At 39.1% G+C, this 288358-nt stretch overlaps 1 protein-coding gene, 1 long non-coding RNA gene and 1 other non-coding gene across 4 annotated transcripts; 2 read left to right on the plus strand and 1 right to left on the minus strand.

Annotated features, from left to right (window-relative positions):
• Nucleotides 1–109516: 109516 nt before the first annotated feature.
• On the plus strand, nucleotides 109517–109620 carry LOC144456475 (U6 spliceosomal RNA). The gene has a single exon (XR_013485563.1). It is a non-coding gene; the product is annotated as a U6 spliceosomal RNA (small nuclear RNA).
• A 19186-nt stretch (nucleotides 109621–128806) lies between these two features.
• On the plus strand, nucleotides 128807–218765 carry LOC110220663 (uncharacterized). 2 transcript variants are annotated; one of them, XR_013485120.1, is made up of 4 exons: nucleotides 128807–128849; nucleotides 131035–131209; nucleotides 155905–155997; nucleotides 217595–218765. It is a non-coding gene; the product is annotated as an uncharacterized LOC110220663 (long non-coding RNA). The 2 variants fall into 2 exon arrangements; XR_002327931.1 differs by lacking the exon at nucleotides 217595–218765 and adding an exon at nucleotides 159900–160091.
• Nucleotides 218766–287485: 68720 nt separating this feature from the next.
• On the minus strand, nucleotides 287486–288044 carry LOC144456408 (small nuclear ribonucleoprotein F-like). Its single transcript, XM_078151653.1, has 2 exons — nucleotides 287851–288044; nucleotides 287486–287552 (listed from the first exon to the last, which is right to left on the minus strand). The coding sequence occupies exons 1-2, from the start codon at nucleotides 288042–288044 to the stop codon at nucleotides 287486–287488; spliced, it is 261 nt and encodes an 86-aa protein (XP_078007779.1).
• Nucleotides 288045–288358: the final 314 nt, after the last annotated feature.

Here is a 288358-nt window from a genome sequence, read left to right on the forward strand (position 1 = left end):
ATGTGATCCCAGGCAGGATATTTCCTCAAAAGAAAGATGTAGAGGGAAAAAAGGGACTTTTTGCCATCAAAGTGGTGACTAGGAGATAGATCATCAACATTCCCAAAGATCTATGGAGTGAACTTCAAAAAGTAAGCTTCCTGGGCTCTGAAGGAAATCTGTCAATTGTCATAAAGAGATCACAACTCCAAAATACACATTGAAACCAGACTTAAAGCTGTCTAGACCAGAGGAATAAAGAATGTCTTATACTTTATCTAGGTATATTTGTCTAGGAAGTGCCATGCAGATAAAAGGAGAAGAGAAGCATTAATTAAGTGCCTATTATGTGCTAGGCACTATACTAAAAGAGTCATCAAGCAAGCTACAAATTGAATATGGTACATACAATGAATACTTATAACCACTTTTAAAAGCTTACAGCGAATGCAGATGAACAATGAGTTCCAAATGGAGATATGGCTTAGGTATAAAATGTCATCTCTTGTTCTTGTGCTCAGTCATTGCAGTCATATCTGACTCTTAGTAGGGTTTTCTTTGTAAGATACTGGAGTGGTTTGCCATTTCCTTCTCCATTTCATTTCCATATGAGGAAACTGAGGCAAATAGGGTTAAGTGATTTGCTTGGGATCACACAGCTAGTAAATGTCCAAAGCCAGATTTGAACTCACTCTGTCTGTTGCGCTACCTAACTACCCATAAAAAACCATATAATAAGTAGAGAAGCAGGGAAGGCGATACCTCCCAAAATCCTGGATGGGGAAGAGTTCTTGACCAAGTAAGAGATAGGGAATCTCATAAAAATAAAATGGATGAGCTGATTACACAAAACTGAAAAGCTTTTTGCACAATCAAAATCAATGCAGAGTTATAAAGAAAATAGTTAACTGGGAAAAATATCTTTGCAGCAAATTTCTCTGTTGAACACTGAATATCCAAGATAGATAGCAAACTGATACAAATACATAAAACTAAGAGGCATTTTTCATGATCTAAGGATATGAACAAGACATTCTCAAAAGAAGAAAGGCAAGTTATCAATAACTAAAGTGAAAAAATGATTAGTCATTAATAATAATAGATATGCAAATACAAATAATTCTGAGGTTCTAATTAACACTGTCAGATTGGCTAAAAAAGATAATCACCATTGTTTGAAAGGTTTGTGGGATGTCAGGCACATTAATCTACTGTTGGTGGAGCTGAAAACTGATCCAATCATTCTAGAAAGTAATTTAGAATTATACTCCAAAAAGTCACTCAGGTCTTTGACCCAGTTATACCATCTGACCAGACACATACCCTAAAGAAACCAAAGAAAAAGGGAAAGGACTTAAACGCAGAAAAAAAATTTATTGCAGTACTTTTTGTTGTAGCAATGAACTAGAATCTAAGGGAATGCACACCAAATTGGGAATGGCTGAGCAAATTATGGTATATAACTATAACAGAATTTTATTGCACTTAAAAATGATGAAAGGTGTGGATTCATCTAGGTGGTCAGTGGATAAAGTGCTGGTCCTGAAGTGAGGAAGACTCATCTTCCTGAGTTCAAATCTGGCCTTGGACACCTATGTGACCCTGGGCAAGAGACTTAACCCTGTTTGTTTCAGTTTCCTCATTTGTAAAATGTCCTGCAGAGGAAATGGCAAATCACTCCAATATCTTTGCCAAGAAAACCTCAAATGGGGTCATGAAGAGTAGGACATGACTGAAAGAACTCAACAACAACAACAAAAATGGATTCAGCAAAACCTAGGAAGACTTTTATGATTTACTGCAAAGTGAAGTGAGCACAACAAGGTGAATAGTCTATGTATGTAATGATTACAGTGTTGTAAAGGAAAATAACTCTGAAATAATAAAAAACAATGATTAATGAAATCACTGATTATGATTCCAGGAGGCTGACTGATAAATTATGCTTCCTGCGTCTTGGAAGAGGTAATAGCCTTAGAGGTCAAGGAGGAAAATGCATATATTATTGGATATGAACAATGTGTGGATTTATTTTTTAGGAGGGAAGGTTGATATTTTTCGGAGGGGGCTCTGAGGGCATGGGGAAGAAATGATATTGGTACCCCCAAAAAAGAACAGAAAAAGAACATTAAAGAAACATTTACATATATACATGTGTATATACGTATGTGTGTGTATATACATATAGGTGTGTGTATGTATACATACCTTCTATGTATATACACACACATACATATACACACAATAGGCAGAAGGAGGTTTGGGGATGGGAGGAACATATACAAATAAGACAGTATTAAGTCAATCAAGTTAAATTTAATATATACTTTTAACAAAAGTTATAGGTAATAAGAGTTGTGATATCACAGTCTTCTTTTTCTGTTCTTCTTTGTATAAAGAAATGTTCATACTTGCTAGTATTTGTCAAGTTCATGATACTGAAAAAAGAATTTAAAAATGTAAAGATACCGTACTATACTTTATGTATGATTTAAAGGGTATTCAAAGGTAATTTTTAACTGTTATTTTTCCTAATGAGCTGACTTGAGAACTTCATGACCTCATAAAATACAACCCTATTGTACAATATTCAGAGGATCTACCCTTACCTACCAGCACAGGAGAAAATGAGGGTAAGACATCAGTCATCTTTCTTGCACACGGTGGATATTCAACAAATATTATTTGAATTAACTTTCTTTTCCTCTGTTGCTGGTTGGTGAGACCCGTATACTTTCCTATATTATAATCCCAAAGAATATATTACTTTCAATTGCATCACCAAAGCAATGTAGAATTATATTTTTTTTCTTTATTTTTGCTTTAAAAACTACCCATTAAGATCCAAAGAGTCACATGCAACTCTTAGGGGCCATGGATTAGCTATCCCTGGAATAAGCCTTTTAAGTAATTTGAGACAATGATACAGCAAAAATTTCAGTGGAATCATATGATCTGCCTATGTTTTTCATCTCCCAGCCATGTTCCCTGGCTTCTTCTCTACCTATACAAGCCTCTGCTATACCCTGCCTTGCCAGCCAAGGACATATTTCATGCATTATATGGCTTTCTAAAAGTACTCAATTAGTGAACTTAGTAAGGTTGTGGCACACCAGTACTACAAAGAAAGATTAAGTGACAGAGAACTGTTTATCTGAAGAGCTAAGGAGACAATTGCTGGATTTAAGTGCAGGCAACTATGCTATAACTCGACATGAGTTCACCCAAAGCACCATGCTATGGTAATACATGTGCTAAAACCCATAGAGCTTATGGGGGAAATGGGGTTAGGGACACAATGCTCAAAAACTCCATCAGTCTCAAACAAAGCCAATGCAACTAAGATAAGAAGGAAAGTAGAAAATTGGGAAAGAATTTTTACAACCAGTCTCTCTGATAAGGGCCTCATTTCTAAAATATATAAAGAATTAAGTCAAATTTATAAGAATACAAGCCATTCCCCAATTGATAAATGGTCAAAGGATATGAACAGACAGTTCTCAGATGAAGAAATTAAAGCCATCTATAGTCATATGAAAAAATGCTCTAAATCATTATTGATTAGAGAAATGCAAATCAAAACAACTCTGAGGTACCACATCATACCTATCAGACTGTCCAACATGACAAAACAGAAAAATGATAAATGTTGGAGAAGATGTGGGAAAATTGGAACGCTAATGCATTGTTGGTGGAGTTGTGAAATGATCCAACCATTTTGGAGAGCAATTTGGAACTATGTCCAAAGAGCTATAAAAAAGTACATTCCCTTTGACCCAGCAATAGCACTTCAAGGGCTATATCACAAAGAGATCATAAAAATAGGAAAAGGACCCACATGTACAAAAATATTCATAGCAGCTCTTTTTGTGGTGGCAAAGAATTGGAAATTGAGAGACTGCCCATCAATTTGGAATGGCTGAAGAAGTTGTGGCATATGAATGTAATGGAATACTATTGTGCTATAAGAAATGATGAATAGGCTGACTTCAGAAAAACCTGGAAAGAGTTGTATGGTCTGATGCCAAGTGAAGTGAGCAGAACCAAGAGAACGTTGTACACGATAACAGCCATGTTGTGCGATGACTAATATTGATAAACTTAACCCTTCCCGGCAATACAAAGATCTAAGACATCTCCAGAGGCCTCGTGGTAGAAAATGCTATCCATATGCAAAGAAAGAACTATGGAAGTTGAATTGTTATTTTTTTTCTCTCTGTTGAGTTTTGTTTCCTCTTTCTGATGGCTCCTCCTATTGGTTTTAATTTTTACTTACAACTTCACTAATGTGAAAATATGTGTAATAGGGATGTGTATGTATAGCCTATATCAGATTGTGCGCCATCTTGTGGAGGGTGGGGGGGAGGAAGAGGGAAAAAATTTTAAACTCAAAAGCATATGGAAGTGATTATTGACAAATCAAAATAAATTAATAAAAAAAAACTCCAGCAGTCTCTCTCTCTCTCTCACACACACACACACACACACACACACACACACACACACACACACATGCGTGTGCATACAACATGCACACACAAAAGATGGAACTTAATAGCATAGTTATATACATGTGAAATGGTTAAGAAATACTATAGTAAATAGTGACCAAGTCTGTGGTCACTAGAGGCTGCTCCAATGGAGCATTAGGGAAGGAGGAGCAAATTGTTAGTACCCAACTCCAGGTCATGGAGTAGAGGGTGGAGTTGGGGTAAAGGTGAGTTGGGATAGGATGGTGCAGTCCAGTCCTCCTCTGCCCACAGCTCCCATGGCACCAGAAAATATATAATAAATATGGCACTTGACCTTGACAAAGATCTGAAGTTTCCTCATAGGCCTCAGAATTAGGGCTGCCGCTTGTGAGTTATTGTGAAGTAGGGCGATTCTCTATACAACAAAATCTTGCAGAAGCAAACTCAGAATTCGCATTAGGCTTATAGTGTTCCTTAATTATGAAGGAAAGGTGAATTCGTGTTTTCAAAACACATCTGAACAGAACTTACTATATAGGATTGGGGTTTTCTCAAAGACAATAGGATGTAGTTGTTTAGGTAGCTAAGTGGGGAGTGTATAGACCTAGGACTTGGAGCCAGGTAGAACTGAGTTCAAATCCTGCTTCAGAAACTTATTAGCTATTTTGCCTTGGGCAAGTCATTTAATTTCTTCATGCCTCAGTTTCCTTATCTGCAAACTGGAGATGATAATAGCATCTACCTCTCAGGACTATTGTGAATATAAAACAAGATTATATATATGTATATAATATAGATATGTATATATTTTTTATACACACACACACACACACACACACACACACACATATATATATAATGTTTTGTAAACTTAAAAGTGCTACATAAAGTTAGTTATTATTAACTATTTCCTCCCCTCCAAATCCTGTAAGAGAAAATGGGTCTAGCATAAGACATCCCAGGGAGACTGTGGGGTCTCCCTCCTTGGACAAGTTTAGTAAGGAAATATGCATTCCTTGAAGAGCCAACTCAAACCCTACTTTCTGCTGATAGCCTTCCTTAATACCTCTTAACTACAGAGCCTTCCATCTGTTAATTATTTCCTATTTCTCCTGTCTATAGCTTGTGTTGTATATATTTGTTGACATGTTATCTCTGCATTAGATTGTAAGCTCCTTGAGGTCAGGGATTCTCTTTTGCCCTGTTTTGTATCTCTAGCACTTAGCATAGTGTCTGGCACATAGCAGGTGCTTAACAAATGTTTATTGATTGACAGATACATTCCTTTCTTCTGGATGACTTAGATATTGACTTCCTGAAGGCAGAGGAGATGGACAAAATAACCTCTCAAAGTTCCTTCCAACTCTAGGATTTTTCTATCAAAATTTTTAGGAAGTTTGCTGAGTACAGAATTTAATTTAATTTAATTTAATTTAATTAATCTTATTTAATTGCTGACCCCAAAGAAAAGATATTACAAGATGCCTAAACCAGTTTCTTTGCAGAAATGTATATGTGTGATGTGTGTACACGCTTGTGGAACACAGTGATGCGGAATATTACATGCTATAGCATCAGGTTTTTTCAATATGTTGATCAGTTTTTCTGAAATTTTATAATCCACTGTTAAAAGCAATGGCTCTCTGGGAGGAAGAGAGGAGTGATAAAGGAGGAAATCTAGATTATATAAAAACAAAATATATCGATAAAATGTATTTTTAAAAAGAAGTTAATTTCTGGGAGATGCCTTTAGGATTTCCCTCTCTCACCACTTGTGGAGGCTAGATTTTGTTAGTAGGTTCTCTCAGGAATAATCTTTATCCCAATATGGCAACTACTGGCCTCACTGTCATACCTATCCCTTGGAGTTGTCATCAAGAATTCCCAGAGGAGGTCTTCCAGAGGGCAGAAGGGAGGGTTCCCTTGGAGCTCAAATGGCTGAATCAGCAGTGGTTGAAAACTAAGTGGAATGACACAAATTATGGTGCCTTCCCTAGGAGAAGTGGCCTTTTACTTCCCTGGAGACCTTCAGCAGGTGATATGCTGAGGCAGCCTTGGCACTTCCATTCTGGCTGATGCTGGAGTGGGATGAGGAGGATGTATTTGAAACGGGATAAGGAGACAGTTGATGTAAATGACCCCAGGCAAAAACAGCTTGGGGGGGGTGTGCTGAAGAGCAAGGGCAAAGCTTTTTGTAAAGGAGAGTGAATGAGGGGAAAGGGAGAGAGAGATAGACAGACAGGCAGAGACAGAGGGAGACAGAGAGAGAGACAGAGACAGAGATAGAGACAGACAGAGACATAGAAACAGAAACAAAGAGAGACAGAGAGAAAGAAAGAGACTGAGATTAAGAGAGAGGCAGAGAATTTAATCCCCTACCTCCCAAGAGGTAACTGACATAGCAAATATTCCACATGGAAATAGTATCTAACAACTAAAAAATACTGTATGTTTCCCTTGCAATAGGTTTATTGACATGACAAGGTGTATAAGTGATGTCAAAATCAATCTATCAGCTCTTGGGCTCAAGTACAGCTTTCATAGCCCTAATGGGAGATGTTGCCATAAAATGTGTCCCACTTTACCCTGCTGCCTTGCTCTGTGTATTCTGCGCTACTCAGGTATCCAGAGAAAACAAGCAGTGAATGCTTCACTCCCCTGTCAGAGCCAGTGAACTTACTTTGGCCAGGGTAACTCTCTCCACAGTTCCACTTCTCTTATTTTCAGAATCATTAGGAGGCCAGAGAAAGGAGCTTTAATAGGGTCATAGTGTTTTAGAGCTTGAAAGGACTTTAGAGGGCTTTAACTCTCTCAGCTTATGGATGAGGAAACTGACACCTGGAGAAATGGTATTGACAGTAAAGACCAGAGTCAGGGTTTGAATCCAGGTCTTCTGATTCCAAATCCAGGATATTTCCATTTCTTCTGAAAGAAAGGTGTTTTGAATGTAGGATTTCAGCATGCATGAAGATCATTTCACTTTTAACATCCCTCCCTGAAATGAAATTGGTCATTCCACTCATCAGAAAGATTGTAGAGGTTGTAGATAGGATTAATGCTTTAGTTTTAAGTTGGACTTGATGGCATTGGAGTTTTTTTAAAACTTTGAGATCTTATATCCTCAGGTGCCTTTTTCTTTCCATCTCACTTTCTACTAGTCAGGTGAGGACTTTTTGTGTACATTTGTAGATAAGAGGAGAAGAGGAAATGGGTGAGGGCATTTTCCTTAAGTATTCTCTCTCTCTCTCTCTCTCTCTCTCTCTCTCTCTCTCTCTCTCTCTCTCTCTCTCTCTCTCTCTCTCTCTCTCTCTCTCTCTCTCTCTCTCTTCTCTCTCTCTCTTTCTCTCTCTTTCTCTCTCCACACATACACATATGTATATGTATATGTGTGTGTGTGTGTATACATACACACACATACAATTAGAGGAGCATCTGGAGTTGAGGGGGATCCCAATAAGCCTTCTCTACAACATCTCAACAAGAGATAATCTAATCTATATTTGATAATCTCCAGTGACAGTGAACTCATTACCTCCAGAGGCAAACTGGACCAATTTTGGATACCTAGTTATTAGGAAATTATTCTTTTTATTAAGTCAGATTTTGCTTCACAGACTCTTTGAATCTAAGTTATAACTTTATAACCTCAGAAGTCTCTTCAACATCCAGGCAAATGGTCATCTAGTTTCTACTAAAAGATTTCCAGTGATCCAAATCCTTTTTTTTTTAAACATCAGCTCTAATTATTTTGGGGAAGTTTTTCTTATATTGAGCTGAGGAACGGTCTTACTCTTTGTAATTTCTACTGATTTCATCTCACTTTTGTACCCTGAGGCTAAACAAAACAAGTCACAGCATCACAAAATCTAAGCCTTCTTTCTCATGACAATCCTGCATATATTTTAGTCAGAGGATTTAGAGCAGATTAGGAAACTGAGGCCCAAAAAGGTTAAGTGACTTATCAGAGTTCTCATAGGTGATCAAGTCAGAACTTCACCCTTGGTCTTTTGATAGCAAATCCAATGCACTTTTCTCTAAATCTTCTCTAATCCAGACTAATCCACACACATTAGAGTAGAGGGATCAGCAACTATGTTCTGAACTGAAGTAGACTCATAGCACTTTTTGACATAAGTGGTGTTTTTTTCTTGTCTTTGGCCCTATAAGAAATATCAAGATCTTTCAGAGTTTAGCACAATGCATGGCATGACGTTGATTAATTGACTTTCCTGATGCTGGTGTAGTACCACCTCTGACTTACTCTCCCATTTGTACAGGCAGCTTAGGTTTCCAGAGGGTGACTGACTACTGATCCACTCAGAATTCTAGGGACAAACAATTATCCATTAGATTGTGAGCTCTTAGAGGGCAGTGACTGTCTTTTGCTTTTCTTTATGTCCCCAGAACTTTGCATGGTGCCTGGCACATAGGTACTTAATAAATGTTTGTCGACTGACAAAACCCATGCGGTTTGTGGTTTACAGGTTGCTGACAGGCCCCGATCTGGTGTTTTTCCCTCACTAGCTGACATCAATTAGCTTTTTAAAAGAAATATTTCCTGAGTAAAGGCCTCATTTCTAAAATATATAGAGAATTAAGACAAATTTATAAGAACAAAAGCCATTCCCCAATTGATAAATGGTCAAAGGATATGAACAGACAGTTCTCAGATGAAGAAATTAAAGCCATCTATAGTCATATGAAAAAATGCTCTAAATCATTATTGATTAGAGAAATGCAAATCAAAACAACTCTGAGGTACCACATCACACCTATCAGATTAGCCAACATGACAAAACAGGAAAATGCTAAATGTTGGAGAGGATGTGGGAAAATTGGAACGCTAATACATTGTTGGTGGAGTTGTGAAATGATCCAACCATTTTGGAGAACAATTTGGTACTATGCCCAAAGGGCTACAAAAATGTGCATACCCTTTGATCCAGCAATAGCACTTCTAGGACTATATCCCAAAGAGATCAAACAAATGGGAAAAGGACCCACATGTACAAAAATATTCATTATAGCTCTTTTTGTGGTGGCAAAGAATTGGAAATTGAGAGGATGCCCATCAACTGGGGAATGGCTGAGCAAGTTGTGGTATATGAATGTAATGGAATACTATTGTGCTGTAAGTAATGATGAACAGGCTGACTTCAGAAAAACCTGGAAAGACTTATATGGTCTGATGCTGAGTGAAGTGAGCAGAACCAAGAGGACTTTGTACACAATAGCAGCCATATTACGCAATGACTAAGAATGTTAAATTGAACCCTTCTCAGCATTATGAGGATCTAAGATATCTCCAGAGGCCTTGGGATGGAAAATGCTGTCCACATCCAAAGAAATAACTATGGAAGTCGAATCTCTCTCATTTATTTTTACCTTCTGTTGAGTTTTGTTTCATCTTTCTGATGGTTCCTCCTGTTGGTTTTAATTTTTACTTACAACTTCGCTAATGTGAAAATATGGTTAATGGGTATGTAAATGTAAAGCCTACATCAGCTTGTGCACCATCTTGGGGAGGGTGGGGGGAGAAAAAGGGAGAAAAACTTTCAACTCAAAAGCATATGGAAAAAAAATTAAAATATAAAAAAAATATATTTCCTGAGAAGACATAGCAAAGACAGGGTTTACAAAAACTGAGGGTGCTTGGGCCCTAGAGGAGAGTGGTCTCAAACTTAAGGCACTGAGGTATGCATGCAGGGCATATATAGGTTTGAGGGGTGGCTAGAGATTCCTGGTCCTGGGAGTTTTTTTCTTTTTGCAAAGTCTCTACTAAGTTACCTTCAGGACATGGTGTCAGTAATGGATTAGTTGCTCCCTTGCTTAGCTGGGCTCATTCTTTGCTGAACTTGGAAGTTCAGTTGGTGGATCAGTCCACTGCTGATCTGGGTCTAGAAGGTCTCCCATCTACTGCTGCTGATACTGACTCTGGTCATCTCTGCAAATAACCACAAAGGCTCTTGCAACCTTTAGAGCTCAGAAGGTCCTAACTTGGTTAATTCTGTCTTTGGAGACTTCATCTAAGATCAGGAAAGAATACACAAATGAAATAGAGGCACAATGAGTTCACAGACACTTGGCTGCTGCGGGGGAGATGACAGTTGCTTCCTGTCCTTCACTCAGCAGCTCACATCACTTCTTGCCACACTCAACATGAGAAAGGAAAAGTGTAAAAAGAAACGCTGAGGAAAGGGCAAATTAATCCTTTTGCGTCTAAGCTCAGTTCGGCTCCATGATTCCTGATTCATCATCAGTTCTTCCAGCTGCTCAGCCAACCAGGGTACCATACAGCATTAGCTCCTCAGTCATTCATGACCTGAGTCATCAAGCCTCCAAGCCATGTTGGATTGGAAGCAGGCAGCAAACATCGTAAATGCTCTGTATAACACCAGGAAAGGCAAATCTAAGCACACTCCAAGGACTGTGCCCTAATTGGCTAGTCTCAGCATTATCTCATCTCTTTTTCCCATTAACAATTTGCTGTCCTCAGGAAACCCACTGGGGTTCATTTTTTACAGTTTTCATCTATATTAAAAATCCCCCAAGAAGTCCTCTGGGTTGTCCTTTTCACTCGCTACCCAGTGCTTTGTAGGAAAGAATTTCAAACAGAAAGTGGCACACATCTTATACAGTTCCAAACTTTCAGGCAGAGATCACAATTACCTTGAAAGTGCAGAATTGTGTAGATTCAATGAAGAATACTTTACAAAAGCTTATCAGAGATTGCTACTGTATAGTACCCATAAAGGATCTGTCATGCTGCTTGAAATAGCCTTCCTCAATCTGCAGTCAATAAAGAAAAAAAATGCATGGTGCTTGTTTCTTTTGTCTCTTTTGTGTCTATTCTTTCCTAATCTTAAGAGGACAAATATCTGGAAATGGAACAGATAAGGTTATGACTAGGTGACTTTATAAAGTAGGAAGAACCATTGGGAGTTCCCCTGTGAGATTGGAAGAGACCTCTGGGGGTGATAGCAAGTCTGGTGAGGAGCAGGCGATTGACCTTGAGACTCCAAGGCTAGCAAGGAGGAGTAGGCTCAGCTAAGCAAAGGAGCAGCTTGTCTATTACTGACACAACACCCCAAAATGAATTTGGTGCGGTGTTTTCTATGAAGAGAAAAAAGTACTCCTAGGGAGTCTCAAGGACCCTTCAGCCTTATGTATCTTCTACATGTATGCCTTGATACCTTTCTGCATTAAGTTTGAGTCTATTCTCCCAGGAAACAATTAACCAGTTGATATATATTGAATGGTGTACATTGGAAAGGGGCGCATGAAAAGCAGTATGAGAAACTCAAACTTCCTAGAATTTCCCCTAGAGTCCTATATTCAGCAGCTCTCTGGGGCTCCATCCTGCCAGTCCAAGTGGAGATTGGGAGAGTGAGCCCAGAGGTGGGCTTACATTTGAAATCATGGCTGAAATAGGCATGGTTAAACCTGCTATGGTGGTTGAATGGAGTTGTGAGCACAGAAACTGTTGGAAGCTAAGTTATCATGAGTATGTAGAGTTTTGTATGTATGTATGTATGTATGCAACTCGATAACTGTGTGTGCTTTGATATGATATGCAGGTGGATGAGATTGTCAGTATAATCTGTGAGTCGGTGCATGTGTGTGTGAGTGTATGGGATGAATTAGTGCACAAAGCTGTCTTGACATTCTCCTGCTACCCTTCTCCACTTGTCATGAAGCAGTTTCAAATGCTTTTCCTGACACTGGCTGAGCGTGAGAGATTTGGGGCTGGTTTTTGGCCATGAATGATTCAGAACTGAAGGATTTACACTTTGAGATTATGAGGTGTCCCCTTATTGTCTTTTTAAAAAATATATTTATTTTTTCCCCAATTACACATTAAAACAATTTTGTAATTTTTTTTTTAAGTTTTGAGTTCTAAATTCTATCCCTTCTTCCCTCCATTCTCCTCTCCCTGAGACAGTAAGCAGTCAGATATAGGTTATACATGTGCAATCATGTAAAACATTTCCATATTAGTCATTTTGTAGAAGAAGACTTGAATAAGAATGAAAGAAGGTGAAAAATAGCATGCTTTGGTCTGTATTTAAACAATATCGGTTCTTTCTCTGGAGGTGGAAACTAAGCTTCTTCATTAAAGGTCCACTGAGTTATCAGATCCTATGGTTTTGCAACCAATCAAGGGACTCTATTAGCCTGAAGCCATGCATAGCTGGAAGCTAAATCCAAAACTCATATATAGTCCACCAGAACTGGGAAAGGACAGTTCTGAGGAAACAGCTCCTGTTCATGTAAAATGTAAATATATCCAGGGAAATCATATTTCGGACAATTGTCACACAAGCACAAAATACAAACCCTTGATTAGGCTTTTAAAGCTCTTTACAATATGATTATAACCCAACTTTCTAGGTCTATTATATATATTGCTCTACTTCTGTTGGAAGTAGAGCAATATATAATGAATCTAGGAAGGTGGGCTTAATGTAAAGATTTTTAAATGCCAAACACAATTGTATTTTGTACTTGTATAACAGAGGTATTGGCAGGTGCAGATACAATATTAGCATGTGCACAGTAGGCTTTCCCTGGTATCAAGACTTGGTGAGGCTACTTTTAGAAATCTGTGATGTGATGGAGGAGCCCTCCCTGAATTCTGAGCATGAACAAATGTTTCCTGATTGCTTACTTCGTGATGAAGAGACTTTTAGCTGGCTATTGATCTGGAACTGAATGTGCATACAGAAGGCTAGGAGAAGAAACCGGAAAAAGGAACTCTCTTGAGATGAGAATGATGTAAATCTCCAGGTGGGAGAAAAGTTAGCATCAGTTACCTAGTCTTACTGCATGGACCTCTATGTGGCTGCTAATACAGGCTACGTGCCTGATGTGTTCATTCTTTTCTGATCTTCGGTGAATGAATGTCAGAGAGACATGCTGCAACAGGATAAAACTCTGTGAACTTCAGAAACTTGGAAGAGCCTTTAGACATTCAGCAAATGGAATCCGTAGCAGAATTGTTGATAGCTGCAGCAGCCAAAGCCAGTGAGGAGCCAGCCTGAAGGAGCCTATTTCACCCAGTCTAATTGGTGAGTCTATCCAGCAGCTGAGACCCTGTATCCTACAATCCAGGGAGTGACTCATCTGTTGATTATACCACCACCAGAAGAGAACTTGGTGGAGGGAGGGCTTTGCTGCAACCACTTTAAGTATGAGCCCACCCCCCTCAGGAACTGAATGGGTGTGTAAAGGACAGAGTGTGCCTCTGGTTTGGGGAAGACATTTTTTGGTAGATTTTTCTTTGCTATACTTTCTTAGTAAATATACCTTTGTAGAAGCAAATGGATCATTTAGTTGAAGTTGAGATACAACAGGTTAACTGATAATGGGGGAGATAAAACTGACAACTGTTGGGAAGATGGTAATTAGTGATTGATATTGGGGCAACAGATTAGATGGGGGGTTGTGAGATACAGTATTAAAGAAAGATGACTCCAACTCCCCAGGGAACTCTAGAATCATGAAGGGAAGATATAACCATGTACTGGGACCCAACTTCCACTCTGAATAGAGGGTGGGAAAGTAAGCCCCTGAGACTCTATGTGTTATACAAGAGTTAGGAGGGAGCATTTGTGCTTCTCAGGTAGTGGGGTGACACGGAGAGGGCAGAAACTCATTCCCAACAGTGTGCTAACTCTTTCAGATATTTGCATCAAGGGCATGTACACCTGGAAAAGTTAGTAGCCATGTTTTATGTATTAGGAGAGGAGAATGACAGATGGACAGCCTTAGTGTTATGTGGATATCCATGAAATATGCAGGATTTCTAAAAGAAGTGGACAAGAATCATAAAGGATTAGAAAGTATGGAGAGCATGTTCCAGTGGAGGAACGTCACATTAATGAGCTCATAGATCCTTCAGAATAACAGAGTAGTGGGGTATCTGAACTGCTCATCATTTATCCCTCATTGCCATTTATCTGTGTAATTATGCACATCATTAAATATGTGTAAGAATAACTTTGTCATAAATTCTGTTTGATTATAACAATAAACCCTTTATAAATCGGCTTGTTTTCATAGCTTGTTGCTCATGAAACATGTTTGTATGCTCAAAAAAAAAAAGAGCGTAAACAGACATCCAGCATGACTGTTTCTGCTAATTATAGCAGTAACAGGCATTACTGTTATTCCCTAATGGAGATATCCCCTCAATTCTTTCAAGATTTCTTGAAATAGGATATCCAGGCTCTTCTTCTGATCATGGCATTCAGGTAGTACAAAAATTTAAAAAAACCTTTTTCTTCCATCTGTTTTCAAGGCAGTTGTTTTTGCTATAAGATACCTTGCATTTTCTTCTATTTTTTCCCCATTTTTTTTACTTTGCTTTGATATTTCTTGTTGTCTTATGAAGTCATTGGCTTCTATTTGGTCCATTCTTATTTTCAGAGAGTTTGTTGCTGAGTAAAGTTATGTATGTACTTTTTGTAGCAAGCTGTTAATTACTTTTCCAATTTTATTTCATTTCCAATTTTTTCCCAAAGCACTATCATTTCATTTATAAAAATATTCCCTTAATTCTTTTAAAAAAAGTCTTGATATCTTTTGTTTCTATATTGCCTAAATTTCTTGCTATAGCTCCCCTTCTCTTTTCCACCTCCCTTGGAGCCACCCCTTATAACACTGAATGCTCTTAATTCTTTATGATTAGGAGAGGTAATAGAGCTTTTCTTTAAATCCTAGTTACAAATGTCCAGGCTACTCATGCAATTTCCCAATCTGTCAAATGAAAGGTGCAGGTTAGATTATCTTTAAGGTTCCTTTTGGCTCTGAGCTCTATGACCTATGAACTGGAAACAGATACTAACCATCAGAAATTGAAAAGATGTAGTCCTCCCAGAGATATCAAAGAAATGGAAAAGGACCCATTTGGACAAAAATATTTGAAGGAGCTCTTTTGGTGGAGTCAAAGAATTGGAAATTAATGGGATATCCATCGATTGGGAAATGCCTAAACAAGGTGTGTATGATTGTGATGGAATGCTATTGTGCTATAAGAAATGAGAAGCCAGAATGGTTTCAGAAAAACCTGTGAAGACTTGCATGAATTGATGCGGAGTGAACTGAGCAGAACTAGAACGCTGTACTCAGTAACAGCAATATTATAACTATTGACAATTGTGAAAGATATCCTCATCAATACAAGGATCAAAGACAATTCCAAAGGGCTTTTGATGAAAAATGCTATCCACCTCCAGACAGAGAACTAGAAACAGATACTGACTGTTTGAAGTTGAAAAGGAGTAGTCTTCCTAAAGAGATAAAAGAAATGGAAAAAGACCCATATGTATGAAGTGGAAATTGAAGCATATTTTTTTCACTTTCTTTATTTTTCTTGCTTTTTTTGTTTTGCAACATGGCTAATATAGAAATGTATTTTACATGATTTCACATGTATACTTAATATATTGTTGCCTTCTCAATGGTGGGGGGAGGGGCTGTAGAGAAAGAGAAAATGTATATTTCAAAATTTGAAAAAAATGTTAAAAATAAATAAATAACTTTAAAAAAAGAAAATAATGCTTTTTAATTTTTTTTAGCTTATGTGCAGAACTTTATCACTAAAAATTCTATTTTAGGATTTATTGTTAGATGGGATGTCAGAGATCATCTAATATAATTCTTTAATTTAATAGATGAAGAAAACTTAGGCCTGAAGAGATTAAATAGTGGCAGTTAAAACTTAAGCCTGGGTCTTTTGAGGCTAAATTTAATGTTTTATTTCATTAGCCCTATGCTGCCACACTATCTTAACCCTTGCCCCTCCATCTTTTAGAATTTTAAAGGTCTTTTGCTTTCATCTGTTGCCACCTTATTACTGCAATTTTGACAGTAATGAAACTTACTAATTGAAAATTTTCACATAAAGATTTCCAAGGTCATATGGTTAGGTGTGGCATCCTGGGGACAATTCTTTGGTTCTAGTCTCAAGGGAGTAAGTCGGTCCATCTGTCGACAAGCAATTTTTGAACATTTACCATGTATTCGACCCTGTGCTAAGCACTGGGGATACAAAGAAAGGCACAGTTCCTGTCCTCCAAGAATTCACAGTCTAGTGAAAACAGAGTAAATGAGAAGTAACCTAAGAGGGACTGCCCCAGCAGTAGGGGGTGAGGGAAATGGGGGAGAAACCCAGAAAGGCTGCAGAAGATGGGATTTGAGCTGGGTCTTGAGGGAAGCCAGGGAAGCCAGGAGGCAGAAGCGAGAGGGAATATTCAAGGCATAGGGGAGGGCCAGTGAAAAGACTCGTAATTGAGAGATGATGTGTTGAATGTTAGGGATAGCAAGAAAACCAGTGTGGCTGGTTCACAGAGCATGAGGAATTAAGTAAAAGGAGCAAAGGCGACTGGAAAGGAAAGTCAGGCAGGGACAAGGTTGTGCAGGGTTTTAAAAGCCAAAGATTTTATATTTGATACTGAAGATAACAGGAAGGCACTGGCGTTTACTGAGTATGTATTTGGAGTGGGGGTGGGAGGAGAAAGGAAAAGGGTGAGATACTGTCAGGCCTATGTTTTAGAAAAATCACTTTTATAGATGACTGAAGGATGGACTGGAGAGGGGAGAAACTTGAGGCAGAGAGACCAACCCTGCAGACTATTGCAATAGTGCAGGTATGATAATAAGGACCTGCACCAGGGTGGTGGCTCTGTGAGGGGAGAGAAGGGAGCATGTATGAGAGATGCTGTGAAGGTAGAAACGACAAGATTGCATAATAGAGTGTATATTTGGGGTGAATGTGAATGAGGTGTCAAGGATGGTTTTTAAAGACTCCAGCTATTGCTTCTGTAACTCCCAAAGTGTGTGTGTGCATGCATGTGTGTGCACATATGTGTGGGTGTGTATGCGTGCGTGTGTGTGTGTGTGTGTGAGTGTGTGTGTGTGTATGTGTGCGTGTGATGCAGAGGGAGCTATTCCCCTGTGAGTCTGTCTGTTGGGGATCCTGGCTTTGTAGCTCCACAGGACTGCAATATTCCCTTCTTAAGCCAAGTCATATTTCATCCAGAGCTTAAGTTGAGCTGCAGGAATCTTTGTTCAGAAGCAGAAAAACAAATCAATGTTTGCTGAAGGGATAAAGACAAAATTCATCTTGGAAAAAAATGTTTTTTTCAAGCCATGAAAAATGATTTAGTAATGGCAAGGATTAAAACCTATGTATCCTACAACAGGCATCTGATGGTATCCTTGCCTGGATTTATTTTTTGTTTTTTAATTACAAACTAACTTGTTTATCTTCCTCTATTCTCCTCTCATGCTTTTCTCTGCCCCACCATCACACTGTCACTTCTCATCATTCCTGGCAGATATTACAGTATTGGGGGATTTTTTTTCCTATTATACTGGTAGTATATTGAAATTGTTTCTTCTTTTCATGAATAATAGTTCACATTTATTCATCACTTTAAGTTCTTCAGAGTGCTTGTCCCCCCACATCAATCCTAAGAACCTGGTGGGGTATTATTGTCCCTATTTCGCAGATGGGGAGATAGAAGCTCAGCAACATTAAGTGATTACCCACCAGAATCAGGATTCTGTTTTAGAATTTTTAATCCCACGTCTGGCAATTTTTTTCTTCCTCCTGCTGCACTGTCTCTTTTGGAGGCAGATTTTTCTGGAGCTAGAACTAACAAAATGATTTCCATTGGTTAATAAAGTTAAGTAGGTGTTTACTTTTTACAAAGGGCTTCCATATACAATAACTCACTTAATGTGGTTTGGTATACAGGAAAGAACACTGGATTTGGAGTCAGGAGAGTTGGATTCTAATCCCACATCTACCACAATTTAGGTCATCCCTCACTCAATGTTTGAGCAAATGTCTTAAACCTTTTTAGGTCTCAGTTTCCTCCTTTTCAAAATAGTTTATCTTTAAGGTCCCTTCCAACTCTCCAATTTTATATCCATAATTTTCAAACCACCCAATGGAAATTCTCTCTATTTTATAGAGAGAGAAACTAAGGGTCAGGAAACCAAGCAACTGGCACAAGGAAGACAGCTGTCAAGTGGCAGGACTGGTGATTTGAACCAAGCTTTTCTGACTTCAAGCCAATACTCTGTCCATCAAGACATGTTTACTAATGAGGATTAAAGTAGAATAGTCAAAACAGTTGCTGAACCATGCTGTCATTCATAGGTCACACAAGCCTATTATCACTCCTGAACAATTTCTTCCCAAGAAGAACCAGGAAGAACTTGGAAATCCAGAGTTTGGACATTCTGTGCAAAACGAAGTTTGATCTTATAGTTTGCCACTTCTGCTTTCTTGATTGACCACTTTTTGCATCAGTGGAACATGGGCACTAGTCATACCTGCCATCTCTGTGATGTGTCCCACTGCCCAGCTAGGACACACTTGCCATTGAACCACTAGGGATTTCCAGGTTGGCCCTGGACCTAGAATTCTCATTTCTTCTCTCAATTCAGGAGAACCTCAGGCTCACTCTTACCACAGACTCTCTCACTTTCTCAAGAGCTCACTTTTTGTATCCTCTTTCAGCCTTCACTTGTAGTCTACATTCTCCAAGCACTTTTATCACAAACACTAGCCCTACTTCTAAACTTTGTTGATCGCTACCCCTAGGATAGTCTCAAATACTCATTAGACCAACACCCTACTAGGAGGTTAAACCCTGGTGCTCTTAAATATACCCTCACTTGAATACACCTCTCTTTCCTCCCCAATCTCAGATGAATAGTTTCTTCTCCTTTCTCAGCTCCCTGCAAATGCAAAGTCCTAGACAAAACTCCATGATTCCAGCTTTTCAACTGTATACTAGCCCCAAGGCATTCTGATTTATCTGGCTGCTTTTTAATCCTGCCTCCTAAAGAGGCAGGAGATAGGTAGAAGACAGAAAAAGGAAGGAAAGAAGGAAAATAGGAAGGAAGGAAGGAAGGAAGGAAGGAAGGAAGGAAGGAAGGAAAGAAAGTAGGAAGGAAGGAAGGGAAAGAAGGAAGGAAAGAAAGAAGGAAGGGAAAGAAAGAAGAAAAAGGAGAAAAAAAGGAAAAAGAAGATAAAAAAAGATAAGCCTGCTTTCTCCCTTCATGCAGGGGTGTGCTGGTAAAAATTTAACGACTGGCTCTATGGAGGGGGGAGTACCTATGCTATACTGTATTTCACTGCATGATGATCACTGCTGCATAATCATTGCACTCTTTTTTCAGTCCAAAAATTGGTTTATAACCTTTCATCACATAATCGTTGCATGCTGTAATTCTGTTCGTCATGTTGCTTAAAAGGTAAGCAGAGCAGCAATGTATTCACCAGTGGCATATGGATACACATTTATCTCTTGCCTATTACAAGCCACAAGCCTAGAGTTCTCAGTGCAGGCACATCATCAGTATATTTCTGAAAGCTGACTTGTATAGTTTGTGTAGAGTGCTGTAGTACTAACGGTATTGTCATTCAACCCAATGAAGAGCCGTAGACACAAGGGGAGTGGGTGGGCAGGGGAAGCTGCCATGAGTAAGTCATGGGATATGGTAAGACTTGCATCTTCCCACGCTAGCTAGCTAAACTGCACAGTTTGTCTGCCAGCAATACAGTTTAGCAATTAATGATTTTTAAGTAATACTAGCACAATTTTTAAAAGCTTCATATAATGGTCGCACCCCGCTTTTTAATTGACATAAAATCTGCAATGATTATGCAGTGGAACATGGCACTTTTAAGTTTAATCTGCATTGTTAACATTCTCTACGTCACTTTTTAGAATCTAGACAACAGTACAATAAACCAAGACCTGAGCTGTAGTGTTTGCAGGTTTCTGAGGTGTCAATGTTCACACTAAAAATTTTTCTGTTTGATCTGGCCAGAGCACACCCCTACCAGGGTTCCCCAAATGGCTGGATCTACATTAAATTAAAACCAATGCTTATGAAATGAAAGGTGCTGAGCTGGATTTGAAAATTTAAAAAAAATCTACACAGTCCCTGACCTCAGGGAGCTTCCTCTTTAATAGTAAACAGTCATGGTAAAGTGGAAAGAGGGCTGGATTTGGAACCAGAGTTCAAATCCCAGCCCTGCCAATTACTACCCATGTGGCATCAGTCAAGTCACTTCATTTTTTTGATCCTCCCTTTCTTCGCTTGTCAAATACTAGATGACTTATAAGGTTCCTTCTAGATCTAATTCTGTGCCCTATTGGATTTTGTTGGAAGTAAATCAAACATGTCCTGGCCGCTTCCTTTTTTTTTTTTTTTGCTGTACCTATAGAAGCTCCAATGGTTAACTCTTCTGGTTATTTTCATATGGTGTGGGATTCATGTGAATGTCTGAAAGGGGAATAGAGGATCAAGCCATTGGAGATAAACAACCACCTTCTACTCAAATGGCTTGTCTGGGGTTGCTGCCCATACTCATGATCAGGCTGCTGGAAAGTAGCTGAAAATTAATGCTGATGCTATACCATTGTAGACCTCTCTCCCAGTGTTAGCTTTGTAATGGTTTGGAAAGTTCATGTTTTTCTTAAGATACCCATCCAGGTTCTCTCTGTTTTGTAGCTGACTGCAAAAGATAACGAAGACAATCTGCAGAATGGCCACTTCCGTTTGTCACTGCCCTTAACACAGCTGAGTAGGATCATGAAATAGCCACAGGAGATGACTAATATTGATGGCTACGTCCTATTCTCATTCCGCAACATTACCTTGGGACATGCTGAGTCTTGTCCCAGTATACCTACAAACTCTCAGTATACCTTCAATCCCAGTTTGACCCGTCTTAGTTAACATTCAGTCCTATTAGCGTCACTTGGCGTGGGTTACTTTTACCGAAAGTTCTGAGGCGCAGATTAACTCTTCTCCTGCGCCATTTCGTCATGCGGCAATAGCCTTCCTGCCCTTTCAGTTCTTCTCTTTCCTCCAGGGAGCTGGAGACCTTTCCGATCTTGACAAGGTCTCCTTAAGCAGCTTCTATGCTGTGTTCCGGGATTTTAATTCTTCGTGTTTTTGTGAATGTTTTATATTGTTACAGGTCAAAACACTGGGTTATTTGCCAGAGACTAAGTAACATCCCTGAGTATAGCGCACTCTCTCTAGAGAACTGGAAGCGCGTGGTGGAACGCAGTAGCTTTGCATGCTTAGCAGGCTTAAAGGAGCGAATTATAACAACAATAGCTACCATTCATATTTTGCTTTAAAATTTGCAAAGCACTGTACGTGTTATCTCATTTTCTCCTCACACAAACATACGAGGGAGGGGCTGTCATCGCCCTCATTTTAGAGATGGGGAAACTGAGGCTATGAGAGGTTAAGTGACTTACCCAGGGTCACAATAGTAAGTATGTGAGGCAGGATTTTAACTCCTAACTCCAAGCCCAGGACTGTATGTCTGATGCTAGACTACAATGCTAAAGGCAAGCACAACAGCAATGCTCTTAAGGAAAGTGTCACGGACAGGTGTTAGATTTCTTTAGGGACGATGTACAACTAGGAATTTTTTGTACCGAGGACAAGAATAACAAATCAGGTCTTAGGGTTCCATTATAAAATATGTCTTTAATTGGCAGGAAGCTGGATGTCTCCTGATGGGGGATCCTGGGGTATTGTCAGCAGAGTGTCACAATTGCGGAGACTGATGAAAAGAGGAGGGTGAACACAGAGCAGGGCAGAGCAGGGGAAGAACTCACATCAGTCCGTCAGTGTCTAGTAGAGTCATATTTTACTTAATTATTCTCAGTAAGTAAGTGCTAACATCTACTGTTTTTATGCCACCGAAAGGCCTTCTAAATTTGGTACCATGGGGCAAAGTCCCAGTTAGCCTTCTCTAGTTGCGGTTTTGTTTTATTTCAAATCTTTTTGTTTCTGCCATTTTGCTAAAACAAATCCTGGAAAAAGGGAGTGATCTAATGGATAAGAAAAGGAGAAAGAAAGATATTCTAGAAATAAGATTGAAAAGAGGAATTTTATATAGGGTCTATAAACCCAGATCTTTGTATCCAGCCTTAGTCTCTTCCAAGAGCTCTAGTACCATGTTACCAATGGCATTTTGGACATCTCAAATTGAATATCTCCAAAGCATCTCAAATTTGCCATCTCTCATTGTATTTCTTCTTAAACCCTCCTCTCTTCCCACTTTTCCTACAACTGTCCAGGGTACCACCATCCACTCAGTCACCCAGATTTGCACCCTTGTCACCATCCTCAACTCCTCATTTGATCTCACCCCACATATCTGATCTATTATTGAATTTTGTTGTTTTTCATTTCACAGCACCTGTCATACAAACTGCCTTCTCTCCACTCACATAACTACCACCTTAGTGCAGACCCTCATTATCTCTCACTTGGATTGATTGCGATAGCCTTCTAACTGGCTTCACTGACTTTCCAAATCTCCCACTTCAATCTTTCCTCTAGTCAGCCTCCTATATTTTCTTAAAGCAGAGATCTGACGATGTCACCACCTTCTCCTGTAAAACTCCCTCTCTTTGTAACCCCATTTGGGGTTTTCTTGGTAAAGATACTGGAGTGGTTTTCCATTTCCTTCTCTAGCACATTTTACAGATGAGGAAACTGAGGCAAACAGGGATAAGTGACTTGCCCAGGGTCATATAGGTAGTAGGTGTCTGAGGTCAAATTTGAACTTAGGAAGATAAGCCTTCCTGATTCCAGGTCTGGCACTGTATCTACTGTGCCGACTGTGCCTCTAGAATTCCTAATGTCCCTAATACCTCCAGAATTAAATGTAAAATTCGCTGGCATTTAAAGCCCTTTGGAACATAGCCCATTCCTACCTTTCTAGTTGTCTTACACTCTATTACCCTCCATACATCCTGTTATTCAGCCACAATGGTTTATTTGTTGTTTCTTGCATATACCGCTTTTGCCTTTGTTTCCCCCAATATTTGGAATGCTTTCCATCCTCAATTTTCCCTCTGAGTTTCCCTGGGTTCCTTCAAGGCTCAGCTTAAATCTCACCTCTGTAGGAGGTCTTTCTTCACCAGGCCCTTTCCCTTTAGTGCCCTCCTCTGAGAAGGCTTTCCTTTATTCTGTGTATCTGATCTGTACGTAATGGTTTGCATGCTGTCTTCCCCATTAGAATCTGAGCTCCTTGAGGGCAAGGGCTATGTTTTGCCTTTCTTTGACAGTGCCTGGCACATAGTAAGCACTTATAAAATGCTTATTGATTAATTGATACTAGAATTTACTTCAACAATAATATTATGTGCAAAGAAAGTGATTCCATTTCTCTTTGGTTTAATTTTCCTACCTGTGTAAAATGGGGATATGTTGGAACTTTGTAATATTACCATTCTTGGGGACCATGCCGCAACACCCAGTTGTAGGTGCGGTATGATCAGATTCTACCTAACCAATTCCTTCTTCATGTTGTCAGGACAGACCCTTGGGATACCATATTTTGGCCTCAGTGCATGCTTTCATCTATACAGGGGGAACCCTGGAATGGAAACTTCCTCCATTAATGCAGATTCAGAGTTCATCTCTAACTCTGAGAGCTTCTAGGGACACTGAGAGGTTATGTGATTTGCTCACAGTGATCACACAAACTAGTAGGCTTCAGGGACAGCATTTAATCCCAGGTCTTCCTGACTTCAAGTTTGGCCCTCCATCCATTACGCTATCCTGCCTCTCATGATTCTGTATACTTTGCTATAATGGCCTGTGTTATAGTGAGGGCTAAGGGTAAAGGTACAATAAATTCTTTATAATCCAGCATTCTGTTGACCCAAACTCTCTATCAACCATCTTTTCTGTGCTTCACTAGTTTAATAGCAACTGAGGTTCACAATGATGACCCTGAGTGCTGCAAGAATCAGAGGAGATTTATGAGCAATTGGATATTGTCGCATCATACAAAGTATAGTTTTAGAAATATTTTTTGGACTAGACCTGTGATTTTTATTGCTGTAGGGAAAAAATTCCCTCTAGCAATGCAGATAGGCAACTGGAATAGAATTTTTAGTTTTAGCAAGTCACCTGGTTTACTAAGAGTAGAAAGTATATTTTATTATGTCAGCACATTCAACTTTGTGTCATGAACTGATTCCATGAAACCAGGATGTTAGATAAAAAATTCTTAAAGGTGCTGATTGGCCCTATAGAAAAAAAAAGCTGGGTTCTAGTATTGGTCATTCCAAGTTTAAAACCAAGAGAGACATTCTGTTCAACCTGTCTTTGTATTGTTTGTTGTTGTTGAGTGATTTCAGTCATGTACGACTTTCCGTGACCCCATTTGGGGTTTTCTTGGCAATATACTGGAGTGGTTTGCCATTTCCTTCTTGAGCTCATTTTATAGATGAGGAACTGGGTTAAGTGACTTGCCCAGGGTCACACAGCTAGGCAGTTTCTGAGGCCAGATAAAACTCAGGTCCTCCCAACTTCAGGACCAGTACTGTATCCACTGTGCTACCCAGCTGCCCCATGTCCTTTTGTAGATAAAGTTTTAAGTGGAAACCCTGTCTGCTACATGTTTCAATGTCAACATGGCAGGTGATTACTGTGTGAATACCTCAGACATTTGAGTTGACTCAGAAAAAGGCATAGATGGCATGCTCATCAAATTGACAGATGACACAAGGCTAAGGAAACATGGCTAGCATAAGCGCTTAATTGAATTTTTTTTATTTTTTAAATTTTTTGAATTTTTAAAAAACATTTTTAATTTTTAACATGTGTTTTTAAAACTTTGGGTTACAAATTTTCTCCCTTCCTCCCTCCCCACCCACCCTCAATGAAAAGGCAAGCATCTTGATACAGGTTATAGATGTGTAGTCATGCAAAACACTTCCATAGCAGTCACGTTGTGAAAAACTAAGTATATTTTCTTTTATCCTATCCTGCTCTCCATTTATGCTATTCTCTCTTTTGACCCTCTCCCTCCTCAGAAGTGTTTGCTTCTGATTATCCCCTCCCCCAATCTGCCCTCTTCTCTATCAACCCCCTGCTCTCTTGTCCCCTTCCTCCCTTATTTTCCTGTAGGGTAAGATAGATTTCTATACCCCAAGGTTATTCCCTCCTTAAGCCAAATCCTATGACAATAAAATTCACTCATTCCTTTTCACCTTCCCCCATTTCCCCTTCACTGTAAAAGCCTTTTCTTGTCTGTTTCATGTGAGATAATTTACCCCATTCTACGTCTCCCTTTCTCCTTCTCCCAGTAAAATCCTCTCTTACCCCTTAATTTTATTTTCCAGATATCACTCCTTCATCTTCAACTCACTCTGTGCCCTCTATCTATCTATCTATACATACGTATAACTTTTCCCTCCCACTACCCTAATACTGACAAAGGACTCATGAGTTATAAATATCATCTTTCCAAGCAGGAATGTAAAGAGCTCAACTTTAATAAGTCTTTTAAGGTTTTTCTTTCCCGTTTACCTCTTCCATGTTTCACTTGAGCTTGTATTTGAAAGTCAAATTTTCTATTCAGCTCTGGTCTTTTCCTCAAGAATGCTTGAAAGTCCCCTATTTCACTGAATGAATTTTTTTACCCTGAAGGATTATACTCAGTTTTGCTGGGTAGGTGATTCTTGGTTGTAATCCTATCTCCTTTGCCCTCCGGAATCTCATACTCCATTCTCTTTGGTCCCTTAATATAGAAGCTGCTAAATCTTGTGTTATCCTGATTGTGTTTCCACAATACTTGAATTGTTTCTTCCTGGCTGCCTGCAATATTTTCTCTTCGACCTGGGAACTCTGGAATTTGTCTACAATATTTCCAGTTTTCCTTTGGGGATCTTTCAGGAGATGATCAGTGGATTCTTTCAATTTCTATTTTGCCCTCTGATTCTAAAATATCAGGGCAGTTTTCCTTGATAATTTCTTGAAAGATGATGTCTAGGCTTTTTTTGGTCATGGCTTTCAGATAGTCCAATAATTTTTCAATTCTCTCTCATGGATGTATTTTCCAGATCAGTTGTTTTTCCAATGAGATATTTCACATTCTCTTCTATTTTTTCATTTTTTTGGATTTGTTTTACAAGTGCCTTGATTTCTCTCATAAAGTCACCAGCTTCCAATTGTTCCATTCTAATTTTTAAGGAAGTATTTTCTTCAGTAAGCTTTTGGACTTCCTTTTCTATTTGGCCAATTTTGCTTTTTAGAGCATTCTTTTCCTCATTGGCTTTTTGGACCTCTCTTGCCATTTGTGTTAGGCTATTTTTTAAGGTGTTATTTTCTTCAGTATTTTTTGGGGTCTCCTTCAGCAAGCTGTTGACTTGTTTTTTGTGATTTTCTTGCATCACTCTCAGTTTTTCCTCTACTTCCCTTACTTGTTTCTCAAGATCCCTTTTGAGCTTTTCCAAGGCCTGAGACTGATTCATATTTTTCTTGGAGGCTTTGGATGTGGGAGCTTTGACTTTGTTTTCTTCTGGTTGTATGTTTTGATCTTCTTTTTCACCAAAGTAAGATAATATAGTCTGACTCTTTTTGCACTGCCTGCTCATGATCCCAGCCAATTACTTGAGTTATAAACTCTTTGTTAAGGTAGGGGTCTGTTTCCAGTGTGGAGAATGTACTGTCCCAGGCTTCAGGGGTTTGGTGCAGCTGTTTTCAGAGATACTTGTAGGGACCTGTAAATTTTCATTTCTTCCAAGGTGGTATGATAAGGGGTGAGGTGTTTACTCCTTTCCTGGTATGTGCTCTGGTCTATGAGTGACCAGAAGCACTCTTTTCTATCTTGGAACTGTGAGGAGGATTCACTCTGAGCCACCACTACAAGCTCCAGCACACCAGCGCTCCTCCTCACCCCAGGACCGCCATCCAGAACTGTGACCCAGATCCAAGCAAGAGAATCCTGCACCAGCAGAGAGATCCCTGGAATCTCCCTCTGATCAGTCACTCGATTCCCCCTCAGTCTGTGGGCCGGAAGTTCAGGAGGCAGCCACCACCCCAGGGCCAAGCTCAGGGAATGGGGCTGGGACCCTGCATTTCTCTCTCACTGTAGACACAGACTTTTCCTACTGATCTTCTAAGTTGTCTTTGGCGTTCTTGGTTTGAGAAGTCTGGAAACTGCCACAGCTGCCCATGATTCAGTCCTCAGAGGCCTGCTCCAGGTTCGCTGCAGCCTGCACACCCAAGCCAAACAGTGCTCCTCTACCAGCCTTGAGTGATATACCTTTCTGATCAACCATCCAAGTTGTCTTGGGCTGGAAATTTGTTTCACTCTGTCTTTTTGTGGGTTGTGCTGCTTTAGAATTTGTTTAGAACCACTTTTTATAGGTATTTGGAGAAGTTTGGGGGAGAGCTCAAGCAAGCCACTGCTTTTACTCCACCACCTTGGCTCTGCCCCCACTTAATTGGATTTAATAAGATGAAACTCAGTAGAGGCAAATGTAAACTAGGAAACAAAAAGTCAACTGCATAAGTAGAAAATCAGAGAGTCATGATTAGATAACTTCTTGTCTGAAAAAAAAATCTGGAGGTTTTTGTAGATTCTAAGCTCAATATGAATGAGCAGGGTGATGTGACCACCATAACAAATTAATTGATTTGGGAAAAGGAAAGATTCCAGTAATAAAGAAAGATAGTTTCTCTGTATTTGGCCCTTATCCAGGGGTATGCTGGTAAATGTTAAACAACTGGTTCTCTGGGGGTTAGGGGGATGTTATATAAAATGTACTTTTAAGTTTAATTTATATTATTATATTTATAATTATATATAATATTATATATTATATTATTAATATTATTTATATTATTAACATTTTCTCCATCATTTTCTTAAATCTATACAATCAACAAAATAATAAATCAAGTCCCGATTTGTAGCATTTGAAGATTTCTGAGGTATAAATGCTCTTATTGAGAACGCAACACTTAACTCTAGTGAGTTGTTACAAGCTGGCTTTAGTCAAGCCCTGTGCCTTATCAGACCCTTTCTGAAGTACTCTGTTCAGTGTTGGGAACCACAGTCTAAGAAAGACATTGATAAGTTGGTTGGTTGCTCCTCTTCATTCTCCAAGAGGACCAAAATGGTATCACTCTGCTGGGGTCAAAGTGCAATGTGTCCAACTGTGGCTGAGACCAATATGAGAGTGGAAGGGTCTGCTGTAGATCAGGAACAAATAGTCCATATGGATATCTGGAGTAGAGATGTCTCTGCATTTGCACATCTCATTTTTCTGTTGAGCTACTGCAATTCTGCTTTGCTCATAGAGCAGAGCATCTTCTTTGAAGCACCTTCTCCCATGCTTGGAGGCCCCGGGCCAGTGCCTCCCATGTCTCACAATCTATTCCAAAGTTCTTCAGAGAGACTTGGAGAGTGAATATGGAATATCCAGAAGAGGACAGGTGCTGATAAGTTAGAGAATATTTAGCACAACCAAGATGATGAAAGTTCTTGAGTTCACATCATGTATCAGTTGAAAGATCTGGGAATCTTCAGCCTGGAGAAGAGAAGACTCAGAGGGTTCTTGATATTTGCCTTTTTAGTATTTGAGGAATGTGATGCTGGTCTGAGACATAATCAGGTACAACAGGGGGAAATCGAAAAGAATCACGTTTATTTTTGGTGTCTGGAATATCTTTCTAACAGTTAAGGCTGTCTACAAGTGGAATGGGCCATCTCAAGAGGGGAGAGGTTCCCCTTCCCTGGAGGTGTTCAAGCAGAGGATGGATGATTACTTGTTGTGTATGTAATAATAGGGATTTATTTTGGGTGAGGGTTAGACGTTTTTGGCCTTTGAGATTCCTTTTAGCTCTCAAATCCTATGATTCTCTCCTGTGGTTCTTTTGTGAAGAACTCGCGGTGACTTAAATTCTACAATGGGGCATTAGAGTAGGACTTTGATGGAGGAACAAAAAATAAATCCAATATTATAATTCCATTTAAAATAAATAAGGATTTGGCTCTATAGCACTGGTGTCTCATGCTTGAAGCCTTGTCATTCATTTCTCACATCCAATAAGTTGCTACATTTTGCTTTTCATTGTTTCCCATTGCCAAGATTCTAGTGCAGGCCCTTATTACCACCTTTGGGTTATTGTAATACCCTTCTAACAAGCCTTTCCCCCTCTGCTCTATCCCATCTTCAGTTCATCTTTTATGATATTGCCTCAAATCTTCCTTGCGCCTAGATCTGGATTTGCTCTCACCTCAAAAATCATTAGTGGTTCCTTTTTTATCCTACTGTTAACAGGATTTTAATACCCTGTATCCACATCAAATAAAATGCAATCTCTTTTACGTGGCGGTCAAGATTCTCATAATCTGAAACTACATTACCATTCTCACACTACTCTCCTCTCTGGCACCGTCGCCAATTGTCTTGACCTTTGTCTTGCCACTGGACTCCGATGGCTCTGGAGGAGAGAGTGAGGCTAATGATTTTGTACAGCTCTGCTTTACTCAAATCCAACTAATGTGTGAGTCAAAACATCACGTTCTTGATGTCTTTGGTCCTCTTCGAGCGCAAAGGATGAACAGCAACTCTCCTCTCTCCATGACATACTCTGAACAAACTGGAGTGCTTTCTAGCCTCTAGATAAGCTGTATGCTTTCTTGTGCCTTTATTCACCCTGTTCCCAAGCCGTCTCCACTTTTTACTTGTCAAATTTCTACTCATCCTTTAATCTCATCCTTTCAATGCCACCTCTTTTGTGAAATCCTGCTTGCTGTCCCCTTGGACTTACAAACCACTTTGGCATTTTAGTTACTTTTTTCTGTTTACTTTATCTCTTTACTAGGTTACACATTCCATGAAGGCAGAGACTATGCCTTGAATAAACTTTGCATCTTCCCCAGTGCTTAGTACCATGTTCTTCATAAGTTGGCCCTTAAGAAATGTATGTTATATGTGTTGGCTTGAACACTGTAGGTACTATTCTTTGAACATGGCAATGGTTGATGTTCAGGGGATTAAATCCTAATCTTTAGGGCTGAAGGCTAGGGCTTTAAAAAAATACACATACACACAAATACGTATGTGTACAAATATGTATTTGTGTGTGTACATATATACACACACACACACACACACACACACACACACATATATATATGTACTTGTGTATGTATATGATGGATGGCACAAATATATACTAAAAATAGTTTCTTTTAAATACTGTACCAACCTACTTTGTGGTGGAGTTTTAATAATAATAATTGTAATTTATATAGCCCTTTAAATTTTTCAAATAACTTTACATATATTATCTTGTTTGAGTCAGGCAATCAATAAGCATTTATTAAGTACGTACAATGTGCCTGGCATTGTGCTCCGTACTGGGGATACAAAAAAAAAGGCAAAAAAACCCTCCTCTGCTCTCAAATAGCTCATAGTCTAATGGGGGAATCAACATGAAAATAACTGCGTAAAAACAAGAAATATACAAGACTAATTGGAGAGAATCAACAGAGAAAAGGTACCAATAGTAAGGAAGATCAGGAAAGACATCTTGTAGAAGGTAGGATTTTAGCAGGGACTTGAAGCCAGGGAAGATAGGAGGCAGGAATGTGGAGGGAGAGTTTTCTAGAACTGAAGGACAGCCAGTGAAAACTCTCAGAGTCTTATGCTAGGAAAAGCAAGAAGACCCATGTCACTGGATCAAAGAGATCTTTGCTTCCACATGGGAAGTAAAGTGTAAGAAGACTAGAAAGGTGGGAAGGGGGTCAGGTTAAGAAGGGTTTCTTAAGCACCTGGTACGGAAGGATTTTTTGTTTTGTTTTGTTTTATTTTACTCAAATGTGTAATTAAAGTCCGTAGCGAATTTTATATATGGATTTTATTTTTGTTTTTGTTCCGTCATTTCAGTTGACCTACTCTTTGTGACCCCATTTGGAGTTTTCTTGGCAAATAGAGTGGAGCGGTTTGCCATTTTCTTCTCCAGATCACTTTATAGATAAGGAAACTGAGACAACCAGAGTCAGGTGACTTGCCCAGGGTCATACAGGTAATAAGTGTTTGAGGCTAGATTTGAACTCAGGAAGATGAGTCTTCTTGATTTCAAGTCCAGCACTCTATCCACTTTACCATCTATCTACCCTATATGTGGATTAGTAGCCCCATTTATATTTGAATTTGACACTGGTATAGGGAGCTTATGGTGAGCTAATTCCTTTTATTAATGGAAATCGATTACTGTCTTACAACATATAATATTAGAGAGTTTTTTAAGGCACTATGGAGTTAAGAGACTTGTCTATTGTCATACAGCCGCTATGTGTCAGAAGTAAGACTTAATTCTGATTCTGATTCTGAAATCAATCTTCCATCCACTACAGCATGGTGCATCTCATGGTACAGGTACTAAAAGTATTATTGTATCCATTTTACAGATGAGGAAATAGTATCAGCAAGGTTAAGTGACTTGTCTATGATGACACAATTGGTAACTATTAGTAAGATGGGATTTGAATCCAGGGCTTCCTGATTCCAAATCTAACACTCTATCTACAATGTACTAACTTACTTATTTTGTGACATTATGGTAGAATCCAGGAAAAATGATGTCATTTCAAAGTGATGTTGCTCAGGAAAACATGCTGTGTATTAGGCTTGCATTCTAACTTTCAGAAATTTGTTATCAATGTGTGCTCTAAATGGGAACTCTATCTGGCTGGATTAGGTGTCATGTACCATTTGCTTACCTTTTTGGGTGATAGCTAACTTTTGGTATTTTCCAGTAAAGAGAAATCCCACCTTCTTCTTTTTGCTCAGTATTCATAGCTCAAGGCAATTGAAGAAAGATTGATAAAGGGTTTTGTGATTTTGAAATGCAAGTTACATTCAAAGATTTCTCATTATCTATGACAAAGAGCATTCAGAGTCAGAGCTGACCTGACATGCCTTCACTTCTTCAGCATCTCGGAAACAATATCTTCTGGACCCAAATGGCAACACCCAGGAGAACCCCAGTGATCTCTTCTTCTGTACTTTCTTACCCAGCTCTGCGGTGTTAATATTCACAGATCTTAATACCCAGGGAAGAGCCAAGGCCACTGGAGCGGCTTTGAGCTACTTTTAATTCCAATCTGTCAGAGATTAACATCTTGTACAGAGATAACTGTGAAAGCAATTCTTCTCTAGTAACTAAGTGGTGAGCTAGGGATTTTGTAGTCACTTAGGTTGATGTGCATGATTGAATTTCAACTTTTCTCTGGAAATGCAGGGAGGGAATTCAGAGAACAAGACAAGAAGTTTGAAGCAGTATTTAAAAGAAACTTCATATGATATATGTGTATATATGCCATCCATCATATACATACATAGGTGTATATATATATACACACACACAAAAATATATGCATAGACATGCATATATTTGCACATATACATATTTATATGTGTGTATATATATAATTAAAGTCAATTACTATATCAAGTAAGACCAAAATGGTTTTACATTATAAATATACATACATATATATGTATACACATACATATTTGTGTTAATGGTAATCATCTCTAGGGTGGGGGGCAGGGAAGAAAAAAAGAAAGTTATATGAGAACTTTTCTATATATTTAAAAGGAAAAGCAAGTTGTACATAATAGATTTGCAATTTCATGTGCAAAAAAAAGGTCAAAAAGGCTTTTGATTTTTTTTTTTTTTTGCATTTGCTCAGGACAGTTGTAATCTTACTTTTAGGATAACCATAGTTAGCTCAGAAGTATATTTATCAGCTTCTTAATCGTTTGAAATCATAGAATAAAAAAACAGTCAGAGCTGGAAGGGATGACAGGGATCATCTATGCCCTTCTATACAGACTGACGGATTCAAACCCAGAGACAGAAAGTGACTATCCAAGTTAATGAAAGAGGAAGGAAGGAAGGAGACAGGCATCTACTATTACATACCAGGCATTCTGCTAAGAGGTTTACAAATATATCATTTTATTCTCACAACAACCGTGGGAGGTAGGAGCTATTATTATGTCTATTTAACAGTTGAGGAAATGGAGAAAGACAGAGGTTAAGTTACTTGCCCAAGGTCACACAGTTAATAAGTGTCTGAGGCTGCACTGGAACTCAGATCTTCCTGACACCAGGCCTGGTTCTCTGTTCATTGTACCACCTAGTTGCTTTGAATCCCCATCTCTTCACTCCCTGAGTGCTTTTTCCATTATGCCATCTTTCCACATGATATAAGCGACCTGAGATTACTTAGCTTTTTATCACGACCGCCTAGCTCACAGAATCACAGTATCTCAGTGTTGTATGGCACCTCGAGTATCATGTAGCCCCAAACATGCATGAAAAAAGTATTCCCTCTATAACTTGACAAGTGGCTACTCAGTCTCTGCTTGAAGACCTCCAATGGCAATGAACCCATCACCTCCTGGGTAAGCCTATTCCGTTTTTGGATTGCTCTAAGTTTCTCCTTACATCAAGCCTTTGTCTCTTAGCAGCTTGCACCTTTGCTCCTAATTTTCCCTCTGAGGCCAAGCAGAGTGGGCAAATCTTTCTTGTCCAGAGTGGTTCTTCTGCTCCAACATGTCATCTCTACATTTTCTTCTCTTCATGCTGAACATCCTTGGCTTTTTCAACTAGTTTTAATGTGACATGATCTCAAGGCCTTCTACCACCCTGGTCACTCTCCTCTGCATGTCTCTCTCCTCTGGTTAATGGATTTTCTCACCCTGATATATCTTCTTAATACATGGTTCTATTACATCCATTCCCCTATCCCTTCATCAATCCTATTCCTTTTGAATTTGGTATACATTGCCATATTCCACCAAATCTTAGTGACTGCTACAATGTCACATTTATCTCCCTGTGCTGGGATTTTAAGCTCATCTTGCTGTGCAATCATACTATAGACACCTGTATTTAGATAAAACTTGGACTTTATCATTGGGCCCTTTTTTGGGTTTGTTCTGCAGTGAATTTCTGGTAATCTCTATTGCTGTTCTTCATATATGGTAGCTATTCTCTATGATTTGTAGCTTGGTGAATATACAATACAGTTTTCTCCTTCCCTTCCCTTCCCTTCCCTTCCCTTCCCTTCCCTTCCCTTCCCTTCCCTTCCCTTCCCTTCCCTTCCCTTCCCTTCCCTTCCCTTCCCTTCCCTTCCCTTCCCTTCCCTTCCCTTCCCTTCCCTTCCCTTCCCTTCCCTTCCCTTCCCTTCCCTTCCCTTCCCTTCCCTTCCCTTCCCTTCCCTTCCCTTCCCTTCCCTTCCCTTCCCTTCCTTTTCCTCTCCTCTCCTCTCCTCTCCTCTCCTCTCCTCTCCTCTCCTCTCTCTCCTCTCCTCTCCTCTCCTCTCCTCTCCTCTCCTCTCCTCTCTCTCCTCTCCTCTCCTCTCCTCTCCTCTCCTCTCCTCTCCTCTCCTCTCCTCTCCTCTCCTCTCCTCTCCTCTCCTCTCCTCTCCTCTCCTCTCCTCTCCTCTCCTCTCCTCTCCTCTCCTCTCCTCTCCTTTTCTTTTCTGTTCTTCTTAAAGGTTCTTTGACTAGGTTTACAAGGCTTGAGGCAGATCTATTCTTACCAGCTCCCATTAAACTAGAAGTCTTCCATTCCTATATTTTAAGCAGTAATCGAGAAATCTAATCTCTATTCTCTGGTATCTTAACCTTTTCTCACATCTGCCTTTCCCTTCTGAAACTCTTGCCTTTGATCAGTATAGGGATGAAACCACCACCTATAACCCTAAGATATTTACTTTTTAGCCCAATGATTCATAAACCCTTGCAATGTCTTGTAGATTCCTTCAGCAACATAATTTATGTCCATGAGAATCAACATAATTAGGCAGTAGTCAACTAGTTTGAAAGATTTTAAGTAGTTCTCTGTTATGACTTGGATGCATGCCTTGGCAAGATAGTAAGATCGAGAAATAATTTCCTCAGTATCATCCTTCATCAAGGTGTAACCAATAGTCATTGTTTATCTCTTCTTCCCAGCTGGCAGTGCCTATGAATCCACATTATCATTCTTTAAATCACAAATAGCTGCTTTCTCATCCAGCTCCCTCTTCTCTGGGAGACCTCCATATCTCTCATTTAACTTGGAGGGTTCAAAAAACTCTCCTTTTCACTTTTGATTCTGTTATGTTCTTTGACTCTCAACTTTCTGATGTAGGTTAGGAGTCCTCTATTTTTTCTGTTTCCTTTACTGATGCCTAATTCTTTTTAAAGGGATAATAAATAATCCTGATAACCTAAAGAGGGGGAATGGTGAGCCCTGTTATCTCTGTGTTTAGGAGAGAAATCAGCCCAAAGTTTGAGCATGAATAAGAATCACTTGGCTCTAGCAGAAAGGCAAATGTCTTATGCTTAATGTGGGTCACGGCAGAATTCTTCCTGTTCTCTGTATTTTCTAAAGGTAAGAGCCTCAGTTCTTTGGCATTTTTGATTGTACATTTTGTGGCTAAATTCCCTGAAGAGCTCTCCAGATCTAGTAAACACCTTTTCACCTCATATAGAGGTCACCTATTCAAACTGTTTTATTTTACATATTTTGCAAACTTAGGCCCAAAGAGGTTAGCCATGTAGGTGGTAAATGTCAGTTGGGAATTGAACTCCAGGCCTTTGAACCAAATCCAGCTTTGTTTAGAATGTGCCTTGTGGGATGCCATCTCCTTAGCACTTTGGCAGCTGCACCCAATTTTCTCTCTCTTTCCTTACCAGGGTAAGGGTAACCTCAAGACCACTGTAGGCTCTGGCTAGCGTTGTCTACATACGAGAGACTGGGAATTTAGCTAAACTGGTAGAAGAGACAGTGACTTGGTCCTCTAAGCTTTGTCTTTGTCTTCTGGCTGCTATGCATCCACTCATCAATATGGGAGAATAGAAAGCAGCTGAGAAGTTGGGGACCCTGGAATTTCAGTGTTTTGGAAGTTGTTCAATGAGTAGTTCTTATGTGGATGACAACCAGGTATAAATTCACATCAGAAGATGTGAACACAATGCTAACTGTAATTTAGAGTGAGGTTACCCACAGAGACTCTTAGAAGACTAGGCATATTATAAATGACAGATTACTACAGAGGGCATTGGCTAACTGGGAGGACCCCACTCCTGGTGCCTGGGGTAAAGATCCTCCAGCTAGAAGTGGAAGGCATTCTAGCCAAGACTCTAGAAAGGAACAAACAGGCCATTCCATTAAAACAAAGGTTAGAGACTGCCTCCACCTCCACTTCCCTTCCCCACCAACCCAGGGAGCTAGGAAAAAAAACAAGCTTTTTTTGTTCTATGGCTGCTGCTTTTTGAAAAGAGCTATGAAGAAATCCTCAGAGGTTGGAACTAGAAGTTCAGTCACAGTTCAGTCAGCTCTTCTCATGGGAGAAATACCTACAAATAATGACTGCAGTTGAAGTCAAAAGCTGGAAGTATAGAGATGTTCAATGGTGTCATTAAGAATGTAGACACTGACTATATTATGCCCATACCTAGAAATAATTCTGGAGGATCAGCATTGATTGGAACCAACTCTAGACTATTCCAAGTACTAGCAATATACTACAAGCAACAAACTTGTCTTGGCTATTCATGCAGCCTGTGCAGATAGATGCAAGAGGTAGCAGGTCCAATAACAAAAACGCTGATTCTCCAACTTGAGAAAGTTTGACTTCAGTGACTCTCTAGGACCTGCCTGAAAAATGGAAGGACTGCTTAAGGGAGAAGTTTAGTGAGAGCAGAAGTATATTCTCCTTGCGGGCATGAGATATGGAATATGCCTGAAGAGCAACTCATAGAACCCAGCTCCCCAGACTTGACTTTTTCAAGAGTTAAATCAGAGGATTCCTTTATTTATGTTGGAAGATTTCAGAAACCACCAGGAAGAAATTGCTTGGCAAAGGAATCCCAGAGTCCAAAGTCTCTACATCACATGAAGAAGTGAAGTCTTGGACAGAAAAAGCCTTGGAGAGTCCAAATCTGTGTAGTCCATCAGACTTGAAAAAAGAGAATTAAAGTGGACCACAAAATATGTCGAGTATTCAGGATGGCTCTGGTTACTTGCTAAGTCTCTGAGGGCTTTCAATATTGCATTTACACAGTTTGTAACACCAGAAGACAAAGAGAAGATGGCTTTCCTCTTCCCAGATGGGTGTTTAACCAGTTTGAGGATTGCCAGTCTCCCCAAGGGAAGTAAGACTATTGGCCACTTCTCAATAGCTTAAATAATAATAGCTAGCATTTATATAATGTCTTCTATGTACCAAACACTGTGCTAAGTGCTTTATAAATATTGTCTTATTGGATCCTCATAAGCATCCTGGGAGGTAGGTGGGATATTATTATTCCCCATTTTATAGTTGAGGAAACTTAGGTAAACAGAGGTTCAGTGGCTTGCCCAGAGTGACAGAGCTAATAATGTCTGAGGTAGAATTTGAACTCATATCCTCCTGATTCATGGTTCAGAGCTACATTTGTCACCAGCTGCTTATGGGAAAGATAGTGGGAGACATGAAATGTATGGAAGTGTTGTTGTACACGGATGACCCGATTGAACTTAGAAAGACGTTGGACTGACGAAAGTGTTTGATCAGCAAGAGGAAGATTATAATAATGATAGTAATTTGCATTTATATGATACTTTAAGATTTACAAAGTATTTATTTTATCCACACAGCAACCCTAGGAAGTAGATACTATTATCATTATTACTACTATTTTACAGATGAGGAAACTGAGGCTGAAGGAAGTTAAGTAACTCACCCAGGGTCACGTAGGTAGTTAGTGTCTGAGGTTGGATTTGAACTCATGTCTTCCTACTTCTATGTCCAGCAGTCTAAGCTGCTGGTCTCAAGCTTTCAAATGATAAGAGCCAGCTTTTCAGAGCCTCTGTCAGTATATAGCTCACAAAGTATCTCAGCAAAGTGAGCATTGATTCAGAAAAAGGTATAAGCTCATCGACTCATCCACTGGCCGCATCCCCCAAAGAACCTTTTAAAAAATTAAGGATTTTTCTAGGATTTGGTGGCTATTATTGCAAATCTGTGAAAAATTAGACTGTTATTGCTAAATCACTCAGTGATTATCTCACTCACAGATGTATGATTGGAAAGAACCAAAAGCAGGCAGACAAGAAAGATCAGTTAGGGCTAAACTCTCTGAAGCCATCATTTGGAGATCTCTGGAATGAGAAATGAGAAAAAGTTTTTTAAAGGCTTGATTTAGCTGTCTTAAACATTGCACCAGTGTTGATCTATGCAGACCCAAGCATACTAGTCTAGAAGTCCTGTGAGCATTCCTACACCAAAAAAAGACTGATATTTATCAGATATATTGCATTTGCTAGTAAAGAAGTCGTCAATGAACATTTACTACTATGTGGTAGGCACTATGCTCGGCACAAGGGATACAAAGGTAAAAGACAGTGCCTGCTCTCAAAAAGCTCACAGTTTTAATGAAAGAGACATGTGAATACCTATTCACCAATGTGATATATACAAGATAAAATGTAATCAACAGACAGCAGGTACTAGTTTTACAAAGGAATGGGAAAGACAGAGAGTGGGGCTTTAACTGTTCACGTCTATCACCCAATCAAAATCCTGGTAGCTATTATCTTTTGTTGTTGTTGAGTCATTTTTCAGTTGTTTCTGACTCTTTGTGACCCTATTTGGGGCTTTCTTGGCAAAGATTCTAGAGTGATTTTCCATTCTCCAGCTCATTTTATACATGAGGAAACTGAGGCAAACAGGGTTAAGTGACTTGCCCAGATCAAATAGCTAGTGTGTGTCCTAAGCCTGGGTTTGAACTCAGAAAGATGAGTCTTCTTGATTCTAAACCCAGTGTCCTATCCACTGCACCACCTAGCTGCCTAGCTGTTGTCTATACACCCCCAGTTCATTCTCCTTTCTTCCTCAATAAATGCCCTCAAGCAAACTCAGTTCCTCAGCCTACTCAGTTCTCATGACCTACTGCTCTATCCCACCTCAGCCACACACAAAGATGATTTTGCCACCACTCACAAATGTATCACTTCTAAGCTCAAGAAGTCTATAATCCCCTTGTCTAGCCATAATCTATTGGCTTTTCTCTTCTCCCTCTGTCTTCTCCTACAAAAGCCTACTTTTGGTCCTCACCATGATTTCAAATCTCTGACTAAGGTAGAGACCTTGAAAGCAATCTATTTGAGAAATTGTTGGCTTTGGATGGAATCAAGAAGTCTAAATCATACCTTCAAAACCTCAGGGAGACTAAGACCTACCTGAGTTTTGCAAGCATATTCTATTAAATATGCTAAAGACCTTGAGGCCAGAAGAAAACTCTCATGAGAGTCAGAATGTGGCATTTAGAGTGCATCCATACAATGCTACCTGAAATGATGCCTCTGGCTTTGTCCCATTTTTTGAGCAAGAGCCACAGTATGCATTTGCCCTTTGACTTGTGATATAGAGTTTCAGAGGGTAGAGAAGTTGAGTAAGTCTCTCTGCTGAGAGATCAGCCAAAGGAGGCTTGTGAGGAAGTTGGCTATGGCTTCAGCTCAGAAAATTCATATAGACACAAGCAACTGCATGGTTCCCAAGTTCATTGTCAAGATCTTTATGAGGGTGATAGAATTATACTAAATAAATCTTGTTGGCTAGGAAATGCAAATGATAGTAGGCCAATGGAAAGGCGCTCTACACCAAATAGTTGAGTATCTGAAATACCATACTTATGTACAAAATAATAGAATATAGAATGCTTAGGCTACTATAGGGAGAATTGAAAGCACTTATAGCCTGTTGGAAGTTAGTTGACCTCCTGATGAGCAGGTGAAAAATGGCAATGAACAGTCAGCTATACAGACTCAAAGAACCAGTTGCAAGAGGCAGTAGATATAAGAAGACGAGGGTGATTCTAATGACTACTCCACCAGAGGGGTAAGGAAACTCAACCAATTATATGCCAACTCAAGAGTAAGATCTGTTTAGACAACAGGGGAGAGCTGAACCTAGAGTTAGTTTCTTTCCAACCTCTTATTTCATTTATGGAGGCCTCTAGTGAACAGGGATACCCACAGGAGATCATGAGAGCCAGACAGAGTCATCCACAAGCCTTGGATTGGGACTGCTCATCAGTGGGTCTGTGGATGTGGAAGTCAGCTTAATTGAAGTCCTGTCTATTCAGCCTGTGACCAAACTTAATGGTGATGCATCAGGAAAAAAAATGGGAGTAGTTACTCATTTGGCCAGAAAAATTCATTGATGGAGTGTACATAATGTATGTTTTACATCTTATTGTCTCATTATACTCTGTATTTAGGGTATTGCAAAAATCTTAGACTTTTGGACCAAGATTTTTTGAACACTCTGAATGATACACATTTTTCTCTTGTAGTGTATTGTGAGGATCAAATGAGATACAGTTATCCTTTCCACATTTTGACTTTCCCCATTGCAGTTTCAATACATCATGGGTCAGCATAAAAAATTAGGTGGGAATTTTTGGAGAGCTTTGTGGAAGCTGCAAACGACACCTGAAGACCAGCAGAAGACAGAAAAAGTTTAGAAACTCAGAAATGCATACAATTTATGTATAGTATTGTATAATATCAACATATTTTATCTTTCAATATCATAATAATTCAGACTTCTTCTCTGGTATGAAGGGAGGGCCAAAAAATTTTACACAGATTTTCCAGATTGCAGGAGCACTGCATCCCTAGCCCCCACAATGTGGAAGGGAAAATTGTAATATGCTTTGTAAACTTTAAAGCATTACATAAGCATTGGCTATTATTAATATTTCTGTCATATTAGGTTTCATTGACATGAATGCAGTGTTGATGCGTATGCAGATATGCAATGTTTTGTATTTACTGTTGGTATGCTTCTTTGGGCAGATAGGTGGTACAACAGATAGAACACTGGCCCTGGAGTCAGAAGAACCTGAGTTCAAATCCAGCCTCAGACACTTATTAGATGTGTGACTGTGGGTAAGTTGCTTGACCCTGTTTGCCTCAGTTCCTTATCTGTAAAAAGATCTGGAGGAAGAAATGGAAAACCACTCCAGTATCTTTACCAAGAAATTCCTAGCCTGGATCATGGAGAGTTGGACATGACTGAAACAACTGAACAACAATAATGCTTCTGTATTCCAGTTTATAGGTTTGTACACATACGATTGCTAACTGTGCATAAGTGCCATAGCATGTGACTGATACATTTGGTTATTCAGTGTAAACTTAGGAAGGTATAAGTTTCGGGGTTGTGGGGAACACCATAGCCATGGCAGCCATAATCCAATAGAAAAAAGAAGTTCATTAAAGGTATAGAAATGGTAAGAGTGAGGGAGCTCATATTTTCAGCAGAAGGGGAGGCCCTGTTGAGCAGGCATGCCCTACAAGCAGGAGAGCCTAGAAACACAGGTTTGATCTGGAGGAAGCCTCACTGAGCTGGGCCACAGCAATATATTTTAGTGAAAATGAGTTCTTTGTGTAGGAACCAGCACAGCAACTGAGTCTTGCACAACAGGTGTCATGCTATGGTTCAGCATTTGATTGTAATGGCAAATAAAGGGATTCTGGTGGCTGGTCTTAGGAAAACATCACTGCATGTCTAAAACAGAATGTTTGTTCAGTATATTTTTGCATAAATAAACTCTTCTGCAGAACTCTATTTCTATGACACTACAGAACTCTGTTGTATACAGTCTGAGCATATCTTGTTTTGCACATAGTTATCTGCATGTTCTCTCAACCATGACTATGAAATCCTTGAGAACAAGGACTTTGTTTGACTTTTCTTCATATCCCCAGAATTTAGCACACTGCCTGGTACATAACAGAAGCTTGACAAATGCTTGTTAATTTGTTCTGACTTGATCTGATGTGTCATATATTGCAATCGACTTATAAATTGATAGCCAAAGTTATCAGATATGCTGTATTATGTTCTCTAATGCACTGTGTGGGTTATTTGAACTATGGCTAGAATTAAGGTGATTTTTTTTTTGGTGAGACAATTAGGGTTCAGTGACTTGCCCACAGTCACACAGCTAGTGAGTCTCATGTGTCTGAGGCTGGATTTGAACTCAGGTCTTCCTGACTCCAGGGCTAGTGATCTATCCACTGCACTATCTAGCTGCACCTAAGTAAATAGTTCCAATGAAGATGTCATGTATCATGTATTTACATGTGCCTTGTACTAAATCTAACTGTGTGAGTTGTGTTAGCTATATTAATTAGGTGAACTATGTGACATGCTAATTTTGCTACCCTGTAATCCATGCCACAGACCTCCACTTCAGTGAGGGGAAGATATAAGGTTGAGCTTAAATCCTCTTTAGGTTTTAACTGACTATACCTGCATTTGAAAAACCAAAATTGTGGCTAGACAGCTAGGACAGCTTGCCCAATGGACTTAACTTTGTCTCCATATCTTTCTTGTCACCATTAATATACACGGAAATGTAGAAGGGGTAGGGAGTTGAGAAACTGAAGTATTCCAAAATCTTTCAGCGTTTTGGGAGTTGTTAGGTAGATAGCACAGCAATATGCTAGCCTTTGGAGATTAAAATTGGAAGGTATATGAAATGATTTGACTGAGATCACCCACCTCAAGCCCAGAGACCAGGATATTCAAATTCAAAAGGCAAATTGAGTTGGAGGGCATTAGGTAGCTTGGAGGACCCTATTCCTTATCTTAATGAGATTGATGCTTGGGGAAAAGAATCACCTGCTGGAAATTGAAAGTCTTTTGGCCAAGACTCTGGAGAAGAACAGAAAGCCCATTGCTTAAAGAAAAAAAGCTAGAAAGTTTTTTTCCCTTTTTTTTCTTTAGGCAGAATTTTAGTTGGACCTTTAGCAGAGGCAAGGACTTTCTCCCTTTCTAACAGAGCCTCAAGGGGTTGAATAAAAAGATAAAAAGAGTATCAAAGATTACTATTCATATGAGAAAGACATATTAATATAACCAAAGATTTCAGCTAAACCCCAAAGCTGGAAATGAAGAATAATTTCACAGTCACACATATGATGGGGCATGCATCACAATATCAGGTGGAGCCTTCACATGCAGCAAGGTACCACCCCACAGAGACAACACACCCAATGAAAACCAGTGGAAATGAGTGAAAAGTAGGGCTGGAAGAGAGGCAAAGCCAAGATGGCAGAGGAGCAGGAAGGACAGCCAAGCTCCCCTACAAAACTTGTCCACACAGAACTAGGAAACACACCAGACTGAGTTCTGATCAGGAAATTCAATAAAAGTTACAATAAGTTATTTTCCCAGCCCACATTCACAAAGAGAGAAAGAGGTCTGTGGACATTGCAGATGGGGTCTTGCTAACTTGGAATGGCCACACTAAACATTCCAGTGCAGGGACAGACTATCCACCAGGGCAAGAAGAGGTCCTAGATTCAGTGCAGAGGGGCTTGACCTTATATGGAATGCAGAAATAGGTACCGACTGGCAGCTCGATTGTTCACAATCCAGTTTTGGGTCACAGATGAAGGATAGACTGAAGAGGATACCTGTGCTTGGGGGTGGGTTTTCAGGGTGAGGAGTGGTCATGAATCCTAAGCTGTATACTGATGAAAGAACAAGTACAGAAACAACCAGAAGCTGTGTGGCTCTGACCTCAGGAGCAGAATGGGGCTGCAGGTCCAATTTCCAGTTCAGCCTGAAGTGAACAGTAGAAAAACCAGGGTAGGAATTCTAGACCAAAGGGGAACCTGCAGTTCTTTCACTCTGGCTTTCCAGAAGGCTGATAGTGGCTAAGTACAGTAGCAGTCTACTAGACATCCAACCAGGGACAATCCCATAGGCATGTTTCTTGGACCCAAAACAGGTTAGGAACTTAAAGAACTCAGATCAGGAGGGCAGTGATATCTCTTTGTCCTGGATTAGACCACTTTGGGAGCCCTTCAGGTCCCCAGACTAAGCTGTCCCTCAGATCGTGGAATAACACAATACTCAACACCACAAGAAAACATCAGCAGAAATCTAAAGGACACAAACTCTGCTCAAACATCTTCTCCAGAAGTATACTAGAACCTGGCCCTAATGTGAAGACTGTAGTGAAGAAAGTAGGCTCACAGAATGAGCAAACAAAAGAGAATGCCACCATAAAAAAAAAACTACTGGGGAAATTCAGTTAGTAATCATGAATGCGAATGTTAATGGGATGAACTCTCCCATAAAATGGAAGTGGATAGCAGAGTGGAGTAAAACCATAATCCTACAATATGTTGTTTGCAAGAAACACATTTGAAGTGGAGAGAAACACACAGAGTAAAGGTAAACAAGGGGAGCAGAATATATTATGCTTCAACTGAAGTAAAAAAATAGCAGGAGTAGCAATCCTGATCTCAGACAAAGCAAAAAGCAGAAATAGGTCTAATTAAAAGAGATAAAGAAGGAAGCTATATCTTGCTAAAAGGAACCATAGACAGTGAAGTAACATCAATACTAAAATATATGCACCAAGTGGTATAGCATCCAAATTCTTAGAGAAGTTAAGTGAGTTACAGGAAGAAACAGGCAGCAAAACTACACTAGTGGGAGACCTCAACCTCTCTTTCTCAGAACTAGATAAATCTAACCACAAGATAAACAAGAAAGAAATTAATGAGGTGAATAAAATTTTAGAAAAGTTAGATAGTATAGACCTCTGGAGAAAATTGAATGGGGTTAGAAAGGAATATACCTTTTTCTCAGTGGTACATGGCACCTACACAAAAATGATCATGTATCAGGGCATAAAAACCCCACAATCCAATGCAGAGAGGCAGAAATATTAAGTGCATTCTTTTCACATCATGATGCAATAAAAATTACATGTAATAAAGAGCCATGGAAAGATAGACTAAAATTAATTGGAAACTAAATAATCTAATCCTAAAGCATGAGTGAGTCAAACAACAAATCATAGAAACAATCAATAACTTCAGCCAAGAGAATGACAATAATGAGAAAAAATACCAAAATTTGTGTGATGCATCCAAAGCAGTTCTTAGGGGAAGGCTTACATGAATAAAATAGAGAAAGAGGACATCAATGAATCAGGTACACAACTAAAAAAAGCTAGAAAAAGAGCAAGTTAAAAATCCTCAATTAAATGCCAAATTAGAAATTCTGAAAACTAAAGGAGAGATTAATAAAATTGAAATTAAGAAAACTATTGAACTAATAAATAAAACTAAGAGCTGGTTTTATGGAAAAAAACCCCAATAAAATAGATAAACCTTTGATTTCATTTAAAAAAAGAAGACCAACTTACCAGTATCAAAAGTGAAAAGGGTGAATTCACCACCACTGAGAAGGAAATTAAAAAAATAATTGGAGCTATTTTGCCCAACTATATGTCAATAAATCTGACAATCTAAGTAAAAGAAATGAATATTTACAAAAATATAAATAACCCAGATTAACAGAAGAGGAAATAAAATACTTAAATAACCCCACTTTTGAAAAAGAAATTGAACAAGCCATCAATGAACTCCCTAAGAAAAAAAATCTCAAGGGTCAGATGGATATACAAGTGAATTCTACCAAACATTTAAAGAACAATTCATTTCAATACTATACAAATTATTTGGAAAAATAGGTGGAGTCCTACCAAATTCTTTTTATGAAACAAATATGGTGCTGGGACCAAAACCAGGAAAAGCCAAAACAGAAAAAGAAAATTATGGACCAATTTCCCCAATGAATATTAATGCAAAAGTTTTAAATAAAATATTGTCAAAGAGATTACAGAAATTTAGCTCAAGGATAATACACTATGATCAGATGGGATTTATATGGGGAAGGAAGAGCAATAGTTTTGCTGTCTGTTTCTTCCTGTAACTCACTTAACTTTAAGAATTTGGATGCTATACTACTTGGTGTGCATATGTTTAGTACTGATGTTACTTCATTGTCTATGGTACCTCTTAGCAATATTAGGAGAGCATAATAGACTATATTAATAACAAAAATAATAGAAATCATATGATTTTCTCAATAGATGCAGAAAAAGCTTGTGACAAAATACAATACCCATTCATTCCTATTAAAAACACTAGAGACCATAGGAATAAATGGAGTTTTCCTTAAAATGATAAGCAGTATCTATCAAAACCATCAGCAAGCATTATATATAAGGGGGATAAATTAGAAGTATTCCCAAATGCCCATTATCACCACTATTATTCAGTATTGTACTAAAAAGGCAGCTTTAGCAATAAGAGAAGAAAAAGAAATTGAAGGTATCAGAATAGGCAACAAGGAAACAAAACTGTCACTTTTTGCAGATGATATGATGGTATATTTAGAGAAAACTAGAGAATCAATTAAAAAACTATTTGACAAAATGAACAGCTTTAGTAAAATTGCAGTATATAAGATAAACCCACATTAATCATCAGCATTTCTGTATGTTACTAACAAAGCCCAACAGCTAGAGATAGAAAGAGAAATTCCATTTAAAGTTACAGTAGGCATTATAAAATATTTGGAAGTCTACCTTCCATGACAAACCCACAAACTATAAGAACACAATTACAAAACACTTTTCACACAAATAAAGTCAGATCTAAACAATTGGAAAAATATCAATTGCTTATGGGTAGGCTGAGCTAATATAATAAAAATGACAATTCTACCAAAATTAATTTACTTATTCAGTGCCATACCAACCAAACTATCAAAAATTTTTATAGTTATTAAAAATAATAACAAAATTCATCTGGAAGAAAAAAAGTCAAGAATATCAAGACAATTAATGAAAAAGATGCAAAGGAAAGTGGCCTAGCTATACCACATCTAAAATTATATTATAAAGTGGCAATCATCAAAAGCTAAGAAATAGAGTGGTGGAGGAGTGGAGACAAGATGGCAGAGTAAAAGCAGTGACTTGCTTGAGCTGTCCCCCAAACCCCTCCAAATACCTGTACAAAAATGGTTCTAAACAAATTCTAAAGCAGCAGAACCCACAAAAAAGACAGAGTGAAACAAATTTCCAGCCCAAGACAGCCTGAATGGTTGATCAGAAAGGTATATCACACCAGGAGGGTTGAGGAGCATAATTTGTTGTGGGCCCACAGGCAAACCAGGCCTCAGTGAACCTGGGACAGACCTCAGAGGACTGAATCACAGGCAGCTGTGGCAGTTTCCAGACTTCTCAACCCACAAATGCCAAAGACAACTTAGAAGGTCGGTGGGAAAAGTCTGTTTCTGCGGTGAGAGAGAGAAGCATGGTAGTCTTAGCTCCAGGACCCGAGCTTGGCTCTGGGGCAGCAGCTGCCTCCTGAGCTTCTGGCCCACAGACTGAGGGGGAATTGAGTGGCTGATCACAGGGGGATTACAGGGATCTCTATGCTGGTGCAGGATTCTCTTGCTTTTCCCATGCTTGGATCTGGGTCACAGTTCTGGGTGGCAGTCCTGGGGAGAGGAGGAGTGCTGGCGTAGTGGAGCTTGTAGTGGTGATGGAGAGAGAATCCTCCTCACAGTTCCAAGACAGAAAAGAATGATTGTGGTCACTCATAGACCAGAAATAGAGTGGTAGATGAGTGGAATACATTAGGTATACAAGGCACAACAGTCAATGACTAAAGTAATCTACTGTTTGATAAACTCAAAGACTCCAGCTTCTGGGATAAGAACTCACAATTTAACAAAAATTACTGGGAAAACTGGAAAATAATATGGCAGAAATAAGGCATAGACCAACATCTCACATCTTATACCAAGATAAGGTTGAAATAGGTACATGATTTAGACATAAGGAATGATGCCATAAGCAAATCAGGAGAGCAAGGAATAGTTTACCTGTCAGATCCATGGAGAAGGGAAGAATTTGTGACCAAACAAGAGATAGAGGACATTATAAAATACAAAATGGATAATTTTGATTAAGCTAAATTAAAATTTTTTTTTTGCACAAACAAAGCCAATGCAACCAAGATTAGAAGGAAAGCAGAAAGATGGGAAACAATTTTTGTATCCAGTGTTTCTGATAAAAGCTTCATTTCTAAAATATAGAGAGAACTGAGTAAAAAATTTATAAGAATACAAGTTGTTCCCCAATTTATAAATGATCAAAAAATATGAACAGGCAGTTTTCATATGCAGGAATTAAAGCTATTTATAGTCATATAAAAAGTGCTTTAAATCACTATTGATTAGAGAAAGGCAAATGAAAACAACTCTGAGGTACCACTTCACACCTATCAGGTTAGCTAATATGACAGAAAAGGAAAATGATAAATGTTGGAGAAGATGCGGGAAAATTGGAACACTAATGTATTGTTGGTGGAGTTGTGAACAGATTCAACCATTCAGGAGAGCAATTTGGAAGTATGCCCAAAGTGCTATAAAACTGTGAATACCTAATATCACATCTAGGGCTGTATCCCAAAGAGATCATCAAAATGGGAAAAGGACCCACATCTGCAAAAGTATTTATAGTAGCTTTTCATGATGGCAAAAATTAGAAATTAAGGGGATGCCCATCAATTGGGGAATGGTTGAAGAAGTTGTGGTATATGAATGTAATGGAATGCTATTGTTCTATAGGAAATGATAAGCAGGCAGATTTCAGAAAAACCTGGAAAGACTTGTATGAACTGATACTGAGTGAAGTGAGCAGAATCAGGAGAAGATTGTACACAGCAACAGCAACATTGTGTGATGATTAACTGTAATAGACTTAACTCTTCTCAGCAACACAGTAATCCAAGACAATTCCAAAAGACTTGTGATGGAAAATGCTAACCACATTCAGAGAAAGAATTATGGAGTCTGAATGTAGATCAAAGCATACTATCTTTGCTTTCTTATTTCTCATGGTTTTCCCCTTTTGTTCTGATTCTTCTTCCACAATATGACTAATGTTAACATGATTGTACATGTATAAACTGTATCACACTTCTTGTTTTCTTAGGGAGGAGGAAAGGAAGGGAAGAGGGAAGAAAAATTTGGAACTCAGAATTTTACAAAAATTAATTTTGAAAACTATCTTAGAAATAAAATACTATTGAAAAAAACTACTATGTTAACAGGCACACACAAAGACACAGACCCAAAAGAAAAGAATGACTCCAAAATATCTACAAGGAAAGTTTCAAAGAAAAACACTACTTGGGTACAGGTTCAACTAGAAGAAAAGAGTTGAAGAAATAGTTTGATTTTTTTTTAAGAATTCAAAATATATATATATATATATATTTATAAATTCAATGTGAGCACCAGGCAGAAAACTGGGAAAAAATGAGAGCTATAGAAGAAAGACTTGGAAAGGGAATTAACAGCTTGGTACAAGACATACAAAACTTTAACTACACAAAAAATTCCCTGAAAATTAAAGTGGACTAGAAGTTAGCTAGTTAATTAGATTTTAGATTTCATTAGATTTAGATAATTAGATTTTAATTAGAATTTAGATTTAAATCAGAAATTAGAAGTCAATGACTCCATGAGACAACAAAAATATTAAAAAGAAAGTCAAAAGAGTGAAGAAAAAAAAAGAAGAAAATGTATCTCTCAACAAAAACAACTGAGCAGGAAAAGAAATCAAGGACAGATAATGGAACTGTCTGAAATCTGTGACAAAAAAATAGGCTACATATTATGTTTTAAGAAATCATAAAAGAACTCTACCGAGATCTCTTGAAACTACAGGACAAAGTGAAAGTAGAAAGAATCCATTGGTCACATTGTGAAAGAAATTTCAAAGTGAAAACTTCCTGGAATATTATAGACAAAATCCAATGCTTTCAGGTCAAGTAAAAAGAATGCAAGTATCCAGGAAGAAAGAATCAAAATATCAATGAACCACAGTTAGTATCACATAAAAATTGGCAGTCACAATTTAAAAAACAGCAGAGAGATTGGAATATGATATTCCAGAAGGCAAAGAATATAAGTTTACTAAAGTTGTGATTGAATTTTAACAAAGGGTAAACTGAGGCAATTCTCTGAGCAAGATAACATTTATTAGCAGGAACATTCTTCTGTCAACAAATGGGTCAGTAGCTTGCCTCCACTTATACCAAACACCCCAAGCAAGAGGCTAGTTCCCCCTTTATCAGTCTTCAGGAGTACAGAACAAAGAAGAGAGCAGGGTAGATGACATCATGGGATTAAGGGCAACATGACTGGCTATAGAGCTGAGGCTCAGAGAACAACACAATTGCTTGGAAATTTGGTAATGGAGGCTAGCAATGACCCTCTGTCTTTCTTCTCTCATGAGACTAAGAATTGCTCTTTGTTTGAGTCCAGTGTGAGATAGTGGCCCAGACTTTTGGACAGCAAACCAGACATTCTTGAAGGATAGCTTGGTGCAGTAAAGATGTTGGGCCCAAACTACCTTTCTATTCACACACGTTCTCCAAGATCAATTAAATTCCTGCAGTCAAGACAGCTGTATTTTTGAACTTAACCTATTACTGGCAAGCTGAACTCTAAACTAAGTTCAGAGGCAAAGAACCATGACTTAAGCAGCTACAGGACAAAGGCAGTTATAGGACAAAATCAATTAATTATAAATAGAATCAATAAAAAAGTGATACAGGATCAATTTTAATCTCACTAACAAGAATGATTTATCCAGAAAAAACAAATATAATCCTATAGAGGAGAAATGGACCTTTAGTGAAATAGAAAATTTTCAAGCATTACTGATGAAACTACCAGAGCTGCATAGAGTTCAAACGTAATAGTCAAAGGAGGCAGAACCAAGATGGTGAAGTAAAAGCAGTGACTTATTTGAGCTCTCTCCTAAACTTGGGCAAATACTTGTAAAAAATGACTCTAAACAAATTCTAGAGCAGCAGAACCCACAAAAAGACAGAGTGAAACAAATTTCCAGCCTAAGACAACCTGGATGGTTGATGGGAAAGGTCTGTTGTGCCAGGCAGGGAGTGGAGCACAGTTCAGTGTGTGCTACATAGGCAAAAATGGGGCTCCACTGAACCTAGAGCAGGCCTCAGGGGACTGAATCACTGTTAGCTGTGGCAATTTCCAGACTTTTCAACCCACAAACACCAAAGACAACCTCGAAGGTTAATATGAAAGTTCTGTTAGACTTCAGTGAGAGAGGAGCATAGTCTAGCCCCGGCACAGCCCCGGGGCTGCAGCTGCTTCCAGAGCCCTCAGCCCACAGACAGTGGGGGGATCAAGCAGCTGATTAGAGGGAGATTGTAGGGATCTCGTTGCCGGCACTGAGGCAGGATTCTCTTGCTTTGTCTACGCTTGGATCTGGGTCACAGTCCTGGGTGGCAGTCCTGGGGCAAGAAGGAGTGCTGGCACGACAGAGCTTGTGGCGATGGTAGACAGGGAATCCTCCTCACAGTTCCAAAGCAGAAAAGAGGGCTTATGGTCACTCATAGACCAGAGCATAGGCCAGGAAAGGAGTAAACACATCTCCTTTGATGATACCACCTTGGAAGAACTGAAAATTTACAGGTCCCTAGAAGTATCTCTGAAAACAGCTACATAAAACCCCTGAGGCTTGAAATGGTACACCCTCCACACTGGAAGTAGAGCCTACCTTAACAAAGAGTTTAAAAACTCAAGTAATTAGTTGGGAACATGAGCAAACACTGAAAAAAACTCAGACTACAGAATTTTACTTTGGTGACAAAGAGGATCAAAACATACAACCAGAAGAAGACAACAAAGTCAAAGCTCCTACATCCAAAACCTCCAAGAAAAATATGAATTGGTCTCAGGCCATGGAAGAGCTCAAAAAGGATTCTAAAAAAATTTGTTTTTTGGTGAGGCAATTGGGATTAAGTGACTTATTCAGGGTCATACAGCTAGTAAATGTTAAGTGTCTGAAGTCAGATTTGAACTCAGGTCCTCCTGACTCCAGGGCTGGTGTTCTATCCACCATACCACCTTGTCAAAAAGGATTTTGAAAAGCAAGTAAGAGATGTAGAGGAAAAATTGGGAAGAGAAATGACAGTGATGAAAGAAAATAGTGAAAAACAAGTCAATAGATTGCTAAAAGAGACCCAAAAAAATACTGAAGAAAATAACACTTTAAAAAATAGACTAACCCAAATGGCAAAACAGGTCCAAAAACCAATGAGGAGAAGAATGCCTTAAAAAGCAGAAATGGCCAAATGGAAAAGAAGGTCCAAAAGCTCACTGAAGAAAACAATTCCTTAAAAATTAGAATGGAGAAAATGGAAGCTAGTGACTCTGTGAGAAATGAAGAAATTATAAAACAAAACCAAAAGAATGAAAAAAATAGAAGACAATGTGAAAAATCTCATTGGAAAAACAACTGATCTGGAAAATAGATGCAGGGCGGATAGTTTAAAAATTATTGGACTACCTGAAAACCATGATCAAAAAAAGAGCCTAGACATCATCTTTCAAGAAATTATCAAGGAAAACTGCGCTGCTATTCTAGAACCACACGATAAAATAGAAATTGAAAGAATCCACTGGTCACCTCCTGAAAGAGATCCCAAAAGGAAAAATCCTAGGCATATTATAGCCAAATTCCAGAGTTTCCTGATGAAGGAGAAAATATTGCAAGTAGCCAGAAAGAAGCAATTCAAGTATTGTGGAAACACAAACAAGACAACACAAGATTTACATTTCTACATTAAGGGGTTGGAGGTCTTAGAATATGATATTCCAGAGGTCAAAGGAAGTAGGATTAAAACCAAGAATCAGTAATCCAGCAAAACTGAGTATAATCCGTCAGGGGGGAAATGGATATTTAATGAAATAGAGGACTTTCAAGCATTCTTGACGAAAAGACCAGAACTGAGTAGAAAATTTGACTTTCAAATGCAAGACTCAAGAGAAGCATGTTTCACTTGAAGTGTTTCACTTCGTGCTCAAGAATTCTGAAATTCTTTTATCTGATCCTAATATTTTCACTTTCCAACTCTTCCTATGCATTACTACTCTTAAATTTACTCTCCTTCACTGTGATCTCTTATCTCTCTACCCTCAATATACTGCCAGTCTAGCCACTCTGTTCTAAGTATATGCAAGATTTAAGTGAACCAGTTCTAGGTATCCAAGACTTAAGTGAACCAGTTTATTTCTAGTGTCTTCTTCTTGCAAATACTTTGTTCCTTTGAACTATCACCACTCAAACATTTCCAAACCTCAACCTTAGATTGCTTCCACTAATCTTTTTTTCCCCCCAAGTCACATGCATCTGAACAAAATAGGAAGAAGTTACAAAATCATGATGATTAGGTCTATCACAAATTTATGTTGTTTAATCTCAGCTAGGCTCTCACTATAGCAAAGTAATCTTTCTACTCCTCTCTAATCAATTTTCTGTTTCATTCACCTCAGCAGCTATTTCAAATTTCCTTTTCTGCTCTCAACCATCTTGTATTTCACTGAAAGAATTGAATCCATTTACTAAAAGTGCCTTCCTCTCATCTCACATCCTTCTGACATCATCCCTAAGTATCGCCTTCATTCCAGTCTCTGATAAATGGCCCTTCTTTTTTCCAAGGCGAGTCCCTTTACATGTACCCTCGAGCTCAGCCAGCAGATTAACTCCTCTGTCAATGCTATTCTGTCTCTCTAAACTCCATTCTCTTTTCACTTACTAGTTTATTCCTTGTGGCCTATAAATATGCCCAAGACTTCCCTATCCTTAAAAAACCCTCACCAGATCCTACCATCTCCACTTGTTATTGTCCTGTATCTCTCTTTCTCTTTTAGCTGTTTCATTTTTGAAGAGGACCAGTGGCATCATGGGATCATGTCTTGACTTGTGCATGGATTGGATTTAAGTGAGGCAGAGTTACACAAAGTTGTCAGCCTCACTCTCCCTTCCAGTTATTGAAGTCCAGTGATGAGACAGAAATCAATATGACTGGCAATAGCCCAGGACGCAGTGGATGTCCTTGGTGTCTTCCATGTCTGACCAAGCTCTAAACACTCCACAGCACTTTCTTCAGCCATTTTCATGGCTGTTGGAATAAATTGTTCTCATCTGCCCATTCTACTAGGGGGAAGTACCCACATCCTTAGTGTAGACACCCCCCTCCCTTACCAAAGGGTTTGAAGTCTTCAGTTACTCTCAACCTGGTTTAGCTGTCTGCTGAGATGGTTTACTAGGGTGTGGCTGCTGCACATGCTGTAGCTTCTTGGAGCCACAGGTGAGATTTGGGTGGTAGATAGATACCAGAGTGGATGAGGAGCTCTGAAAAGGACTCAGCAAGCCCTCTTACTAGAGATGCTAATCCTCCTTGGACACCCATATACCTCTTACCTAAACTCTTGGAAAAGCAATCCACACGTAGTGCCTCCAATTCCTCTCCCATCACTCTTATAAACCCTCTGCAATCTAGCTCACCATTCAACTGAAACTTTAGTCTCCAAAGTTATTAATTCTCCTAAATGCCAAATCTAATGGCTTTTTCTTAATTCCCCATCCTTCTTAACTTTCCTGTACCATTTAATGCTGTTGACCACCTTCTCCTGGAGACTCTATCCTTTCTAGGTTTTCATGACATAACTTTTAATTCTCCTCCTACATATCTCATTGTTCCATCTTACTTTCCTTTGCTAGAGCTTAACCATATTACACTCACTAGGTATGAGTGTTCTCATAACTCTCTTTCTTAGGGTCTCTTCTCTTCACCCTCTACTATTTCACTTGGTGATCTAATAAGCTCCCATGTGTTTAATTAGCATCTCCATGCAGATGATTCCCAGATCTATATATCCAGCTCTAGTCTCTCTCTTGAGCACCAGTACCACATCACCAAATGCTTACTGGACATTTCAAATTGGATATCCTGTAAGCATCTTATTCTCAACATCTCCAAACCAAAATGCACTCCCCCCTTCCAAAATTACCTATTATTGTAGTTAGTACCATCGTGTTCCTAGTCACCCAGGCTCATTCTCTCAGTGTCATACAGTCATCTATATAGAGCTAGAAAGGATCTTAGAAGCCAATGAGTCCAACCTCTTCATTTTGCAGATGAAGACAATGAGAACCAGAGAGAACCAGAATCTTTCTCCTATTAGAATATAGGCTCCTTGAAGGCAGGAGACTATCTTGATTGCTTGTATTTATTTCTCCAGCACTTAGAACATTGCTGGACATATTTATTAAATATGCACTTAAAAAAAAAACAACATAATAGTCAAGAGAAACATAAAATGGTAAAGAAGTGAAAGTAATCATCATAAGGGATTAAACCAGGATATTTACATTCTAACATGGAAAGATAATAGATGTATGCCCTAAGAACTTTAACATAGTCAGGGATCATAGAACAAGAGGACCTGGGAGTGATTCTGTTATGTAAAAGAAGAATATACATTGGAGCTGGGGGAAGGGAGAGGAACAATGAAGACAATTAGCTCACGTGATTGTGATGCACAAGTAGAAGTAGAAGTATAAATACAAGAAGGGTTTGATGGAGGTTGCAACTAGCACCTGAACCTCATCTGGTCCAAAGTAGAGAAGAATACATGCAGACACACACACACACACACACACACACACACACACACACACACACACACACACAGAGTTTGGTATAGAAATACATTTCACTCAAATAGGAAACAGGAGGGAAAAGGGAAAGGGGAAAATAAAAGAGATGGTAGTTTAGAGGAGGGATGAGTCCTGAGCAAAAAAAATTCTAATGGAGGATGTTCAAAAATATTTGTAGTAATTCTTTTTACGGTGGCAAAGAATTGGAATTGGAAGAATTGTGGAATGAACAGCTTTTTGGATACGGATGTAATGGATCACTACTGTTCTGTAAGAAATTAAGAAAGGGATGGTTTCATAGAAACCTGAGAAGATATATGAACTGATGTAGAGTGAAGTGAGCAGAACCAGGAGAACAATTTATCCAATAACAAAAGTGTAGGGGCAGCTAGGTGGCAGTGGATAGAGCAGTGGCCCTGGAGTCAGGATGACCTGAGTTCAAATCCAGCCTCAGACAGGTAACACTGACTAGTTGTGTGACCCTGGGCAAGTCACTTAACCCCATTGCCTAGCCCCCCCCCAAAAAAAAAATCCCAATAACAAAAGTGTAGTAAAGGCAAACAACTATGAAAGACTTAGGAACTCAGGTCAAAGCAATCACCACCTACAATTCCAGAGGATTCATGATGAAACATGATACCTTCTGGAAGAGAAGAAATGGACTTAGAGTACAGACTGAGACTTAAATTTTTAAGACATGGCCAATGCGAGAACATTTTTTGCTTGACTATACACATTTGTTAACAAGGGCTTTGTTTTTCTTTCTTTCTTAGTCTGGGGCTTAGGGGTGGGAAAAGAGGTAAGAGGAAGAGAAAGTAAATTTTTATTAATTAAAAAAATAGAATTTAATTTAAAATATAATTAAAGAAAGAAATTAGGTCTGGCAAGAACAATTCAACTAGACTGTCAGAAGATATTTGCGGTCCACAGTTGGAGAAGCATAAGTTACCCCTTAGTGCATACACTTTGGCCACATGTATTCCCTATATCTGGGCCTCTCCATTCCTGTTCCTTATGTCTCCTTCTCTGACTGATAGTATTGCTTTGTGGAAGCATGTGCCCCAGGCTTTACTGTCATATTTTATTACTACTTTTTCTCATTATCCTACTTGGAATCTTAAATAACCTTCTTTGGGTGACTGACTCTGTATTTTGAGAGGTACTACTAGGTTTTTCTTCCTCTTCTCAAGTCCTTCACCTTACCCTTTCCCTCTCCCTTCAGTTCCTTCTTCTATTCCTCTTTCTCCTTGTTCCCAGGTCCTTTAATTAATTTAAAATCTTTATTCTATTAATTTTATTAATTAAAATAAACTTAATCTTCCTTTAATTCAAGTTGTTCTTTTCTGGAATACTTTCTCTTCTTTTAGATAGAATTCTCTTTCTCCTTCTCTTGAAATTTCCTTAAAATTAATCTCTGCTTTTAGTATTTCAAGTCTTTCCAAAATATCTTTTGACATTTTTTCTCTTTCTCTGTCTCAAGATCTTCTCCTGCCCTTTCTCTCATGTAGTCTCTCATGAGGAAAAATGAAATGAAGTGGATGAAAAAAAAATGTTTATTAAGTACCTATGATGTGCCAGGCACTGTGCTAAGTTCTGGGGGTATGAATATAAGAGTGACACCATTCCTGCCCCTGAGAACCTTACATTAGCATAGGGGAGGACAACATGTGATAAGGGAATGGTAGCTAGGAAAAGGAGTTTTAATTTGGGGAGTTACATGCGTTGTGATTAGAATTATAGGAAAATAGATGATCACCTTTTTTAGTATCAATGATTTTATTACTCTTCCCAGAGTTGGGAAGACATTTATGTGGTGGCAAGGTAGGCCAAGCTTTCTTGGTGGATGATTGAAAGGGATTCAAAGCATATTCTGGGACCAACCAAAGATAATAGGGTAGGTGAGTTTTCCCTCACTCACCAAAGAAGCCTGAAAAATCTTCCTTCAGGCTACCTTTCAGTTCTCAGTTCCCTACTAATACTGTTTTCAGAATCCCTAATTTCTTCAAAGTTCTGCATGGAATTTATTTAGACTACCATCCTGCCTATGAACCTATAAATATTATAGAAATCAAATACATTTCTCTTAGAATTTTAACTCCTCCTTTTAAGGAGAGAGGAGAGGACAGACATCTCCTCATTTCCCACTGGCTGCATTCATTTTGGACTTCTTTGACTTTTCCACCAGGTTCCCAAGCCAGGCACATTCTCTTATGCTTTTCAGCTTTCTGAAAAAATCCCCTTAGATTGTTAGCTCCTTGGAACTATCTTTACCATATTTCTAGAACTTAGCACAGTGCCTGGCACATTGTTCAGTTGTTTTTCAGTTGTGTCTGACTCTTTACTGACCCCATTTGGGGTTTTCTTGGCAAAGATACTAGAGTGGTTTACCATTTCCTTCTCCAGATCATTTTATAGATGAGGGAACTAAGGCAAACAGGGTTAAGTGACTTGCCCAGGGTCAGACAGCTAGTAATTGTCAAGTGTTTGGTCTGAGCCCAGATTTGAATTCAGGTCTACCTGACTCCAGACCCAGTGCTTTATCCACTGTGTCACCTAATTACATAGTAGGTGCTTAATACATTTTTATTGACTATTAGCTGTCTTTGCTTTTGTGTTTGTATATTCAGAGACTAGCACAGTGCTTGGTATGTATTATGATCTTAATAAATACTTTTGGCTCAAATCCGACCTCAGACTTGACACTTATTAGCTGTGTGACCGTGGGCAAGTCATTTAACCCCAATTGCCTAAAAAGGAAAAAAAATACAAAACATAAATACTTTTGGAGTCAGACCCAAAAGAAAGTGTTCCTTGTTTAGTAAATCAATGTAAGGAAAAAGGCTTTACTGAAAGAAGCTGAGGTGCAAGAGATAATCAGCAGCCCAGGAAGAGGGACCTTGCCCAAGGTCAAAGAAGTAATTAGAGCCAAAATTTGAAACCAGATCCTTTTGCTTCAGCTATATGACTCTTTCCATCACCCTACCTTCTCGTCAATGGGACTTTGAAAGAGGCGATCTTTGAAGTCTCTTTCAAGCATTGGGGCAGGTCTATGGACAAAGCTATGGGCACTACCAATCTGGTTGGAGAATTTACTGAAGCAGAAAATGAGTATGGAGACTTTGGGAGGGGTCTAAGCAGAGGCTTACTTCAGGATCAAGGTCTGGAGATCCAATAGAAGGAAGCTATCACAGGCATTATTCTAACAGTCCTACTCGAACACAATTCTGGCCAGTAAGAGGCAGTTCAATGGACTTTGTTGCAGTGACTATAGACTCCTCTCTGCCCCACTCCTCCTCCTCTCAGGATAATAGTACAAAGTATATTGCTGTATAGCACTTTAAGGTTTGCAAAGCACTTTACAAATATCTCATTTGGGACAGCTAGGTGGCTCAGTGGATAGAGCACTGGCCCTGGATTCAGGAGGACCTGAGTTCAAATCCAGCCTCAGACACATAAAACTTACTAGCTGTGTGACTCTGGGCAAGTCACTTAACCACATTGCCCAACCAAAAAACAAACAAACAAGCAAAAAAACCCCCCAAATATCTCATTTGATCCTTACAACAATCCTGGGAGGTAGGTGTCCATTTTACAGTTGAGGAAACTGAGGCAGGCAGAAGTTAAGTGACTTGCCTGGGTCACACAGCTAGCAAGTGTCCGCGGCTGGATTTGAATTCGGGTCTTCCTGATTCCAGATCCAGTCATCTATCCAGTGAGCCACCTTGCTCAGTAACTCTAAGCCTCTTTGGAAAAGTATGTGTAGCACATCATGGTTCTTTGAATGATGTGATTTTCTCATTCCATTTTCTCATTCTCTTTCCTTTTTTAAAGATTTATTTTCTTTTAATAAAATTTTCTTTAGGCTACATAGGTGTCAGGATGCTGGTAAGGGGGAAAGCTCATGCCAGGCTGTCTAATGAAGACATCTTTCCAGATTATTCTTGACAAGTCATGATGTGATTTCAATGAATGCCCTCTGTGCCATGGGCATTTCTAACATAAAGGTCATGCTGCCATTGCCAGAGGAACAACATACAGAGGAACTAGGAAAGCTTCCTTGCTAAAACAAATAAAACCAAAGTGAAAACAAAAACAAAGACCTAAACCCAAGCAAACCATACCCTTTGGGAACTAGTATTTCACATTAACGTTACTTGGAGCAGCCCACCTCATACATTCACACCCCTCAAGTTGCATTCAATCAGTTATAGAAATAGAACATAGGATGATAATGCTACTTATAATTCAGGAAGAGGTAACATATAAGCCAACTAGTCAATAACATTTACTAAACATTCATAGATTGCCCATGGGATTTATATAACCCCACCGGATTCCCTTTCAATGCAAAACAATGTTACTTTTTGGTGGGAATTCAAAGGAATACGTGGAAGGTGCCATCACTTCCTCTATATCTCATGGTGATATTGAGGAGAAGCCTTCTTGAAGGCAGAAGACAAGCTCTGCCTGAAAGGTCTACCAAGCCAGAAAGTCTTCAGATTTAGGACCTGCAATGGAAATCATCTGAGGGAGACTGAGCTAAATTCAAGTAATGAATTTTTTTAACTACAACTCACAAAGTGAGTGAGTTGTGGAAACTATGTGATCAATACCATGAAAGGGAATGTCTATGTCTATGAAATCATATATATTTCAAAGTCCTAAAGATCAAACTAAGGGAGAAGAGAGAAGGAAAGCCTACAAGAATGTTTGGAGTTGTGTGACCATGGGCAAATTATTTAATTTCTCTGGTTCTCAGTATTCCCATCTATAGAATGGGGAAAATAATAGTGGTAAGACCTACTGTAGAAAGCTGTTGTGAGAATTAAATGAAATTATGTATTTGATGCACTTTATAAACCTTAAAGCCCCATATGAAAGTTAGCAAGACAATACAGCACAGTGGATAGAGAGCTAGCCTCAAAGTCAGAAAGCCTCCTACATAGAAATATGAAATTTTCTTGCCTGGAAGTTCCCTATACCTTATAAGTGTCAGTTATTAATATTATTATTATGATTGGACATGCTTGTACAGTGGAGCATTCTGGATAATCATTGTAGAATACCATAGCCATTTACTTAAGGGATATTTAGCTCCTTCAGATACATTGATTTGCCTATTTTTTAGTTCCCAGTAATTGTTAGAACTGCTTTCTTCCTTTGTTATCAGAATGCTGGCAGGTGAGAGTTGGTATCAGGCTATCCAGGAAATGCATCTTCCTAGATTCCATATGTGGTAGGCTTCACATTTTAAATATACCTGGCTCCAAAGTGATGCCATTAATTTTATTTTAGTCACTTTTCCAACCTCCTCATGTATTTATAGAATTTCTACCCATACATCCAGGAGCATTTTGTTCTTCCAGGCTCTTGGCAGCACTAGTCATTATATTTCTTCTCTGTTCCTTTTCTAAACTTCCCCTCCTATTGTTTCCCATTTCTCCCTTGAATGCCCAGTTTCCTATCAGAACATTACCTTCACTCTCTTACTGCATTAGGTATCACCATTTTACACCACCTGGGTGCTTCATTATTACTGAAGATCATCCACCTCCTTCTTAATTGTTGGCCTGCTCCAAAATTAAGCTTGATCTGTCAAAACCACTGCCAGCTCTACCTGAAAAGGATGCTGTGAAGAGAAAAAGGATGCTTCATAGCCTACTTTCCTTTTTCATGGGATATTGAGAGGATGGGTAGAAATGATGAGATGGAACATTTGTGGAATGAGTAGATGAAGAATCAGGGCTCACATTGGCTGAACCTCCATTTCTGCAGTAAGGAGCCATTAGATTCTTTTAAAAATGCAGATTACAGCAGCTGAAATAGAGCATGGTAAGTGTAAACCATCATAGATGACGGAGGAAGCATGGCACATTGGAAATATTGCTGAATTTGAAATCAGGGGATCTGGGTTTGAATTTAAGTTTAGTTACTTGTTACCTATGTGACCTTGGGCAATCCACCTAACTACTGTGGTGCTCCATTCCTTCCTCTGTAAAATGAAGGGGTTGGATTTCTAATATCTCTTCTAGCTCTAAAATGATGGAATCCTGAAATATCAAGATCAGTTTTATATGGCTCATAAAGCAGCCATCTCCGGTTGCTGATTAAACATATTAAATGGTTCAGGTCATATTTATTTAAATCTTGTTATTAGAGGCACACTTTTCTAAACAACTGTCCTGAATACAAATTGACAAAGAGCTCTATTACCTTTTGTCCCAAATGTCTGGGTATGCATTAAAAATCCCCACCATGGACTTGCTAAATGAGTTTAACCTTCCTATACTTCAGTTTTACCTTTACTAAAATGGGGATAATAATTCTTCCCCTTTATGTACCTGACAGAAATAAAAATTAAAATAAATGGTACCATGGATGCCTGAGTTTGAATCCCAGCTGTTATTTTTAAAAATACATTTTTACTGATATTTCATATTTTACACTACCATAGTATCTCATATATTCCTTTCCCTTTCCTTCCCTGAGAACCATCACATATGACATAGTGTTGTTTTTTTTTTAGAGAGGGAAAAAAGTCAGCACAACTGATCAATAATATTGAAAAACTCCAAAAACATGCAAAATTTATAATACCTGTGGACCTCCTACCTCCACAAAGAGGCAAGTTGGGCTGTCTTCTCATATCTCTTCATTCAAGTCCCATTGATCTTTATAATTTGATTACATTTAGTTGTGGTTTTTGGTGTGTCATTGTTCTTTCCATTTGGACTGTTGTAGTTATTGTGTATATTGTTTTCTTGGCTGTGCTTATTTAAATCTGCATGAATCATATAGGTCTTTCCATGCTTCTCTGCATTCATTACATATATAATGTCTTACAGATTGTAGGGTTTTGTTTTCTCATCCTTCTCATCACTTTTCCCCCCGATTTTATTGCATTGTTTAATCCATTCACATTTAATGTTGTAAAATTTAAGTTTATATTTTCCTCCATCCTTAAAGGTTTTTTTGAAGTTTTGATTCCCTCCACTTCTGTTGTAAACATGATATCATGTTCCTTTAATTATTTAATCTTTTTTTTAAGGTGGCATTGTTTCTACTGGCTCTTTTCCCCACTCCCAGCCCCATCTCCTCTTTTCATTTGTTACCCTTTTCCTTTTAGAGTTTTATTTATTTGTTCCTCTCTCCTGCTTTTACCTGGTTGCATATTTTTTCCTCCTCTTTTTCCCCCTCTCAGTTAACCATGTAGACTTCCCTTTCCTCTCCTTTCAACAAGTACTGTTCATTAATTTTTAAATTTCATTTTTTGGTGCCCCTTTCCAAAAAGGATTTCTTTCACTCTCTTCATTATCCATCTCCCCTTTCTGTTTACTCTAGACCATCATTCTCTGATTCATGACACTTAAAACCATCTGGTCTCTCTTTTTTTCTCTGTATCTATTATACAAAGTTTCCAAGGTATTCATTCCAGGCTCCACCTTCTAGGCATTTTCCACCACTTCCTTGTAGGGCTTACTCCATGGATTCCCCTTTTCCATTGTGACTCATTCTCAAAACAATGCCAATATTACAAGTGTCAGAGAGGACACTGCCCCATGGTAGGATCCCTTCCTGCAATCCTTTCCCCCCATTGATCTATAGTTTCTTTTATTTTTTCCCCCTACATTTGCTTGGAAATTTCTTCCCTGTGTTCATGTTCTTCTGCTCCTCCAGGGGTTCCACCTCTCTCACTCCCAGGACAGATAGACTTTTCAGGCATCAAATCTCCCAGGTCTCATCCAATGTAAGGTCCTCATCTCTTTTCACCCATAAGAGCATTCATCAGTGGAACCCCCTCCCACCTCTAAAGTAAGGAAGGATTCTTTCCCTGCCTCTTCAGTCTTTTCCCTACTCCCCTGTAGGCTCTTCTCTTTCTGAGACCACAGATGTCACCTTTCCCTTATTGCTAACCCTTGATTTGACCCCAGCACATCACTTAATCCCCTCTATCCTCCTGCTCCCCTTCTTCTTTCATGTTGCCTCCCATGTTGTAATGTAGTACCACAAAAGAAGTATTCACCTGTAGGCTGGGTGTTTCCAGTTTCTGCCTACAATGCCTCCCTGTCTGCCTCTTCAGACAGATCTTCTACCAGATTTCCACCTTCACCTCTGTCTCTTAGAAAATTTCCTTTAGAAAGAAATCTCCTATTTTTTTTTTTTTGCCACTCTCTTGCCGTCTATATTTATTTGCTCTTCCTGCAATTCTGTTGTTTGGGGTATTTGTGAAGCAAATAATCTGTTTATTTCTGGTTTTCTTTTTTAAAAAAAATTTTGAAATCTTCTTTATTACTGAATGTCCATCTGTAGTCCTGTATGAGTAAGCTCAAATTTGTAGTATAGGTCATCCTGGGATGCTTCCTGAGCTCCAATGCTCTTAGGAACACATTATTCCCTTCCTTCCTCCTTTTTCTAGTGGATGTGGAATAGTCTTGCATTATTCAAAAATCCTTTCCTTTGCTTTTGATGGTCTTTCTCCTAATGGTTTGCAGAACTTTTTCCTGAATTGAATTGTTAAATATAACCACTATTTGTCTTGAAACAGCCTTGGGTTTTGTTTTTTGTTTTTGTTTTTTTCCTGTGGAGGCAATCTATGAATTCTTTCAGTTGGGATATAATTTTTTGTTTTCAGAAGCTCTTGGCAATTCTCTTCTATTATTTTTCCCACTATAGTGTTAAGGTTTCTTGTTCTGTCATGTTCTTCTGGGAGACCTATGATCCTGAGGTTTTCTCTACACATCTTGTCTGCAAGATAAGTGTGTTTTGCTTGTGTAATAAACATATTTTCGTTTAATATTTTTGTTTTCAGCTTTTTTTCTTCTAGGTTGTCCTTTACTTCTGTGCATTTTCACTCCCAATATATTGTTCTCTCTCTTGTGTCTTTGGTGAAACTTGCCATTGCAGATTCAAGTTTTTCTACTTTGCTCTTAATATTTGCTTTGCAGGACATACATACACATATATACATACGCATACATAGGTGCATATGTGTATACACACATATGTTCTTCTTTTATAATTCTTATTTCTCTTTTAAATCACTCATCAACAGCTTATTGTGGTCCTATGATCTCAAATTTCACAGAGTCCTCTGTCTCATCAAGTATTGGATCATTTTCCTTCATTTTGCAGTTTTTACTCAGAGATGCACAAACTCATTTATTAGATCTGGAGACCATTTTTCCTTTTGATACTGTTTTTCCTGTCGATTTATCTGTTTATATTCAAGGCCTTTGAGATTCATTTTTCCTGAAATCTTTGAGTTTCAGTCATCCCTCTCCTCCCTCTTTTCCCTCTCCTTATTTTTATTATCATTTACTTTTGACTCTCTCACTTCTGGTCACGATTTCCTTGGGGGCTGGATCTTGAAACATCTTAGGCTTCTCCTACACTGGACAATTCAGAGTTGAAGAACCTAGGTTTTTTGCCACGGTTGATTTTGGGGTGGTCAGAATTGACTCCAGCTGGGTGCTGTGCTCTCCCCTCAGGCTTGATGGAGAGCTATACAGCCTCCCACATTTGGGGTGTCATGTCCTAGTGACTGATCCCACTCCTTCTATTCCTTAGTTCTCTGGCCTGGCATAAGCCTGCTTCCCCTGGCACTGGTAGAGCCCTCTGGCACTGGCACTAGAAGTTCAGAACTTTGTAGTGCCGGTGCTTCAGGGATGTAGGCTCTTATAGTCTCTGGCCAAGCTGGCTGTTGGGGCCTGAGAAAACTTCTGGAGTCTCAAGCTGGGGTGTCTACAGCACTAGAAGAAGAAAGGGTAGGGCAGAGAAGAGAAAAGAAGGGGCACAGGGTGGATTATGATATGAGATTGTGGTATGTCCTTGGGTTTACTGGTGTGGCCTTGATGCCAGTAGCATAGGAGGTGGGGAAGGGGTACTGAATGAGTTCAGTATCAATAAGCATCAGTTCCTGGGTTTGGAGCTGGGGAGGTTAGCTTCCTTTGGATTCTAGGTGTGTTAGATCGTGGAAAGAGCTGAAGTTGCTTTATCTTTGGGTCATAATTTCTGTTTTGGAGAGGTTTTAAAAGTTGTGGGGATTGAAGAAAATGTCTAGTTTGGCATCTTATCGCTCATATGACCTCAGATGTCTCTAGTTCTTCTATCTACTATCTGCATGAACTTAGGCAAAGTACGTCACCTCATAGGCATTCAATTTCTCCTAGGAAATGAAGGGATTGCACCTATAAAGGATGTATGAAAAAAGATGTTATCTGCATCCAGAGAAGGAACTGAGAAACAGAAGTATATATAGAATAATTTTACATATATATATATATATATATATATATATATATATATACATATATACACATACACACATACACACACATATACATACACACCCTGTTTGTGTCTAATGGTCTCCATCTCTAGGGTGGGAGAAGGGGAGGGAAGAAAAAAAGAAAAAAAAGAAATTTACATGATAACTATTGTATATTTAAAAGGAGTAGCAAGTTGTACAGAGTAGATTTGCATCCACGTGCAATCATCTTTTTTATTACACTATGTTATGGAAATGTTTGTTTTATTTCATAAATTAAAAATAAAATAAATTTTTAAAAAAGATAAAGGCTATTGAGGACATGGTTCAGTTCAATTTAATGAGAATTTATTAAATACTTTTTCTTGCAGGTTACTGTGTTAAATCTTGAGATTATAAAAATAAAATTAAAAAGTCTCTGTCCTCAAGGGGTTTACATTTGAATTCTAGATTAATATAAGCATGCCCACAAAGTTGCTTCTGGTAAAGTTCAGGGTTTGTATGACACTTAATGAATTTCTTTTCACAAAGTAGTGTGAAGTCCCTGAAAGGTTACTGTGAGCCTCTTGGCTTACTCTCTCAACTCCAAATTTCACTAACAAGATAATTCCCAGAAAGGTTGCCTAAGGGTAACTCTGAGGGGCTCGGCTTTCCAACACTATTGTTCACAAGCCCCCATTCAATGTGTTCCTCCCAATATCAATCAGCCGGTTGAAATCGATTAGCTTTTATAAAAAAGGATGTTTGCTGAGAAAGCATAGTAAGAGGAATGACAAACTTATTCCCCCAAACTGAGAGGTGTCCTCTATCCCTGGGAAAATAGACTCAAGCTTAAAGCATGAAATATTCTCCTCCAAACTGGAAATATACTCTCCTCCCTACACACTCTCCATAGGGAGAGTGAGCTAACACTTGAAGCCTAAATACAACTCTTGGCCCTAAGAGTCATTTTTTCCCTTCAAGGAGTCCCTGTGAAATTCACTTTGGGAAGTGGCATTGTTAATAAGTCAGTTGCTCTTTTGCTTACCTGGGATGACTCTTGCAAGAATGATTTCTTAGCAGATAAGTCAATCCTCTTTTGGGCTGGGTCAAGTAGGTTGCTCTTCAAGACAGGCTCCTCACCAGACCCAGTTACTCATACTGTTGGCTCCACTTACTAATCTGTTACTAATGCTGGTTGTTGAAGGAACCTCTGATGGCTCTTCTGACCTTTTGAAATTTAGAAAATCATATCCTGGTCCATTTTATCTTCAGATACTCATTTGTCCAAGATCATAAAACAATAAAAAAAAAAAACAGGCTGCCAGATATATAGAAAGGGAAGTGACAGCTGTGGTTGGTTGCTTTCTCCCCACCTGAAGGCTTAACAGAATGCCACCAGGAAAGAAAATAAGAAATCACCCACTCAAATCTCTTGTATGCACCTTCAGGTCTGGCTCCTCAGCCAATCTGAAGGCTTTTTGTCACAACATTAGTAATTTTTTGGTCACTCATGGCCAGAAGTGGGCTTATCAAGCCTCCATGAAATGAATCAAAACCAGGTAGGCTCTCTATTACCTTCCAGGAAGGGCAACAGTCTGCGCATTCTCTAATTACTGAGCTCTCATTGACTGTTCTTCCATTCCACTAAACAGCTGCTGAGTATTGTAGTGGGAGAAACATGTTTTTGTGCCCTTCTTTGAACATTCTAACAATTCCTAGATGTCATCTCGTTCTAGAAATATCTCCATTCAACATGCCACTATCTGGATTCATTTTATCTGGCCCATTTCACCAATATTTCTAACCCATTTAATAAATCAAAAGGAAAAAATTGGGAACAGATGGCATATGTTATAGAAATGCCCTAGAAAGTTATTGGAGATAACTTCATGAGCTGCTCAATTTAATTAATTCATTCATCCATTTATTCATCCTGGAACTGAGGGTTCATATTGTGAAACAGGGAAAGATGAGACTGGAAAGAATGACTGGAAGAAAGATTCTGAATGCAAAGCTAAGAACCTGGACCTCGATATTACTACTGAATCATTCAACTAACGTGATCAATCAATGAATATTAATAAATATTGTCAGTGTATAAGGCAACATACTAGGTGATGAGGACATAAAGAGAAATAAAACATCCAAGAAAGCTAATTTGGTTTTTGGCTGAATTAAGAAAGGCATAGCATGAAGGACTAGTCTCCTGAACTCTGCTGAGGTCAGACCACATCTGAAGTACTGTATTCAACGTTAAGGGTCACATCATTGGAAAGACACTGACAAGTTGGAAAGTGTCTTGAGGATGTATTCCTTATTACTGATGCTATTCAAATTCATGTAATATAAAGAACTTTTGAAGGAAGTAAGGCTTTTTAGCCTGGAGAAGAGAAGAATTATGCAATATGATAACTATTGTCAGCTATTTTAAAGGTTGTTATGTAGAAAATGGATGAGGATTGTTCTGTTTTCCCAAGAGGGCAAAATTAGGTCTTTTCACCCTAAGTTGGAATGCCTTTGATTGATTTGACTCAACTGAGATGCGTTCCCATTTTAGGTACCAGGGTGTAGCATTTTTTATCACTTACTTTATAGTGGCATAGGGTAATTTGATTGATTTTCACAGTCAACAGAAGGAAATTTAGGATTGATGTAAGAAAAAGTTTCCTAACAATTATAGCTATGTAAAAGTGTAATGGGTTCAGTTAGGAAGTAATGCTATTCCCACTCCTCTGGAAGTCTTCACACAAAGCCTGAATAGCCATTTGTCAGGTGTGTTGTACAGAGGAGATCTTCTCTCAGGCTCCAGTGGGATTAAATGGCCTCTGTTGTCTCTTTCAACTCTGAGGTGGTTTCTACCCTTGAGGAGACTATAGGGCAATACATCCCAAATCAAACTTATTTTGGGCTTAGAGATTTCTTTAAATTAAAAGAAAATCCTTTAAAATAACACATATCCTTTCCTCTAGGAATGTACTAATCTGCTTACCCTTTTCCCCCATAATCTTTATGACATATTTATTTGGATAGAAATGTAAGTAGGTAAGTATCAAAAACTTGATTTCAAGACAGTGGAAGAGGAAGTAACTGACCAATAGTTGCTATAACATTCATACTGTTTAGTACAGTCATACTGTGCTTGAGGTGTATCCATTTCTGCTTTTTGGTCTACTTATCTATAGACTCAAGGAGACTTCAGCGAAGGGCCAAAGATTTAGAAACTTCATGAAAGTGTGAAGAAAGTAAGGCAGAGATTGTAAATCCAAAGTATTTGATTAGGTGGGGATCTAGATTAGATGGTTGATTATGAAGATGGGGAGGTGTGGAGGGTGGTAGGGCAGTGTGTAGCATTATGCAGACTGATTTTCAGTGGATGCAGCTACTTTGAGGCACATCTTAGTTCCAGGGGATAGAGCTAATGATACATAGCAACCAATTAATTTCTGTTACATATCAGTTAGTTAATTAAAAATATTTTTAGATCCCAAAACTTGTTATAGAAACAAGACAAACTCAAGAAATGTGCTCTTGTAAACAGAACTGATATTTAGCTAACCAACCATATCATTTGCAACCTTTAACTTTAATAGGACCAGTAGTTTTGTGTTCATTAAATACAGATTGATTTCTACCCATATTTGTTGAGATTTCATATAGGTTATTATGTACTAATGGGACAGCCATTAAAATCTGTGCAAATATTCCTTTAATAGATGACTGATACCATCAAGAAAATAAAATTACTAAATACTAATACAATATAGAGCAAAGAAAATGAAGTTGGGAGATGTTTGGAGGCAGCTCAAGCAGCACCTTCCATAATTAAATCACAGGAAAAGGACAGCAAGTGTCCATAACAGATTGCATTTTTAAGGGCCCATGGGAATGATTTTAATAAAGCCTGGGCAGTGAAGGAGGACAATAAGACAGGTGATATCTGAGAAAGGGCAGTGGATGAGCTAAGAGTTATGAACAAAATTTGTCAACTCCATCTGTCCCTCCTTGAGAGAGCACCAAGAGAGTGAGGTAAAATCAATTTCGTTATGTGTCTTAGCTTTATTGTATTCCAAGGCTATAATGTGTGCTGCTATTCCTTGCCAACCAGGGCACAAATACACATTGTTGATCTAGCCCTAGAAAGACTAGGTTAGAGCATGTGGCTTTCAGATCTGCCATATCCTGATGATGACATACCAGGAGATTCATCTTTGGATGAATGGCACCTGTAACTGATGGCCCTTGTGAAAATGCAGCATCCTGCCCTAGGAAGATTTAGAAGTACCGAAGGGGATGCTTTCTGCCAAAAAGGCAATGCGGTATAGTGGAAAGAATGCTAGATTTGGACTCAGAAGACCTAGATTTAAATCCTGACTCTGTCTCTGGTTACTTGTGTGACCGTAGGCCAGTCACTTAACTTCCCTATGCCTTAGTTTCTTTACCTGTAAAATACATGCATTGAACCAGATAGCTTCTAAAGTTCGTTAGGACTCTACGTCTATGATCCTGTGGGGCCAAGGGGAGATGACTTCTCAGATGGGGAAATATCACAAATCTAGAAGAACCTTTTTGCTACTTGCGTGTTCATATGTAGGTTATCTTTTTGTAGTAGGAACTACAAATCTTTCTTCTGATAAGGGGGCACATGTGAAGGAGTTAGTACCATCTGTGTTTTGAAAAGATACCTTGGGTAATTTGAATAATCCTGAGCAGCTATCCTGGAGAACATGGGAATAGAGGGAAAATATGGAAGAGCTTTAGAATGTTCCCCCTAAGCCTCAAACTTAGTGAAAAGTACTGACGAAAGCAAGAGATCCATCAGCCAGGTGTCAGGAGAGAAAGAAGGAAAATAACAATGAGTCACAGCAAACCTCCATAAGTGGTCATTAACCCCAAGAAATCTGTTGTATAGAAGAGACCTGAGGATGCATGCCTACATGGATTGTAAAGAAAGGCTTAAAAACATCATCCATAAACAGATCTCGAATTCTCTACATATGGGCCAGTTGTTGGACAGCTCCTTCCTTTAGTGAGTAAGGAGCATCATCTTGCTGAAAACAGCAGAACTATGGAAGCTGGCAACAGAGCAAACACTACCTGCTGGGAGCTAAGGGGAGATTCATGAAAAAGAGCTACGATGAAGAGCACTGATATGAAAAAGCTACCCTTGACTTTCACTTGCTGAGATCCTGCTCAGACCAGAACTATAAATAACAATTCCCTAGGAGAGAGGTTATTCATTGGTAGGTATCATTATTTTTCTTTATCTGTTCCCATTAATTAAAACAGCTATCTAGGCTCATCTTTTAAGCCTTGTGAGTCTAAATGCTTGTAAAGGGGAATATTCTTGAGGGGATATGGATACTGAAGATATTTGGAAGAGAACTGGGGATGGACAATGAACCAGAGAAATTGGGGTCCCTAAAGTGTGCCTGTGACCTTCATGTTAGGAGGCAGGCTGTGATACAAGGACATTCTCCTATATCATAGAAGGAGTGTCATGCTAACCTATATATATATATATATATATATATTTTCTTTATCTGATAATTCACATTTATCTTATTCTTTGGGCCAAATATAGTCTTCTTTTGACCATCAGAGAGTTAAGAGACAAGTTGAATACCTTGGTCCAAATTCTTATCATCTTATATCGGGTCACACAGTCCATTTTTGCATTTCTTCCCACTTCCTTTGACTCAGTTCCAGAGGCTCTGGAGAAAAATAAATTTTTATCAGGCAAGAAAATTTGAGTCTTCAACTGTGAAATTGCTACCAAAACACCTTCAGTGACTGGCCATAGGTAGTATTTAATTTACTTTTAATATTATGGTTTTTTTAGCGTGTCAAAAAAGCTGAAGCCTGACCAAAGATGATTCTACACTGGTGCCTGTTTAGAAAGTATTTTGTACAATTACCTTGAATAGGCATAACATTCATCTCCTCTACTTGACTTTGAACAATTTGTCTTAAATTAATGCAATTTATATCCTGCTTTACAATTGTTCTTGTGTTTCATGCATATATACTTTCTGATGTTTTTCCCTCCTTCAACTTCTATCTGGTTCTGGTCTCTCTTCATTCTCCTCCTACCTGATTAATGGAACTTGTGCTAGTATCAATTGTTTACTCGTTATCTATGTCCTCCCACAACTAAAAATGAGTATCACCAAGGCTGTGCCCTAGGCCTTTTTCTCTCTTTCTCCTGTGGTAATCTCATTTACTTTCAAGGTTTTAATTATCAGCTCCACAACAATGACTCCCAAATTTATATGTCTATTAATGGTTTCCATTCTGTATTCCAAGTACACATTTCCAAATGCATACTGTTTGTCCAGTGTGTCCAAAAATGAGTTCATCATATTCCCCCTAAATCTGCCTCTCCTCCCAAGGTACTTACTTTTATTGATGATGCCATCTCTCCACAGTGTAATGAGTTTATTCAGAGTAACTATTCCAAACCTCCTCTTGTCCTTCAGTTTTGGCTAGAGTGTATCCAATAGAACATGCCTAGAGCTGTGCTCCTTCCATTGCTACCTGTGCTATCCTTGGAGCTGGGTTTCTTCTGGTGGTACATTTGTCCTACCCTTTCCTGGTGAGCCTTTTGATAAAAGAAATGCATAATCAGAGGTTTCTTGTTGAGTTCCATATGCTTCCTCCTCATTACCATGGTGGGGAGAGGTAAATGCATGAAAACTGGCTCATTGAGGTCTTTAAGTTAGGAAGAACCATTCACTCCATAGCCTTTAAGTGGAATGACTATACCCTCTGAAGTTCTTTCTTCTTCCTTTCTCTACATTATATGAGTCAAGTAATTCTCTGGGACTTATCATAAGGTGTGGGGAGGGGCACCCTCCTCTCCAGACCACTTCCCACTCCCAGCAGAAATGGTGACTACTCATGTGGGTGATAGAGCAAGTATTATTCCTGGGGAGTCCAAGTCAGGATGTAAAGATGTTGGATGCCTCTTCTGCTTTTTATACTTTGCCTGAACCTAAGTGTCTAAACAGCGATCCTGAGACTCATGTTCCTGGTCTTGGAGACAACCTTGTAAGATCAAGAAGTATGTATGTTTGTGTGTATGTGTGAATGTGCGTGCGTGTGTGTGTGTGTGTGTGTGTGTGTGTGTGTGTATGGGGGAGGAGTTGCCTAAAGATATCAATGTGACCATTGTAAGTCAGGCTTCACCTTTTTTAATATTTGGAAAAGAACTGTAATATTAAAAGAAAATCAAAGTATGACCAACTTACTTTTTAAAAGGTATAGACATACTGTACCTAGATTTTAGTGAGGGCTCTATAGTATTCTTAGGGAAAAGACAGAGAGATGTGGACCAACAACTAGTTGAATGGCCCATGCTGTCATCATTTGATGTATACTTGTAGAGAGGTCTCCAGTAACATACCTCAGAAATTTGCGCTTGAGTTAATGCTATTAAAGACTGTCATTAGTGACTTGGATAAAGGCATAACTGGTATGTGATCTGCAGTTGCCACAAAGCTATGATGGATAGCTAATACAGTCAGTGATGGAGTCAAGTTCCTACACCATCTTGATAAGCTAGAGCACTGGGACAAATCTAATAATACAAAATTTAGTAGAGTTCAAGCTTACCTTGGGTTCAAAAAATCAACATCATAGATATAAGATGAAGGAGACATGGATAGACAGCAGTTCGCTTGAAAAAGTTTTGGGATTTTTAATGGACCACAGGCTTCAAACAAATAATTAATGTGATAGAGTAGCTAAGAAAGATAATTTTATCTGTTGTGTTAAGATGGGAATTACTTTCAGGAAAAAGTAGTTGATAGTGCTACTGGACTGCCCTGGCCAAACTGTGTCAGAAGTATTGTGTTCGATTCTTGGTACCAAAGTTTAGGGAAGACACTGATAAGTTGGAAACCATTCAGAGTGGTGCAAGCAGTATGGCAAAGGGCATGAAGACTGTTTGAAGGAACAAGAGATATTTAGGCTGTAGGAGAGAAAAAGGAGAGGGGTCATAGCAATATTATTCAATAGTCAGTAACTGAGTCAAGAAGCTTACTATATGCCAAGCACTATGCTAAGTGTTGGGGATACAAACACAACAACATGATATGTGTAAGGAAGTGAATCAAAAGAAAAGATATTATATTTACAATTTGGAACTTGCCCAAAAGCATTTGTGTGAGTCAACAGCTTTCAAAATACACAGTTTAGAAAGGAGAGATGGAAATCTTGCTAGATGGGGCAAGCAGACATAGGATAGTGGACATCTGGCAAAGGGCGAATGGTTGATGGTTTAGAGTTGCACCAACTGTGATTGGGTTAGGAGTGAGTCACTGATGGTTGCAACTAGAGAACAGGTGGAGAAAAAAGTGAGAGAGAGAAAGAGGGAGAGAGAGGGAGGGAGGGAGAAAAAGAGAGAGAGAGGGAGAGAGAGAGAGAGAGAGAGAGAGAGAGAGAGAGAGAGAGAGAGAGAGAGAGAGAGAGAGAGAGAGAGAGAGAGAGAGAGAGAGAGAGAGAGAGAGAGAGAGAGAGAGAGAGAGAGAAAGAAGAGAGAGAGAGAAAGAGAGAGAGATCCATAGACTATGCAAGGAGAGAGAGAGAGATGGAGTACATTAAGTTTGCAAAGTTTGAAAGTGGAATATTCAGGCTTAATGTTAAAAAGACTTTGTATCCAAAAAAAAGCTGTCCAAACATAGGATGGGTTGCCTTGAAGAGGGCAGGTTCCCCGCCCCCCATCAATCTTGGAGGTCTTCAAGCAAAGGTTGGATGACCATTTGTTGAGCAGGTAGTGGTGGAGATTCTTTTGGCTTATGGAGTGGATTAGATGGGTAGGATTAGATGGATCAGAGGGTTTGGTTAATGAGTTGGTCAAGGTCCATTCTAAATCTCAAATACTGTGTTCCCTAGGAGATGTTCCCTACAGGAAGGTGGGAGGCAGCGATTTGGGACTGAGTGCCTGGAGAGGGTCATACCTGATTTAATTCCATAGTATTGTTTATTACTCTGTTTTATTAAATGTCTGATTTAAATCTGTTGTCATCACACTTGACTCAATAAAAGAAAGCACAGTGGAGTACTTGAGCAGTGTGTTTAATAGGTACCTACCCCAACAGTCCCAGGGACGTGGAGGAGGCATATCTCAGAAGAGACCACCCTGAGAAGAAGCCTAGGGAGCTACACATTTTTTATTAGGCCTCTTAAAGTATGACTGCTATGTTTTTTCAATATGTTGGTTAGTTTTACTGAACTTTTTTTTTCTTCTTCCACTTTTTTTCCCTTTGCTTTAATGAAAGGCTATCTGAGAGGGAGTGGGAGAAGGTATTCAGTAGGAAATGTACTTGACAGATACAAAAGATATAAATTCTTTTAAGCATGACTACTGTGATTTATTTCATAGTGTCACTGTGGTTTCAATGACTTCAAGAATTTATGAGGACTTGCTTCCTATAATTTTATAAATGTAAATGCAATTCTTTCTGAGAAAATTGAGTGGCACTGGGCTTGGAATCAAGAAGACCTAAGCTCAAATCCCACATTAGGCACTTAATAGCTGTGTGACCTGGGTAAGTCACTTAACCTCTTTCTGCATTGGCTTCCTCGACTGTAAAATGGGGATAATAATATTACTAGTCTCATACTGTTTTTGTGAGAATAAAATGAGAGAATATCTGTGAAGCACTTAGCATAGTGCCTGGCACATAATAGGTTCTTAAATGCATATTCTCTTCTCTTTCCCTCCTCTTGTGCCAGGCATTAAGGAAAATACAATGAAATAAAAACAAAAGACACAATCCTTGTTTTCAAAGAGCTTACCATTACCTTGGGATGGCATGACATATACCTAGTCTTAGGCCCTGACTTATAAAGGATTTATAGCTAAAACAGTGACTTGAAGTCTATATAAACAATAGGTGTTTCCACCCAGCTACCTAGTACTTGTGATTTCCTCCTCAGGAGCTGCTGCTAAAAAGCTGGTACATGTAGAAAAGTTCTGAATTCAGATTTAAAGAGAGGGAAGAAGCTGTGAAAAGCAGAAATAACTCAGAGGAGCTGACCCTGGGGGTAGACTCTCAGGCATAGAGAGTGGGTCAAAACTATCTTTTTTTCTGCTGTATGATTTTTTTAACCTACTTTATTATACTACCCAAAACTCTACCAATTAGAGATTTGTTAAGGTTAACAAGTATCTTCTTAAAAACGCAAACATCTGGCAGCTTAGTGTGAATTACTTAAAACAAATGCTTTCCTCCTTTACTGAAAAAATGATGGCAGTTTATTTTTGAAGAGGATATAGATAATTTAAGAGTATAGAACACTTTGAATGGAGTTACCAAGGGAGTGACTTAAAGCTGCAAGCAAAGATACTTGGAGAAGTGTGTAGAAAGGGAGGTAGGAGGATGCCAAAGATAAACTTCACCTATTTAAAAACTGTGGCTAGGGTTGGCCTTGAGCTTAAGAAAGGGAAAGAAAAAAAATATTTTTTTCTCCTCTCTCCCCTCTTCTCTCATGTACTGCATGGTTCCCTGATTATTCCTATTCTCTCTTTAATTTTCTAGTCTCTCTATCTACTCCTTCTGGTTCCCTATCAACATATCCATATCCCTCCTACCTTTAAAAACTCCTCACTTGATACAACTACCTCTGCTAGCTACCATCTTATTTCTCCTTCTCTTTTTGGCTAAACTGCTTGAGAAAGCTGTTTATACTAGGTGCCGTCAACTCCTCTCTTCTCACCTTAACCCCCTGATTTTGCCTTCTGATCTCATCATTCAAATGAAATAGCTCTCTCCAAAGTTACCAATGATCTCTTAATTGCCAAACTAATGGTCTTTAATCAATCCTCATACTTTTGACCTCTTTGCAACACTTAACACTGGATCATTCTCTTTTCGCTGAGTATTTAGGACACTGCCACCTCTGGTTCTACTTTGAACTATGAGCTATTGGTTCCTAAGTCTCCTGTGATAACACTTCATCAATACCATGACCACTGTGGGTGTCATTCAGGGCTCTGTCCTGGGCCATCTTCTTTTCTCCTTTTCTGTATGACTTGGTGATGTTGTCAGATCCCATGAGTTAAATTGTTATCTCTATGCAGATGATTCCCAGATCCATTTATCCAGTCCTCCTATCTCTCATGAGTTCTAGTTCTATATTACCATTGCCCTTTGCACACCTCAAATTGAATGCCCAATAGATATCTCAAACTCAACATATTCAAAACAGGCCTCATTATCTCCTCCCCCCATTCTCAAATTTCCTATCATTATTGAGGGCACAAACACCCCCCTCACTCCCCATCACACACAAGCTTCATGTCATCCTTGACTCCTCAATCACACTTACCCCATCTATCTAAACTATTAAAATCTTATAATTTCTGCCTTTATACTATGTCTCATATATATATCCCTTTCATGCTACCACCATCCTTGTACAAGTTTTCATTACTTCTTGCGTAGACGATTGCAGTAACCTTCTAACTGGTTTTCTCACCATATCTCTCTCTCTCTCTGCCCTAATCCATTCTCCATTCAGCTGCTAAAATAAATTTCTTAAAGCATACCACCTCCCTACTAAATAAACACTGATGATTTCCTATTACCTTCAGAGTCAATATAAAGTCCTTTTTTCACATTTAAATTTCTTCATAACCCAGTTCCTTCCTATCTTTCCAATTTTCTTACACTTTTCTCAATTCAATGCACTCTATACTACAATTACATTGGCCTATTTGAGTAGTTACAATACGTCTCTGGGCTTTTTCACTGGTTGTCCCTGCCCTCCTCCCTATTCCTGGAACAAAGGAATTCACGAGCTGTGTCTTGGAGACAAACATCCTGGAATTAGCAAGTTCATTTGAAGAGTAGAGGTTTGAAAGGTAGATTTGTACCTTGAATGCCAGGCTAAGAAGTTGGGCTTGATTTCATTGAGAATGGGAAGCTAGCTATTGAAGGTTTATGAACTGGGTAATGGCAATGAAAATGGTAGTATAAGAAAATGAATCTGGCAGTAGTAGGAAGTATGTCACCAGAATGGATAGAGGAAGGGAGGATCGTTGAGATAGTACTGCAGTGGTCTATGCATAAGGTAATGCAAAATCAATTCAACAAATATATATTGAGTACCTACTATGTGTAAGGAACTATGCTTCAAAGATAAAAGGGAGCAGTTCCTGCCCTCAGAGAGCTTAAATTCTACTGGGAGTGATAAAGCTAGTACAAGGAAAGTAAATATGAAGTGTGAACAGATCTGCCATAACACAGGTTTCAAAAACGTGAATTTATTCCAAAGCAATTGGTATTTTAGGGGACTTTTTTTTAGTATAATGCAAGATTTCTTCCTCAAGAAACAGTGAGAAAACTCAGAAAACTGTCTCGCTTCACAATAACTTCCAAGCTGCAGCCCTAGTTCCAAAGTCCAAACTTAAGTTCTTTGTTAAACTAAAGTGCCATATTTATTGTATACCTTCTGGTGCAGTAGCCGCTGTGGGCAGATGAGAACCAAATAGTCCCACCCCCATCTCATGTTCACCTCCATCTCACTTTTACCCCACCTCAACTTCATCTTCACCCCACTCTCACCCTCAGCCCCTTCTACTGTGGCCAAAGGCTTGGAGTTGGGGTCTGCCCAAATTGCTCATGTTAGCCCAATGTGCAGGCAAAGCAGCAAAGACTTGGCCACTATTTACTGTAGTATTTCTGTATTTCTTAACCATTTAACGTGTATAAAGCTATGCTACCATTTTTCATTCAGTTCCTATCTTTTAAAAAAAATGTGTGCTACTAATGAAGTTTTTAAGCACTGTACTCCTAACCCAACCTTTCCCATGAGCTACATGGTTTTTATTGCACAATTTTGCAAATCACCGTGCTTTTTGGGATCTAACATGTTTAGATACGCCAGAATTGCCTATATAGAGAAATGAATTTTGAGATGGAGAGAACTCCAAAGAGAATGGAAGAATCAGAAAAGCCTTGGATGTGGCATCTGAGCCATGCTTTGAAAGAAGCTAGGAATTCTTAAGAGGGAAGGGGGAGGAGGGAAGGAAGAAAATTTAGGTTAAGGTGAGGGAAATGGGAGATGAACAAATTACTGGTTAGAATGGACTGACTGAATCATACAATGTTAACAGCTAGAAGGAACTTTCAGAGATTTCCTTTCAAAATGTCAGCCCTAACACTGTTCTGAAGGAATTTCTCACGCGAGAGTCATTGAAGGTCTAATAGGTTCCAGGGAAGTATCCATATACATCTGAACCATGGTTTCTTAACTTTTTGTGTGTGTCATGGAATGCTCTGGCAATCTGGGGAAATTTATGGACTCCTCAGAATAATGCTTTTAAACGTGTAAAATGTAATACAAAGGAAACTTTATTGAAATGAAGATGTAATTTTCCTCCTGTCCAAATTTGTGGACTATCTACCATCTACCCACTGGCATTTTGGAGGTTCAAGGACCATAGTTTAAGAATCCCTCTTATCTAAAGCAGGATCTAAACCAGAGGTGTCAGACTAGAGGATGAAAACACTTTAGAGAAGGACTGAATAAGATTGAAATGTAATTGGAATTTGTTTGACAAAATAAACAAAAGTACACAATGAGAATACTGTTAATTTGTGGTTTTCTAAGTCAGTAGAAATTTGGCAGGTATCTGTTTCTATTTTTTCACATTATGGATTGAAACCATGGAAACCTTTTTCAAAAAACATTCTCTTAATCTTAAAGCTATCATTTCCTAGTATTACCATACAGGCAGCATGGTAGAGTATAGACAAATCCTTATATTTGGAATCTAGTATCTTAGTTTGAGTCTTGGCTCTGTCACTTAATGCGTGACCTTGAGAAAGTCACTGTCCCTCTCTAGGCCTCATTTTTTTTTTTTATCATTGTTCAGTTGTTTTAGTTGTATCTCTCTACTCCTGACCCTACTTGGGATATTCTTGGTGAAGATACTGAAGTAGTTTGCCATTTCCTTCTTCACCTTATTTTATAATGAGGAAACTGAGGCAAACAGGATTAACTGACTTGCCCAGAGTCACACAGCTAGTAAGTGTCTGAGGCCAGATTTGAACTCATGAAAAGGAGTATTCCTGACTCCAGGACTGGCACTGTATCCATTGTGCCACCCACCTGCCTAGGCCTCATTTTTTTCCTCCCTAAAATGAGGGTGGTTGGATTAGATGAACTTTATGATGCCTTAAAGTTTTAGATACTAGGAACACTCTACAACCAGGTCTTCATTATCCTGAAACCAAGTCTATTTTGGTTTGACTGGATTTCTTCTTCAGCGATTTTTAAGCCTCTCAGTCATTTGCAGAACACGAGAGTTTGACAGCATCTCCCTGCCTGGTTTTGATGTTAATTACATCTTTTTTTCTTAATGACCTTACAATTCCCAGGGGCAGTGTTTGCCATGTTCTGCTAGGTGATCAGAGGAGCATGCTGGCAGCCTGTGAGATCCTGTCAGCCGCTGTCTGCCTGAGCGGTCTATGGGAGTCTAATGTCTTAGCTATACAAAACCAAGTCGCTACAAGAAAAAAAGCCCACGCTCATTGAACATCTGTTAGTGTTTTTTACTAAAATCTCCTGGGGAGTCAAAAGGAAGCCATTTTTATCAGTGACATCAATGCATATTTTCTTGAAAATTCAATTCAGTAAGTGTTTATTAGGTACATAAGAAGAGCACGAGGTCAGGCTGGTCACGAAGCTGTAAGGTCCAATGCCAGTAGAGTCACGTTCTCAAAGAAAACCCTCTGGGGTTCAGTAACTCTCCAGGGCCTTTGTATCTTTTGGGCCAATCCCCACTTCTTCAGACAAAGGCTTGTCTAATGAAAAGCCAAAAAACAAAAAGAAAACCCCAAAACAAACAAACAAAAAGCCCAGACTTTGCAATTCAGAAATCGTCTACTGCGTATATAGGTGAAGAAATCTGACCTGCACGAATTACTCAGGGTTGACTCAGTACCTTTGGAGATGGTTCTGCTATAGTCTAGAGGTCCTGAGAACCCCAAAATTCAATGCCAAAAGGTACGGGTCTGCCTCAAAAAAGTTCCACTCAAAGCTTCTTTCAGTGGCCAACAGAAGGGAGTGGGATTTTAAGAATCTGCACATTAGGTAGATAAGACAGACCTTTTTTTTTTTTAATAGTGAAACAGATTGTGGGAAGATTTGGATGGGATCGAGGAATGGCTAATAGCCTGAGGTGACTCGGAAATAACCAAGAAACAGTCTAGCTGAGATCAAGGGTGGAAAATAGCCTGGGGTAGTGCAGAGGTAACAGATAATGAAGGGCTGGGCTGGGTCAGAGGTAATAGAGAATTGAAGGTTGGGGCTGGGTCAGAGCTATAGTGTAGGGACAGTTGAAAGGATTATTGAGTATTTAGGTGGGGATGTGTGGGAAGGTTTAGGAGCTGGGTTGCATTTTTGGGGCCCAGTCCCATACCCTGTCAGTTCCTGGTATTGGATGAAATTTCATTTTAATAGGCTGTCCCTAAAAAGAAGAAACTCTTAGGTTAATAACTCATTGAGTAAAGTAAAATGGGGAGTGTGGGGTATTAGAACAAACTTTGGATACTTCAAAGTACTCCACTGAAGTGCTTTTGAGGCTAGGGTCAGTCTTTTGTAGCATCTAAGCCTTAGTCTACAGGGTGCTCTATCAAGCAAGGCATTTTCCCTCCAAAGAAAATTTAAATGCTTTACAGAACCTTATTGATGAATAGAGCTCCCTTTGGTATCTGAAACAGAAATTTTTGAAGGATTAGAGGTCTTAACCTGAGATTTCATGCAGGGGTGGGGATGGGATAAGTAGGTCAGAACTCAGAGCATAATAAATCCCTCCATTGACATAGATCAATAATTCTTTGTTAACCTATAGGATTAGAAAGTTGCCTGGGGGCATTGAGAAGTAAATGGCTTGATCATAATCATGTCTATTGAATGTATCAGAAGTAAAACTGGAACCCAGGGCTTCCTGATTCCAAGGCCATCTTTCTCACTGTTAAATCACACTATCTCTTATAACACTGGTGTGCCTAAGATAATAGGAAAGAGCTCAGAAGCATCTATCAGCTATATCACTGTAACTGACCTTGTGATACAGTCATCACCACCCAAACGTGTCTTTCTGGGCACAAGACCTCAGATGAATTACAGTACAGCCAGGTATACAGGAATTCATCAGAAATACATGTGTGGCACTTCAGGGTGCTGCAAAATCTGTCTCAAGTTCAAGTTATTTGGTGTGCTTGCATTCACTCATAATAGCTCGTTGTTGTTGCTTACTTGTTTCAGTTGTGTTTGACTCTTCATGACCCATCTGGGGTTTTCTTGGCAAAGATATTACAGTGGTTTGCCATTTCTTTCCCCAGTTCATTTTACAGATGAAGAAACTGAGGCAAGCAGAGTTAAGTGACTAGTAAGTGTCTTGAGGCCAGTTTAAAACTCAGGAAGATGAAGTCACCATCTAGGCATGCCACCTACCTGCCCTTTCCCCACCTACAAGCTATTTCATGAACCTTCAATTCTGTTACCTGTCACCCAGCCCAGCCCTTCATTGTTTGTTACCTCTGGATCACCCCAGGCTATTTCCCACCCTTAATCCTACCATTGTCCTTCTGTTTTTATGTGACATTTGTTTCTGAATATCCCCTTCTTTTCTACCCACCTATCAAGCTTTCCCTTGTAAGGAAGATTAAAAAGGAGAAAAATCTACAAAACTAACCAAAGCAATGTGTTTGTTTTTGCTATTAAGCCAGAGGACACAATTAGTTCAAAGTGAAGGCATTTAATGAAATAGTATGGCAAAAAAAAAAGTAGCAATAAAACACTTTTCCCATAAACCCACTTTTCCTCAAATACACACATTATCAGTAAGAAGAATGAACAATGTGGAGAATATGTGTCTGGGTGACATACACAAGATGCACACATAAAGAACATATGTGCCTCAAATACATGTCAAGAGACACTGAGGTTACACATGTACAAGGACACATACAATGATCACATACAAACAAAACTGATGCATGCAAGGGCAACTTAAGCCTTTGGCTAACCAGTAGGTTCTTTCCTGATGGTCTTGCATGCAGAAATCTGTTGGATATGTTGCTTCTATTGGCATAGCAGGCATGTGAGCATGGCCAGGAGTCTCTGTCAGACATTGGAACACACAGCTGCCTCAGCTAACTAGAGCTTTTAGACTTAAATCTGCTTTTGAACCTCTGACTTCCTGTTCATCCAGGGACAGGGTCAGTATAAGGAATCTCTCTGCCTGACTTAGGGTCAAGAGGATCTATAGAAGTCCCTGCTTAATTTCTCCATGAGAATCTTGGGCTCCGCTGCAGAAATTCTGTGGAGCTATGTGAGTCTGACCTGCTGAGGTTTTTAAAAGTCCCCAAATTCTTCTGCTCTTACATGCATATAAATGGGAGAAAGAAAGGAATAAGAACAAAGTTAGTCTGAGGTGCAAGGTCATTGTCTTCCTCTTCTTACCTAACCCCGTTTCTGCCATCATTATTATTATTTTTTTTAATGTGGTTGGCAATCTTTCCGTAGGGGAGGTTTGGGACCTCCCCTATGCATGCAATACAGTGGAACAGAGACCTACCCACAAAGAACGAGTTTCTCAGCTCGAAAGCATCAGTGTAACAGATCAGTTTAAAACTGAGAGTAACATCCTCAGGAGTGTGCTGGAGCCAGCTTATTCTTGCTCAAATGACCTGATTGTTAAATTTTTGGCGTGAGCATTTATTACCATGAAAATCAGCAAATGCTACATATCAGGGCTTGATTTATTGTTTTATTAATGTCTAGACTTTAAAAAGTGATGAAGAAAATGTTAATAATGCAGATTAAACTTGAAAGTGTCTTGTAGGTACAGTTCCCCTTCCCTTTGGGGAGCCACTTGTTAAACATTTACCAGATGCATAGATCCTTTGACACACTTTTCTTCTTCAGTTCTGCTTGCCATCTATGCTCATGGTCTCCTTCCCTATAACCTGGGGGCTCAGGACTCTGCCATTCAGAGATCTCAATGTGTCAGGATTTGTTATCACAGGTGCTAGAACTGCCCCATGGAGATCAATACTAGGATCCCAGGACATACAACACTTCTGGTCAATTACACAAGCAGGGACTAGCTTTTGCCCATGCTTCTCCATGGTCCAGCAACTCAAGACTCCCTCACTCGAAGCACTCTGACAGTTTTGGCTGGATTTCTGCCCAGGGATCCACACCTGAACCTCGCCTCCCCTCCACCACACATACATTCTCATTCAAACTCTTTTTCTCACCACTAATCTTCCTTCTGTACTAAACACTCACTCTCCATCATTTGTATAATCAAACTCCATTCTACATATGCTTCACCACAGCCAACTAGAGACCACTTTGCTATGATAACATGTCTACTTGACTATTGACTCCATTACCACTAGTACTCGCATTCTGCTCCTGTTTTTCTCCAGCTCTTAACAACTGTTCCACATTCCATCACAGACACTTGTAAGTGACTACATGAACACTGCATGTTATTCATTACAGCCGTCTGACTTTCCCCTAGAGCCCTAATAGTTTCAGTCAATCAACATTTGTTAAGTGCCTACTATGTGCTCTAGGATACAGAGGGAAAAAAAAATGAAAATATCCACCCTCAAGGAGTTTACATTCTATTTAGCATGTATATATATATATATAAGGATGTAATATATGCAGACATGTTACATATATGCTATGTACATACATATATATCCTTTCTCTAATTTAAAATAATAGCCAGCATCTGTATAATGCTTTAAGGTTTGCAGAGTGCTTTACACATGTAAATTCATTTGCACTCCATATTACCAAGAGGTGGGAGGACTGAACTCTAGAGAGCGCAGGTTCTCTGGAAGCTGAAGGTGCTTTGGAGCAGAGTAGAGGATGTTGGGGTCAAAGAAAACTAAGGCAGAGCCAAATAGTCGTGCAGATGCCAGTGATCATGGGAATGACCGCTGCTGAGAGTCAATCAGGTGGAAGCATTTAGCATCTTATTGGCAAGACACCTAGGGATCAGTTGGAAGCCCTCTTTGCTTGCTTCTATTCCTGGGAGCTCAGCTCATGGAAACTATCACTTATTTTCCCCCATTACTTAAATGTCTCAGGATGAGGTAGTGAGGAGGAAAGGAAAGAGAGTGAAAATGGCTCAATACCTTCCTAGCTGTGGTTATACCACAGCTTTCAGTAGAAAGTCTGCTCCTTTTAGACGCTTACTTGTTTCTTCTTAACTTCAAATTGCTCTTAAATCGGAGACCATTTGGTAAGATTTGTGTCCAAAATCTGAAGTGCAGGGTTTCAAGACTGAGAGGAAGTTCACCCCAAAGGGAAAGGGGTTTTCCTTTTTCCCCCTTCTTTTAGTATTCAGCTAAGTTGTGGACAGAGTCAGTTAGAGAGAGAGAGAGAGAGAGAGAAAATGTATGCTAATTTAAATAATTTTCCAAAATGTATGCATATTCAAATTATACCTTTTAGATAGATTTTTTTAAAAACCCCTCCGTGTAAGAAAGTTAGGAAGGTAATTGGCTGCAGCAGCCTAGTGTGGGGGAAGAAAGGGTCATGCAATTTTTGCCTAAGGGTGCTTTTGTTGAAGGTTGAAGCAACGACTGCTTCTATATTTCTTTGGCTTTCTTCCTCGGATCTCCAGATTTCTGGACCAGTCATGCTCAGGACTCTCTTATGATATCCTCAAGTGATGCCGAACTGAGGATACACCTCTTCCTTACAGGCAGATCCCCAAACACAGTGTCTTCTACAGATTCAAAATAATTATCACATCCTTTTCTTCCTTTCTCTTTGTTTCCTCTGATGAATGCGGAGGGAGAAAGGAGCTTGACCTAAAGGGCCTGAAGAAGAGAATTGGTACCCCTTCCAAGAAAGTATAGCATATCTAATAATGTCTGAATACTATTTTGGTCTTGTAAAACCCATTTGAATTCCCAAAGTCCTTAATCCAACTTTCACTCTCAGATCTTAGATCTTCTAATGCTATTGGCTTTTTCTAATATTATTAGTTTGAGCTCCCAATCTAATGTTTCCCCCTCAATTTCAATCACCCATGATTATTGTCCCAATATCATTTAATCAGCTGATAACTTCCTTAACAGGCATTGAAAATCAATTTGCAAAGGGATTTTGGGGGCAGCTTGGGGGCACAGTGGATTGAATGCAGGCCCTTGGAGTCCCAAGGACTCATCTTCATGAGTTCAAATCTGGTCTCAGATACTTACCAGCTATATGACCCAGGGCAAGTCACTTAACCCTTGTTTGCCTCAGTTTCCTCATCTGTAAAAAGAGCTGGGGAGAAATTGACAAACCACTCCACTATCTTTGCCAAGAAAACTCCAAATGGGGTCATAAAGAGTCGGCCATGCCTCAGCAATGACAACGAAAAGGACTTTTATTGAGAAGATATTGCAATAACAGAAGTACAACACATTTCCCTGTCCCTAAGAAGGGGTACATATGGACATAGGAGGTTATGAACAACTAGAGTAATATCAGAAATTTTGATTATAGAGGTAGAATATTTGTAGGTAATGTTGATATAAAACATGTGATTATCCCTTCGTGTGAATAAGGTGGAGTTCAGGAATAGGTCATAAGACTGTAGGAGATAGAGGAACCTGAAAGTTACAGTGTTTGAGAGAAAATAAAGATGTGTGCTAAAGTCTCTAGTAAAAAGACAAGAGTTGGGGAAGCAAAGGAGGAATGTATTAAAAATTAAGCTCAACCAGTTTTCTGGGGATGACAATTTTTTTTAAACGAAGGAGTGTAACTGGAGACAAGCTGATGGAGATCCAGACCTTAGAACATGAGTAGTATGTTCTACCTCCTGCCAAACCATGGTTTTGCTGAGTTTGCTTCTGGAGGCATGTGATGACGTGTTGAAAGGGTTCTACCTCTGATTAAGCGTGTACACAAACGTTCTGTGATGACTTCCTATCTACTTACTCATCTTCTTTAGGACATACTTCTAGAAATACCTGTCTACCCTCACTGTCTTTATTTCTTCTTTTCATTCTGCCATTTGTAATCTGGCTCCTGATCCCATAACTCAACTGAAAATGATCTCTCCCAAATTATAAATTATCTATTAATTTTCAGAATTGATGGTTTTTTCTCAGTGTAAGGGTGGTGGTCCATTCTACCCCAAGCAGTTACGGAAGGACAGACTGGATGGAATCCATCATTCAATAAAGGGCATAAACTAGATGTGAGCAAGTCCTTCATTTAGTAAGTTTAAAGTGCTTTGATCATTGAAGACAGATGACAACCACACATGAAATGTTTTGTAATTTGCTAAAAGAATCAGACATACCTTTGGGCCAATGTATAACGTAGCAAGTCAGTTTGGTGCTTAGAATTACAGCAGTAGGCCTGTCTAACGATGGAACAAATTCTGTGTGTCCACTAGTATGTTCAACTCAGCATGTCCCAAACTGCATCTACTATATACTCCTTCTAACCCTGTCTTTTCTTCTGACTTTTTTTTTGGGGGGGATGTCAGTAGTCCCACCATTCACCTTGGCCCCCATATCTGAAACTATGGTGCAAACATTGACCCTTCTCCTTCCTGTCCTTTCCATCCTTTCCTCCATTTCCCCAGGTCCTCTGATACTTTCCTTTTTTTGGCTTCTGATTCCTTTTCTTGAACCTTCTACTACCATTTTACCAGGTACCATTATTCCTACCTGATATTTCCCCCTAATCTTTGCATAGCCCATCCAGTACATTCTTTGACATAGTTTTCTCTGAGAATCTCTTGTTCCTCATCAAATGTCTGCAGCTGGTACCCCCAAACACCTCCTATTTGGTGTTCTGACATTTAGGGATACAGCTTCCCACGTTCCCTTGCCTTGGGCTAATGGGATGTTGTACTTTTCTATTGCTACCTGCCTTCCAACATTCCACTGACATATAGGAGACTGTATTTTTAGGCTGAAAACAAGTACCTAAACTCAGTAAAGTGGGAGCCTTGGGGGTCATTAAAGTAGGTTCAGAGCAGGCTGAATCAGTCCTCAAAGTCATTGCCTAAAACTGTTGCTTGTCAGTATCTTTTACACCTCACCTGACCTTTCTTTCTTTCTTTCTTTCTTTCTTTCTTTCTTTCTTTCTTTCTTTCTTTCTTTCTTTCTTTCTTTCTTTCTTTCTTTCTTTCTTCCTTCCTTCCTTCCTTCCTTTCTTTCTTTCTTCCTTTCTTCCTTCCTTCCTTTCTTTCTTCCTTTCTTCCTTCCTTTCTTCCTTCCTTTCTTTCTTCCTTTCTTTCTTCATTTCTTCCTTTCTTTCTTCATTTCTTCCTTCCTTCCTTCCTTCCTTCCTTCCTTCCTTCCTTCCTTCCTTTCTTTCTTTCTTTCTTTCTTTCTTTTTCTTTCTTCATTTCTTCCTTCCTTCCTTCCTTCCTTCCTTCCTTCCTTCCTTCCTTCTTTCGAGGCAATAGGGGTTAAGTGACTTGCCCAGGGTCACACAGCTGGTAAGTGTCTGAGGCCGGATTTGAACTCAGGGTTCTCCTGACTCCAGGGCCAGTGCTGTATCCACTGCAGCCACCTAGATGCTCCCACCTAACTGTCTTAATATGGTGACATGAAACCAGCCAGAGACCCACCCTGTAAAGTCACTTATAATATAGTAATTATGGTAGGGGGAAATTGAGACCCCAAGAAGAGTATCAGCCTATCTAAAGTCGTGACTATTGTCTGCAGTGATTTGGAGTTCCTATATTCACTTCTAGTCTCCTTTTAATCTCATAACAACAATGCCAACAACAACGATAACTAGCATTTGTATAGCATGAACTTGGACAGACTTTGAGAGCTAGTGGAGGGTAGAAGGGCCTGGTGTTCTATAGTTCATGGGATCATGAAGAGCTGGGCATGACTGAAAAACAACAACAAAGGTTAATAAAGTACTTTCTACATGTTAACTTGTTTGATATTCACAATAACTGTGTGAGGTAAGTATCATCATTATTCCCATTTTAAATATAAGGAAACTGGGTCAAGAGAGGTTAAGTGATGTGTGTAGGGTCACACAGTTAAATGAGCATCCAGCAGATGCTCATGGACTCAGGTAAAGTCCCACCTCTTTCAAGAAGCCTTTCTTGGTCTTAATCTTAACACCTTCCCTCTGAGATTCAAATTTATCCTGTATCTAACTTTTTTGTACATAGTGAGTTCCATGAGATCAGGGACTTTTTTGGGGTGGGGCTTTCTTTGTATCCCCAGTGCTCATCATAATGCCTGACACAGAGTAAGCACTGTAAATGCTAATTGACTGACTGACTGACTGGGAAGCAGCCTCCTGCTCATAGTTTTTGTAGACTAGTGCCCCCATCCTTCTGAATTCCAGCACACAATGCTTTATGCACTGGATATTGAACCTGGTCGCTCTAGTACGATTCGCTTACAGAACCATGCCTCTGTGTGAGAAAACACTAGGGCATTTACTTTTTCACATTTTCTGTCAAGAAACTCTGTTCCCAAAATATCCAGTGACCCAGCCTCTTTCCCCTACATTTCCTTCTTGGCCAGCCTCCTGGAAGGGATCCAAAGGGAAGCAAAGGCCAGCAACGGAAACAAAGAGTGTCCCTTTTGTAATGGAACTCCCTTGTTAGCAGCTGCATGTATCTATGTGGGCCAGGAGGATTAAGAGGCAGGTCCTGACCTGGACAAGTTACAAGGAATCAACAGTTGCTGATGAGAGCTGACCTCAGCCTAGACACCTGCATGAGCATGATTTTTGAGACCTCACCTGGATCTGATAGGACAGGCAGCAACTGGGGAAGAAATTAGGCTCTCTTAATAGAAGTGTAGACAATAACACTTTCCTTCTAGAAAATCCTGGCTCCTTTAACACAATGGGATCTAATGGAAAATGAATTTCATACACAATGAAAACAACATACAATGAAATAGTTTAAGTTTCCACCAGAGGCTACTGCCTTATGATGGAAGAGAGTTTTGTCTCCAACTATAATGTGGGAAATCTCTGCAGAGCTCTATGCAGCTTTCAGCTCTTATGGTCTTTTTTTCACTTTGGGATTTGGTGACCTGGGACCATCCCTCAGTGTCTGCACAGCACTGCGCCATATAGGTGTTAATAACTTCCAAGTTGCGAGTTAATAAACAGAATCAACTCCTGCAGGGGAACTCATGACAGTTTTGGCTAAACAAATTGCACTCAGTGAGTGCTAAATGCTGCCCAGTACTTAAAATCATCTTCTGGGTCCCTGTTGTTAAGTTGCCTTGTGCCCCCCTCCCATGTCCATTCCCTTGGTACTATCCTTCTGAGAAGAGAACCTTAAGGCAAAGCCCATGATTCAGATGAATTGTATTAGGGGAAATCAAACCAGGCAAAACCCTGATCTCAGAACACTGATCTATACATTGAGGAGGTTGGACTAAATCACCTCTAAGGGCCCTTCCAGATCTAAATCCAAGATTCTAATCGTTGCTTATACTACATTGGTAAATTGGGGATGAGGGAGAGAGCTAGTAACCAAGCCCTAATTCCGAACCAAAATTAAGACATGTGAACCATTTTCCCTGTACCTCATATACCCTTCCTTCATTCCTTACATCACAATGGTCATGTGGGGGAAAGAGATCTAAAGCAATTACTATAGCATCACTTCCGTTTCTGCCATATGTGCATCTTTGGCCCCTCCTACATTCATTTTCCCAGTACCAAAATGTATACTTACCACAACTACTAACTTTTCTTTTCTGTTCTATCATTCTCATACCCAGACCAACTACTGGTCACATATTCCTGCACTCTGACTACTTACTCCCTGAAGTTCCTAAATACTTCTCATTCTGTAGAATTACAATAAATCGGTCCATTCTCCACGGGAGAGGAGTTATGGGGGAGGGTGGTGGTGGCATTTTCTTGATCTTATGTGTCTCTTTGCTTTACCAGCCCTGTAAATGTCCTCACCTCCTGATACTTACACCTAGAGAATTCCCACAGGCTTGTTGAACCTCGGAATTTGAAGGGACATTAGACATCTACCAGAATCAGTTCTATAACATCACTGAAGAGTAGAAATCCATCCTGTGTTTGAAAATCTCGTCAGTGAGGAACCAAATATATGCATAGGCAGCCTGACCTACTTTGGAATATCTCCATTTATTGGGAAGATTTTCCTCTTATTGGACCTTTTTTATTTCCCTAAATTGCTTATAGTTTTTGATAAAGCTTCCTATGTGGAGGAGCAAGGAAGCCTGTTTCCAGGAGGGTTATGATGACAGGTAAGGGAAGTGCTTTGAAGAGCTGCAGAGTAGGCACAGGCATTCTGTAACGGGTTCTAGTCTGTTAACCACATGGTTGAGAAGAATTTTGGGTTTTTTTTTAATTGCCTGCAAGCTAAGTGGAGACTACTTTCCACCAAAGACAGGTTTTTTAGGGAAGAGTTATCGGGGAAAATGTTTGTTTGTGCTATACCTTTCAAGAAAATATCCTTTTCAAAAAACTAATTGATGTAAAGTGGATTAAGTGGAACTGAGGTGCTAGTTACTCCACAGCCAGTGGAGGCTCAAGCCAAGAGCAACAGAGGAAAGACAACTCCAATCTCTTAGGGTACCCTAGAAGTCTGAGAGGAGAGGAAGCCAGCCCAAATGTAGGAGAGAAAGCAAGAGCATGCTTGCTGCAAGAAAAAATATCAATGCTAAACCACAGAACAATTCAGGGTTCCTCACTTTCTTGCTTCTCTTCCTCCAAAATTCTCTGCCAGCTTATACATCCAAAGAAATATCTAGGGTGCTATGCAAACAAATAAACCAGGCAGAAGTCTGGAAGAAAAAAAAAACCCTGAGAATTTCAGTGAACCATAACCTGAATATGAGTTAGCTACTGGTGTTAACTAATGTGACTTAGGTAGATTAACAGAGATAAGTTATGCAAAAGCTGGAAAATAAGCCATCTGTTACACAAGGCATTGGCCAAGCCTCTATTCGAGTAATATGAACAGTTTGGGGCTCTGCATTTTAAAAATGAGATGGAGAAATTGAAAAAGGTCTTGAGAAGGGAAATGTACAATTAAAGGAGTTTGGGGCAGGATAGTTTCTTGAGAGAAAAGAATTAGTGTTGGTTAACCTAGAGAGGAGATGGCTAGGGAGTCGCATAAGAACCTCTGTTAAGTGTAAGCATTGTGATGCAATAAAAATGCCGGGCTAACTGATTCCTGGGCCAGCTAGGTGGCTCAGTGGAAAGAGTTCCTATCCTGAAGTCAGGAAGACTCACCTTCATGAGTTCAAATCTGGCCTCAGACATTTATTAGTTATGTGACCCATGCATGGCAAGTCACTTAACCCTGTTTGCCTCAGTTGTCCCATCTGTAAAATTAGCTGGGGAAAGAAATGGCAAACCACTCCAGTATCTTGGCCAAGAAAATCCCAAATGGAATCACGAAGAGTCAGACATGACTGAACAACAACAACCTAATTCCTAGGCAGGTAATTCTAGAATTGAGTTATGGGTCTGCTGCTAATTAGTTATGTTAGCTTATGTAATAATAATAGTTTATAATAATAATAATAATAAATCAACAACAATAATAACTCACATTTATATAGCACTTTACAGTTTTAATTTTTTTTCCCACACAACAAAACTGGAAGACATGATAATAAAAGCATAATTGTCCTCCCTACACAGAAGAAGGAGTTGAGTCTTAGGGAGGTTAAGTGACTTGCCCAGGGTCATATAATTAGGAAATGTTTGAGTTGGTATTTGAACTTAGATCATCTGACTCTAAGACCAGTTCTATTTCTGTTATAATATGTGCCTCTCTCAGTTCAATGACCATATCTGGACACTATTTTCCTCATTTTTAAAATAAGGGAGTGTCAGGGTTCATAGCTGGGACTAAAGGGACTTTGCAGAAGTATCATAAGGGCTAGTTAATGCTGAAAGCTTTTTTTTTCTTTTTCGGAACTTGTGATTTCATTGCCTTGGAGAGCTCACAGTGAAGAACTTCCTTCTGACATTGCCGATTTTGCTAACTTATGGTCTGGAAGAGGTCTAGAGGTTTGGAGTGCTCCTGGGAACCCCTGAGATTGCGATGCTGGGCCCTGTCTACAAGAATTCACCTCAAATCTTCTTCCAGCCAGAGAAAAAGTTTATTAGTGATAAAACACATAGGCCAGGTGACCTCCTTACGCTCAGCCTTTGGGGCATGAGAGATTCTCAGTGTCTGAATGGGGGCCAGGGTGAATCTTATATACAGTAAGGTAACTTTGGGTGGCCAGAGGAGGGGGCTGGGAAAAGGATCTAGGTGAGAATTCCAATTGGAAGGCCTGAGAGATTAAATAGACAATGGGAATAGATAATGAAGGGAACTAGAAGGCATCTGCATAAGATCAAAAGGGTGGGCTGGGGCCTTCAAAGGGAGATAAGGGGAGCTGCAAGGGAAGTCCATAAGGAACCTTTTGAGACCAGAGTAAGGGCTTTCTAGGGCCCATAGACGAAAGGGGGCCAGATTCTTTTGGGTCCAGGGGCAAAGGCACATCAGAATAAGATTAAAAGGTAAGGTTAGGGCTTTCAAAGGGAGATGAGGGGCTGGGGCCTGTAGACAAATGGGAGTCAGATTCCCTTTGGGTCAAGGGGCTAAGATCTTGGTTTGGGCCCACACCCCCATCAGTCTCAGAGTTGCTGGGGAGGAGAGGACCTAAGAGATCAAGCAACTTTCCTAGGGTCACAGAAGATGAAAGTAACAAGCTCTCTCTTTTGACATGTTCAAGGAAAGGCCACATGGCTTAACCAAACACTATCAAGGTCCTTTGGAAAGGGAAGCAGGGACAACAAAGGCAGCTCACCAGATTCCCTCACCTCGAAGCTGGGAGAAACATTTCCAAAACAGGAATGGAAAAAAGACACAGCCAAGGATGCTGCTGCCAGGTGGTCTTCAGGACATAAAAGGTGGAAGGAGTCTGCAATGATCTTGAACTCCTGCTTTGGGCAGGGGTCCTGCTGAGGTGGGGCTGATTGTCTAGTAAGGACATGGGCATGCAGACATTTATCAGCTAGGAAACTGGAAGTTTCTAGCCTGGATAAGAAAATTCCAAATTGGAGTGGAGCAAAGAAGGGTGCTGGGTGAAAAAGAGGGGGTACCAGGTAGGAAGAGGATGCATGGCTGGAGGGAAGAGAAGGAAGGGAAGAAGAGCCTCCTATGCTCCAGGCATTGTACTGAGCACTTTATAAATATTTAAATTTAATTAATATTTAAATAATTTAAATAAATAAAATTTTTATTTAAATAAAAAAGAAAGAGGGGGGTGAGGGAGGGGGGGGAAAGCAAGAGGTTTTTTCAGATGATAAAAGTGGATGGAAACAAATTACCTCTAAGTTTCCTTCTAGCACTAACACTGATTTTATCATATGGGGCTGTTTTGAATAGGGCTCCTTCCCTTTCTATAGTAGGCTGAATAAGAGAGACATCAAGCATGATTTGCATTCTGAAATGAGTCTATTAACTCCCTACTGTCCTACCACCTCCTTTACAACTTCTCTGCACTGGCCACACCAGACCGTTCTGAACACCTCTGCCCTGGGGCTTCAGTTTTCTGATCGGTGGCTGTACAGGGAAAACCTCATCCATGCTTCATTTCATTCCCTCTGCTCCAGCCACCAACCCCACATCCTCCTCAACAATATGAATATACTTTTTCCTTCCCCACCCCCCACCTCCAGTTCAAGATCCATGAATGGATCTCTGCCATTGTTCTCGGGTAGTGTGTGTCAATACATACCGCAATGGCCCCGTTCGTCATCCCCTGTAACTTTTCAGATCAATGGCCTCTCGTTGGCCACCATTTCCCTATATGTGTTGTTTCTCCCATTAGGATGTAAGTTCCCTGAGGGCAGGGACTATCTTTGTCTTTTTTTTTTTTTAATACCCCAGAATGGTTGGTAGAGTTATCCCTTCTCCATCATGGTTTCATGGGTTATCATGTTATCACAGTTATGATGTGTTGGCATAAGAAATTAAATGGGAATTTTGGGGGAGTTTTGTGGAAGCTGCAGATGACACACGAAGGCCAGCAGACAACACAGAAAAAGTTTAAAAACTCAGAAATGCATAAAATATATGTATGCTATTGTACAATATCAACATATTTTATCTTTTAATATCATAATAATTCAGACTTCTCTGGTATGAAAGAAGAGCCAAAAAGTTTTATGCAGATTTTCCAGATCACTGGGGCACCGTGCCCCTCACCTTCACAATGTGGAAAGGATAATGTATATTTTTGTTGTTTTATTGTTTCAGTTGTGTCTGACTCTTAGTGATCCCATCTGGAGTATTGTTGGCAAGGATGTAGGAATGGCTTGTTATTTCCTTCTCCAGCTTGTTTTACAGATGAGAAAACTGAGGCAGATGGAGCTAAGTGACTTGCCCAGGGTCACATAGCTAGTAAGCTGAGGCCTGATTTGAACTCACGAAGATGAGTCTTCCTGATTCCAAACCCAATGCTCTCTCTACTGTGCCACCTACCTGCTCCCGCTTTGTGCATAATTTGAGCCAAATAAATGTTTTTTATTTATTCATCCTTCATTCAAAGAACTTTGAAAATATTATCTCATAAAATAGCCTTAATATCTTTATTTCTTAGGTCAGTGGTATTCCTCTGTATGTTTCTATCTGCATTATGAAGCACTAGTGCTCTGAATATGCTAAATTTTGATAATTAATATTAGCCTTCATACTTAAAAATAGGTATGGTAAGTTACAGATATTAATACTTAAATATTCATATAATCAAAATTTTATCTCACAGAAAATGGGCTGACTAGTGAAAGTAAAAACGTACCAGAAAAAAATTTTTTTTAATTAGAAAATTTTTACTCTAATAGATCCCTGTGGCACTAAGGTACTTACTAAATCCTAGATAGAAAATGTCTCCAAAGGGTTCCTGTCAATAAAAAGAGCACCCTCAGTAAATCCCAGATGTACCTACACAATGTACCTTTGCAGAAGACCCTTCATGGAACCCCGAAATGAATCTTCTTGCATAGTCTATGGGTCTCTCTCTCTCTCTGTCTCTCTGTCTCTCTCTCTCTCCTGCTCCCCCACCCCCTTAGCCTAACTTGCTTTCACACTGACAAGTCTAGGTTCCCAGAGAAGAAATAGCACGATATGGCTATATTTCATACTCAGGGTCATAGGGATGACTCTGTTGTAGAGAAATAGCTAGGTGGCCCGGTGGATAGAATGCCATGCCAGGAGTCAGGAAGATTTGTAAGTTCAAATCTAGCCTCAGAAACGTACTAGCTGTGTAATGCTTCACAAGTCACTTAACCCTCTTTGCCTCAGTTTCCTCATCTGTAAAATGAGCCAATGAGTAACCTTACAAGTTTGGCAGCTGAGGTATTTCCGTCAGTTGTCCTCTCCTGACAGCTAGCATCTTCTTACTCAGTTTCTGCTTCTTTCTTAACTCTTGCTATTCCTATTCCTTTTCCTGTTAGTTTCTTCAATATCTTCATTGACTCAAATTGGAGCCTACTGGTGCTCAGTGACTCATCTTGCTCTTATGTGGTAAAATCCCCAAATCTACTTTTCTGTTAGGTATGCAACCAACAGTCTTTTAAAAATTATCAAATACCTCCTAACAGTTATATGTTTTACTTGTTAAGTTTTTTTAACCTCCACCTTCATGCTCTAAAAGTATAGTAGTTACATGCAAATGAGATGCAGCCATAGACACCTCTTCATCCTCAGATAGGTCCTCTCAGTTCTATTCAGTCTTCCTGCTAGTACATACTTTACATTTCTTTATACATGATTGTAAAAGTATTTCATGCACAAAAGTTCTTTTTCTGCCCCCTTTTGCAACCAAACTTCACATATGAAAGGAGCAGTACTTTAGATCCTTCACAAGTTGATTTAATTCTTTTCTTTTACATAAAAGTTCATTTTCTGTCCCCAAAATTTATTTTCTGCCACTTTCAACAACCAAGCTGCTCAAACACAAAAGAGGCATTACCTTATAATAGGATAATTGTTCAATATCTTTTTTTTTTGATGATCAAAGCACTTGATGGATAAGGCATAGACCCTGAGTTTTCCCCCGAAATGTAGTATATGAGGTTAGAACTCATGTCTACTAGTTTTAGTGTTCTTTCTTTTATATCACATTGCTTTCTCCATGACAATACTCAAAATATCTTTCTTAAGGGGATCTTAAAGTCCTTAGATGATTTTATCCAGTCAAGTTCATCCCTTCCCCTTCCCCCAACATACATATACATGTAAACACATTCTGTATGTTCAAGTGTCCATTCAGCTGGATACCAGGGTATTGGAGAAACTGGATTAGAATCCCTCTTCTGCCACTTACTACCTCTGTGATCATGGGAAGTCCATTGACTTCTCTGTAGCTCATTTTTCTCATTTTTAAAATAAGGGAGTTGGATTAGAAGATGTTTTCTATCTCTAAATCTGTTTTGCTGTGATGATTTCCCCTGTAGTCTGGAGGAGAAGGTGGAGTTAAGAGTTTTCACTCTAACAACTTGCTTTTGATTCCAGGGTTGGGGAAGGGCTGAAAGCAGAATTTATGCAGCAAAAAAGCCAAAAAAACCAAAAAACCCCAAACATTTCTGCACCTTGGCTCTGACACTGCCTATCTGGCCTTGAGTAAGTCATGTGACCTCAGGTTCCTCAACTATAAAATAAGGAGGTTGGACTAAATGACCTTAAAGGTCCCTTCCATCTCTAGATCTAAGATTCCAAGTATTTAAAAATTAACTCTCAAAGATAAGATGCTTAACTCTGATCCCATGCCCCATCACAGAGACCATACTGTCAAATCTTCTTTTCTAGGTACCTGGACAAGAAGGAATTCCCTGTATCATGGCTGGGGCCTGAGCTGAAGCACTATACCCCTGCTTAACCCTCCATCCTTCATTCTCTAGCACACTGTGCATATACTAAACAGAGAGCCTTTTCACCTATCACTTGCTGGAGAGATTCCAAGAGTCAAGATCTATTGTGGAGCTGGTTTTTACACAGATACCTGCTAAATGTGGACATGTTGAATTATTCACATTTTTATCATAAATAATATATTGACTGTATGTGTGTGTGTGTGTGTGTGTGTGTGTGTGTGTGTATATATATCAGATTTAAATGTATTTATGAGCCCAGAAGGAATCTATCACTGTTGCATGCATCCCAGAAGTAATGGATCATATACCCCTGGTGTCCTTGACTGCTGCCTGACCTTTGGGAATCCTCTACCCCTTAAAAAAATCCTAGTATTTTCCAATCTCTGTTAGTCTGTTGCTTAATAGCATGCTAGGGTCTGGTGAGATAAAGTCATAGCGCTCAGGTGCCTCTTCTTGCTACCTTGTTTCCAACACTAGCTGCTTAATTAAGCACTTACCATGGAATGGGATAAACTCTTCCATATGTGTCCAATTTGTATGAATAAAAAGCAGTCACTTGCCACCAGTCCCAAATATGATGTCATTTCCCCCACAAAGAGGAAGAGGGATAAGTTAGAGGTGGACTGCCAATCAATTTCATGCCATTCTTCCCTTGCTCAGCCTTCCAGAGACTTTTTCTGGAGGGCATCAGACAGGATTGATGGAGGGGAACTAGAAACACTAATTCTTGGCAAATCCAACCTCACCACGCCTCTTACCATGCACATTTTACAGTAGCATAAAATGAGCCAGGATGAATTTAAGGCATTAAGATGAAGACCATCTAATAAATTTAAGAAGGTGACTATGTGAAGTGATGGTCTTGTAGATAACTCAAGAGCCTCTATGAATGCCAAGAAGTTGCAAGTTTGAGGAATGGGGATGTGGGGGCAGGATTTGGAGTTTCTTGAATGGAAGAGGCTAAAGCAAAGAGCTGAGCAAGCACATTTCTACTTGTCCTTTGGTCTAAATCAGAAAACAGGAGAGAGATGAGGAAGCTGGTGGGGTAGGAGTTACCTGTCTCTCTATGGATGCAGCACTTGGATTGGTAGGTGAGGAAGTGAGGTAGGGATTACTTGTCTCTTTAAAGATGCAGTACTTAGATTGTCTGAGTTTCCTCTTTCTATGAAAACAGTAGGTGCATTGGATAGAGCCTTGGGTCTGGAATCAGGAATTTTGCCTCAGACACTTAGTAACTGTTGTGCCCTTGCACAAGTCACTTAACCCCTTAATCAGATTTCTCAAATGTTGTTGCGAACATCAAAGAAGATAATATTTGTAAAGTGCTTTGCAGGGTGTTTGGTACATAATTTTTGTCGTTTGTCTTTCATTTTCTAAGACCAATGACCTCATGAGGTGATGTCTTGATTTGCATGTGAACTGAATTGAAGTGAGGCAAAGTTACATAAAGTCATCAGCCTCCCTCTCTCTTCCAGAGTCATCAAGTCCAGTGGCAGGACAAAAGTCAAGATGCCTGGAGATGGCCTGGGATGCAGTGGATAACCTTGGCATCTCCGCAGTCCTGCTTCAGCCACCTTCCTGGCCAAGAAAAATATATCTAGAAAAAGACAAGCCAAAATTATAGTGTTCCATGAACTTATTTCAGAAACAGAGAGATCTCAGTCATAGCGGTGGGGGCAGGAAGTCCTGAAAGGGACAGGAGTCAGGTTCAATGGTGTGACTTAGCAGTGGGTGTACTCAAAGATTTGCTACCAAGAAGCAAAGGAGGCATTCCTTCCCTCGGTGTTTTTTTTTCTTTTCCACAAATTTTATCGCTTTTTTTACTGCTTTCTTTTTTCTTTCTCTTTTGTTTTAATTTCACATTTTAAATGAATAAAAATTGCATTTTTCTCTCTCCAATTGCCAATGAAAAGAAGAAAAACAAAATTTATTTTATTTTTTTTGGGGGGTGCAATTGGGGTTAAGTGACTTGCCCAGAGTTACACAGCTAGTAAGTTTTATGTGTCTGAAGTCAAATTTCAACTCAGGTTCCCCTGCACCACCTACCTGCTCCCCCCCAGTTTCTAAGAGATATTATGCATAGTCAAGCAAAACAAATTTCCACATTAGCTATGACCAAAAATATATGTTTCAATCTGTGCTCTGAGTCTATGACCTCTCTCTCAGGAGTTAGGCTGCGTGTTTCATCATTAGTCCTCTGGAATTGCCATCACTTACATTTCCTAATCTATTTTCCCACCAATCCTTCCCAAAGAACTATCCCTTATAACAAAGAATAAAAAAAAAGGAGAGAAAAGTTCAGCAAAACTTACCAACATATTGGTTAGTCTGATTTTACATACAGTGTTGTAAACTCATGGACCCCCCACTTCTGCAAAAAAACACCTCTTTCCTCCAGTGGTTTCTTAAAGGTATACAGGGCAAGAAGTAAGCAAATGAGGCAGCTATTCCTACTATCAGTCCTCTGGGCTGGGTAGAAGACTGACCAGTGCCTATCTTCCTATTAAAACTTTTCACATGAAGAGAGGTGACCAGGAATCTTCATTGTCTCAGCAGTGGATCTATTAGAAAAGTAAGACTAGAACCCAGAAAGCCCAGCTCCTGGCTAACCACCAGAAAAAACTCCATTGTACTAAGGAAGGTCAAAGTACAGTGGAGATCACTAGCTTTGGAGTTAGAGGACCTGGGTTCAAATCCTACACCTGATAATTACTGCCTTGATGATCTTGGACAAGTCACTTCAATTCTTTGAGTGTCAATTTCCTTACCTTTAAAATGAGATGTTTGGACTAGATAGCCTCTGAGATCTTTTTCAGCACTAAATCTATGAGCCCTGACAGCTCACTGGAATGCATTCTCAGGGATGAGAGAACTTCCCTGCCTTTTTAGGTCACTGAACACAAGCTACTTGGCTTTAAGGTCTCACCTGGGAGATGGAAATCAGCATGTGAGCTGGCTTGGGCTTCTGCATGTGTTGCAGACCGGCAAATACCAAGCCTCTACATTGCCTGCTGATAGCAGGGGTAGGGAGAAAACAACAACATTATTACATGATTACAACAGGAGTGCTGATATGTTGATGCAAATGCTCATTTCTGACAAGTCAGAGAAAATGAGATGGCTCATAAGGGAGTGGGGGAGACACCAAGGGAACAGTAACTGTTACGTTGGCAAAAAGCTTTGACAATAGATGCTGCCGCTGTGATTCCACCAGTTAGAAACCAATTAACCCCTTCGCACCTTCAGCAGCCCCATGGCAGTGGGATGGTGGAAAATGCCTTCTGGTAGCCACAATGCCCTTCTTCCCTTATCGTCATCTCTCACCAGCCTAAGCAGTGGGGCTGAAAGGTTCCAAGAAGACAAAAGACTTCAATGCACTTTTCTCCTACTTATATTCAAGGTGGGCAATGGGGAGTGGAGGTTGGGGGGAGGAGGAGAAACAGAGGTCTGGTAGAGGAAAGAGCATGAGTCTGGCACTCCTAGGGACGGAAAGATAATGTAACCTTTGACAAACTATGGGAGCTTAGGAGTTGTCAGCTCAGACAGAACTGCCTACATCCATTTAATTAGATTTTAATTTCTCTTTACACATTTGGTTTTCAAAGGTCCTAAGAAGTAATTATTTCCAGTATCAATTGACTAGGAAGCACAATCCTCGAGTTAGAATAAGCAGCTTAAGGAAGTTTGCCTTGTCCCTGTTCAAACATTCAGCCTGCAGTAAGCATCTTGGCAGTAATGCAGCCCAGCTGAGACAGTAAGACTGCAGGGGGAAGGAGAGCCCTGGGGAAGTCTGTATCCCAGGCTATGCTCAGCTCTCAAGATTGGCAAAAAAAGGAAAATGGGAACAGAAATGCTGCTTTTTTCCCCAGGAATGAAATGAAGGGAAGGTTGGGACTCAATGCACCCAAAGGTGCCACTTTGTAATGACTGCTCAGCTGGGTCTACTGTGGGTGATGATGCATCCTTTCATGATAGCCTTATTTGCTGGGTGAGGGGAACCCCTGCATTGTCAGCCAGACTCTACAACACATCACATGACTCTGATTGAATTTCTGCTCTTATTTTTGTGAAGAGCTCATCTGTGGGGGAAGGGTGGAGGCTATGTGGGGATTGAGACTTGGGTGTCAGGGGAATGGGTGACAGGCGGGGTTGTAAACAAAATGAATCACTTCAGCTCAATATAGTGTCTTGGTGGCCAGGAAGGTCCTCAAGCACCCGACAAAGGGTCAGCTGCCTTGCTGGGGATGGAGGAAAGGACGTGGCCAGGACAGACTTTTGTCCAGGGGGATTGTGTTTTAAAGTGTTTTAGTTCTCCTGTTCAACAGTGAAGCAATCCTGTTGGGGCCTCCACCTTTCCTAACCTGCGGTTGTCTGACTTTTTCTCCTATCTGGCTTGCCAAGAGCTGGATTATAGCCAGCAACATTCCAAACATAAGAGAGAGAATATGTTTCAGGATCTCATTGCTAATGACCCCTCAAGAGAAATGCTTAATAAGTAGGCCACAGCCTCTGTATCAGACCTAAGTCACAAAATAAGCCAGAAGATGGGATATCAGACATCCCTGGTTTGTTTCTTTATAGACAGAAAGAAGGAAACAAACATTTATTAAGCATCTACTATTTTCCAGGCATTGAGTTAAATGCTTTATAAATATCTCACTTTATCCTCACAACAATCCCGCCAGATAGTTGTTGTTATCATCTCCGTTTTAAAGTTGAGGAAACTGAGTCAAATAGAATTGTGTGATGTGCCCCAGGGTCAAACAGCTAGCAAATGTCTGAGGCCAGATTTAAACTCAGGCTTTCCTGACACCAGGCTCAGGACTCTATCCACTGCGCCACCTACCTACAGAACTAAGTCTGGAGTGGCGTATTCTGTTGGTGCCTCTTTGGCAGATTCATGAATGACTGAAGAATCTATACTCAACAAATATTAAGTGCCCACTGTGTGCACAGAACTGAGCTTGGCACAGCAGGAAATAAAGATTATATAAGATGGGGCCATTGTTGTCATGCAGGTCACAGTCTAGCAAGAGGGTGTGAGACCTACAAAAATAATTACAGTACAAAATAATTGTATATGATGTCCGAACAAGGTTTTATGTAAAGTCTGAAGGGAAAAAATAATTATCAACTGGTAAGATCAAGAAGGCTTCATGTAGGAAGTGGCATCTGAGATGGACTGAAGCAGGGGTTCTTAACCTGGGGTTCATAGACCCCTAAGGCTTTTGTGGATAGATTCCAAGGGGGTTGTGAAGTTGGATGGGGGGGCAATTGCATCATTATTTTCACTAGGCAGCTATGTAGCACAGTGGATAGAGTGCTAGATTTAAAGTCAGGAAGATCTGAAGTCAGTTTTCTCATCTATGAAATGGGGATATTACTAGCACCCACCTCACAGGTGTTATGAAGACAGAATGAGATATTTGTAAAATGCTTTGCAAATTTTAAAGTGCTATATAAATGCCACTGATTATTATTCACTATTATTCACTAACCTGTACCTTTGCTAACCTTTTTTGTGTCATGGACCCTTTTGGCAGTTTGGTGAAGCCTAAGAATCCCTTCTCAGAATGATGTTTTTAAATGCATAAAGTAGATGAACAAGAGTACAAAGGAAACCAAGCATATTGAAATATAGTCTCTCTCTGTCTCTCCTTCTTTCTTTCTCCATACATACATACATACATACATACATACATACATATATGTATATACATACACACACATACACACACAGATAGATAGATAGATAGACGAACAGACAGACAGACAGACAGATAGATAGATAGATAGATAGATAGATAGACAGATAGATAGATAGATAGATAGAGGGCACAGGGTGAGTTGAAGATGAAGGGGTGATATCTGGAGAATAAAATTAAGGGATAAGAGAGGATTATACTGAGAGAAGGAGAAAAGAGAGGTAGAATGTGGTAAATTATCTCACATAAAACAGACAAGAAAAGTCTTTTACAGTGGAGGGAAGTGGGGGAAGGTGAGAGGGAATGAATGAATCTTATTCTCATAGGATTTGGCTTAAGGAGGGAATACCATACACACTCAAATGGGTATTAAAATCTATCTTACCCTACAGGAAAATAGGAAGGAAAGGGATAAGAGAGCAGGGAGATGATGGAGGAGAGGGCAGATTGAAGGAGGGGGTAATCAGAAGCAAACACTTCTGAAGAGAATAGACTAGAATAAACAGGGATAGGATGGAGGGAAATATAATTAGGTTTCCACAACATGACTACTATGGTAGTGTTTTGCATGACTACACGTGTATAACCTGTATCGAGTTGCTTGCCTTCTCAATGAAAGTGGGTGGGGAGGGAGGAAGGGAGAAAATTTGTAACCCAAAGTTTTAAAAACAAATGTTAAAAATTGTTTTCACATGCAACTAGGAAATAAGATATACAGACAATGGGGTATAGAAATCTATCCTGCCCTACAGGAAAATAGAAGGGGAAGGGGATGAGAGAGGTGGGGGAGGGAGATAGAAGGGAGGGCAGATTAAGGGGAGGGGTATTCAGAATGCATGCCATCTTGGAGTCAAGGGAGGGTCAAGATGGGGAGAAAATTGGAACTCAAAATCTTGTGGAATTGAATGTTGAAAAGTAAAAATAAATTAATTAATTAATAAAATAAAATACTCTTCCCATTTCCAACTACAAAAAAAATAGTTTAGAAACAAGGTATGGAGACAGGTAGAATTGTCAGAATCTGTTAACTTCTTGGAAACAAGAGGCTCAGGAGAGGAGAGAGTCAATGGTAACTTGATAATTTCAACTGCACGCATCAGAATGGTTGGTAGCTTCACTAACTTCTGAAATAATGATGTCTTGTGGATGGACAATATGCTTGATTTTGCATGTGGAGTGTTCAGAGTTAGTGTGATGTTCTGGTTAGTTTGAACTACTTAGAATTAGGCAGTTTGAAACACAGGTCTGGATTTGGAAGTCTTGTGCACAGAAGCGATACCAGAGGCTGCAAGAATAAATGAGATGGTAGAGATGGGAGAGCACTAAAGAAACAACCTGGGAGTACACCTACTATAGGGAGTTGGAAAGGGATTGACAAATCAGTCAAGGGAACAAGAAAAAGGAGAAGACAGTATCTCTGAAACCAAGAGAAGAAAGAATATCCAGTCAACAGTGTCAAAAACTGCAAAACAGTAAAGGAGGATGAAAGGGAAGTATGCATCTCATCAAATCCATTGGACATGATGATTAAGAGGTTAGTTGTGACCTTTGAGAAGACAATTGCGAAAAGGTGGTGAGGTTAAACGACAGATTGGAAGACGGAAGAGAGTAAGTATAAAGTAAATGGTAGGAAATCAATCACCAAGCTTGGGCTTTCTCTACGTGGGAGGATGATCTTTGGACTGGAAAAAAAACTGAACAATAATGGCTTATACAAAGCCATGAATTCAATGATGAAATGAATTCAAATCACTGGCCCAGATGAACTATATCCATGGAAAGAACTGTCATATGTGATTGCTGGCTGCTGTCAGTGATATTTGAAAGATCGTGGAGAATTGAAGATGCATCATAGGACTAGAGAAGGGTAATTTTTCAATTTTCAAAAAAGAGAAGAAAGCAAAATCTGCAGATCATAGGTCAGTGAGCTTGATTGTGGTTCTTGGCAAATTCTAGAATATAAACTATTGCACCAGCCTCTTCTCCAGCTTCCACAGTTGGTCTCACAGTTAATAAGTCCACCGTTACATACTTACCTCAAAGCAAAGGCATTAAAGATTACATTGCATGAAATGTATCAATAAAATATTTCCCCCCATATAGCTGGTACATACCTTCCCACAAATACATATAACATCAATGGGAATTGCAAACAATTGTTGGCAACATATGTGAAGATTTAAAGAAGTAGAGAACTCAAGTCACCAGGACACACACAGTGAAGACCTCCTGTGCCACAGGGTCACTGTTAATGACGCCATCATGCTGCTTCTGATGCTAGGCACAGATCCATGGGCATGAGGTTGTAGAGCTTCTCTCTGCCTCTTTTTAGCTAGAGTTCCCCACTGGGGTATTTTCTCAGTCCCATAGAAGAATGAGTGGGTTCTGCCACTGCTAGTCACTTAGCTTAAAGCTTAGAAGTCATTGTTGTTGCTGTTGTTTTCCTGCCACAGATCTTGCAGAAAAGTCAGAAGCTCCAAAAAAATCTAGACATAGTAGGGAAAGAAAAAATCTCAAGTGACTTTTCACCCTCTCTGTTTCCCTTTCCTTATCCCCCAAGGTCTAACTGTTTCTTTAAGCCTTAGCTGAAACAGGCATTTCCTCTCTAGAAGGACAGGAAATTTCACAGCACAGACCGAGCTCTTGGGGATCCAGAGACAATTAACCCGGCTTGTATCCTCAGGCTTTCATCTATATTTCTTGGTCAACAAAGACTGATTCTCAAATCTGTCTGACTTAGAGTCAGAAGGTCTATATAACTCACTGCTTAGTTTTCAATTGTTAAACTGCTTCCAATCAGCATTCATTTAGCTGTTACTTTATCAGCAAACTTCCAAGATCTCTTAGGACCTAGGAACTCCAGTATCTCAAATTATAATTTTTTTTTTTGCTCTTTCATGTAAATGAACATGAAAGGGGGAAAAGCATGTTAAGCCCATTGGCCATGACCATGTCCCTCACCTAAATAAATGGCTAATTTTTCATATGTGTATATCTGGCTGGAAAATCTTTCCAGGCTCTGATTCTGCCCAACATCTTAAATAAAAGAGATATTTAGTATATCCTAGAATCAGAGGCCTAGAGCTAGAAGGGAATTTAGAAACCATCTAGTACAATTCCTTTATTTTATGGATGAAGATACTGAGGCCCAGAAAAGTGAAGGAACTTGTTCAAGGCCACACAAGTAGTAAATGGCAGAGCTAGAATTTGAACCCGTTTGTTTGTTGGTTGGTTTTTAATTTCAAATCCAGTTCTTTTTAATTTAGAGAAGAAATCAATGTCCTTTAAGAAGCAGCATAGCTTCATCAAGAACAAGTGACACTAGGTCCCTTTCACACAAGGTTACTAGACTGGTAGAAAAGAGGAGTGATGTAATTTACCTAGATTTTAGCCATGCATTTGACAACATGTCTAATGTTATTCTTCTGGACAAAATAGAAAGATGTAAAATAGACAACAATATTGTTAGAAGAATTTGAATATTGTTGAATTGCCAGAACTATTACATCTCTCATACTGAGGAAAACCAATATGGTGTAGTGGATATAGTGCTGAATATGGAGTAAAGAAGATCTATGTTTGACTCCTATCTCTGACACTTAACTAATTTTGTGACAATGGGTAAGTCACTGGATCTCTTCTTCTCTTTCTCTATAGCCTTCCTCTTGGTGATCTCATTTCCTCCCATGGATTCAATGATCATCACAATGTTGATGACACCCAGATCAACGTATTCAGTCCTAGTTTCTCTTCTAAAGTTAAGTCCCATATTATCAGCTCCCTAATAGACATTTCCACCTGGATGATGCCTCAAACTCAATATGTCTAAAACAGAACTCATTCATTTTAACCCAAATCCAACCATCTTCCAAACCTCTCTCTCTCTCTCTCTCTCTCTCTCTCTCTCTCTCTCTCTCACTCACTCACTTTCTCTCACTCTCCCTCCCCACCCCATCTTTCTAATCATTAGGTTCACAACCTTGGAATCATCATCACCTTTTTAACTCTACCTCAGTCTCTATATCGAGTTAGTCATAAAGTCTTGTCAATTCTACCTTCATAACATCACTCCTATTCATTCTCTTCCCTCCATTGCTATGACCACCATTCTCAGGCAAGCACTCATCAGCTTTTTCCTGGACTGTCACAATAGCCTTCTAATTAGTTTGCATGCCTCAACATTTTCTCCCCTCTCCCAACAGCAGCCAAGGTGAAATCTCTAAATCATAGGTAGGTCTGACTATGTCAGCCTCCTACACAAAACTTCAGTGGTTCCAAACTGCAAATAGGATAAAATGAAAACTTCCCCATTTGGCATTTAAAGCCCTTCACAGTGCAGTTGCAGCCTACCTTTCTGGGCTTAGTACACATTCCTTTGTTTTACAAATTCTATGTTTCATCCAAACAGATGTGGTTTGCTGTTCCTCATGCCTGATATTTTATGTTCTGTCTCTATTCCTTTGTACATGTGGTCCCCTCATGCTTGTAATCTACTCCCTCCTCACTTCTGCCTCATAGACCTCAAAGCTCTGCTCAGGTTGTTACTTCTTATGTGACATCTTTTCAGATTTTGCAGTTGCTGGTGCCCCCTCCCCTCCATTACTCGTATATATTTTGTATTCACTTATATATGTGTATGTTGTTTCCCACAACAGAATGTAAGCTCCACAAGGGCAGGACTGTTTTATTTTTTATCTTTGTATCCCTACACTGAGTTTAGTGGCTGGTATATCATAGGTGATTAATAAATGCTTGTTGAATGAATGAATCAATGACTTGGGACCTCTCTAAATTTTGCTTGTTTGTTTATTTTTCATCTATAAAATGGAAACAACTCCTATGGTATCTATTTCCCACTGTTGCTGTGAGGCTCAGATTTGAGGATGTATGCCAAATGCTTTCTAAACTTTCAAGTGCTATTTAAATATCAGTCAATGTTACTAAGCAAACACTCTACCTACCATAGGAGCTAATTCCCTGAACTCTTCAATGTCTCTTGACTTGATCATGATTTGCAGTCTGATTTGCTTTGCTACAAACATTTCGTTTTCTGAGTTGTTCTTGTCACCAAAGAGAGAATGAGAGAGTCAGGCTGATGTGGATGCATGCAGCTGGGGTTCCCTCATTTATCCCCTTCTCTCCATTCTAGTTCAAGCTTTCAGAAGCTATTACCTGGATTTGTACAATAGCCTCCTAATTGCTTTCCTTCTGTCTCTTTGCTCTTAAATCAACCTCTACATACCTGCCAAAATGATATTCCTAAAATGCAGCACTGATCATGCCCCTCCCCTATTTATTAAACCCCAGGGATTCCTTAGTAGTTCTAGGATCAAATACAAATTCCTCTTTTGTGCATTTAAAACTCCTCAGAACCTGGCTACCATTTATCTTTCCACACTCATTATATATTACTCCCTTTCACACATTATTTGGTCTGATGAAACTGACCTTTGATACAGTTTAACTGGCAAAAACTCTGTGAGGTAAGTGTTATTATTATTGCCATTTTATAGATGAAGAAAATAAGGTTTTGAGAGAATAAGTGACTTGCCCAGGGTCACATAGCTAGTTAGTTAGGATTCAAACCTAGGCTTCCTTGACTTGGTGCTCCTCACAAACAACATTCCACCTCCTGTCTCCACGCCTTTGTTATCTCTCATCCTCCCACCCTAGGATGTACTGCCTCTTCTGTGGTACACTTCAATTTTCTTCAAAGCTTAGTTTAATACCACCTCCTCCTGTCTTTCCTGATCCCTCAACTGGTAGTCCCCTACCCCTCCTTGCAAAATTATTTTATATTTATTTTGTATGCATTCTCTTCCGGTAAAATGCAAACGTTTTGAGGGCAGGGACTTTCTCATTTTTGTCAGTATCCTCGCATAGCACCTGAAACATAGTGAGTGCTTTTTGGTGCTTGTTTCAGCAGCACATACAACAAAATTAGACTAATACAAAGATTCACATGTCATCTGCACAAGAATGATATGCAAATTCATGAATTGTTCCATATTTTTAAACTGAAAATAAGACAAAACTGAATTTTTAAAAAAATAACTGCTTATTGACTATTCTTAGAGAATGGGAAAGATATGACCGAGTACCTCTTTACTAGCTCCCAAGTGAGGAAATCCTGGAAAAAAAAAATTAGTTCAATGACCAAGAGAGTGATTTTCACCTTTTATCTTTCTAAGGTCAAGGAGAAGCAGCAGGAGAATCTTTCCCATCCTCTATTCTTCAGGGATTTACTCAGCCTACTTTTTGGAGGCTGTCCTACCCCAAAAATGTTGGTATTCTTTTGGAGTCACATTTTGAATCACCTGAATGAGTCTGGTGCTGTCTTGCGAGACACTGTTTATCTGGGTAGCTTATTGAGTAAAAAAAAGAGAAGGCCATATATTGAAACGATTCCCCTAATCAGTTCCTTGGGAGTCAGAGAGAGAGACTGAACTCAGCCTAAAGAAAAATTAAACCACCACCTGGAAGATCACTCCATTACTCTTCCTTTCTGCCCCACATCTCTTGGGCCTTTTTATGCCATGTAAAGCCCAATTTGTTCAGATTATGATGACTGGAGCCATCAAAAGTTATTCCAGGGAACTGAAGGAAAGCTTTGCCCAATCTATATTGTCCCCCGGCAGCCTGAGGCCAGAGGCTGCTTTGCTTCAATCTACTTTGCTTTCTCCAGCCACAGGACTCTGCTCCAAAGCAGGGGTCTTGGTGCCTACCCCACCCTGTCAAGGCAAACACATAGCTCACGAAAGGCAGCTAATATTCTTCATTCCATCTGGGAGCATGGAAGAATTAAATCTTTTTTTGCCTGCTTTGAGAGTCAACCAGTCAGTAGGTCAACAGACAGTTATTGAGGACCCAGACACTCTACAGCCTTTGGGTATGTTTGAATTGTATCTGGAATTTGTTCTGCTACATTAGAAAAAGCTCTTAAAATCCACTTCTTTTCGGAAGCTTTTCTGAGCCTCTTAGTGCCATCGGTCTCATCAGATCAAGGTCCCAGGATGGATCGACTTCCTGGGCTAGTTAGCTATAAACAGAAAAATCAAGTTTTATAACTGAAGGCTGACTTAACCCTTAAACTATCAGTAGGACATGTATTGAAGCTGTGTCCCACTTATACACCCCCCTTCTTCATGGACTCTGGGTTTGCTCTTGGAGGCTGACCCATGGACCGTCATTTTCTCTCAGTTTATTGCTCCTACTTTCAGTTATAGAAAAATCTCTTAGTATGCTCACGGTGGATCTTTAGTCATAGTATCCCCAAATGTAGTGTTCTACCTTCCATGCAAGCATTCAAGTACCAAAGTCATATTTATTTTACCCCATAGAATAATGAATAAGATGCAAACAACTCACAGGAGCCCATAATCAGATATGAAAAGCACACAATATATTCACTTAGCTACTCAGCTTCCCTTAGAAGGCCACTGAACTGGGAATTACCAGAAAGGAACCTTTTGACCATTCTGGTGAATCAACAGAATCATAGAAAATGCACGTAAGACTTGTATAATCCCCACATAGTTTATATTCCTTTCCCTTTCCCCAAAGCAAATACAATCTGATGGCTGATGAGCAAGCAATTTCTTTCTCTCCCTCCTGCCCCAAACTACCCCACATGAGTTGGTCATTGGCTTTGGTCTTCAAGTAGGTGGTCTTTCTCCAAGGAGGATGATGAATTAGGACTTCCTCTTACCTCTCTAGGAGGTCTGGGGTATAAATTCTCAAACTTGGGGTTTCCCACAAAATAGTTCCCAAAGCTAGAACTCCTTTCTTGGGTCAAGTGAACATGGACATGTCTGCTTCTGCCATGTGCTTCTGCAGGACACATCAGTGTTCCTGATGCTACCAGTTCTTGAGCTGGGAAAGTCTCTAGTAAAGTAAGATATCTGCTCTCTCACACTCGAAAAGGAAAATGAAAAGCAGATGACTCCTAGGAACCTGAGATCCAGGAACTCCCGTTTCGGGTCCTATGCAGCTCACTCTCTGAACAAAATTAGCTTCACCGTTAACTTCTGCTGTGAGGGGAGAAATGGAACATGCTCTAGGCTCCCCACTCACTATACTTAAGGTATCAATCTGTTTTCTTAAGGGGAAAAGGAAGGTTTGAGGAAGATGGTCCAGTGATTCTCTATCAGCCAGTCATTAGAAACCAGCTCTAGTCTCTGAAACCCAAACAATAAGGCAATGGTAGGTGTGCCCACCTTCATGGGTACAGACTTTCAAACAAAGGATTCTGTCCTTCGTTTTTAATCTTATCAAGTTGATTGGAAAATTCATCTGATTAAACAACTCCCTGATCCACCTACCTTTCACCAGCTTTGAGATGCTGTTCCAGCAGTTCTGACATACTGATCGCACTGTCTATATTCCCTTAGTCAGTACCTCTTGTGGCAAATGGCACACCTTTGCAAGATGTCTGGTTCTAACAATAATAAAACAATAACAGCTCTAATTAGGGGCATTATTGATAGCCCTAGAAAAGTCTGTGGGTAGCTAATGTGTCTGTAAGACTTGAGTCTATTATTTCAACCTTATCAGCACCATGTACAAACCAAATGAGCTAACCATACATATATTCCTCTCTTTCATGCACTTTCCAGTTCAGCCAAACTGACCTTGTGCTGTTCTTCAAATATAGCATTCCATGACCTATCTCTGTGCCCCATTCCTGGAATATACACTCCCTATATCTCTACCTCTTAGCTTCCCTCAAATTTCAGCTCTAGTGCTAACTCGTCCATTAGACTTTCCCTGATCTCTCCTGCTGCTACAGCTTCCCTGACCCTACTCCCTGACCATTACATTGAATTTACAATTGCATATACTGATGGTCTGTGAGTATCTCCTCACAATTTGGTCCTGAGCCTGAATCACTGGACTGACCTGAATTAGGCTTGGTCCAGAATACTAGCCCTTAATGGTATTCCAGGCTGGAAGAATGAGGTTAAAAGAAGTTGTTAGACTTGGGAAAAATCTATACTAGAAAGCAAAAATAATAACTGAATAAAATAAATAAAATAACTGAATAAAAATAAAATACAGTTAGCACTTCAAAGAATTTTACAAACATCTCATTTGAGCCTCACAACAATCTCATGTTTGAGGACCAGAGAAGCTAAGGGACCTGTTCCTGGGCAGGCATACAGCCAGTAAGATTCAAAGGCAGGATTTGAACACAAGTCTTCCTGATACCAGGTCCAGAACTCTATCTACTACCCCACTCTGACTCTCAAGACTTAGGGGGATCCTCAATAATTTCTAAGAGATTAAAGGGGTTCCAAATCCAAAAAGTCTTAGAATCACTTCTTTAGAGGAAGTCACAGGGAGATAGTGTCTTGGGGAGGGAAAGAAAAGGAGTGAAAGAATAGGCCCCAGTCTCCCTTCCCATAGGCTGCTGGTTGCCTATCCTCAACCTCACTTCTACTTCCATTTTCTTCCCTTATAGCCCTAATTTCAGGAGGATTTATCACAATCTCCAGCTAAACTTCTGGATCAGAGATCACGTTTCCTACCTGTAGTCTATTAGTTCCTACCCCCATTAGCATTGCCCTTGACACTTGTACTGTTACTAAATCTATAAGCTATTCCTCTGCCTTCAAGTCATGGTCCTTTAAAATCAAAAGCACATTCATACCTGCCTCTGATTTTTTAATACACAAAGACAATTCATTTTCATTTTCCTTACATTGATGATACAACTTTTCTAAAACCATTAATAAGATGTAGGAGATCCTTAATTTTGCTATATTTCTATCCTTTTTGTTAAGCCTCTTAAGCAACCATTGGGTTAACCCTACTGGGTCAGTAGGAGCTTATTTCATTGAGAAGCCCCATATACTCCAATATCTGCCCATCAGATCAATGGAAACTTTCTTTCTACTCGACTATCTTCCTTTCCTTTCAACAATAAATTTAGTGATGGAATCATTATAATCAACCCCATATATTACACATTTTCTACCCATAAAAATTCATTAAAAGAACTTTTCTTCAAATGAGATTAATACGGATACAATTATAGATAAAACATAACTGCACTCTCTCAGTTTTGCATTCTCAAGATCAATAGCTAAGCTAGATCAGAATGGTACTCCAGCAGGGTAGTGGGATTCTGCCAGATCTTTGATACAAACTCTCCTCAGGTTAGCCCTTTTGTGCCTCAGGTGGCCAGGAAACCGAACCAATGCTGATCACAATGGCCACCTCTTCCCCGTAAAAAGAAATCAGCTCAGCCTACATAAAATAGACTACACTCTTTTTTTTTTTTAGGCAATTGGGGTTAAGTGACTTGGCCAGAGTCACACAGCTAGTAAGTGTCAAGTGTTTGGTCTGAGGCTAGATTTGAACTCAGGTCCTCCTGAGTTCAGTGCCAGTGCTCCATCCACTGTGCCATCTAGCTGCCCCCCTATGGACTACACTCTTACAACCACTACTGAACCTCCTATTCTGATGCATATGTTCTCATCCCTTTAGTCAGTCAATAAACATTTTCTATGTGCCAGGCACTGTGCTAAATACTGGGGATAAAGAAAGGCAAAAGACAGTCCCTGTTCTCAAGGAGCTCACATTCTAATGGCAGGGAGAAGGAGGACACAGCACGCAAACAAGACACACACTGTATAAATAGGCCCTAGCCATGGGGAGGAGCAGGAAAGTAGAATATGAGCTGAATCTTGAAGGCAGCCAGAGAAGCCAGGAGTCAGAGGTAAGGAGAGCATTCCATTCATTGGAGACTGAGTGAAAAAACAAGGAGATGGGAGATAGCATTTCATAGAAGAGGAGCAGCAAAAAAGCCCGTGTCATTGGAGCATATGAAAGAGAATAAAAGGTAAGAAGACTGGAAAGGTAGGAAGGGGCCAGGTTGTGAAGGACTTCAGAAGTCAAACAGAGGATTTTATGTTTATTTCGGAATAATATCACTCTAATGAGCCACTGGAGTTTACTCGGGGTCGGGGTGGGGAGGATAGTCAGACCTGTGCTTTAGGAAGATCATTTTGGCAGCTTAGTGGACGGGGCTGGAGTGGGGAGAGTTGAAGCAAGCAGACCCATCAGAAGGCTGCTGCAACGTGGGGAGCTGAGGAGCTGTTATCAGGGTTGTCTGTGTCATCGGAGAGAAGGGGACATATGCAAGAGATACTGTTTAGGTAGAAATGACAAAATTTGGCAACAGGTTGGATATAGGGGGTGAGTGCAAGTGAGGATTTGACTGGGAGGATGGTGGTGCCCTTGACGGTACTAAGAAGCTTGGAAGAGAAAAGGGTTTAGACAGGAAAGAAAATCAGTTCTATTTTGTGTATACCTAAAGAACATCCGGTTCAAGGGGTCAATGAGCACTTAGTGATGCAGGACTTGAGGTCAGGAGAGAGGTGACCTCAAGCAGGATGCTTTATTGGATAGTAGTCCTTTAAGAGCTGGGGAAACCTTTGTTAAGCATAAAAATAAAACAACGCAGGTGAAAGTGGAGAATTTTTAAAAATCGAGAGTCGAAAGAAGAAAAAGAGGGATCAGAAAAATAAAAAAAGCCCTACAGGGCAGAGTGAGAGAATCTGTGAACTGAGACAGACATACAGACTGTTTTCTCCTCATTTTAATGACTCATTTCAACCATGCGCAGTTGCAGTTCTTGGAGAAGCCTGCCTCCCTCAGGCCATCAGATCTGGCGTCTATCTCCCCACTTGCTAGAAGCATCTTGAGGAGCAGAACAGAGAACAGCTGGCCCTAACATTCTCTGATTCCTCTGACTCTGAGCTGGTATTTAGCACAGCTCGTAACTTGCAGGACATTAGCCTGGCCTTTTTATTTCTGGCAGGAACGGTCTCCTGAGGCTTTTCCTACACCTGGTGCTTTAATTGGACACCTCTTTTGTATATGCATGCAAGGCCATTTCCCCCACCTCTTTGTAAATACTTTCCCTTTCTCTAGGATAGAGAGGTAGCCTCAAGCTCTATAATAAGTTTTACGTGCCGGCAGAGAAAGGAAAGAAAACACTTTTGCGATTCTCTTTTCTCATCAGCCTATTATCCCCCCCCCAAAAGGCACATTGTCCTCATCGTGAGCACCCAGCAGCTCTTAGCCTGTCTGTTTCACTCAAAGGGAGGATAGAGGAGGTCAGTGCCACAGAGGGAGGTGGTGGGGATGGTTTTGTCCCCAGTGAGTTCTCTTATCCTTAAGCTTACAGTCTTTCCTACTGTCCCTTCCTTTTTTTTTTCCCCCTACCATTTTGTTTTTTGTAGGAGGGTCTGCTTTTCTCTCCTTTTTACTACCAGTGTAGCTGAACTGAAGTCAGGCAGGATGTCAAATCTCATGTTACTTTTTGCATATTGATGACCTGATGAGAGAAATTAGAAAATGTTCTCCCAACCTGGAATGAATGAAGAAAGATCTGCTACCTTTTTTAAACATGTACGCACACATAATATCCCAAAATCTTATTTTCAGAGACAGACCTGGAGGGGACAACAGAGGCCATGTGCCTAACTGCCTCCTTTTATGGATAAGGATCTGAGACCCAGAGCTAATGAAATGTCTTGCCCAAAGTCACATGGGTGGCTGAGATGGAATTTAAATTCAGGTCCCTTGATTCCAAAATACAGCAAGTCTTTTACCTAGGCCATATCTAGCACAGTTTTCAGTGTTCCATGCTGAGTCTTTAAAATTCTAATTTTTATTCAGCTGAATCATTCTAGGTGCAGTGAGGAAATAAATATGAGTTTTCAGGCATCCTGTGCGTGTGATTTAACCTCTCATCCCCAATTTCCTTATCTGTGAAATGGAGAAGATACTTGTCTCCCAGGTTGTGAGAAAAGCTTCTTGTTGACCTTCACATCTATAGAATTGTGAACAGTTATTGTCATTATGACAAACTGGACTACTAATAAAATAATTTATCATTCAGATTCTTTAATTAAATTCATAAAATATTTACAAAATGCCTATAATACGCATGCCACTGTGATAAATCCCTTGGATACAAGGAAAAATAAAATAACTGATAAGCCCCAGGGATACAAAAAATAAAATAAAATAACTCCTGCCCCCAGGGAGCTCACATCCTTCTGGAGTTACAACATGTGCACTGAGAAGTATAAGTGTACCTTGGAGATATTGCAAGTTTGGTTTCAGACCACTACAATAAAACAAATATTTCAATAAAACTAGTCATATGAATTTTTTGGCTTCCCAGTGTATGTAAAAGTTATGTTTATACCACACTGTAGTCTATTAAGTGTGCAATAATATTATGTCAAAAAATACAGGGCAGCTAGGGGGTGCAGCATATAGAGCACCAGCCCTGGAGTCAGAAGGACCTGAGATCAAATCTGGCCTCAGACACTTGACACTTACTAGCTGTGTGACCTTGGGCAAGTCACTTAACCCCATTGCCTACCAAAAAAAAAACTTTCAAAAAAAATGTTTGGAGCAACTAGGTGGTACAGTGGATAGAACACCGGCCCTGGAGTAAGGAGGACCTGAGTTCAAATCCGGCCTCGGACACATAACATTCACTAGCTGTGTGACTCTGGGCAAGTCACTTAACCCCAATTGCCTCACCAAAAAAACCCCAAAACACATACCTTAATTAAAAATACTTTATCATTAAAAAATGCTAACTATTATCTGAGGCTTCAGCGAATAATAATCTTTTTGCTGGTAGAGGGTCTTGTCTTGATATTGATGGAGATGACTGATCAGGCTGGTGGTTGCTGCAGGTTGGGGTGGCCATGGCAATTTCTTAAAATAAGACAATGAAGTCTGTGGCACCAATTGACTTATTAATTGGCCTAATTTTAATATTGTTGTGTCTCGGAGAATAGGGAGGACAGAGGAGAGGGAGAAAGACTGAGGTCGTAGGAGCAGTCAGAACATAGGCAACGTTTATTGATTATTATACATCTAATATGGGCATAGTTAATGGTGTCCCAAACAATTACAATAGTAACACTATTCTGTGATCACTGATCACAGATCGCCATAAAAGATATAATAATAATGAAAAATTTTGAAATATTGCAAGAATTACCAAAACATGACACAGAGACAAGATGTTAACACATGCTATAGGAAAAATGGTGCTGATAGATTTGCTCAATGAAGAGTTGCCACAAGCCTTCAATTTGAAAAAAAATCATAATGTCTACACAGTGTAATAAAGCAAGCATAACAAAATGATGTGTGCCTATAAATGCACGGTAATTTGAGGAGAGAGAGGGACTACTGACAACCAGAGGGGTCAGGGAAGGGATTCTCCTTCTTGGAGGAGGTGGTGCCCAAGTTGAGGCTGGAAAGAAGCTAAAGATTCTGTAAGGCAAAGATGAAGAGAGAACAGGCATCAAAAAGGGATGGAAAATGTTGGGGACTGAGACCAGCTAGAGGTTCAGTTTTGCTAAAATGTACAGTGTATGACAGAAAGCAATATGAAAGAAGATGAGAAGGAGAGAAGTGGGACCAAGATGGTAGGGAAACTTAAAAATCGAGCTAAGCCTTCTTCAGAGATGTCTAGGGACATTCTCCGGAAAGTAAACACAAGTAAAACCAGTACATGGTTGTTGGTGTCTGTACTTCATGTCAAAGAAACAGACAACTTCTCCCTTATTTCCAGGTTATGCCATCACTTTACTCTTCCCAAAAAGTTATTTGAAGCATTTTATTTTACAAAGGGGTAAATTAAAGTAGTAGGAGCTATGCTGGGGGAAAAAACCCAACACATTAAAAACAATATTTTATTTTTTCCCAATTACATATAAAAACAATTTTTAGCATTCATTTAAAATTTTTTTTTGAGTTCCAAATTCTCCCTTTCCCTCCCTCTCCTTTTTCCTCCCTGAGACACTTAGCAATTTGATATAGGTTATTCACGTGCAATCATGCAAAATGTATTCCCATATTAGTCATGTTGTAAAAGAAAACAAAGTTCAAAAACCCCTCCATGAAAATAAGGAAAGTGAAAAACTATGCTTCAATCTGTATTCAGACTCCATCAGTTCTTTCTCTGGAGGTCAACAGCATTTTTCGTCATGAGTCCTTTGGAATTGTCTTGGATCACTGTATTGTTGAGATTTGCTAAGTCATTCATAGTTGATTATCATACAATATTGCTGTTACTGTGTACAGTGTTCTCCTGGTTCTAATAGCACATTTATATAGCTCTTTACAATATGCAAAATGCTTCGTTTACAACATTTCCTACAGTTGGACTCCTTGGATTTAACTCTACCATCATCATTTTCTCTCCCTCACCCCATCACCACTCTAGGAAAAGCTTATCACCAAGAAACTCATCATGGCATCAGCTTTGGCATTTACTACTCATGCCTCATCAGCATTCTCAGTAGCCTCTGCCCCTCTCATCAGAGAGCTGGAAGATGGAGCGAAAAGCTCTTCCCAAAGTCTCCATATATAGAGGTCTCAGAAGTCCCAACAACTCTTTATTTCCCACTAGGTTGAGTACACTCCACCTCTATATCCTCTTCCTTTGAAGACCTGGTTCCTCCCAGAGCCATTTTAAAGAAGGTGTTCAGGTCAGTCATGTCTTCATTCCTCACCAGGCTGTACTCCTAACTCTCCAAACTTTCTCTACTTCTCTACTTTCTTTGGTGTCTTCATCTTCTCTCCTTTGTCACTTCCTTTTATGTGTTGTCTTCTTCCCTCCACACCCATCTCATTAGAATGTAAGCTCCTTGAGGAAGGAAACTGTCTTTCTACCTTTATTTGTATTCCTGGCACTTACCACAGTGCCTGGCATATAGTAAGCACTTAATAAATGTTTGTTAACTTGGCTTAGTTGTCTCCTTTATTCCTTGCTTTGTTATTAATTCTTATATGGCTAGGGAACCATATTTGTGAAAGGTACCTCCTTCCATTATCATTTTTAAAAAAAATTTATATGATCCTGTGCTCCATAAATGCTTCTTCCACAGTGACCTTTAGCTCTTTTGGCCAATGAGTATGAAATACATCTCTTCAGCCATGTTGCCCTAAAAGGTAAGGGATGCTCAGGCTAAGGTCTTTCAACTTTACTCTCCTTTCTGATTCGTTTGGTTCAACTGTAATAGACAGGGTGGAAAAATAAATTTAAGTTCTTATTTCTTGTCAGTCTCCACTGGCTGAAGTAAATGCTCTCAGGTTTCTACTTCCTCAGATAGAAAAAGTTTCTGAGAAACTGTGGTGAGGAAATTTTTTCAATGTCCCTCCATCATGTGTCTCTGTAGTATCCAAATCACAAAGGCTGGGTTGATTGGAAAAGACTAAAAATGCTGATGACCTTTGTTTTATTAGCCTGAAGCAACAAATCACAGCCCTGGTCTCTTTCCATTAGTGTTTCCTTGAAATGTGGGGATGTCAGAAGTAATTTACTTAGTTGGGAGAAGGTGATGGCAGTGCCTCCCTCCCTGCTATCTAGCCCCTTCCCCAACTCTGCTGACTAATTTTTACTAAATCTTCAAGGACCCATTCAAGTATCATATCCTCCATCAAATCTCCCCTGTCACCCTTATCCTCTCTGTCTTTTCTTAATAGTCATAACATTTTGAACCTCTCTTATTAAACTTCACAGTACACCATCCATATAGTTAGGTGTATGCACGTGACTCATCTTCACAGCTAATCCCAGAGGTCAAGGATATTGTCATATTTAGCTGTAGATCTGCAGTAGTGCTTTGCACAAGTACAACATATATAACTTGTACATATATCGATATACATCTACCTATTTATACATATTGGACAAAGGGATCTTTAAAAAATATTCATCTCTATATCTCTATATTTGTTATAAAATGAATGATCTTCAGAGCAGAAAGGTGCTTATAAAGAGAAATTTGCAAGAATCCAACCAAGCACTGACTTTGACAACAAGGCTGATATTTTTCAGCCTACAAAATCCTGATTCTCTTTGCCTATGCCCTTGACCTTGGTCTATAGGGACCCTTCCTACATAAGTCATACATTCAGGGTGCCAGGTATGCTGACACATGACTGTAGTCTCTGATCTTTGGGAAGCTGATTACTTGAACTGTGGGCTACTTGAACTACAGTACAATTAAAGCCAATTGGGAGTCTTCACTAAGTCTGTCACTAATATGGTGAGCCACTGGGAGTGGAGGACCCTGAGGCCACCTGAGGAAGGGAGCCCAGGTGAGAAAAATGGAGCAGGTTAAAGCTTACATGCCAATCAATGTTGACATCAGGCTTGCAAGTGGCTTCTGCACCTCCACTGCCCCTCCCCACAAAAAAGATTCAGGGGAGTGAAGTGTTTTTCCCCCCCAGAGGAGGTAAAGAAACTCTTCTTGAACACCAGGGTACAATTGGGAAAATTATCCCTTTTAGAGCATGACTCCCAACCAGAGGTATGCATAGAGCATTCCTAGTGGCCCTTCCCCTTTCTCTTAGGGGAGGCACTCCCCCTCCCCCCAGTCTACTCTCTGAAGATTCTTTTAAAAATTAAAAAAAGCAACCCACAATCACTTCCTATGTCTCCTCAGTTTGCTTCTAGTGAATATTCTCCTCTCCTAGACTTCTGGTCTTGGTTCTTATGCTTTGTGACCTACTTCATGTTCTGGGGGCTGATTGATTGTCACTTAAGAGATGAGCTCTGTCCTCCCCCTCCCTTACTTACCAGGCTACTGCTGATTTTGTGGGCGGGTTTGCGCACTTGTAACTAGGGTGAGATCTTGTCCTGTAAAGCGCATGAGACATTAATGCACACTTCCTCTTGCCTCCCAGGTGTAACACTTTCCCTGCTGAAAAGAATGGACATTTTCTCAGTTTATATTGGGAGGGAAAAGAAGGTGGTAAGGAATGGACAATTAGTATGTCCTTTCTAGAAGGTTTTGGTGAACAGTTAGAGTTTGGGATTGCTTCCTCTAGAATCAAAAGTGAAAATTCTTTGCAGCCTGGAGTTTTTCTTCTTTTCTTTTTTATTGAAGATGTCAGAACACAATAGATTCTAAATTCCAAACACACAGATCTTTTCTCCTCCTGCTTATTTTGAGGCAAAAGGGATTTAGATTTACATAACCCACACATTCTTCTCTTTAAAGTCTCCTTTGATGAACTTTCCTGCTTTTCCCTTAAAGGGTAAGCACTCACCCTGCCTCTCACCCCAACACATAGCTGTCTTCTGACTTTCTTGAGAGTACCACAGACAGTTAACCAACTTCCTCCTATTGAGAAAAGAAAAAAACAAAAATAAAACTGGGCCCACCTTCAGCCAACATCATTGCTCTGCCTATTTTCAGCCAGCACCAAATATAAGCCACAGCGAAGAAGAGCAGGATGCCAGAAACCATTCAAGTGGAATCAAGTCCAGACCAAAAATAAATGTATAGGGAAAGAAGAGAGAAAAGAAAGATCTGAGTGCCACGTAGTAAGGCTTGAGGTGGATGGGGGGGAAGTGATGACATTTTCGCAGAAGTGGAAAGGAGTAGGCAATAAGGATGGTACTTAAAGGCAATGGAAAAGCTCAGGGGAGTGGGCAGAGTGACCAATAGATTAAAGTCACTCGGGCTAATGCACTCCAAGATCTTGGTACAGCTTATAGTCGAGTACTGCCAGAGCAATCACCTTGATTAAACTAATTGATCAGATTATTCTGGTACAATAGGAAGAATGCTACGTTTTTGGGTCAGAGGTCCTGGGCTCATAAACTGGCCATTTATATCTGTTTGCCTTTAGTTAAATATCTTCATTTCTCTGTGCCCAGGTTTACATATCTGTAAAAAGGGGAGTTGGGCTAGATAATCTTTAAGGTCTTTCCTAGCTCCAATGATTATTCCAGATTCCTAAAAAGTTGCTAGAAAGGGGCAGGTAGGTGGTGCAGTGGATAGGGCTTTGGCCTTGGAGTCAGGAGGATCTGAGTTCAAATCTAACCTCAGACACTCAACTCTTACTAGCTATGTGACTCTGGGCAAGTTACTTAACCCCAATTGCCTCACCAAAAAGAAAAAAAAAGTTACTGGAAATGTCCTTTAACCTGGGGTTAAAGCAATGGAAATTACTGCCTATCCTACATCTTTTTTTTTTCCTCTCCTAGTCCTGACTTTTTTGGATATGAAAAGTCCTGGCCCCTCCCAACTTTCTCCCAGAAGCCTCAACCATTACTCGAAGTGAGCTTATCTGAGCTCCAGGTTTGGGAGAGGAGGCGCCTGCCACTCTAATTATAATAGAGAGAACAGGAAATGCTCCACCTGGGAAGAGAAAGATAACATCTCAGAGTCTGAAGTGAACTGAGGACATGTAGTCAATAAACCCAGGACTGGAGTATGACTCAAGGTGAAAGGATGGGGGCACAGTAACAATGTATGTTAAGAAAATCTATTTAGGTAAATTGGTCTAAGAGCCAAAGAGGGTCAGATAGGTGGAGGGCATTTTGGGGAAAGACTAATGGAGGAAAAGACAGAAAAGTTGGTGTCATTGGAGTATACTTCTGATCACCTAGATAGAAAGAGAAAATAGATGATTATGTCACAGTTCTTGGAACTTGGTACATGCTTTAAAAATGCTTGTTGTTTCTGTTGTAAGATGAAGGAGAGAAATCAGAAGGCTGGCCCAGAGGAATGATATAATAGCAATGGGAGACTTCACCTAGCTAAACAGAGGCTGAGATTTTCTGTTTGAAAGAAGAAGAGTTAACAACTTCTCGAATTTAATATCATTGTATTCTTTAATAGGTAAAGACCAAAGGGGAAATACTATGTTGGACCTGGTTCTTTTTAATATAGAGAAAATTGTTTGCTGAGATGGAAATGATGGGAATCTTAGGAAATTGACCACTCCCTCCTAGAATATATGTCAGAAAAGGAGAGGGGTAAACTGGGAATAATCTGATAAGCACCCTGGATTTTGGAAAAATTAATTTTTCAAAGATTTCAAAGAAAGGCTAAGTAGGATGTCATGGAAGAGGGACTTCTGGGAGTCAAGATGGCAGAGTAAGCAGTAAATTACTGTAGTTCTCCCATGTTCACCTCCAAACAACCATAAAATAGTGCTCCCAAACAAATCCTGTAACATCAGAACCAGCATAAAAATGGGGTGAAACAATCTTTTAGCCCAAGAAACTTGGAAGGTCAGTAAGAAATATCTGTCTCACTCAGGCAACAGGTGAATGCAGTCCAGGACAGGAAGCATCCCAGTAAGTCAACAGCAAGCCCTACCTCAGCAAACATTGGGAGTTCCTGAGCCCCAGTGTGGTGGAGCAGGCAAAAGCCAACACTAGGACCTCCCCTCCCCACGTGCCTCAGCAGAGCCAGGGGAACTGGTAGACTCCAGCTCCCAGAAACATCATGTGCTTCAGCATCACCCCAAGCAAACAGGTATCCTCCAGTGGCCAGACCTTCATGTGCCTCAGCATAGCCTTTGGCAAACAGGCAACCTCCAGTGGCCAGACTGCCATGTGCCTCAGTGTAGTCCCAGGGAAATACAGAAATAGCCCCACTGGCCTCAGCACATGCCAGACATCAATATGAGGACTCCATCTTAGCACTAGGTAAACTGCCAGACCCCTACAGCCTCTAGCAGCACCAGCTACCCCACACCCCACCCTGTCAGTGCAGCACCAGAAACAAAGGGCCCCTGTTGGCCTCAAGGCAACATCAGCACAGCACCAGCTAAACAGCCAGGGCCTATGGCCACTGGCACAAGAAGCCTGAGACAGTGCCCCTTCCACCCTATGAGCAGAGCTCAAATTTAAAAGAATAGAGAAAGGCCAAAAAGATGAGCAAAATAACAGCAACAAAAGAATCGGATCATAGAAAGTTATTTTGGTGACAGGGAAGACCAAGACAGACTCAGAAGAAGACAACAATATCAAAACACCTATGGGCAAAACCCCAAAGGAACACAGGAAGTGGTCTCAAGCCTAGGAAGATCTCATGGAAGAGTTCCAAAAAGAGCTTAAAAATCATATGAGAGAAGTAGAAGAAAAATTGGGAAAAGAAATGAGAGTGATACAAGAGAATTATGAAAAAAGAGCAAACAGCTTGGAAAAAGAAAACAACTGCTTAAAAGGTACAATTAGCCAAATGGAAAAGGAGACACAAAAATCCACTGAAGAAAACAACTCCCTAAAAGTACAATTGGCCAAATGGAAAAGGAAGTATAAAAGCTAATTGAGGAAAACAACTCCTTAAAAGTGAGAATTGGGCAAGTGGGAGCTAATGACTCTATGAGACATGAAGAATCAATCAAACAAATTCAAAAGAATGAAAAAATATTAGAAAATGTAAAATACTTCATGGGAAAACAACTGACCTGGAAAATAGATCTAGGAGAGAGAATGTCAGAATCATTAGACTACCTGAAAGCCATAATCAAAAGGAGGACATAGACAGCATCTTTCAAGAAATTATCAAGGAAAACTGCCCTGATATTCTAGAACCCGAGGGCAAAATAAGAATTGAAAGAATCCACTGATCACCTCAGGAAAGAGATCACAAAATAAAAACTCCAGGGAGTTTAGTCAGATTACAGAACTATCAGGTCAAGGGAAAAAAATACTAAAGTGGCCAGAAGAAATAATTTAAATATTGGGGAGCCCACAATCATGATTACACAGGATTTAGCAGTTGCAACATTAAAAGATCTGAAGTCATGGTACATGATATTCTAGAAGGCAAAGGAGCTAGGACTACAGCCAAGAATCACTTACCTGGTGAAATTAAGCATAATACTCCAAAGGGAAAAAAAAAGTTCATTCAATGAAATAGAAGGATTTCAAGCTTTCACAAGGAGAAGACCAGAATTAAATCAAATATTTCATCTCCAATATCAACACCCAAGAGAAGCCTAAAAAAGTAAAAAGGGAAAAGAAAACATAAGGGATTTCATGGAGCTGAACTATTATTTGTAATTCTTAAAAATTGTACCATTAATAGTATAGGTAGAAGGAATATACATAGACAGCCAGTATGGATATAAGGTAAATTTGAGGCCATGACATAAAAAAAAAAATGATGAGAAAGAGGAGTACACTGGGTGCAGAAGGAACGTAGAGATAGAATGGGATAAATTATTTCATATGAAGAAATCCAAAAAAACCTATTACAGTGGAAGGAAAGATGAAAGGGGTAGACAATGGGCATGGCTTGAACTTTACCCTCATGAGTAGTGGTTCAAAGAGGGAATAATATACACAATCAGTTGAATATGGAAATCCATCTTACCCAACAGGAAAGTGGGAAAGAAGGAGATTAAGTAAGAAGGAGTGAGGGGCGACTGACAGAAGAGAGGACAGACTGGGGGAGGCAGTAGACAGAAGCAAAACACTGTTTTGTTTGGGTGAAAGGAGAGAGGATGAATAGGAGGAAAAATAGGATGCAGAGAAATGTGTAGTTAGTAATCATAACTGTGAATGTGAAAGGGATGAACTCTCCCATGGAAATGGATCAAAAACCAGAATCCTACAATATGTTGTTTACAAGAAACACACTTAAAGCAGAGAGGCACACACAAGTAAAGGCAAGGGGCTAGAACAGAATGTATTATGCTTCAGCTGATGTAAAAAAAAAACCCAGGGGTAGTAAGCCTGATTTCAGACAAAGCAAAAGCAAAAATAAACCCAATTAAAAGAGATAAGGAAGGAAACTCCATCTTTCCGAAAGGTACCATAGACAATGAAGTAGTATCAATATTAAACATATATGCACCTAGTGGTATAGCAACCAAATTCTTAAAGAGGAAGTTAAGTGAGTTACAGGTTCATGACCAAACAAGAGGTAGAGAGCATTATGATTACAAAATGTAAAATAGATGATTTTGGTTATATTAAATTAAAAAGCTTTTGCACAAACAAAACCAATGCAACCAAAATTTGAAGGAAAGCATAAAGCTGGGAAACAATCTTTACAGCAAGTGTCTCTGATAAAGAACTCATTTCTCAAATATATAAGAACTGAGTCAAATTTGTAAGAATACAAACCATTCCTCAATTGACAAATGGTCAAAGGATATGAATAGGCAGTTTTCAGATGAAGAGATCAAAGCTATCTACGGGTATGTGAAGTACTCTAAATCACTTTTAATTAGAGAAATGTGAATTAAAACTCTGAGGTACCATCTCACACCTATCAGATTGGCTAACATGACAAAAAAGGAAAATGTTAAATGTTAGAGAGGATGTGAGAAAATTGGGACACTAATATACTATTTGTGGAGTGGTGAACTGATCCAACTAGAAGGAGAACAATTTGGAGCTGTGCCCAAAGCACAACCAATCCACATACCCTTCTATCCAGCAATACTGCTCTCTATAGACCAAAGAGGTCCTAATGAAGGGGAAAGGACCTATGTATGAAAAAATATTTATAAAAGCCCTTTTTGAGGTGTCAAAATATTGGAAATTGAGGGGTATGGGCATCCATGGGGAATGGCTAAACAAGCTGTGTTATATGAATGTAATGGAATACTACTGTGCAATAAGAAATGATAAACAGGCAGATTTCAGAAAAACCTGTAAAGACTTGTATGAACTAATGCAAAGTGAAATGAGCAGAAGCAGGAGAACATTGTACACAGTATCAGCAACATTGTATGATGACCAACTATGAATGAGTCAGCTCTTCTCAGCAACACAGTGACACAAGAGAAGAACAGAGGACTCATGAAGGAAAATGCTATACACATCCAGATAAAGAACTAATGGACTGAATGCACATCAAAGCATTCTTTTTCGCGGTTTTTCCCCCCCTTTTGATCTGTTTCTTCTTTCACAACCATGACTAATATGGAAACGTTTTATATAATAGCACATGCATAATCTATATCAAATTGCCTACCATTTTAAGAAGAAGGGAGGCGAAAGAGGAAGGGAGAAAAATTTGAAACTCAAAACCTTGTATAAATGAATGCTAAAAATGGCCTTGACATGTAACTGGAGGAAAAATAAAATACTATTAAAAAGAAAAAAAGGATGTCATGAACTAAAATTCTACTTGGGTAGCTAGGTGTCACAGTTGATAGAATGCCAGGCTTGGAGTCAGGAAGACTCCTCTTCATGAGTTCAAATCTGGTCTCAGACACTTAATAGCTGTATAACCTTAAGCAAGTCACTTAACCCTATTTGCCTCAGTTTCTTCAGCTGTAAAATGATCTGGAGAAGGAAATGGGAAACCACTCCAATATCTTTGCCAAGAAAACCTCAAATGGAGTCACAAAGAGTTGGACATGACTAAAAAACAACAAAACAAAATTCTACAGAGGAAATGAGTCCAATAGGTTTGGAAAACTCATAAGAATCTAATTGTAAAGACACAAAGGTAATAATTCTGATGAGAAGGAAAAATGAGAGCTGTCTGAAGAGATTAATGGGGATACCTTGAGAAATCAATTACTAACGTAGATTTTTAAAAGATATGTATAGAGATTAAAAGCAAAGGCAAGTAGTTACTGGATGAATATAAGATCATGTCATAGTCCTTCAAAAACAATGAGAAGAATGCTATTTTTAAAAAGCTATATTAGAAAAAAGAGGAACATTAAAGAATAGGTGTAGTCAGCTTGGGGTTAAAGGGGTGTTAGCAACTGATGATAAAGAAAACGTTCTAATGAGATATTGGTTTCATTCTCATTTTACTTTAATTTCTTCTGACAAGAAGATTGACCTTTACAGAACAAAAATGGTTAAATATTGTTAAACCTAGGGGCTAACACTCAAGATCAATAAGGAGATAATAAGAGAGCACTTAGTTGCTCTTGGTGAATTCAAGTCACCTATCCCAGGTGGATGGACCTCCTAACATACCTAAAGAATTGTAAATGTGATTGCTGAGCTACTACCAATATTATTTGAAAGATCATGGAAAACAGGATAGGTACCATAGGAAGGAAATAAACATCTATTATGTGCCCACTGTATTAAGCAGTGTACAAATGTTATCTCATTTGAGCTTCACAAGAACCCTAGGAATTAGGTGTTCTTATCCTCATTTTACAGTTGAAGCAAATAGAGGTTAGGTAACTTTGAGGAAGTTACTAAGTATCTAACAGGGTCGCATAGGAACTCAGGTCCCAACCAAGTGCTCTATCTATGCTGCCACCTAGCTGTCTTTACTGAAGCTTGGAGAAGGGCAAAAGTTGCCCCAATTTTCAGAAAAGGAAGAGAATGGAATTTACAAACTCTAGATCAGGAATCTTGATTTAGATTTCTGGCAGAATTCTAGAACAGATAATTTAAAAGAATCTTCTTTAACATCTGGAAAAGGAAACAGTGATGACAAAGAGTTAATATCAAGAACAGGTAATTACAAGCTAAACATACTCTTCCTCCCTCCCTCCCTCCCTTCCTTCCTCCCTTTCTTCCTTCCTTCCTTTTTTCCTTCCTTCCTTCCTTCCTTCCTTCCTTCCTTCCTTCCTTCCTTCCTTCCTTCCTTCTTTCTTTCTTTCTTTCTTTCTTTCTTTCTTTCTTTCTTTCTTTCTTTCTTTCTTTCTTTCTTTCTTTCTTCTTTCTTTCCTTCTTTCCTTCTTTCTTTCTTTCTTTCTTTCTTTCTTTCTTTCTTTCTTTCTTTCTTTCTTTCTTTTTCAGAGTTACTAAGCAGGTGAATACTATAGATAGAATCATTTAGATTTTAGCAAAGTATTTGAAGATGTCCCTTATGTTATTCTTGGGGAAAATATAGAGAGATGTGGGCTTAGATAACAGTATAGTCAAATAGATTTGGAACTAGTTGAAAGAGTTGTCATTTGTGGTTCAATGTCAACTTGGCAGGAGGTCTCCTGTGAAGTGCCCCAGGAATGTGAGCTTGGCCTTGTGTTGTTTGCATTTTTATCATTAACTTGAATGAAGGCACAATGCTTATCAAATTTGCAGATGACATGAAGCTAGGAGGGACAGCTAACACACTGAATAACAGACTCAGCATCCAAAAAAAGATCTTGACAGGCTTAAAGCATTGGTCTGATTCAAATATGATGAATTTCAATAGGGATAAATATAAGGTCACGTTTAGGTTCAAAAAACTTAGCAAGTACTAGATTAGGAACACATGTTGAGATAGCAACATGTCTTAAACATTGTCTTAAAAAGATCTGGGAGTTTTAGTGGGCTACAGCCTCACTCAATATGTCACTGGTGCGATCTGTCAGTGGGAAAAAAAATAAAACAAAAAAACCAAAAACCCAAATATATCTTGATATATTTGGAGAGCCATAGTTTTTGAGAATAAGGAGGTGATAGTTCTAATATATTCTACCCTGCTTGGGTGACATCTAGTCTGATGTGTTAGGTTCTGGGTAGAATAGTGGAGGGCCCTGTGTCTACACTTTACAAGGATTGGTTGAAGGAACTGAAAGTGTTTAGGCTGGAGAAGAGGCTTAGGGGGGAAATGATAGCTGTCTTAGGTATCTGAAGGGCTGTGATAAGGTAGAAGGATTAGTTTTGTTCTACTTGGCCCCAGAGGGCAGACCAGGAGGAGTGAACAGAAGTGGCAAAGAAGCTTGAGGGTCTGAAGAACTTTCTAACAACTAGAACTAAATCCAAAAATGTAGTAGGCTGATTGGAGGTATTTCAAACCACAGTTGGAGGATCACTTACTGGGTTTGTTATACTGAAGATGTCTTTTCCTTTATGAGTTGGACTACATGGCTACTAATGCCCTTTCTAGCTCTCAAGTTTATTTGTCTGATCTGTACCTGAATAAGACTGTCTTCTTTAAGATATCTGACTAATACTCATCTTGCCTTTGTAAGAAAACTTCAAGGGAGGGAAAACCTGCTGCTTCCTGAAACTGCCCCATTCTACTTTTGGATAAGTATGAGGAAATTTTTGCTTCTATGAAGCCTAAATCTGTCTTTTTGTGACTTCTGTCCATTTCTCTCAGTTCTATCCTTTGAGGATAACCAAAAAAAAAAAACAACTAAAAAAACCTAATCTCTCATCTGCATGATAGCTCTTCAAATCCCTGAAAATAGCTATTAAGTCTCCCTAAGTCTTTTTCTCCCTTGGCTAAATATCCCAAGTTTGCAGTATCATAGATTTGGAGCTGAAGGAAACTAAGGCTACCTTTGGTTTTGCCTAGACATTGGGTCCTTTAGACATGTAACTAGAAGAATCCACTGCCCATAGTATGAGATTAATAAATATTGGGGGAACTTACATGTCTATTGTGCCTTTTGGATGGTCAGTCCCTGGATACAACCCTGGCCAGATCACAGACATGTGCTCATTTTGTCTGCGGTGACAGTGGGGTTGGGGAAGGACAAACAGTAGCAGCAGAGTCTACAAAGACAGCCAGGGCTGAACTAAGTTATCAGGAAACTCATTCTAATATATATATCACAGGTGAATTCCAAAATAGTCACTCTCTTCCCACTCTGAACACTATAATCCTAATCCTCTAGCCAATGTAGCCACAACTTCCCCAAAAACGGTTTCTAGGAAGGCTGTTTTCAGTTGATATTTCAATCTTATTTTAAATCAACAACAGTAACAACCACCCAGGACTCTGTACTGGATTTGTCAGAATGGATGTGACAGTTAAACGGAAGCCTTAATTGTTGGTAAGCCTAGCCCTTCTGTTATCCAGACCCATCCCTATGCCAGTACATTGCTTCTCCTCGTTTGAGTGACTGCTGTGAAGTTGTTTACAGACTATTTCTCCTGTAAGTAATAAAACTATTTTCTAGAACTTGTTTCCCCCCCTTTTTTTCTCTTTAAAATCTCTCTTCTAACCACAGCCAGGCAAAAACCTTTTTTTTTTTTTGATCCAACCTTTCCTGAGCTCAGGTGGTAATCAGCGCTCAAGGCACTCATGATACTTCCCTATTGTCAGCTCTTTTTACTTTCAGCTTTTACTTACTAATGCTTTTTTACACTTCCCAAGTTCTGTTTTGCTTCTCTGTTGCCCCTGCCTTCCGTATTCATGTTCTTCCTAATGACTGTCCCACTTTTCCTGAAAATTCTTTTTCTGGCATTTTTTTCCCTGTACATTTCTGAAAGACCTTTGGCAATGAGGGTAAGGTAACGATTTCCAAAAACTAGCAACTATTTTCAACTAGGAGCTAAAGTTCCTAAGTTTCTGATGAAATTCATGAATGATCAAAGCACAATAATGTAGCATGCAAATATGCCCCCAGCATGAGGCTCTGAGAAAAGCTACCCTAAGTCCAAGACACTGAATAGGTTAATGTCAATTTAAAAATTATAGCTTATGAGCATCTACCATTGTGTTTGCTTCTGCCAGACAGCCAGAAGACACATTAGTTCAAAAATAAAGACATTTAATTAAACAGCATAGCAAAAACATGACAAGAAAAGATTCCTCCAAGCACACATAAAGAACACTCTGACACAAATTAACATAACACCAGTGAGGGAGGGCACATACATAGAATATGCAAGACCAGGGAACATGCATGGAGAATACATAAATAGGGAAGATTTGTGGCCAAGGAACATTTATGAAGGTCACATACATGAAAGACCCACACATAAGAAATATACATAACTAGGACACAATCATGGTCAGGGTAACTCATACCTGTAACTCTGTAGGACTGCCTATGTCCTTTGTTGATATCATCATACTGGCACGTCTCTGCTCTCTGCCTATCAAGTTATCTCTTCTAAGTGTGACATTGTCTCTACTGAACATCTTTTGCATGGCTGGTGGTCACTGAGCTTCCCTCTGTCACTGTCTGTTCTTCAGATTTTCAGGCCACCTCCTGGATCTCAGATCCCACTCTTATGGTGCAGTGACTAGGATGCCTCTCCTTGACAAAGACAAGCGGGTAGCTCTTTAGTCTACGGTCCTGCATATGAACCACTACATCTGGTTAAGTATAGAGTTCCCTGCCCCCCCAAAAAAACCTTTCAGAATATCCCCAAATTAAGATGAAGGCCTTTTCTTCCAATTGCCTACTTCTGGTATTTATTTGAAGTTCATGGTTCCAGATAACGATCTAACTTAAGAAATCCCTTTGTGGGGCAGGTGTTGTAAAGCTTATTTTAGGTGCTCTGCCAAAAAAAAAAAAGATGATGCACGGTAGCCGTGTGCAGGCTGAAGCTAATACAAATATTACATAGTGGTTAGCTAGTCACTAGTGTGAGGCCACAGGGCCAGTGAACTGTGCCAATATCTGCCCTTTACCCACCAGTACCATTTTCTTTTGTTTATTCCTCTAGGATTGCCTAATTCCTCAAAAGGGGAAGTAAGCTCCCCATTGGTTTTTCATTTATTGGTTTTTCAACCTCTACTTCCAACTATTCCAAGTTGCTACTTGTAAAATTTCTAATTATAGAAATGGTTATGGATTCAAAGTCTAGAACTTCTCCAAGGCAAAGGGAAGAGTTAAAAAGGATACCTTTATTTCCACTGCAGCAAAGGTAATACTAAACAATAATAACAAAGCACAGAATGATTAGAATAGAATCCAGCAACTTCTTGCTATTAGTAAGTCAGTTGGAAAGATAATACTCAAGCTTCATCTGGACATAAACAATTTTTGCAAGATTGATAATTAACCAGTTTACATTTCATCTCCACTGAGTACAGTCTCATCAAACCCCAAGAGGTATTTTCATCCTGAGGACCTTCTTTTCTGATACTGACACTTTCCTTTCACATATGCATGATTCTGCTACTACCGCTGTAACCACAAGTGCAGAGGCAGCTAGGTTATACAGCAAATAGCACACCGGGCTTGGAGTCAGGAAGTCCTGAGTTCAAGTCTGGCCTCAGACACTTACTAGCTATGTGACCCAGGCAAGTCACTTAATCTCTCTGTCTTTCTCAAGTTCCTCAACTAGAAAACTGGGATAATAATAGCACTGTTTGTTAGGATCAAATGAGTTAATATTTGTAAAGCTCTTGGCACAGTTCCTGGCACATGGTAGGCATTTAATAAATATTTCTTTCCTTCCAAATAGATGCTGCCTTTGTCGCCAGTACCTTTTGACGTTCACAAGAGTGTTGCTAGAGGAAATGAACCATAAAAAGACAGGCAAAGCAGCCAGGAGCCTCTGGTTGAGTCCTTCTCCACATGAGAAGGACCAGAGGAATAGAAGAACCTGGCCCCATCATTATGCCAGGGTATAAAAGGACCCTTCTTTCTTCCATCTCCCTGACAGGAGTCTCATCTTTTCTTCTCAAGGGCTTCATTCCAATGAGAAGCCACCACTTCTGGGCTATGGAATACTCTGAATCATCAGCTTTTCCTGCTCAGCAATCATTTGGGGAGAGTAAACCCATTCATGAGCCAGACATAGTGAAAGCAGGCCAGCTTATCTGTGTGTACGCCTGTTTCTACAAGGTCCTCAAGTGGTGGGCAGAGAATGCCCCCATATAATTCAAGATGAGGTGAACCTGCTACACAAATAAATTGTAGCAGGTATAAAAGCTAAGTGAAGAGGTCTTCTACCCTCTTGGTCTATGTTCTTGTATGTATGTTTGTGTATGTGTATATGTACACACATACATACACAGATACATGCATATCTCTTTGTGTATATATACATGCATATGTGTGTGTGTGTGTGTGTATATATATATATATATATATGTCAGAAATTTAGAAAAACAACAACCTTGCTGTATTCTGACCAGAGCAAAACATCAGTGTCTCCCAATAATACCTTATACTTGTATAGGCTTTTAGATTTTTTAAAAATCACTTTCACATATGTTCTCTTAATTGGTTTTCCCCAGTTGACTCTATCAAACTCTCCATAGGAACTTTCTCAAATCCTTTCCTTTTCTTCTCATGCCACCCATAATACCACCTCACTTCTTTCCATTCTAGGGATGGAAAATTTGACACAGAAAATGAAGTAACTCATGAAGCAGAATTAGGAGCAGAATTCAGGTCTTCTGACACCTACTGTAGTTCAGAACTCCAGCCATTATATTGGGCTGCTTCTAAGTCATGGCCCCTTGGCTTACTTCTTTGCAAAATTTCAGTGTCATTCTTGCCCTTCAGGTTTACATTGTGCTATGGCTTTTCCCCCTGGTTGTGGTTTCACTGATTTCCCAGTATTTCAATTCCCTTTTGGCTCAAGCCCGGGTCTATTCAAAGAGGGGTCAGTTAGAAAGCAGTTATTGAAAATACCCTTCAGAAAGCACTGCTCTTTACTCATGAGGATAACATTGCTTTTGTCTTAATGTCTATGTAATTAGTTCCCAAAATTGGTTCTTGCAACAGGCAATTGTGTAGTGACAATTTAAAAAATCTGCCAGGAAGGTTAACAGTGCCCTAATTTAAGGATTTTTTTGGTTGAAGTTCAGGAGTTTTCATTTGGATTTCTCAGAATCCCCAGCATTTCTCCCTATTAATCATTTAGAGCCCCAAGTGTTTACCATCTGGCTCTTGAAACTCCCATTGAGGTACCACCTTGCAACCCTGAAATTCTTTTTGTTTTGTAAACAGTGAAACTCTGACCCGGAAAGTGTCCCAGAGTAACTGCAAGAATGCTGTACAAAGGAAGATCTGGGTGTCCAAATGTAGTGTTGGAGCTCTACGTGGTGCTGGATAGGAAGTTAAAACACCAACTAGGTGTATCTGTTCTCTTTACCATTTTGTGGTGAACTGCTTACATAAGAACAGAAATAGGAGTAAGAGAATTCTGATAATAAACTATGCATTTTTAAAATTTCACATGGACTAAATTAAAAGCTTTCCATTCTCTTCACTTTGATTTATGGAGGACAAATCTCATTGAGGATACCCTGGTTTCATTGTTAGTTATCATCATCATCATCATCATCATCACTAGCACTTATATAATGCTTCAAAGTTTATGAAGTGTTTTTGTATGTTGACTCATTGAATTCTCTCAAAAACTCCATGAGGTAGATGCTATTATTATCTCCATTTTACAGATGACCTGCATTTGTGCATCTGTGACCTGCCCAAGGTTATATAGCTACTAAATGTCAGAGACAGTATTCAAATTCAGGTCTTCCTAATTAAATTCTGCATTCTATCCCATTTGGCCAGTGAACTGCCTTAGTAGGAATCAATGGGTTGTTGGAAGACTGTGAACAGAAAGTACTCTCTGCCTTGTTTTAGATTATCATAGAGTCTCAGTTGGGTGAATGACCAACTCAGCACCTAACTGAGAATCCTCTCCTATAACATCCTGATGAACGGTCATCCAGGCCATCGTCTCAAGGCATCTTGTGAGAGGGAAATCATTACTTCCTAAGAGAGTCCATCCCATTTTTGGATGATTAAGGAACTTTCCTTTACATAAAATAAAAATTTTCCTCTCTGCCGCATCAATCTTTTGCTACAGATTCTGCCTCCTGGGGACGGCAGAACAACTATAATTTTTTTTTCATGTAACATATTTGATAGCAGCTATCAAGGCTCTCCAAGTTTTCTCTCCAAACTAAACATTCCTAATTGTTTTCATGCATTCCTATATTGAATGCTTGGATGTCCTTTGATGTGCTAAAGGACCTTCAACCTCTGCCTGATCCTATGACACAGTAAAGACTTGAGCATATGCAAATATGTTCTGCCTGTTTCCAGTCCAGTTTCTTCAGCCAGTCCTCACATGGCATGGTTTTGAACCCTTCAACAGCATGGTTGCCCTCCTTATGATATTTTCAAGTTTAATCAATGTCCATCCTAAATTACAGTGTCCAGAGCTGAACCCAATACTCTAGATGTGATACGATCAGGCCAGAGGGCAGCCTCACACTAATATTTCCCTCATTCTGGACACTTTTCCTTGCTTAATGAATTCTAAGATCATATGAACTTCTTTAGCGTCATATCATGTCTTTGATTCTTCTTCAACCTGTAATCTGTTAAAATCCCTGCATCTTTTTCTGACGAATTACAATCTAACCATGACTCCCCACGCCTATATCCATAATGTATTTTTAACCAAGTATAAGATATTGCATTTATACTCTTAAATTGCATCTTATTAGAGTAGATCCAACTTTCTGTTGAGGTTTTTTTAGACCCTAACTTTTTCATACAATGTGTTTACTTTTCCACTTAACTTTGAATCATCTGTAAGGTTGAAGAGAATGTCACCCTTTATCCATGTCATTGAGAGACCAATGACAGATGCCTAAGGAACTCTAGTAGATGTGACTATACAAGTTGACATCAGCCCACTAAGGACTAAGAATAGGATCTGGCCATTCAGTCATTCTGAATCCACCTACCTATACTATTGTCTAGCAGTCAACCATCAATACATTGACAAGTATTTGTTAAATGCCTATTACGTCAGGCACTATGCTAGGTGCTGGAGGTATAAATGAAAAAAAAGTAAGACAGTTCCTGTTCTTAAACAGCTTATATCCTACTGGGGGATACAACATGTTCATAGATAAGTAAATAATTGATAAGTACAAAACAAATTCATAGTTGGGAGAAGGGGTCATTAACAACTAGGTGAATCAGAAAAAGCCTCTTTAACGAGATGGCAACTGAGCTGAATCTTAAAGGGATCTAGGGGTTCCCAGAGGCAGTGGTGAAGAGTGAGATCATTATAGGCACTGGGGGACAGCTTATGCAAAAGTATAGGGTAAAACTGTGCATACCCTTTGACCTAGCATTACCACTGCTAGGTCTGTATTCCAAAAGAGATAAAAAATAAAAAGGAAAAGGGCCCACATGTACAAAAATATTTATAGCAGCTCTTTTCTGGGGGTAAGTGAAGCCCATCAATTGGGGAATGGCTGAACAAGTTATGTATATGATTGTGATGAATACTACTGTGCTATAAGAAATGATGAACAGGATGATTTCAGAAAAACATGGGAAGATTTACATGAACTGGTGCAAAGTGAAATGAGAACATTGTACATAATAATAACAATATCATAATAACAGCAATGATCAACTGTGAATGACTTAGCTATTCTCAGCAATATGATGATTCAAGATAGTTCTAAAGGACTTATTAAGAAAAATGCTACCTACCTCCAGAGAAAGAGCTAATGGAGTCTGGGTACAGACTGAAACATGCTTTTTAAAAAATTTATTATTTTTGGTTCTTTTTGGTCTATGTTTTCTTTTAAAATATGGCTAATAGGGAAAAGTTTTGCAAGATAGCACATACATAATCTATATCAAATTCCGAGCCTTCTTAAGAAGGAGTTAAAGGAGAAAGAAAAAGAATATGAAACTCAATTTTTTAAAAAAATCAAATGTTAAATTTTTTGTTAAGAGAAAAAAAAACAAAAGAAAATGTAAAAAAATTACAGGGGCAATAAATAGAATGTAATATACAGGGAACAGCAAGCAGTCCCATTTAGCTGGAGCACAGAGTAGGTAAGGAAGCATAACATGAAAGCAATCGGAAAAACTTCCATTGGAATGATTGTGGTGGGCTTTAAATGCCAAACAGAGGAGTTTACATTTGATCCTGGAGGCAAAGGGGAGCTACTGAAGATTCTTCTTCACAAGCGTGAAGTCAGAACTGCACTTTAGAAATATCAGTTTGTCAATTATGGGAAGGATGGAGTATAGGAGGGAAAAGATTAGCTGCAGGGAGACCAATTAAGAGACTATTGAAATTGTCCACACGAGAGATGACAAAATCTAGATTAGGATAGTTATAAAAGGAGAAGAGAGAAGGGGTTATAGATGAAAGAACTTGAGAGGGTGGAATGGACAAGACTTGGCAACAAATTGGATATGGGGGTGTTTGTTTTTTTGTTTTGGTGAAGCAATTGGGGTTAAGTGACTTGCCCAGGGTCACACAGCTAGTAAGTGTCAAGTGTTTGGTCTGAGGCCGTCTTTGAACTCAGGTCCTCCTGACTTCACGGCCTGTGCTCTATTCACTGCGCTACCTAGCTGCCCTTGGGGGTGTTTGAATAAGACTAAAGAGGTAAAGATGAATTATTGTGGAAGAATAATGGTATTCTTGGCAGAAATAGGGAAGGTAGGAGCAAGGGTGGATAGAAGACAAAAGATAATAAATCTTGTCTTTCATATGTTGCGTTTGAGATACTTATGGGACATCAAAGTGAAGATGGAAAGTTATCCATTGGAAATCTTGGCCTGCAAGTCAGGAGAGAGATGAAGGCTGGGTATGTAAATTTTTTTTTGAGGGGTAATCTGAATGGAGAAGGTAGTTGAATCCTTGGGATTCAATCCAAGAGAAATAATATATAGAGAGAAGAGCCATGAGATATGCCCATGAATAAGGGATGGGACATGGATTAAGAACCTGCAAAGAAGACTGAAGAGGATCAGTCTGACAGATAGAAAGAGATGCATGACATATCAGAGTCCGGGAGAACCAAGACACAACAGAGTCAGAGAAGAGAGAAGAATGGAATTTTAAATAGGTTCAAATGCTTACAGAGCTCAAGAAGATAAGAACTAAGAAAAGATCAGTTAGAAAAGTTAGCAACAAAGAGGTAATTGATGACTTTGTAGAATTTTTTCAGTTGAATAATGTAGATAGAATCTGGGTTGCAAAAAGATGAGAAGTAGATAGAAGATGGGGTTTTTGTAAAAGGAAGACAGAAGAACCATCGTAGATAGCTTTTTCTAGTAATTTGGCATTGAAAAGAAGAAGAAATATAAAATGATAGTTTGAGAAGATAGTAGGGACAAGTGAAGATTTTTTTAAAGATAGAAAAGATTAGTGTAAATTATAAGCAGCAAAGAAGGGAACAAGAAATTAAGAAAAGATTGAAGATTAGGTAGAGAAATGATGGAAGGAGCAAGCTTCTATAGGAGATAGAAAAATATGGGATCTTTGACATTTGTAAGAAAGTCTACCTCTTTCGCTGGGATGGTGAAGCGAGCTTAAAACAAATGACCTCCATTTGTTCAATGAGGTAAGAGGCAAGGTAAGTAAGCAAGTAAGAAAGGGGAGGCGGAGAGGGTTTTATAGATGGCTTGAAGGAAAAAAAAAGTTTGAAACAGTCACTGTGGAGAGTTTGATGCAGAGTCAATTAGTGGAGAAGAAAAGGATTAAAATGCAGCAATCTTCATTGAAACTTCACAATTAAGATTTAATGAATCTTCATTGATCTTTACTCAGCTGAAATTGAATGACAAATTCATAGTGGAAGTGGTCAACATTGTTTTGTGACTCCTTCCAATGTTTTTTTTTTTGTCAGTGTCTGAGCTTTAATAAAGTAGGTGGATAATGGAAATGATCTAGAGCTGATCTGGCAAAGGATGGTCTATGATAGGAGGTGGGGATATAGTGTCAAATTGAACTGGTAAAAGGGTGGAAGATTTTGAAAAGTAGCCTGGGAAAGCAGGGATGGGTGGAGTGACTAGAGTTTGTGAGGAAGGTGGAGAATGGGTTTAGGAGGAATGGAGTGGAGACACAAGGAGAAAAGGAAAGACAGAAGGTTATGGTCAGATATAGGAATTTCAGAATTATAAATTGTGGAAATGGAACTTATAGATGGTCACAAGATCAATGGGTATGTATCCGTGAATGTGTGTGTATGTGTGGCTACCATGGAATAAAGGCATGCATCATAGGAGTTGAGGAGGTTGATAAATGAGATCAAGGTTTATTTGAGGGGACATCAATATGCAAATTGAAGCATCAAGTTACAAGGGTCAGGATTTGGGGTGGTAAGGAATTCTGTGATCTTATTTTTCTCATATATAAAATGAAAGGACTGGATTACATGCTCCATAAAGTTCTTTATAGTTTTTAGATTCTATCTTATTCCTTATCTTAGCAACAGCCTGGTAATGGTTGAGCAATCTGAAACCTTTGCAAATCTCCTTATTCGGATCATTCTCAAGAATTATTTTTCTGAAGATGCACATGCTCCTGACATGGCTGTGAAACTGGGTGTTTTAAAACACAATTTAAGCAATGTTTCTGAGTGGCTATTTAAACTGCCTGCATAGCTCTCCAGAGTAGTCTTGGGCTCAAATAGCTACACAAAAGTCCCCAGCATGGCGAGAATTCCTAGCCTTTGGAGCCATATACATTACCTCTCACTGAGTGTGCAGTGCATATTTATTGAGCCCTCCCAGATTTAATGGAGTCGTGTTTGTGTAAAGTGTTTGGTTTTAAACGGCTTTTTAGAAATGACATTGCAATACTTAGTTCTATAATTGTATGTGGATATAGTCAGTCATTGAATGGTGGCATGAGGACCCCAACAGTGAGGGGATATAAACGAAAGCCTATCCCTGGAATTTTAGGATTGACTAACGACTGTTCTAAAGCAACCATTTGAGCTTTATGTGATTGTTATTATTTTTAAATTTGGACTTGAGAGAGCAACGACAATTTTACCATGAGGGTTTTGTTGTGGTTTTTGGTGCAAACCACTGAGTTAGGCACTGGGAAAGATAATAGTGAACTCTCCCCAGGAACTGAGCAACATTTCTGGAAATAGGAGTATGGACAAATGAGTCAATTGTACCCCTACTTCATTAGCTGCCAGCAGCCTGGAATATTGGATAAGTATAAAGAATTTCTACTTATCCCCAAGCCATTGATTTTCTCACTTTAAAGCTCCCACTGAAAAGCACAGAACTTGGGCTCCAAGAGCATTTCTCCCCAAATGTGCTGGCTTAGAGGCATCTCTGGCATTGTGTTTTGTGTTGCTTTCTGTGTTTTTGTGTAAAATCATTTGCCTTCTTTATGTTGCTGTTAATACAGGATCCTTTGATTGTTATGCAACCTTTCTCTCTCTCTCTCTCTCTCTCTCTCTCTCTCTCTCTCTCTCTCTCTCTCTTGCTTTTCAGCAAGGTGATCAGGGTTCAGTGACTTGCCCAGAGTCACACAGTAAGTGTTAAGTGTCTGAGGCTGGATTTGAACTCAGGTCCTACTGACTTCAAGGCCAGAGCTGTATCCACTGTGCCACCTAGCTGCCCCTATACAACCTTTCTCTAGGGATGGCTTGGAGGACCAAGTAAGAAGGCACCTTGTTGGGCAGGAGCTTGCTTTATGGCCCCATTGGGGGCAACGAAAGTGTCTAGTCTGTTCCCACAGAAGTGGGGTAGTCCCTGAGAGGCCTCTCTTAAGGCAAACATTTTGTATTCTGCCTCCCATATCTCCCATGGGGCACTTAGGTAGGTCCTGGTTGGTGGGACCAGGGAACCCTAAGTGGTACAGGGCAATTCTTCTTGATCTATGATGAAGATCCCTCACATTGCAGGAAGTGTCATCTTCTTTCGTAGCCCCGATATTCCTAGTGCTGCCCTTCTTACATTCAGAACTATGAATTATGAACTTACATTGTAAACTGCAAAGATCTGCCATCATCCATCACTTGGATCTGATTGCTTAGACCTGGGACTTAGTCCTTCCTAGGAACCTCTTAGATTTAGTCATTCTCTTTAATGAGCTGTTACACTGTTTGCTTCATTTGTTTGGTTTTGTTATGTTTCCATCTTAGTTGTTGTCTTCCTCCTTTAGTGATGCCTATGTGGAAATTCTTAAATACTGGAGGTCAGTGTAGACCAATAGTAGATATGGTAGTAGACTAGTCATTTAAGTAACAGGTCTTCTAGAAGACCTTAAGGATATTACCACTAAATGTTAGAGAAGCAGTTCTCAAACATTTTGGTCTTGGGACCTTTTATACCCTTAAAAATTATTGAGGTCTTTACCCAAAAGATATTTTAAAAAAAGGAAAAGGACCTATTTGTGCAAAAATATTTATAGCACCTCTTTTTGTAGTGGCTAAGAAATGGAAATTGAGGAAATACCTATGTGGTATATAATTGTGACGGAATATTATTGTGCTATAAGAAATGACAAGCAGGATGATTTCAGAAAAACCTGGGAAGACTTCCATGAACTGATGCAAAGTGAAATGAGCAGAACAGGAGAAGGTTGTACACAGTAACAACAATATTGTACAATGAAGAATTGTGAATGACTTAGTTATTCTCAGCAATACAATGATCTAAGACAATCCCTAAGGACTCATGATGAAACATGCTATCCACTTCCAGAAAAAGAACTGATATTGTCTGAATATAGGCTGAAGCACATTATTTTTTACTTTCTTTGTTTCTTTGCATCTTCCTTCTTTCTTTTTCTTTCTCTTTTTTCTTTTTTTCTTTCGTCTTCTTGTATAAAATGACTAATATGGAAATGTTTTACATGATTGTACATATATAACCTATATGGGTTTGCTTGTTATCTCAGGGAGGGGGAGTGAGGGAAAGAGTGAGAGGAAGGTATACAATTTAGAATTCAAAACTTTAAAAAAAGATTAAAAAATTGTTTTAACATGTAATTGGAAAAATATTTAAAAATTATGGAGGATTTTTCCTCCTCCAAAGAGTTTTTGTTTATGTGGATTATATCTATCAACATTTACCATATTAGAGGTTAATATGTTTTAGTCATTATGAAAATAGTTTTGACCTCATGGACTGCTAAAAATGTCTCAGGAGTCCCCAGGGGTCCTTGTACCATATTTTGAGAATAGTAGAGTTTGGGTACAGTGTGATAGAAGAAATATCTTAACCCCTCAACACATTCAGATCAGACAGTTTCTTTTTTCTTAAAAAAGAAACCTCAGTGCCTATCCTTGTGGAATATCCTTCTTCTACTATGGCCAAGAAATCTCCTTTTATTAACTATGGAATAATGAGTGTCTCATTTTGTACCAATATCAAACCTCCCCTACTAGGGAATGCCCAGCCCTAAACAAAAGGGATAGCTATGAATATCTAGAGTTAAAAAAAAAAAAGAACTGGCATTGCTTCATCAAGAAGCAAGAACTAGTCATTCCAAAGCACGCACACACACACACAGAAAGAGAGAGAGAGAGTTATTAAATAATCAGGGCAGCTAGATGGTGCAATGTATCATTCCTGCAGCCAGGATTACCTGAGTTCAAATCTGGGCTCAGACACTAGTTGTATGGCCCCGGGCAAGTTATTTAACCCTGTTTGCCTCAGTTTCCTCATCTGTAAAATTAACTGGAGATGGAAATGACAAACCACTCCAGTATCCCTGCCAAGGAAACCCCAAAACGGGTAACTGAGTCAGACATGACAAAAATGACTGAATAACAACTACTAAATCATGATAATCAAGCTTGCCTGTTTAGTATAGGATTTTGAACTTTAGGATCAGAGTCAGAGTTGGGAGGCATCTTAGAGATCATCTGGATTTTAGCAAATCGTTTTATGTCTTTTATACCACTCTTGGAGAAAGGATTGATGTGGGCTAGATAAAAGATAGATTCAGAACTGGCAGAAGGGCCGGATTCAAAGAGCCTCTAATTGTTTTCTGTCACCTGGGAAGGAAGTCTCTAGTTCAATGCCCTCAGATCTTTATTTAGTCCTACACCATTCAAAATTTTTATCAATTATTTGAATACAGGCATGGATGACATTTAAGTTTTGTTAGATGACACTGGGAGAGACAGTTAGCACAATGGATGACTGAGTCAGAATCCAGAATGTTGTAGAAAAGCTTAAATTGGACTGAATCTAAGGAGGTGAACTTTAATATTCATAAATATAAAGTTCTGTGTTCAGAAAATGTAAATCTGTGCTCAAAACATTGACCGAACAAGTACAAGATAAGGAAAGCATGTTTAACAGCTTGTCTAAAGATCTGATGGAGAGAGGAGGTTGGTGGACTGTAGGCTCAGTAGGAGCCATACCATGATGTGGCAGCCAAAAAAAACCCTAATACATTCTTGGGTGACATTGAGAGAGCTATTATTTCTAGAAATAAGGAATTAATAGTCCCTCCAGATGCAGTCGGACCCCATCTGGAATTGTGTTCAGTTCTATGTACCCTAAGGAAGGATAACAGCCAGGGGCGTGTTAGAGACAATTCATACCATCTTAGGAGAGTTGATGATAAAAATTTTCGTGTGAGGATTTACAAATGGGCTTGATTTAGTGTTCTGTTAATTGTCTAGATTTAAGAAAATGATAGAAAAATGTTATTATAAATTTAAAAGTATGTCATGAGTATTTTTTTTGGGGGGGAGGGAGAAAGCCCAATTAAATATTTTACCGGCACATAGCTGAACAATACTGATAACGTGTAGAAGCTGCAAAGTGTCTAATTTAAGTTTGATGTCAGAAAAAAAGACACCCCCCCCCCAAATTTCTTAACAATTACAGCGGTCCCAAAGTCTAAATGGCTGCCTTGGTGAGTTCCTTCTTACTAGAAGTTTTTAGGCAGAGGCAGGATGACCACTTACTGAGTATGTTGTAATAGTAATTCTTTTGGGGGTAAAGTTTGGACAAAATGGTTTTTGAGGTCTGTTCCAAGTGGGAAATTTGGTATGATTCTGTGAATAGTACCTTCCAAATTGAGAGATAGTCTTTTCTTCCTCACTCACTCCCAATTCTCATCCTGTGCCAATGATATCACGAATTGAAGGAGTTGTTGTTATTCAGTTATTTTTCAGTCATGTCCTACTCTTCATGACCCCATTCGGGGTTTTCTTGACAGATACTGGAGTGGTTTGCCATTTCCTTCTCCAGATCACTTTACAGATGAGGAAACTGAGGAAAACAGGGTTAAATGATTTGCCCAGGGTCCCACAGCTAGTGTCTGAGTCCAGCTTTGATCATCAAGATGAGTCTTTCTGACTCCAAGCGCAGCACTCTATGCACTGCACCACCTGTCTCTGACACTTATTGTATGACCATGGATAAGTCACTGAAGTCTCTGATATTATATGTTGTAAGAAAGTAATTGATTTCCATTAATAAAAGGAATTAGCTCACCATGAGCTCCCTATACCAGTGGTGTCAAATTCAAATATAAATGGGGCTACTAATCCACATATAGGGTAGATACAAAAGTGATGTGAAAACAAAAGATATCAATTTAAAAAAATAAAGATGATTTGAAAAATGTAGCTCCCCCCCACCCCCAAGCCAGCACAACTACTCTTTTTAAGTGGTGGGACAAAAATCACAAACTTCTGGGTCATCAGAACAATAAAGGTGGGTAATATGTAACCTGATATCTGTAACAGGCAACTTGATTTACATAGAGGTGTGAATAGAACTACTCAGGAACAGCCAAATCCACACAAATAGGTGAGGTTTCTATAAGGAGAATTAGGACAGAGAATGGGGTGAGATTCCACAGTGCTCTTTCAGTCTCAGTTAGAATTAATTGCTGGAATATACGCTACCAAACAGCCTTTAACCACTGCTCAAACCAGTGCCCCGGTGTCAGTTCCTGCAGCCCCTGGGTCTTTACAATCACATTACATGCACACGTTTACAAGATGAACTTTGTGCTCCCTGAGCACAGACATTCAAAGTAAACTTCTTACTCATTTGTTTTCCTGTGATCTTAGCTAGAGAAAACCAGGCTTCATTAATTTAGGTACTCTTTTTCATAAGCCTACCGACTGCAACAAGGCAATACCCCAGAGCTGTCCTACCCTCACATTCTCAGACACACCCCCATGCTCTTTAAATGAAACTCTTTCACAGCTCAATACGCTTTTCTTATAAGCCCGCTTTGGAGGATGGGGTTTCTCTTAGGAGCTGTTACACCTATTCTATTTAAGTGGTGGTGGGTTTATTTCCTTCTCTACAAAATCAGTATAGTCTGATTTTGCTGTCATTAAGTTTTATAGGGAGATGTTGACCCTACCATGAAATGTCCTCATATAGACTGTCTTATTCATTAACCACAGACGCCTATTAACCTTTCAAGTCATAAATAATAGAAGAAGCACCTTGAATGGCAAAGGAGAAGAGGGAATGTCCAGGTCTTTAATTTGTCTCATTTCCCCCCTGGCTGCTTCTAAACTGTCTTTTCTTCCTGTGCCTGACAAAATGTCAAAACTGTATTTCAATTATTTCCTCCTTAAATAGTGTTAAGAAAAAAATAGGGAATCTATCAGAGCTTTATAAATTGCAAAACAACACCTCACTTACTTTGTGTTCTGCCCTGTGTGATCATACTTTGCAATGATCTGTATCCTTGTACATTGACAACTTTTGGAGTTTTTGAAGGGGTCCTGACAAAGCTCTGGGAACCAAAAGGACCCTGTGGTATGATTTGCTTTTTACACGCCAAGTCTTTTAACTTCTAAACCGCATAGCTAAGGCCTTCTATTTTCTAAATGATACCTTCTTTTCTCAGGTCATATACAAACTGAATTCACTTTTTAGTGTTACCATTTTATAGGTCCTTATGAAAATATGCTTTGGATTCTCCTTACTTAGTCATTCTGCAGTTCTGTCTTTGTTGTAGACCTCTGTCTTTTAGAGGCATTGCTCTTTTTCCATGTGACAGGCTGTCATTGCTTTAGCCGTGCTTTTCTTTCTACCCAGTACCCTTCTTCCTACTTCATTTTCTGGATTCCAATCCCCCTAATCTCAAATTTTCTATGCGGCAACTTCCCATCCCAGAAATTTCCAGCTTCCTGGTTCAGTGGCACCACCCTGTCTTTGTTATCAGGGAAGGAAAGACCAATCAGATGTCACTGAGGAATACCCCACCCCACCCTATAAAATGCCTGGTCCCTTTTTTTAGATTCCAGAGTTGCCTTGATCCCCAGAGCAGCTCTGATCTATGGAGTGAAGACGGATCTCAGAGTCTTGCCATTGAATTGATGAGAGTTTGGTATAAAGATGCACCTGAAAGCAGAAGCCTCTTACAAAACTATAGTGTGCTTCTTTCCTCCATTTTCCATGGCCTGAAGAACACCATGACTGAGCTCTCTGGTGACATTCACAGTTGTGCTTCTTTACTGTTCTTCATCCTACATTGGGAGTACCAGTTTCAGACTTGGAGTGAGGGGAAGAGAGAAGGTTGGCACACTACCCTAGTACCCTTCCTTTGCTCCCTCTACTTACCCCTTTGTGCTCCTTTGAATGCTATTGGTTAAACTATGTGATATTCCCTTAACTGTGCCAAATAAAAAGGTTTGCTGCATTCAGCATTAACTGGCTTATCTAATAGTGTCTGACTAAAAGTCCTAGCCACCGACTCCAGTAATCTTTAAAGATGGAAGCCCAGGGATGTCAAGCTTTTGCCAATACGATAAGATGGAGTTATAGCTAAAAACAAAGTGAAATATATCCAATATACTTTTTATGGGCCCTCTAAAATTGAAAGTATGAAAAAGGTTCTTAAAATATGTCTTCCTTAAGGGAAACAAAAGGTAAACCTAAGGACTGTTAGCTTACAGAAGGGATGAAGAAGCAAGATGAGCAGACCGTTTCACTTGGCTGAATAGGAGATAATAATGCCTAATGGCAAAAAGAAGTCCAAACATGTCTCTGTCCTATATGAATGGTCTCTGTGCCCCCTAACAATGTTCTAAGGACAAAAAAAAAGTTGGTTTCATTTGTGACTATTTTGAACAAGTGGCCCAGCCACAGAATGGACATAGTTTAGTGTGGCCACATTGCAAATAACCCAAGTCTTCTTGACTCCAAGGGCAATGCTCTACCCACTATGCTACATAGCCTCACACTATCATAATACATTTTGTTAATGTTACCTTATAAACAACACAATGTATAAAACAAAATGGCCTGTCAATTTCAATAAATCAGAGGAAAATAATCATCTTCAGAATCTCTAGACTAATGTCATTATCAAAAAAGATAAATATAACAGCTTAAGAAATTAATCTTGGCTCCTGTGATGGTAAGAAGGTTGCCTACCTGTGCAATAAAACTAGTTGGATTAGTCACTTCAAGTTACATAGAAGTTTTATTTCTTAGTTCCATTTTCCAACCCTCCCTTTTTTGGTTATATTTCAATTTTAGAGACCAATGGGAATGAACCTCCTTACTCTTTGACCTGAATTTAAGGTGAGGACCTAGTATATCGAGAATTGAGAGGAAAGCTTTATCTTTTTGAAATGTTTGTTGATTTGTTGGACTGCAAATCAGTATGTCAGGCATCTCATCCAGACCCCAATCAGTATGTACACTACTAGGAGGAAATATGCTGTCAGACTGCAGAAAACACATTGCTGACGAGGAGACAAGACTGACAGAAAAACAGGGCAGCTGGGAAGGTTCTGAGGCCAAGCTTCCCAGGAGGTCTCTGACTGCAGGGGTGGACTTGTAGAAAAATATCAAATGTGGTCAATAGCGGGGAGCCCTAAGAAGCGATGAAGCATGCCTTGGATTGACTCTTTGGGGATCTGAGACACTGATTTCTCTTTGGGGGTCTTAAATATGTTTCTTACCTGAACTTTACTTTTTTTTTTAATGTGTATGCTAATGCTAGTCAAGGGTATATTGGTCTCAGAAATTAGAGGATGGTAAATCATATTGTTCAATTTGTATTTCTGTTACATGAGTAATTGTAATCTGTTGTAAGAAAACAGAAATGAAAGCCCAGAGAATGGGGTTACTGAAGAACCAAAGCTGTCTATATTACTAGAAGGCATAATTTTCTTGCAGAATATACAATATACTGTGCTACAATCATTAGCAATCTTCTGCATACATTCCTATCATTTCTCTCTGTAAATAACTAACAGGGTTCTCTATAGATTCCTTCTAGCTGTATGGACATATGCCTACTAACTGTATGTATGCATGTATGCATGTGTGTATACACAGAATATATATATATATATATATATATATTCTTACATATTTACATCTATATGTATATACATATAACATACCTAAATTATATACATATACACATACAGGGGCAGCTAGATGGTGCAGTGGATAGAATCCTGGAGTCAGCAACACCTGAGTTCAAATCCAGCTTCAGACACTTACTAGCTGTGTGACACTGGGCAAATTACTTAACCTGTTTGCCTCAGTTTCCTCATCTGTAAAAATGAGTTGGAAAAGGAAATAGCAAACCTCTCCTGTATCTTTGCCAAGAAAACCCCAAAAGGGGTCACAAAGAGTCAAACACAACTGAAAAACAACAGAACAACATATGCATACATACACACACACACACACACACACACACACATAAACATAGCACCATGTGTACAATACTGTGCTGCTCAGTGGGAATACAAATAAAAAAATTAAAAACAGTCCTTCTTGTCCTGAAGGATCTCAAATTCTACTGGGATATTAACCAAAGTCCGACAAGGACATATACTTTATTCTTTATATAGGGTTTCCCAAAAGTCTTGTGCAGTTTTAATAAGTTTGAAAGTAAAAGTGCTAAAAACTTACAAAACATCACTTGAAAGTTTAGTTATTTAAATTTTTTCACACTTGTTTATTTTTGCAAATTTTCAACCGTAAATTCTTAATTGCAATTTTCATGAGACAGAGCACCCTGTCATTTCGCACTGCACGTGTGACAGTTTTTGAATAACGCTTTCAGACCAGTAGATCGTTACAGAAACTGATCTTGTTCAGCCACCTGAGGAACCTCCTCTATCTCTGTTAGACTTTTCTGTGTGGAGTCACATGGATACTGTTTCATATGCATCATAACCTAATTGTTTACATGGTCTTAAAGCTAGAATTAAAAACACACTTTTAATCACTGAGCAGCAGCTAATAAACATTTTTACAAAGTTATCACAAAGGTTTTTATTTTTACAAGAATACTTTTTTTTACAAAAATACCTTTTAACAAAGTTTGAAAATCATCTAGAGCAATGTAGAACACAAGATAATTGTTGTGTGGATTGTCCATATGTCTATCAATATTTTTAAATTTAGATAATCTTTCCAATTTTTTTATAAGTTTATAGCATTTACACTTCTGAAATTATTAAAGCTTAAACTGCACTAAGACTTTTGGGACACATTGTATACAATACATATATATGTGTGTGTATATATATATACAAATATATGTATGTGTATATATATATGAAGGGAGTATATATAGATACTGATCCTAGTATGTGTGTATGATACACACACACACACACACACACACACACATATATATGTCCACATACTAGGATCAGTATCTATCAGGGTTCTCTCTTCCTAGGAAAAGCATAGAAAAAACGGACAAAGTCAGGATTTGACTGACTTGGGGTTGGGACATACTTAAGCTGAGCCTCCCTTGATGTGGCTTCCTGGTGGCCTCTGGCTGTGTTGATGAAGCTGTTACAAAAGGTCCGACTCAGATGAGGTAGCTCTCAGACTTTGTGGAGGTCTGATGATCACACAAATCATCACACTGTATCCTTTTGACCAGATTCTGATCGAGACAGGCCAAGTCAATAAAAGCTAGTGGTACCATATACCTTTGTTTGAATATCATTGCTGTGTTAGGGTTAAGTTAACCACCTTTTGTTAACTGTTGAATGACTTATGAGTAGCTCATTTCATCCCAACATTGACCCTGAATGTTTTTCTGCTGGTGATGATCCTAGGTGATGATCCTATACTTCCTGCTGGCCCTCTGTTGTTACAGGCTCTTTGAGACCATATGGTCTTGTCCCTGGGGTTTTCTTGGCAAAGATATTGGAGTGATTTGCCATTTCCTTCTCCAGTGTGTCCCCATTTTTACAGATGAAGAACTGAAGCAAATGGGGTTAAGTGACTTTCATAGGGTCACACAGCCAGTAAGTGTCTGAGGCCAAATTTGAACTCGGATCTTTCTGACTGTAGGCCCAGAATGATGCAAGTAGAGCCAAGACCTAAAAGGACGTCAGTGGGACAAGTAATATCAGTACATCTATTCTGAAGAAACCAACCTAAATATAGGCGGTACTCTATGCATTCTCACTATCTTTATAAGAGAGAGCTTATGATATATACCTAGAACTGTATAATCTCATTTCTCTGCTTCAAATCTTATATTACGAAAACAGAAAGGATGATACCCACCAACCATGTTGGTTAAAAGGTTGAAAGAAAAGCTTCCTTCTCAGGCTATGATAATAGATTGAAGTAAATTTATGGCATATTTGGCATACCGTTGTAATTGTCTCTCTTCAATCACTATAAAATGTACAACATCTTGTACGAATATTACTATGCTCTTGGTAGCTGTGAATGCAAGGTAAGGAAAGAGAGGAAAATATGAAATAATGTTTGATCTGACAAATCAGAGCTTAAATAGACCTATTCAATGTTATGATCTCCACCTTTTCTGACATATACATTACCACAGTGAAGGTAGAAATGAGATCAGATGATGAATAATGGTCATCTGGCTTTAAACCACAGGGTACTTCATGGGATCTCTGATTTGGGTCCTACCATTTCATGGTACCTATGGAGAGACAAGGCTGACCATGTTCCCAGGGGACATAAGGAAGAAAGAGTCCTATATCACATGTTTACTATCAAAGTCCTGATATTCATTCCCATCTACAGTAGTTTAATTTCCTCATTAGCATTTGGTATTTGGACGACACTAATAGTACTGTCAGGTAAAGTAGAAGAAAAGCAATGGGGAAAATGCCAGGAGGCATAATTAAAATGAAGTGCTAATAACTTGGCCCATCAGAAGCACAGTTCATTAAGCAGCCCTGCCAACTGGAAAGGAGCTGGCTGAGTCTGTGAACAGAGGCCATTTGGAGCAAGGTTTTCTGTCCTCACTGCTGTGCCCATTGACACAGCTCTTGCCACTGTACCCATTGACATAGCTCTTACCTTGCCCCTACTAGTGGGCTGCCTACTGGCCCAGGTCTTGTTCAGATCCTTCATGAAAGAGCTTCTGATCTATCCTAACAGATGCTACTACATCTCATACTGATTAAATGGCTCTTTAGTGTTTGTCAAATGTATCTTCCTAGAGCAAGGGCAATGCAGGAGTGATTTGCCTCCCTAAAACATGGACTCATGATTTAGAATTGAAGGAGACCTTAGAAATCATTCAGTTCAATGCCCCTCATTTTTCAGATGATGATATCCTTCAGAGTGATCTAGAAGCTTTGGACAACTGGATGATTTTTTAGGACCCGGCACAACCTCAAGCCACTCCAGTACCTTTGCCAAGAAAATCCCAAATAGGGTCAAGAAGAGTCAGACAAATGAAACGACTCAACAACAAAAATAAAAAAACACCCTACAGATAAAATATCAGATTGAAAAAGGGATGGGGATATAGGCAATGATAGATAACATTCTCCTCCACCCCACCTGAGCCACACACAAAGAGAGATCTTGTCATCACCCTTAAACACACCATCTCCATGTTCAAGAAGCCCAAAATCTCTTTATCTGCTCATAATCTTTTGGTTTCCCACCTCTCCCTCTGCCTTCCCTTACCAAACCCTACTCTTCATCCATACCATGACTTCCAATCCCTTGACACCTCAGTTCTCTCCCAGGCCATCACTAATTCTCTCTTTTCCCCATCTTAATCTTTTGACGAACCAGTTAGACTCTCCACCATGCTCCTCTTTAGAATCTCTGGCCCCACTATCATATTGGCAACCATGCCCTGACAAAGCTCAAGCTTAGATCATTCCCACCATCCATCACCTTTGTTCCCATGCACGTGGTGCTGAATGAAGGTGGAGAAAAATCATGAAACTGTGATGACTGAGTCCATTGCAAATTCATGTTATACAACCTCAACTGGGCCCTTCTTGGGTGCTAGGCAATCCAACCATACCTCCCTTATCAGTTCATAAACCCATTCTCCATAGTGGCTCTTCTAAACCTTTTCATCCCTCCTTAAACTTCTCATGACTCCTTCTCCCCCACTCTCTCAACAGAGATCTTTGTCTTATATTTTACAGAAAAAATAGAAGCCATTTGCTGTGAGCTCCCTCTTCTCCCCTCTTTCACATCTCCTATCTCTTGATACTTTCTGCTACTATCTCCTTCTTCACTCCTGTCCTGGATGAAGAATTGGCCTTACTCATTACCAAGGCTGACCCCTCTATCTGCACAAGTGATCCCATTCCATCCCATCTCCTCCAACAGTTTGCTCCCTGTGATCCTCTGTGATCCTCACTTGTGATCCTCACTCTCTCAATTATCTTCAATGTCTCTTTGCCTACTGGGTCCTTTCCTTTTGCCTACAAGCATGCCCTTGTCTCCTCCGTCCTCAAAAAAGTCACCCTGGAAGCTAGGTGTCACAGTAGTTACAGTGCCATGCCTGGAGTCAAAGTGCAATGCCTGGCACATAGTATCACATAAAAGTTATTATTATTATTATTATTATTATTATTATTATTATTATTATCATATCCTCACTATCATCCTATATCTTTTCTGTCTTTCATTGCTAAAATCCTTGGGAAAGCCATCTACAATAGTTGCTTCTACTTTCTCTCCTCTTACTTTCTTATTAAGCCCCACTAATACAGTTTCCAGTTTCATCATTATCCCAAAACTACTCTCTCCAATGTTACCAATGACCTCTTCGTTGTCAGACCAATGGACTTTAATCATCCTCATTCTTCTTGACTTTTCTTCTGCCTTTGACATTGATTACTCTCTTCTTGATACTCTCTTCTTTCTAGTTTTTCAGGACACTGCTTCCCCTGATTCTCCTCCTACCTATGAGATGTCTCCTCTGCTGAATCCTCTTACATTACAGGTCATGCCCACTAACAATAGGTATCCCATGGGGCTCTTTCCTAGGCCCCTTTTCTTCCTCTACACTGCTTCACTTGGTGACCTCATCAATTCCCATAGATTTAATTATCATCTCTATGCTGATGAATCTCAAATCTACCTAACTTGCACTTAAACACTCTGCTGACCTCCAGCCTTATATCTTCAACTACATTTCTGACATCTCAGACTAGATGTCCAGTAGATGTCTTAAACTAAACGTGTCTAGAACTGAACTCATTTTCTTTCCTCCTCAACTTTCCACTTCTCCAAATTTCTCTATTACCATTGAGGGCACTAGTATCAACCCAGTCCCTCATGCTTGCCCCTCTACCCCTCACTATCTCTCACCCCAGATCCAATCTGTTACCAAGACCTGTTGATTTTGCCTTTCTAACATCTCTAGATTATGCCCCCTTTTGTCTGATACTGCCATAGAGGGATGCAGTGTGCATCTGGTTCATTGTATTGGTGCAGACCCTCACATTCAGACTATTGCAATAACCCTCTGATGGGTCTGCCCGCCTCAAGATTCTCCATTCCAGTCCATCCTCCACTCTACTGCTAAGGTGATTTTCCTAAAGCACAAGTCCTACCATATCAATCCCATACTATCACCTCCAGGATCAAATACAAAATCCTATTTCACATTCTAAGTCCTTAAGTCCTCTCCTGACCTCCTCTTTCCAGTCTTCATACAGCTGACTTTCCTCCATATTCTTTGTGCCCTAATGACACCAGCCTTCCTGCTTTTTCACAGACAAGGCACTCCATCTCTAGGCTCTGAGCATCTTCTCTGGCTGTCCTTCATACCTGAAATGCTCTCCATCTTCATCTCTGCCTCCTTATTGACTTCAAGTTCCAACTAAAATCCCATTCTCTACAGGAAATCTTTCCCATCCCCTCTTAATTCTAGGAACTTTACTCTGCTAAATATCTTCTTTTCATCCTGTATGTAGCTTGTTTGTATGCACCTTTTCGTTTGTTGCCTCCCCCATTGGATTGTGAGAGCAAAAACCATATTTTGCTGATTTTTGTATCCACAGCACTTAGAAGAATAACTGGCACATAATAGGCACTTAATAAATGTTTATTGACTGACTGGAAGGGCTTGCTGGTAAATGTTTAACAATCAGCTTTCAAAAAATATGCTCATGATACATTTGAGTATAATTTGCATTATTAACATTTCTCCATCATTTTAAGTCTAGAAAATCAAAAAAACATTAAAGCAAGCCTTGATTTATAGCATTTACCAATTTCTGAGGTATAAATGCTCACACTTAAAATTTAATAGTTAGATATTTTGAGCCATATACCCCTGGATTTTTACTTAAACCTTTATTTAATGGAATGTAAGTTCTTTGAGGTCAGAGTCTATTTCATTTCTTGTTCTTATGTCCTCAGAGCCTAGCAAAGTGTCTGATATATAGTAAATGCTTAACAATGCTATTAATTAATTAAATACCTATTCTATACAGCGCAATATTCTAGACAGTAGAGGAGAAAAAAGTTTGGAAGGTAGCAAAGTAGTGAAACCTGAGGCCCCAAATAATCACAATTATAACACGCTATGTTTCTATAGGGCAGCTAGGTAGTGCTGTGGATAGAGTACCAAGCCTGGAGTCAGGATGACCAGAATTCAAATCTGTCCTCAGACAAGTTAACTGGCTATGTGACTCTGGGCAAGTTACATAAACCCGTTCACCTCAGTTTCTTCAACTGCAAAATGAACCAAAGAAGGAAATGGCAAACTACTTCAGTATCTTTGCCAAGAAAACCTCAAACAATATCACTGAGAGTCAGACATGACTGAAACAACTGAACAACAATGACAAAAAATGTTTCTATGGTAATTAAAAGTTCAGAAAGCACTTTTACATTTATTATCTTAATTATTCATTGCAGGAAAAATTAGAAAGTAAGTATAACAAGTATTTTTAATTTTTGTTTTACAGATAAGGGAACTGAGACTCAGAAAAATGAAATAATTTCCAAGGGTGTGTTGGAACCAGTTCCGATCCCAGAACCCAATTATTAAATTTTTCCAGGTAAGTATTTACACCTTAGAAATCAGCAAACATTACAAATCAGAGCTCGATGATTACTTTCTTTGTTGTCTAGACTTAAGAAAGTGATGAAGAAAATGTTAATAACGCATATTAAACTTACAAGTGTGTCCTGCGTTTTCAGAAAGCTGGTTATTAAAGTTTTAACAGCATATGCCTGAATTTACCCAAGGTCACATAGATAGTAAGTGAAAGCGCTAAGACCTATGTCATTTAATTCCTACTTCCAAGTTCTTTATAAAATATCAGGTTAATAAGTTATTTATCTATAAGAATGACACTATTGGCTCTACAATCAGCAACACATACATACTGGTATGGTTTTCATTAATGGGGAAGGATTTTTTATTTTTTTCAAGTCTATCCATATTCTCATTCATTGTGATCAAAGGCTTACAATTACGAGACATCTTTCGTTGTTGTTGAGCTGTTCTTCAGTAATATCTGACTCTTCGTGACCCCTTGGCAAAGATACTGGTGGTTTGCCATTTCCTTCTCCAGCTCATTTTACAGATGAGGAAACTGAGGCAAACGGGGTTAACTGACTTGCCCAGGGTCACAAAGCTAGTAAGTGTCTGAGGCCAAATTTGAACTCAGGAAGATGGATCTTTCTGACTGCAAGTCAAGCACTCTATCCACTGTGTCACCTAGCTTCTCACGAGACACCTGACTATGGTCAAAGGCATACAGTCTGTGGTCATAGGTCAAAAGGAGCAAAGCTAACAGCTCTGCTTGGGACTTGAACATGTAACTTTGCTTGGCTTCTACTGTCCCAACCAAGAAAGCTGTTAAGCCATAGCTCTAGGCCGGGGACTGATCACAGTGTACAGATACATTGGAAATGAGATTGCCAAATACTGAAGACAACAATCTTTAAAACAGCTAATCCAGCTGCTGTGTTTCAGTGATATGGACTGGATCCTATTTGGAGGACCCTATTCATTGACTGACCATCTTCCTGATAGGGCGTGGGAGCTCATGACTGTCAGCGAATAAGGGGACATATTACTAGAATCCTAAACCTGTACAAAAGGAGAGCTTTATCACTGGACATTTATAATCCTAGCTCTCGGGGAGGCTAAGGCTGGAGGGGTGATCAAGCTTGGGAATTCTGAGCTACTCCGAAGTAAACTGACTGGGTTTGGCCTTAACATAGTGAGTCCCCAAGAGCAGATGGATACTAGGGTTGCCTAAGGAGGAGTGAATTGACCCAGGTTAGAAACAGATCAGGTTAAGTGAGCTGATCAGTGGTGGGATCAGGCCTGTGAATAACCTTTGTATTTCCAGCCTGGGCAACATTGAGAGATACAATGTTGAAAAAAAAAAAGAAGAGGATAGAAAAGCAAAGGAAAGAGGCGAAAATAATAGGGAAAGGAAGGGGAGGCAAAGGAGGGGAGGAAGGAAGGAAGAAAGGAAGGAAGGAAGGAAGGAAGGAAGGAGGGAAGGAGGAAGGAAGGAAGGGAGGAAGGAGGGAAGGAAGGAAGGAAGGAAGGAAGGAAGGAAGGAAGGAAGGAAGGAAGGAAGGAAGGAAAGAAGGAAGGAAGGAGGGAAGGAAGGAAGGAGGGAAGGAAGGAAGGAAGGAAGGAAGGGAAGGAAGGAAGGAAGGAAGGAAGGAAGGAAGGAAGGAAGGAAGGAAGGAAGGAAGGAAGGAAGGAAAGAAAAGGAAGAGGAGAAAACAGGAGGCGAGCTTTGTTTACTACAAATCATATTAAAAGGACCTGACATTTTTCTTAGTTTTGTTGATTCAATTGTACCAGACAAACACCTTATCTAGTTTTTGCTTGTTTTTGTTTTACTTTCTATTACCTTGTCTGGAATTACTGTTTCATTTGTTTTGTTGAATGGATCTTCTATCTATTGCAGTGTGTCCAATGGTGAACCAGGTTAATAAACTGTATGCATGCTGCAAACTCTATTAGTGCCCCTGAGTGGTCCAAGTGCCTTTTGGAACAAGGCTTTCCTCTTTGGCTGTAGAAGCCTCACCCAGCTTTTTAATTCTAATGCTGAAATTCCCAGCATACTCCAAGAATTGCAACAAAGAGAGTGACTAAGTTATCTATACCTCTCATGGTACTCGGGAAAACAAGATAGCTGTTTGAAAGTAGGTACAACCACCTGACTGCTGTGGCAACCACATGAGAGAGGATATGCAGTTTTATACCAAGAAACTGTTGCTGGGGCTCAGATGCTTACTACTTATGTGACTTTGAACAAGTTGCTTAGCCTGCTGGGCTTCCCTTTTCTCATTCGTTAAATGGCCTCTAAGGTCCCTTCTAGCTCTATATCTACAATCTCTCCCATTTTAAGGATGGGAAAACTGAGGCACAGAGATAAAAAGCATTATTTTCCTCTAGGAGCAAATAATTGCTTTTGGAGATACAATTTAATTCTTTAAGGTGATCCTAAAGCTAAATTTATTTGGCTGAAACAGCAATAACTATACAGTTTGTTTTCTTTGTTGGATTAGGCTTGTGATATCATTGGCAAACAAAGTCCTAGACAGCAAACTCCCTGTACCAACACAGATTAACACCTGCTCTGCAATTTACAGTATCAGAGCTTCTTGAGGACACTCAGAGGCTAAGTAACTTTCTTATGGTCACCCAGACAATATCTCCAAGAGTGGAAATTTAAATCCAGGTATGACTTAAGAGTCATTGACAACATGGTCTAAGAGAGAGAGTTCAGCTTATCAAAAGAGCCAGCTAGTTTTCAGGGAATGGTCTGACTATAGAGGAATCTAAAGTAGATCTCATCTTGCCTAAGACTCACAGTCTAAAACTAGATGATGTGGTGGATAGAGAACTAGGCTTGGAAATAGGAAAACCTGCATTCAAATGTGACATTAGACACTAAGTAGCTGTGTGACCCTAAGCATGTCACTTAACTTCTCTCTGTCTGCTTCAGTTTTCTCACCTGCAAAGAGTGGTATTAATAGCAACTGCCTCCCAGGGTTGCTGTGAGAATAAAATGAGATAATATTTAGTAAGTGCTTTGTAAACCTTAAAGTGCTATATAAATGTTATCTGTTACTATTATTAAAATAGTTTCTTCATGTGGTAAGTCAATGTCCATTGACTTTACATATATATATATATATATATATATATATATATATATATATTCTCTCTCTGTCTCTCTCCCTGCTCTCTTTCACCTTCTCTCTCACCCTTGCTCCCTCTGCTTCCTCCTCTCTGTCTCTCTCTGTCTCACACACACACACACACACACACACACACACACACACACATACACACACACTCACAAAAAGGCAACAATTATATTTTTCCCAGGACCTTTTATGTGTGACAAAGCCCATTCTCTTTGGCCAGCTCAGTGGACTCCTAGATAAATAAGTATCTAACCAAAAAAAGCTATTGAATTCCCCCATAAGGGAATTGATTCTGAAGTACAGTAACCTAGGAAATAAGTTGGTATCGATAGAATCTTTCCTTAGGAGAGAACCAGATTATGTGGAAATCTTATGACCATGAGAAGGAAAACAAGGTGTTATAATTTAGTTTGGGTGTTTTGGAAGGAACATTGGAGTTGAAGTCAGAAGAACTGGATTCACATTCTGGCTTTGCCATTTAATCCCTGTTTGACCTTGGGCTCTAAAATTTAGCACTTTACAAATATTATCTCATTTTTCTTCACCATAACCCTGGAAGGAAGGCTTATTATTATTATTATTATTATTATTATTATTCTCATTCTGTAAATGGGGATACTGAGAGGCAGACATTAAGTTAAGTGACTTGCCCAGGATCACCCAGCTAGTCAGTATCTGAGGCAGGATTTGAACTCTGATTTTTCTAACTCTAGGTCTAGCACTCTAGCAGCCTCTCATGATCTTTTTTCACCTTCTACTACATCCCTTTCAGGATGTTCTGCCAGCCATCAAAAATTTAACAGAGAAAACCAAGGTGGATGGAAAAGCACAAGAGGAAGAAAGATGGTGCCTTTTGCCCTGGGTTATTGATCTGACAACATCTCTACAACCCAAGTATTCTATGCACTGGAGCACTTGGCTAAAATAATCTATTCTAAGCTAAAAATATACAACTTCTCAGGAAATCAGCAAAGAAAAACTAAAGAAAAAATAAATGAGCTTTAGGCTATTCTTAACTTACGAAAATGCAATCACCTTCCTTTGTTTAACTCAACATAAGGCAATTCAACTTTGTTTAGAATCTTTTTTCTAAGTCAGTTTATTCTAAGATGTTTCTCAGAGAAAAAGAGTAAATACTAGTGAAAGAATGAGCTTACACTGGTGAAAGCTTTTCAGGTGTTGCATTAGTATCTGCATATGAAATTCTAGCCAGAGAGGTAGAAAGATATCTTGCCCATTGGGTTTAGCTTAGTTGCTGTAGTTTTTCCCCATCCACTTATCTATATAGGACAAGGAAGAGGTTTGGAGTTGAATGGCTGGGGAATCCTAAACTCCAGAGTTGTTTGGTAGCAAGGTGAATAGCCCTTACATGGATAATGACTGAGAGCAGTCTAGGCCTCAGAGATTAAGATCAGGAGTTTTAGAAAATGCTTGCCATAAGCTAAAGGGAAGTCACCTATGGACCCCTCACACCAAGAGACCAGGAAGTTGAGAAGCCTGGAGCACGTATGTCCACAACCACAGTGTAGCTGTGCTCTGTTGGGTGTGACTTTATCCTAACAATCTGAAGTACCAAGTAGAAAAGGTATTGCCCAAATTCAATCTTCTTCCATTATTTGAACAAACGCATTTGTTGGGGTGGTGTTGGTGTTGGTGGTATAATCCTCTTGAGATGTACATTTCTGAGCCATTGTCTGAGTTGGGTAGTCTTTTCATGACCGGCAGATGGTCTCTTTTGCTTAGAGTCTCTGAGGCGAGTATCAATTTCTAGTTACTCCTCAGGGAATGTAATTGGATGGAAATAAATGGTTGTAGTGGATTTTCTTTTCAGGGTCCTGCCAGTTTCTGGAGATATTTTGTTAACAAACAGGTTTCATAATCCCCCAGTGACTTGGACTGGATGAATTTTCCATTCTAGTAACCTGTGTGTCCCATGAAGACCAAGGTTTCTTAGCAAAATTCTGTCATATCATTGAAGGTCTTGATGATGAACTCGAACATATTATCGTTTATTTATTTTTGTTTTCTTCTGGGATCAGTTGTAGTTGTAGCCAGATGGTAAGCTTCCTTTGCTTTTTCCCTCAGGCTATTGGTTCTGAGTGTCTGATGCTTCTCCATCCACAGAGACTCCAAAATACAAGTCACGGTTCACACTCAAAAATCAGTAGGTAGGGTGCAAAGCCAATGGCATCTTTTCTTGTGGAATTGTACATTTGTACTAAAAGAGCTACACGCTGGTTCCACTGAGATTTCCTTCTGGCCTCAGAGAAGACAACGTGTTCAACATTGTGTAACTGAAGTGTTCAGATGGTGTAGTAAAGTGTTTCACGTAAAGAGTAAAGAGGCTTCATGATGCTAGCCAAAATAAACACCCTTTGAGCAGTGTGCTTTCAAAGTCTCTGTCTTGTTTGGAATGGATCCTGGTCGAAAGTTCTGAGAAATATTTCTCCCATGATACTTTAGTAATTGTGGAAAATTTTTGATTCCTGGACAGATGTGATTATGCTTACTTTGTGAAGTGGTCAGCCACTACTAATATATGGCTTATATTTCTGCTATTTCCTTCCAAAGATAGAAAGTCAATGCAGACAAACTTCCAAGTTCTTAGCACTTCACGTTCTCCAAATATGTAGCATGAACTGGCAGTACTTTTTCTTTGCACACCTGAGCTCAAGGCTCATACTTCTTGGAGACATTGTATTTATCTCAGGCCAATAAAATGTTTCTTACTGGAGACAGGCTCCTGCCTTGACCCGTGTGTCCAAAGTCATTACTTGAAGTTTTCATATCCATAGCTGTGTAACATCACCTGTTTTATAGTATCGTATGTGGGTTCTACAACAGTCCGGTTGTATTCCATTGTATACCTCCAGTTTCTGTCATTATCTCAACATGAATATGCCTTCAAAGGACTGAAGGTAGATCCAACGAATCAAGGTTTACATGTGTAAGGAGGGGACTGGCCAGTGAGGGCTTAGAACATGCTTGGAATTCAACTTCCTGGTGTTAGATACAGATAGAGATAGAGATAGAGATAGAGATAGAGATAGAGATAGAGATAGAGATAGAGATAGAGATAGAGATAGAGATAGAGATATGGATATAGATACGGATATAGATACGGATATAGATATAGATATGGATACAGATATAGATACGGATATAGATATAGATATAGATACGGATACAGATACGGATACGGATACAGATACGGATACGGATACAGATACGATACGGATACAGATACAGATACGGATACGGATACGGATACGGATACGGATAGATACGGATACAGATACGGATACGGATACAGATATAGATACGGATACAGATATAGATACAGATACGGATACAGATACAGATATGGATACGGATACGGATACGGATACGGATACAGATATAGATATAGATACGGATACAGATACAGACACAGATATAGATATAGATACAGATACAGATACAGATACAGATATTGATATAGATATAGATATAGATACAGATACAGATACAGATACAGATACAGATACAGATACAGATATAGATATAGATATAGATAGATACAGATACAGATACAGATATAGATATATAGATACAGATACAGATACAGATACAGATACAGATACAGATATAGATATAGATATAGATATAGATATAGATATAGATATAGATATAGATACAGATATAGATATATAGATATACACGTAGCCCTCTGGCTCCAATCCCAACATGTAGAACTTTGGAAGCCTGTTTCCAACCATGTGTAACTGAGAACCTGGTACTGTATTATAATTAAAAGTCTTCTAAATGGCTGTAGAACTAGAAGAGCTGGTGATTGTGGAGGTGCTGTGCTGGAAATTAATGTGCATAGAAAAGAGATAGTCCACTGATCACTCATTCTTTTCTTTCCTTGTGGTAAGTGAGGCAAGAAATGCTATGAGCTTTGGATTGGGGAGTGGTGGTAGTAGTGGTAGCATGAACATGCAATCCTATACCTGACTGCTGCATCAACTTTTGCATTTGGAAGATTCAGAAGCCCCATGAGAGGTCCAGTTGGCTCTTGGGTCCAATATCAGAGCCCAGTGGAGATAGTAACATTGGCGACCCAAGCAGTAATGACTGATGAGAGAGGAAGCGTCTACAGACAGATATGGAAAGGAAGTCACCTGAGGATGGCAGTGGTTTTGGGGATCATAATGGAGCACCAGCTGTGGACCCTAGAAAGCACTGATCCTCACAGACCAGCAAAGGAGCTACACCTAAAGGGAAAAGGACTCCCTGTGTCAGGACTTGTGAGGTAGCCCTTTGCCACATGTGTACCCTATAATATACCTCACTCTCTTTGTATTTTAAGTCTTAAGTCCCCTCTCCCCAAAGATCATGTGTGTTCAAGGAGAAAGTGTGTCTTTTGTATCAACTGTTCTTTCTATAACCTTCTAAATAAATCCCTTTCCTAAAAGCTAACAAATTGGTTAATAATAGGTACATACCGGTGAAGGAATATTAGAAGTCACAGCTCAGGTTTACCCTAGAAACCTGAAGGGAATAAATAATAGTTAGTCACCATCTGACTCACAGATCCAACCTGTGAGTGCACAGATGGGGAAGGAAAGTGGGTGCTACATATATGCTGCTGGTATAGTATTTGGTAGAAACTACAAACTTTCATTTGCACTCCCATCGCATGTGATTCAGGTCTTTGGGTGTTACCTATAGCTTTCGATTCTTCTTTAGGTATTATATAAATTCAATGTCACCTGGCCTTCTGGGTAGAATATTTGTATCCACATTAGTGAATGTATGTTAAATTCATGGTTGGAAAGTACTTCTACCCACCTCTGGCAAACAGCAGCTCACTTGGCACTGCTCAGAACATACCTCAGTGTGTTGCTGTCAATTCACACTTGCAATTCCTCCCCAACATAAAGTCTGAATTTCTCAGTTCCAACCTACATTAAAACCAAGAATTTCAGTTTGTGTATAGGTTTTTGAGTTTCACTTTCATTCAGACCTCCCTTGGAAAATGAAGATGGTTTCTGTAAGTCTGCTTGAGCTCGGCAAGCTGGCATTTGTATTCAGGATGAAAGGCTTGTTTGGTCTGGTATAGGCCATAACTGGTGTATACATAAAGAAACTGACCAAATCTTTGAAAACTTGTTCACATCTATCAATCCACTGATCTTCAAAGATCTACTCTGAATTCTCCCTTTTGCTTCTGTTTCTCTTCAAAGATATATGCTTAAGTGAGGTCATTCAGTGGCTTAGTAATAGCAGCACAGTTTCTAAGAAATTTTTGATAATGATTGTGGAATCTTAGAAAAGTCTTTAGGTCTCAAAAGATCTTTGTAATTGGCCAAGTCAGGAGTATGTATATCTATCTTCTCTGGGTCAATGCTCACGCCTTGTTGAGATACTCTGTGATTTCAAATGAGAGAGGAGCTACGCAATTAGCACTTAAGTGAAAATGTTGGGCCATTGTTCTTTAGCCAATGCAATGTTTTTATTAGACTCTATTCATGTTCTTCCAGAATCTTCCCAAAGACAGTGTTGTCATTGGGACACACCAATATCCACCAGTAGTTCATGTCTTGAACTGTTTTTTAATCAGTCTTTAAAAAGTGGTAGATGTCCCTGAAATGCCCTGGGGCATAAGATCAAACTGGTGACAAATTTAGGTGGACAGATGAGAGTAGTCTCCTTATCCTTTTCTACCATAGTAATCTGGTCATAACCACTGCACAACCCAATATTGAGAATCAGTGGCTGCCTACTAAATAATCCAATACATCTTGAGCTCTTGGCGTGGTGTACTTATCCACTTTGGTTCTTATGGTTATAAGAAATTTTTCCAGATAATGCCTGGAATGGTCGACAGTTAATGAGCTGGATATTGCGAGTTGATTTTTGGGCACATTCCGACATCCCACTCATGCATTGACAACATGTCAATGTTGTTGAGTTTCTTACTCAATGAGCCTTTTCTATTCCCTTGGTACTGGAGAATCCTCTAAGTCAAAGTTCTCTGGATCTATTACAGAGGTTGAAGGATCAGCGCTCTCATGATATTTAAACTCTTACCACTTAGTTTTCTCCTCCTATTTGTCTCTCCACAGGCTACACACATGGTCAAAACATGTAGATACAGAGTCCTAGCTTGCGTTTGAATTATTCTTAGTATTTTTAGTAGTCTGAAATTGGTTCCAGTTAGAGCTGATACTCCATTGATGGAGGGGGATTTGCCTTGTTGATCTAAGCAATTTCTTTGGGGCATTCCAAGGCAGGTAGGTGGTACGGTAGATAGAGTATTAGACTTGCAATCAAGAAAACCTGAGTTCCAGTCCAGTATCAGACGCTTACTATAGTGTGATCCTGGCAAGTCACTTAATCTACTTGTATCACTTTCCTCATTTGTAAGATGATGATAATAATAGCACTTCTCAGGTTGCTGTTAAGGAAAAAAAACTATTTATCAAGTGCTTTGGTAGCTCTATCTTTCTGGTCTTCTCCTGGTGTTAATATTTGCGTATTAAGCTAGGTTTCCCTCCTTCCTCTGTCTCATCATTTTTCCAAGTGGAACAGGTGTGCCCCTGGCTCCTCTACTTGCACCTAGGTGGCACAGTGGATGGAGTGCTGGGCCTGAAGTTAGGAAGACTCATCTCCCTGAGTTCAAATCTGGCCTCAGACTCTTACTAGCTTTGTGATCCAGGGCAAGTCATTTAACTCTGTTTGCCTCAGTTCGCAATCTGTAAAACAACTAAAGAATAAAATGGCAAACCGCTCCAGTATCTTTGCCAAATGGGGTCATGAAGACTCAGATATGACTGAAAATGACTGAACAACAACAACATTTATGCAGCAGTTTTCTTCATGATAGCCAAATATTAGAAATTATGTGTGTGTACTTTTATTAGAGAATGGTTGAACAAATTGTGGTATGTGAATACAATGGAATATTTTTATGCTGTAAGAGATGATTAAATGTATGATTTCAAAGGAAACTGGGAAATTTTCTATAAACTGTTGCAGAGTAAAGTGAGGACAAAGAGTGCAATTTATACAACGACAGCATTACAGAGCAAAATAACTTTGAAAGATTTTGATCACTGCAATGATGAGCCACGAGTCCAAAAGCCTGCAGATGAAAAATGCTTCTCGCCTCCTGCCAGAGAGGTGATGCACTTAAAGTGCAGAAAAACACATACATTTTCAGACATGACCAATGTGAGAATTTGTTTTGCTGGATCATGCATGCTCGTAATGTGAGTTATAGTTTTCATTTTTAAATTTGCTCAATTTTGCCAGGTGGTGGGAGGGACAGGTTATAATTATTATTTAATAGAAAAAATTTTAAATGCTAACCTTCCCCTCCAAAACCAACATTTTCTAACCTGTAAATAGAAATAATTATAATTGCGCTATGCATCTTATAGGATGATTGTGAGGTAGTTGCATTTTATACCTTAAAGTGTTATATAAAGGCAAGCTGTTTTTATTCTTAATAACTTGCAATTATACACACACAACAATTATAACTCAAATGTATCTGATTTCATCAATATGAGGATGCCTTCATTGATGCAGATTGTAAATGATTCATGACTACCCATTTTGTGGAGCTCTCAGTCCTATCTTAAAAAGTTCTCTACTGAGGTCTCTTCAAGGCACTGTGAGCTTTTTTGCTTTCTCTTGACATTGGGTGGATGCCACTGAGCCATGCAAGCTTCCCATTGGTTATCTCTCCTTCTTAACCAGGTAAAAGTCCATGTCCTTTTCTGCTCATTCATTTTATTAACGACAAGGTTTTTATTCTGGTTCTTCATAATTACTTATCTATAATGTGACTAATCATACCTGAAAGCACAGAGTTCTATAGGTTTCTAGTCACTCTACCAATTGGTAATTATAGTTATACAATACATACATACATACATACATACATACACGCATATATAATTATAGCAATAGCAGCATCAATAGTAATGATTTTAGTGTTTAGTAATACTATTTTAGGTTCCAAGATGTCACTGTTTTAATAAAGAGATAATAAGCTTGGTGCCTGAAATCCCAGTTCCTGGGGAGACTTGAGGCTGGTGTATCTCTTGACCTGAACTCGAGAGTTCTTAACTAAGTTTATTGGATATCTACACTAAGTTCAGCATTAGTTTCATAATTGCCATTGGGAGAGGAGGGGATCACTTTGCTTAAGGAAGAATCAACTGGCCCGAGTCAGAAAGTGAGTAGCTCAAAGCTTCTGCGCTGATCCGTGGTGGGGTAAGTAGCTCTTGCATTTCCAGCTTCAAAACGATAGGCAGTCATTTAAAAATTAATAAAATAATAGTGAAATTTTTAATAAAATAGACACTTGCATGTCAGGAATTTGTGATTATCCTCTCCTCTGATATAGATGGTGAATTCTTGACTGTTATCCTAAGTCTCCATGACCAGCTTTTTGTTGATGTAATTCAGCTGTTTCTCATGTAGCAAGCAGTCTGTACTTGGGTCATATTCAAAGCTTTTGTTTTTTGGTAGGACTTGCTAATATTTGCACCCTATTGGCATAGCTCTTCGAGTTTCCAAGATCACCTTCATACCAGAATGTGGAATTGAGGTAGAATTTTAGTGGAAGAATAAAAGAGATACTTTTTATCTAAATAAAGGATGATAATAACAAAAAAATAGTACACCAATCTCTTAATTAACCATGTCTACAATTTTTTAATTTGATTAAGTTACCCACTAGCGTACTCTAATTGAAGGCCTATACATACATATTTATTTACTTGTTTATCTAGATCTAGATATATTCATATCTATACATCTATATAGCTGTATCTCACACACTTACTCATAGTTATAGTTACACACGTACACATATTCAAACACCCTAAAATACTTCAGAAATATTCCTCAAAGCCAAAACTGTGGGGTAGGCAAGGTCAGTTGTTGCTTAGAGGGATAAGGGGGAGGTAAATTGAGGAACACTTTAAAATAAGTGCCTTTTCATGGAGCTTAACCAATATTTGTTGGATTTATGAATAGATATTATTAGGAACATAGCTATTAGAAAGATTTCTTTGATCTTTGGGCTAAGGCAATCATATTTTAGATTTTCTATGAGGAGATTTAAAATGAAACCAGCAGTTCTAAATTCCCACAAAACAATACCTTTAAGAGGTAAAACTCTTCTTGCTTTCAATGGAGGAGGGGTACATCTTTTTCTCACCTTGCCAAGGGCACAGACTTGCCTTATTCTTGCTCTGGCATTCACATATTATTAACATTGATGTGTCAATCATAAATCATTCTTATCTGTTGCCTCTCTTGGGCCACATAATGTTAGCCTGGTTAAATATGCTCTATGTACTTGAGAGAAATAAAAACGTATTTAATTCAGGCTTTTCCTTCCTTCACCCTGGCCTTCTCTCCCAGTGAGTCTGAATTAGTGAGGCTTTTCCTGTCTAATAAGACTATACAGCATTGGGATAATTTCAAGTCCGACAGGTTGCAGGGAGGCCAAGTTTAAGGTATCTCATTCTTTGAATTTTTCACCTATTTTTTACCAAATAGGATTTCTAGTTGATGGTTCTACATTCATCCCACCTACATGTCCTCAGTCATGCTTTAATCCTGCCCAGAAAACCCTCATCCCTTCTCCTTCCATCTCTGAATCCCACCCAGAATTCACTGCCTCTGCAAGCCCTACATCCTTCATAAAGCCTTTATCAAGGAAGAATTGTGGCATAACAGAATAATGTGGTGAAAAAGAACATTGGATTTGGAGTCAGAAGACCTGGATTCAAAGTATGCCTATTATTTATGATCCTTATGATTTAGAGTCCAAACCTCTGCAATATGAAGGAGTTGAACAAAATAACCTCAACACCCTTTGTAGCTCTAAATCTGTGATTCTATGAACTCTAGCCCACACTGACCCCTCATGTACTGTAGAAGTCATTGTCCATCTTTCTCATTTTGGCATTCAATTATGTTATTAGAGAATCACAAAATCTCCATCTTGGAAAGGTATCAGAGGTAATCTTTGACAGCTTCTACCTGAATAGGAATTTCCCTTATAACATACCACCAAAATGCTCATCCAACTTCCATTTGAAGACCTCTAGTGAGAAAGAACCCAATTTGGACAACTCAAATTGTTGGAAAGTATTTTTCTTATCTTGGGCCCTTTTAACTCCTAGCTATTGCTTCTAGGCAACTTCCTCTGTGGCCAAATAAAAAATCTAATCTGTGTTCCACGTGACAGTCCTTCAAATACTTGAAGAAAGCTGTTCTGGGTCGAGCCTGGGGAGGCCAGTTTTATCATAAGCAATATGCAAAGCTCACTTAACCCTGACACGGAGCTAGCTCTGAAGGGAGGCCTATAATCAATGGCTCCCTCAGAATTTCTGTTCACAAGGTTGATTTTTGAATTCCCCCAGACCAACCAAATTCCAAGGACAGCCTTCCTGCCCCGTTAAAGGGAAGCCAGCTCTCTTACATAGAACAAATGCTACTTTCTACAACAAACACGAGTCTTTCCTAAGCTAATAATACCAGTTCTTTCCATAGTAGTAATGATAAGGGGATCTCCAGTTCCCTCGCCTTCATGTCACCCTCCTGATGATATGTGTTACTTTATCAGTGTCCTCACTAAAGTATAGTGCCCCAAAACGAACACAATGTACTTTGACCGAGCCAGAAGAGAAACTTTTACTTCCTTTATTTTGGTTACCATTCAAATCCTTTCCCCTGTTTCAGTCTCTCCCTAACTCCTTCTACTTACTTGTGTCTCTCCCTCCCCTCCCCTCCCCTCCTTTCCCTTCCTCTCCCCTCCTTTCCCTTCCGTTCCCTTCCCTTCCCTTCCCCCTCACAGATTGATTTTTTTTTTTGACTAGGTAAAAGGAGCCATTATCTGCCTCAATTCTTACCCAGCCTTAATCACCAAATGAGTGTTGCCTCAGTCAAACTGAGACCTGTTAAAGACCTTAGCTTAAAAAGGCCAAGGCCCCCCACCGCATCCAGGGCTGTTTCTATTTGTTTTAATCTATATTTTGCCACTGGACCCAGATGGCCATAGAGGAGAAAGTGAGGCTGGTGACTGCACAGCCCTCTTTGCTTAAATCCAGTTCACTTGCATGTCATGGCATCACCTCCCTGATGTCATGGTCCTCTTCAAGAATGAAGGACAAACAGTAGGTGCTGGGCAGATACGAGAAACTCAAAACACTTGGCAGACCAAGTAGACACTGTCTGTTAAGAGCTACAGAAAACGTCCACAAAAAGAAAGAGATAATCCATGTTATACAATAACCTTATCAGTTAAAAATATTTTAAGACTTTGTGTTCCTTTTAAATTATAGCTTCTTTTCTTTTGGACCAGACCTGTTATTTTATTAGTATTTGAAATTCTCACTGAGCAATCTCTCTCTACCAGTGCAAACTGGCATTTCCTCTATAACTAATTGTCTTAGAGGATTGTTCGGGTGTCACTGAGAAATTAAGTGACTGTCCTAGGGTCACATAGCCAGTATGTGTCAGAGGCAGGAGAGAACTTAAGTCTTCTTAATTTTTTGCTTGAAGACTGGGCAAGGCTGGAGGTGTCTTGCTTTTCACCAACTGTACTTCACCCCACCCCTCATGTAGGGCAAGACAGACATACATTTCCACCAATAAAAAGAGAATCCCGTACCAAAGGGCTTTGAGACAGGAGTTACAAATAATATGTATAGTATTTTGTAGTATAATGTTGTACAGTACAGTATAATATACTATAGTATAGTAAAGTCTAGTATAATGTAGCTTGGTATAGTATAACTCCTTAATCAGAACTAATCTCAGTTGCTATTATAACTGCTACTACTAATTCATATATCTATATTCCTGTAAGGTTTACCAAGCACTTTCTTCACAATAGTCCCATGAGATTGATCAGGAAAGTATTACTATCTTCACTGATTTTTCTGCCCTCCCCAAAAGCAGTTAGGTGGCACACTAGATCACTGTGCCTGTAGTCAGGAAATCCAGTGTCCTAAATTTGTGTGACACTGGGCAAGTAACTTAATCTCTACCTGCCTCATTTTCCTCAACTGTAAAATGGGGATAATTACAGCACCTACCTCCCAGGATTATTGTGAGGATCAAAAGAGATAATATTTGTGAAGTATACGGCACAGTGCCTGGCACATAGCAGGTGCTTTAAGAATGATTGTTTCCTTCCGTCCGCAAACTTAACTTCTGAAGTTATAAATGTTCTAGCTGTCTACATGGGCCAGAGTAAAATTCAGGGAGGGGTAGGGTTATGCCCTGTATAAGGCAGGGTAGGATTATCCTCTGGTGCACCCAGGATGAATTTTGAGACTTTTGTTTTTAACCTGGTTGTTTCTTCACATGACCCCAAGAACATCACCTTTGCAAATATGTTTAATGTCAAATTAAGCTCCAAAGTAGCATTTCTGCTTTCCATTCATGAGCTGATGATCATATAGGGTTTTTTTTAAAAAATATCTTCTCAATAACAATGCATCTTTTTTATAACAATGCTCAGAGTATCTCAATTAGTTGCCAGGATTTTGAATATGCTTAAGCAGCTCCACCAATTAGCCCCATACCAGAGGGCCACAGAGCAAACAAAGAAGAAAAAAGTAGTTTTTCTAAATAAAAAAAAAATTGAATTGGCCTGCTGAACTAGAACTGTTCCTATTCAACTCCCCATTTCTCCATTGTTTCTCACATCTCAGCAGAGAGCTTATGCATAGTCTAACTTAAAAATCCCACGTTATCATTAACCCAGGTTCTTCTTGCTCTGCTCCCTGAATAGAAGTTTGAGATTCAGTTTTCTTGGAAGGTGGCACCCAGTGGCAAATTCTTATGAAACTGATAGTTTCAAGCTGAAGAGCTGATAGCTGTGTGTTAAAGATGAGGCACTCCTTCCACATTAACTAAAGAGGCTTGAAATATTTAAGGAGACCAATTGTTAATGGCACACTTTGCTGACAATGCCAAAATAGATACATTATACTTTGCAGTAAGGGAAAATCACCTCTAATAAAAGGCAGGGACAAAAATTTCATTTAATCATCATTTAAATGAGAACTTGGAGTACCCAGGATAACTTATGCCTCATCCCTTCAACATTACATCATTTATTTCAAGCTCAGTTCAATTCTCTTGTATTGAATGTCCTTGTCCTTTACTGAAATTGATCTTTGTTAATTCTGGGCATAATATTGGGTGTTTTTTTTTCCATCTCAAAGGAAATCAATGGATTCTTGCCATGACAGGATATAACTGGAAATACATACATTTTGGACTTCTTTTCCCCATCAATATACTAAAATGTCTTTTTAAAGAAAAATTTAAAAAAAGAGAAAACCTAGCCCTACATGAATTTGATTGTTTTTCCAAATTAATGCAATTTGATGCAGCTCCAGTGCCTTAATGATTCAGAAAGTACATACTACTTAAATAGCTATCTTGTAGTGAAATGAAATATTGACCAATTCACTGGGTAAGTGTTCTTGGGTTTAGGTAACACTTAGAGTTTAGCTGAGTATTGGGGACCTTAGGAAGGTCATATTTAAACAGTAACAGTGGCAAAGAACACCATGAGAAGAATGGGGAAGGGATGATATCAGTTTTGACTCTTCACATCATGATCTTGAACATAATGAAGACTTTAGCTTCCCAAGCATGATGCAGTGGGAAGAACACAGCTCTGCTACGCTCACTAGCTTTGTGACCCTAACAAATCATTTCATCTTTTGGGGTCTCCGTTTCCTCATCTGTAGTATGAGAGATTAATCTAGATGATCTTTATGGTCCCTCCTACTCTAATAAATTGTGAATAAGTATTCAAATAGATCTGTAATCTCATTGAATCAAGAATGACAGTCCAGCAACACACACCACCCATACCTGCCCAATCCATGTGACTCTTGTCTATGTCCTCCTATAAATTCACCATTGGGAGTCCACCCAATATGGTGGTGGCCTTACTTGCTTTTTTTTTTGACATTGCAAAGGTGCTAGAGGAGCACTGTAACTGTCCCCTAGTCATCCCTTACTCTTGCCAGAAAAGCAGTCCATCTTCTCTTTCTGTCATATAGTTCCTCAGTAACATTTTGCTCCTCTTTATCTTTGGGGTTCCTGGGTTCTTTGGTTTTATGTTGTAGCCTACTGACATTCATCATGAGCTTTTCCACAATGTGATCCACAAATATGAACATCTGGAGGACCTCACCATCCAAAGTAATCTTGAATGATTTAGTTATACGTGTATGAGATGCTTTGTTAAAGAGCCACGAGGCGGTGCTTTGTTTTTTCTATTATTAAATCAATTTTCTTTTTGTAAATCAACAAACAGTATGTACGATGGTATTACATATTCCATACATCTTTCAGTTAAATGGGAAATGGCAAAGGTGTGGTCAATTGTTGAATATCCATAGGAAAGCCCAATTGTTCCTTACTAATACCCTTATCAAGGGAACTCTCGTTTCATGTAGATGACTCTCATAAGGATTTTTATATAGATATGAGTGTGGGCATATAGGTTGATAGTGTTCTTTTTATTACCCTTCCCCAGCATTAATAAGGACCAATATTTTCTTTTCTTTAATAGCTAGGTGACACAGCTGATAGAATACATGACCTGAAGTTAGGAAGACCTGAATTCAAATATGTCCTCAGATATTTACTAGTTCTGTGATCCTGAGCAAGTCACAACATCTCTCTGCCTCAGTTTCCTTAACTATAAAATGGGAATGATAATAGAACCTATTTCCTAGGGTTGTCATGAGAATAAAATGAAATATTTGTAAAGTGATTAGCAAACCTTAAATACCTACAAAAATGCTAGTTGTTGTTGTTGTTGTTACATATCTTTGGTATCTTCTTTTTCTTCAGATACCTGTATATCAGTTCCTCAGAATCCTCACATCCTTTGACTTCCACCATAAATCTCTCATATATGCACTTGATCCAACCTGTCTGCTTATCTGATTGTTATTCTCATTAGTGACATTTCTGCCTTCTCTATAAAGCCACCTTGGATTGTAAAGTTAGGGGTCAAGTTGATGGCTCAACTGTCCTTAGTATAGAAAAGAGTTCATTGCAAGAGTTCTTAATCTGGAGTCCATGAGCTCAACTTTTAAAAACATATTGATAACTATATTTCAATATAATTGGTTTCCTTTGGAATCTTGTGCATTTTATATTGTTCATTTAAAGACATTTTGAGAATATTTCCATAGGCTTCACAGACTTTTGAAGAGATCCATGACACACATACAGAAAGGTTAAGAATACCTTGTTTATTGTAATGACTTTTACAAATCTTTTCCATTTTTCTTCTGTTTGTAGTTCTCTTTCCATTTTCATCCTGAATTTCCTCAGATGATTTTGATAAGTTGGATAATTTGATGAGCTTTATTTAAACTGCTTTCATCCTCTACTGCTTCTCTATTCTTTATGAGATGACACTGTTCATAATTATCCATCATCCTTCTTCATAACATTTTACAAATGGGTTTATATTTTATCCTGGTGTTACCATTGGCAGTTATCTCTATTTTCAACTGAAGTCAAATGTTTGCTGACTGATGTGCTTCCTGGGCTCTTTGAGTTTCATTGTTATAGAAATCAATTTCTACTGGTTAAATTTCTGGATAAAATTATAGTTGGTGTCAATATCATTTCTGTTATCCAGTTCTCACTTCTAATTTTCAATTCCTCATTTAAATAATTCAAGGTTAAGTTGTTTCAATGTTGTGCCATATATTTTTCTCATTATTATTTCCTTCTTTTTAGACTAATTTTGAGTTTCATTCAGATAAATTGATGGTCTCACTGTAGACAGATAGCTGACTCAGAGATAACTCTTACATCAATAACAAGTCTTTTCCTGTCCATTAAAATATAATCTATTTCACTTTACATGGTGTTATTTGGTGTTCACTATGTCTAACACTTATTAATACTTTCCTCAAAGACAGTGTTCATGATGTGTAGGTGTGAGGTCTCTGTATAATCTACAACTTTTTGGCCTCTCTCATTCCTATTCCTGAGCTATGCTTCCTCATGTATTTCTCTATATCCTCACACATTTTCACCTTTGTACTGAAGTCACCTCACATCAAAGTTGATTTATTTTGGGCGGTCTTTCTTATTAAATTCTTCATAGCATTTTCCAACCATATCATCCTCATTAACAGATGTTGGTGCATACACTGCAATTATTTTCGTGTGTTCTTTTTGCAAATATTTATCATTAGTACTCCAACAAAGTAACTCCCTTAGTCTTAGGTTGTGCCCTTCCACCCTTGCAGTGATGGTGGCAGAGAAAGAAAAGGGGCAGAAAATGTTAAGAATTACATAGTTTTTAAAAGTTACCATAAACTTTAACTTAACTATGGGTACTCTAATGTGAGATTCTTGTCCAATGACTTAGTGGACACATTACTGGGGGAATTGAATCTTATCATCTTGACATTTCTATTTTAATGAATCCAAAAGAAAAAAGAATGTGGCAGATAAAGGAAGGATTGCTCACAAATATTCCTCTGTAGGTTTTATCATATATCCAAAGTCAACAAGGAATATTGTTTCATGAGTGAGTACATAAGGTTATTATAGTAGTCCTTTCTACCACTGGTTCCCAAATAGGAGTACAACAACATCTTTAGGTATAAACCTATCCTAGTGGTGATATCCATTCATCCTCCCTGTCTTTCAGTTCAGCAGTCCTTGTGTCTGGCTATGCCAGGAGTGCTGGCTGTACATCTCCTGGAAGTAAAGGCTAGCTGTATTTTTCCCAAACAAAATGCTGATTATTATTGTGTTTTATATAGCACTGTCTCTTCCCAATTCCCTCCCTTCTCCCTTCACCCCCACCCTCCTGGAACGGAACCTTCCCTTGTAGCAAAAAAAAAAAATTGTTAAACCAACTAAACTCTTCTATTAACTATATATGGTGATGTGTGAAATGTTCCATGCCCTTTATCCACCACTTCTTGGTCAAGAGGAAAAATGTATACATCATCACTGGTCTTCTGGAGGCATACTTTTCATAGTACCTTCTCTGAACCTTTACTTTATATTAAATTAAAGTAAAGAAATCTTTTAAAGTACCTGTTATGTACAAGGTACTCCATGAGGGATACAAAGACAAAAACAAAACAGTTCATGCCCTCAAGAAGATTATATTCTACTGAAGTGTGGTGGTGGGTGGTGGGGTCTCTGTGTATGTGTGTTTATGGTGGGGAGATGCAGTGTATTTACAAGTAAGCAAATACAAAGCTAAAAAAAAGTAATTTCAAGAGGAAGAGAATATTAGTAATTGGAGGCATTAGGAACAGCCTTATGTAGGAGCTGGAGCCTGAGGTTTGCTTTGAAGTAAGTAAAGGATTTTTTTTGAGGTGGAAATGAGCATGAAATGCTTTCCAGACATGGGGAACCACTTATGCATAGGGATCAAGTGGAAAATGGAAACATTTGAAGGCAAGTTTGACTGCTATGAATAGTGACTAAAGTGGGATAACATGAAATTAGACTAAGAAATGTTAGCTGCGACCAGATTGTGGAAGGCTTTAAATGCCAGGTTGAGGCACTGACATAAACGTGAAGATATTTTAAAATACATTGCCTTGTTATTTAATGAGTTCACAAAGGAGCACATATTACCAAATCATGCATTTAAAAATATTTTGATGCCTATTTCAATATAATTGGTTTCCTTTGTAATTCTAGGCTTTTTATCCTATTGGCAATAGGGAACCATTTAAATTTTTTGAGAAAGGTGGTAACCTAGTTACATTCATATTTTAGAAATTTGATTCATCAACTGTGTGGAGATTAAATTAGAGAGGGAAAAGGCTTGACATAGGAAGACCAATTATGAAGCTACTGAAATGGTCTAGATAGGAGGATAAGTGCCCAGACTAGGGTAGAGGTTTACAAATGGAGCAAAAAGGGACAAATGCTGTAAATGTTAAGGAGGTAGAATCAACAAGACTTGACGATTTATTAATATGGGGGTTGAAGTAGATGGAAGAATAAAGGATCTCTATGACATTTGTATCTATTTTTCACAGTCTCCTTTGTATCCTAGTTATTTGCACACATCCCCCTCTATTTGGACTATAAACTCCTTGAAAACAAGGTCTAGACCAAATCTATATTTGTATCCCCAGCACCTAGCCTACTGCCTCACACACAGTAGGTGATTGATAAATGTTTGTCGAAGCTCTTTGTCCAAATATGGCTGCCTCTGTATTAAGTTCCATTCTTACTGTTAGTGCACTGTGCTTTTTAAATATGATATGATATGATATATATATATACATATATTCATTTCATTAAATATTTCCCAATTACATGTAAAATTTAACAATTTTTTTTTAAAAATTGAGTGTCGAATTCTCCCCATCCCTCTCACTCCTCCCCCCTCCCTGAATAGGCAAGCAATTTGATCCTGGTTACCATATGAAGTGATGCAAAACATATTTTTATGTTAACCATGCTGCAAAAGAAAACACAGACCAAGACCCACTAAAAATAAAGGTTTTTTTTTAAGTATGCCTCGATCTGGATTCAGAGTTCATCAGTTCACTCTCCGGAGGTGGAAACATTTTTCATCATGGGGTCTTTGGAATTGTCTTAGATCATTGTCTTGATCAGAGTAACTAAGTCTTCCACAATTCATCACCTTTACAATACTGCTGTTACTGCATGCAGTGTTCTTCTGGTTCTGCTCGTACCACTTTGCATAAGTTCATTTAAGTCTTCCCAGGGTTTTCTGAAACTATTCTGCTCATCATTTCTTATAGCACTGTAGTATTCCATCTTAATCATATACCACAACTCATTCAGCTATTCCCCAATTTATGGGCATCCTCTCTTTTCCAATTCTTTGCCACCACAAAAAAATACTGCTATAAATATTTTTTGTACAAATAGATCCTTTTCTCTTTTCTTTTATCACTTCTATTTAGGCCTATTTTTCTTTCTTTTTTTTTTCTGAGATCATGGTTGCTACCCACACCTTTTTTACTTCAGCTGAAGTAAAAATTCTGCTCCAGATCTTTATTTTAACTATGTGTGCATCTATGTATTTCTTGTAAACAGCATATTGCTGGATTCCGGCTTCTAACCCGCTCTGCTATCCATTTTTGTTTTATGGGTGAGTTCATCCCATTCACATTCATAGTTGCGATTACTAATTGTACATTTTCCTCCATCCTATTTTCTTCTGTTTATCCTTCTCTCTACTTTTGACCTTTCTCTTCTTTAAAGTCCTGTTTTGCCTCTGACCTCTTCCTTCTTGCATCTTCCCTCTCTTTTACCACCCTCCACCTTTGTCTTACCCCCTTCCCTTCTACTTCCATCTTGAGTAAGATACGTTTCTATTACCAATTGAGTGTGTATATATATATATTTTCCATTTTTGAATCAATTTAGTTGTCAGTGAAGTTCAAGCATTGCCACCTCCCCCTACCATTTTCCATTCCACTATAAAAATTTTTCCTTGTACACCTCTCTTATGTGAGATAATTTTCCTCATTCTTCCTCTCTCTTTTCCAAGTGCATTCCTCTTTCTCACATATCCATTTTTTTTACATCATTGCAACATAATTGACTGACTCCTGACTCCCTTGCCCCCTTTCTATTATAGACTCTTTCTAACTGTCCTAATAATGATAAAGTTCTTAGATGATACATGTATCATCTTCCCAAATAGAAAGTTAAAAGGTTTAACCTTATGGTGTCCCTTATGATTTCTCTTCCATGTTTACCCTTCTATACTTCTCTTGAGTTTTGTTCTTGAAAGTCAGATTTGCAGTGTGGCTCTGGTCATTTCATCAGGAATGCTTAAAGTTTTCTATTTCATTAAATATCCATTTCCTCCCTGAAGGATTATACTCAGTTTTGTTGGGTGGGTTCTTCTTGGTTATTATCTTAGCTCTTTTATCTTCCAGAATATCCTATTCCAAGTCCTTTATTTCTTTAAAGTAATAGCTGCTAAATCTTGTGTGATCCTAACTGTGATTCCATGGCATTTGAATGGATTCTTTCTCGCTACTTGAAGTATTTTCTCTTTCACCTGGGAGCTCTGGAATTTGGGTATAATGTTCCTGGGAATTTCCATTTTGGGATCTCTTCTAGGAATTGATAAGTGGATTCTTTCAATTTCTATTTTACCCTCTGGTTCCAGAATATCAGGACAGTTTTCCTTGAAAATTTCTTAAAAGATGATGTCCAGGCTTTTTTTTTTTTTTAAATCATGGCTTTTAGGTAGTCCAGTCATTTTTTAAAATTATCTCTACTGGATCTATTTTCCAAGTCAGTTGCTTTTCCAATGAAATATTTCACATTTTCTTCTATTTTTCATTCTTTTGACTTTTAAAAATTGCTTCTTGATATCTCATGGAGTTATTAGCTTCCACTTACCCAATTCTAAATTTTAAGGAATAATTTTTTCCAGTGAGCATTTGGACTTCATTTTCAATTTGGCCAATTCTGATTTTTAAGGAAGTATTTTCTCAGTGAATTTTTATATCTCTTTTTACATTTGGCAATTTTGTTTTTAAAAGTGTTATTTTCTTCATTATTTTTGAGTCTCTTTTATCAAACTGTTGGGTTTTTTTTCATACTTTTCATCCTTTGCATTCATTTCTTTACCTAACTTTTCCTCTACCACTCTTATTTGATTTTGAAAATCATTTTTTAGTTCCTCTAGGAATTCTTGTTGGGCTTGTGTCCAATTCACTTTTTGTTTTTCCTTTGAGGCTTTGCTTATAGTTATTTTTACTTCATTGTCTTCTTCTGAATTTGTGTCTTGATCTTTTCTGTCACCATAATAGCTTTTATGGTCAGGTTCTTTTTGTTTGTTTTCTCATTTTCCCACCCTGTTTCTTGATTTGGAACTTTATATTAATGTTGGGCTCTGTCCGGGGGCAAAGGATGGGGGAGGGGTGGAGAGATTGTTTCAAGCATTAGGCTTTTTTGCACTGCTATTTTCTAGTTTTCAGAGCTGGTTCTGGGGGAGTGGAAATTTTCAGAGCTTCCAAGATGATATGATTGTCTCTGGCTTGAAAGCTCCTGAAGATGCTGCTGCTTCTGATGCCACCACCTAGTCCCACCATTGGTGTTTCATCCATGTAGGTACCAGGCCAGCCTCCTTCCCTGTATTGCACATCTCTCTTTCTAACCTCCTGTGTCATATTGGACCAGAAGAATATCTCCCTCTGATCTTTTGTTGTCTCTGCCACTCCAGAATTCAATTTGAGGCATTATTTTAAAGCTGTTTGGAGGGGAATGTTAGGAGAGTGATTTCTCTATTCTGCCATCTTGACTCTGTCCCCCAAAATCTGTGACCTGTACTTGCTGCCCAACTTCTTTGCCTAGTTTCTGATTCCTCGTCCTCTCTGCTCTATCCCTGACTCCCCATTTAGCTACTCTGTGGTTGACTTCTGGATTCCTCTCACTCCTACCATCTGTGTCTTTCCTGACCTATGCTTACCTGCTCCATTGATGACCTTTGGCAGGGCATGACAGCTCCTCCCAGTTATGCTTGCCACACATGCTCAGCTTCTGCCTGCCACTCCAGCTGAGTACGAACAGTACCAATCTACTAATCTCTCCAAACAAGATGGCAAAGATTGGGCCCTCATGGGTATTTTAAGGAGTTCTGTAGTACAGAGCAGGTTTTCTGCTGGTTCTCTTTCCTGCTAGCCATATACTGCTATTGCCTCCCAAACACACACACACACACACACACAGATGTAATTAGCAATCACTGTGTAGGAAAAGCCAAATGCAATGAATGGTTTGCTGCAAGGGGCCTGATAATTAACTAAATACAATCCCTGAAATGAGAAAATTTCACTTGCTTTTATTGGTACATTCAAATGTGAACCTTAAGCAAAACAAGAATGTAAATCTTTCTTGAGGAGGCTGGTGTTGAATAAAGAAAACGTGTCTAGCACAGTTCTCAAGGGAGAAGACTTTATTGAAGACCATAAAAACTATACATGCTTGGTGTACGTGAAGCTGGCAGGGGATGGGGGAGTGGAGGGAAGTAGTAGAGAGTCTCTGGAGGAGGGAGAAGAAAGATAGGATCATAAACCCAGTTTTTGGATTAATGATTTGGCAAATGAACAGACCAAGGGTTCTTAAACAAAAGTGGACAGATTTCAGAATATACATGAACTTGTATGGGGAAAAAAAAATCTTTATTTTCACAAGTGTCTGGCTGAAATTTAGCATTTCCTGAAGTGTAGGTTATAGCCTTTCACACTGATATGTGTTTTTTTAGGAAATGACTTTAACTTGCCTGTAATTTAAATACGTAAATTATATTTTACATATGTCTTGTTATTTAACGTATTCTAATATATCTATATTTAACAAATCATTTAATGGGTTAATTAAAAGTGCATTACTATATCACAAATTTTTTAAAAATTGATAATTATTTTAATATCATGGGTTTCCTTTGTAATCCTACATATTTCATTTTGTTTATCTAGAAATATTTTTTCTGAGAATGGCCCCACAGGCTTCACCAGACTGCCAAAGGAGTGCATGAAACAAAAAAGGTTAAGAGTCACTGGATAGACCATTTGTCCATCTGAGTGAGTTTCTTGGGGAAAGTCACTAGATTTCCCTACATGCGAAAGTTATCTGCTACCTTTTTAGCCAAAGCTTTGCTATATATGGAGAAAGCTGGGACACCTAGTACCTGAAATATTGGAGTCAAAGTATTTGAGTTCTAGTTCCATGGTTAATAATGGGACAATCTTGTTTCATAACAACCCCCTTCACCATTTTATATTCCAGCCAAACTAGGTTAGCTGTTTCTTGAACTTGACACTTCTTATGCTACCTACAGTACTTACTCCGGCTGACCACTATGTCTATAATATACTCCTTCCTCATTACCACATTTAAAAATTCTTCTTTGTTTAAAGATAGGCTCCTGAGCCTCTTCCTTGAAGACATGGATTAGGCTCTCTCAATCCTCAGTTTTTCTTGTATTGTATTTAATTATTTACATATTATATTCTCCCAATATTGCAAGTGCTATTTTGCTTTAATTTGTTACATTCCTAGTGCCTTGTACAGAAGAAGGACTTAATATGTGTTTGTTGGATTGAATTGAATAGTTTATTCTTTATGCCTCAGTTTCTTTTTCTATAGAATGGGGAAAATTATATCTGCTCCTGGCTAATTTGTGGGACCTAAAAAATTCTTTTGAATTTTGGGGACAAATGTTTCTTTAAGTATCCAAGTAGTTGTATGAAATAATATATTTCGCTGATCATTTTTTTTTTCAGTTCCTTTATTAGCTAAGTCTGGACTTCATAGCAGCAGTTCATAGAAGTTCAGTGCTCTTAGTCATTAGGTGCCTGGTGAATCACCAGAAAAGGGGTGGAGGGGAGTCCTAACCTACAGAGCCAAGTATGTTTCCTTTTAGATTTAATCAGGTAAAACCTCAGTGATGTTGAGGTAGACAGCTCTAGCTACCAGGCCATTCGCTACCTGGTGATCATACTCAGTGTCTACCACACAACTAGACCTTGGACATATTATCAAGCATCGATTCAATTAAAAAAAAATCGATTAAGGATCTATTCTATGGAGAGCTTCTGAAGAAGATATAATGGTGAATATGACATATTCTCTGAATTACGATTAAAAAAGGATGAACATGTCTATATCCTTGGACCCAGATATCCTGTTTCTAGGCATATATGCCAAAAATGTTAAAAACAGAAAGCTAGGTCCCATGTACCCCAAAATATTAATAATAGCATTCTTACGGCAGTAAAGAACTGCTGTATATGTCCATGGATTATGGAATGGCTAAACAAATCACGTTTAAACTTTATGACACAAAAAAAGCCATGAATATGAAGAATTCAAAAAAGCGTGAGAAGACTGATGAAGGGCGAAATAAGTGCAACCTGAAAAATAATATATACAACAATGCAAATAGAAGCAACAACAATAAGAAATGAAACAGAATTTTGTGTAATTAAAGTGAACAAGTTGGGTCCCAAAAGAGAACTGCGATGATGCAATTCATCCCTATCTCTTTACAAGTATGGATGAGAGGGAGCGTGGAGAAAATACAGGTGCAGAACATACCATATGCTGCCAGATTTTGTTCACGTATTAATGTTGTTGAACTGCTTCCCCTCTCCACTCAAGTCATATATCAAGTGACTACTATGTACTAAGCACCATGCTAAGCATTGATGATGCAAAGAAGGGCCAAAAAAATAACAGTTGCTTCTCTTGAGGAGTTCACAGCTGAAGGGAGAGACAACATGCTAAAAACTCTGTATGACTAAGATATATACAGGATATATTGGAGGTAATCAACAGAGGGAAAGCGCTAACATTAAGGAGGATTGGGAAAGGCTTCTCTTAGAAGAAGAGATTTTAGGCAGTACTGAAAGGAAACCAGGGAAGCTGGGAGGTGGACATGAGGAGGGAGAGAATTCTAGGCATGAGGGGCAGTCGGTGAAAATGCCCAGAATCTGGAGATGAAGTGTCTCGTGTGAGGGACATCAAGGAAGCCAATGGCATTAGGTTTACAAAATATGTAGAGAGGAATAAGCTGTAAAAAGACTGGAGAAGTGTGTGGGGGGAGCAGATGATGAAGAGCTTTGATTGTCAAACTGAGTATTTTGTATTTGATCCTGGAGGCAGTATGGGTTTATTGAGAAGTGGGGCGACATGGTCAAGCCTGTTGAGGAAATCAGTTTGACAGCTAAGGGGAGGATGGACTGGAGTGGGGAGAGACTTGTGGCAGGCAGAACCATCATCAGGCTATTACAACAGTCCAAGTGTGAGGTCATGGAAGCCTGCACCAGAGTGATGTCAATGTCTTAGGAGATAAAGGAGTGTAGAATGGGACTTGGCAATAGAGCGGATATGTTCTTTTTTTGTTCGGTTGGTTTTTGTATTCCTAAAAGGATAGCTCACTAGGAAAGGGAGGGGGATGAGAAACATATTAAAAATAAAGGTAAAGCAAAACCAAAAGATATCAATAAAAATCTTAATCTGGGGAGAAAAGCTAGGCTTTACACTAACGAAGCCTACAATCTAGTTGTAGGAGATAACACATAGACAAATTACTCACAAAATGTGTTATAAAAATGAATGAGGCATTCATTCATTATCCATTGTGTGCTAAGTACTATGAAAGTCACTAGAGGAAACATAATGTTTAGAGAATATAAATGACACACCAACACAAATACACAAAACACAACATACAAAATGATATGATAACATGCATTAGAGAGTTACTAACTAAATATTAAATGACGTGGAAGGAAATTACTAACCAGAGAAATCAAGGAAAGCTCTGAAGAACTATAGTATCATTGTAGATGGTATGTTTAACTCAGAGTCAGGAAGACCTGGATTCAAAAACTGCATCTGACACTTACTAGCTGTGTTACTGTAGACAAATCAACTTCAATTTTCTAATCTGTAACATGGGGATAATAATAGCTATCCTACATACAAGAGGGCTGTTGTGAGGATCAGACAAAACAATACATATAAATCACTTTGCAAACCTTAAAGTGTTCTACAGGGTGTCCCAAAAATCTTAGTTCAGTTTTAATTTTAATAGTTTAAATAGTTTTAATAGCTCGAAACTACAGTAAGACTTTCAGGACATCCTATAACAACAACTATTATTGCTGCTGCTGCTACTAACTAGCATTTATAAATCATCTTACGGTTTACAATGCAGTTTTCAAATTTTATTTCATTTTATCCTCACAACAATCCTGAGATATAGGTATTGTTATTATTCCCATTTTATAGATGAAGAAACTGAGGCAGACAGTGGTTGATTTACCTAGAGTCACATAACCACATGTCTGATGCTCGATTTGAACTCAGCTCTTTCTGACTCCAAGTCTAGCACTCTACCCACTCTACCTTGTCACAACATATACGCATATATATGCACTATTTGTATACATATATGTGTATATACTATATATATGTATATATGTATACACACTTATATACATACATATAGATAGATGGATGGATAGATAGATAGATAGATAGATAGATAGATAGATAGATAGATAGATAGATGGATGGATGGTGTATCAGGCTCTAGGGTAACTTTGGGAAAGTTACTTAACCTTTCTAGGCTTAAGTTTCTTCATTTGTAAAATGAGAGATTCAGACAGAATAGCTTGATGTTCATTCCAGTTCTATATCTACAATCTTACAAACTTCTCCAAGCTAATTCATGGAGAAGGTGGTATTTGAGTTAGGTAGGAAGTCAACAGACATAGATGGCAGACAAAATTCTAAGCATTAGAGAAAAGGCATACAATACACGTTAAAAGCAGAATTCAACGATTGGGATCAAACATAGGATGCATGGAGGACAGTAATATCATACATCTATCTATTTATCTTTCTATTTATCTATCCTCTGTATGTCTATCTAAAATCATTTATTAAGTGCCTATTATATGCCAGGCACCTTGCTATATGCTGAACATACAAATACAAGGAGTGCAACAATAAATCTTGAAAAATAAGGTGGCATCATATTGTAGAAGGCCTTGAATGTCAGAAAAAGGAGTTTGAAGCTTACTCATTATTCAGGAGCCATTAAAGATTTTTTTTTTAGTAGAGGAGGTCCATGACTATACAAATGCATAAAAATGATTATTCTGCAATCATTTAAAGGATGCATTAAAGTGAGAAGAGAACAAAGATAAGAAGACTTGTGAGGAAGCTTTTTCAGTAGTCTAGACAGGTGCTAAGGCTGCTAGTGGTGTGATGGATAGAGTACCAGGTGTCAGGAAGACTCATCTTCATAAGTTCAAATCTGGCCTCAGACACTAGCTGTGTGACCCTGGGTGAGTCATTTAACCCTGTTTGCCTCAGTTTATCATCTGTAAAATGAGCTACAGAAAGCAATGGCAAACCACTCTAGCATCTTTGCCAAGAAAACCCCAAATGGGGTCACAAAGAGTTGGACACGACTGAAAATGACTGAACAACAACAAAGACAGGGGCTAATGAGAACCTGAAGTAGGGTTATGAGAGTGAGAATAGAAAAGAAGAGACATGTGAAAGATGTTGGAGAGGTGGAATTGATGGGAATTGACTGTATATCAGGTTAATAAGAGAGATGAATCAGATAATCCTCAGGTCAGGAGCATTGGAGACTGTCTGAATGCTGACAACAGATGAAAATTGTGGTCAGAAGTAAGAGCAGAGTAAAAGGGGAAGATAAGCTAAATTTGGACATGCTGCATTTTGATGTGCTGAGATATCCAGGTTGAGATGTCTTGTAGGCAATTGAAAATGCAAGTCTGGAAATGAGAAAAGAGCTCAGGAGAAGAGATATTGATTTGGGAGTTACCCTAACAGAAGAGTGAATGAGACTGCCAAAGGAGAGAGAGAAGAGAAAAAAGAGAAGAGGGTCAAGAGTAGACTCTTGGGAAAACCTACATTGGGGAGTCAGAAAAAGAACGAGGAGACGACAGAGCACGTAGAAAAAAGGGTGGTGAGAAGAACAGGAAGAGAATTAAGACAGTGAAGTGTATATATGAAACAAAGAAGAGTATTTAGTATGAGGGAGCACACAAAAAGGTCAAAATCTGCAAAGAGGTCAAGGAGAATGAGAACTAAAGAAAAGTTATTAGATTTGGCAATTAGGAGGTTACTGGTGACCTCTAAGAACCTAGTAGTGTTAGGGGCAGAATTTAGGCATTAAGGGATTAAGGACAGAATGGATAGGAAGTGGAAAGTTCTTACATGATCTTTTTTTTTTTTAAAGGCAATTGGGGTTAAATGACTTGCCCAGGGTCACACAGCTAGTAAGTGTCAAGTGTTTGGTCTGAGGCTGGTTTTGAACTCAGGTTCTCCTGACTCTAGGGCCAGTGATCTATCCGCTGTGCTGCCTAGCTGCCCCTTACATGATCTTTTTTAAGTTTAGCATTTTAGGGGTAGAAAAGAGAATAGTAGCTAGATGGGCTACATATGTCCAAAGAAAGGTTTTTTTTTTCTTCTAAATGATAAAGGGATATTGTTTACACTTTCAAATGTGAACCATTTTACTGAGGTAAATGGAAAGAGAAGAGAATGAGCATTTATTAAGTACCTACTATGTACCAGGCACATACAAACATCATTTCAACTGCTCTTCATAACAACCTTATAAGATAGGTGCTATTAGTATCCCCATTTTACAATTGAGGAGATTAAGTCCCCAGGATCACACAGCTAGTAAATGTCTGAAGCCAGATTTGAACTCAGTCTTCCTAACTCCAGGCACTGAACTCTATCTGAAGCACCACTTAACTGCTTCTAAAAAAGCAGAATCAAGGACAATTGTGAGAGAGAAAAAACACTGGAAAAAAAAGCAGCTCATGAGAGAAAAGATCCTTGTTTAGGTTAAAGATGACTTTAATGATGTCTTGTTTTTCAGCATCTAATTTGCTTATGACTGACATGAAGTCTTCAAAAGCACTAGCTGAGACATCTTGATTCCTAGAACTATTTGGTGACCAAGGGACAAATGTATATTGCCCAGTTATGGTATAGATGGCAGAAATGTCATTTAAGCTGAGCACTCAATGATCTGAGTTGTAAGCTGATCTCAGGGGGAACTTCAGAACTTGCACTGTCACCTACTCCTTGGAAAAGCTTGACTAGAGGAAGATAAGTCATGTGTCTGCTGTTTGGAAGAGCTGAATGGAGAGGAAAAGGCTTCTGGCTCTAGGTTTTCCCTTACACTACCACCTACTGCTTGAAGGGTTCAGGGCTACTTCAGGAGTATCTGAAGAAACTCAGCAGATCCCAGGCTTAGGGTTTATGCTTTTGTTGAAAGACTGTAACGCTACGTCGACAAGTCAGAAGAGGAGTGATATGAGTGAAGCAGCCCGCAGAGGGGCAACCTGGCCAATAAGTGAATTGTTGTCAAGATTTTCCTAAGGGAGACAAAAGTCATCAAGTTGTGAGTTATTGTAGGTGCAAGTGTTCCCTATGTATCTGCCTCTCTCCTATGTTTCTGTAAGTTTGTACCCACTTTCTAGAAGTAGAATGGTTTTATTGTTATTGCTGTCATAAATAATTATTATTGCTTTTTATTATTACTATTAGTTTGTCTTCTATTTAGTAAATGTTTCTGATTAAGAGTCAGTGGAGCTTGGCTATTGATAGAAGGAGTTTCCTGATCTGGGAATGCCTTGTATCATTCACAGGTTTAGTTCCCATCCTGACTCTGTATCTTTGAAAGTCCAGATAAATGGTATTCAGACATTAATGAGCTTATAGCTTTCTCTTTTCAATTGGTTTAGGTTTTGCCCAAAGTTGTGCTTATTACTAAAATTCTGGCCCTACTCCCTTCTTTTCAGATTATCTCATGGCTAGCACCTCTCCAGAGGATAAGAGTTCTACCACTTTCGTTTTCACTTTGGGTCAAAAGACTTGTTGGTTCTTTCTCCACATCTCTCACATATGTCCCCTTCTTTCTACTCAATTCAGCCTATTTTAGGCTCTTCTCACTTCTCACTTGGACTATTATAGTATTTTCCCAATTGGTTTCCATTGGTTTCTCAATTTTCTCCCCTAGTTAGGCTTTCCTCCATACAAGTACCAAAGTCGATTTTCTACAGCAAAGGTTTGACTATATTACTCACATGCTCAGTAAACTCCAGTGGTTCCTTATTGACTCTAAGATCCAATAGTATTTAATCTTTATCAAATATTTCTATTTTTAATATATTCTTAATATTTTATTCAATAGCAGAGTAGTATAGGTAGATAACTTAGAAAAATCACATTTGGGGTGAATGCCCAAAATATTTATTGATGGGGTACATGTTTGGAGACCACTGGCCTAACAGAGGGAAATCACATGAGAAAAAGATGATACTGCCAGATTGCAGAGTTTATTTAATGGCCATGCTGAGCTCTTATTGAAGAGGTTTGAGTGGAGGACTGACATGATTAGATCTGAGCATAAGGGAGATTAATCTGGAAGAGATGAGGAAGTTAGACTGGGGTAGGGGAGTAGTGAAGAAGGAGGAATGGGATTGATTATATAACCTGCTCTCCTTTCCTAATACCCTTCCCTTCAGAATTTTCTTGACCTGTGTCTCATTACTTCAAGGGCCTGCAATATGTCCAAGGTGCTAATTGATAAATTTTGCTATGGTGTGAATAACTGATGATGGATGCATGTATTAGCAAATCCTTAGCAAATTCACTTTTTAATAGGGATCTCTTAGTGCCACAGTACCTTCTTAGAGTCCCTTCTTAGAATCACTAATGACAGAAATTCAATTCCTTTGTCAGATTGAGGTTTCTTTGCCCCTCTGATGATATTTAGTAGAACCATAGCTTTAGAAGCTTAAAGGTCACCTAGTCTAATGCTCTCATTTTACAAATGGGGAAAGTGAGGCTTAGAGAGGGAAAGTTACTTCCTCATAGGCACACAGCTGGTAAGTGAAAGAATGAAACTTTGAATTCAGGTCCCCTGACTCCAGATCCAGCATTCATTCAATGACAGTACCTCATCTCACAGAGAAACAACAATGTAATCTGCTCATATCTAAGGTAGCCTGGGCAGCCAGGTAGTATGTGGATAGATGACTTGGCTTGGATTCAGAAAGATTCATCTTCATGAGTTCAAATCTGGCTTCAGATACTTAGCTTTTTGACCCTAGGTAAGTCACTTAACTTTGTTTGCCTCAGTTTCTTCATCTGTAAAGTGAGCTGGAGAGGGAAATGACAAACCACTCCAGTATTTTTGCCAGGAAGACCCCAAATAGAGTCACAAAGAGTTGGACATGACTGAAACAACAGAACAACAGAGGCTAGCCATGTGCTCTTATGTGATCAATCTTCCTTATGTCTCAAGAAATTATGGTGCACTGGTGGGAGCCAGATGCCATGTCGCTAGGCCAAATCTCCTATTTAACAATAATTCTTCTACCTATTTCAGGAGTATTTATTTCATGCAACTATTCCTAATAACCAAGAAGGCACTGAAATCTTACTTTTCCAGTACCATCCTCCCATACTTTATTCCCTTCCCAAGCAGCAACAAAAGTAGTTCTCAGTAGGACTAAAGTCTGTAAACTTTTAAAAAACATTGTGATTACTTCAATATAATTGGCTTCCTTTATAATCCCACATATTTTACACATTTAAAAACATCATTCTGAGAAGGGGTCCATAAGCTTCCCCCAAATCCAGTAATCCAATAAAGAAAATAAACATTTATTAAGTATTTATGACATGCCAGATACTGTGCGCTAAGTGGGGGGATTACAATTAATAAAGACAGTCCTTGCCCTCAACAAATTTTCATTCTGAAGTGGGAGACAACACACAAATGGTGAGAAGTGGAAGAGGAGCAGGGGGGAACCCAACACCAGGGGGTATCTTGTTTTGTGGAGTTGAAACAAGGCAGGGCAGCAAATGCAAAGCAGAGTGAACTGAGAGTCCAGTTTCTGCCCTCTATAAAGGAAAGCATTGGGAGGCATATGGTACCCTGCCCTCAAAACAGAGGGAAGAAGAAGCTGAAGGAGGGTGAGTCAGTCAAGGCGTGATGAGCTTATCCTGGGAGGGATGTTTTGTTCTGGAGTCAAAACTCTGCGGGGGAGCAGATGCAAAGTCTGCCAAAAGATACCTTGACAGAAAAGAGCAAGATTAAGAACCACTATCCTAGAGAGTAAGCTTATTTATTACCTCAGCATGGAGCCTGTGGATAAGGAGATGGCTTTGGAAGCATAGATAGGCTCTGTATAGATACTATAATCGTAAGCAAGCCTGCTTAGCAAGCTCTGTAGGAGCTGCTGCCCACCCACACTGTAGTCACCGACTGAGGAACATTCTGAAACCCTGAGGCCACCTGGCAGGGACCATATGCATGCAGAGAGAAACACACTTATGGTTTTTCCAAATTACTTATTAATGCAATCTGTGCATAATTTTGATTTTGGCTAATATTTTATGGTATAGTGAATAGAGCTAATCCTCAGGAAGACCTGGACTCAAGTCCCATCTGTGACACACACTGGCTTCTCACCGTGCACTGGGCAACTCTGTAAGACGATTGTAAGTTGCACAGAAAGTGCCAGCCTGCAATAGCAGAGGAAGTTTCCTCATCTGGGAGTCCCCAAAGTCAGTAAACTCATAGGTCCAGTTCTTATCCCTATTTTGTATTTCTGAAAGCCCAGACAAATGGTATTCAGACACAAGGGAGCTAATGGAATTAATTCTCTTTTTACTTGGTTTGGGTTTGGTGGAAAGCTGTGCTTATCGGGGGGCCTCTCTCTGGGTGGGTCCATACGGTCTTTTAGTTGAGGAACAAAGAGAACCCACATCAAGGCTTAGTCATAAGGGAGATCTCAGATGTTCTACACCTAGAACAGGGATGCTTGGGAGGCAGCTACAGCGGCATCAGTAGTACTGAATCTGCAGGCAGAAGAGGCAGGTTTGAATCATGGCTCTACCGTTTTCTACCTGTGCTAATAAATGGAGCTGGAGAAAGTCACACAACTGTGCTCACTGGGCACTCTACAAACCGATGCTACCTCACCATATACTTTATCTCACCATCTGCTTTACTGAGAGCATAGAGATCATACATCATGAGCTCTCTCTTATCCTGTGTATAGCTCAAAACCCCTTGATATCTTCCCCTATTCTCTCCTCTTTTACCATAGGTTCTGATGAAAGGTAGCCTTTCTCCTTACCTACATACATGTGCCCTTGATATCATTTCCTCTCATTTTCTCCCCTTCCTCCAATCATCTTCCTTTCTCTATTGTTCAGTTTCTCCATTTTGGGTTGTTGATTCATTGCTGCTTAAAACATTCCCATGTCTCTACTATCTTTAAAAAAAAAAAAAACCTCACCAGGGGCAGCTAGATGGCACAATGAATAGAGCTCTGGCCTTGGAGTGAGGAGGACCTGAGGCCTCAGACACTTGACACTTTATAGTTGTGTGATCCTGGGCAAATCACTCAACCCCAAATGCCTCACCAAAAAGCAAAACAAAAACAAAAACAAACCAAACTTCACCAGATCCTACTATCCACCAAGTTATGAATGAATGAATGAATGAATGAATGAATGAATGAATGAATGGATGGATGAATGAAAAAGTCTTATTTAGCACTTACTATATGCCACGCACTGGGTCAAGCACTGAGTATACAAATACAAAATTGAATATAATTTCTAAGCTAGAGTAGCTTACTTTTTAATAGTGGAAGACAAAAGCTAAAAGAAGATGGTGGCCAGGAAGGGATATTTTTGGTTTAGAAAGTTAACTGGGAATGACGAGTGTAAGACATTGGGAAAAAGACTTACTTAATAGTAGTGGCAATATCGATTTGCAGAGTGCCTAGCGCATAATAAATGCTATATAAATGTTAGCTATTCATATGGGTTGAGAACTGGACAGTGGGAAAGGTGAATGGCAGAAGGTATGGGCAATGGCAATGCAACTGTTGGGAAGATGACCAGAGAGTAAAGTGAAGCATGCTGAGAGCCTGTCCCATATAGAGAGCTGTATGAGGGACTCACAGATCAGAACAGTGAGGTCTCTGGATGGGAGTTCTGGAGCTGAAAGAGTTAAGTCCTTCAGGGCAGGGTGTCAGATCCAGGTAGCAGTCAACTGGTGGGAAAATGGCCAATGACTAAAATTATCGTACTATATCTCCCCTCCCTTTCTCATTCAAACTCTTAAGGAAAGCTTTGTCTGTTCTCTGCCTCCACTTCTTAGACCTTTGCGATTTGGCTTCCAACCACAACACTCAACTAACTGAAATGGTATTCTCTGAAGTTACCAATTATCTCTTAATTGTCAAATGATGGCCTTTTCTCAGTTCCCATCTTTCTTGACCTCTTGGAAGCATTTCATACCTTCTACTACTGGCTCTCCTTTCCTTTCTCGGTCTTTGTATTCATATTTATCATCTTCATCTCATCTTCATCTCATATCATCTTCAACTCATCATTTTCATTCATTCCATGCATCCAATCAATTATCAAATTTACGTCTCCACTTATGTAGCTACCACCTTAGTTTGAGCCCTTATCACATCTTGCCTGGACTATTTTAATAGCTTCCTAATTAGTTTTCCTGCACCAAGTCTTTCCCCACTGCAATCCATCCTCCACATAGCATCTAAAATGATTTTCCTAAGGCATGGGTCTGACTATGTCACTTCTCTTCTCAATAAATCCCAGTTGCTCCCTATCATCTCTAAGATCAAATGTAAACTGTTTGGCTTTTAAAAGTCCTCAAAACTTGGCCCCACTCTACTTCTCCTGTCTTATTACATAGGATCTCCCTTCCCGGGGCCCTACAGTCCAGGCAAACTAGCCTTTGTATTTGCTCCTTATGGACCTTAGTCCACTACCAGTTCCTGTGACTGCACTGGCTGTATCCCATGCCTGGAATGCACCACTTCCTCACCTTTGCCTCTCATAATCTTCAAATTCCTCCAAGGCTCAGCTCTATTTTCACCTTCTAAGTAGAGTCTTTTCTGACCCCCACAGCTGCTAGTGGTCCCCTCTTTAAATGATCTTGTATCTGTTTTGCAATAACAATAAACATCCATGTTCCCTCTCCCTCTCAACTAGATTGTAAGTCCTCCAGGAAAAGGACTATTTCACTTATGTCTTTGTCTCCCCACCACCTAGTATGATGGCTGGTAATGTTGTAGGTGCTTAATAACTACTTGCTGGTTGATTGATAGATTGACTATGGAATCTTGGCCAAGTCACTTACTCTTTCTATGCCTCAGTTTCTTGATTTGTAAAATGAAGGGGTTGATATAAGTGATGTCTGAGGTCCCTTCTTATCTAAGTCTATGATCCTACAAATGGAAAGTCCAACCGATAATCTTACTATAGAACCATACTGCTAACTGGCCCATGGTCATAAATTGCTGACACGAGCAAATCATTCACTCCTGCTCACAAGATCTTCCTGAGCTCACTCTCTTCTTCCTAACAAGATCGGTTTTAATGCATAGGAAGAAATAAGAGCCACAGAGCTTCAAATGGTCGGTGGTGGTAGAGGCTGCCATAATGTAGATGGTGGGGGTTTTGGTACTCATATTAAAGTTACTACGAACTGAGGCAATGTAACAGCAGATGGGGTCCTGGTTTGGGCAGTAAGAAGACCTAGATTCAAATCCTGCCAGACACTTCTAAACCATGTGAGCTTGGGTAAGTCTTTAACTTGAATTTTAAGCCTCAATTCCTTCATTTGAAAAATGGAAATAATATCAGTAGTACCTAACTCAGAGGGCTGAAGTGAGGATCAATGAGATACGATATTCAAAATTCTTTTTAAATATGTTCTTTTTCAGTTGTTTCGGTCGTATCCGACTCTTCGTGACCCCATTTAGGGTTTTCCTGACAAAGATACCAGAGCAGTTTGCCATTTCCTTTTTTAGCTCATTTTACAGATGAGGAACTGAGGCAAACAGGGTTAAGTGACTTGCCCAGGGTCACACAGTTAGTTTCTGAGGCAGGATTTGAACTCACGAACATAAGTTTTCCTGCTTCTAAGTCCAGTGCTCTATCCACTACTCCGCTTAACTGCCCCATTCTTTTTCAGTGGTAAAATATAATATAAATATATAAATGTCAGCTTTTATTTTTAATGATTAATCCAGCTCAAGTCTTTGATTACATGAAGGAGGGGCGAACTGTGTGATAACTGGCTTCTGAAAACTCTACCAAGTATCTTGTATCATAGGGATTTGCCCAGCACCAGGTTTGGGAGTCCAACTCTTATGATGCCTGATAGGAAAGCAGATTCTAAGGAATATATATTAGGTACTTATAGCCGCTGACAAGTCATTGTCAACAGCATATGAAGCATGAGTGGCTGATGCTAAATATAAGGCTCGTGTATTATTTGACTCTACTGTACTCAGATGGCTGATAGAATGCTCTGGAAATTACTTATTCAGTTCACTCATGTGAAATCTAATTAATGTCTGCAGACGAGTTTGCAAGACACTGTGTGAAAGGCACTGCAAAAAAGAATAATGCCTAATATTTGCATGGTTTACATATTGTTGCATGTGCCCACAGGGACACATTTCCAGAATGGCCTTCACATGCCTTTATTAGTGCTATTATTTAAAGGGAAAAGGAAACTACAATTGCTGTTTCTTTGTGACAGTCACATATAGGCCCTAAGGGGCTGGCTGTTGGTGCACTAACTCCAAGAACTGCAAATTAAGGGAAATATTGTGACCACCTAAAATAGTAGCGAGCACAGAATTGAGTGAAACATGAGGTAAAGGAGACCATACTGGACAGAGAACCAGGCAATACTGGATTGAGGATTAAGCCTGCCACTGGCTAATTTTGCTGTCTTCTGCAGGCCTCTTAACTTTTCTGAGCTTCATTTGTAAAATGAGAGGTTTGGATTAGATGACAGCTAAGAGGCTTCTAGCCCCCAAATTCAATTATTTCATCATTAAAATTCCCAATTTGTACCCACCTTTGTAGATCCAGCCAAGTTTTCTGTGGAAAATACTCTTACTGGGTTTCACAGTGCTAAAATGTGAAATCTCATGAATTATTTTATAAATTATCATATTTACAGTTTAGTTTAGTTCAATATAATATAATGGAGCTGGGTCGCCAGAAGATCAGACTTCTGTGAAGGCAGAAGATTTCACCATGAAATGAGACAACCAACCAGTGAGTACTTATTAAACTTACACTGTAAGTCCAGAAATGTGCCAATCATTGCAAGAAATATAAACATAAAGGACATAATTCCTATCCTAAGGAGATTACAGTCTAGCTGAGATGATCTGGTCTATACACGGAACAGCCAGAAAATTTTAAACATTCACAGCCAAGGATTATGTTGTGGGAAGGATAGCTAATATATTACATGACAGAATTATGATTCTAGAAGATTGTGACAAGCTGAAACAATCATCTAAATCTACCAAGATGAAATTTAATGGGCATAAATATAAAGATATATACTTAGGGTTTTTATTTTTTTTAAACTCAGCTATAAGATTACTGCTTGAGGAAGATGTTACTAGATGGTAGTGACAGACATCTATATGGTGAAAAAGGGCTACTGTTTTAGTTAACTAAAAGAACAATATGATTAAAAAATATGATGTTGAATACTTTTCTCCCCACAGCCCCCCAAGCTAATATGAGCTTGGACTATATCCAGTCTGAAATAAGGATGGAGAGTGTTGACAGTTCCTCTGTATTCTGCACTGGCCAAGCCACTTTAAGAGTATTGCTATTCATTCTAGGCACTAATTTTATTTACAGTATAACATAAAGCTATAGTATGTCCAGATGAGATGAGGATAGTGATGGGATTATTCATGTCACATAAGAGTCACTTAAGAAACTAAAGCTGTTTATGCAATTATTTATTATTTGAGATTCTTGGGACCTTTCTCTGACGTGACCATTTCTGTATATGTTTTTCTGAGTTTCGTGATCCTTGGGAAGATGGTGAGGGGAGCTATGTGTGTTATCTCTGATATCCTTCTTTGTAGGGATCTTGTGTGCTGAGGTTACGCTTGGTGTCTGTCTATGGGATGGAGCTAACCAGTGATATGGTTCTGTCCCTCCCCTTGCCCAGATGTATGCACAACACATTTTTAAACTTAATTTGTATTCTCAACATTTTCTGCATCACTTTAAATCAAGATAATCAACAAAACAATAAGTCAAGCACTGATTTGTAGCATTTGCCCATTTCTAAGGTATAAATATTCACACTAAAAATTTAACAATCTGCTTTCCAGGACAACCTTGGGGGTAATCCTTTCAGCGCAGATGATTCTGTGATGAGAAGGCCTTTCTGAGAAAGCCACAATTACATCTCTATTTTGGCAGTCGTCTAGGACTTCACCCTCAAAATCCTGTGTGAATGCTTTAGATATACCAAGAACCCTTACTATTGTGACTTCCTTCCACAAGCCCTCATGCAAGGTGAAATGTGTGCATCATGGGAGTTATTTGACTATGTCATAAAACTGCAACACCATCTGTAGTAAAAATTGTGAGATTCTATACGAAATACCAACAAATCCTTCAGTCTCACTTTCTTTTTTCAAATGGTAATTAAAAAACAACTTTTGGTCCTTATGTTTATCTTCACAAGCGGCATGTTTCTGAGTCTAGTCATCGGTCAATTGAATAGATTGCCTCAACACTGTCACGTCTTCCCCCTACTGAATGCAAAATAGCTCCCAAATTAACATAAAATTTTTCACATATCAAATATATTGGAAAGCATTCAAGTATTTTATTTCTTTCTGAGTTGTTACGTGGAGTTGAATTTGCTCTTATCTAACATTGTGGGGACTAGCTGGCAGTGTGGCACAGTGATAAATTTTTAGTTGAAGGATCTGGGTTGGAATCATAGCACACCATTTATGATCACATGACCTTGGACAAGTCACTTAACTTTTCTGGCTTATAGTACCCTCCTTCATTTATAAAATGAAAGGATGGAGCTAAGTGCCTTGTGGGATCTCTTCCAACTCTGATCCTACATGGAAGCATCAGGTAATGGTACTTCCTTACTACTTCCATTAACATAAGTGTACTAAAATAGCATGAAATATATCCCCCTTACTACTTCCTTTACTACTTCCTATTAACATAAGTGCACTAAAGTAGCATGAAATATATCCCCCTTAAGGTTCTAGTAATTTTAAAATGTCATATTAAACATTTGTTTGCAAAAGCAGAAATAATCAAAACATAAGCCGGTTCATAAACTTGGACTCATTCTCCCACCAATGCACATAGTATCTGGTGGTGAAAGTGGGCACATACAGACACTGACAAGGGAAGTACACGAATAGGCATATTTATTGAGCAATTACTATATGTAAGGCACTGTTGTAAGTGTTTGGGATACAAAAATGAGATGAAACAACAGTCTCTGCCTTCCACTGACATCTATTTACATTCTAAAAATGCTTCAAAAGCCAGTGACTTTCTACTTCTGTTTATGTTATCACAATTTCTTATTTCCACATGGAGACAACTTGTAGGGAAAGACTGTCCAGAGAAACCAAGGGCAACATGGCCTTTGTTGCATATCCTTGCCATGTTAGAGCAGAGTAAGCTTCCTTTTGTTATCATTCAATAACTTGAGTGTTTTCTTTCATCCCAACATTGAACCTGAACTGCTGCTATCAGAACCTAGAGAAATGAAGTAACTTGTTTAGGGTTAGTGGGAGAGTCAGAGTTCTACCCCATTTACATAACTCCCTATCCAATGCTGTTCTAAGCAATTCACTTTACGTCTTGAGTTTCCAGTCTCCTCCTCTGTCAGATGAGGGGGTAGGACTAGATAATTTTTAAAGTCTCATTCAGTTCTGACATTCAACAACCTACAGTTATCCCTTCCACATTGCAATTTTTCCCATTGTGGTTTTGATATATCACGAGTCAGGATAAGAAATTAAATGGGAATTTGGGGGCAGTTTTGCAGAAGCTGCAGATGACATGCAAAAGTCAACAGATGACATAGAAAAAAGTTTAGAAATTTAGAAATGCATAAAATTTATGTGTAATAATACCAACTCAAATGTTATAGTAAGATACTATAAACACTCCATAAAAGAAAAAGAAAAAAATTCAGACTTTTCCTGGATTTTTTTTACATGGATTTTCCAGATCGTGGGGGTGCCACATTCCTAACCCCCATGATGTGGAAAGGATGACTACATTTCATTGCCTTGGCGATAAGATAATAAATAACAGTGCATCCTGTTATTCTTGTTAACAGGGGTCACATTTGTCCATGAAAAGGCTAAAAATAGCTAACACATTGGGTGATAAGTAATAGATACTATACAGCCACTCCTCTTAGCATTTCCTATGATTTGTTTTGAGGCCAGGGAGTCTCCCCCACCCTTTGTTATGGCATTGTAGATCATTACTTGGCAAAATTCCCCCATCCTACTGCTTCCCAAACTCACAGAATTATGTTCCAAGATAAAAAGGAGATAAAAAATAACGCTTATTAACTTATTGACAATAAAACGGAGGGGTAAATCAGCATGAAAATTAACCAACAAAAACTACCATAATAATTGGGGAAGCCCAGGGACCCAATGACTTACTCATACAGAGGAATGGCATAGTGGAAAGAGCTCTGGAGCCTAGAGGCAGAGAAGTTCCACTTGAACCTCAATTCTGCTTCTACTGGCTGGTTTAATATTGGACAGGGCTCTCTATCTCTCTATACCTCAGTTTCTCTATCTATAAAATAAGGAGACTAGACAGTGTGCTAGGACAAGAATTTCCCTGATGCTATTTCTTTCCTCCCAAGCACAGTATAGGGAGGTTTTACCTAAAAGAAGACCAAGCTGCCCCTTGACCTTGTTAGCTCCAGCTTACCTGATGCAGTTTCCTGCTCATCTAAGGGCATAAAAGGATTTGTAATCTAGTCCCCTTAGAATCAGCAGGTTCCTAAAGGTGATGAGAGTTACCATGTCCTTCACTTATCCTGCCCTGATGGCCAGATGCACTTCCACATAGTGACAAGGTGGGGTGCAAGGTGGAGGGGGGGGGTAATGCCAAACTCAAGAGTAACTCTTTTCATCCCAGCATTGAACCTAAACTGAGGATTACATCCCAGCCTCCTTCAACAACTTTCCTTTAAAGCTTTGAATCCTATTTGTCCGTGGCTTCACGTCAAGCGTTGTTCTTACTAAAGAACAAAGATTTTCTTGAAATTACTTAATAGAGTGAAATGGATTTCTATATGCTAGGGAATTGAAACTATATGATACTTCAGCATTCCACATTTACACATTTGGATTGAAGAAAGTAGAACACCAATTACAGCCGCCAAATTAACTAGGCAAATATCATCTAATTAGTGATAATTATATAAAGGCAATAATTTAATAGAGTGAGTTTTGAGGGCAGGATATAAATTATAACCTAGAATAATGAGTGTCCTTAGTAGTCAGTTCTGTTCATATGTGGGCTATATATGACAAACTCTGCAGGCCAAGACAACTGTATTTTTCCACCTTTCAATCAACTGTGATGCTCAAAGGCCCTGGAGCAGAGACCTTGAAATGGCTACTTAGGTTTAAAACCTCAGAAACCAAACAAGATGTGGTGCTACCATCTGTTAGCATCAAGATGGTGCCAGTCAGGGAGCAACTCCCCATACAAGCTCAGGAGATAATCTTAGAACTGAATTGCCATATACTATGAGACAAAAAGCGGCTGTGTCTCACCCTTACCATGAAATATATATCTTGGTGGGTACTATTGATTAATCCTTAGCAGTTAGGTAGACCCTCAGTGGGCAGTTAGACCCTGGGTCATGAGAAACTGAGTTCAAATTTTATTTCAGACACTTACTAGTTGAGTAACCTTTGGCAACTCATTCAATTGCTGGCTGCCTCAGTTTCCTCAACTATAAAATGGGGATAATAACAGCACCTATCTCTCAAGCTTTTTATGAGGGTCAAATAAGATAATAAATGTAAACTGCTTAGTACGATGCCTCATGCATAGTAGGCATTTAATAAATGCTTATTCTCTTCCCTTCTTCTGCCTTTCTTCAAAGCCTAGATCCAGGGTCACCTCCTGCATGAGGCTTGTCCTGATTTCCTTTGTTGAAATTACATTGGCTTTCTTTTTCTGTGTATGTACACAAATATACATATATGTCTATGCATACATATATACGTATATATGATGGGACTGATCCCATGGAGTACGCTCCCTCTTGATTATCAGTCAGACTTAATTAGATCTCAATGAATAAATCTTGAGTCTTATTAAGATTTTCAGAAAGAACATTTGCTAAGACCATATAGCGAGGACAATCTATAAAAATAATACCCTAAAACAAACATAGAGAGTGCACTCTACTCTTGCACTCACAAGGTCCCTGAAGATACTAGCTCAGTTATATGTTAAAATGGCAGTGAGGCATACATGTAGAGAGTATATGTGACAAAGGGGTAACTCAGAGTTTCTGGTTACCTTTTAACAAGAGCTAACATTATGTGATGCTCCAAGGTTTGCAAAGCGCTTTACAGATATTCTTTCATTTGATCCTCACAACAACAATGCAGGGAAGTGGGTGCTATTATTATCCCCATTTCATCCCCAAGTTAAGTGACTTGCCCAGGGTCAAATAGCTATTAAGTGTCTGAGGCCAGATTTGAATTCAGATCTTACTGACTCCCAGCCCAATACTGCATTCACTGCACACCCAGTTCCTATCTCCTCATCAAGATAAGAAGGCACAGTTTTTTTGTCTTCTCATTTATGAGACTGAAATAAATAGAAGTCATATGAATATGAAGTAAAATGAAATAAATTGAAATAAAATAATTTTTATTTTCCAAGCTTACCCTTTATTATATATCTATGTAAATATACACATACATACGCATCTGTTTAAACGCAGATCTTTCTATCTATGCATATACACACATGTTTATGTATATATACATATATCTATGTATACATATATGCATGTCTATATGTATGCATATAATACGCATATGCCCCAATATCTACATACATATACATATATTCTCACATGTATATACACCTATACACATACATGTCTATATATAAACATACACACATATGTATGTACATATATTAATTACTGAGTACAGAGAAGGGTTAGATCAGCTGTATTATAGGACTGTTATTCTCTACAATGTAAAGGCAAGATTTAGCCCCAAGATTACTGGTACATGCACACACACATGTGCACACATATGTATCTCACATGTATATAATACACATACACATTATTTGTGTGTATATTACATCTGTATGTGTGTCCATATGTATACATATACATATATACCTGTATGCATGTATGTATATACTAGTAATTTTGAGGCTAGATTTTATCTCTCCATTATAGATAGAGACATAACAGATATTTTTAATTTTCCTCTCACCCTGCTTTAATGCTGTATTAAATCTTATCTCTCTTTCTTCAACAAAATGCCCCGGTCACTGACCTTCATTAGCTTGGGTATACATTCTCATTAGCTTTGAAGTGCTATTTCCCCAAATTACTAATTGTATCTAATTTTGAAAATGTTAGGAAGCTATAGTAGAGAGACTAGAACTACAAAGAGGAAATGAACAAAGCTGACTTTAAGAATCTTAAAGGAAAACAAATTGATCTCTCTACCCACTCCTCACTCCACCTCTATTTTACCCCCTTGACCTCAAAACTAATGTAGTTTTACAGTATAAAGAGTATAAAAAGAGTATTGAAATGTAGGGGAAAACACTAGATCTGTATTTTAGATCTGGATCTGAATCCTGGCTCTGCTACTTAGTATCTATACAGCTTCAGGGAAGTCATTTATCCTGTCTGGGGTTCAGTTTCCTGATCTTCAAGATGAGATAGAAGTAGGTAATCTCCAAGATCCCTTTCACCTCTAAATAATACGCATACCTATATTTGCCTTGGGAACCTGGTAAATAAGAATCATATAATGTGAGATCTGGTAGGGACCTTTAACATTACCTGATTTAGGTTTCCCATTTTATAGAGGTGGAAACTGAGGCTTTAGGAAGCTATATGACTTGCCAAAGATCAAATAACTAGAACTAGATCATGGGTTATTTGATATTCAGTCCAATGTTCTTTTCACCAACCAACACTGCTTTTGGGGATCCAGAGTTACACTATTTTTGTTGTGGTGAATAGTCAAAATGAAATAATTTCAAGGACTTAAAAAGAAAAAAAACAGACAAGAAAATTCGTTAAGGAAATACACTCCCCTCCCTTCTCCCCAAATGGGAGTGCAAAATCAATTTCAGAGAGCAAAGGGTTATACTGGCCCTGCCAGGCCCTCTCTATGAGGGCCTGTGTCTCTGCCCTTTCTGTCACTGCTGAAACCTGCACTGCTACCTACTGCCACTGCCTCAGAGCCTGTGCCCATTCTGCTAACTGCTGCTACTGGAACTGTGCTCATGCACAGCTGAGACCTGTTTTGTTGCTCTCTCATATGCCTTCCCTTTCAAAGAGTAGGATGAAAGGGCTTACGCACAAGGAAGGAAACAATCCAGTTACCGGAGAGCATTTCTGGACACTCAATTCTTTAGGGAAAAAAAATTGCACTCCAAGAAAATTCTCCTAGGGATTCTGGAAGAGTGGTCAGTACAAATGAATATCAGTGCCCCCATTCTCTTTGGCATCTTTGTAGACAGCTGTGTGAGACTTATTGGAAAGGTGGGATGGTGACTATGGCTAATTACTCATGCAGCTGAAGGAAAGAGGCACATGACTGCTTCAAGCACATGCAGTTTTACTACCTTAATGAAGAACCATGGACAGAACCAATTTGCTGAAGCCCCTGGAAGAGCAAATATTGTTAGTCACTACTGACATAGGCAGCACTGAAGGAAAAGAAAATCCGAAACAGAAAAATAGCAAAAAATTAAGCAAAACAAAAGACAACAAATAGCATGACAGTCCCCTGAAGAAGTTACTGAATATGGAATAACGAAAGAATGGTAATACCAGGCTTTTCCTACCCACTTCTAAAGGACCACGTCCTACATTTTAACAATGAGGTACAGATGGTACCAGATCTTTGCAATTCACAGTAGCTTTCTCAAGGTGAAGGAGTGACCATGAGCAAGAATACCCCTAAGAACATCAGGAATGTAGTTCAAATGATGAAACTACTTGTACAGTTACCAAGCCTCATGATGAATCAGGACCATTCGTAGTAAGGTAGCTCACTACCCTTTTATATGCAGCCTGTCAGTACTGGGGTCATTTTTTTTTTTTTGCTTTTCGGTGAGGCAATTGGGGTTAAGTGACTTGCCCAGGGTCACACAGCTAGTAAGTGTCATGCGTCTGAGACCAGATTTTAACTCAGGTCCTCCTGACTCCAAAGCCAGAGCTCTATCCACTGCGCCACCTAGCTGTCCCTCACTGGGGTCATTTTAAAAGAATGATCTTGTATTACTACCTCCTTGGTGTTCTCTGGACCACCAGCCAGGATCTCTGCTCCCTAGGGACCTCGTGACAGGGAAGCGGGTATAATGGAGAGGATATCAAATCTTTGCATGTTTTCTTAGAAACTGTTCCAATCTTTCCATTGGAGCTAGGCAGAATGTCTTCTTTTCCTCCCCCTCCCCAACTTCCAGAAATCATGCCACCTTCCAATAGCACCACTCCTCGGTCCTCCAAGACCTCCCTGGGAAAGAGCTATTCCATGGCCACTAGATATTGTCCCTCGTAGAAATGTAGAGCAGCTTCATAAGTTCCAGAATACAATTGAAAAGGGGCCTGTCTTTGCCACTATCCATGCCAGTGACCACTCTGCTTGGCCTGTGTCTCTGCCTTCTCTGTTGCCATTGGGGAGTGATTCTGAGCTGGGCAGTTTTACCTCCCACTTGTCACCAGAAAGCAGGCCTCCAAAAGCCTTTCCTTCATCCTCCAAACCCTTCCTGGGAAGGAACTGTTCATTGACCACTGGATGTTGTACTGGCAGCAATACTGAGGGAACCAATCATTTCCAGAGGGCAGAGGATTATACTGGCCCTGCCGGGGCCCTCTCTGTGATGGCCCGTGTCTCTGCCCACTCTGTAGCTGCTGAAACCTGCATCACTACACTGCCTCAGAGCCTGTGCCCATTCTGCTATCTGCTGCTACTGGAGCTGTGCTCATGCACAGCTGAGACCTGTGTTGCTGCTCTCTGGTACTGCTACAGAGGTCTGTGTTATTTCCCACTGTCGCTATTTCTGGAGGGCATCACTTCAGCCTGCTGCTACAAGAACCAACTGCTTCTTCCCTGTACCAGTGCATGCCAATGCCTCCTTGTGCCAAGACCTGAATATGGCCACTGCCCCTCTTTACTGGGGCAGAAATGCTACTAAAGCCTGATTCTGTCCCCATCTTCTATTTCTATGCCAGGGCTTAATGATCACATCTTACTTCGGGACCTAAGTGCTTACTCCCTACACCTTTTCCCTTCAATGCTAAGACCTGAGCATGGCCCAGGGGCTTGCCATTGTTCTGCACCCCACCCCCAATAGTTTTGTAGACATTGAAAATACTAAGAACTTAGCTCTGCTCTCTGATGCCAAGGCCTACTAATATGTTTCAGTTTTCCACAATCTAATTTTTTTAGTCACTGATTATAGCATATGAGAGTCAGGTGCTTGGAAAGTCCTTTCTACCCCACCTTCTGTCCCCCCCTTCTGTCCCCACCTCCCCCCCCATTTGGTCATTCTCAGAGTACTTTGCTCTGAGCTGTGGAGAAAAAGTGTCTCCTACTCATCTAAACACCCAATGAGTAGCATCCTGCCCTGGGTCCAAAAGCTACCTTCTGGGGTATGAGTCTAGGGCCTAGAAAAGCATCTCTTTTCTAAAACCCCCTTGTCCATCCATCACCCATAATTACTACCCCAGAAAGCTGGACAGGCCTTTCTAGCTGATTTCACCTCATTCTTCCCGTGGTGAGGGTGTGTGTGTGTGTGGGTGTGTGTGTGTGTGTATGTTCATGCATAAGTGTTGGGGTGGGGTTCCACACTCTGGTCCTCATTCTCTCCATTTCTCTCACATCTCTATCTTTTAGCTACCTCTCTAACACACAGTATTTTATGGTAAAAGTTACCTATACCAGGCTTTTCCAAACTTGAACTTCCACATATCTAATCCATGACTCATCCCTCCAGAATGACTCCCTGTCTAGGTTTGAACTTGGCTCATTTGCAGACCACTATTGGAGCTAAATTAAGCCAGCATATACCCTTGAAACACAACAGAAACTGGACAGCTTTTCTCAACTTAAACTGCAGATCATCTCTCTTTGGGTTATGCATCACTGATCCTCTGTTTGCCCCCATCACAAGAAGGGATGTGTCCTGAAGACCCTTTTTCTTAGAAAAAATTTCAATAACAAATTGAATGGATATAATGCATTTTCAACATACTCACACTTTCCCAATAATTAGACTTAAGGTATTCTTATAATAAATTGATTACCTTTTGGAGGATCATAGAATTTTTTAATTTGGAAGGGTCCTTAGAAAAAAGAACACTGAAATTGGAGCAAAAAAACCTTGGTTAAAATTCTAATTCTGCAACTTACTACCTGATGACCTTGGACAAATCATGTTACCTCTATGTTCCTTTTTTCTTTTTTCTGCCGGTGATATGAGTCAATTCTCCACAATCTGCTTTTTCAGTCATTGATCATAATCAATTGGATTATTGGGAATTGGACCAAACATTCTGGTCTCGAGATGCCTTTACACTCTTAAAAATTATTGGGGGACTCCAAATAGTTTTGTTTATGTGGGTTACGTCTTTTAACATTTATTATATTAAAAATGAAAACTAATCAATTTTTGAAATACTGTATTTATTAATGCATTTAAAAATGATAACCTATTACATGTTAACATATTATACTTTTATGGAAAATAACTATATTTTGCAAAACAAAAAAAATCAGTGGGTAGAGTGATATTGTTTTGCATATTTTTGCAAATCTCTTTAATGTCTGGCTAAATAGAAGGCAGCTGGATGCTCCTATCTGCTTTTGCATTCAATCTGTTGTGAAATGTTGTTTTGGATGAAGTGTAAAAAGAAATTCATATTCATACAGATTTATAGTTGGAAAAGAGAGCAGCATTTTAATAGGCAAAAAACATTTGAGTACTATTATGAAAATAATTTTGACTTCCCAGACACCCTAGAAGGGTCTCAGGTGTCTGACAACCGCATTTTGGGAACTGCTCAACAAGATAATCCTTGAAGTCACACCTAGCTTTAAGATCCTATGATTCTAACCCAATTTCCTCATTTAAAAATAAGGAAAGGTCTGTCTCACTGGAATGAGAGTGGCAAGTCAACAGCAGGCCTTAAGGTGACTGAATCTGCATTAGTGGTGGCAGCTTTCAGAGCCCTCAGCTTGGAAAAAATAAGGGGGTTGGATAACAGGTAGAAGGAGATTACAGGGAACCCTCTGCTGGCATTGGGAATAGGACTCTGTTGCATTGTCCATACAGTTTTGGGTCATAGTCCCAGGGTGAGGAAGAGCACTAGCAGGAGTGGAGAGCTTGGTCACAATTCTAAGAGTGCTTGTAGTCACTCACAGACTAAAGCACAGGCCAGGAGAACAGTGACCACACCCCTTCTTAGATCATACCACCTTGAAAGAAGTAAAAACTTACAGACACCTACAACTAGTTCTGAAAACAGTAGCATGAAGAACAAGAAGCTTGGGACAATGCTTCCTCCACCCTGGGAGTAGAGTCTAACTCTTACATAAAGTTAAAAGTCAAGAAATAGTCTAGAAAAATGAGCAAACCACATTAAAAAAAAAAAGAACCTGACCATGGAATGTTAATATAGTGACAGGGAAGATCAAAACACAAATTCAGAAGAAGACAACAATGTCAAAACTGCTATGTGGAAAGCCTTATAGAAAAATATGAATTGGTATTACCCCCACCCCCAACAAAGAATTCCTAGAAGAGCTCAAAAAGAATCTAAAAATCAAATAAGAGAAATAGAGAAAAAAAATGGTAAAGGAAACGTGAGTGACGCAAGAAAATCATTAAGAAAGAGTCAATAACTCAGTAAAAGAGGCACACAAAAAAATACTGAGGTAAGGTGGAGCTAAAATGGTGGAGTAAAAGCAGTGACTTGCTTGAGCTCTTCACCAAACCCCTCCAAATACCTGTAAAAAATGGCTCTAAACAAATTCTAAAGCAGTAGAACCCACAAAAAGACAGAGTGAAACAAATTTCCAGCCCATGATAACCTGGATGGTTGATTAGAAAGGTCTATTGCATTGGGCTGGGAAAGAAACACAGTGCAGCATGGGTGTGGAGGCAAACACCAGGCTTCAGTGAACCTGGAGCAGGCCTCAGAGGACTGAATCATGGGCAGCTGTGGCAGTCTCCAGACTTTTCAACCCACAAATGCCAAAGACAACTTAGAAGGTCAGTAGGAAAAGTCTGTGACTGCGATGGTGAGAGAGAAGCTTGGTCCCAGACCCAGTCCCAGCATAGCCCCAGAGTAGTGGCTGCTTCCAGAGCTCTCAGCCCACAGACTGAGGGAGGATCAAGTGGCTGATCAGAGGGAGATTGCCAGTATCTCTTTGCTGGTGCTGATTCTCTTGCTTTTCCTCTGCTTGGGTCTGCGTCGCAGTGCTGGGTGGCACTCCTGGGGAGAGGAGGAGTGTTGGTATGGTGGAGCTTGCAGTGGCTGTGAAAAGATAATCCTTCTCACAGTTCAAAAGCAGAAAAGAGTGCTTGTGGTCATTCATAGACTAGCGCACAGGCCAGGAAAGGAGTAAACACTTCGCCCTTGATCATACCACCTTGGAAAAACCTAAAATTTACAGGTCTCTAGAAGTATCTCTGAAAACAGCTACACAAAACCCCCAAAGCTTGGGACAGTACGTTCTCCACACTGGAAGCAGACCCCTCCCTTAACAAAGAGTTTTTAACTCAAGTAATTGGCTGGGATCATGAGCAAACAGTGCAAAAAACGTCAGACCATAGAATGTTTCTCTAGTGACAAAGAAGATCAAAATATAAAACCTGAAGAGGACAACAAAGTCAAAGCTCCTACATCCAAAGACTCCAAGAAAAATATGAATTGGTCCCAGGCCATGGAAGATTTTAAGAAGCAAGTAAGAGAAATAGAGGAAAAGCTGGGAAGAGAAATGAGAGTGATGCAAGAAAATCATGAAAAACAAGTCAACAGCTTGCTAAAGGAGACCCAAAAAAATACTGAAGAAAATAACACCTTAAAAAATAGCCTAACCCAAATTACCAAAGAGGTCCAAAAAACCAATGAGGAGAAGAATGCCTTAAAAAGCAATTGGCCAAATGGAAAAGGAAGTCCAAAAGCTACTGAAGAAAATACTTCCTTAAAAATTAGAATGGAGCAATTGGAAGCTAGTGACTTTATGAGAAATCAAGACATTGTAAAACAAACCAAAAGAATGAAAAATAGAAGACAATGTGAAATATCTCATTGGAAAAACAACTGACCTGGAAAATAGATCCAGGAGAGAACATTTAAAGATTATTGGACTAGCTGAAAGCCATGATCAAAAAAAGAGCCTAGACATCATCTTTCAAGAAATTATCAAGGAAAACTGCCCTGCTATTGTAGAACCAGAAGGTAAAATAGAAATTTAAAGAATCCACCGATCATCTCCTGAAAGAGATCTCCAAATGAAAACTCCTAGGAATATTGTAGCCAAATTCCAGAGTTCTCAGGTCAAGGAGAAAATATTGCAAGCAGGCAGAAAGAAATAATTCCAGTGTTGTGGAAACACAATCAGTATAACACAGGATTTAGCAGCTTTGACATTTAGCAGCTTTGACGCAGGGCTTGGAAAATGATATTCCAGAAGGCAAAGGTGATAGGATTACAACAAAGAATCACCTACCCAGCATAATCCTTCAGGGGAAAAATGGATATTCAGTGAAATGGAAGACATTCAAAAGACCAGAGCTGAATAGAAAATTTGACTTTCAAATACAAGATTCAAGAGAAGCATGAAGAGGTAAACAGGAAAGAGAAATCATAAGGATCTTATTAAGGTTAAACTGTTTGCATTCCTACATGGAAAGATGATATTTGTAATTCAGGAGACCTTTGTCAGTATTAGGGTAGTTGGAGGGAAAAAATTTATGTGGATAGATAGATAGATAGATAGATAGATAGATAGATAGAGGGCATGGGGTGAGTTGAAGATAAAGGGATGATATCTGGAGAATAAAATTAAGGGGTGAGAGAGGATTATAGTGGGAGAAGGAGAAAGGGAGAGGTAGAATGTGGTAAATTATCTCACATAAAACAGACAAGAAAAGTCTTTTACAGTGGAGGGGAAGTGGGGGAAGGTGAGAGGGAATGAGTGAATCTTATTCTCATTGGATTTGGCTTAAGGAGGGAATACCATACACACTCAAATGGGTATTAAAATCTATCTTACCCTACAGGAAAATAGGAAGGAAGGGGATAAGAGAGCAGGGAGATGATGGAGGAGAGGGCAGATTGAAGGAGGGGGTAATCAGAAGCAAACACTTCTGAAGAGAATAGAATAGAATAAACAGGGATAGGATGGAGGGAAATATAGTTAGGTTTCCACAACATGACTACTATGGTAGTGTTTTGCATAACTACACGTGTATAACCTGTATCGAGTTGCTTGCCTTCTCAATGAGGGTGGATGGGGAGGGAGGAAGGGAGAAAATGTGGAACTCAAAGTTTTAAAAACAAATGTTAAAAAATGTTTTCACATGCAACAGGGAAATAAGATATATATATATATAGGCAATGCAGTATAGAAATCTATCCTGCTCTACGGAAAATAGAAGAGGAAGAGGATAAGAGAAGGGGGGGACAGAAGGGAGGGCAGATTAGGGGAAAGGGTATTCAAAATGCACGCTGTCTTAGAATTGGGAGAGGGATGAGATGGGGAGAAAATTTGGAACTTGAAATCTCATGGATGTGAATGTTGAAAATTAAAAATTAATAAATTAATGGAAAAAAAAAAGAATGGAAGGGAAAAAATACTGAAAAAAAATACCTTAAAAACAGAATTAGCCAAATGGTAAAAGAAGCACAAAAATCCACTGAGGAGAAGAACTCCTTAAAAAGCAGAATTGGTCAAATGGCAAAAGAGGTACAAAAAGTCATTGAAGAAAAGACCTCCTTATGAAGCAGAATTATCCAAATGAAAAAGAAGTTACAAAAGTTATCTGAAGAAAATAATTTCTTAAAAATTAGAATTACACAGGTGTAAGCTAATAATTTCATGAGGCATCAAGAAACAATAAAACAAAATCAAAAGAATGAACAAAAAAGTGAAATAGATCATTGGAAAAAAAAAAGAACCAACAACAACTGACCTGGAAAATAGATGGAGGAGAGATAATTTAAGAATTATTGGACTACCTGAAAGCCATGATTAAAAAAAAGAGCCTAGCCATCATCTGTCAAGAAATTATCAAAGAAAACTGCCCTGATGCTCTAGAATCTTTGGGTAAAATAGAAATTAAAGGAATCCACTAGTAACTTGCTGAAAGAGATCCTAAAATGAAAACTCCCAGGAATATTATAGCCAAATTCCAGAGCTGCCAGGTCAAGGAGAAAATATTGCAGGCAGCCAGAAAGAAGTAATTCAAATATTGTAAAGCCACAGTCAGGGTGACACAAAATCTAGCAGCTTCCTTTAAAGGATTAAAGGGATTGAAATATGATGGCAAAGGTGTTAAGATCACAACCAAGAATCACCTACTCAGTAAGACTGAATATAATTCTTCAAAGAAAAAAAATCAATATTTAATGAAAGAGGACTTTCAAGCATTCCTGATGAGAACACCAGAGATGAATAGAAAATCTGACTTTCACATATAAGGCTTAAGAGAAGCATAAAAAGGTAAACAGGAAAGAAAATCATAAGGGATTCAATAAGGTTAAATTGCCAATATTCTTATATGGGAAGATGATATTGTAACTCCTAAGAACTTTATCAGTATTAGGGCAGTCAGAAGGAGTATACACAGACAGAAGACATAAGTGTAAATTGGCTATGATGAGATGATATCTAAAACAAAAAAAATTAAGAGGTGAGAAAAAAGGGTGGCTATGATGTGAAGATAACTAAACAAATTAAGATATGAGAAAAATGGATGCATTGGGAGAAAAAGAAAGGAAGGGGGAGAATGGGGCACAAAAAAGAAGTGCAAAAGAGCTTTTACAATGGAAGAAAAGATAGAAGGGGTACAGACATCAAAATCGTCTCAAAGAGGAAATAACATACATATATTTAGTTGGGTATAGAAATCTATCTTACTCCTACAGGGAAGTAGGAAGGGAAGGGGATAAGAGAAGGGAGTGCTGATAGAAAGGAGGGAAGACTGAGGGAGGCAATGGTCAGAAGCAAAACACTTTTGAAGAAGAAAGGGTGAAAGGAGAGAGAGAGAAGGATAAACCAGGGAAATGAGATGGAGAGAAATATACAGTAACTGTAACTGAAAAAAATTACAGGAGCTTTCTTTAAAGAACTGAGTCAAATTTACAAGAATACAAGTCATTTCCCAATTGATAAATAATCAAGGTATATGAACAGGCAGTTTTCAGATGAAAAAATCAAAGTTATCTATAGTTATATGAAGAATGCTCTAAATCATTATTGATTAGACAAATGCAAATTAAAGCAACTCTTAGATACTACCTCACGTCTATCACGTTGGCTAATATGACAGAGAAGGAAAATGACAAATGCTGGAGGGTATATGGGAAAATCGAGACATTAAAGTGCTGTTGGTGGATTTGTGAACTGATCCAACCATTCTGGAGAGCAATTTGGAACTATGCTCACAGGGCTATAAAACTGTACATACCCTTTGACCCAGCAATACCACTACCAGGTCTGTACCCCAAAGAAATTTTTTTAAAAGGAAAAGGACCCACACATACAAAAATATTTATAGCAGTTCTTTTTGTGGAGGCCAATAATTAGAAATTGAGAGGATGCCTATCAACTGGGGAATGGCTGAACAAGTTGTGATACGTGATTTTGATGGAATATTATTGTGCCATAAGAAATGATAAGCAGGACGCTTTCTGGGGGAAAAAAACTGGAAAGACTTATATGAACTGATAAAAAGTAAAGTGAGCAGAACCTGGAGAACACTGTACACAGCAACAGCAATGCTGTATGATGATCAACTGTGAACGACTTATGTGAATGAGCTATTCTCAGCAAAACATCCTCTAAAATAATTCTGAAAGACATAGTTAAAAATGCTATCCACCTCCAGAGAAAGAACTGATGGAGTCTCAATGCAGATCAAAGCATACCTTTTTTTTTTTTTAAACTTTGGTCTCTTTTCTTTCACACCATGATTAAAGTGGAAGTATGTTTTGCATGACTGCATATATATAACCTATATAAAATTTCTTGCCTTCTCAATGGAGGGGCAGGGAAAGCAAGGAGGGAGAGAATTTGGAGCTCAAAAACAATTTTTAATTGAGTGCAAAAATTGTTTTTACATGTAATTGGAAAAAATTAAATATTAAAAAAATTTAAAAATGAAGAACATCATAGGCGGAGAGATTTTCCCATAGTTACATAAGTATAGTAACTCATATTTCCATTTTTTAAACTACTGTCAGGACACTAGAGATGCTCTTATGGCTCCATAGAGTAATCCTATTATACCCTTTCTACTGTGAGGTTCAGTCATCAAACTTTCTTACTTCTCTGTGGAAAATGAGACAAGTCAAATTTGGAACCAGGAAGAAATTGTCAATCTCCCTACACCAAACTGAGTGACTAGAAGTCAATTAGCAGGTCAGTTGTCATGTTTTGCAACATACTTAGATGTCTAAGAGATAAATGACAGTGCTGCCTATAGATATTGAGGCTCATATTTTTTTTATTGGCCTATAAGGGAGAAGCTATTTGGATGCTGGATTCTGTTGCATTTGCCTACTGTAAGTGCCTTTGCCTTAGAAAGGCTGGACATGTAGAGAGGCCTTAGCAATCTAGACCCAGTGCACGTCAGTCAGCTGCCAAATCATCTATTTGACTTTTAGAGTCCTTCACATTCTGGCCTCTTCCTCCTTTTCTAGTCTTTATACTTTACTCCCTTCCAGTTAATCTATAATCCAATTGACTCTACATTTCTTGTTTTTTGTTTTTGTTTTTGTTTTTTCCTCACAAGACATTTTTTTTTTCTTACGCTGACCCTCTACCATATCCTAGAATTCTCTCTGTCACCTGTGCCTCCTGGGTTCCTTGGCTTCCTTTAACGTTCAGCTCAGATCTTACCTGTTGCAAGAGACCTGTCCCAGTCTCCTTCACTGTTAGTGCCGTCTCTCTGAGATTTCCTTCCATTTACACTGTATAGATCTTACGTGTACATAGCTGTTTGCATATTATCTCCTCCATAAGACTGTGAGCTCCTTGAGGTCAGGAACTGTGTATTTGTTTTTCTTTGTATCTCTAAAACTTAGCACAGTGCCTAGCACATAGGTGGTGTTTAAAGCTGTCGGGTCTGGTCACCTTGGGCTCTGCTCTGATTCATTTTCTGATTGATCCAAGTGAACTTTCTGAAGGCTTGGAAAATGTCTGATAGATCCAGTCTTGCTGATTCTGTCTGGATCAGCAGAAGTACCTGGCACTCAGCACACGGTATGTTCTTTTCAGTCAAACTTTAGAGTCTGAATTCAGCAGGCTTAGCTGCTGGCTGAAACATCAATATCCACCCACAGAGGGCTACCAGGAGTGATTGAAGAAGAAGTAATGAAAACCTGAGATGGTTCAGGGTTGAAAGACACAAAGCTAACACCAAAAAGACCACTAAAGGGCTTGCTCGAACCTAAAACAATTACTCTATTTATTGCCTCAGCTCTCCTTCAGGTTTTGAAATGCCAGGGATGGGTTTGTATCTCTCTCCAATTTGAGCTGACAAGTTCCCATGATTGGATTACCTGAAAATCAAGAAATTGCTACTCTGATAATTTTTTAAAAATCACTTTTCTTGCATCTTGCAGCATTTATTAAAATGATTGCTCAAGCAAAGATAGCATGTATTCTGCCATGTGAGAATGTTTCCCATGGGAGGAAAATGGTGATTGGTAGAGAAGCCATTAACAACAATAAGCATTTATTAAGTACCTACCATGTATCAGATACTATGCTAAGCACTGGGCATACAAAGAAAAAAAAATAACAGTCCCTGCTCTCTGTTTCCTGCTCTCATGGTCTAATGAGGGAGACAACGTGCAAATAAGTATGTACAAACAAGATATATACAGGATAACTTGGAGATAATCAACAGAGAGATGGCACTAATATTAAGAGGAATCAGGAAAGACTCCTTATAAAAGGTGGAAATATAGCTGGGTCTTGAAGGAAGATTCATGTCCAACTCTTTGTGACTCTATAGACCATATCACACCAATACTGACCATGGGATTTTCTTGGTAAAGATACTAAAGTTATTTGAGATGGAGATGGGGAGGGAGAAAGTTCCAGTGGACAGCCAGTGAAAATGTATTGAGTGAGGAGATGGAGTGTCTTGTTCAAAGGATAACAAGGTCAGTACCTCTGGATCATAGAGTATGTAGAAGGGAATAAGGCATAAAAGGACTGAAAAGGTAGGAAAAGTCTGGCTTATTAAGGAATTTAAAATATGTATATGTATATATATGTATGTGTGTGTGTGTACATATATATGTATGTATACACACACACGCACACTCACATCTATAAAATATGTGGGTGGGTAGGTGAGGATGGTTTGGAGTAGATGCCTCTGTAGTACCAATCAGCTACACTCCTATGCTCCTTCTCTCACTGGCATGATCTACTTCAATGGGCTGTTGTGAGGAAACTTCTTTGGAAAAAGTAAATCACTCTATAGTTTGTTCCAAAAATGTTAGCAAAGCTTTAAGCTTTAATAGCTTCAAACTACAATTAGCTTTGGGGATACTATGTACAAAATGTGCACCATTATTATTTTCCATAAGCTATATCTTTGACTTGAGGTTTCCAAAATGTTTCACCGGCTTTAACACATAATAATCTTCACCCCTTTACCTACGGAATAAATAGTAAGCCATATGGCTAGTAGGGAAAAGAAAATCCATATTAGCGAGGTAGCTTTTCTTAAGTCATACCATGAGTTTCTAGCAGAGTAGGAAGGTCATGGCATCATAGATTTGGAGCTAGAGGAGACGTTGGAGATAATTTAGCCCAACCTCCTGATTTTTCCATTGAAAAAACTGAGCTGAGAGAGGTAAAATGATTTCCCTAAGGTCCAACAGGCAGTAAGTGGAAGATATGAACTCTGATCTCATTCCTGGTCCCAAGCTCCCTAATAAACCACATTTCTTCCTTTTCTCTCCTAAGCATGTCCTTCCTCCTCCCATAACTACCATTAATCTGATTGAACAAAAAAGAATAATTTGATCTAAGCAGTCACTGGCCCAGGAGCTGAGAGTTTTCCGCTTAGTATTTTGTCAGTGTGTTTATTTTTAATATTAAAGGTTAGGTCTTGCCATAAAGGGAAAATGTCATGCAAAAAGTTTTCTTGGGTTTCTGTGACTGCCAAGTATCAGAGAAAAAGAGACAGTGACAGACAAAGAGAAAGAAAGGAAGGGAGAGAGAGAGACAGAAAGACAGAGACAGAAAGAGAAAATGAGAGAGGAAAAGAGAAAAAGAAAGAGAGAGAAATAGAAGAAGAGACAGAGGGAGACAAAGAGAATGAAAGAGAGAAAAGGAGAGAGACAGAGAGGAAGAGAGAGAGATGGACAGAGAGAAATCATTATCAGTTCTGAAGGATCAGCAGGAGGGGAAAGGGAAATCAAACAACTTTTATTGGTGTGAATAGGAACTCTGCTTTGTATTGTGGTCCTGCTAGGCCATTTATTCAAAGGAAAATCACAGTTTGCAATTACAGAAAATCAGTAGCTAGAATTATTTATAACAGCAAAAGAAGTTGTCCACACAGCAAGTAATTGGTGGTAATGTTTGGTAATTGACAGTAATTTCTAGTTATTTAAATACTAACTAATGCATGTACTAAGCAACGTATTGACTTATAGTGTTTATGGTGGCTCTCATGGCATCTTTTTATTATTTTTGTTAGATGATTAAAATGCCCTGTTTACTTACTCTCTCTTCATATTTATAGTATGGTACCTTTTGAGGACAGTATTCATACAAAATCCATGCAACCATGTGGTTCTTCTGAAGAAGAAGCACTGTGGTTTTCTTGTTAAAATGGGGCACATAGCACAAGCCTCAGTTTTATCCTTTGTCCTCTTCACTTCTTTGGGCCTTTATTTGTCTTAGTCGTAAAAAACCCTTCCCAATACAAGTGGCTTATAAAAGTAAACAGTGAAATGAATACTGGAGATTTGCAGTTCTCATCCTATCTGCACCAATGATTAGCTTTACCACCCAGGTTAAGCTACTTCACCTCTCCGTTTCCTCATCTACAAAATGAGGAGACCAAAACAGAGGGCTTCTAAAATCTTTTTGGGTCCAACCCTCTGTAGCTTCCCTCTATATACATTGAACATTCAGCCCCTATCACTAGAATCAGCAGTGAGGCTCAGTATTGAAAGGAAAGATTAAGAGACTGGGTGTTTTGAAAGATTCACTGCCTGCACATATGAGCTGACTGCCCTGTTTTAGTATCTCTGCATCTTCTTGAAAGCTAGACCTGTGATGCTAAAGTAGTTTTACTATCTGACTCTCTCTATGCCTTTAATAAACAGGGTTTAAATAAAAAGTCTATTGAATCTTGGATGACTCTCTAGGCTGATGCTTTAGAATTTTGTGTTCTGAGCTTATTTACAAGACACTCAGTTTATTGACTTATGAATTTCTATTGTTTTTGTTTTCCTAGGAGGACTGGAAAAAGAATTTATAAGCTGTCAGTCCTGGTCAGAAGGGAATCAGTTCACCACATTCCTGGCTCTGTGCAGTAACGCCCTATGTATGGAGAATCAACTTCTGAGACTTATTGTCACACTCCATCTTTGGATAATCTGCTATATTTTTTCTGCAAGACTGTGACTGGTTAGCTCTGTGAGAGAACCACTGTGATGGCAAAGATGTGGTTTGGGTTCCTTGACAGACCCTTTAACTCTGTTCTGTGCCCACAGACTGCACCCCTGGCTCTAGCCACATGTCTTGTAAACACATATTGGTTTTGACCATACCAAAATCAGGCAAACATTAAAGTCTTTATACAAGCTTATCATCACCACTTAAAAAAAAAAAACAAATACATCTTTGTGAAATGCAATATGTGAAACATAGTAAAGCGCTGGCCTTGGAGTCTAGAAGGCATGTATTCAAGTTCCTATTCTGACATTACTTAGTTTCGTGACTATGAGCAGATTACATCGCTCCTCTGATTCTGCCTCTTCATCTATAAAATTAGGATAATAACACTATGGCACTTATCTCACAAGGTTTCAGTGAAGCTTAGATGAAATAAAGCTTGTGAAATGGTTTGCACACTTTAAATTGCTATGTAAATTTCAGTTATCATTGCTGAAAGTAGGTCATAATAGCTTTACATACAAAGGACAGTATTATTACTTAGCAGATCATCAGGCTCTCTACCTGATGTGTAATTATTACCAAGCATACCAATTCCCCTGAAATCATTCTTGATTAGAGGATGATAGCGGTAGAAGGAGGAGATTCTTCTGGTTATTATTTATATATCACCTATTCCTTCTCTGGGTTCTTAATTAGGTACTGTTTGCTTTAAAAAAAATCTCCCTGGGACTGGCTAGCTCTTTCTAGTGCCCATTGATTGCCAGAAGTCATGGAGAGAAAAACGTTAAGGGATTAATACTTGGAATAAGCTAGGCAGCTAGGTGGCACAGTGAATAGATAAGGCACTAGATCTGCAGTCAGAAAGATCAAGTTCAAATCCCTCCTCAAATACTTAATTAGCTGCGCAGTCTTAGGCAAGTCACTTAACCTCTATTCCCTCAGTTTCTTCAGCAGTAAATTGGGGAAAATAATAAAGCTTATCTCCCAGGGTTGTTATGAGGATCAAATGAGACCACATTTGTAAAGTTCTTTGCAAACTTCAGACTTCAATAAACACTTCCTGCTGTATCCAAGTCTTCATGGCTTCCTTTGGGGTTTTCTTGGCAAAGATAGTGGAGTGGCTTGACATTTTCCTTTCCAGATCGTTTATATATTTAATATGTTTATTTGAATTAATTAAATATATTTAATAATATAAATGTTAGGCTTTGTTATTAAATTCTTAGACAGAAAAATCAGATTTTATTAGTGGAATACTGTGTTGCTTTTGCTTAAATGTACCACTCTTGTTTTAATTATCTATATTTTTACCATAACAAAAAGGTCATAGAAGGTGGGGAATGTTGCCTGTGTTTCAGTTTGTCTTCTCACTGTATTGTTTGATTTTGCTTAATTTTTTTTTGCAAGTGTACCAAAATGTTTAATTTGATCACCTAATCACCATGATGGCATTTCTAGGCATGAACCTTTGTCAGAGGGAGGCAATCCCGCTATCCCCTTCAGTTACCAATTGTCTTTGAGGCAGCACCAATTCCTAGAGATTAATAAGGGATTTCCTCTATCATCCCAGCAAGGCCTAATATACATATCTCATTTCCTGGGAGGCGCCTCCTTTTGAAAAAAGTTTCACATCCTGCAATTCCATCAAATCAATTAGGATATTCCTCAAATTAAGCAAGCATTTTCCTTATCACCTGCAACACAAGAAAAGTGGGTGTTGGCAGGTGTTTGGAAGGGGTATGCCCAGAAATTATTATGATAGAAAAACAAAAACAAAAACAAACCAATAACAATTTTTTAAAAGGGGGCCTGAGTTTCATAACATAATATTTAGACTTGAAAAGAATCCTGAGAATATCTAATTTAATCTATACCCTAGAATTGAAATACTCACTCAAGGTCATACATACATACATACATACATACATACATACATACCGCTCAAGGTAGTAATTAGCCAGGTCAGAATCTGACCACATGATTAACACCAAACAAAACTCTCACTCATCTGACACTGGACTGTGTCTACCTTTATAACATTTCTATGTCTCTCTTCTTTTCTTTGACACTGCCACAGCCTTATGAGGGCCTTGATCACTTCTTGCCTGGATTCTTGCGAGAGCCTTTCAATTGGTTTCCCTACCTCAAGCTTCTTCCCAATCCAGCCCATCTTCCACTCAGCTGTCAAATTGATCTTCCTAAAGTTCGGGTCTGACTGTGCCACCTTCCCTATTCAATCAATTCCAAGTGGCTCCCTATTCCCTCCAGGATAAAATATAAAATCCTTTCTTTGGCTTCTAAAGACAAGAAGCAAAGAACCCATTAGCATTCTAGAGGCATAATAAAGAGGCTAATTCTTTTCTACCCAGGTATTTTCTGACCTCTGGTTTGAATGAAGGTGGCAACTCTCAGATGCATTTGCACATTGTCTCTTTTTAAAAAATCTGTTTACAGCTAGGGAAAGTACAATTGATCCTTTCAAAGGAGTGGAGCAATGAAAAATACCGAGCTTTAGTGCAATGCATGGAAGGAGTGGAGTAATTGACTAGAACAGGATTTTATACACTTTGCAGTCATATGGATTTTGCAAGTCTAGAGGAAGAAGGTTGATTTTTTTAGCCCCTTTTAACTTAAGAGTAAAAGTATAAAGAAGTAGTTTCTATTTTTTTTAACATACTTACATCAGTAAAAGAAATATGGTACACACTCCCAACACATGTGTGCATACTTTTTAAAAAATAAATTATGCACATGTATTACTGTGGGCAGTTATTTGGTACAGTGGATAAAGTGCTAGGCCTGGAGTCAGGAAGACGCATCTTTCTGAATTCAAATCTGGCCTCAGACTCTAACTGTGTGACCCTGGGCCAGTCACTTAACCCTGTTTGCCTCAGTTTCTTCATCTGTAAAATGAGCTGGAGAAGGCAATGGCAAACCACTTCAATATCTTTGCCAAGAAAAACTCAAGTAGGGTCACAAAGACTTAGACATGACTGAAAATGACTGAACAACAACAACAAAAATTACTGCACTGATAATTACATATATTCTAAAAGTTACACAAACAAATTTTAAAAGAGTGAGATAAAGATGAATATTAATCAGACTCTGATACTAAATGACCATAGTCCCAACTTTGGAAACCACTAGTCTGGAGAACTATATAGGGTCTTGGAAGGCAGAAGACCATCAGAGAGGGAAAGAGAATTAGCTTGAGTGCTTATAGGCTCAGATACAAAGTTCTTTGCTTTCTTGTTGCACTTATATGAACCTGAAATTCAATTTCTTGTTTAGTCTGAGTACATGCATAGGAGCCAAAGGCCATTTTCCTTTTGTGTGCAGACCTAGATATAAGGCAAATTCTATTCTCAGGGAAAACTCCAAGTGGAGGCCTAAGCCAAAGACAGTATGAATATTGAAATGTAGTTTCGCTAAATTGAACCCAGTTCACATAAATCCAGAGCTTCAGTTATCAGCCATAGATAACAGAGGTAAAGACACCTAGGTCTCACTCGGTTCACCCCTTCTCTTCCAACAGTATGGAACCGCATATCCTCATTTCAAAATCCTATGTAGTACACTTGAGACTAGTACTCTCGGCCCTGTTGGAATAATGCCTAGCTTTTTAATTGGCTCCTAGAGAGTGCAAGACTCTATGTCCTGCTTCTAAACTCAACATCAGATTACATGGTTGAAGTCCTCACTAGTATGAATGTTCTTGGCAAACTCATTCACAGGGACATATGACATATATTTCCATCTTAATCCTTAGCTTGTCTGTCCTATAGGCTGTGAAGGAACCCTGGGGTCTGAATATCAGTCAATTCATACAAAAATATCATGGCTATAGTCAGAGAAGGAAATTATTTTTCTAGAAGAAATCATTGATGTGTTTGAGCTATCATCTACACACATCCAACAAGAGCCCAGGAGCCTTATTTTGGCTGTTTCCCGACAATATAATTAGGTTAAGATTGTTAATCAGAGTAATGGAGGAAAAAGCAACATGAAGAAATAGGAAAAGGGAGAGATAGCATCAGAGCTATAAATGGGGGGGGGGAAGTACTTCCCTTCCCTACCCCCTAAACCCTAATGTTTAATTTAGACTTTTTTGCAAATTAAGCCAATGGAAATAGCATTAACAATAAATGAGACATATTAAGAGTTGCCTGGGAGAACGCTAAGCTATTTCCTCACTCACCTAAAGAGACCTGAAACTTGGATAAAGTGGTGCTGAAATTACAGTTTCTTTTCCTGGGCTGCTCTTGCCCATACCATAGTCCTAGAAATAAAAGTTTTGCTCTTCTCCAAATTCTAAGGGAAACATTGCTGCAGCTCTAATTTCCATCCAGTGAATGACCTTGCCAAAATGCCATTGCCCGTGCAACTGGGGACTTCAGTTATGAAGCATCAATTCAGGAGAAAGGAGAAGCCTGCTCTTTTTGGAGCTGTGGGAAAATAGAGGACACTGTAGCAGCCCTGAGAACAATGGTCTTAGGGCAACCTCAAAGGATTTTGAGATCAAAGTACAAGGTTCCCCTCACGCTTTGAGGGAGGTGGGTGAGAGGCATACTTCTCCTCACATCTATAATTCATGGATCAAAACTGAAGTTCTAGGACTAGAGGGCTCAGGATAAATTCTGGAGACTAATGGTTTTCTCTTTGGTTTTATGGTCCCTGAGACTTATAAACATAAGAGAGAGGCCCAAATCCCCTCCCCCTTCTCCCATTTTGCTCTATTTTTTTAGCTTCCATTTAGTATTTTATTTTCCCCAGTTACATGTAAAAACAATTTTTAACAATCATTTTTAAAACTTTGAGTTTCAAATTCTCTCCCTTTCTCCCTCCCCACCCCCCATCATTGAGAAGGCAAACAATTCAATATAGGTTATACATGTGTAATCATGTAAAACATATCCATGATAGTCATGTTGTAAAACAAAACAGACAAAAAAACCTCAAGAAAAATAAAGAAAGTAAAAAAAAGGTTGCTTCAATCTGTATTCAGACACCATCAGTTCTTTCTCTGTGGATGGATAGTATTTTTCATGCTAAGCCCTTCAGAGTTGTCTTGGATCATTGTATTGCTGAGAATAACTAAGTAGTTCACAGCTGATCATCTTATAATATTGCTGTTACTTTTTTTTTACTAGTGTGAAGAAGAATTTTATTTTATTTATAATAATAATGAATATATTTATTTTTTATCTTTTTATTATATAAATTTATTTATTTTTCATTTTCAACATTTACTTCCACAAGATTTTGAGTTCCAAATTTTCACCCCATCTCGCCCCTCCCCCACCCCAAGATGGCATGCCTTCCCCTAGTCTGCCCTCATGCAATATTCCATGCCCTCCTGTCCCTTAATATAGAAACTGCTAAATCTTGTATTATCCTAATTGTGTTTCCACAATACTTGAATTGTTTCTTCCTGGCAACTTGTAATATTTTCTCCTTGATCTGGAAACTCTGAAATTTGGCTACAATATTTCTAGGAGTTTTCCTTTGGGGATCTCTTTCAGGAGGAGATTGGTGGATTCTTTCAGTTTCTATTTTGCCCTCTGGTTCTACTATATCAGGGCAGTCTTCCTTGATAATTTCTTGAAAGATGATGTCTAGGCTCTTTTTTTTTTATCATGGCTTTCAGATAGTCCAATAATTTTTTAATTCTCTCTCCTGGATCTATTTTCCAGGTCAGTTGTTTTTCCAATGAGATATTTCACATTGTCTTCTATTTTTTTCATTCTTTTAGATTTGTTTTACAGGGTCTTGATTTCTCATAAAGTCACTAGCTTCCAATTGCTCTACTTTAATTTTTAAGGAAGTATTTTCTTCAGTAATCTTTTGGACTTCCTTTTCCATTTGGCCAATTTTTCTTTTTAGGGCATTCCTCTCCTCATTGGTTTTTTGGACCTCTTTTACTATTTGGGTTAGGCTATTTTTTAAGGTGTTATTTTCTTCAGTATTTTTTTGGGTCTCCTTTAGCAAGCTGTTGACTTGTTTTTCATGATTTTCTTTCATCACTCTCATTTCTCTTCCAGTTTTTCCTCTATTTCTCTTACTTACTTCTCAAAATCCCTTTTGAGCTCTTCCAAGGCCTGGGACTGATTCATATTTTTCTTGGAGGCTTTGGATGTAGGAGCTTTGACTTTGTTGTCTTCTTCCGGTTGTATATTTTGATCTTCTTTGTCACCAAAGTAAGATAATATAGTCTGACTCTTTTTGCACTGCTTACTCATGATCCCAGCCAATTACTTGAGTTTTAAACTCTTTGTTAAGGTAAGAGTCTGCTTCCAATGTGGAGAGTGTACTGTCCCAAGCTTTGGGGGTTTGTACAGCTGTTTTCAGAGATACTTGTAGAGATCTGCAGATTTTCAGTTCTTGCAAGGTGGTATGATAAGGCAAGAGGTTTTCACTCGTTTCCTGGCCTGTGCTCTGGTCTGTAAGTGACCACAAGCACTCTTTTCTGTCCTGGAACTATGAGAAGGGTTTTCTCTTCACAGCCACTACAAGCTCCACCGTGCCAGTGCTTCTCCTCACCCCAGTACTGCTGCCCAGAACTGTGACCTAGATCCAAGCATGGGCAAAGCAAGAGATTCCCACCTCAGCCCTGGCAAAGCAATCCCTGCAGTTCCTCTCTGATCAGCCACTCAATTCCCCCTCAGTTTGTGGGCCGAAAGGTCAGGACACAGCCCCAGCCCTAGCCCCATGCTCTGCACTCTGGAACTGGCTTTGAAAGCTAGCTCCTCTCTCACTGCAGAAACAGACTTTTCCCACTGACCTTTAAGTTGTCTTTGGTGTTCGTGGGTGGGGAGTCTGGAATCTCCCACAGCTGTCCGAGATTCAGTCCTCTGAGGCCTGCTCCAGGCTCACTGTGGCCTGTGCGCCCACGCCACACTGCGCTCCTCTTCCTGCCCATCATGATATACCTTTCTGATCAATCATCCAGGTTGTCTTGGGCTGGAAATTTGCTTCCTCTGTCCTTTTGTGGGTTCTGCTGCTTTAGAATTTGTTTAGAGCCATTTTTTGTAGGTATTTGGAGGGGTTTGGGGGAGAGCTCAAGCAAGTCACTGCTTTCACTCTGCCATCTTGGCTCCGCCCCAATAATACTCTTGCTGTTACTTTGTACACAGTCTATTTCACTTTGCATCAGTCCATGCCAGTCTTTCCAGGTTTTTCCAGCATCCTGCTCATCATTTCTTATAGCACAATAGTGTTCCATCATAATCACATACCTCAACTTGTTCAGCCATTCCCCAATTGATGGGCTTCCCCTCAACTTCCAATTCTTTACTCACAGAAAAGAGCTGCTATAAATATTTTTGCACATGTGGATCCTTTTCCTTTCTGTTCTTTATTTCATTTGGGATATAGACCTAGCAGTGGTATTGTTAGGTCAAAGAGTATGCATGGTCTTATGGCTCTTTGGGCATAGTTCCAAACTGCTCTATAGAATGGTTGAATTAGTTCACAACTTCACCAATAGTGCATTAAAGTCTCATTTTTTTACACATCCCCTCCACCATTTGTCATTTTACTTTTCTGTCCTATTAACCAATCTAAAAGGTATGAAGTAGTACCTCAGAATTGTTTGAATTTGCATTCCTCCAATCCATAGTGAGTCAGAATATTTTTTCATATAGCTATAGATAGCTTTGATTACTTCTTCTGAAAACTGATTATATCTTTTGATCATTTACCAATTGGGGAATGGCTCTTATTTTTATAAATTTGAGTCAGTTCTCTGTATGTTTGAGAAATGAGGCCTTTACCAGAGAAACTTGCTTCAAAATTGTTTTCACAGTTATTCTTGCTAACTGTATTTCCTTCCATGCTATACCCCCACCCCATTTATTCTATTCTCTCTCCTTTCACACTGGCCCTCTTCACAAGTGTTTTGCTTCTGACTACCCTCTCCACCAATCGGCTCTCCCTTCTCTCACCTCACTCCCTTCTCTTATCCCTTTCCTCTCCTACTTTCCTGTAGGGTAAGATAGATTTCTCTACCTAATTGAATGTGTATTGTTATTCCTTCTTTGAGCCAATTCTGATGAGAGTAAGGTTCACTCACTCCCCTTCCCCTCTCCCCTCTTTTCCTCCACAGTAAAAGCTTTGGCTTGCCTCTTTTATGTGAAATAATTTATCTCATTCTACCTCTCCCTTTATCTTTCTCCCAGTACATTTCTCTCTCACCCCTTAATTTTATTTTTGAGATATCATCCCTTCATATTCAACTTACACCTGTGCCCTCTGTCTATATATACTTCTAACTAACTTAATAATGAGAAAGGTCTTATGAGTTATAAACATCTTCCCATATAGGAATACAAACAGTTTAAAATTATTAAGTCTCTTATGATTTCCCTTTTCTGTTCATCTCTTTATGCTTCTCTTGAGTCTTGTATTTGAAAGTAAAATTTTCTATTCAGCTCTGGTCTCTTCCTCAAGAATGCTTAAAAGGCCTCTATCTCACTGAATATACATTTTTTTCTCCTGAAGGATTATACTCAGTTTCACTGGGTAGGTGATTCTTGGTTGTAATCCTAGCTCCTTTGCCCTCTGTAATATCATATTCCAAGCCTTTTGATCCTTTAATGTAGAAGCTGCTAATCTTGTTTTATCCTGAGTGAGGCTCCACAATACTTGATTTCTTTCTTTCTGGCTGCTTGCAATATTCTCTCCTTGGCTCTGGAATTTGGTTATAATATTCTTGGAAGTTTTCATTTTGAGATCTCTTTCAGGAGACGATCGGTGGATTCTTTCCATTTCTATTTTACTGTCTGGGTCTAGGATATCAGGACAATTAATTTCTAAAAAATTAAGTCATATCCATGTGAGTAGAGAAGAGTGAATGGCTATAGATTTATTGTGGAAGCAGAATGTAGAAGACTTGGTAAATGGATATGGGAATGGGGAAGAAGAAAGAGTTGAAGTTTAATCTGAAGGTTTAAACCTTGGTGATTAGAAGGATGGTGCTGCTCACAATAGGATTAGGGATGTTAAGAAGAGCATATTATTTGGAGGTGGGGAAGATAATGAGCTCTGTTTTAGTTGTGTTGAGTTTGAACTGCATATGGAAAATATGTCCATTAGGCATTTGGGCATTAGAGGTTAGGATTGTAAATATATATATACTTCACTAGAAATTGCTAAAATATGCTTTTCTGTATACAATTCTTTATAACAAAATATGCATTCTGATAATATGTACTTTTACTAACACAGTAAACATAAAATAACTCATAAAATGTAGTACACAAACTAAAATTGATAACATGCAAAACATTTTTCTCATTAGTAATTCCCCAGAATCCTTTGACTGTTTGTGTTAATATCTCAATTTTAAAAAGCCCCACTGATTCCTGACAATATTCACTTTTCATAACACATGAAATCTACAATACCATAAAAACTCTACAGCAAATAAAATTCTTAAAACTAAAACATTTTTAACCTGAATTTTACTTTCCATTGTTTCTGATGGCAGTGTAAGGGCATTGTACTATATAGTATATTGCTGTAACCTTCTTTACCTTGGTCCCACTCTGAAAATTAAAGAAGAGGTTTCTGGGACTTCAGTTGCTGCTGTTGGAAGAGGTTTTGACATCACCTCCAATAATTGGTGTTGAAGATCATGAAGGATGCACCAGCTTGAAATAATCCATCAGTCATGTCTACTTCATGCACCATTTGAGATCCTTAAGGACCTTGGCATATAGGAGCATAGCAGAGGACAACTGATGCTTAACCTTAAGGCTGCCATCAATGATGGTATTGGCAGCCTTGATGTCTCTAGTCAACTGGTCAATTAGGCTGACAGCAGCTGCAGACATTTTGAAACTATTTTCTTCAGTGAGCTTTTGAACTTCCTTTTCCATTTGTCCAATTCTGCTTTTTAAGGCATTCTTCTCCTCATTGGTTTTTTGGACCTCTTTGGCAATTTGGGTTAGGCTATTTTTTAAGGTGTTATTTTCTTCAGTATTTTTTTGGGTCTCCTTTAGCAAGCTGTTGACTTGTTTTTCATGATTTTTCTTGCATCACTCTCATTTCTCTTCCCAGCGTTTCCTCTATTTCTCTTACTTGCTTTTCAACATCCTTTTTGAGCTCTTCAATGGCCTGGGGCTGATTCACATTTTTCTTGGAGACTATGGATGTAGGAGCTTTGACTTTGTTGTCTTTGCTGGTTGTATATATTGCTTTTCTCTGTCACCAAAGAAAGATTCTATGGTCTGAATTTTTTGTGCAGTTTGCTCATGATCCCAGCCAATTACTTCAGTTATAAACTCTTTGCTAAGGTAGGGGTCTGCTTCCACTGTGGAGAATGTACTGTCCCAAGCTTCAGGGGTTTTGTGCAGCTGTTTTCAGAGATATTTCTGGGACCTGTAAATTTTCAGTTTTTCCAAGGTCTTACAATCAAGGATGAGGTGTTTACTCTTTTCCTGTCCTATCCTGTGGTCTATGAGTAACCACAAGCACTCTTTTCTGCCTCAGAACTGTGAGGAGGGTTCCTTCTTCACCACCACTACAAGCTCCACCATACCAACACTCCTCCTCACTCCATGATTGCCACCCAGAACTGCTATGCAGATACAAGCACAGGCAAAGCAAGGGAATCCTGCCTCAGCATAAGCAAAGAGATCCCTGCAAGCCCTCTCTGATCAGCCACTTGATTCCCCCTCAGCCTATGGGCTGGAAGCTCTAGAAGTAGCCACCACCCTTGGGCGCATTGGGACTGGGGTTGGGACCAGGACCTAGCTTCTCTCACCACAGTCACAGACTTTTCCTACTGACCTTCTAAGTTGTCTTTGGTGTTTGTGGGTTGAGAAGTCTGGAAACTGACATAGCTGCCCATGACTCAGTTCCCTGAGGCCTGCTCCAGGTTTGCTGAAGCCTGGTTTTTGCCTGTGCCCCACTGCTGAACTGCTTTTCTCTCCCAGCCCAGTGCAATAGACCTTTCTAATCAACCACACCCAGGTTGTCTTGGGCTGGAAATTTGTTTCATTCTGCCTTTTTGTGGGTTCTGCTGCTCTGGAATTTGTTTAGAGCCATTTTTTACAGGTATTTGGAGGGGTTTGGGGGAGAGCTCAAGCAAGTCACTGCTTTTACTCTGCCATCTTGTCTATGCCCCCAGCTGCAGACATTCTGGCACAAAGTTTATCCAGCACCTTTATTTTTGCACTAAACCACATCACTAACTTTGCACACTTACATTTAGAGACCAAAGGACTTCTACTATGCTTTAGGGGAATAATTGCAACACAAAACTTGAGTTTTAAAGGCAAATAATGAAAATATGCAAGAAATGCCCAGGGAGCTCTTTACAATGGTAGGGTGAACAAGATCAGTGAAGAACCTAGTAGGATACCAGATAATTTACAAACTTGCATACCTCTCATTTTTTTCCTGTAGTGTACTTAGCCACAAATGTGCATGGTTGATGCAAAAATAAAAACAAGTTTACTAACAAAATCACACAAATGCTTGTACTGTCCATACAAGTAGGAGAGATCTTTGTCATGAAAACCAGTGGAGGAAAGGATATTGAAGAGATTGTCAACAGTATAAAATGCTTCCTAGAGGTCAAGAAGAATAAGGACTGAGAAAAAGCCATACAATTTTTAAATGGCTAGATCATTGGTAACTTTGGAGAGAGCAGATTTGTTGAGTGGTGAGGTGAGAAGCAGATTGAATACTTAGAGAATCCTAGAGAATCAACTAAAAAACTACTTGAAATAATTAAAAAATGTAGCAAAGTTGCAGGTTATAAAATAAAACCACATAAATCATTGCCATTTCTATGTAATACTAACAAAGTCCAACAGCAAGTGATAGAAAGAAATTCTATTTAAAATAACTATAGACAATATAAAATATTTGGGAGTCCACCTGCCAAGACAAACTCAGGAACTATATGAACACAATTACAGAACACTTTTTCACATAAATAAAGTCAGATCTAAACAATTGGAAAAATATAAATTGCTCATGGGTGGGCCAAGCTAATATAATAAAAATGATAATTCTATCTAAATTAACTTACTTACTCAGTGCCATACCAATCAAACTGCCAAAAAATTATTTTATGGAGCTAGAAAAAAACAATAACAAAATTCATCTGGAGAACAAAAGTTCAAGAATATCAAGGCAATTAATGAAAAAAAAAGCAAAGGAAGGTGGACTAGCCATTCCAGATCTAAAACTGTATTATAAAGTGGCAATCATCAAAACTAGTTGGTACTGGCTAAGAAATAGAATGATAGATCAGTAGAATAGGTTAGGTACACAAGACACAGTAGTCAATGACTGTAGTAATCTACTATCTGATGAACCTAAAGACTCCAGCTTCTGGGTCAAGAACTCACTTTTTCTCAAAAAACTGCTGGAAAAACTGGAAAATAGTATGGCAGAAAATAGGCATAGACCAACATCTCACACTCTATACCAAGATAAAGTCAAAATAGACAAGTGATTTAGACATAAAGAGTGATACCATAAGCAAATTAGGTGAGCAAGGAATAGTTTACCTGTCAGATTTATGGAGAAGGGAAGAATATAAGACCAAACGAGAGAGAGAGAACATTATGAAATGGAAAATGGATAATTTTGATTACATTAAATTAAAAAGGTTTTGCCTAAACAAAACCAATGCAACCAAAATTAGAAGGGAAGCAGAAAGCTGGGAAGTACTTTTTTTTTTTAATTAGGCAATTGGGTTAAGTGACATGCCCAAGGTCACGCAGCTAGTAAGTGTTTTCTGTCTGAAGCCGGATTTGAATTTAGATCCTCCTGACTCCGAGGCCGGAGCTCTATCTACTGTGCCACCCAGCTGCCCCAGAAACATTTTTTACAGCCAGTGTTTCTGATAGACCTCATTTCTCAAATATATAGAGAACTGAGTTAAATTTATAAGAATACAAGTCATTCCTCAATTGATAAATGGTCAAAGGACATGAACAGGCAGTTTTCAGATGAAGAAATTAAAGTTATCTATAGTCATATGAAAAAAATTGCTCTAAGTCACTATTGATTAGAGAAATGCACAATAAATCAACACTGAGGTCTCACATCATGGTCCTCTTCAAGAATGAAGGACAAACCACAATCTGTGAGTAGTCCAAGCTCCCTGAATGGGGACCCAGCTGGCCAGTTCCACTTGGGCAACTCAGTTTGTCCTCTCCTCTCCTCTTCTTTCCTCTCCTCTTTCCTCTTTCCTTACCTCATGGTGTTCTACCCAAAGGAAGGTAAATTTTGGTGGCTCAAAGCTATCTAGTCAACTTGAGGTTTACTGGCTAGATTTCTCTCTCAAAGACCAAATCTTAAACCCAATTCAATCTGGATCTCATGGATTGGACAACAACAGGTCCCTGCCCAAACAGCCCTTAGTGGTTATTTTTTGTGCCCGCCTGGCTCAGAGTGAATGTCAGTAGTAACTGTTTCTCTTTTGGCCACCAACTCTGAAGGTCTTCCTCTCTCAGTTTGATTTGTTTTTTTTAGTAAAGCATGATCCCTTGACTTACTTCTTAAAGAGGTCTATTCCCTAAATGGGTGTTGCCTCAGTCAAAGTGAAAACCTGAAAAGACCTTAGCTTAAAAGGGCCAAGGTCATCCACTGCACCCTGGGTGATCTTCAGTCATTCTGATCAACATCTGTCCACTGGACCCAGATAGCTCTGAAGGAGAAAGTGAGGCTGGTGGCTTTGCACAGCCCTCCCTCGCTCAAATCAAAGTCAACTGCAAGTCATATCATCATCTTCCTGATGTCATGGTCCTCTTCAAGAAAAAAGGACAAACCACAACCACCATCTCACATCTATCACATTGACTAATATGATGGAAAAAGAAAATGATAAATGTTGGAGAAGATGTGAGAAAACCAGTTCATAACACATTGTTGGTAGAGTTGTGAACTGATCCAACCATTCTGGAAAGTAATCTAGAACTATGTCCAAAAGGCTATAAAACTGTCCTTTAATCCAGCAATATCACTACTAGGTCTGTATACCAAAGAGATCATAAAAAAAGAAAAAGGATCCACATGTACGCAAATATTATAAAGGCTCTTTTTGTGATGGCTAAAAAATGGAAATTGAGAGGATGCCCATCAATTGGGGAATGGCTGAACAAGTTGTAGTATATGAATATAATGGAATACTATTGTGCTATAAGAAATGATGAGCAGATGGATTTCAGAAAAACCTGGAAAGACTTACATGAACTGATGCTGAGTGAATAGAACCAGGAGAACATTGTACACAGTAACAGTAAAATTATTCGATTATCAACTATGATAGACTTAGCTCTTCTCAGCAATACAATGATCTAAGACAGTTCCAAAAGACTCATGATGGAAATTGCTATCCACACCCAGAGAAAGAACTTTGGAGTCTGAATGCAGATCAAAGCATACTATTTTCTCTCTCTTCTTTTTTTCATTCTCAAGGTTTTTTTTCCTTTTGTTCTGATCTTCTTTCACAACATGACAAATGTGGAAATGTATTTAATATGATTGTACACCTATAACCTATATCAGATTGCTTGCTGTCTTGGGGAAGGGGGAGGGGAGGGAGGTAGAAGGAATGGGAAGGATGGAGGGAGAGAAATTTGGAACTCAAAATCTTATAAAAGTGAATGTTGAAAACTATCATTATATGTAATTGGAAAAAATTAAAACACTATTAAGTGGGAAAAAGAAGCAGATTGAAAAGGATTGAGAAGTAAATATGAGGTGAGAAAAAGAAGTAAGTGCTATTTCTAGGAGTTTGGCTGTGAAAGTGACGAAGGATATAGGATGACAGTTTGAAATGAAACCATGTCTTTATTTGTTGCTGTTTGTACTCCATTATCAAAGAGGACCACGACATCAGGAAGATGATGCCATGACTTGCAAGTGAATTGGATTTAAGTGAGGGAGAGCTGTGCAAGGTCACCAGCCTCACTTTCTCTTCCAGAGACATCTGGGTCCAGTGGCAAGATATGGATCAGGATGACTGGAAATGGGGCAAACAGAACAAGTATTTATTTGTATCTTTTCTTGGGAGGAGGGAAGAATTTCTTCTTGCACTTTATAAAATTTATGCTGATTTTTCAGATTTTTAAAAAAAATTACATGATTATAGCAGTGTCAAATTCCAAGTAATGGCTACTGGAGTTTTCTAGACTCTCTATGACATAAGCAGGGCTTCATTTCATTATGTCAGAGAGTCTAGGAAATTTCAGTGGCTATAGCTTGTAATCTGACACTGCTTTGTAATGTATTTTTTTAATTCTGAAAAAGTAACATGAATTTTATAAAGTACAAGAAGGAATTCCTCCCCTCCCTTCATGAAAAATGTTTCCCAACTATTGGCAGAGTGGATAGAGTGCTGGGCCTGAATTCAGGAAGACTCATCCTGAGTTCAAATCTAGCCTCAGATACTTACTAGCTGTGTGACCCTGGACAAGTCACTTACCTCTGCCTCAATTCCTCATCTGTAAAATGATCTGGAGAAGGAAATAGCAAACCACTCCTGTATCTTTACTAAGAAAACTCCAAAAGGGATCATAAGGAGTTGGAAATGACTGAAAAACGACCGAACAACAACAAAACTCTTCAATTATGTATTTTAACTACAAATCTCTACTTTCCTTCTTTCTGATGCCTAGTTAATTCTACCAGGTCTTTCCCCCCTTTTGTGTATTATTCTTCTGGATCAGTCTCCTTTCAGTGAAGGAGGAACAGTGAGACAACCCTTCCTGTCTGCTATAGCAGAGATAGGAAGTGTTGCCAAGCAGACAGTGGTTGTCTGTTAGAGTAAGCTGTGCCACCATTCAAATATTATTCTTGTTTAAACTCTCTCCCATCTAGATAAAGAAGACTGTCCCATGGTCATCAAGAATCATCATCCCTCATTTTAAACCATAACCCTAAAATACAAAATCAGAGTCACAGAAGTTCAGAGTTGAAAGAGATCACAGGGGCCATATATTTAAAGCATAACTGAAAAGAATCCCACTGTATACCTGGTAGTCCAGGCTCTACTGAATATGGGAACCCACCACTTCTCAAAGCAACTTGCTTTATTCTTGGGCAATTCTATCTACTACAAAGTCTTCCCTTACCTCAAATCTAAGTTGTTTTCTTTGGTCTCCAGGGCCAAACAGAACAAGTCAAATCCCTCTTCCTCATGATAATTTTTCAAATACTTGAAGACAACCATAAAGTGCTCCCTGAGTCTTCTCTTCTCCGGGTTAAAAATTCCTAGTTCTTGCTTTTTTTTTAATTCATTTTTTGGGGGGGGTTCTGAATTTTCTTCCTTTCATCTCTCCCTAATCCACCCATCAAAAAAAGTAAAACCTGTTAAGAACATGCCTATTCAAACAAAACAAATCCCCACATAAGCCATGTACTCTGAGTCCATCATCTCTCTACCTGGACATGGAAAGAATGTTTCATAAGTCCTTTGGAATTGTGGCTGATCATTGCATTGATCAAAAAAGTCTTTCAAATTTTTTTGTCCTCAAATGTTGTTATTACAGTATGAACTGTTCTCTTGGCTCTGCTCACTACACTTTGCACCAGTTCATATGAGACTTCCCAGGTTTCTCTGAAACCATCCCCTTCTTCATTTCTTATAGCGCAATAGTGTTCCATCATATTCATACGCCATAACTTATTTAGCTACTTACGAATCAATGGCAACACCAGTTCTTTCAACTTGTCATCATACAGCATGGGTTCAAGGTCCTTCACTATCCTTGTTACCCTTCTCTAGGCAATCCCCAGCTTATCAACATTTTTTATAGATTAACAATAATGATAGCTAGAATTTTTATAGTACCTGAAGGTTTGCAAAAGACTATGCATGTGCTAATTCATCTAATGCTCACAACCCTCTGTGTTAATGCTATTTTTATTCCCACTTTAGAAATGAAGAAATTGAGGCTGAGAGAGGTTAAGTAGTTTGCACAGGATCACACAGTGAGTAAGTACCTAAGGCAGGACTTGAACTCAGACCTTCCTGACTATGTCCAGTGCTCTTATACACCGTACCACCTCTGTAGGCACCAACACGGCCAGAATTGAACACAATACTACAGATGAGTTTGGATGAGGGCAGAGTACAATGGGACTGTTACCTCTCTACAGCTGGAAGCTGTATCTTTTTAATGTAGTCCAAGATCAAATTAGCTTTTTGGGCTACTCTATCATACTGTTGATTCATATTGATTGAATTTTCAGTCCACTAAAATCCCAGATCTTTTTCAGAACAGCTGCTATCTAACTAGGCCACTGTCCCCAACTTATACTTTGTGATGTTGATTTTTGTACCCAAGACATGGCTTTACATTCATCTCTATTGAATTTTATTTTATTAGATTCAGACCAATGTTCTAACCTGTCAAGATTTTTTGTAATCCTCAGTTTGTGATCAAGTGCATTAGCTGTTCTTCCCAACTTCATATCACTTGTGAGTTGGATGAGTATACCAGCTTGTCTTTATCCAAGTCATTGGATATCAACATAAAAATAAAAATAAAAACACAAGGCCAAGCAGAGATTCCTAGGATACTCTGTTGGAGACCAACTGTCATAACGACATTGCACCATTGACAATGACTATTAGACATTAAGTCAACCACTTCTGAATCCATTTGATTACTTTATCCCTATCTCTCTACCTTCTTCTCAAGAATAGCATGAGATACTTCATAAAAAGCTTTGTTAAAATCTAGGCAAATTGTACCTACAACATTCTCCTCCTCTACTACTGTACTTTAGCAATCCTGCCCCCCCAAAAAAGGAAACGAGATTTGTCTGGCATGACCTGTTCTTGATGAGGCTGTATTGGCTCTTTGTAGTCACTGCTTCCCCATCTAGATGTTTGTCAAGAATCTTTTAATGGTCCATTCTAGAATTTTTCCAGTAATTAAAGTCAAAATTACTGGCCTACATTTTTGATACTCTTCCCTTTCTTTTTTCTTCTTTGGAAAATTGGGACTCTTGTACTCCTCCAGTCTTATGGCCCTTCTCCTATTTTCTATATTTCAAATATCACTGACAATTGCTCAGTAGTTACTTCTGCCAATTCTTTCAGGACTTGAGAATATAGTTTATTTGGTTCAAGTGACTTGCGTTCTTTAAGGGCACCTAGGTGTTCTCTTGCTCTTTCCTTACCTGAGTATTAGCTCCCATTAGTCAATTTTGTTCTGTCTTTTCCAATGGTTATTCTTCTTTATGGAGAAAACAGGAAAAAAAATAATTAAGCACTTCTTTAACTCTGCTGTCAGCTCACATTTCTTCCAAGCTAAGCAAAGATCCAATTACTTCCCTGATCCTTCTCCTTTTTCTTCCAGTAGAGCACATAAAAACACAAAAAAAGTTTTGTGGTCCTTACCTTCCCTCAGCAGCTTCAGTTCATTCTGAGCTTTAGCAATTCTGACCCTATTTCATAGAACCATGCCATATTCTTGTACTCACACTCGGTTACCTGTGGTTTTCTATATATTTCTTTCTAAAATCTAAGTTGGTTAGTGAGTTCCCTATTAATACCTATCAGATTCTTGAGACAAATCCAACTTTTCTTCCTTTATACAATTATTTCCATTTCTATCTTCATAATTTTGTATCTCTCACCTCTCCTAGGCCAATTTCTCCTGTAACGTTGTATTCCTACCCATCTTTCTTCTGACCCCTCTGAAATCTTCTTTCCCAAACTCTAGGTTGCATGTCATTCTATGTCAGGATTTCCTTTCTTTCTTTACCACAAACTCTAGAACAGAGTGGTCATTTTTTTCCAGAGTTTTCATCATTTTCATCCCTGAAACCATTACTCCCTGTTAGTGAGAATCACAGCCAGAAAAGAATGTCCAATTGCTGGTTCCTCCACCCCATGGAGGATAAAATTATCACTAAGGCAAGCCAATTATGAGCTGCTCTAATTTTGGCAAAGAGAGGAATCCAGCAGGTATCTGGATAAGTAAAATCCTCCATCACTACCATATCATGCCTATATATCAATCTTGGTAACTATTTCCTAAATTCCTCCTCTAGTTCTTCTTTCTGTCCAGGTGTTCTATATTATAATCCAGAGACAAAATCACTTCTATTTCTCCCTTCTTTGTCTTTCATCAAAATACTTTTCCTGCATTGTACACAGTAACAGCAACACTGTGCAATGATCAATTATCATAGACTTAGCTCTTCTCAGCAAAACAATGATCCAAGACAATTCCAAGACTCATGATGGAAAATGCTATCCACCTCCAGAGAAAGAACTATGGAGTCTGAATGCCTATCAAAGCACACTATTTTCACTTTTTTTTTTTGTTTCTCATAGTTTTTCTCTTTTGTTCTGATTCTTCTTTCACAACGTGACTGATGTGGAAATATATTTAATGTGATTGTACATGTATAACCTATATCAGATTGCTTGCTGTCTTAGGAAGTGGGGTAGGGAGAGAGGGGGTTGGAAGGGAGGAAGGGAGAAAAATTTGGAACTCAAAATCTTATAAGAGTGAATATTGAAAACTATCTTTAGATGTAATTGGAAAAAATAAAATACTATCAAGTAGGGAAAAAAAGCATTTTAATTATGTGCTTTGTTAAAATTGCTTGTCCTTATCTGTCCCGTCTTTTTTGCTGTGTTTCTGTCTCTGTAAAATGTAAAATGTCTGTGTTGTATAAGATTCAGTTGCCCTGAAAGATTTAGAATACATCTAAGCCAGAAAAACTTCTAAGGGCTGTAGCCAGAGATTTTAGAACACTGTGAAAGATTAAAGATCTTTTATAGATGAAGCAATTGTCCCAGTAAGCAGGACTAACTTAGGCTTTCTGCAAGAGATTAGGTTATAAGAAAAGAGAAAAAAAGCCCATGAGATACTTTTTTTCCCTGTCATTTCAGCTTTAGTTATGTTGGAATTACAGTAATAAAGTCAGAAAATCAAAGTTTGTGTAACTACTATAAACATCTTAGCAGAATAAGGAGTTTGAAGATTTATCATTTTAAGATTGCAGGGGAGAACACCTGAGACTTTGGGGCAATTCCAGGAAATATTTTGGTAAATTTTGGGATACCACTCTGTAGAATTTGTTTTAAGGAAAAATAAGGATTAAATTTTATAAAAGTTAAAAGTAAGTGGCAAGATTAATAGTCTCATTGTTCTTGGGCAATGAAGGAAGGCAGCTACCTTGGAAGTAATCCCAGAGTGAAGGAAAAAAAAATTGATTAATGGTTTGCACTTTATAGCAACCTCCTGTTAACCCTTCCTTGAATGATTGTTTAAACTAGAGAGACTCCTGTGACTCTCCTAGGTCAGAGAACTTCTCCCTATTAACCCCTTTCATCTCAGATCAGATTTCCAAGTACAGGTGTTAAAAAATGCTGGAAAAATGTAGGGAAACTTGAATTATGTCCTGCCTCTCTAACCATACTGTTCATTGCCCAAGACCTACTTAGCAGGGACCCCCATTGGCAATGGCCCCAGTGGCCCTCTGCCCTGGGTTATACAACAGCCTGCACCTCTAGGCAAGCCTGAGGACATCAGCCCATGGGCAGTATCCTACCCACTCTGCCCCAGCAGCTGCAAGTGGCCTAAGCCCTAGAAACACCTGGCTTAAAAGCTGCAGCTGTTGGGGGAGGGGTCAGTGCCCACAGCCAGCATCCACTTTGCCTTGCCATTAGGAACTACCACAAATGGGATGGTCCTGGTACCAGCCACCCCATCCCCTAGAATTTCCATTCTGCAGCCAGTGCCCTCTGCCCAAAGCCCAGTCAGTGTCTCCAGTGCAGGCCCAGCCCTCAGCAGACCCTGCCAGCTGCTGCCTAGGGAGGTCCTGGTACCCCTCATAGTGCCTAGAATGGCAGTACAAGGTGGGGGGGAGTGGCCAGCTTCTGCCCTTGGTGAGCCCATCCTTCTCTATTCCAGTTGTAGAAATTTGTTCGCTCATGGCAGCCTCTATCAGCAGTTGATCAATGACTATGGATCCCTATCTGTAGGCTACACCCAGGGTACAGGGAGCAGCCAGGTACCCCAAAGCAAATATGTAAAACTCCTAGCTATCATAGAAGAACTAGGCAAAGAGATCAGACCCAAATGCGCAGAAAGAGCAAAAGAGCCATGGAGAGGATAAAGTGAGGCATCATTCATGCTCAAGGATTGCTCCAGGAATGCCTGGCAGAGACTGAACAAAATGCAAGATCCTAGCCTCCCATTTCACTTCCAAAGTTTTCCATTTCTTTGTGAAGAAGAAACACTTATTCCTCTGCTGACTTTCAAAACATTCATACGAATCCCTTATTTTGAATGGCCTAAAAGTTTGGGTTCTTTCCCCTTTTCTTCCTCCAATCCCCACCACAGTCTGTGAGAATAGAAGAAAAGACAATTTTGCAGTTAAAAGTTGCATTGTAAGTAGTTAGGAACAACCTAGGTCATTTTATTTTTTTTATGTCACTGAGTCCAGAAACTGCATGCAGAAACTTCTGCTTATGTTGGTGCCGACTACAGTTTATCGCCCTGCTAACCTGCCCAATCTTTAATTTTCTTCCTTTGAGTACTCTTAAAACCACCCAAATTGTCATTCTTTTGCACCTTCTCCAGAACCTCCAATAACTCTTGAGGATTTTTTCATGAGTCAATGCCGACTGCATGTTCTACCTGGCAGTTGGGTATCTCCCAGATAGGGCTACATGATAGAGACCCTGCTTTAAAAAATAACATAGGATTTTTTGTTTGCTTGTTTGTTTTGTTTTTGGTGTGTGAGCATTTGCATGATTGTTTGTGAAGTCTACTTAAAATGCATGATTTATAAATACAGAGGACTGATCAGCCTACTAAAAAATTAAGAACCCAGATAGTTACTTTTCAGATGAAGACTAGATTTCAGGTCTTGAGTTTGCCATAGAATAATTTTTTAAAAAATCTGGATGACTAAAACTGTTATGTGCGTCTTTGTATGCACGTATTGCTTGATGTAATAAAGTTTATTTTCATTAAAAAAGAAATTTATTAGCTGCATAATCTTAGGAAAGTTATCTTGTCTCTGTCCCAGTTTCCTGATCTGTAAAGGGAAAAATAATAATGGTATCCATCTCCTAAGGTTGTTGTGAAGACCAAAATAACATAATAATTGTAAAATGCTTAATACAGTGACTGGCATATGCTAAGTGCTACATTATTTCTTTAATTGAATGTAATTGTTCCATACTTCTAAAGTGGTTTTAAAATGTCAAAGTTAATAACATTAATGAATTTCATATGTGATAATTTGGAAATGCAATTGCTATCACCTGAAGTTTTGTTTTATGTTTGAAATATATGATATTGTTTATGTTATTATTGTATTTCTAAATTCTCTTATATTTTGAAATTTGAGAGATCATTGTAACAGAAATGCTGTTAGACAAAACAACTTTTTAATCTGGATGCTGTTACACATGAATTGGGTTTTTAAAAGGATGTGATAAAAATAGATGTCTGAAAATCTAATTATTTAATGAGGTATATTTTCTTACAAAACAAATAATAGCAATAATACATAATAGCAAATTTTCATTTGAAATTCTTGGCTATTATGAAATGTATAGGGTGGTTTAAAGATTCTTCAACATATGATGAGTCAACTATCAGGTTTTTACTGTATGTCTGAAGCCCCAGAATACGGGTAGTTTTAATTTATAAGTAAAGGATTAATGAAATGTTAACTGTTAGGGAAATATCAGGAAAGACATTCAAGTCCTAGCTTGTGGTTAGTGAAATAGCTTTGTTGTTTAAAGTAAAAATCCCTGGGACTGTAATCTACTATTGTTTTGAGCTTTGATTATAGGAATAGTTGTCTGAATTGCCATAAAGCCAGTAGTATAAAATGTCACATGCTGCAGTATGAGAACTGCTAAAGGTGGATGTCTGTACCTGGGAAAAGTTTTGGGGATGACCATGGGCCGGCCTATCTAGGATCCTCCTGACTCTATTTCCCCATTGTGCTGTATCCTTTCTGAAAAGGAAAATTCCCGCCTTGTTAATCCTTGCTTTTAATACTCTGTGACTACATGATTAGCTTTCAGATATGACTCATGCCTGGAATCAAACAGAGCTAAGGGAGTTTTTTCTCCTGTTATGATACATGGCATTATCATAACTGTCTCTATCTTTTTGTAGCAAATTTCTATAATCAAGAAGATTTGTAAATACAATATTAAATGTATTTGGTAGACTGATACTGAATCATCTCTGAGTTACTGTAACAGGATGCAAGTATGAACATCTTACAATTTTAATCTATGTTTGTGGTCAAATTATAATGATATCTTCCTAAGGGGGAAATGATTAGACAAAGTAATAAGACAAATATGTCATGTAAAAAGTTTTCTAAATAAATGGAATCAAAAATTTTGAGAAAGCAACAGGATTAGACTTTTCTCTAAGAATTATATACAGATATATACAATCAGCTTTCAAGTTTATCTTTCATAGAAATCCAGATTTTGAGTATGTTTTAGTAATAAGTTATCAAAATTGGATTAAGGATTTTACACATAAATTGTATTGATAATAGTAAAGAAAATGAAATTATTTAAAAGTATCTGTCTGATCATTTTAAAAGGTAGAAGAGTTCATTTTATAGTCAGGCCCTCATAAATTTTTAAAAGATTCTTATATCAGGCACTAGATTTAAGTAAGGATAGAAATAGAAAATGGTATATAAACTGAAATTCTCTGAAGTTTCAAGATTGAAGAACCAAATTTAAGTGATTATACTAAATTACATGAAGTCAGAATTATCTGGGAACCTCTAGATTTGGAACTAGAGAAGCAGAGCCCCTTTTACAGCTGTGCTGAGAATAAGCATGTTGTCCAAGAAAATGTATCTAGGGACCAGATGACTACGTGAGACATCTGGACTCAAAATATGCTGATTAAATGGACACTGAGAATGGATTAGTAGGATACAAGGAGACTCAATGTTAGTTAATATTAGTGAGAACTATTGTATTGCTTTGGTCTTTCGTTTCAAGATGTTTATGTTCATTTTCTTGGTTACCTTGGTGACATGTAAATAACCCTTCTCAGAACTAGTCCATTGTGAGACCCCTAAGTAGTTTGATCTGTACCTGACTTAATGTAGTTATGCAATTATGGGAACTGTGAGAAAAACCTCATTGCATTTCAACCTAGCCCTCCATAGCTGGGAAACTGGATCTCTCTGTGCTGTTTAGAGATACTTAATCAAGGATATATGTTATGCTGATGACAAACTCAGATCCAAATATTGATACAAGGAGTTTTCTCATAATCGTCAACTCCTATGTCTTCTAAGGACCCCTACCAGGTCCTTCTGACTACTGTCACAGCTGCCAAATTTGTGGGTGTGTCCTCCTGGATCATCTGAAGAAAGCCCCTGCTCCTGACTGGACAGAAGAACCTCCAGAGACCTCAAGGTTCATCTAGTATGGACCCAGGAGCAGCTGACAGCCAGATGAGTCAGCTGTCCCAAGATTCTGGATGAGGGTTGAGTATACCATGCTTTTCCCTTTTGTTACATGCTCAGCCACCGAGGCTATGATTCAAATGTGTGATGGCATTTTCTCTGTCTACATTCTTGACCTCTCTCTCTTTTCTGCTTGCAAGCAAACAATGGCTAGCACTCCCCAAATACGTCACCTCAAGGAACTAAACTCCTGGGCAACATCTCATCCTGGCCCAACTGACCTCTTGCGGCATCTTGGCTTATACCTACCTCTCCTTTGTTGGCCAGAGGGGTAGAGGGTGTGAAAGAATTCAGACCCCATCCCTTTGGCCAAAAGGGGCAAATGTCACGATATTATGAGACACCCTGTTTTCCTGAGCTAAGGCCCAGCAAAGAGGTTGTGCCCAGAACAACAATCCTTTGCCCTCATCTTCTAGATGATCTCAGCCACAGCAAAATCCTAGAATTGTTTCTGGTCATGAAGCCCTGCTATGAATCACACTTGTCACATTGTTGCTGCTAGCCCTCACTGTCAAGGTTACAGCTCACTGCACAGCCAGTTGGTATAAGTATTGAGATCTCCCCACACTAAAGTGCCCCCCAACTAGAGGCGGGGCCCCAGCACATCTGTCCTTGCTTGTAAGCTATTTCTCTCACTTTGAAATTAAACTTCTGTTTGATTTCTGACTCTCCTGTCTCTAGTCTGCTCTATTTGACTTTGGCCGCCCATAGTTTAAGGCCAGTTCTGTCTGGCTGACAATATTCACGAGGTCACATTTGCCTCATTGCACTAGGACCTCTGGCTCCTTTTGTTTATTATCTAAACTTTGGGCTTTTATGTGCAGACATTTAAAGTCATGAGCTGCTCTTGTGATCTAATCATTACCCGAGATGGATACTGTCAACAATCACCATTCCTCCATGTAGTTTCCTTTTATTTACAAAAATTAAGAAGACACATTCTGTCTATCCAATCAAGCAACAGCTATTTATTGAGTGTATACAATGTGTATGACACTGTGCTGGGCGGATCCTCTGCCCTTAAGGAAATTTTTGTCCAGTTAAATAAACAAGACGATATTGTGTATAAGGGTAGCTAACAATACAATGTTTTACAGATCAATAGATAGATCTAGATAGACCTAGATGTATGGATATATAAAGATACATGGATGGATCTGTGATTTTCATTGATTGGAATACAGATCACAACCTATCCATACCTTTTCATTTTGTAAGGTTCTTGTCTATGTCGCCCCATGAATCCTTCATAGGGGTTCACACAGCTTTCTAGGGGCCTTCCTCTAGACCTCTTGAAATTTTCTGGATACCGATAGAGCACATGATTTATCCCTCACTTTCACTACATGATTGGCCTGCCTAAGTTTCCCATCATATATCACCTTGATATCTTTGATTCTCCTTCTCCTGTGTTATTTCTTCATTGGTAACATATTGCAGCCTACACATGCCTTCTGTATACCTTGCCATGGTCTTTCAGGTGCCTCATAACTTTAAGTCTTTGGATACTGCAGTATTCCATCACTCATATTTACACAAAAGATTACTGATAGTAGAGAGAAAGGTTTTTGATTTGGGGAGAATCTTGGGGACATTAAAATCACTGTACAACTTCTCAAAGGCAATCCCAGATCACCTACCTTCTTCTATTCAATTCTGGACCCCCTTTATTGTCTTTTTGAAGTGTCTATGGACCAGCTCTATGGGTTTTCCATCCAATTACATATTATATTCTAGTAGCCTAGACTGGGAGTTAGTAAAACTAAGCTGGCTTGTTTTTGTATGTCCCTTCCTCATTTGTACTTCCTCCAGCTATGAATGGTTTTTACATTTTAATATAAAGATTTACTGTATTCAAAAATGTAACAACCATTCTTAGATCATGGTCTACGCAAAACAGGTAGGCTGGATTTGGCCCTCCAGCAGTAGTTTATAAACTCTGTTCTAGAAAATAGGCATTGTTCATCTACTCAGCTTTTTCTATGTAGATAGTAAAAAAGATAAAGTAATTTAAAAAGTGATGGATTTTATTTTGGCGGCTCTGCACTGCTCTAGGGATTGCTATAATCAGCACAATGCTATACAAAACCAGAAATATCTGGAGGACTTTATCATCTCAAGGATTCTTAACCTTTTTATGTGATGGACCCCTTTGTCATTCTGTTGAAGTCTATGGATCCCTTCTCAGAATATATTTTTTTAAATTCATAATTGAAGGAAATGATAACATTTAGTTAGAGGATAGTAAAAATAAAGATGTAATGTCTTCTTATCCAAGTTCACGGACTCCCTTGAAATCTACCCACACCCAGATAAAGAACCCCTGATTGGTAAGAAATCACTCGTCAATTTGGCCTCTGTGCTAGACATCTTCCATGACAGTAGAAACCGCTTGTTTTATGTCTCACTTGATACTGATAATCAAAAAATTGCTGAGAAAATTTATCTCTGTTGTTACATTTTTAAAGGAATCGCATACGGTTTTGAATTATGCAGCAGAAGTCAAGTATCTTTTCTAATAGTCAAGAAACAAGCATAGTAGGGTCTTGTGATCTCTATACCTTTCTACCAATAGTATGATTATAAAAATGTCATCTTCTGTTTAATATCATTTTCAAATGCTTGATTACTCCTGTTCTCATACCTTCATCAAGTACACTCTTAATACCTGTGTAAGTTATTCTTACAAAGATTTGAAATATTGAGAAAATAGGCATATGTTCAGATAATTATTCTTCTTTGTCTCCTGTTGGGAAACAGTACCAGAGTCCATGATTTTTCCAAGCGTCTGGTATACTCCCTTCTTTCACATTATCTTGAAAGATGATTCTTCAATGGCTCCCTAATTTTGTCACCTCCAAGACAGCCTTCTTCTGAGTAGTCTTAGAGAAGGTAGTCCACGTCTAGCCCAGCTGGACTTCCCATCTTTGCTTCCTTTAGTGAATGACAAGAATAGTCAAACCTATAAATGCCATAGGAATCCTAAAATGGAAGAAGCCTTAATGGCCGGGGTGGTGGAGAAGACTCCATAAAGGATATGGAACTTGTGCTTGGCCTTGAAACGTGGGTAGGATTCAAATAGGCAGACGTTGAAGGGGAGGTCATTCTAGGTGCAAGGAATACATAGTGAATAAGGTTTAGAATACACAAGGTGTATTCTGGGGACAGTGTGTAGATTGTGAGGGGGAATAGAAGGAGATACGACCAAAAATAGAGATGAGGATGCAGCTGTGGAGGTTTGTACTATACGATAGTCAGCAGAGCACCACAGAAAGAAGTATTTTTTAAAAGTGTAATGGGGATGGGACTGAGCACCCACCTTGGCTCCTTGTAGTAGGTCACAAAATCAGGCCCCTTATCAGAGGAAATATATGACCAGAAGTTCCTGGTTAGTCCTTGGATGTCCTTGAGCAAGTGGCCTGGGTATATGGCTTACCAGAAGGGGCCAGAGAACATCCTCAGCACTGTCACACCTGCTAAAAATATACTAAAGTGGACATGCACGCATGTGTGTGAGAGTTGGGAATTCATTAATTTCACATAGGCTGGGAAAATCAAACTTTCTACAGTATGTGCATATATTCTAATCCAAATAATACCTGAATTCTTGGGTTTGTCCTCTATTGGTTAAGAATGTTGGTCTTAGAATCAGAAACACCCAGATTAGAATCCTACTTTAAACATTTGTTAGGTTGATATTGGGAAATCAATTTAACCTCCCTAATCTTTAACTTTTGCATCTGTAAAATGGGGATGATAACACCAACTTCACAAGGTTGTTATGAGACTCAAATGAGATCATGTATAAAAAGCACTTGGCAAACCTTAAAGCATTATACAGAGGGTAATTATGATCATTATTGTTAGCTATTCTAAATAAAAGAAAGTAACAACATAAATGAAGTCAAGATACCAAGCCTAGGAAAGTCAGTATTTTGCCTCATGGTGAGGCACTCTAAGATACAGCCACAAGGAATGTAGGTTTAAAAGTGATGTCTAAGAGTCTTGCAACTTTAAGATGGGAATAACATATACAGACCGAAGAAGCTGAAGAGCTATTTAAGAATCACTAGGGGCTTGTCATCCTTGGTGCTAGCAATGCACTTTCCATTTCTGATTTGGAGAGAAGGCAAAGAGGTTATTGATCTTAGATCCCATGATGGGAAAGTGTTCCCCTGCTCAGCCCCTCAACCTCATCTGAAGATTCATGGGAAGGTTTGAGTAAGATTGGCTTAGTCCTCAGGGTACCCAGGAGAAAGGGAGAGAGAGAGAGAGAAAGAGAGAGAGAGAGGAGAGAGAGAGAGAGAGAGAGAGAGAGGAGAGAGAGGAGAGCGAGAGAGAGAGAGAGAGAGAGAGAGAGAGAGAGGGAGAGAGAGAGAGAGAGAGGGAGAGAGAGAGAGAGGAGGGAGAGAGAGAGACAGAGAGAGAGAGAGAGAGAGAGAGGGAGGGAGAGAGAATTTCATTTGATAGACTTAAGCAGTATCTAGAGCAGGCTCCACCCTAGAAAATAGATACACTTTGGGACCACTGCTAGCACATATGCTTACACATGAAAACAAAACAAAATGTACAAATTCAATTTTTAAAAAAAGTCCCTAGCATCTCTCTCCAAGTTTCTTCAATTTTTGATATATGAAAGCAGTATGAGGGGAAGGTTTTGTCTCTAGAGGACAGTGAGAAAGAGCGTTGAAAAAAGGAAAGAATATGCGAGAGAGGCCAAGAAGCATTGGATAAGTTTTCTTCTTTTTCTTACAATTACTTTCTTTTTATGTAAGAAGTAAAGAATTTTTTTCCCATAGAAACTTCCCCCCATCCACTGCATGGGGACAGGCACTTAGTCTGGTCTGTTGCCACTGGCTGCTGCCTGACTGAGGTTTGTGATCTTTTTAATTTCTATATACAGCTTAGTTCATGTAGGTACCAGAGAGATCAGGAAGACAAACTGCCATTGTAAGCAAGCCCTGGTTTTCTACCCCAAGGGAGTGCAACTCAGGTGACCTGGAAGGCTGACAGGCACAAAGAGCTTGATAAATGTCATGCATCTCCCCAAAAGGAGACAGAAAATGTCACACTGAACAAAAAAAAAGCAGGCAAAAGATTGAAAACCCACAGTGGGGCTCTGTCGAGGAAGCCAAGAACAGAGTAGTGAGTCTCCTAAACCTTTATTTCTTAAACCAGAAGCTGGCAGGATTAGATAAGACAAGAAGGAACATCTAGCAAATTCAACAATGGAGTTCCAGGGCCATGAAGAAGTTTTTGGTGATGGAGCTGTTGTAGGCATGGATCCAAAGCCAGCACCTTTCAGTTCAGGTTCAGTGTTAAGAAGAAACAAGATATTTCTAAGTCACTGAACATTGAACAAATGAAAATGTTTACTTTGCCCTAAAGATAGTAAGAATATGCAAGAAGGATACAGTGGCACTTGTCTCCATTGGGAAATGCAGCTGGTAAGTCATTCATTAGGGTTTGGAAAGTCAGATGCTGAGACCACAGGTAGTTGGGACCTTTTCTACCCCCAGAGTAAGATGCTGCATCCTGGAAGCTGGGGCCAGTCAGGTTGCATGGGGAGAGGAAGATGTGTCAGGGTCATGGAAGCTACACCACAAAACCATTGATCCTATCACAGGGGCTCCACTGATGAGGAGGCTTCAATTACAATGTGAGCAAATCCACACCCAGTCCTTCATATCTGCTGAAATGCTGACAAATGACCTCTTGTCCTGAAGACCTCTAAAAAAGTTCTTTGATCTACCTAAAAATCTCCCTAAAGCATTGACTATACAACACTACTTTTTTGGGGGGGGGGAGTGAAAGAGGAGGGGGAGAAAGAAAGACTTATTTGGATATTCAAATAGGTCTGTCATTTCATCAGTGTAGGTATAATCACCGGGGCTCACAACTAGGTTCACCATCTAATGGAGCAGACTTAGAGGGTGCATAGCACATCTGCCATTGGAACTGTAGTTATGAAACATTAGATACTCATAATGCCCACAATTATACGTCGACAAATCTAATAGTGGATTGGAGAGTTGGGGGTTGGATCGCAGCCCTGAGCTGGGATCCTATGTGGGTGTCAGAACTCCCCAGTGCCCTCATGCTGCTAACACTGGGACACAAGAAAATGATTGGAGTCAACTCTAGGTATTTATGAGAAATAAGATTAGGTCAGACGCAAAATAAAACAATCAGGGACAAGTACGAGTTGTACTCAACCAAAATAAAGTCCCCAAGGGAGGGGTGATCCATGGAAAGATCCATGTGTCAAGGAAAAAAACCTTTGCCTTTTCCTCGGGTACTCAGGCCTCCCCTTCTTGAGAGAACCTCTAAAATTCTCACCACATCAGAAAACTTTGCCCTGCAAGCTTGACTTCCCATTGGCTTCCTCTCTCAGGGTCTTTGGAGATTTAGGTCCAAGGCTGCTAAAGAGAGTTAAGTTCAAGTCTTGCCTAAGGGGCTGTTAAATAGGCATTCCTTCTAACAAAAGCGAATCACAACCTTTCCATTCCCTGTGACTTTTCTTAGAGAGCCACCAAAAAAAGTTTTTCTTTGTTCTTCTATTTTTCAGAAGTTTAAATAATTTTGATGGTAAATATTTTGACAAAAGAGAACCTTTAAAGCAGTATTTTGCTCTACCAATTCCAGAGCTTTTTAAAATAATCAACAAACAAAGAAAGCACAATGGGATTTTGTATTCTATATTCTTTCAGTGAATTATGTGATGGTAAAGACATGGCCTGCTTTGGAATATCACTTGTGAAACAATACTTTCATCAAGAATGTCCAAGACGTTTGTAGATGATTCTCATAAAAATTTTATATAGATGGGAAAGTAGGCATATAGATTGGTAGCTGATGCTGTCTTGGTCATCCTTTTTCAGTCTAACTAGCATCTGGTTTCAACTGTATGACATATCTTTCCCATTTTTATTCTTCTTCTAGTTTTATACCATTTATTTATTTATTTGTACCATATTTTTATTCTTCTTCTAGCTTTATAACAAGTCAGTAGTCTGACTTTACACAGACAACTGATTTAGGAATTATTCTAACATCAATGGAAAGTCATTTCTTATCTGTTAAAATATAATTTGTGTGTGTGTGTGTGTGCACATGTGTGTGTATGTATGTCAGTGCTCACCATGTCCAGCACCTATTTATTCCTTCCTCAAAGAATGTATTCACGACACGTAGACTTGGGGCTTCTGTGTCATCAATAAGCCTTTGACTTCTCTCATTCTTTATCCTTATCCATATTTTCCATGACATTTCTTGTCATCCTCAACTATTATCACCTTTGTATTGAAGTCGATGAGCACCAGAGTACATGTCAAGTGAAATTGGAATGGCCTTATACAATTTACCTGTCTTAGAAAGGACTTCCAAGAGGGAAATGTTTGACTGCCATTAGGCTTCCTTTCAAGACAGCCAATGAGAATCATGTTCAACCTAACTTCCCCTCTACTGTTCTAGTCTTCTCCCAACCTGTATTATTTGATCCAGGACACTGACCTCTTGGCTGTTCCAAGAACAAGACATTTCATCTTTCTAGTCTAAGTATTTTCTCTGGCTGTCTCTCATGCCTAGAACGTTCTTCCTCCTGTACTCACTCTGTTGACTGATCTGCCCGCTTCCATCAAGTCCCAACTAAGTTCCGTTTTTACTGGAACTTTCCCTGACCCCTTTTCATTCTAGTGCCTTCCTTCTGTTAATTATTTTATATTTGTCTTGTATATAGCTTGCTTCATATATATTTGCTTGCATGTTGTCTTCCCACTAAATTGCAAGCTCCTTGAGGGTAGAGACTATCTTTTGGCTCTTTATGTAACCCTAGTGCTTGGCACGTTGTAGACACTTAATAAATGTTGGATTGATGGATCACTTGAAATGACTATTTTCACAGAGTGCAGAAATTCGTTTTCTCCTCCAATAAAGCATCTGCTATGTGCAAAGCATTTTGTTAGTCTCTGGGAACACAAAGTCTCAGCCATAAGGAGCTCATATCTTGGGGAAGCAGAATAGAGAATACAGCATCTAAATAGGTGAGCATGGACATGATAATTTGAGGTGGAAGGGATGATGACTAAAAATTGAGGGGATCAGAAGAGGTTGCATTTAAACGAAGGTAGATGAGCTGAGCCTTGAAGGAAGCTAGAGATTCTAATAATTTCTCCATGAACTTTGCTACTATTGCCTATAAATCTGAGGCAGACAGGGGGAAAAAATTTTACTTTTAGTATAGAAACAAGAGCCAAGAGGCAGCAATGACTTACAACAAAACACACAGATGAAAAAAAAAATCAGAATGATCCTCATTGTTATGGAAGAAATTTTTCCTCTCTGAATTCATGTGGTAGGTAACTGCTGCCAAAATATATTTACAATAATACAGAGATTGTGGATGTAAAAACCTAGGTTTTATTATTATTCTCAAGCATAGATTTGAGCCTCAGAGAAAACCTGAACTCCTATTAGGATTCTCATAAGCCCTGTTATAGGCAAAATTACGTCAGAGTGACAGAAAAATAATTCTTTTACATATTGCAATCTTGTACATTCCTCTAAGGCCATAAAAGTTAAAGAGAAGATAGATTCATAATCCCATACTTCCTTCAATGTCATAAAAGTTGAACAACTTAGAGTCACGATCTCATATTTCCTAAAGAAATAAACCTCGTCAAATAACTCTATAGGTAAACTAAGTCAGGTTACAGATTAAACTACATTTAGAGGGTTCATAAATAGATATTGAGAGAGAAGATTGACATGTTACCACAAAGTCCGGAACAGTTGAGATTCTTCCTCTGGCTAAGTAATCTAAGGAATAACTTAAGCCTTTAAGTAAATTTCCACATCCTACGGGATAGCTTTTGACCAGGTGAGGTTAATATTAACCACCAAGAAAACCCCAAGTGGGGTCATGAAGAGCCAAACAAGACTGAAAAACAACTAAACAACCACAAAAGTAAGTATAAAAGGTAGAATTTGAATTCAGGTCTTCTTGACTCCAAATCTAGCACTCATCATTCCCTACACTACCTCTCCTTTATTAGACGCCATCCTATAGGTAATTCCAGATTTCATTTTTTTCAAAAATAAATTTCTCAAGGCTACAAGAAACTATTTTTCAAGCCATTGACAATCACACCAAGGCTATCAGCTTCCCCTTTCTCACTTTTATCAGCATTTATGCTGAAATTCTTGACATTTGGAACTTTACGCCGACAGAACTAGGAGGCAAGCCTTATGTGCTCTGCCTCCCCTATTGGTTTGATTACCCTGGGTATTTTTTTTTTTAAATTAAGCTTCTAAACAAAGTCTCTCTTGCTTGTAATTTAATCCTGAATTTGCATTGCCAATAATTAGTGGGAGGAATGAAGTTCCAGGACACCAATTGTCTTTTAAGTACTTAATTATAGTCGGTAAAACAGCTTACAGGGAAAAATGGGGACACAGAGCCTCTAACCCAAGAATAAGCAAGTATGTGGGTCTGTATGTGCATACATGTGTATGTGGATGTTCATATGTCTCCTACATAGACAGACTTGCAGATAGGGAGGGTAAATCCCAAGAGGGAAAGGAGACAGAGTCAAGAAATGCTACTTATATAGTCAGAAAGAAAAGGAAATGTAGTTATTTATTCAGTGAAAGAATCACTGAAATGGAAGAACCATCCTTCAAAAGGTCATATGGTCTAGTTTCCTGCCCCAGGGCATACCACAACTACATCTCTCAAGAGAAATGACCTCCTTTCACCTTGATTCACATTCAGTGAGGAGGAACTTGTTTTTATAAGTTATCAGCCTCAGACAATGATAATAAAAATAACTGGCATCTACATAGCAACTTAAAGTTTGTGTATATATATATATATATACACACACACACACACATATACACACACATATATATATATATATATATATATATATATATATATATATATATATATATATATATATACATACTTACATTCATACACATGTATTTTGGTTATTGTTTAGTCATTCAGCCATGTCTGACTTCGTATGGGGTTTTCTTGGAAAGAATATTGGAGTGGTTTGCCATTTCCTTCTCCAGTGGATTAAGGCAAACAGAGGTTAAGTAATGTGCCCAGGGTCATACAACTCATAAGCACCTGAGGCTGGATTTGAATTCAGGTCTTCCTGACTCCAGTCCCAGCATTCTGTCATTGTGCCACTTAGCTGTCCAAAAGGCAATAAAGCTGTTCCTGGTATGTGAATGGCCCCTTCTTCTCTTGAAGCCTCCAGGTCACTGGAAGGATAAAAAGTTCTACCCGTGTGAAGACCAGACCCCTCTGACTTGAGTTTCTGAAGAACACTCAAGTCACCATAACCTGCTGACCAGATATATTTCCAAGTGGAGATGAAGCGGGTTGTGTCCAGAGAAGCCGGGTCACTGTATCCTTGTTGCCTATCATTGCTATGTTAAGGCAAAGTAAATTTTTTTCTTAGCTAATGGTTCAATGGCTTAAGAGTTTCCCATTTTGCTCAACATTGGTCCTAACAGAATGCTTGTGTTAGTACTTCACAAAAATTGTATAAAGTTTCTATATGTGCAGTGACTCCTAGCTCAATTGGAATGTGGGAAGATGACTCATATTCTGCCTTCTTGACAGCTAATCATGGGCTTGTATCCAACACAATTATGCTGATCCCTTCGTCCATTAGCACTCAGTATTCCATATCCTTCCAGGATGGGATTTTGGTCCCTTAGGGTAGTCATAACTTATCTGCAATCCAGCTACCTAAAACAACATGGGTAAAATTGCCCCACTTCCCCCACATCCTACACCAACCCCCACCCCAGCTCAACTCATGGCTTTGGGAGGTGTCAAAAGCTATTGAATCGGCTTGGAGTGTGGAGCAATAGTGACTGTTGAGTTAAAGTCCCCTCTCCCCTCTTACTTTTGGTGGGTTAGAGTAAAATGCACGAGATCAGTAGGCATGGATGGGTTGCAATCTGCTTCACAGATCTTATTGCCTTCTATTTAACCCCAAATCTACTTAGGTTCTGAAATTCCATATTACTCTCAAGGACATCACTATCCTTTCTGTCACTCAGGTTTACAACACAGGTATTCTCCTTGATCTCTTATTCTCTCTAACCCCATACTTGAGTTGTATCCCAATGAGCTGCCAAATCTTGTCATTTCCACCTTGGCAACATCTCTCACATCTGTCCCTTCTTTCCATTCACCCAGCCACTGTTCTAGTCTAGGATCTAATCATTTGGATCATTGAAATAGCCTCCTTATTGGACTCTTTGCCTCAAGTCTTTCCCCTCTCCAATATCTTCTGCACACAGCTGCCAAGGTAATTTTCTTAAAGTATGGGTCTGGCCATGTTATTCCCCTACTCAATAAACCCTTAGTGGCTTCTTATTGATTCCATGATCAAAAATCATTTCATCTTTATGTCACTCTTTTAAAATTTCTATTTTTTATGTCTTATAACATGAAGTTATCAGTATAGTCAGATATAACTATACTTTTATAAATAAACATGAACATATTTTATAAGTAAACATAAGCACATTGAGGGGTACTCAAAATATTTTTACTGCCAGATATAGGAGATCAAAAAACTTTGGAGACCACTTATCTAGTTCAACCCAGAGGCATTAAATGGGAAAGAGCTCTGGATTTGCAGTCAGAAGACAGATTTGAATCCTGTCTTTGTTACTATCAATATGGCCTTAGGTATACAATCATTTAATATTTCTGGGCCTCAGTTTCCTCATCTATAAAATCAGGGAGTTGTACTAGATAACATCTAATGTCCCTTCTGACTCTAAGGCTATCATGCTTTACTCTACCTATCTCACCCCACTTCTCTATTACATTGTCTATGGACACAGAGGCAGAGGCATAACTGAGAATTACTATTACTAGGTCAAATGTAGTGAGGGAAGGGTAGAAGTAATGGAACACCACAGAAATGATGCAGTTACTCCACGAGAGTGGGTGACTTGTCCTCCAGGTGATCTGGCCCAACCCCTCTTGTAGACTCCCAGGAACGGTGCTATAGTGATGAGACAGGTAGAGCATTGAAGGTGGCTGAATCTCATGGTGGTGCAAGTTGGTAGAGGATTGCAAGGTGAGGTATAAGGATAATTATTGCTGTGGAAAGGAAGTACATTTCCCAAAATGTTGGTGTTCTGGGGCAAAACTCTAGTCACCTCTCGCTAGATATAATTTGAAACAAAAACAGGCTCCTTTCAGTAAGGGATAGATGTAGAAAGTTACCAAAGCTATAGATTGCATTTATAGATAATCTCCTGTTGTAATTCTGCAGACCATGACTCCAGGTTGTAACTCCATACATTTCCATAGTAAAAATGGTTTCAATAAATGGGAGCTTCAAATACGTGCAGTCAATAATTTTCTCCCTTCACCAATACATCCAGTGATCACCACACTTTTTTGGTTATGCACCCCTTTATTGATATAAAAGCTTTTTGAGTACCTATCCCTGGTATTTATATATTTACTTATACACATTTCTACCATACTAATCATTAAGTACATTATACGACTTACACAAACATAAACATTTTAAAGGGATGTGTCATATTCCCACATTCCTATTTTTTGATGAGACATCTTTTGGGTCATAACATGACCCCTTTGGATCATATAGTGGCCTTCTAGTGGTAGATTACTTCCACGTGGAGATCACTAGAATGTATGATCTCAAGTTTTTGTCTTTTCATTTTGAAAACTCTTGTATTTTATGATTTTATGTTGATTTTTTTCCCCTTTATTTTTCCTCCAGAGTCAGCTATGCCTCTACCGTGGCTGCAAGCAACCATCAGCCCCAGATTTTCTCTTTTTCAAAAGCAAAGTCTTAATTATTGATGAAACCAAAAGGAAAAATTTGAGATCACACATCTCTCTGTCCAGTAAGCAACATTTCCTCAGAAAAAAACTTAAGCTTTCATCTCAATTGTGCTGAGCCAGCTTCTAACCTCAGACATATACAAGGACTGATGGTATCTTTCCTAAGAGGAAATCCTCTGCGATCCCAGCCAACTTTGATCTTTTTTCTCCTAGCATTAAATCATAGCTCGTCCACAAGCCCAACACGAATTTTTCCCTTTGGTCCTTCCTGCTTTCATTTTCTACTCTTTGGCTTATTAAGGAAACAGATCATGTGTTTTGGTGCCTGGTCTCCTCACCAAAACAGTCACTTTACCCTCACCCCAGGTCCTTAATATTTTCAGAACATCTCTTCGTGACCTAAGATCAGAATGCACCGCTGGCCCCTGCTGAGGAAACCCTTGGTAGATACTATTGGGCCTGGTCAAATATTTTTGTTGAAGTGAATTTATCCGCATGGAACTAAAAGTGGTTTTTCTTTGGAGGCCGCCACTATCTTTATAATTACGTAATATAATACTGAAGCTGTGAAGCCATCACTTCTTATTTAGAAAACCTCTTTTCACCCAAAAGAATAGATTCAGAATTCATGTATGCTCTGCATCAGAAACAAAATGGTGCCTTTAGCCATTTAGCAAAAAACCTATTTTCTAGAAATGTCCAATGTCCACCCATTGACAAATATCCTTACCTATGGCTTCAGGAAATCCCATCTTGTACTTCTAGTGCAGCTCTGACAAACGTCCAAGAATATGTCACTCAGTGGGTAATTTTAAATCCTGGGAGCCTAATCAGAAAGGTCCAAAAGGTCTGCTTTCCCTTGTTATTTTTGATCTAAATAAGTTTTTATTGTGTTGCAGGGAGGTAGAGTGTATGTGGAAGAGTTTTCCTTTCAAAGTCTTCTTTGCTGTGCAAAGAAGTCTTTATATTACTTAGAATATTTAGAATATTTATATTATGTTATATAGTATTTATATATTGTTATATATTTATATATTATAATATATACTATTTATGTTATGTTATAGTATTTTATATAGTATGTATATTACTTATATATAATTATATGCTATATAATTTGATTATTTTATTGTTTTTTAATTAATGCTACCACTCTCCTATACTAACTTAGCCTATTTTCACTTGGGTAAATTTGGTGGAAAGGGCAGGGAGTGATAGTGCAGGTAAGCCAAGTCAACAAGCTTTTACTTGCACTTATTATGATCCTTGGTATAGTCATACCAGGAGAAGTGTCAACTCTTCCTCCAGGGAGACCAGCCCTTCCCTTGACAGAGATTGGAAAGGAAAATGAGTCACAGGAGTGGAGGGCTGTGGGAATGGCAGGCCCAGGGGTAGTTGTGCCACATAGGAATTCAGGCAAGCAGAAGACTGCAAAGTAAGTATGCAGTAGGGAGAGAATGGGCCTCCTTGAGTATTGATGCCTGGTGCAAAGCCCTGTTTCCTCTACACAAGTTATGGTCCTGACTCCCCTTAGTCTACAGAATTTGGAGGCCTACTAAAGATGGCAGTCCATTCATTCTGGGAAAGCTGCCAAGATATACTATCTGAAAAAAAAAAATCTCCTGCATGCTGACCTGGTATTCAATCCCAGAGGCAGTTGATATACTCCAAGGTGAGTTCAAGCTCAAGCAATAGCTAAGAGTTTAAGATTAATCTTGAGCTAAAAGGCCTTGTGAAGATGACCCAAGTGAAGGAGATGGATTTCAGGTACAAAACCAATTGTCAATACTAAGGGCATTGCCAAGATGCCCACAGGAAACGTTTTGTTGTTTCCAAACTCTGAAAATTTCTTACGTCGACACTGAGTGCATTCAACAATCCCTGCATTCCCCTACCTCTGTACCTTGCCTGCCACACAAAAGGAAAATGACCAGCTCACAGCAATTCAAAAGTACAGTCCGTCAGCTATGTATCATCAGGAAGAGGTCACCAATGCAGCAACTTAAAAAAAGGAGTCAGTTCTCTGTGACAGAAGTGCCTGAGAACAGAGTAACACTGCTGTCAAATCAATTCAGAAAAGCAATACAATCCAATTCAATTAGCTTCTGATTGAGCTTGCAGATACACCTAAGAGAGGAAGGGGCAGCAGGCTTACAAATGAGAACTGTGGATTTTCCATTTTTAAAAAGTGAATTAATCTCTATTTGGTTTTCTTGCTTGGGAACAGGCACATCTATGAATAAAACATCCATGAGCCAGGTGACACATGGATACTAAGACCCTATAGTCTGAAAGCAAATGAGACCTAGAGCATAAAGATTGCACAGTAGATTTTAAGTTGTGTAATGTAGGCAAAGAAATTCTGAGAGTATGAAAAACACAGTACGAATGATAACTGTATCAAAGTCCCTTGCCATAAACATAAACACATCACAACTTAGAGAATGATAATTGAAAGTCACTAGGCTCCCATTTGGGAAGAGGCATGATAAATCAAGAAACACAGTAATATAAAAAAAAAAGATTAAAATGTAGTGGTCTTAATGAACCTAGGTTTCAAGACAGGGATTTGAAGGCATTTAAATGTTTCTTTGCAGGGATGGAAAGCATTACTTGAAAACACCAGGAGGGGCTGTCATAAGAGGCACATTTAAGCTGGGGAGGAGTGAAAATCTAGTGGTTAGAAAGGAACACCTGGGGGGCAAGGACTCCTGGGTTTTATCTCTGGCTTACTGCCAAATTAATAACCATCAAATGCGGCTTTGTGCATCCCCACTGAGGCAGAGGGAATAAGTTTTCTATTTGGTAAAACAGTTGAAAATACTTGTCAGCTTCTTCCTCATCATGGTACAATGGTAAGGATTTGGAAGATTAAATGTCTGTAAAGCCTTGGAGAAGAAAGGTTTATATCAGGTGGGTACTCAGATCCTGGGCACTTTGGTGGAAACAGGAAAAGAAGCTACAAAAGGTACCCACCCACCATGGGTACGGTGAGGAGGAGGGCTTCTTACCATGTCTTTCTAATGGATAAAGTCCTCTGGCAATGCCATTAGTAAGTAAGAAGGAATATAAGAATGTCCTCAATACTTTTGAAAGAAGAAATGAATGAAAATAGTCTGCTAATGTCTAATATGTGCCAAGCCCTGTGTGGGGGATACAAAAACAGGAATAAGACAATCTCTGCCCATGGGAGCTTACATTCAAAAGGGAGAAACAATACACATAGGTGACAGCCAGGGAAGGGACCCCAAAATGGTGCTCCATGACCTTTCAAGAGGCAATGGTAGCATGGATTTGATATCAGTTCTTGGGACAAGAGGTGGGAAGCCAGGTGGTAGTAAGAGTTTATAACAACAGTGTAGAAAATTGCCAGGGTAAAGATGAAGACACGAGGTTCATGGGACTAGAGTTTTAATGGATTAACTCCTCCCAGGTATGGTACTTGGTGGTCTGGTTTAGAGGGTAGAAGTATCTAGTGTTCCACATTTAGATATCATTTAAGGTTTACAAAGCGCTCTGTATGTTTTCTCATTTGATTCTCACAACAGCACTGTAAAGTAGGTGCTATTATTATCCCCATTTTATAGATAAGGAAACTGAGACTGAGAGAGGTTAGATGACTTGCCCAAGGTCACACAGTTAGCAAGTGTTTGTGGTAAATTCAATCCCAGGTCTTCCTGACACCAGTGCTGTATTCTATTTAGCTGGGAGGGAGAAGCAGCCACAGCGGCTGCTGTCATGAATCTTTGCAAATCACAAACACTTGCTCAGCTGGTAGACACCATATTTCCCCCTTTCCCCACTGGGCTTTCTGGATATTTCTCTGTGCCTCGAGATAATTTGTATGTCCTATCCCCAACTAGCATGGAGGGTGACAGGAAATGGGAGGGTAAATAGAAAAGAAGATGAGTATTTTCCCCAATTGCAAATAGATTGAATAGGCGGTACTGACTCAGTAGAGGGGCATGGGGAAGTGAAGAAATGAATGGGACCAAATTGCCTTGTCTCCTTTGGGAGTGAGAACCAGAGAGAGCTAATGGAGCTGTCCTCACAGCCACTTAATTAGAACCTCTGTATTGAGAATCGGGCTGTGGGACCTAAGTGGAGGAACAGAAAGAATGGCTTAATGGTTTAATGGAGGGGTTTTTTAACGGGGGTCCACAAATTTATTTTTAAATTTTTGTTTTCATAGCTGTATCCCAATATAATTAGTTTTTTAATAATCCTATATATTTTATCTTATTCATTTTAAAAACATTTTTATGAGAAGGAAAGAAAAAAGCATTTCTTAAGCTCCTACTATGTGCCAGGTACTGTATTAAGTGCTTTTCATGTATTAACTCATTTGATTCACACAGCACCTTTGGAAAGTAGCTGCTATTATTATCTCCATTTTAACCTCTAACTTGCCTAGGAGACACAGCTAGTAAGTGTCTGAGGCAAGATGTGAACTCACATCTTCCTCACTCCAGGCCTAGAGCTCTGTCCATTAAGCTGCCTATACTAAAGGGGTCAGTACACTTTACTAAACTTCCATGACATGGAAAAAAGTGGAAAAACCTCTGGTTTAGTGGCATTTTGACTCTGGACTTGTTTGAAAGACCTAAAAATGTGTCACATATTATAGAGGGATGTTGACCTAGATATCTTTATCTTTAAAGACCTATGACATTTTCTGAAGACGAGAGCAGATAGCAGGCAATCAACAATAGTTATAAAAAGAGGCGCCGCACAGAAGGAATGTGGCTGTGGTAGTGATCATGCATGGAGCAGATTAACATTTAGAAGAATGGTTATGCCTTCCTGGAGTGTATGTCAGGGACAGAGGTAGTGGCAATAGAACAATGGGATATTGAAGGGAGAAAGAGACCAATATGGTAGGAAACCAGAATCATGGGACCGAATTGATCCATAGCATTAATGTGGTAGAAAGCCACTTTACACTGGAAAGACAGAGACAAAGATAGATAGATAGATACATACACACATAGATGATAGATAGATACATACACACATAGATGATAGATACATACACACATAGATGATAGATAGATACATACACACATAGATGATAGATAGATACATACACACATAGATGATAGATAGATAGATACATACATACATAGATGATAGATAGATACATACATACACACATAGATGATAGATACATACACACATAGATGATAGATAGATACATACACACATAGATGATAGATAGATACATACACACATAGATGATAGATACATACACACATAGATGATAGATACATACATACACACATAGATGATAGATAGATACATACACACATAGATGATAGATAGATACATACACACATAGATGATAGATAGATACATACACACATAGATAATAGATAGATACATACACACGTAGATGATAGATAGATACATACACACATAGATGATAGATAGATAGATAGATAGATAGATAGATAGATAGATAGATAGATAGATTAGATAGATAGATAGATGGATAGATAGATGGAGACAGAGACATAGACAGACAGAGATGTAGAGAGACAGAGACCCAGAAAAAAACATACAGAAAGAGACAAAGAAACAGAGAAAGAGAAACTACGTGAACAAGGACCAGAAAAAGAGCAGGTTAAAGAACAAGAAGACAGCCTCAATATGAAGGAGCAAGCCTGGACCTTGCTCACATGGAATAATTAATTTCCTGGTTTACATTTTCCCAACTTAGCCAAGACACTTTAAAAGTGATCACCATATGCACATACAAGGGGAGGATAAAATCACAGACACACAAAGGAGTTCTCCCAACCATGCTTTTTTGGTTGGTCAACTGCTAGTACTGCGATGGCATTGAGAAGACAAGGAATGGATTGGGAATGGTGCAGAGTAGAAAGATGAATGGGGGATGGAGGGTGGTTCAATTCTGGAGAGAGAAATACAAAGATTGGTTCTCAAGTTCGGCCCTTTGACTGAATCCAAACTGGATTTGTTCTGTACAGGACCTAGAGGGACACTGTGGCCTCAAGGCCGCCGGTTCTCCACCCCTCCTCAGGGTCCTGCTTCCACACGCGCCTTGCTCAGTACCTTCACTCAATGCAATTCCGTAAGTCACAGTTGTATGCAGCTCTTGGAAGATGGTTTGGTGTTAGTAGTTCTGGCCCCCTTTACCTCTCACCTGAACTACTGCAATAGTTTCCTAATTGTCTGCCTGCCTAAAGTCCCTTCCCTTTTTAACCCATTCTCTACACAGCTCCCACTCTATTGTCCTCAGAGTCATAATTCGAAACGTTTTCACCTATGTCAAATACAGCGGGAAAAGCTGGGAGTGATAGCGGAGGCAAGGCAAGTCAACAGACATTTACCAAGCACAGTACTTAGGCACCGTCTGACCATGGAAATAACAGGAAAGGGGCAAAAAGAAGCAGTCATATAAGTGTATGAAATGCACAGAGAAATGCACAGTCATACCAGGAGAAGGGGACGATCATACCCCGTGAACATCTGACCCTTTCCCCAGCAGGGATTACTAGGGAAAAGGAACCTCAAGAGTGGGGGCCACGGGAGGAGCAGGTCCAAGGACAGTTTGCCACACTGCAATGCCATTACCTTGTATTTGCCATTTATGTATTTTATGTATCTGCGTATGTACATGTGTATGCATATGTGTGTGTGTGTGTAGACACACACACGTGCTCTCTCCCCTTATGTAAGCTTCTTGAAGGCAGTGGCTATTTCATTTTTGTCTTTCTGTCCTCAGAACCTAACAGTGCCTGGCACACAGTAGGTACTTAATAAATGCTTGTTGATTATTAGTAGCTGGCAAACTCAAGGGTTTTCTCCAAAGGGAGACAGGGAGAGTGGTAACCAGAATGGGCTATTCAAGAAGAAACGGACTCTGGCAAGATAAGTTCGTAGTTCCTGCTGGTGTTGAGTGGTTTCAGTTGCATCCAACTCTTCGTGACGCCATTTGGAGTTTTCTCGGCGAAGATTCTGACGTGGTTCACCATTTCCTTCTGCCGGTCATTTTACAGATGAGGAAATTGAGGTAAAAAGGGTCAAGTGACTTGCCCAGGGTCACACTGATAATTTGTGTCTAAGGTTGTGTTTGAATTCAGGTCTTCCCAACTTTAGGCTTAGTGGTCTATTCACTGCACTACCTAACAGCCCCAAGCCTGTAGAGCACTGCATCTGTGGGAAAAAAAGAGCTCCACTGAAAAGGCGAGGAGTTTTCTACTATCGTTTTATTTTTTTGCTATCTGTAACTCAAACACAAGTCCTTTCTATGCCGATTACTGTGTTAAAAAAAGTTTTATAAGTTATTAACCTGAGCACTTGTATAGGGACTGAAAGCACTCTTTGGTAGGGCAAGTACCATGCTTCAAGTGTTCTCAGGTGCTAATTTGGCGGGAGTAGTTTAACCATATTAGGGAGATGATGGCCACTTTTTGGGAAGTGCCACCCACTGAAGTGTGCAAGGTGCCCCTAGGTGGGACACACGAACCACAGAGATTTGTGAGAGGTCTCCAAAGTGATCCTAGTCTGTTCTTCTAATTTTATAGATGAGGAAACTGAGGCCCAGAAAATTGAAGTGAACCCAAAAAAGGGAACCCAACTATTTAACAGTTTAAACACACACACAGATACATGCAGCTTGGCAACACAGACTTTTTAGACAGAAAATTTTTATCTTGATAGAGTTCATCCCTTAAGGTAGCAGAGATACAGTCTGGATTCCTTAATCTTTTCCAGTATGAAAATATGAACAAAGAAATGAATGCATCACCTGAAAGTGAAAAGCAGATTGTATTAAGGATAAGAGAGAGCTGTAGCTGTGGCAGCTTATAAATTAATAGGCAATGTGTGAACTGACAATACACAAACCTCTTAAAAGTTTACCCTCCTTCAGAACTAGCAACAGATAAACCTTCTTCAATCAGTAAGACGAGCAAGCAATCATTTTTTAGTCACCCATTGTACTGGGTTCTGGGAACAGAATTTGCTTGTGAACTCCTCAAGAGCAAAGATTGTTTTTAGCCTTTCTGTGTGTCCATAGTGCTTAGCACAGTGCCAAAGGCATAGTAGGTACTTAATAAATGTTTATTGACTGACTGATTGAATACAAAGACAAAAACCAAATAATGTCTGCCTTCAAGGAAATGGCTTTTTTGGGGGGGAGAAACAGCACATACACATATAAGTATATACAAAATATCAACGTCACCAGCTTTTTGGCCCTGCTCATAGAGACATGATTACACAAACCTCAAAGGAGGGGACTTACCCATCACTACCCCAGTTCCAGTAATGTGTCTGGCCCTTGACCTGGAATGTGGTTCTGTGGGGGTAATCAGGAAACCCATGGTGGTATGGCTATGGTAAGGCCATTTTAGGTAGCTGAAGAGAAACCATCAATCAATAAACATTTATTTAGCACCTACTATGTGCCAGGCAATATGCTGAGCACTAGGGATAAAAAGAGGCAAAAGATTTTTCTGCCTTCAAGGAGCTTACAGTCTAATGGAGTAGGTGGAAGGCTGTTCAATATCAGAGTGATGACCAGGAGCAGAGGATGATAGAGGTGTTCCCAGCATTGTGGTACTCTGTTCTTACTCTCCCACCTTGCACTCATACTAGTGGTTTGAGTTTCCAGAGCAAATATAGGTAACATCTCCCATTAGGGTTCTAGTGGTACCCCTGAGGGGTAAGGGAAGTCTTTCTCAAATGCTATTGATTCAAGGCCCTAGTTTCAGTGCGTTCCCCCACCAATGATTAGCACTCAAATTCCACTTAACCAATTAATATCAATTAGCTTTGACAAAGGGATATTTATGGGAAGATGAGGCATTACAGAAGTATAAATATCCTCCCCCACATCCAACGTAGGAATAATGCTTCTTTGGTCTATGGAGAGAGTGGGCTCATTGTTCATTTCTAACAGCATAGCCACTGGGTGAGTCCAAATCTTAGCACTGTCAAGCCAAGGTCACTTAGTACATCACACCTACTTGTCTGGCAAAATGTGGCATCAACTCCAGCTTCCAGACTTCTGGTGGTTTGTTTATGTGACCTTTGGAAGCTCACAAAGTGGTAGCCATCTCTAATCTCTTTCAACTGAGAGCAGAAATCAATAGACACCAAAGCTGTGGCAAGACTGACTTCAGGCTGGCTCAGAAGGAGAGAGAAGTCCAGAGTTACAGTCACTCTATCAGCTAAGCTTATTGCACGTGCCTGTTAAATTCATGAACTACGAGCTAGACTGAACCTGACTGGCTGACCAAACATGAGCCTAGTGGATGAGGTGGTTAGCACTCCAGCTACAAATGCTGAGCAACCTCAGCCCAGCTAACAATTTTTTTCATGCTCCTTCTCTACCTACCCAACTAAAAGCAGATTCTCCCTCTGTTAGGAAAGAACCTTTGCCTCTTTTCATCCGAAGAGTTGGACAAGCCACAGGAATTCAGGGTTTTGATTTCTCTAATAATTTTTGCTTTCATTTATCTTTGTTATCTAAAGTGTTTATGTTACTCAGGTTCAAGGCTGGTACATAAGCAGACCCAAGAGAGAGAAAAAATATTTTGTGTAGTGGCAGACATACTAGTGGCTCAATACATTCCTGATTTTCAGCTTGCCTCCCTAGAGACTTCAGGAAATTTCTTCTTAGATGACATCAGGGATCCTCAGTTGAGGCAAAATATCTTGTTCCCAGTGGAAGAGCTCATTCACTCTCTGTGTTGTCTGTTCTATTTTAATCTATATAATTTCTTTGATTTGTTTACATAAATGTGTTTATTTTCACTGTTTATGATAATCTTTTGTGTAACTAGCATTCAATGTGAAGAGAGTTAGGCTTTCAGATATAAGTTTGGGGTACTTCTTCCTCTTTAAGGATAATATCCAGGAAAGTAGACTAAACTTAAAAATAACTTCCCCTAGACTAGCATTTTTTTGGAGGGTGGAGGCAAAGAGATATAATTCTAGTCTGGTACCCACTCTCTGAAGAAATCACAGTGTCCAGCCACTCCAATCGCTTGCTCCCCTCCTGGCAGGAATCAATTCTCCCTTGGAGAGGGGTGGGCAAGATTACAGAATGCTTGTCCATGCCTCCCTATAGCTACATTTAGACAAACCCATGTGGACATACACCTACAACATATACACAAACACACACACACACACATATACACCCTATATGTACATGAATCTTAATGACCATTTATACTTATTTCCACTTGATTGTTTTATGTATCATTTGATAAAAAAGAATTTACCTTTTGGGAGAAGAGAGACAATTTTATTCAGCAAGGCCAGGCTAGGGGAAGAGCTCAAGACAAAAGTCAGAAACAAAGAGTACTAGGTAGGTTTTTTTTGTCTCCCCTCTCCCCCCCCCCATAAGACTTTCACAGACACCTCTAGATTTATTCCCTTTCTGCATACACTTGAACCTGAAAGGAATACTGTAAGGAAAAGTTACTGCTTCACTTTAGAGGCTTTGGACTTTTCCACATGCTATACTTCAAAAACCTAGCCCTAGAGGAGAGGAACATGAGGGTTTCATGCCTGTGCTGGGGTCTAGCTAGATGGCTTAAATTGCACATGCAGTGGTTACCATAGTGATGCTGTCATGGCCAGGATCCTTTCAGTGAGTCTCTTGAGGCTCAAAAGCCCTAAACTCACTCATATGCTACCCCTGATGGTTATATATACAAAGCAAATAAAGGGCAATTGAGAAGAAATGTGTAGTAGGGGACAGAGGAAAGGTTCAGGAAAGATTTCATAAAGAAGGGGGTACTTGAGCTGATATTTGAAGAAAGCTAGCAATGCCTAGAAACAGCAGTCTTGGAGAATGGCATCCTAGGCACAGGAAGCATTCTGTGCAAAGGCAAAGAGAGGCGATGGAATGTTGGGTGTGAAGAAACAAGCTAATTAGTCCAGACTCTCGAGTTTGTGATGGGAAGTGATATACAGCACACCTGGAAAGGTAAGCTGATAGCTAGATTGTGGAAAGCTTTAAGCATTAGAGAAGTGCATATTTTATCCTAGACCTAGAGTCAGGTTGGGAGCCACTCAGACATTATAGTGAGAAAAGCAGCATGGTCAGACCTCTGCTTTAGGACTAACACTCTGGAGGTTATATGGAGGATGGATTGGAGATTGGAGGGACTAATTGAGGGGAGACTGAAATAGGGTGGTGAAACTGTGAGTGAAGAGCAAGATATACTGTGGAGGTAGAAGGAAAAAAGGAAGAAAAGAAGGAAGGAAGGAAAGAAGGAAATAAGTAATTGTTAACTACCTACTAAGTGCCAGGCATTGTGTTAAGCACTTTACAAATATTATCTCATTTAAGCCTCACAACAATCCTGGGAGGTGGGTACTATTATTATCCCTATTTTACAGTTGAGGAAACTGAGGCAGACAGTGGTTAAGTGACTTGCCTAGAGTTACATAGATAGTAAGTTTGTCAGGCCACATTTGAACTCGGGTCTTCTTGAATCCAGGCCCAGCACTGTATACACAACGCTACCTAGCTGCCTGGGCTAGAATTGACAAGACTTGAAAAGTGGATGTGAAGAGTAAAGAAGAAGGAAGAATAGAAGATGACCCAGCAATTGTGAACCTAGATGACTGGAAGTATGGTGGTATCCTTTTCAGATATAAAAGAAGTTAGGAAGAGTGGAAGGTTTAAGAAGGAGAGAATGTATTTTGTTTTGAACATGTTAAGATTGTCTAGGGGGAAATCCAATTGGAAATATCCAATTAGTTGATGTGTGGGACTATAGCTCAGGAGGAAGATTAGGGCTAGATATGTAGACCTGGGAGCCATTTGCATCTTTTCCTCTATTGAAAGGGCAATACACAAGGCAAGAGTTTTCGTACTAACATCTGAGGGAGTTTACTTCCTCTCTATGGCAATCCCATAGTCCTGCAGCTCAAGTTCATTATCTGACCAGTATCATGTGTACCACCCCCAAAGTGGGCTGGGGCCTACCTCCTCTCAGCATCCCGCATCCCACCACCTGATACTGCCTCCCTCATCTCACCTCTTCAAAGTAAAAGGGATATGGCTCTCCATATCCTAGTTCAATCCTTGATACTCCCTCCATTCAAAAAAAAAATCCAAGCCCATTCTTGTTTATTACCGGATCTTTTGCAAGTAGTTAACGCTCCCCAGCCATTCAACATGCTGAATTAGCCATTCAGAGTCACTTCAAAATCACCCCTTCCTAAGCGCGTTTCTTTCTTTGTGATTACTGAATGTCTGCAACTTCTGTATTTGGTTCCCATCATTCTTTTGGAGATAAGATCGAGGCCATTGTTGTGATATTGTATCTTTGTACAAGACCTTCCAACAGGTTTTTTAAAATGAAATGAAGTTCTTTGGGAGAGAGTTCTTTACCAGGTCATTCATACTCCAGTCTCAGTTCCCTGAAGCTTTTGGACAGTTTATTCTGGTTTCTGTTCATTTGACAATACTTACTGAATCACTACTATATTTGGGTCCTGACACTAGGTTATGTGAGAATACAAAGATTTATAGGATATAGTCCTCACCCACAAGGAGATGAAAATCTAATAAGGAAAATAACTGGTATACAAACAACTATAATATAAATCATAATATGATAAGTGCTTAAGAAAAATGTGAACCTTGTGCCATGAATCCTCTGAGAGAGACGATCCCTTGGAGCTAAGGGGATCGATAACAACTTCATGGAGGCCGTGGTGTTTGAGCTGAGTTTTGTAGAACGGGTTGATTTTGGAGGGGTAGAGATGTGGAAGCAGGGCAAGGCATTCTGGATGAAGGCAATGATACAAAGAGTACATAGGTGGTAAAAGGGTAAGATGCATTTGACTTCAGTTTGACTGGAGTGTAGACTAGTGGAAAATGAGGTTGGAAAGGTGGGCTGGATTGTATTATCAAAGACCTTGATTCCAAACTGAGGGGCAGATAACCAGTGATAGCCTAATTAGGGCTGAAAGAGATGCTATAGGCAACCGGAACAATTAGAAGGTCTTAATTTTTTTGATTTGTTCCTTCCCCCCTCCCTCATCCCTCCTTCTTCTACACATGGTTTCTTTCCTTTCAAAGTCCTTGTTTTTCCACGCAATCCTCTATGTTCCCTCCTCCACATTTAATTTCCAACTAATATCTTTTTCCTCTCACCTCCCCCAGGCTTCCCCCGCCACCACCAAAGAGGCCATGCCAGCTGGTTGCAGAGAGCAGGTGCTGGTGCTGAGGCAGGAAAAACCCCTCAATCCCCACTGGAAGATTCAGCTCATTTCATTCCTTTCTATCGAAAAGGAGAAGCAAAAAGCATGAAATAACATGCCAACAGGGAGACAGCATTTAAATGAGAGTAACCTTGAGGAGACCCAATAGCACCATGGCAGCTGTCATTAAACGAATCCTAAAACTCTCTTCCTGTGGGGAAATGGGTTGTTCAGAGTAGAACATTCAGGCAAAGGACAAGCCTTCCTTATGGAACTGTGGACAATGATGAATAGTAATCATGAGTTAGGATAGAGGTCTGGTGCCTTGAGTATATCAAGCTAGAATCAATATAACCCTCCCTCCCCACCCCACCTTAGAATTCTGGTATAATAGCTTGAAAAGGGATCATAATTCTATGCCAGCTCCACTGGACAAAAATAATTATCTGCTGAAGCCCAGCGGTGAGGGGTTGGGGCAAGGGAAGGTAAGGAGGAGAAGAACTACCATTTTTTTTAAAGGAAGGTGGCACGCATGCATGTGTTGGCATGTGCCTGTAGATTTCTTTTTTAACCTCCTAGGAGAGTTCTTTAACTGAGTTTATGATGCGATGAAAAGGTCAGAGAATTAGAAAACTGAATGGTATAGGACAGCCAACATGAGTTCTGCAATGGAAAGTAGGTGACCAGGCCACTTGTTGAGATTTTGCCATCAGTTAGCTGTGTGATTTTGAGCCATTCAAGTCACCTCTTTGGGCTTCGGTTTCTTCATCTGTAATCTGAGGGCATAGGACTCTAAGATCTTCCAGCTCTAATGAACTATGACTGTCTGAGATAGGCCCTGTGCCTCCCATGCTGGGAAGCTTGTCACAAAGCATTATTTCATTTCTCCTTCAGTAAGCTCATTTTCACTCAAGGAAATGATAGAATGTTCTTGATTTTCCTCACTTTTCCAAATGACTTGAGCTTTTGGTTCCTAAAATTGATCCCTTCTTGTGAACTCCCAAAAAAGTACGATCCAACATAATAGTGATCGGGTCAGTTTGTAAAATGTGAGCAATGCTGATATTGATCCAAAGTGAATCACAGTTTCTTTTATGTGTAACACTGTTTATCTCAGAATATAATGACTACCAGGCTATTCAAAATCAGAGAATCACAAGACCAGAAAGATTCTCCCAAGTCATCTAGTCCAGCCTGTATCTGAATGGGAATTTACTCTACAACGCACCCATACGACATATTACAAGAATTATACAATAGAAGATGAGAGGTCATCTAGTTGTTGTTGTTATTCAGTTATTCAGTTGTGTTTAACTCTTCATGACTCTATGCACTATGCTGTCCATGGGGTTTTCTTGGCAAAGAAGTGGTTTGCCATTTTCTTCTCCAAGTGGATTAAGGAAAACAGAGGTTAAGTAGCTTGGCCAGTGTTTGAGGCTGGATTTAGCTCAGGTCCAATGCTCTATACCATTGAACCATCTAGCTGCCCGCTCCTAGTAATTATAACTATCTAAAAATGAAATGGGCTGCCCGACAGGTAATGGATTCTTCTTCAAGTGGGGGGTCTTTAAGCAAATGCTTAAAAAATGGTCATCTAGCATTGGCTTAAAGACCCCTCTTGAAGGTGAATCCTTTACCTGCCAGGCAGTCCACTCCATTTTTAGATAGTTATAATTAATAGAAACTTTTTCATCATATAAAATTTGTTTGTGTTCTGTCTTTCTTTGAATTCTTAGTACAGTGTTCAGCACATAGTAGGTGCTTAATAAACGCTGGTCAACTAACTATGTTTGCATCTTTGTAACTTCTACCTACTACTCCTGGCTCTGCAGTCAGGGTAAAGTAGAACAAGTTAATCTTTCTTTATGCAACAATCCTACAAATACCTGTAAGAGAGGAGTTGCTTAGGAGAGCCCCTGATAAGTTTAATGGATTCCCCAATTAATTTCAAGAGACTGTAGGGCATAGACCTTTGTCTTGGGACAAATCTCATGAAAGTAAGGTATATGTACTGGCTACTTGTTGAGCAACTACGTGGAACCCCTCTGATTAATTTCCATTGATTGAGATTCTAGGGGATGGACTCAGGAACCAAAAATCCTTGGTCTATTAAAGTCAGCAGTGCCTGGGTACCCTTGGAGTACCCAGGAGTTTCTCTTCATATATTCCTTTGCATCTTTTTCTAGAGTGTAGCAAGGGGTGTGTGTGTGTGTGTGTGTGTGTGTGTGTGTGTGTGTGTGTGTGTGTGTGATTGTGGAGGGATTTCATGTCCCTCTGCTCAAGATCAGTAATGGCAACTTGCATCAGAAACATGGCAGTAGTAGGCATATGCTTGCACCAACCTGAGAAAGAAATTCAGTAACACTGTTCCTGAAGCCTAATCTGCTATGTGGAGAAAGGGGAGATTTTTAATTGTGTAGGCAATGTGGTTCCAGAAACTAGACTTCTAACAATAGGTGAGATTTCCTAGGCAGTATTAGCTTTGGAAGTTTCATCCCAAGTTTGGGAGTTCTTGAGTCTCAGCTTTTGAGCACCAGATCAAGAGAGGCAGATTTCTTCAAAAATCATGCCACTTCTTGAGGGGAAAAGGTTTCTTAGATAACAAATAGCCTTTAGCTGAAAGACTAAAGCTGCGTCGTAGTGGGGCAAGAGATGTGGCACTTGCCAGCTGTCCTGGGCTGGAACTGACTCAAAGCAGTCTCCTGGTAGTTTATGTTCAATATTGGAATAGAATGAGAACCTCACAGGTCACTCAACAGGTAACAAAAGATTTATTTACTCATAACGGAAGGATATTCAACAAGGAAAGCCACTGAGTACAACACCAGTTGATTCAGCTAAGCAAACATCCTTTGCCTGAGTTACCCATCATTTTCCAACAGCCAAGCATTAAAGAGAGCTTGGAGCTCTTCCTGGATGCTTTGCTTTCAGATGACAAACCTGTCAACAGTTAGTCTTTTAGTACCCTTAATCAACCAAGCCTCAAGGAAGGTCTCCATGCCTTTTAAAGAAAAATTAAACCAGTTTACATGGGGGCAGGGGTTACAATTGCACTAAGTCAAAGGGCCACACTTGAGGACTTAACAGGCCACATGTGGCCTTGAGGCTGCAGATTCCCCACCCCCCTTATCACTTTTGGTGCCTTGGCAGTAAGGTCCTTACTAGAGGACCGCTTCAATGACTTTAGGGCTTTTAGTGGTCAATTCTGACTTCCAGTGTTCAAGGAGAATCATACAGGCAGCACTAAAAAAGGAAAAGAAAAACAGAAACATAGCAAAAATGAAACAAAAAAATGTAAACCCCCAATGGAGTGGGTGAATATTGGGGAAAAAAAAGACCAGAAATCCCAGGATTCACTCCTATTGCTTTTTGCCAGATAGCAAGATACTGCTCAACAATATTACCCCTTTCCTGGCCCTGGAGTCAAGGGGATCTGAGTTTAAATCTGGCCTCAAGATACTTACTAGCTGTGTGACCCTGGGCAAGTCACTTAACTCTGATAGACTCCCAAAAAACCAACAAACAAAAACAGAATACAATGTCACACCTTGGTCCTCCGAGTCCAACCACTGAGTGCTGTACTGGTAACAATGAGGAAGGGCCAATCCCTTCTAGTAAGCAATAGCCTACAGTGGACTTGTTTTTAAAGGTAGGCACTGTCCTCTTTCCACCGTGGACTGACAGCACCATTACGAGCTGCTCTACTGTCCACTAATGTCTTCTCTTCTAGTGGGGCCCACTCTACTGGCTGTTCCCCACCAGCCACTAATGCTGGAACCCGTGTCTGTGCCCCCTGGACCTAGCCACTACCACTGGTAACCATGTCTCTACTGGGCTGCCTCCCAGTCACTGCCACTGGAGCTCTTGTCTTTGCCTGCTATCCAGTCTGCCAGGGTGAGCTGCCAGGGCAAATTGTACCAGATCAGGGCAACTGCATCCTGAGCTCTGTTGCCCTATGTTAGGAAATAGCGTTGCCATAGGCCTCAGCCTGGCTCCATTTCCTCATGACCGACCTGACTACGGCCCGTATGTTTGGGGTTAACACTGCCCCCTCCTATGCTGGGATTGGTGTCGCCCATTGCCCATGCCTGACTCTGTCCCCCTATACAGAGTGTGGGTGCGGGCCTTTTCTTCCTCTGCCCTCTTAGGCTCAGTAGGAGGGCTGTTTCTGATGGCGCCCAACTAACTCTTCCCTCCTATGCTGGGGCCAGTGCTACAGGAAGGAGCATTCCTTCCCTGGCTGGTGAGATCAGGCAGAGGAGAGATCAGGCAACTGCCAAGAATTTCCCCAAGTCGTGCCAGGACCTGGGCTCTTCTTCCTTTTCATGATCTTTCTCTCCAATGCAAGAAATTCCTCCTGCTCCCGGTTGACCCCATCTTGAGAGACCTGGGGTTCCTGAGATCTCAGACTCACAAATGTGCTGCCAAAACTAGGAATGACCAGCTCAGAATCATCCACATATATACGGCAACTGACATAAAGCAAAACAAACAAAAAAGGCCGTGCCTCCTCCAGGCAAGTACATGTGCTCTATCTGCCACATACATGCAGAAGCCATTTTTGCTAGGGTGGGAGAGGGTGCTTTGGTCTGAGCTGTGTGTGAGCTCCTTCCTGGAAGTTGGAGAAAGAGACGGAGATGCAGAGAAAGATAGAGAGACACAGAAAGAGAGAGGGACAGAGAGAAAGAGAGAGAGAAAGTTCACAGGCCAGTTCAGTTGTGAGACTGGAAACTTTTCAAAGTGATGTAAAATTCCTGCCTGTTCTTGGCAAATTAATTGGGGGAGGTAAAATTGGTATATATGTCCACATCCCCAATTCCAGAAAGGTCTCTGGGTTCCTGGGAAGAATCTAGCATTGTCCTTTCAAGTGCCTCCCCAGTTGCCTGGTATGAAAGAATCACAACAAAATCCACTTGGCAAAATTCAAGTTTACCCTTTCAAATATAAAAATTGTTATTGATAATAATAATAATAATGATAATTTCAAATTATGGCTTCAGCACAGTTGTTATGTAATCCGAAAATTCCAGGGATCCATGTTAAGGCTGCACTTTCTCACTATTGGAGTCCTTCATGCAGTCCCTCAACAGACAGACTACGTCTCAGCTTGATGCTGCTACCCACCCAGCAGAGAAGCTCTGCGAACTTACGGTGCTAGGATACGGAGCCAGAGTGGCTTTGGACTTGGAGATTCGCAGACCATGTTATATAGGAACTGAGTTAAGCTGTGAACCTAAGTTTCATCCCTTCCCCCAAAACTGAAGTGGATTATGCTCTTTCCCAGGTCTTGGGGGATGATGACGTTTATATGTTTATTATTGCTATGTTTGTGAAGTATTTGTAAAAGCTAATTTCACTGCTGAATACTTAAATGGGACAGGGGTACAGGGGATCCCTAGAATTGGGGGGACATGATTGGTGGGGACTTGAGCCAATGGTAGAACCCTGGGGGATGGGTGAAATGTAACATACCTGGCCTTCAGGCAGTGGGGAAGTTATGAAGTCGTTGCACCTATACTTGGGGAACCTAAGACATTAGCCAGACCTTTCTAGTTTTCTACATTACTCTTCAATTCAGTCAAACTATGCTTCTTGAGGCTCCCCATGCATCGCACTCTGTCTCTCAGTTCTTAACCTTTGCATAGGCTGTCCCCTAGGTTTATTACATATCAGGGGTGGGGATTCTGTGGCCTCGAGGCCACATGGGGCCTTCTAGGTCCTTGGGTGCGGCCTTTTGACTGAGTCCAAGTTTTACAGAACAAATCCTTTTATTAAGGGGATTTGTTCTGTGAAGTTTAGATTCAGTCAAAGGGCTGCGCTTGAGGACCTAGAGGCCTCAAAGACTTTCAGGATGACATGTGGCCTCAAGGCCGCAGGTTTCCCACTCCTGGTATATATTTTCACCTTTTTCTCTTGAAATCCCTAATTTCCTTCAAATCTCACCTTCTACATGAGGCCTTTTTTGATCTTCAGATGCTAGTGCCTTGCCCTTTCCTCGTTAACTTAGATTAATTTTGTATATATTTACATATGCATATAAGTGTAGGCGTTGAGACTGTTAAATTTTTGTCTTTGTGTTTCCAGTGCTTAGCACATATTAGGTGCATAATAAATACTTGTGTCTGCTTGTTCAATTTCTTGATTTGTTTCCTACACTTTAATGAGAAGATTCTCGTGGAGTAAAACTTCTGTGATGGAGACAAGAGACAAGGAGAGAATGACACTGTTAGCAGCCAGGCCTTAAGGACTGAACCTATGAGTCCTTAGTCCTTTAAGGATCCTGGGTAACATACTTTTTTATTAATTTATTTTGATTTATCAACAACCACTTCCATAAGCTTTTGAGCTTAAAAATTTTTCTCCCCTCCCTCTCCTTCTCCCTCCCCAAGATGACATTCAATCTGATATAGGCTATACATATACATTCCTATTAAACACATTTTCACACTCGTCATGTTGTAAGGAAGAATTAGAACCAATAGGAGGAACTACAAGAAAGAAGAAACAAAACAAAACAGAAGAAAACAAAGAGCAAATACTATGCATCAATCAGCATTCAAACTCCATAGTTCTTTCTTTGGATGTGGATAGCATTTTCCATCTTGAGACTGGGTAACATACTTGGAGACAACTATCACATCACCCTTAAGTTTTTTTAAGCTAAACTGTCTTGATTCTCTCAAGCCATCCTCCATTGACATTAATGCGTAATCTTTTATCATATATTCATCCTTTAGCTTATTAATACCCTTCCTAAAATGTACCATCATTTAACAAAATACTCCAGAAATTGTTGGACCAGGGCTGAATGCAGCAGGACAATTACCATCCTGTTCCTAGACACACATTCTCTCTCTCTCTCTCTCTCTCTCTCTCTCTCTCTCTCTGTCTCTCTCTGTCTCTCTCTCTCTCTCTCTCTCTCTCTCTCTCTCTGTCTCTCTCTCTCTCTCTTTTCTGTCTCTCTCTCTCTCTCTCTCTTTTCTCTCTCTCTCTCTCTTTCTTTCTCTCTCTTAATATTGCCTGAAATCACGTTAAGTTTCTTGCCAGCAATCACATACTATTGACTAATATTGATTTTGCAGTACACTTAAATCCCTAGACTTTTTCAGAAAAACTGCTCTCTAACCATGCCTCCTCCATCATGGACAATGTTTATAAAGCTGATTTTTAAACCCAAGTACAAGGCTTTAGACTTATCCCTAGTCATATTCTATCTAGTTAGCTTCAAATTCAAGGCTGTATTAGTAAATATTTAACAACCTGCTCAATGGAAAAAATATATATATTCAAGGCACATTTCCAAGTTTAATCTGTATTTTTTAACATTTTCTCCTTTGCTTTCTTAAGGCTAGACAATCAACAAAATGATTAATCAGGTCCTGATCTGTAGCATTTGCCAATTTCTGAGATATAAAATGCTCACTTTGAAAATTTAACAATCAGCTCTCAGAGAGCACAGGTATGAGCTGGCTCCAGCACACCCTCCCTTCACTTTGATATGCCAGCCTGACACGGTCTTTTTGAATTCTGTTTCTATCATCCAGTGTATTAGGCAGCCCTCCAAGATTTGTGTTCTCTGCAGATTTGAACAGCCCTTCTTGCTGTTCCTTGCCATTTCCTTTCTTTGCATATTCTTAACTAGAATAGAACTCTCCACCACCATCTCTTAGAATTCCTCATTTCCTCCAAAACCTAGCCTATTTGCCTCTTCCTCAAGTCCTTTCCTGATTCTCCCAACTGGTAGTACCTCCCCATCCACCTCTAATGACCAAGTATTTATCTTATATATTTTAATGTACTTATATATGTTTGTGTTGTCTGTCCTAACAGGGAAGGGACTCCTTCATGTTTGTCTTCTTAACCCAGTACCTAGCACAATGACTGCTACATGTTAGGTACTATATACATCTTTGTTGATTAGCTGATTGATTCATCTATACTTTTCCCTAAATCATTCATAAAAATGGGTGAAGCACAGATACCTGGGGTACTCTTTCTAGCTCTTTGTAATGACAATCATTGTTCCATTTTCTAGATACATACTTGAGTTTTGCCAGGATATAAAGTCAAGGCCATTGGCCTATAATTTGCTGACTTCTCTTCCTTTTTGTGAAAATTGGGAAAATATTTGCCTTTCTCTAATCCTGCAGTACCTCTTGTAGTCTCTGTGATCTTTCATGGATTATTGACAATGGCTAGGCAATCACATTTGCCAGTTCTCTCAGTACTGTATCATATAATTCATCCTGGCCTAAAGACGTGAATTTATCAGGGGCAGCTAGGTCAGAAGGCACCTTTGACCTCATCTGGCAAATTGAAGATCAGAACTGAGGTTTCCTGCCTTTTCATCCATTGCTCTTTCCTTATATCTCTTAATGTCCCAGTTTCTTCTTTTTTCACCATGGGGCAAAGAGTTTTACTACCTACCTGTTTCATAGTAAGATGATTAATAAAGCTGCAGGAAAGGTCAAAACCTGATGAAAACATGGTACCCGCTCACTCAGCTGAAGCATAAAAATTTTCTCTCAGATTTTAAAGGGAAGGGGCCTGGAAACAGACCTAGAGACTAATGTCAAGTGAAAAGGTTGGAGGCGGGGAGGAAGAGAGGGAATAAACATTTATTATTAAGTGCCTACTACGTGCTGAATACTGTGTTAAGTACTGTGTAACTAATTATCTCATTTGATTTATTATCTCATTTGGAAATGAGAGATTTAGAAGCCTTGGAGGTTTTCAATTAGTAGATCAATAATCGTAGGTAAATGTTTATGTCTTACTTGATAAATCTCCAAGCAAGTTCCTTCCATTAAGCCCCCCGCTCTGCACTTTGCTAATATTCCCACTGGGGAGAACAGCCAAGAGAGGTTACAATCTGTCACAAACAGGGAGGATCAGCTCTTGCATCATCCTGCCAGACAATGCAAGCACCTAGGGAATGTCTAGAAGCCCTTTCATAGCCCAAAGAGTAGTTAACAAATACATGTAGATCTAAATCCCTTTCACCTTCCCTGCACAGCTGTCCGCCTTTCAAACCAAACATCCCCATAGTTTGACAATACCTTCTCCTCGTTTCTTCACTTCTCCTGGGAGTTTGGGGAAACTCTACCAGAGGGGAGCCTGCTCTGACTTTTGACTTCAAATGGTGAGTTTTACACTTTCCAAACACAGACTTCTCCAGGGTGAAATTCTTTCTACATTCCACAGTTATGATTCTCCTTTGAATATGTCATCATATGGCTGCTTTCTCATTGCTTCCTCCTTCTCCTCCTATTTCTTGTGAGTGAGCCTCAGCTTTTTTTCCCTTCTTTTCCCAGTGTTGCTCTTTGGCCAGGCTCTGTTCCTCTAACCTTTCATTGACACCCAATTTCCTTCCATAGCTCTACTTTGTCAATCTTTGCTGTATCTTCTCCAGTTTCAAAACATCTCTCAAATGCCTTAACCGTTCCAGTCACATCAGCAATAAGTCTCATCCTCTGCCTACCATTAGGCAGGCGGTGTCTTCTGTCTCCTATTATAGGGGATGACATTTCCCTTTCAAACTGCTGTTAACTTTCAGGAACCTGTCTATTCTCCAGTAAAAGAGCTTTCCAATCCAATAAAGAACTTCTGAGTTTACCTATGATTTAAGCCGCTTGAGGCTAACCCATTGCAAACACATAGGGTTAGGTTCTCTACACTGACCTTCACTCAGAGAAATTCTAGCATCCCTTGAAACTGGGAAGAGATAATGATGAATTCCTGCAGAGAAGTAGGTACTGAAAAACAGACAATGTAACCTGCCGTAGGAGATTTTGCTGCACTATAATTTTAGCGGTCAGCTAAATTAAATTCCTTAATTGTTTTCCCAAGCTTCTCTCAACAACCATTCTGAGGTAGTGGTTTCCAAACTTTATGTAACTATTTCCAAGACACTTTTTTTTTCTAAACCAAGTATTTGTCAAGATCCATCTCTATCATCCAGTTCTGTTCCCTGCCCCTGCAGTTCTTATAAAACGAGAGACAGTGGGCTGTGTGATACACTGGGGAAAGTACCGACTGGTAATGAGACCTTGGTTCAAACCCCAGCCATGCTACCTGTGTAGCCTTGGACTAATCACTTGTTTGGACCTCATTTTCTTCACCTGTAAAATGGGAGGTTTGGACTAGATGGCCTTTAAAATCTCTTGGTCTAAATCTATCATCTATAAAAACAATTTTCTTTAGCTTCTATAAAATACAAGCTGAAGAAAATTCAACTAAAATTAAGAACTTATTACAGGTTATGACACAAAACAGAATTTAAAGGTAAATGAAAATTTATAAAATATGCCAACATTTATTGATAAAATCTTTCAAAGTTTTCTTATTTATAATGCACAATAATTATAATAACAATGATAATAATGATCTGCGATTTCAGGAAACTGTCAACAAGGAGAACTCCTTATACCCATAGAGATAGGCAAGTGACCTAGAATTTATAGTCTTAAGGAGTTGCCTGGGTGTATAGAGAAGTTAAAGGACCTTGGTAGAGAACCAACCAATATGTGTCAGAGACAAGACTTGAACAGAGATCTTCATGATTCTGAGGCCAGCTCTTTACTTACTATGTCTTGTTGTCTTACCAACAATAAAAAACAGTATTAAATATGATGGGTTTGTTTTTTAACACAATTTCTTTTTTCAAAATGTGGTGTCTTCATTGCTATTGCTACTCAGAGGCAGTGTGAAAAAGTGGATATAGAGGTGGTCTCACAGCCAGGAAAACTTCAGTTTACCTCTGACATGTGGTGGGTATATGACTGCACAAGTCACTTCTCAGTATTTCAGGTAAATCTGTAAGACTAAACTACATAGAAAGTGCTAACCTGCATCGGTAGGGGGAGTTTCCTCCTCCTGGAGGGTCTCTATACAGATTAAATAACAATTCTAGTCTGTATCCTCTATTTCTTTTTCAACCACTAATTCAAGTTGATAATATCTTGTCTTTGTAATAGCTACAGAAGAAAACCTTGTTTCACACAAATAAGATGTTACAAACAATGGTAAAATTTATGTCACTTTGATAAACCAAAGAACTTTTTATTTACTCGTAGCTAAAATATAATAAGGTTTCCTGGTTAAAATACTTCTTTCTATGTTCTGTCATAGAACAAGTCTATTATGACTTGTTCTTATTCAGGTAAAGTAAGAACAATTATATCATATTTTCCCATGGTAAAAAAGATCCCTTATCCACTTACACATAGAAATGGCTAGGTCTTTAAAATATAATGACAATTGCTTCTGAATACCAGTCAGATGATCAATAAACAAGTCATTATTTTCTTCTATTTCATTTGCATAAATTATGAATATCATAAAGAATATCCTTTTGTAAATTTATAATCTATACCCCTAACTTTTCCCATTAACCCAGTTAGGTTATCTTTGTAGATCAAATTTATTTAAAGTTATAAGTTTTTCAAAAATATCTGACAAACATTCAAGTTTCAGGAGAAAAATTAGTTTATAAAACAAATTTGATTAATTTTTATAGTGACTAAAAAAGCAGCATTTTTAAATTTTTGTTCTAATACTCTTCAAAGTACTTTACCACAAGAAAGCCAGTGTATTTCTCAATAGTATGAGAGTGCATCATACTCTGCCATCATACTGTAACACCATTTTGTAAAAAGCCTTAGTGAGTGGTTTTTATATTGTTAAATACAGGAAAAACATAAAAACTATTATTAGCTTAAAGGCTATACAAAACAAATAATAGGCTGAATGTGGCTGTTGGTCCATAGTTTATTGACCCTTGAAAGTTAAACAATCGGTATTGAATGTGAACAGGACCTGTATACCACCTTGAATCAATCAAAGCCATTGTGTGAAATTGGCTCATGCCACAAAGAACTTGTTTAAGAGGGAAAAAACTACAGGTAGCTAGGTGGGGCAGTGGATAGAGCACTGACCCTGGAGGCAGGAGGACCTGAATTCAAATCTGGATCCAGACACTTGACGCTAGCTGTGTGACCCTAGGCAAGTCACTTGACCCCAATTGCCAAAAAGAAAAAAGAAAAGGGGGGAAAAAATATCCCAGAACCAGAAAGGGAGATTCTGAGGGTCTGAATTAAAGAAGATGGAATAAAGATAACATTGTAGCACATTCATTAGGAGTAAAGGAAAACTGAACTGCAGTAGAGAAGGGATGTATCAAAGACAGTGATTGGCCACACTGCCATCTCAAAACAGAAGACTTGGGATGAGGGAAACAGCAAGAAAAAAAGGTCAACTCCTTCCCCAATCCCTCTCCCCCATGACTGTTCATGCATAGACATTATAATATAATCTCCCTTTTCATTATCTAGATGTTTCTAGTAAATTTAATTTTGCCTCAGCCACAGAAGGTCAGGGCTAAACTAAAACTAAGTAAAGTTAGGCAATTCTCTGCCTAAATGTTAGTATTATTCCTAAATGGGAACTTGGAGAAATTGTGACTGAACTTATAATTGTCTAAAATAAACTCCCTAAAACTAAAGAACAGGGAACTACATGAATCTTAGGGATCATTATATTGCCCCCTAAGCTGAAAATGGGCTTATTATTGTAACAAGGTGTTATACTCTTGTAGTAGCTAGAAAAACTGAATGTAGCTCTTGACTCAACTACATGTCTTTATATAAATAATTGTGAAGCATTCCATGTGCCCTAACTATTTAAACTAGACCTGTGGTTTGTTTTGACATTAACTAAGTTTCATCAGCACAAAGCCCAATATAATTCTCCCACATTATGTGATTTTTAAAAAATCCATTAATTATTGAGAAAATCCCTTAATGTTGCATTGCTGTTGAATGATTTGCAAAGTAAAAGATCTTTCCTAATATCAATTTTAAGAACATATAGATATGCAATCAAATCTTTAAATATACTTGTTGCTTCATTCGCTTGTATTGCAAAATATGAGGATGTTAGCTCCTCAAAGATGAATAGATACATGAAAAAGCATTTATTAAGAACTTATTATATGCCAAATATTATTCTAAATGCTGGAAATGCAAAGAGAAAAGTAAGAGTCTCTGCTCCCAAGAAGCTCATGTTCTGATTGTGGAAAACAAGACATAGAGGAATGTGGTTGGGAAAACCCAATGGCCTTTAGGGTATAGCAGAAAATTGGAATGATCACATAGGTTTTCAGACACATGGGCTATTCTACTTCCTATTTTATTACCCACAAATTAGCCCATTCAGACCTGTTCCACATATGACCCACTCAAGCATTTTTTTAACCCTATCAATAGCTATGGGTATCACCCGTGTTTCTTCTATTGAATATGGCTCTTTATACTTTATAATTCTGTACAGAACTTTATATAACATAAAAAATCCTTTTGATGTCAAAAACTGTACATTTGTTTTTGCTATGTTTTCTAATTTTGTCTGGAAAAATTATCTTGTCTTGCCAAAATATTCACCATGCAAACTTTCAGCTTTGAGCCTTCATAGTACCTGTTACTAACACATTTGTCCAATGCAAGTATAGCATTCTTTCTTTTCTATCAATTACAGCACTGTAAATCACAACGATAAACATAATGTGTCACATTTTTAAGATCTGAGCTTTTTATTTTATATATCTGCTAGTTGATCTATCAATTTTCTTTGCTTGTACTAGTTTCAGCTGAGCTAGTGAATTTTCTCTTCAAGTTACCTACTTATCTATCAAAAAGGAATATTATTTCGCTTTTTAAAAATCTGAGGCAAAAATGATGACAATTGAATTTAAATTTGTTGAAAGTTTTAAATAATTAGCTATAAGAACTCTTCAGTGATTTACTTTTAAAGTTGTACTTTGTCATATACCAAATATGATTACCAAAATAAATGACATCAAGAAGTATAGCAGATGCTTTTGAATTCAAGACAGAAATATTTAACCTTGTATTTTACACAGTACGTGTTCAAGTACAGTGAGCAGCATAACAATGCAACCTGTGCCATGAGCCTATCCTGACTGTTGATGGTCTTAGATCATGCCCATGTCAAGATCCTCACACTGATTCAAATTCAATCTTATAAGATCAAGCCATTTTTGTGACGCATTTAGTCAGAGCAAATTCACCATGTTGGTCTTGCACTGTTGACTTTGATTTGAACTTACCAAAAAAGTGACTCTTTGTGTGGGATTTGTACTTGAAAATATCCAATAATTTTATTGTTGCTTTAGCCCCTTTCTCTGAGAGGATCTTGTACATCTACCTACCCACCCCAACCTAACAGTTTGGAAAAGTGATCTTGATTTTGAAAAGAGGAATGGCCTCCATGGCTAGTGATTCTGTTCAGCCTCGGGGGCAAGTAGGTGGCCTGTGGACAGAGTGCTAGGCCTGGAGTCAGGAATACTCATCTTCCTAAATTCAAATCTGGTTGTAGACGCTTAACTAGCTGCGTGACCCTGGGCAAGTCATTTAATCCTGTTTGCCTCAGTTTCTTCATCTGTAAAATGAACTGTAGAAGGAAATGGTAAATTGTTCTAGTATTTTTGCTAAGAAAACCCCAAATGGGGTCACAAAGAGTCAAACGCAACTGAAAAAAGGACCGAACAACAACACTGTTCTAGCCCTACTAATACTCATTTTAAATCTCAACCACTCCCTAAGCTAAGTCTTCTTACTCTTGTCCTTCTCCTTCCTCCTATATCAACGTTATCCCCACATCCTCTCCTTTTTTTGTAGCGTGGATAGCGCAGAATTTTGTTAACCAATTAAAGTTAACGTTTACTTCATTGCTTCCCAAACGCTAATAACACTGCACTTGAGAGTACAGAGATTAAGAGCAATACACAACAAGATTCTTTAACACCAAAAGAGCATGCCAGCTTCTACTCAGTTGCTGTCACCCATTCTGAGCTTCCACAAATTAAGGCTCACCCTCCGGGCAAATCCAAATCTCCAGGGATCTATATCCAGTCAGAAAATCACTCAATTCCTTCAGTTCTCTTTACATTTCTCATGTTCTACATTCTACTTTTTATCTGTGCCATTACAAATACCCAGGGACCAGATCTCACATTGGTATGCCAAACAATGATTGCCAACATTGTAATGCCCCCTTACAGCACAGAGAGTAATTAAACCTTACGGGCAGCTGTGTGCCTCTTCTCCCTTTCAGGCATAACTATCTTACTTTCAAGTTGGATGTCTACAGAGACTAATATTCTGCCTCTGCAACCTGAGGGGAGTTAGACTAGGGGACCTTTAATGTACCCCTTTGAACCGATAATCTCAGATTCCAAGTTATCTCAAAACTTCAGAAAAATGAAAAGTAGATCCTCCACCTTGCAAAATGACTAGGAAACCTCAATACAGCTAATTATAAAGGTTTTATGTGTGTGTTGGGGGTAGGCATGGGTAGAGCAATAATGATAAGTTTAGTATTTAATTAAGGCTGGCCTTAAATGTGGAAAAGGAAATGGCAAATCACACCCGTATCTTTGCCAAGAAAGCCCCATGGACAGCATTAGTGTGCTATGGTCCACAGGGTCACAAAGAGTTGGATACTATTGAAGGACTGAACAACAAAAGCCTTAAATGACTATCCACTTGATAGGAATTCAGAAGGTACCCTAGCTGCCAATTAGTACCACTGTCTATTATTTGATTATTAGAATTTAATTTCTTTGAAGCTTAAAAAGTGGTTTCCCTAAGCAAGGGCATTCTGGGTTTGTTTGTTTTTTTAAGGGGGCTAGGCAATGGGGTTCAGTGACTTGCCCAGGGTCATGCAGCTAGAAGTGTTATGTGTCTGAGGTCGGATTTGAGCTCAGGTCCTCCTGAATCCAGGGCTGGTGCTCTATCTACTACACCACCTAACTGCCCCCAAGCAGGGGTATTCTGGAGCCAGCTTATACAAGCTCACATGCAAATGCTATATATCAGGCCTTGAATTAATTTTTTTTATTGTCTAGACTTAAGGGAGCGATGAAGAAAATGTTAATAATGTAGATAAAACTTAAAAGTGAGATATAAATATATATATATATACATAAATTTGTGTGCATCAACACATACACATATATAATTTTTCTCAGTAAGACAACTGTTAAAACATTTACCAGTACCATCCTATACTTAAGCATTCCCAATAAATACCAATACATGTTGGAAAGAGAATAATTTTAAGTTTTGTTTGCTGATATCTGAATTATTATTCAGCACCTTAGCAGAAAAAGAACACAAAAAACTGGTACCTGGTGGTAAAGGAGGAGAAATGAAAGAATTTTACAGATGAAGAGAAATATTAGAATAAAAAAAAAATAAACAAACATTATTAATTTAGTGCAAAAGTAGCTTGCCACTCCCTAATACCTAAATATAATATATCAACCAACATATCTGAGAGACATAAAGGCAAACATTGCTGTCAGAGAGAACTTTGAGTCATTACTGTTACAGGTTACAGATTAGCCTATATAACTAATATTAAGTACCCGTATCAGGGCTTACTTGCCCAAATTACAATGGCACTAGCAAGTTCAGTGATCCCAAGAATTGCACCTGCTATCTAAGGAGAAATACCCTCAATAATCAGTCAGCAGACCCAGTTCCCTGACAAAGGCATTTACTCCAATGGTAGAATAGCAGTGATAAAGCATTTTGTCCTACACCAGGGATGCACTTGCCTACAGATATGTAGAGAATCTATAAGGGGTGGGGAGAGTAGACACAGTACAAATGTTGCATTCTGAAAGGTTGTGACCCCTCAAAGACTAAAGTGCAGGATGGGTCGTCTGGAATGAATTCACAGTCTCAAGCATTCTTTAAGTCAAGTTGGCAAAAAGTTTATTGCTACACTTTTCAGTGGGCAAAGATTCTTAAGGATCCTGCAATCTTAAAGTAGTTAAAGTTTATATAGGATAAAATACAATAAAACATGTGCCAAATATGCTAGCTAGGTGATTCAGGGTGGGATTAGGCAGTGGTTAAGGAGTGGTCAGTTCTTAAAGGAACAAGCACTTTTTGTATCTACTGTATAGCTGGTTTACCCAGACTTCACCAGGAAAAGCCCACAAGGGGGACCACATGGAGATGTGGTTTTTGGCCTGCTACATCACTAAGTTAACTAGCGGTCAGGGACAACTGAGAGTTGTCCAGTCTGCCACCAATCAATGTCTTGTTTGACAAGATAGATGTAGGGAGTATACACACATCTTAAGTCTAGAATACAGTTAATGAGGAGCCCAGGTTGTAGATAATGAGGTAGGGTGGTAGTACAGATAGCCCAGTGGGTAAGAATGTCTTTATGACCCAGTGCAAAGGCAGTTCAAACTAATAATGCCTTCATGGGCTGTTTGGAACTGCACCAGGGGAAGAGATAAGGGTCTTGCTGGGGCCCACTGATGAGTAATGGCTAGGCACAGGGTCCTTGGGCTGGGGAGAAGCTGTCAGGGATGGTGTTTCTGAGGCTGGGGAGAAATCGGGGTCCAAGCACAAGCACGCACCCCATCACAAAAAGTAGACAGTACAAGAGTGCACACAGAGTACAACGGTAGTGAGGCACAGTGTGAGAATACGGAGCCTCATGAAGAGCTAGGCCTCAGTGTCCTTTCTCTGGAGGGCCATGAAGTTTGCTGTAGGACATGGTATCAGTGGTGCTCCGTTTCTCAGCTGATCTAAGGTTCAATCTCTAACAAATTATTATACAAAATCATATTCTAAGGAAGAAGATGGCCCATATTTTAGTTTACATATAAATGAAAAGTTGCTACTCAGCTGTCAAGAACATAATGAACACAATAACTGACATCATTTTCCCATTATTAGAATGGAATAAATAAAACATGCTCAAAGGAATTAAGTATCTGTCCAAATAGCAAAACAGTTATCAATTCAGTGTGTTGTTGGGTTTTTTTTAAATCTAGTTGATTGTTTTATATTGTTAAAGGGAAAAATACAAAGAAATTCTATGATTACTCTATTGACATCCTCAGTTAACTAACAAATTCTAATCTTTTCTGACATAAAGAAGGAAAAAAACCCACTTGTGTTAACTTTACTATATAGTCCTGTGCTCTCACGCTCTCTCTCTCTCTCTCTCTCTCTCTCTCTCTCTCTCTCTCTCTCTCTCTCTCCCTCTCTCTCTCCCTCTCTCTTTCTCTCTCCTCCTGCCCCTCACCTCAGAGGTCTGACACACCCAACCTCACCCCCATCACCACCAAAAAAAAGTTAAAAAGAAACATCCAAAGGAAAGCAGAAGAACTTCCACCACTACAGAAGCCAAATCCAGGCCTTGGCTTGAGACTTCCGAAGAGGAGAGACCTTTGACCATCCCATCCCTGGCCTGTGTCCAGCCCCTGGTGTCTGCCTTCCCTCCATCTGTTTGGGTACCCTGTGTCTACCCCTAGCCCTCATGTGTCACCTGTCTTCTCCTGGCTGTGTCTGGGTCCAGCCCCCATGTATCTGCCTTACTCCCACTTGTTCCAGCAAGACCACCCTTTGCCCCCCTTTGTTCCTCCTCCTGTTCTGGCTTCTCTGTCCCCGGTGCTTACGTGTCCTTGGCGTGGCATTCTCCCTCCATGGCATTCTACTCGGCTGCCTCTTTCTCTTCCTCCCTTGCCCACATCACTGGTCAAATTCTCATTAGTTCAAAATCGCTTTAAACAGAGGTCTGCAGATGGCCCACTTAGTAAAGCAGGAACTGTCTGTACTTTGCCATTGAATGTTGATGATTGATCCTTGAATATCACTGTAGTTCACTCTAAATGCCTTATAATGGCATCAGAAATACTGGGGTCTCAAAGGCCGTGTCAAAGGGGCCCAGCCTCTAGAAGGTCTTGCCATGCTGGAAAAGCTTCAAGGATTGCAGTTCTTGGAGAACTAGTCTTGCTAAGTGTGACAAATGATGCAAGCTCATTGTGGACTAGGCAGGTATCCAAGGTTATACTTGAGGTGCTAAATAAGCAGTCAACCCACGCTTGGCTCATATCCTGCTTTATTCAAGCCTACAGAAAAACATGGTATCATTTTAATTAATCAGTGAGGGAGACCCTCACTATGAGCCTAAGCAGGTGATCTTCTCCATTGTACCAAACCTATTTTGCTGATTCAGGTGACTGAGAAAGCAGTAAATACTCGTTGACTCAGGTTTGGTGTTAAACAATTTGGAAATCTGGTTCTGGACTGTGAAAATACAGAAATCATTACAGCTCTGTCTCCGCCCTATGATGGGGATATTTCTCGTTCTCTATCTGGCAACTGCATCTCCAGGGGCTGAAAGCCCTGCTGCCTCAGCAGCCACAGTTACTGAAGATCTAGAGGAGAAAGTTAGCATCACCAAAGTCCTTACCACTTTCAAATAACTCACCATTAAAAAACGGATATTTATTTATCAGCAGAAATACTATTCAAGAAGATACAAACCAATTGCTTTGCTTCAGGACCACGGAGCCTTTTGATCTGACTTGCAGCTGAAATCTTTTATGTATTTTATGTATGTAATTTCTAGAAACATATAAAAATATCCCCACCCCTATCCCATAAAAAATACTACTCTCACATTTCCCCCGTCTTCCTCTCTGACACTTCTGATATAAAAGAAAAGTTTTGTACCTTATTAAAACTCCACCAAGATGTCCAGATAATGCCTCATCTCTGCACACTTTTGTGTTTGCAAGTTGCATGTTCATACAGCCATCTATGGAAATCAAGTAACCTTTGTACTCTATTCTGCACTTAAGCTTCACCATCATTGGCTTCCAGGCCACTCCACTCAGGAATGGTTTGGGGTTGAGGTGTAAACTCATCATGATCACTGCAGAGTGTCTCCTCAGTCTTCTAATGTCCCTCCTCCCCCCTATTACAATGTGAGCTCTTCAGAAGTGAGATCATCTTATTTTTTTTCTATTTGTATCTACAGTGCTTTGCATATAGTAAGCCCTTAATGCTTTTTCATCCATCCATCCATCCATCCCATCCATCCATCCATCCATCATCATCCATCCATCCATCCATCCATCCAACCATCCAACCAACTACTGCATCCATAAGTGACTCAGCTCAGTAACATTCAATATAGCCACATAGTTTATTAAACATAAGTCAAATTGCATAGAAAATT

The sequence above is a fragment of the Phascolarctos cinereus genome, unplaced genomic scaffold, assembly GCF_003287225.1.
Source record: "Phascolarctos cinereus isolate Bilbo 61053 unplaced genomic scaffold, phaCin_HiC Scaffold_3;HRSCAF=262, whole genome shotgun sequence".
In the NCBI taxonomy this organism is placed as follows: domain Eukaryota; kingdom Metazoa; phylum Chordata; class Mammalia; order Diprotodontia; family Phascolarctidae; genus Phascolarctos; species Phascolarctos cinereus.

Bases quoted from the DNA above. Each gene is read 5' to 3' on its own strand.
- LOC144456408 (XM_078151653.1), bottom strand. From the start codon at position 288,044: ATGAGTTTACACCTCAACCCCAAACCATTCCTGAGTGGAGTGGCCTGG. The intron at 287,553-287,850 runs GTACAAAACTTT...TTTCTCCTCTAG, and splicing joins CTTGGTGGAGTTTTAATAAG to ATCTTCAGTAACTGTGGCTG.